We start from the raw sequence: 288,358 nt of genomic DNA on the forward strand, positions 1-288,358 counted from the left end.
CCTTTGATAAGTTCAGGAAGGCTTTGTTGTGCTCTAATGCACCCAAAATACAAGAAGCTATAGCTGACAACTTCTGTACTCATGAAACAACACTTTAGCTACATACATTTTATTAGACAGTATCTGATTCAGTTTTACTTCTGTTTACTTCTCTGAGTCATGCCTTGCTGTTCCAGAGGAACAGCTGGCTCCTGCTCAAGGAGGGAAGAGCTGTGTGCTGTGGGAGTGAGTCCCTCCCACAGTGTAAGGTGAAGACCACAGACTGACTGCACTGCTGGACTCAGTATTGACAATTCCTCTCCCTTGTTAACCCAAGCCTGTTTGAAACATATCTTAGAAAACATGCAGGCCAAGGACAAGCCCTTCCCACATTCACCAGGGCACCCTTCATGACAACTGAGCAGGTACAAACCATCATCAGAAGGAAAGCTAGGATGTTTTTCTGTGTGCCAGTAAGCACAAGGGTCTCTCAGCAGTGGGTGGCACCCTTAAGAAGGCAGTGGTTGTGTTGGTGTCACAGCTGTGCTGTCCAGGGTGTGGTGTCTGCAGTCTGCCATTCCTGACCCTTGCAGGACACCACTTGCCCCAAAATGAAGCTGCCTGTGGTGGCCTGTGGCTGCTCCCTCACATGGATGCAGCAAGCACATGGATTGGGGACAGTCAGGAGGTGAAACTCAAAAATATATTCCTGGTGGGAAGGGAGGGGCATCTACTGCAATCCTTGAAGAAGACAATACTTTGCCTGATTTGTTATATAGTGAGGCAAGAACAAGGTTTGTATAAGGTGAAATCAAATGTGGCCATACTTACACATTTTAAGCTGTGAAGGAATGCCTCCTGTACATCCACTGGAGGCTAGGAACAGCAGCAAATCTCCTCACGCATACTTCTTCTCTAATACAAAACCCACTGTCAGTGTGCTCTGCAATGCCCCATAGCAATTTCTAGATACATCAAAATTAGGTCAGTTTTCTTTCTTAGGCTCTCAGATGAGTCCTAGTTTTTCCTGATGACATCCCACCACACTCACCCCATCAACAGCCCTGAAAGAACAAGAAAAGGAGAGGAGCAAAGCCTGGCCCTTGCAGAAGGCTGTCCCAGAGCAGGAGAGCTCCAGTGCCAGCAGCCACCTGGCACTGCTCAGGGGCTGCTCACAGCTTTGGGGGCCAGGACTGAGGCACCCCATCTGTCCCTGTCCCACACAAATGCCCTGGAGCAGTGAAGGGAGGGAGGGATTAGTCATTCAGTCATCTCACAGGCTGCAGCCTGTGCCTCCCAAGTGCTTTTGTGCCACATCATTATTCCAGTGAAGCCAGAGACTGTTTATTTTGGTTTAAGGCTTTGCAGCTTGGTCCACACCACAGCATATGAAAAGGTTTACTAACAATTCCACCTCTGCCTTTTCCTGCTCTTTTGACCCCAGTTGTGATGAGTTTTGCATTAAAAAATGGTTTCTGTTTCAAAAGGCTCAGTATAATCTGCTCATAAGTCCATATGCTGTCTCTTCATACTTTGATAGGCAACCAATGACTGTGATGAAAAGAAAGAGTCTGGTGATCTGCCTGTAGTTCTGACAAGGAGAGCAGCAATAAAAAGCCATAAAGCCACAAAGGTTTCCGAAGGGCACAGTGTAAAAGACTTGCTACAAACCAACCACAGCTCTGTAATGATCTGCCTAAATCTTTTCAATCATTGTTTAACACCTTTGTATCAAACAATTAACTCAAGAGGCTGATTTATTTTAATTAACCAATCAATACTGTCAGTATTGTTTCTGCTGATCCTGAATTTGTATTTGAATTTCTGCTGATCCTTCCCAAGACCTCCTGAGTAACCCAGGATGTTAAGCTTCATGTTGTTTTTGCATTAACCTTTCAGCTGTCTTTAATTTCTATTTTTTTTAACAATAGCTGAAACCAAACTGTGTTGGAAAAGAAAGGTGGAAACAGCCAAGAAAATTCAGCCAAAGTGGATGTGTGCAGGAAATAAAGCCCAGCCCTGGTCACATGCTGATGAAGAGGAGGGTGATTGCTTGGGCTCAAGGGGCTTCCACCATGCCACCAGTCAAACTGTGCTGTAAACAACTTCCAGCACAACCAGACAAATCATATTATTCTATTTTTGACATGAAATCAAAAGCTTAGGGTAGACATGGTCATCATTGTTTCTTAGCTTTCAACCAATCTGGGGAATTATTTGGATGTAGGTACCTAGGGCACTGCACAAAAAGAGGTGTGTCTGAGAAGATAAGGAAAATTGATTTAATGTCTCTTCATTCAGCACATGAAGGTATAAAACAGAGTACTCCTCAGAGAAGGGATTATTGATTCTACTTGTTCTGAGCACTCATGGAAATGTTTTATGCAAATATTATCTTAATGCACCTGCCCCAGCAGCCACAGTCTTGGTAGGTAAGTACACATAAAGATCAGACTGAATCCATTCTAAAAAATAGTTTGAAGGTTTATTTTTTCTTGAACCTGGTATGAACTGCAATCTTTGTTCTGAAGTGTTTGTGGTGCCTGTGCTGGGCTCAATTTTTTTTAAATGAAGCCTTTCAGCTCCCTAGATAAAACCACACAAAAAAAAATCACATACACAAGCTAAAAGAAGACTATGTCAGTGAACATCTACACAAACAGGAAATATTTATGCCTAAGTCAGAGTCTGCTGTCACTAATGCTTTACTGGACTGTAAAGGCTGGAAATGATGGTGCTCAGAAATCCTAAAGCTGTAATTCTAGGTGAGGAATTTTATGCTGAGCAAGACAAGCAAGGCAATACATTTAAAAACCCAACATATGAATAGTCAATTTATTTAAACAAAAGACTCTTCTACCATAAGGAGGTTACAAGAGAGATTGAATAAAATTAATCATAAGTAACAAATATCTGTGCAGAGATATAGTCTTGCTGAAAAAGGTTTATACCTTCTCCCATGTCTCCTGGAAAGCAAATGAAGGCATAAACCATATCTCTCTGTCTCACACACTCTCTCACACAGTGCCATAAGTTACAGGAAATGACACCAAGCCATTGAGCACAAACCTAATTCCAGAGTAAGCAATGATTCACACATTGACGTGGTTTGGTGAGTATCGACAACGTGAAAAGTTAGATCCAGGAAAAGTTAGATCCAGCTCTGCACATGGAAACTACCAGCCCTGGTAGATGGGAGAGCTTCTGGTTAATCTCTCATCACTGCTGGTGTTACCTTCAGACAGCATGCTAATGGCCTCGTCGGTCTGCTGGCTGTCAGTGGTCGAGATCTTCTTGGAGTCGTGGATGTTGCTTTGATAGTTCACTGGTGAGGGATAGGCATTTTCCCCCACAGTTGATGAGGACATGGATTCCCAGGGTATTTCTCTTTTTCGCCATTTCAGGTCCACTCTCCATCCTGTCCAGCCATAGAAAGCTAATGTGAAGAGAAAGCCCTGCATGGGATTTAGAACCCCCTAGGAAAGAGAAGTGCAACAGGAGTTACACCAGCAAGGAAGGCTTCATCCTCAACTCTAGCAAAATTATTTGCATGTGTTTAAAACTTGCCTTTCACTAAATGATTGCTGACTTTAAAATATGCTATTTGCATGCAAATAAAAATTTAGCTATTGCAGACACAAACAAATAAGAGAAAAATACCATGATCTGTTTTCTAAAATGCTGAGGCCATAACAGTAAGCAGTAAGCATGAAATAATTTTCTTGCATCAAGTTTAGCCAGCCAATCCCTTGATGTGTTTTTAACTTTCCCCACAAGCTCTGGACTTTTTTCTTCACGAAAGAACATATATTTTTCATTACAAGCCAAGTCAAATATATGAGAGGAGACACTAGCATAGACAGTCAAGCTTTTAAAAATAGCAGGAATTGATCTGTCTGGAATTGCTTTAGATTCCTGAGCCAGTGAAAATGTCCATCAAAGTGGGATGGAAAAATAGGGAGAGGCACTGAAAAAGAAAATCCCAAGTGATCTCCAAAACATTTGTCTCTGTTCCCAGTGCCATGAAAGGCTTAACAAATTAAAGGCTTTAGATGCTTCTATTTTTCTCATAGGAAAAGAAGGAAATTATTTTTGCAGCCAATTTAAAACAAAGGACAGTATCCAGATTTGACCTCTTGCTCTCCAGGTGAGCAAGAGCAAGGTCCCTGTCACAAGAATGTGACACTCCTTGTCACAGGAGGAGATTGTGTCACATCAGTTGCAAAGCTTAAGCCTTCAAAACCAAACTGTTCAAATGCTTAATTACACAAATCATTCTCAGGTCTTACACCTATTTAACAACTCCAGAATAAATTCTCTAGGAAAATGAACCTGCACTGTCACCTCTGAAAAATCCCTTGTCCAATATTCTGATAGGAGAAAAGAGGCTAGAGAACACCATCTCACAGCTGTTTTTGGTGCCTTGTGCGAAGATTTTTCCCTTATTTGTTCCCAAATAATGATTCAACTATCATGACATAAGATGCAATCATTCTTTATAATAACAAAAAAAAAATCCACTCTAGTTTCAAACAGAGAATTTCCATTAAATACCCATTTAATTGGGAAACCTTCAGGAACTGTCAGCTAAAACTTTGCAGCTTACATTATGGCAGAATTTAGCAAGGTTAAGCTAGAAATCATTGTAGTTATCTGTTCTGGATCTTAAAATGGGCAGTGATCTCTCACAGAGAGAATGCATACTGGGAAAAAAAGGTGGCCTCTAGGACATTTTGGCACTCCCATTGAATGCTCATTCCTTTCTCTTACTTTCTGCATTTCTTCCTTGATTTCAGAGTTTTTATACCCATCAAAATCATAAACCCCACACTCTACTGGTGTTGTACCACCAGTCTTACAACAGTGATTTCCAAGACTAAGCAATGTCACAGCTGACCCACCATTATAATCCAGGTGATCAGTGCAGCACTTCTGATGTTTTTCAGGGGCATTTCATTGATATCTGGCTGCATTTCAAGGTAGAACAAAAGGGTCTCGTTGATGATATTGGATGACCAGCTAAGGGAGGAGCAAAGAGGAAAATGACAGTTACATATGGATGTGCATGTAAAATCTGCTTTACCTTCAAATTTTAGAAATTAAGACCACTCTAAGGACAGTAAGATTTTTTTAATCATAGAATCATTAAGGGTAGAAAAGAACTGTAGGATGATCAAGTCCAAGATGGTTGGATTCCTTGTTAAATCTCAATCTGAAGGGACCAGCAGGTCTAAGAGATCATTATCAAGGACCAGACACCTACCTACTTGCCCATACCTAGACAATATAAATCAATATAAGGAAAAAAATCTGATAATTTTAACTTGCTACAGAACAGTAAATTGCAGAATAAAATTGAGATGAGAAGGAAGTGTGATCCATATTGGCAATATCATGCATGCTGACTTCTTTTGCTTGTGCTTTAGAAGAGTTGTGCTCACAGACAAGGAACCCAAATAGATGCACAAGTTGCTGCAGGGTTCCCAGCTGTATTTAGAATTTCAGGAGTTCCAAAATGTCCATTAAAAACCACCAAAAAGCAACACAAAAGATAACTTTTGAATCCTTGAAAATGCTAACAATTGTTTTGAATAAAGGTAATATCTGTTTCCAAATAAGGATGATAAGGATGAGCATAATCAAGTATCATTCATTGAAAGAAGCTGAGTATATTCTACACTAAATAGAGATTATAGCAAATGGCAGTAGGTTCCTTTGGCATCTAAACAGAGAAACATTTCTTTATAGCTGTGCTGCAGCTTCAGAAAATAAATCATCAGCATTCATGTCATACTTTCTAAGGGGTTTTATATTTGTCCCTTGCACAATTATATTTTTATCACAATGTAAAACCTCCTGCTCTCCCCTCCCAAATCTGTAAGCATCTCTTCTATCCTATGTTGCCCCAACCTGCTGTCTTTGACTAAAGCATTCCCTATTTGACTTCTGGAATGGAAGGAAATCTTCCCTATGCTTCTGAGATGAGACTGCCTCAATCTTTCCCTCCACTAACCTTTGTGAAAGTTTTTACACTCCAGAGCTTACATTTTACATTTTATTAGAGAAAAATCCTAAACCAGAGCTGTGATTTTATTTTTTATTAGGAAAGCTCAGAATGAGACAGAATGGAAATAAACAAATGTCCCCACAATGTCCATGGGAAATTGGTCTTTCCTTTCATGCTTGTTCCCGGATAATCAACCTGGCCACCATCCCTTAGGTTGCAAAGCACTTCTGTGGTGCCTCTGGGCTCTCTCTTTCCAGCCCTGGGAGCTTGGCTGAATCTCTGCTCCTTATTATTTCAGCAATTTCCAGGAAGCCGTGCTGCAGGATCCTTCACTGCAGGATCCTCCTCTGCTGGCTACCCCACCCTTCACATTGGAAACTTCACTTCCAAGCCAAGTGGACTGTTATTCCCCCCAAAAAGACAAAAATTTCCTTTCAGAGCACTCCAGTAGACAGCAGCAGAAGAAGATGAAGAGGCAGCCTTTCTCCCTGCTCAGCCTTTTAAAGCAATGTAAAATGCATTAATACACCTGTGGATAAAGAAGTTAAGTGGGATGTAGAGACTGGTAAGTTTGGCCTTCTCATTTCACTACTCCAGAACCATTTTTTGTTGTCCCACTCTTCCCCTCCCTACCTCTTTTCTGTCAAAGTACAATTTTCATAGGGGAAGATACAATATTTTTTAAAAAAAATTAAATTATAATAAATTTCACACGTGATCATATGGAGTTTTCTTTCCTGGCATTTCCTTGTTTTCCAGTCACTATCCATGTTTTTGCAGACACTTGAAAGCTGCAGAGCACAGAGGTGGCTGCATTGTGTGATCATGAAACCAGACTTAGAAGCATTTATTGTAGGTCCTCAGTGGCATGTCTGGTGCCAAGAGGCTCTGAGAAATGTTGATTACAGAAAGCCATCTAGCAGCCCACAGAGCTGGGAGCTGCTGTACCAGACAGCTTCAGCCAATGCCCAACCTGTTGGGAATTTTTTGCAATTGTTTCTTGTTGCTGTTGCTTTTCTGTTGGTTAAACATTTTATCATTTCCTCACGGCCTTGTGATGTTGCAGGAGTGATTCAGCTCCTTTGTGAATTAGTTTAGAACTGCTTCTTCCTTAGATACCTTCCCTTCCAAGCATCAAGACAAACAAATGAAGCAACCCATCAGTCTTTACCCCTGTCCCTGACTCTGTCCCTCTGGGAAAAAGGCACTTTAAAACAAAATAATGCATCTCTTACCAAATAACAAATACCAGCATAATTTTGAAGAAGCGCATCTGGATCTCTGTCCCTAGACGTCTTTCATTCTCTGTGTAAATCCCTTGTCTCCCTTTCAGTAAGGAGGCAACTGAAAAGTATACAATTATATTCATTAGTATACACACATCTTGTTGATTTAGGCACAAAAATCCAGAAGATAGAGGCCTGAAAGAGGGAACAAAGGAATGGATGGGTTTGTCTCCAGCAGCTGTTCAGAAGCTGGGAGGATCATTTTCAAGGAATCTCACATATAGCCTAGTACTAAAAGAAGATAATTACACACAGCTGGATTCCTAAAATGAAAGATGTCCCACTTTCTTTCTTTCAATCTCACTGAAAAGATGAAATAATATGGTCAACATAATTATATTTTATAACAAAAGGTAGTGTATACCATACAATGTGTGATATATATTTAATGTGTGATGTTTAAATAGAATCTTCTATCCTATTATGCTCATTGTTTTTCATTGTGTCATTGATACAGCATTAACTACACCTCTAAAACTTCAAAATGGACTGTCAGCAAAAAAAATTATGCCACATGTTGTTCAAATATCACAAGGAATATAAAAATGAAAAAAAATTACAAAGAACAAGTTTTTATAGGAACAACTTTTTAAAAGAACAACTGCTTCTTTGAAAATGAGTATGGCTGAGGGACAGAGGAAGGATGGGATAAAAATTGAACTGAGAATACTTTATTTTCTCCAGCTTTTTTGTATAATCAATGTGTAGATAAATTCAGGTACTGCAACATCTAGCAATGATCATATTGCACGGAAAGAATGCATTGAATCTGTGGCTTTTTTTCAGACTCACTTCTTCCAAGCACTGGAACATCAAGATCCCATCTGAGTTGCGTACAATTTCCATTTGCTTCATAATCTCAGAATCAGAAGTGACAAAATTCTGATCACATTTTATTACATTTTTTGCTCTAGGGCTGCCAAGAAGTCAAATCAACTCCCAGATCTCACCAACTAGAATAAATTACATTCCAAAGTCGAGGTTAGTACCAAAACTAGAGTAGAGTTAAGCATGCACTGTACACTTCCTCAAAGGCTTTAAATCAAGTGACATGGAAACATGTTTGCCCATCTGCAGTTAGAGGTTAATAACAGAATAGCTGTGTGTCACCAGAGTGTGTTTCCAGGGGAAAATTCCCCATCAAAACGGTGTCTTCATTTCAATAGGATGCTGCTTCCCACTCTTTGCTGCATCTTTATGATTTAACAATCACTGAGTACAAAGCCATGATTTTCTACAGTGTCATGATGCTAAATAACACAGATTGATTGACACTGGCCATTGGGAACATACCTGCTGATACTGTCCTCCTAAACAGGATTGGGTTGGCCACAAGCACCAGCAGGAGTGGGGCATAGGTTGTGATGTAGTGTGGGATTGCATGTTCCAAGCCATTTTCACAGCTGAGAAGAAACATTAAAAGATTATGCATTTTTTTCCCCACAGCTCACTTTTCTGGGTATTCTATCTATGTCACCTTTAACTTAAAAAGAAAAAGATAAATGAAGCAAACAGATGCAAAAAATTTAATTCCTAGACCTTTACCACCAGTTCACATGGGACTTAAAGTTGATTTGAAACACACAGTTTGTTGATTTTTCTCAAATTGAAAGGAAAGGTAAAACCAGGAGGGGGAGAAGGGTGTATTACAGCACACCCAAGTGCCTGTATTGCCTGGAATATTTCTTCAGGGCCTCCTGAAGCCCAGGTAGGATTTTGAGCATAATCAGTGGGACATCCTAGGCAAAGATGAAAATGCTCAACTTTTGCATGTCTGTCTCTAAAGCTGACCAAAACACATTCAAACGACCAGAGAGTGCCCCAATCTCACAGTCTGTTTCCAAGCCTCCTTACCTGGAGAGAGAAGGGTAGTAGAGCAGAGCAATCCCCTCCACACAGAGCATCACTGCGAGGCCCCACGTCATCATGTGGTACAGCACAATCGTACTGCAAGCACCAAGCATGACAGGCATGGGTGAAGGTATCAACACTTCCCACATAGCAAGGTGAAAATAGGACCCTCGCTGAAAAAGAGCTTTGCAGACAGGAAATGGTGCAGAACACTGGCAGTACATTAAACTAAGGAAAGCAGGTGGGTGGGGGCAGTCCTCCAGAACAAGAATGAGCCAAAGCAGTTATTAAGGCTTGCACATGGAAGTCCTGTCCCCTCCAGTCTGTAGGGTGGAGGGACAAGACTTCTTTCCTATCCTTATTATTGAAAAGGAACCCCTGTATCTTTCATTTCTCCTGCAGAGAGCAAACTAGCAGATTAAAATTTAAGAATGGACCTTAACAGTGAAATAAACCATCTTTCTGTGATTTGAAGAAAATAATGCTTAACTTTCAGAGCTGGATACTGCTCCTGTCTTAGGGAGATTCAGATGTGTGTTTGTAGAAAGTCTTTTGGTGTTGACTCTGATCTCAGAACCAAATACACATGTTTTTTGGTTAACACACATGGGGGAGGCTGTTTGACTAGATCAGGTTTATCCTCAACAGCCTGAAGTTAACTCAAAAAGCCTCGTTTTGGTTACTTCTGCAGAAAAGCCCTGTCCTTAGCACCTGACTGTATCACCTGGGAACAGAGCCATGTAATTCCACTTTTAACAGTAGCGTCTGAAGGTTATTTTGCTCTTCTAACAACCAACTTAGAAACATCTCTTTTTTCTCTCTGGCATTAAAGCATGGTACTTTTGAAAGGGTTTAGGTTTTTCTGCCACAGATATTGCAGAAAAACATAATAAATAGTTATTTTTCTTCTGTGGGATTTAAAAAGCGTGATCAGAAGGGCAATAATTATCACACTCACTTAGAAATGGATAAAATAAAAAGCAGAGAAAAAGGGAAAAAAAAGGGAATTAACTGTATGAAATTAACTGTATGAACTTCAAAGCCTTCCCCCTCCAAATTTTCCATTTTCAGGATAACACTATTTTTTTTTTTGCTGCAAGAATCAATTTCAGATGAAGGGTAGGGACAAAAATAGCCATGTCATTGCCATAAAGTTTATAGACCACAATTTGCTCCATATTTTTCTAAAGGTTAAATGAATTCAGTTACATTTAAATTCAAGTCAGACATAAATTAGTATCTGAGCATTCCCTGGCAATTTAAGCACTTAGAACACCACTCATCCCTATCATTACCTGGTAACTATATGAGCATCATATGGTTGTACAAGACTCACTTATACTCTTAGGCAGCTGCAAACAGAGACATACAGTGTTGGAGGGAAAAAAACAAAATCAGTGTTGGAGAATAAGAAACAAATTCAGAGCTTTAGCTCTGGTACCTCAGTCCAGCTGATCTTCTCACCACCAAGTAAGAATCAACAGCATAGCAAAACAACCACCAGAAGCCAGCACTATATAACAGCTGGATCCACATCTAGAGGGGAAAGAAGTGCCAAATGTCACAGCTGCTTCTCCAGTACCACTGGGTCAGGGAAGGGACTCAAACCTTTCTCCTGTTGATTTGTTCTTTAAATGTGTGTATTTTCCAGATGAGATTATGAAGTATGAAATCTTACTCAAAATCACAGAAACAGCACTGTTGTACCCCATGGGTCAAGTTGTAGGTAAATTGAGCAGGCTTTGTTTTCACAGCTTATTTTCTGATTTAGAAAACCTGTCATTTACCTCCCTGTTCCTAACCTGAACCTGGTAAGTGAAGCCCAAAGAAATTTAGAGCAGAGATGTTTTAATTTTAGGTTAAAATTTTAGTTGTTTCTCAGTAGCTAAGGCACAAAAATAAAACTGAGGTCAGTCATAACCACAGTGTGCCTATGCATTTGTGGGTTCTGCATGCGAGGGGTGTTTTCTTCATGCACAAGATGGTTATCAAGGAAAAAAACACCTAATTAATGAGAAAATCACTCACCCTCTAGAAGAATACCCCTACTGAACTCCCTGAGTGATTTCTGCAATTAAAATCCAAGGGAAATAGGTTCAAGTCAAGCTAAATTCCACAGCATTCTTGAGTTGACCCTATGCATTTTTCCCATGAGCTTATATAAGAAAAGTGACCTTTCTTTGCCACTGTATATAAATTCCACATTTCTTCTCCATAGGAGCTGGGTCTTTGTAATAGTCTGGGAGTGTTTTAACATTCATATTATCCTCCCTCCAAGCCGTCTTTCAGTCCTTATCTGAATATCCTCTATTACAGCTCCATAGTAGCATCATTTTACATTTGGAAATCAACATACTTGTTACTAAGCCAAACATTGGTGAGTAGAGATCTAGCACTCCTTCCTCCAAAAGGCAAATCAAACTGAGAAATATTTCCTTTCACCATATGTGTAGACCCTGCCTCTAGTAATTTGTGACATGAATTATTCAGCATTTAATTCAAATACCATGATATTTTCCTAGTGCACAGGAGACAGAAAATAAAATCTCAGTCTTCCTTCTTATGCACTTTACCCATAGCACTCAGCATGTAACTTCATCATCACATTTACATACTTGCTGCAGTTGAAAAATGCACAATTTACTACCCATATATACACATACAAAAATAAACTGCAGTGTCTTTCCAGAAAATCCAATACAGACAAAACTGTCTCCAAAAATAATATAAATCAGATGCACTTAAACCCTAAAGTTTCACATGATATCTTACTTTTTAGCAAAACGACACATCTTGCTGCAGTGCCTGAAAGGGTACCCCTCTGCAAACCATTCAAGGGAGATGTCTACAAGTTTCACTATTTGGAATTTGTACAGGCTTGTGGTTAAGAGAAACAAAACAATAGGGCTAAAAAAAAAATAAAATAGAATCGGAAACATTTTATGAACTCACATGAGAAAACGTTGGGGGAAATGAGTGGAAGAAGGGTTATTTTTCATTCCAATATAGTTGAACCTAAATTTAAAATGACTCAAATTACAGCATTTTCCTGGAGCACAAGTAAGGGAAAATAAAAATTGTGGTAGACCGCTATGCTGCTCACCATCTAACCTGAAATTCAAATGAAACACAAACAGCCTGCACACAGTACCCTGTCATGTTTAAAAATACCTTTTTCTGCGTTATGGGCCAGAAAGTGAAACATGGGGAGGAATGGGTTTTGAGTAGGACATTCTTGTTGGAAGATATTGAGATTATTGGTATTTCTCAAAGCAAAAAAAACAACATTTGCTTCTAATAAACAAAACTTAAAGATGCATGATAAATTGAGAATTGATAGATGTATGCAATTTATATTTGTGTCCATGGCACAAAACTATCCTGTTTGAAACTGCTTTTATGTAGGCATATTAAGCACAGTGAATTCAATTTGGCACATACTGCTTTATTTTAGAACTACTGGACCTGAATAATTTTCTTTACATGCAACCTATCCCCTTCAACAGTGTAAATTTTGAATTGCAAAGCTAATACTGCTATTGCTCGTGCATTAATTCATTGGGGACCCCACTTTCCTATTGCATCTGGATAAAGTGATGGTCTGTCTTACTTGTCATTCTCAATATTTTGGTAAAAATTGTGACCTTTATTCTTGTACAGTAAGCTCAAATTATATTTCCCAGTATTTTGATTGTAAAATTTGGAACTGACTTTCAGTCTGTACTTTTGGAATGCATTTCCATTTTCTTATTCTTGCATTTTAATCCAGAAGGTACTTAATTAGACTTGGCCAGATGCAGTCATTGAGATGCAGCCCAGCAATCTGAGCTGAAATCCCACATGGCAGGGACAGACCTTCTGCCAGCAGGTTTGTGGCTTTGAGTATATTTATCCTGTTGTCCCTCTGTGTCTAAAACACACACTCTCATGCCACCAAAGCTAATTTGAGCTACCCAAGCTGCTGGTTTCAGGACATCCCTGCTGGCACTGCACAGGCTGCAGTTTCCGTCAGAGAAGATGGACAGATAACCTTGCCCTGCCAGTGCAGTGGAGCCACTGGGGCATTCGTGGTACTGTGCCAGCACAAACCCAACAATAGTTCACAGCCCTTTTGGGGTTGTTTATATCCTTTTGGTTCCACATCCCTGATTCGGTGCGTTCCACTCCCCTGGCACTCCTGGGAGGAACGAATACAGCAGAACTCCTGGGTTCAGTCTGACCTGATGCTGCCCCACATCCTCACAGCACCACCAACACCCTGCTGCCCTGACCCAGGCTCGCACAGGGAGGCATGAATGCACTTGCAGGGGTGTGGCAGAGGCTGAAACCATCATATCCAGGCTCTGACTCACAGCCACATTTCCCTTTGGACACAGCAGTTTCCCTTTCAGATTCCCCCTGTGGAGGGACCCTTATCTGGGAGCAGAAGAAAGGGGGGATGCTCTCTGTACCCACCGCGCTCCCCACGCAGAACGTGGAAGGCCACACGTCAGTCCCGTTCACCACAGAAATGTTAGCTATGAAGCCTGGGAAGCCCAGCCATACACTTGACCTGAAGATCATACCTAAAGGAAAAAAAAAAATGTATTAATGCTTTGAATCTGCTGGTGTGATTTGAGTCACATGCTTTTCCCCGGCCACATATTTCACATCGCAGCCCAGATTTTGTGCGTCTGCAGGAAGGCGACGGCTGCAGAGGAGCACAGCAGGGACAACTGTGCTATTTAAAGGTCAGTGTAATCACTCAGGGAAAGGAGCCCCCAGAGTCGGAAGCTGCTGGGACTTAAAACATTACATAGATTAGAATCTCACTTACTTAGAGATGCTGTCACATGCTTCCCTAACATAAACTGGGTAGCATTTAACATATTGACATAAAACACTACATTACTCTTTACCAGCATATATTCATGCACTGATATTTGCTTCTCTATAAAATCCCCCATTGCAGAAAAAGAGTTATTTTTCACTTTTCTCTGTCTTCATTTTACAAGCAGCCCTTTTCCTCTGTCACAGGACTGAGCAAAGCAACATTTCTGAATTAGGTAACAACGATGCCCTTTTTAAAAATGAACTTAGAATTTTTCAGTGAGGTTTTCGGGTTCACTTGAAATAGAGCATCAGCTGGAAACAGAACAAAATAATCAGGTTTCCCAAGAATGAACTGTTTTCCACCCACCAAAGGGAGTCTAATACAAAAACAACAGTGGATTACTAGCTTGATTTTGCCAGTGGAAAAGGAAGGGAGAAAAATAACTTTATCTATTGTTGGCTTCATCTGACTGAAAGGACCTTTTCCAGGTGCATGGACATATGTATTTTCCATATGTCTTTCTTTACTTCCTTTATAACCTTTGGTTTACTACTGGTACTTATTAGGTACTGTGAGAGAACCTGGCTGAGTGTGAAAGGGGAAGAGAAGTGAAGCACAAAGACACAGAGACACAGAGACACAGATACACAGACCCCAGCAGTGAGACAAAACAGCATTACTTTTATTACCTAATGTGAGGGGGGGGGAAATGCTACTGTAGAAACAAACTTGTCCTATATTTTCATAGCACATGTCATGATAATTTATACTCAAATTGACAGTAAATGACTGATGGGAAAAATTACCAAATGACTGATGGGCCAGCTCAAGACACACTAGTTTCATTTTGACTCATGCATTCTGTTTTAGTCTCCACAGGTTTATTCCTCCAGACTATCAGGCAGGGTCTGGGCAGCAGGTTGTCCTCGATAAGGTAGCTTTACTCACATTTCAAAAGCCTGTGTCCAGCATGATCTGTGTGCAGTTGCAAGTCAAACTCATTTTCTGTCAATGTGATGTGCCCAGAGAAGCAGCTGGCACATGAGCAAGAGGTAGACTTGGTCCGAAAGGATTTGAGGGCATAGAGGATAGTGGTTTTCAAATGCAGTCCTATGGCTTGGCTAAATGTTTGATGTCAGGTTTATTTTTCAATGTGCTCTCTCATGTCCACTTTTATGCCTTACTCTGAGAACCAGTTGCCATTCTAGATTTTAATTTGTTTTAAAGCAGAGATTTTACTGTAGATTTGTCAAAAGCTTTCACTTCCACAGTATAACTATTAAACAAGAACCTTTTCCCCAAAGACCCATAATTTCTTGATCTCATTTAGTCCAAATCTTCCTGTGAACACAAGCAGCGTGCTTCTCTAGGAAATCTCTGCTGTCCACTCACCAGCTTCATTCGACTGTGGTACCTCAGAGCAACAAGAACCTGTTACAGCAATGACAAGCACATCAAGCTGGCACTTACCTAAGCCTCCAAGGATGTCACAAATGGAGATAAGGAGAAGGATAGTGGAGGAGGAGGAGGCTTTGGGCATCTTCCGTGGGCTCTGTCCCTTCTTTGGCAGGAGCTGCAGGATGGTCAGCAGCAGGCTGATGGAGGCACTGCCAATGCAGACTCCGCAGAAAACTTCGGGCTGGAAGTTCATCACCAGCTGTGTAGCTGCATCCCGGTTTGGGCAGCAGTAGGTTTCTAACCTTGGAGAAGCCATGAAATGTCCCACTGGTGGAGGGGCCCCAGGAGCAGCAGAAAATGCTGTTGCTTCCCCAGTGCAGCATTCACTTTTTCTTCACCCTCCCCATTAGTCCTCGGTGGTGAGAATCACGCGATTGATGGATCATGTGCTGCTGCTGCTGGAAGAAAATCCCCTAGAGCTGCCTTTCTCAGCCTCTCCTAGCAAGGAGATCAGATCCGAACAAGAAAACACAGTGTAATCTGAAACATGCCCCATACTTGCTCAGAGCCATTGGCAGCAGTTCACTCACATATTTCTGCTTGCACAGTATGTGATACAGGAAGACTTACACTCGTCAGAGCATTGAAGATGGTTTAAAATAAATGAGGATGCAGATACCAAAGTAGAAGCATTACATTTTAATTGTGTTTCTCTTTAGCCCCATCCCACACAGCACCCTTTAATTACTGCAAATTAATTGAAAAGATGAGTCCAGACACAAGCAGTCCCAGTCTTTACAGGGAAAAAAAGGGATATAAGTCCACACTCTAACCCAAATCTCAATTTTAGTAATTCAACCCACCTATCTCTGTAAATAAAATTAGAAGCACTATATCCTATCACTGTAATAAGATATTACATTAGGGAAGAAAATATTAACCTTATCCTATTTAAATGGCAAGCACAAAAAAATCCTCTCTTTAGTCAGTACTGTCTGCACTGGATCAGCTTGACAGGGAAAATTCCAGGACTCAGAATTTCTCAATAACATATTTGTCTCTCTCTCTCTTTTTTTTTTTTTTTTTTTTTAATTTGGTAAGGATTTAATATGAAAACAGGAACTTGACCTGCAATATTAATTTTTTTCTTTATAAGCTAGACAATATCATTTAAGACAGGGGTCCTGGTAGATAAGGCAGCAAATAAATACAATCATAAACACAAAAAGTAGTTCTTCCCTTTAAATTAAGTCTCAGACTCTCTGTATCAGCCCTCACCCTTCCATAAAATTTGTTTAAAGGGACACATTCAGGAAATACAGGGGGGAACATTGCCAAAAAACTCGAAGTCATCAGCATGCTGAATAACACAGCCATGGATTTTATAATTAGTCTCTATAAGAACAAATAACCTCACCCTTTTTTTTCCCCCAACGATCTAGCTTATTTTTTTTAACAGAAATTGTGAGGGGCTATTGAATGACAGTGGAATGTTTTGTGTGCAGTGTTTACGAACACAATGTGTTTGCCCTCAGTAGGGAAAACAGCTGCAGCCCTGCAGGTGGAATGGTACCTGCTGTGTTCTTTAGCCAAGATACCTCATGCACCTGATCCCAGCAAAAGAACAAAGTCCACCAAGCTTGTCAGCCTGCTGGTAGGGGCTGTGCAGCCTCCCAGGGCTGGGCTGTGGTGGCAGGGCTGAATGGGCAGCTGGAGCCCAAGCTTCCAGGCCTGACGTGTGTCCACCCACCCTGCTGCCTTGGGACTCCCAGGGATCTGCTCGGGCTCATAGAGGAGCAGCATGTCAGCCTGCAAAGCCAGATTCCTACACATGGATGGCCATACCTCAACAAAGTGTTTGAACTCCTGCTAAAGTCAACTGAGGTCTTAGGCAGCTGAGCTTATGGTCTAGACTTTGTCTAGAGAGCTGTTCAGATCTTCTGAAAATAAATGCACAGGATGAGCTGAGGAGGCTCCAGTGACCATAATGTGAATTTAGGCATAGGCATCATCAAAGACTCTGAAACACTGGCAGCTGAGCTGAATGTTTTGCCAAGTGTTTTTTGCTGCTTTCTAGCATAAAGAGATTTCCCTGCTCCTTGGATGAGGACAGGTGAGTGACCTGGACGTTGCAATCCTGCAGTTTGTTGCTACCATGTATACAAAAACATACTGCGGACAGCAAGGTTGCAAAATCAGATTGCTCTGCTACAGAAATACAAACTCATGCTGAGGTTGTCAATACAAGGCTCTGTCATCAGTACAAGTCTGGGACTCCTCAGACTTTATTCTGCCTCTGCTAGAGCAGTGGTGCATGGAGTTGCCACATTTCTGTCAAGATGCTGCATTGAAACCTATCTAGCTACCAAAGAACTGAGGAATTACAATCCACAGAGATGGATTATTAGTTAAAATTAAACCATCATATGCCACTTACACAACTCAAATACATATAAATGAAAAAAAAAAAGTTTGCTCTGATTTTAAGGAAAATTTGTATTGCTTGGTTTATACTTAGAAGAGCAAAACTTTAAAATAATAGACAGAAAATATTTAATAGAAGCCTTTCATTCTCACTATCAGTTTCTAGAATTGTTCCCTTCACCATTGTTATTGCCATTTTCTTTCTTTCAAAAATTTGAAAAGCATGTGAAGTCATTATCCTGACTGTTTGCTCTGGCTCACAGATAGGAATGTTTTGTGTATTTTGCTTTTTCTGCTTATTGTTTGTTTTCATTGATCTTGACTGTGATCTTCTAGCTTGCCTGTGTGGATTTACCATTTTATTATTATAACTTCTCTCTCCCCTTTTTTTTTCAGCCACTTTGAAACTTCTTTTATTCCTCAATTGTACTCCTTTACCCCGGAGATTAATTTTTTATATGTCGCTTCCTTTCTTGCCACAGCTCTGCCAGCTGTGCCCCCTCCTTTTATTGCTTTACTCCTCTGAGTTGAGCACTTGTTTCTAAACTCCTCTTCTGGGGTCCTTCCCTCCTGTAACTTCCCAGGATTTGATTCCATAGTTACTTCAGAGGGAATATGTGGTTTTTATTGGAAGCAAAGCATGTGACCTGTAGCATACCTAATGCAAAAAAGAAAATGAATGAACTGATACCATGATAGAAGTAGAGGTGTCTAAAATGTGCCAACATTTGAGACTGAGTGGGAGATTCACCTACCAAACTAATGGGCCATGTAACACCTCAGCTGGTAAGAGCCAGCTAGTCTCTAGTTCTCATTGCTGGGCTCAAAGTATAGAGAGTTAGAACAGTCAAAGAAATTCAAAGCTGGTTTGGTAGTCTTACACTCAAGATTAATCTGGCTTCTTGTGATTATGAAAATAAGAGGATAAAAGCTGGGGACAAATGCAAAGGAAATAGAAAAGTAGCGAAAGAAATAAGAGAATAGTATTTTGTCTTGTTAAGGACTTTCATTTAGTATTCTAGAAAACCTACATCATTCTACAGGTCCTAATTCCCTTCTCTCTGAAGTTATTGACACTATTCCCACTTCTGCTGGTGTATGAAAAAGACAGACATGGTATGTCTCATTCCTGTCTCATCCAAGACAGGATCTCAACCAAGCAAATGGTGTAGCTTGGAGACAACCATTAGCACACATGCAAGAAGCACTAAAAAAAACCTTCCTGGCATTGCAAATAGCAATCAATCACAGTCACAGCATAAGAACAACATTGCACAACACTGAAAATTCCAGTCACGATTTTGGACATTGGCAACCGTGTGCTCAAGGATGAGAACAATACTGTGTTCCTTTGGAAACAGCTATGTGCTCCATACTTTTAGAAATACCTATGATTGTCTTCTTGGACCCAGAACACAATGTTTTATCCCAGCCTGTGATCACCTTTAAGATGAAACACTGGGCTGCCTGCTTCTAAGGGAAAGCAGCAGGTTTGCAAAAATATGACAGGCATGCACTTCTGTTGTTAAGGAGTATGGGTATGGTTTATGTTTGAGTGTGCAGCTGCACACACTTTAATCACTGTTTTAATTAAGTCTGGGAGTACAGCACTGATTTACAAAGGACAAGGAAATGTGTGGACATAAAGACAGAGGACAGTTTGGCTTTGTTTATGTGTACAGTTCAACACATCACTGCCTGACAGGTCCCAGTGAAGATCTTAGCAACCTCGCAAATATAAAAGCTATACTTTGTCAAAGTTCAGGATCTCATAGTCTTTTACACATTACCTGACATAACATTTCTCAGACTGAAGAAAGCTGTCTTCAAGCTCAATAGATGCAGTTAGAATCTCTCTAACAGATCCTGCAATGTTCCTTGAGGTCTTGCAAACAAACCTTCTATATGCTTTAATGTAATTTTTTATTTTATCTACCCAGATGTCCTGCAATTAGATTTAATTTGGAAGAAATTGTGAGACATGCCTTTCCCATAATTAGCAGTACTAGTTTGTAAAAGGTAATTTTAAACCTTTAACTTAATGCATAACGGAAATGAATAGAGAAATTCACACTCCATTCTTGCTATTTCTAGTTTTCTGTAAAATTAGGGATCTTGGAACAACAGTGATATTCAAGGTGTAACATCTGTCATGATTATAACAGCTACTGACTTCATTAAAAACTACTGAAAGAGAAACAGAGGTTTCACTTCCCTTACCTCAGTGTTTTAAATACAATTCTAGAATTTTAAAATAATAATTTACTTTTAAGGATGGTGAATAGTAATTGAAAAGGCTGAGGACAAATGTATCTCATTTGCATAAAAGTAGTAGTATTTGAGTTCTTTTTGTTTTCTCGAAGAATAAAAACATAAATACATGAAATGAATGTGGATTTGAACAGCTCAATAACTGCATGTATTTGACTGATGCAATCAAGTTCCTCCTATTTTATTGACTTACTATATACCTTCTCCAGGGAAATGTTATCTTACCTGGTTTTGTGAAGAAACATCCACAAATTAGTTTTTGAAACTGTGCCTCTAATGCAATTAAATTAGTAAACAAGATCTATACAGATGAAGTACAAAATAACTGAATAGAAAAATGTAACCATAAAAACGAAGAAAATTATTTTTGCTTAGAGATTAGAAGAAAAAAAATCCCGAATCTTCTATATCAGTGCTGAGAATATTCTATATCAATGTTGAGAATTACTTTGAACTTGCATTAAGATGGATTTTTGTGGCCTGCCTCATTTCTGGACAAATTCCATGCTTAGTCATTGTCATTGTTATATTATTTCACAGAACAAAAAGATACCTCAGTTTCAGCACCTGTGTAATAAAGAGACCTTGTGCCACAACTACGCAGGCTACGAGACAGTTTGAACAGGAACTGATTGATTTAAAAGACTGTGAAAAGAAAGAATATTATCTCTCACACAGTGTGATACTGAAAATTGGATAGTAATGTTAGTAGGCATGCACTCCAATGTACAAAAGTTGAATGTCTATCCTGTCCTCAGTGTCTTCTACAGGAATCCTAGGTCCCATTACTTCTGCATTCTAAAGGTTATGGTAGTTGGTTCCTTCAGGAGAAATCTTGTTACAAGTGCTAGATGGTGGGATCTTGTTAGATTACATCTCCCACCACCCAGCAGTTTTATTTTCAAAGCCCATTAGCTTTGAAAACTCATCTTGTAAAACCTGTGTCCTCAGACCAGCCTATGTAGTCTAATCAAAATATACTTCAGCACTAACTTCATGCTCTTACAGTGCAAGAACTCTCCAAGGCTCTATTAAATTGAATACAATGTCAGTGTACCATAGACAATTAGATGGTCTTCCTGGACACTGCAAACAAGTGTAACTCAAAGGAATTCAGACAAAATGTACAGTCCAGATCCAGACCACAGACACCAGCCAATGTTCCTCTTGGAAATCCCACAAGCATCACTGCAGTGGTTGCATGCCCAGCAGTCAGACCTGCAGCATCTTCAGGAATGGGTGAAGGAAACTTTCAACATTCTATTTCACAAATTGTTGTCTTGAAGTCTCTGAAATGAGCAGAAAGCTAGATAACACAGCTTAGCTTGCTCAGAGAATCCAGAGGAAATACTGTAATAGCAGCAGAAACATTGTAGTGCAGAAAGGATTTGGGATCCACTCTTTTCTGCTCTTCAGGATTAAAGACGACTTCATTGTCAGAGGTGGACTTCGCAGTTCAGGATGGAAAAAGTAATGAGCATCCAATGCAGTTTACTGGATATACCTTTCAGGTGAGCAATATGGCTACACTATACTTTTATATTACAGCTTGGCTACATCAGCTACTCCTATTAGCCAACCTCCTACAGGCACAACTCCAAGAAATTGGTTGGTCCTAAAACTGCTTCAGAAAAGTAGTCTTCTGAGGGTAATCCTCTGTGTACCTTTAATACTCCACAAATTCAGACCTTCAAAAGAAATTAAATTTTGGGGTTGTGACAGGATCTATGTTAACACAGAAGATGGGCAATAACCCTCTCACCCCAAAGATATTTCTTCAGGACTTTATCAGCAATGCTCCACTGGCATGAGTCTGCTTAACACAAAATTCAACCTAAGGAAACAGTACCTTCCACAGCCTCATCCTTTCTAAGCCAAACACAAGCCAGGGAAAGCTAATCTGAATGTTGTACTTTTTCTCATGCGTATAACTCGGAAGGACTCTCTGAAATATCCTATCAAGTGCTAACAGTTCTGTTAGCAGAACTGAGAGGAAACCACACCTATAGCTTCAGCAAAAAAGGGGCATAGCAGTCTGTGGGGAGGTAGCATGCACAGAAAGAACTTCTGCCCCCTGGACTCCTGGGCATGCCCAAACGAGCCTTAGATCGTCCTTAATACCACCACATTCATACAATATCCTGCGTCTGCCACTGCTGGACCACAGCCTCTTGAGCACACCTGACACTTTAGGACAAAGTCCTATGGCACTGCAACAAAAAAAGAACATGTACTTCATGCCTTATGCATGCTTAGGTGGATTCTCACCAGGTTCTACATCCTATGACCTTCACCTGGACATGGTTCATGTTCTGTGTAACCAACCTGAGAGTAGAAAGGTCAGTTGCAATGCAAAAACTGTGTCTGTTTATAGAAAGCACTGAGAGATTTATTTATACATGGCTGATAGGCAGGAAAAGGTCTGTTTGGGGTCTGCTAGCAAATGAAGACAAAGTCCAAGTGAAAAATAACAGATTACAAGGCTTTTGTCTGCTCTCATGCATACTCTGGCCTCTTGCTATTTATCTTCCCTTTTAAAAGCCTTCACCGCATTCTCTGCACAAAGAGCATCTGCAACCCTCCCTTTGCATTTCCATGACCATCTTGACTTCAGTGACCATCTTCATCAGGTACAGAATTCAGATAAAACATGCTGTGATATCAGAGTTTAAATGCATTAAAAACTCTTGTTTGCCTCCAAGACTATCTCTCATGTATTTAAAATGGGTCAGCATTTTATGGCACATAAGAGTAAGTGGCACAGCACGGTTTGTACAGAGAATGTTATCATGTAACATGTGTTATCAAAGAAGATGGACAATGAAAAGCACTCCCTAATGTACCATGATCAGAAACTCGGCAGCAAGAATAAATATGATTCTTCACTGAAATTATGAAACTTCATTAAGAGAAAAGAAAATCCCAGGTTAATGAAGTTGCAATGCACATATATATGACCAAATACAGCTACATAGTGTAAATATGCATATACTGCAGGACTAAAAAAGCATAGTCTCATCCTTAGGGCATCATAGAATTGGTCCCTGGTCCATATTATCCCCCAAACTGCGTCCAGGTGCTGTCTAGCCAGCCTTCTGACAATGAAACAGTATGAACTGCCATGTACTGGTATTTCAACCTCTGTGTTCTCACTCTGCTATTTGGTTTCTCTGCAAAGGGGTATCAGAGATGATGTAATAGAATTTGATTAAGGGTTGTAATGCAGGAACTGGAAAAGGAACCGATACACTGATAGCAGACGGACTATGGCCCAAGGCAGGACTTAACATGTGCCTGAACTTGACTACAAGCTGAAAATTACATCTCCAGGGAAAACCAGTTACCTCTTCACCTCCTCTTGCTAGGTGTGTGCTGTCTTCTGACTCTGCAACCAAATGAGGAGTTGCCCTTTTCTTTGATTTTCAGTCTTTTTAACATGCAGTGTTCTGAAAATTATAAATCCTTAAGCAGGTTGTGGATTATAGTAGTCTGTGTTGGACTCACCTCCCTTTTCTTGTCTACAGGTCAAATAGGTCTCAAGATCTGAGTCAAGAATATTACTCTTGGCAAATCATTTTTTCTCTTGGCCACTCACAGCCTTAGTTTGTTCCACAGCTCATGTTTTTTCACCCTCAGAAAATTGCTCTGAGGTACAAAGCATATGTACTGTGAGAATAAGTGAGAATTGAAAAACGTTTGAATCAAAATCATCATGGGAGACAGAAATACTTGAGTATCATTGGAACTGCTATTCTTGCACAAATTTCAGCTCTATGAAAAGCTTTAGACAAAGAACACAGATTTTATTTTAATCGTAAATAAATGAAGAGTTCAACAAGTATTTGAGTTATATATGTCGGAAAGGTTGAGAACTTCTAAGGTTTTCTCCAATGTTAATTATGTGCTGATGAAGCCTTATTTGCAATACAGGAGAAACAAGACACGCTTGGGAAAGGTTTTTAAGGTGCCTAAATCAGAGACATCCTGCTAGAGCTTTACAACATGGTGTTTTCATTCTGGGAAAATGGGTAATTTGTTGGAATCAAAGTGTTTTGCAGAAGAGGATGATTATGCAGAGTCCATCAGAAGCAGCATGGCAGGTTTCCAAAGGAAAGCCTCTTGGTTCTCAGGTGTGCCAGGATGTCTGTCTGTTGGGCTGCTACCCAACAAGTTTCTCCAGGTTCTCAGGACTTTCAGACTCCACAATAGACTGCCAGCAGCTCGACAAACCTTGAACTACTTATTAAAATATCCATCCACTTCTTTTGCAGGAACTTCTTATCACTATTTCAGTTGTTTTGGTCTTTGTGACAATAATTTTCAAAGACATTAGAGCTGGAAACAGGAAAGAGCTGCAAGCCACTGTGCAACTAGAAAGCCACAGTCTAATCACTACTACTGAAACATGGTGGTATGAATTGCATGACTGGAGGGCTGCCATCAGTGGCTATAAACCATTCAGAAGGGACAGGCAAGGAAGAGGTAGTATATATTACAAAGAAATTACAGTGAGTATGGTGAGGCACTGGAACAGGTTGCCCAGGGAAGCTCTGGATGCCCCATCACTGGAAGTGTTCAAGGCCAGATTAGATGGGTCTTTAAGCAACCTGCTCTAGTGAAAAGCATTCCCGCCCACAGGACATTGGAATAAATAATCTTCCAACCCTTCCAAGCATTCCTTGATCCTGTATTTCTCAGAATATGTACCACAGAGCAATTTTTCTCTTTTGGCATCTGAACTTAAATTGCCAATGAACTATGCATACTCCAGGGCATCAACCTTTGATTTTGTATGGCTGAGACAGAGGCACTTTCTTCACCAGCCTGTCCATGTTTGGGGTTAGCTCCCAGAAGGGCTGGTAACAAAGTGGAATTTTGTAAAGGCTTACCTCACCTCAATTCTTTACTCTGTAACTATGAGTCTCTACATCTCTCAAATCTCTCAGCTTCTGGGGAGAAAAAAAGCCCTCCTGACATTGCAGTGTCCAGCATAATGAATGGCCACAGGACTGAGAGTAAACCAGCCTATTCTAGAGCCATCTGGCAGGTATCCTGTGCAATTCACTGCAAGGTGCCATACCTTAAGGAAAAGATACGTTTTGTATAACCACAAAGGTGAAACAGGATGTGCCTTAGCATCATACTGTGCCTGTTCAAATAAAATCCTGCCATAAAGTAATTTATTCACAGTTTTTGTAATCTCAGTGACTAAATAGGGAACAGATATGCAATATGTGCAACAGAAAGAATGGGAACCATCTCTTAATATATGTCTGGTAGCTCCTTTTGCACAGCTGGAGAAGGCTTTTTGTGTATCAGGGTGAAGTATCTTTGATACATGTATCTTTGGCACACATTTTTACTCAAAGGGATCCCTTTCATACCTTTTTGGTAATAGCTACATCATTCTCAGTCCTCAGGATGAAAAAGTGGTCTGTTACTTTCACTGATATATTTATGGTACCTGATGTATCTTGCATTTCTACCTTCTACTGGTAACTTCTGTGTACTCAGAAAACATTTGACAACAGAGAAAGCTGAGGATTTGGTCACTGAGGCTTTTGTTGGACAAATACAGTTATCATTGGTTCTCTTATCACACAAATGAAAAGTAATATTTTAGAATCCATTCAATAAAGCCTTTGTTCTTTATGACTCTTTGAAACCTTATGAAGGCTGGCAGAAGCTACAGAAATTCAAGTAATAAAATTATCACAATATTTTAAGAAGAGCAAAAGTACAAGTCTCCAGCTGAGTTCTGAACAAGTTTCAGATTTCACAGAGAGGTAGGATAGAAAAGAAATTGAGAGAAACTTGAACAATATGAAAAAAAATAATAATTCCTTTATTGCTTTGGCTGTTCAAACTTATACATAGGAAGAACTTTACTTTGTGGTCTCTCAGTAACACTGATAACATCAAAAGATAAAAGGCAAAAAAAGGTGTCATTCAAGATAAGGAAGTCTGATTTCTGAACTGTCAGCCACAAACTGAGGATCTGCTTGACAACTGTGTCAGACTATCAGGTTCTAAGCAAGAATTAGTTAGAAACTTTCTTTACTGAGGTCTCTCTTAACCAAGAGTGTGAAAGCTTTCAGATATTCCTTCTTTAGGCAACTGCTTTCCCAAGAGCTACATGTCCACATCTTCCACTGATGCAATTACAGTAGCAGAGTTTGACAGTTTTCAATGGCTGCCTGTTCCTGGGTCTAGATTTTCCAATTTTAAAATCAGTGCTCAGATTCCTTCATCACGCTTCAACACTGAATTTTTAAGACCAATTCTAAAAGCCGGAACAGTAATGTAAATCTTACATTTCTATGGGCAAAAATGTTCACGATGAAGAATGAATGCCTGGCAGTTGAAAAAGCAGGGATATAAACAGAAAAGGCATTTTTGAAAGCAGTATTTGCTCTTCTCATTAGTGACGTGAACTATTTTATTTTATTTTCATTTCAATGTGCATACTTTGGGAGACACTAAAGTTTAAATCATTATTCTGGATCTTCCTGTCATTATCACACTTACAGAAAACAAATTGCCTACTGCAGCTCCTTAAAACTTCCACCTATGTGTTACTGAGTATACACTGCTGTGAAGACAACCTCATATGTGTCACACAGACATAACTGAAGACTTCGTCTCAGATTCTAAGAACTGGAGAAAGGACATGGAGAAAACTACTTGTATTTCTGCTTGTCTGTATCACAGAAAATAATTGCAGAAGAAATCTGACTGAGGATTTGCATGTCATTAGAGGTCTTAAATAACTTGATGCAATACCTAGGTTTGGTATAAGGTTTGTATTTTGCAGGATTCTAATAAAAGGATGTATAAGTTTTACTACCCCCTGCACTGTTCCTTCTGTCCCTTAATCACAAGGGAACAACATATATTTTTCTTGTTTCTAGATGTTCTCCAATCTGCTGCTGGGATTGATGACTTCAATCCTGAACCCAAAGTTTTCTTTAGGTATTGAAACATCCTGCAGCTAATCCTGGAAGTATCGTAGAAAAAAAAAAGAAAAAAAAGGTTTCGAGGCAGGAGAGTTTTATGAGAAATAAACCAGCTGAAACAGGAGTTAGAAGAACAGACTACATAATCAGAATGGCCCAATGGTCACTTTCAGAAAGCAAAATATGTGACCTGTTACATCAATATACAAAATCTTAAAACCCCACTGCATACACCAGGCACCTCCATGAGACAGTTCATCACATGAAAAGTACCTTGAGGTTCACTAGTCCTTCAGAAATGAAAATATATAGATATTTCCCTCTGTCTCAGATCAAGCAGTACTTTGCCTTCTTGGCAGTGAAATGCCAAGGAAGATTGTGTACTAGCACATTTGTACTCCAGGTCAAGTCTGGTCCTGATTTAAGACACTGAAACCTCCTATAAGTGATTCAGTTAAACTACGAGAAATAAGTAAAAATAAGTATTTCGCTCCCAGGTTCACCACTAACCCAGTGAAGGTATCAGGCAAACCCAAACCCTGCATTTATTTCCCATCCATAAGATTTGCCTTCAGATTAGCACTTCTAGTCCTGCCTCGTACTCTGCCATCAAACTTTTTTAAAAATCTGGGACTACAAATCTCTTCTCTATTGGATTTCTTAGCTGAAGGCTTCACCTGTGTTTCCCGCCGGGCCCGACCCGTCCGTTCCGTTGCGGGCCGAAGGGAGCGGGGGGCCGGGCCGGGCCGGGCCGGGCGCCGCTAGAGGGGCCGGGCGGGACAGCGCGGCCCGGCGCCCGAGGCCCCTCCCGCCCCACAGGTGGTGGAGACAGCGCGGGCCGGGAAAGCTCCTCCTTCCCTCGGCTCCCGCCGCGGCTGTCCCCTGACCTGCCCCCTGCATTGCCCAGCTTCCCCCGCCCCGAACACGGCTGCGAGACGGGAAGAGCCGGCAAGAGCCGGCCCCCTCTGCGCTCCCCACCCCGGCCCCCCGCCGCCTGGCACGGCGAAGGCGGGGCGTCCCAGCCCGGGGGACGGCCTCAGCCGCCGGCCGCCCTTTCACCCCACCCTCCACCTGCTCGCCGCTTTTGTTTGGGAACGGGGGTGGAGGGGAGGCGCGGCCGTCCCTGCGTGTGGTGGGGCGGGGGTGGCACGGGTACGGCCTCGGGCCCGGCCCCCGGGTGACTCGGGGCTCGCGGCCGTTCTCAGCACTGCCTTTGTCTGGCGGCCGGCCCGGAGCTGCTCCCCTCGCCCCCCTCCTTCTCGGCCGGGGGATCGCGCTGCGGGGCTGCCGCTCTCTGGGAGGGGCGAGGCGGCTGCCCCGTTGGTGAAACGCGGCTTTCGCCTTCTTTCCGAGGCGAAGGGGCGGCGGAGGTGCCTCTCCCCGCCGCGCTCCTCCCAGCATCCCGCGTTGCTCGGTGGCATTTGCCCCGCCGCCAAGTTGCCACAAGTTGGTGCCACCCCCCACCGCCGGGCTCCGGCCTGGGCGCGAGACAATACCGCGGGCTGCGGGGGAGGAGGAGGAGGGGGCGGGCGGAGCAGCCCTCTCTCGCCGCCGATGGGGCCGGGCCGGCCGGCGCTGCGGGGCGGGTAGGTGGCTCCGCGGGCGGCCGCCGGCTGGCGCGCACCGGGGAGCGGCCGGCAGAGGCGAGCCAGCCCCGGCGGCGACGAGCGCTCCATGGAGGACTTGGGGCTGCGGGGCGGGCGGGAGCGGCTGGCCGTCGGCGACCCTCGGCTCGGCGTCGGGCTGGTGGAACCGGGGCCCGTGACGGTGATGGTGGAGCAGCGAGCAACTGAGGGCTACAAGCTGGTGGAGGTGCAGCTGACCGGCGGGGCTCCCTGGGGCTTCACCCTGAGGGGCGGACGGGAGCACGGGGAGCCCCTCATCATCACCAAGGTGAGCGGCGCCGGGGCGGGGGGAGGTGGGTCCGGCCGGCTCCATTTTGCCGTGCCCGCGGCGGTGACAGCCCGGGGCGCGGGTACCGCGGGGCAGCGCGCCCAGCGCAGGTGCCGCCGGGCCGGGGGTGCTCCAGGGCCCCACGGCCGGCGCCAGCGCCCGGAGAGCGGTGCCGGAGGGTGCGGGGCTCGTCCCTGCACCGCTGGGGCAACAGGTTGCTGGGCGCAGGCAGCGTGGCGGCTCCGAGCCGCTTCTGGCCGCTCGAACGCCCCAGTGAGAGGCGCCGCCGTTGCGGGCGCTGGTAACCGGCTGGGGACCCGAAACCCTCTGCTGGGCTGTTCCCTCCCTCTTTCCCCTCCGGGCTCCTGGCGCAGGAGGGTATGGGCACTGAAACTCGCGGCTCCGAGGCTGAGTTTTCTCCGCTGCCGTTGCACTTGCAAATTCTAAGTAATTAGGGTAGCCTTTTGTTTGTCCCTTCTTTAAACAGAAAGGTCTAGTGACCAAATCCATGCATCAGAGACGGGGGAGGGCGACATGCTTGGTTATATGTGCACTTTGTAGTGGTTGACTTCTTTTTTTTCTCTTTTGGTGTTTTATTGTTTGGGGGTTTTTTTGGGGGGGGGCGGTGTTGTTTTGGTTTTGTTTTGGCCTTGTATACTCACAGCTTTAATCTCAATGTACTGGACACGAGTCAAAGAAATGCTTCACGTTTTGTAGAAAATTTTTTTCATCTGGATGTGTTTTGACTTAAGAGCCCCCATTCTCAGTAATTGTTGGTTTTTGCAGTTAAGACAGCTTTCATGTTGCACAGTGAAAGCACATTAAAATAGATCCATATGTTGTAGTGAAAGAAAAAATCACATTAGCAGAGCACATTTTGCTCAAGATCTGTCAGAAAGTTATATATATGCTTTTGACTACAAGCCCTCCAGACTCTGTCTGTCCCCTTTTAAAAATGCCAGTGTTAGAGGTCAGCAAGTTCTATTTTATCCTCAGCAGAAATCATACTGATCTTATTTTTCATTTGGTTTTGTTATGAGTTTTCTAGTTGGTTCCCCTCTCCCACCCTTGAAACAACTGTGTTATGAACTTTCCAAGTGAGGACTTTTCTAACCATCTGTTTCTAGATCACTTCCCTAGTGCTGTTTTTCAAGGAACAACAGTCAGTGTCAGATGTATAGGCTGAAAAATGACTGCAAGACTGTTGGCTGCTCACCAGTGACCTGAATTAGAGAATAGCAAACCTGTGAGCATTTGAAGAAAGGAGAAAAGAGCTATTTTACTATGTATGCAGCAGCTATTAAGTGCCAATTCAAATAATTCCACCTTTCTGGTAATGGCTAATAAGTGCTACATCTAAAGACTGATCAGTGATACTCATAATGTTACCTAGGTGTTAAGTAACAGGCTTAAGTATTTGTGGCATGAGGATGTGGCTGTGGTATGTGGAGAGAAGTGTCTGTGCCTGGGAACCTTTTTAACTGGGTCTGTTGCAAGGGAATAATTAAGTGGAACCACTTAAGTGGAAGAGCAATCTGGGTCCATCCGTACAGACCTAGGAATAAGAGAGAACCTGGATCCTAGGATTTAAATTTTGGAGTATATTTTTATTTGCTGTTGTTAGATACGGTCACATAGAACTAGTTTTGAAACCAGGGACTGAAACTTGTAGTGCCCAAGACTACAATTCTTCAGCTGCAAAATTTGCCATCTTGATTTGGTTTCCACCCATCATGATGTTTTGGTTTTTTACTGTACTGCTTCTAGTGGTGGGAATAATAATTTAATACAATACAATTTAATAATTATTTAAAACAATCCCTCCTTGCAGGAGATGTAAGGTTTGTCTCTTCTCAGCTGAAGAGAGCTCTGAACCTCAGTTACCCTGTTCCTGAGTGGGGATTAGGCTGCCGTGGATGAGGAGATGCCATTTCACCAGTGCTTCTCTCTGTGATGTGTCCTTCCTTCTCAGGTAGATTGATAGCTGGTCGGTGGGAGACCCAAGAAAACACAGTGGACTAATTCCTTCAGGACACCTGTGAAAAAACTTCTCTTTTTGTGGATTCAAACTGTGCTTAAGCATTAGCTGGCTATGAAGCTCTGTCTCACTCTAGTCCAGAGCATCTCTGGGGTAGTAAGGGTGGATGACGACAACTGCCAACTCCGAGAGGAATGTGACAAGGTGTGAATGGAGTCTCAGATAGCAGCTGCTTAAGGGGGATTTCTAAAATTCTGCCTGTCTCTGCTTTTACAGTCTCAAAAGCAAGATCAGCCTTTGAAGAAAGTTGCACCTTTATGTAAATGCTGGGAAGTTTGTGTTTGTAAATATTTCCCACTTTCATTAGCATATATGGCACAACTGCCAGAGAAGTAGCACCGAAAATACTGTAATTGAAAAATTCATGAGCAAGTATGAGGTGTTCATGTTTCAGCACTTTCTGTGTAATACACTTCTCATTTCTCTGGTTGTGTGGCTATTTCACTTGCTGATAGGAAGGGAAATTTTTATTACAGGTATTGTAGGGAGAGTAGACCAAATGCTGGCTACGAATATTATTTGGGAATTTTTTAGCTGGAAATTAAGTAAATTAAAGCAAGAGTGTCTTTTGATTCACCAAATTGCCAATAATCATAGAAAGGAAGGCTAAAGAGGAGAAAAGGTGTCCACCAAGAGTGCTCAGCTGCTGGAGTTTTGTAGCAGGGTTGCACTGGATGACCTTTAAAGGTCCCTTCCAACCCAAACGATTCCATGATTGATGCTGTGAGGGAAGTGCTTTGCCCCGGGAGAGGTCAGTGCACAGTCACACTACCGTGCCCAGCAGTGGGCCCAGCGCTTTCTGGGTGGGCAGGTTTCCCCATTTCAGGTAGCTTTTATTTCTTAACCTGAAACGAGACTTGGAGAAATAGTCCAGAAATAGAACCAGGTAGGCAGAGTATCAAGTTCACCTGCCAGGCGCAATTTTTTTTTTTCCCTTGCCCTTTTTATTATTGCTGCAATAAGTACAGAGGAAAATGGTGCATGATGCAGCTTGCTCGATCTTTAAACATAGCTGGTCGTCTGAAACTTCCCCACCCAAGTGCAAATGGTGTTGCTAGTCTTTAAGAAAAAAGTCTTTTAGCACTGTCACTGTGTTGCATACCATTATTTTTTAATGTCCCTTTAAAAAAATACTTTACATTTTTTCTGATCTCTGCATGTATGTGTGATAACATTCCAAAACAAATTGCCCAAAGGCGGCTTGTTCTTGCCCAATTTGATGTCTTGAAAGGAAGGACTTACTTTTTATAGCAACATGCATATTTCTACAAAAAGTGAAATGAGGACTTTAAGGATAATTATTAGAAGTCTCACGAGCCTCAGTTTGTATTTTCCTCTCTTATAAAGAAACAACATCTGAAGAGGGAGATATTATTTGAAATAGTTAAAATGAAAAGTCAAGAGTGCTCAAGTGTGAATCTCGGGAAAATCCATAGCTGCATTATCTTGATTACTTTTACTTTAAAAGTGCTCTTATCTGAGATGCCGAACTTGCAGTGTCAATCGTACTATTGATTGTGGGTGGTGGGTAGAAAGCCATTTCACTTCCTGTACTAACAATATCCTTAGGAACTCTGAAGTTGTTCTGCAGTCAGCTTTATCCATATTACATTAATAAATATGAGAACATTCTAGTTCATGCATTTCAAGAAAGATTGATGTGTCATTTAAATAAATTTCTTTTTAGTATCAGCTTTACAAGAGCCTACAGCTATACCTCCTCAAGCTATGATCTCATTGCAGTCTAATCAAGGCTGAGCTTGGCTGGTATTTCAGCAAGATTTCCAAGTGAAACCTGGACTGTTGCAAAAAGTTTTATTGTTGATTTAGTAGATAGAGTTCTTGTCTCCTGAATCAGTGCTGAATTCATGCCCCAGCTGGAGGTGCTGTCTTTTTTTAAAAGAGGGAGCATCAGAAAGACTCAGAACTTTTTTCTTTATTCCACTGCACTTTCCTAATATGCTCACTGTGGTTAGGTGTGAATTGTAATTTGTTTAACCTAGCAATCATTTAAATTGTATAAAGTAATGCTTCTCAATTAATTGTCTGCAAGACTTCTCCATGTGACTTGTATTAATTTGTTGTTTCAGTAGTAAGTGATTACTATTTTAGTTAGGTAATTCTTTATTCTTTGGCCTTAAACGTATAACTAAAAACAATAACTAGTATTGCCATACTGCAACAATATTTAGGGTGGGAAAAAAGTTTTATTGATGCTGTGTACAAATGAATTTTTTAAAAAGACATAATCAAACACAAATACCAGTTTCTTCCCTCAAGTTAGGTGTTTGAGGTGAACTGCATTGTTCGTAGACATTAATAATTCTTAAACTTGACTGTGAAGTTTGATGTCAGAAAAAACCAGCGTTTAGCAGTAATCCTGTGAAATTCCTGACTGCTTCAACTAAAATGCCGCCATTCATGTAAATACGTGATTTATAAGTTCTTGGGAGGCATTGTTCTGTGGCTGAGAAAGAATTATAATCTATGTCTCCATATCCCAACAAATTTCATTCACTTCCTCCAGTTCTACAAAGATAATACATAGAGGATTATTCATTCTGGTTTGTTTTCTATTCATTTTCTCTTGGTCATCTATCCCAGGTAGAATTACTGACCTATATGAGTCAGAATTTTAACAAGTATATTAGTGAACCATTTTGAAAGAATGTATCAGATCATGTTCTGTGTTTCTTTTGAAACAATTATTCAACTTCTAACCTTGCAAGAGGAGCTTATGGTCTGAGTTGGACCTTTTTGTGTTATTCAGTTTGATAGTTGAGAAATATTAGGAAATGTGTATACATTAGAATGAATGATTTAGGCTTGAAATAGTATCATATAGCTATTTATATTGTTTCCCCCTGCCAAATATGTTAAAAATTGGGCTTTTTCCAATGCTATAGAAACTGCTCTGAGTGGTGTGTTTTCCTTGGAGTCTGGTTGTTAGATCCCAGATTTCTATTATTGGGTGAGGGGAGTTGGCTTGCTTTGATGCGGGAAGATCTTACTGCTTTTCATTTGGTAAGCTAGTAGGTGAAGGGAATGCTCTCAATTTTAGTGCTTTAATGGCTGGTGAAAGACCTCTTTATTATGACTGTTAATTTACTGGCAGAATGGAGCCCACCACCCTCATATGTGGTGTAAATGATCTGGCTGCAAAAGTCTGAAGCTTGGGAGGTTGAGTTTGCAGGGTTGTGGGTCTGGTTTAATTGGTTTTTGTTTGTTTTTTTGTTTTGTTTTTGCAAGGTCTTTAACAATTGAAATGGCACCAGTTTTGGGAATTCCATTTAAAAGTTATGTTGGATATTGACATATGTGATGTAAAAACTGTAAGGAGTTACAAGGATGGTTTAAAGACTTGTGACTTGAGACTTCTGAAGTCAATTGAGTTAGGTACAGTAAATTCACGAATACAAGCCGCACTGAGTATAAGCCGCATCTCTGGATGTTGGCAAATATTTCGGTTTTTGTCCATAAATAAGCCGCACCGGAGTATAAGCCGCTCTGTCGTTCGCAGCGAGGACCCGCGTGCAACAAAGTTGCCAAATAGTAACAGAACGGCGGCAGGGCGGGGTTTACTGGCTGAGCCAAGGCTGTGCAGGCTCGGCCCGCTAGGGGCTGCTGATGGGGCCAGGTAGCCCAGCCCGGCGCTGCCGCTCGGCGGGGCCACTGGGGGCCAGCCGCCGCTGCCACTGGGCTCGGTCACCACGGCCCGGCGCTGCCCTGTGGTGGCAGGCAGGGACGGAGCCCCCCGCCGCCTCCCAGAGCCGCAGCAGGGGCGGCCCGGGTCCCCCCGCTCCTCCCCGGGCCGCAGCAATGGCGGCGCAGGTGCCCCGCCGCCTCCCAGAGCTGCGGCAGTGGTGGCGCGGGGCCCCCCCGTCTCTCCCCCGGGCTGTGGTAGAGGAGGGAAGGAGAGAGCTCTCCCTCCTCTCTCCCCGCCCCCCGTGCTGCCTGCAGGCAGCCAGGCTCCACCCGTGGCGCAACAGAGTAACAATTTGTAACAACCGCGAAATGCCGACTTTGCAGTAGCTCGACTCGGCACTCTGGCTGGCACTTCTGAGGTTGTAAATGTCAGAAAATTATTCACTTATTAGCCGCTCCTGAGTATTAGCCGCATTTCCGGTTTAGGAGCAAAATCTTAGTCAAATTGGTGCGGCTTGTATTCGTGAAATTACTGTACTTAGCAGTCACCAGTGTGAGAGTGAGGTTTAATGGTGTGTGCTTGCAGTACTGAAATTGCAGTCTTCCTTAGTGTGTTTCACACTACATTTCAGGAGAAAAATCTTCCAGACAACTCAGAGTGCTCTATTTAAAATCAGAACTAAGAAACTTCCTTATAACAAGCAAACTTCTAACTTTTGGATATACTGTTTGCTTCCAGCTTGTTGGTTTTTATCTCTTCTGCATTTCCCTCTTTCAACTACTTGGGCAAAAACTTACCAGATTTATAATGATTTTTTAGTTTTAAAGAAAACACAAAATCATTCATGTCTGTGGAGTCTGCCAGAGGAATTGGTGTGTTTTGTGGGAATAGGTTACTGCAATAGGAGTGACAGCTGGATTGACTGTTTGAATGTTTGGTCTGTTTAAAGGACAATTTAAACTTTTCTGGTTGTTAGCTCGTACATATGTTAATTCATACTTTTCAGTATGAATTTTGGAGGCTATTATAGACATTAGTGTGGAAGTAAGACCTACAAGACACCCTTAGTTTTTGCTTGCTGTTGTCAGAGGTTTGCCAGTAATGCAATTTATTATCTAGATATCCATTGTGTTTATGGTTTTGTTTGTTTCTTTTTTAAGAGGAAAACCAATGTGGATATGTGTGGTGTTTATGCATATGCTACACACACTTTACTCAGTTACTCAATAGGCTGTACTTATTTTTATCTGCAGACCTTGATTCATTGTATGTTCTCCTGCTTAATGAGTATTTGAAGAATGGGAATGTGGAAAAAATAAGGTAAATGGGAATTGAAACGTGGCTGTGAATAGATTAGAGGAAACAAGTGTTTGGTAGTAACAATGCCAGTATTTTATTGCATGTGAACTTCTTTCTTCTCAAGAAAAGCTGTTTGTATTTAGTCTTCCTATGCACTTGTAATTTATACATAGAATACCTAATATGTATATGGATCTGATTCTGTGGGTCAGTTTGTCATAGAAGTTTGAGACAGGTCATAGATACTAAGAAGATTTTTTACTTTTTTACTTGCTGTGCATTTAAGAGATACAGTGCATGAAGATTATCACAGGTAAAGTAAAAATTAATGCAGTTATACTGAGACTTCATGTAATCTATGAGGACTTGCTTTCAGCTGTCTATTTTGAACCTATTTGGTATTGATGCCTCTGTATAAAACTTAATGTAGTTCTGGACTTTTGGGTTTGGACTTGTTTTTTGTTTGGGGTTTTTTTTGGGGGTGTGTGCATTTGCTTACCTTAAATAAGAAAAGATCTCGGAAGCTTTCTAATTCCACATAACACGATATTTTCAGTTTCTTAAAGGTTATACAGGAGGTATGCCATACTCTCCTTATCCCCTCATACCCTCTCCAAGAATATTATAGCTACTCTGGGAGGAATTATTGGGAGTTGTAATTTTTGTACTACTTATATGGTCATATACAAGCAAGACAGAATGTAAGTTTATGAAATGGGTAACTGAATGTTTTGTGTTCAAATGCATTCAGTGACAGAATAGTCTACAGAGATTGAACTGAAATCAGTTTTCAAAAATCAACTTGTTGGACTTCTGAATGTGTTTGTACCCTCCATATATGTTTTCCAAGCAGCAGACTTCCCCTGGTGTTCATCTGGGTTTAAGATGAATGTTTAAAAGAAGGAGATAGTTTTGAAAATTGTTTTGTCCTATTTAAATTAGGATTTAAGTGCTCTGAGGATTTAAGTTCTGGAGGTGCCTGCCACTTGCTGTCAACTGTGTGAGGAGCTGAGGAAACTCCTGGTTCTTCCATGGGTACCTGTAGTAAGGTGAAATATTACTGAGCAAGATTGTCTCTATTTGCAGTGTGTGTGTGCCTATACCTAAAATATTTTTTTAAAATTATTTCTCTGATTGTTTCTGAGCATAGCTTTTCAGTTTGATTTATCAAACTGATCAGAGAGCGTTGTTACCTACCAAGGACAACAACATTTATGAACTTAGGAGAGAATTTCTTCCCCTCTCCATAAATTGATACAGTATTAGTGTTCAGACTCTGATTAATTCAGGGCATTTTTGGTAAGCACAGATCTCTTATTGCAGATAAGAGAATGACATCTGCCACAACAACTTTTTTGGGTTTTCTTAGTGGCCTTCATGTCATGTGTATCTGAAGGTCACTGTGGTGTGCTGGACTTCCCCAGGTAGAAAGAACTAACTTGCTGGTAAATGCTGCAAATGCAGCAAACTGCAGCTTTGGGAAACTGAATAGCTTTTGTCAGGTACACAATTCTTGGGTTGACTCTTAGAGTGGAAACAGATGGACTTGAGTGTTTGACGATAGAAAAGAGGTGGTTATTTCAAAGTTCTTCCAAGCCCTGATGAAATGCCAAAATCTACTGAAAGCTTTGAGCTGTTAAGTCAAAAGCTTGGTAGCATTGGCAGTGGGGGGAACGCCTCACATCCTGTCCCTGTGCTTCTCCTACCTCACCCCATACAGAAAGGAAGACTTCCCCTCTGCCACCAACCCTGCTTTCTCGCTGTTTAAATCTGTGCAGTTCTAAATTGTTAGATTCTTTGAAATGTTTAAATTCCTCTTGCTTAGAAACAACTCGTAACTGATATATGAGCTAGGAAATACATTGTCACATTTCTTAGATACAGATTTTCTGAAGAACTGTTCTCAGTAATGAAGATATTTTTTTTAAGATGTAGAGTGGCCTGTTTCTCAAGGTGGTACAAAAACGGTGGAAACAATCTGAAAACTGTCTGAAAGCTAAAAATGGGTAGCATAGTAGGGAAATCTACTTCAGTGCTTGAGAGGCTGTGTCCCATTGGATAGCTAGTAGCAATACAGGTTCATCCATTCCCGCAGTCATTTCTCTAGCGGAATGACCATTCAGAAGGAAAATGGATCACTATCGAGGGTGTTACTGTGTTACTGTGTAGGTGGCTTTATTGGATTTTTTTTTTCTTTGTTCCAGGCTCTTTGCCATTCTGTCATTCTGCCATTCTGTTCATTATGTTTCTAAGTTCTTGATCATTTCTGTACTCGCACTACAGAAAATACTGTAGACTTTTGCTGTGCATTTATGTAATCTACAACAGGGTGTTTAATGTTCTGATAATAGCAGAGAGGCATCTCTGACCAGTTTGGCAGAGAGTCTAAGAATGTTTTTGCTGATGTGTTAAGGTGAATTCAATGTGTTTTTGTGGAAACTGTGGTATAACCTACTGAAACTAAGTTATTTGGGTTTTTTTAATGATGAAAATGCTTAGAATGAACTTCATTCTAAGTTGTGCTTTGATTGTTTTTGTTAAATGCAAAAAGTATTAGTGAAACTTGCTTGAAAAAATACTTAGAGCCTTTTAAAATGGCCAAACTTTTTAATTTCAGAGTAACAAGCTCTTTGTCCTCCCCTTCTAGTATATTCTCACCGTAATGGACTTGCAGACTAGTCTGAATAGCTGAAGGAGGGAGGGATCTGCCAATGGGTAGCATGAAAGTACAGTAAATTTGTTTAGAAGTTATGCACAGGTACTTACTGCTATACTCAAAATTGCAGTTTCAGTGCTTTTCCTCTTCAGTAAAATATGTGCTTCTTCTCAAAAAACCTTCACAAAGCTACACAAACAGATTATTTTGGATTTTTTCTCTCTTGAGATAAAGCATACTTTGCTACACAGTTGCTTTGAAAGCTTCCACCATAAATGATGAAATAAAGCAGTGTCTCCCAGTTTCCCAAGTACATATAAACTAGTCAGTGTTCTTTAGGAAATAAGCTTCTGATTTGGTTCAGTGAATACTGTTTGGAGATAGCACTAGTTTATTTGGAGTTCTCTATTTTTCAGTAAAATATTCTAGTATTTTAGGATAGTATCATAGAAACATGATTTAATGACAAAGGAAGTGAAGTGCTTCCTACACAGTGTCAGTTAGTCATCTGTGTGTTAATTTTCTTAAACAAATTACATGCAAAAATGGGTTTGTGGGTGTTTGGCTGACTGATATCTGATGTAGTGAATTATACAACATCTAATGAGTATTTGGATTCCGGATAATCCAATAACAACAGTATTGCAAATTTTTTTTTCTCTATAAATACATATTTTGTTGACCCAGAAGAAAGCAGAACATTAGATTTCAGCAGAAATACTTGCAGTTGTCTCTGTGGTATGGTTTTTTGTTTGTTTGTTTGTTTGTTTTTTTAGTGGAATAGCAGAACATCCATTTCACAGCCATTCATTCAAGTCAAAGAAAGATGCAAACATACTGCATTGACATAGTGTTTTATTGGGTGTTTATATGTGGAAAGAATTTTAGGATAAGAGGAAAAACTTGAAGCTTCATGTGTCTGTTAAACATAATTATTGTTTTGAAAGTTAATTCAAGACTTAAGAGAACTGTATACTTTAAAAAAGCTTTTATAAAACAGTTTGTAATTTTTTTTCTTGCATGACTATTTTGGTCAAGTGCCTTTACTTCTAAATAGAAAGACTCCTGTAAAATTAAAGAACTGTGTCTTGTTCTGAGACTGGAAGATATGATATAAATACTGAATTCTCTTAAATACAACTCTCATGTTATAATGCTTCCCCTAAATTTCAAAAGATTGGAAGAACACAACTTTTAAGTTCCAAGGTAATTTTTTCCCCTTTTAAAATATGTATTCTTAGTATGTATAAGAACTTTTGTACTTTTTATTCTTTCCCCTTTATCCTGTTTCATAAAAGATAAAACAGAACAATTTGCTCCTCTGCTAATAGAATGGAAACTCCAGTGATATATTAGTAAAATAAGTTTTTTTCCTACTTTTTACCTTCTGGGAACTTGATGTTTTTTTCTGACTGCTGGGGAAGATTGCTATCACAAGCAGGGAGTAGGGCTGTGCCTTTTCTGACACCTTGGAGACCTGAGGAGTTTCTGTGATTACTCAGTCTCTTGTTAGGGAGGGGTGTAAGACAAGTCTTTTGTTGCTCAACTGAATTTCTTCTATCTGATTCAGGAAATCGTCATCTTAACAAATATTGTAGCTGTGACCTGTTGTGTCAAAGATGTCAGTGATTAGAATATGCAAGTGAAGATGCAGGTAGCTCTTTGGTGGTTGTTTGCTCCCTTGAAGGTGATAAAGGGTCTGGGTTGGCAAAGCTTCAACACAGAACCCTATCAGAAGAAAAACTGGAAATTTTCTGCATTGAAAAACTGGGAGATCTAGTAAATTAATGACCTCTTTTGCTGTGGGTTGCTTGTGTACCTCTATGGAATTGTCTGCTTTGCCTCTGGTGATGAATAGAACTAATACTGTTTCACAAAAGTCTTGTTTCCCATAAAACAGACCTGATGCAGAAGGGCTGAAATATTACAAAGATTTTATAGTCTTTCTGGTAAGACCCAGAACACAGATTTTTGAAACCCCTTGGGCTACGCAGAGTTGTGTCAAAAGGCTATAGCTATGAGATTCTGTACATTTTTCTTCACAGCAGGCACAAGCACAAAGTATTGTTTTATCTACAGTATTCATCGTAAGTAATGTAATGTACCAAAGTGTACAGTTAGATCTCTGTTTACAAAATTAAACCCATTACCTATCCAAAATGCACAGATGTTTTTGATGCTTCAGAGAAGTAGAAGAGATGAATGGAGTGAGGTGAATCAGCACCTGAGTACGAGGCAAAAAAAACCCAGTGTGGACTAACTATATAGTAGGTCAACCGGCCATTTGAAATATTTGTTGGTAATAAAACTTCACAAGGAAATACATTTTTGTAGCCAAAATGTGTCCTTGCTGATCACTTGAATATCCATCAATTTCTGATGATTATGACCCACTTACAGCTCTATAATAGAAAGATACTGTCAATTATGAAAATTGATGATTTCGTTAATTGTCAAAGGTGATAGCACATACAAGTTTCAGCACAATTAGGGAAATGTGGGCATGTTTTCTTCTAACTGCAGACAAAATAAAAAATTTAGTTTGTCTGCACGTTACTAGCAGTAATTGGAGGCTACTGTCTGTATTGTGTCAATTGGTACCATCACCCTGCATTTCAGCCTAAAGGTGTTGGGCTAGTGTAGGCTCCACCTTAAATCCAGTGCTGCAAACATCAAGTCTTTAGCAACCTGGTTTATTTTGCTGAAAGCTGACTGGGGAAATGTTGCATGAGCAATTTAATTATCTGATTAGAGGGAGTGGAGATGAGCAGCAGGGAGTGGCAACATCATGGTATACAGTCATATGCTCTGCAGTGACTTACAGGCTTTAGTCTAGCTGACTTCCAGTGAAAATTGAATCCAAGTATCAAAGTAATTTTGAAAATACTTATTTCCTGTTTTCTAATTTTTTAATTTTCATTAATGAGCAGACTGAATAGAAAATGAGTTTGCCTCTCTTCTGAGGAGAAAATGGGCATAACTATTATTAATATCAGAGTAAAAAGAAAACTATTTTACTTGTTTATATTTTTGGCTACCAAAAAATACTTGACATTTGACTATCTAAGAAGGCATGTTCACTGAATCGACACTAAATTAAGTCATGACAGGTTGTAGATTGCATCTCTTATAGAGACTGGACTTATTTGCCTAAAACCTTGGAATTTTCTGGTCCATTTGATTGATGCTGGCTGTGTTTTTTTATGGCCAAGTTTTCTTCTGAATTTGGAGAAATTTCTATGAAGATTTTTTTGGGCCTCTTGTTTTGATACTAAATAAAATCGGTTGTATACTTTTCAGTACCATGCTGCTAGTAATTACTGCTTTTAAAAAATGTTTTTAAACTTTGCACCAATTTTTTTTTTTTGTAATTTTTCTGATTTATTTAAATCTGTGAACTCTGGATGCCCTGTCCCTGAGTGTTCAAGGCTAGGTTGGGTGGGCCTTTGAGCAATGTGATCTAGTGAGAGGTGTTCCTGCTCATGGCCAGGGGTTTGGAACTAGATGGTCTTTAAGCTCTCTTCCAAACCATTCTATGATTTGTCCATGAAATTTAGCATTTGCATGTTATCCTATATGGTTGTTAGGAATATGGGCTAGGGTTGTGTATTACACACTTAATTACAGAAGTCTGGAATCATTTTAGAGTGATTTGGTCTTTACATTTTATATTCTTATAGTAGTTTTGGGGTAATTTTTGCTTATACTTACTATTTTTTTAAGAGGAGGCAAAAGAAAAGTGGCATCCTAGTGGTATCTATGTAATTTTATCAGCTGAACTGCATTTTTCAAACTAATTTTACTGTGGGAGTCAGCATTAGAAGGTGACTGGGATACCTTATGTGGTGGGTTTAGGTTTCTCCTTTGCCGAAGGAGATTGGATTCAGGAATTTGGTCTCCAGGTTCTGAAGGGGGTATGTTGTAATTTCCTCTTCTGGTCTTGGGCTCAGACTTTTCTGAATTTCCTTTAACCCATTTGAGAGTTACCTCTTCTTACCCAAAAGTCTTTTTCCCTTGTCATTCTCCACATGAGTGATTCAATTAAATAATCAATATTTTCTTTACTAGTTTCTTTTACTATGCTGTTTCTTTCCCTAGCTCCAAAGCTTGCTTTGCCTTTAAAGCCTGAAGTGTACAAATGTTTAGCATGAAGGATCTTCGCTCAGGACTTGCAGTTGAGGTTTCTAAAAGTGCCCAACTATTAAAGATCAAGAGACGTAAGGCATGACATTGGGATGCTCTCTGATTACTTCTTCCCCTGAAGCAGGGGTCACTAGAATGTTTCAAATGTAGTTGCCAGTTTTACTTCTTAACATAAAGATTTCTTTTCTTTATTTTATTTAATTTGTTTCTTGGAACTGGGTGAACCATTTCAGTAGAAATGTAAAAAAAAAAAATCACTGTTTGAGCCTTACATGTACAATGCAGAGTTTTTGCCTAACTAATTGAAGTATGGCAAAATCATCAACCACTGAAAGAAAATATGATCTCATAATGAAAGCATTGAACAACTTTGATTAGTGAAGTGGTTAATACCACCTGTGGTTAATTACTGAAGTGTATCTTGGAGTAAGATGAGGACACAAGATGATTTTTGTAAAACCATGGCTTTTAGATAGTAATCTACTTAATAAAGTAGGTACTACTTTATTAGAAAGGTGTAATATGTAAATAAGAGCAACAAAAAGATGTCTGTACATTCTGCACCATAAATTTAAATACAAACGAACAGGAACTCAAGAGCTTGCAGGAAGAGCAGAGATTTTTATGTTTTTGTAGTCATATTTTAAGTTAATCAGTCTGTTTTGTTGGTTTTTTTTTTAATTCAAAGCCAGAGTACACATAACAAACTGTGACCTGAAAAAGTATCCTGTGAATTTTGGTACGCAAGACGGTACATTGTTTTTTCGCTATCTCTGGGAGTCATGCAGCTAAAACATCCAGCTTTAGTTTTGAAGATGAGTGCATAGCAGGGTTAGGCGCTGTTTTGTAGTGTTTGATGATAGTTGTCCAGGTGCTGATTAAATTTTGGTAAAGCTCTAGAAAAATGTATCTCCTTTCTGAGATATTCTGAGAATTAGTTCCCTTTCTGATTAGGCTGTGAGTTGAGGCAGAAGGCTCATGACGTAGTAGTTAGGAATTTAAACAGCAGAGCAAGCTTTAATGTACAGTGTCAGAAAAGGAATTTTCCATTCTTGAGTACGTATTATGCAAAGATTGCAGCTTTGGAAGGAAAACAGGAACACCTTATGACCTCCAGCATATTGAGGGGTTTGGTTTTGAGGTTTTTTCTTTTTCAAAAATGACAGTTCAAAGGCATTTTGTTCTTATCTGATTTATGTTCACAGATCCATTTCCTGAACTGACCAAAAATCTGATGATAGATGCCAGTTTCTTGAAAGGTTTCAAAGTTATATATTAAAATTAAATCTTGAAGTTCATAACCTTTGCTTACTGAATGCTGGAACTCGTTCTCAAAGGAATGGGAAAAAACCCAAGCCTGTAAGCTGTTACCTAAGTTATTGCACCTCAGTAATGCAGTGCAGGTTGTGCACATGAGATGGGACTTCCTCCCAAGACAAGAAGAGACCAAGGTTTTTAATGTGAGGTTGAGGATGGAGTGGCAATAAAAGAAGGGATTGTGCAGGATCTTGAGTGTTACAGCCAAGGTTGCAGTCACCATAGATTGGCATGTTTTTTAATCCTGACGGTGACAACTGACACAAGCTTCCAGTTTACTTAGAAGTATGTTGAAAATCTAGTATGGTGCTGGAGAACAGCCAAGTTACTTAAAAACTGATAAAATATATTTTACTCAAAGAAATTGAAACACAGACCGTAATTGAATGGATTTTTAGTCTTAAACTTGAAGACTTGGCCGTGTTTGAAATAATAATAATAATAGTTTCTAACCTTTCAGTGGTATGTCTTGGAATTTTTTTCTTATGTTTTCTCTTGCTTGGTGGCTTGTTGTTTTTTCTGTGGGTTTTTTTGGAGATATATTTGCTCAGTGCAGAAGAAGTTATTGGCTCAGTGTCAGTGTACTTGGAAGAAAGCAAATCAGAAATAAAGCTGGATTGTGAATTGATGGACTCTTTTAGTATCTTGTCCATTCACAGTTTCTGAAGAAACAGAAAACTACATTGGGATTCAAACCCAAAAAGCCTGAGTCGCATGGTGACAGAGTAAATTCTAGTAAATCATAGGATCTGTAATCTATCAACTTGTTAATTAGTCATGGGGCAACTGAACAATGAAAGTTTTGACTGATACCATTCAGGTTAAGTACAGGAAAAAAATGGGGTTTGTTTTGTATTGCATTGTGTTTGCAGGATACTCAAATGAAAATATGCGGCTTTGTTGATAGTTAAACACAGCTTTGAATCCCTGTTTTTCATGATCATAAGATTGTTTATATAAGATATGAGATCAAGTCCTACTCTGAAATAGTACAGTATTTTCATTTATCAGTTAAACTCCAGATGACTTTTGAGATTATAATGGATAGTGTTGAAATTTCTTCAGTCATTCTTTATAGTTTATCCCTGTTTTCTTTCTTTTTTAAAGGACTTACCTAAGCTTCAGTAGCTCTGGAAAAAAATTACTGAGATTACTCAGATGCAAGTTATTAATTAAAGTATTATACTTAATGTCATATCTCTGTGGTTTTGAATACTGTATTATTTCCTGCTCTTCTTAGTCTTATGTTGAGTGTCATAGTAGTGTTTGGAGGTAAAGCTTTCTTTCTCTGTGGTGTAGAAAAATTCTTAAAACTATCAATTCTCTTCATAAGGAGATAAACACCTTAGCAGTTAAAAAAACCTCCTTAAAATCTTTAGAGTTGAAACCAAAATTGCATTTACTTTTTAGTTTGGATTCCCTACTTTTCTTATTGCTGTACAGTATTTTTAATTCCTTCTCAAAGAGTTTGATGCAGTGTGTCTGATGGTATGTAAATGTATCTGAATCAAAACCTGTTTTAAATGAAAACAAAAGACTGAACAACCTGTTCTAGTGGAAGGTTTCTAAGCCCATAGCAGGGGGGAGGAACTAGCCCTTCCAACCCAAACTGTTCTATGATTCTGTGATGTGCTGGGCACTAGGTAGGAAATGCTTAAAAGTTCTGCAGTGCTAAGGGTATAAAAAACCTCAGTGACTATTTCTTCCAAGGTACTCCCGTTGCTTGGGCTTGCTTTTGGGTGGAGACCTGAGGGTGTGCAGCAACACTGGAGGTAATTATACAAGATGACAATAGCAGCAACTTGTGGTTATCTCTGTGGCTGTATCAGTGTTGTGCTCATAATTCTCACAAGGAAAACTTCCTACGGGAGGCTGCGTCACACTCGTGTACGGCTGTTCTGTTGTAACCTGGCTGGAGCCAGCTTGTGACTCCTTGAGTGTGGGATTTGTATCAGGGCATGGTTTCTGGTTGCTTCGTAGTTTCAGAGGGAAAGATTTGCGGGAAATAAATGTGGCTAATACATTTGCAAATGTGATGAGCTCTTAACATGCAGGTCATGAACAATAATGATGTATTGACCACCCACTGATGAGGAAAACATCTTGGTTTTGCCAATCAAAGATTTCCATTAAGGGCTTATTTTTTCCTGATTTGTGGCAGTCTCTGTAATGTTTGTTGCAGAAACATCTCTGTATCTTCTCAGTTTCTAATTTGTTCTGCATTTAGAATTTCATACATTTAGAGACAACCAGTGTTCTTAGGTTTAAAAGAACATGCTCTGGTGGTTCACAGAGGGGAAAAGTAGTTATGGAGTACTTCTGGAAAAGTTAGGAGACCAGTAATTTCAGCTGAAGATATGTTGCCTTGGAAGATTTCTGTTCATTTTATTTAGGTGTGCATTTATGGATTCACTGCAAGTAAGGAGAAAATTTGTGAAGTATTTTTGTTTAGTCATAAGTTCATGTACCTTTGTTTTGCCACAACTTGGCCTTGCTATTCTGAGATTTTGCAAACCTGACTATTTCTCAGCTTTGTTTAGGGATTGGAGTTGCAATTTCCTCATGAAGCTTTAAAATTCTCAGCTGAAATTCTTGTATTTCATAAATGGTAACTGGTAGAGTCTGTTTGTGATGAGCCTTTGTCAGTATGTGTTGACAAAATTGTGATTTGTCCACTGTCCAGTCCAAACCAGAGAGCCTGAGAAGTTAGCAGTGCTTTTCAGTCAGTAATATTTGCCTTTTGTTTTTAACAAATAAATAGCAATACAGATTTGTATCAATTAATCGCATTTTTCAAAGGCTTCTGTTTGGCTTTGGGTTGTAAGTACACTCAAAATAATTTTGATATTTTATACTCTTAGTGTTCCACATACAATGTTACCATGAATATCGTGGGCTAATTGGTACCACACAGTTTAAGGATTTTTATATATTGCCTTTATTTATTTTCCTTCATCAGTCAATGTTTGTTTTTGTCTTCAGAGTTAAACCTCTGTTGTTTTTGTACTCCTTCATTTGAGATTGCCATCCTATGAATATCTGTTCTACAGATTCAGTCTTCCGGTACTGTTTTTCCAAACCTGTTTAGTCCTGAAAACAACATCTGCTGCTCTTGACTATCACAATGTTGCTTAGAGACATCATGACCTTATACCTCTTTCTTAAAATGCCTTACCTGTAATTGTAGATAGTATCCTCTACTTATAAATCAAAGAAGAAATTATTTTGTTCTTCTTGACTTACTAACATGCATTTTGTCGTAGCTGTTGTACAGCTAGCTTAATGTACTCTGTTACAGATGGATTTCCTCCATCTCCGTGCTTAGCATCATGAGACAGGGATATTGTCTGGGTGGGCATGGCTGCTGTATCTAGGAACATGTGGACAGCTGTACTGAGTAGGGACAAAGTCTACTGGACGTAGTTTCCTGTTTGTGGAAGTAGCTGAGGAATAGTTCTGATAATAATAACAAAGGAATAGTGCTAAGAAGCAGAAGAATACAATTTTTAAATTCTTTCCCTTTCTTTCACTTTTGATACAGTTTTTTAGTAGAAAGGTAAGGAGGTCTGAATTATTTGTGTTTTAAGTTAATCAGCAAATTCATGGCGGATTTTATTTTTTTTTTAAACTCCCTGTATTTTTGAACTTTTTCCTTCCTCAGTCTCTACTAGTGACATTTCCTACCTGCTTTTAGGAACATGGTGTGATTTTACACAGCTGTAACTGGTTTTTTTTAATAATTCTGAGAAATAACTGACCCTTTTGATTTTGTGGATTCAAAATAGTGTGCTGCAGTCTATTATATAATAATTCTTCTTGCTGCATCTTTTCTAAGCTCAAGTCTGTCCTTATTAAATTCTCTTCATGAAGATTTTGGGTCAGTATCTCTGATTAGCCTGTTCTGCACTCTTACATTCTAAATTCTGCCGGATTTTAGTTTGGGTGGCATTACATGAAACTTTCAGTTTACAATAACATAGGGAGTTGAATGATACAGGACCATCATGTGAGTGAAAAAGAGCAAGCTATTTCCTTTCTGGTCATTCCAGATGTTTTATTTACTTGTTTGGTGGTGACCACTGAACTGCTATTCTCAGAGCACATGATGCAAGTGATGATCTCTGGCATGCCCAGAGCTTGCCTTGGGTCGTGTCTGTTGTGTGTGGGTGTGTGGAGTTTTGTGTGTCTGTTCCCTTATTTACAGTGACTTTAATCAGTTCAGTCTTCATTGCATGGCTCTTTGCAGCCAGTGCAGCTTTGACTAGCCAAGTAGTCTTACATCACTGACAAACTTTGTTCATCCTTTTAGATCAATTTAAAAAAAAAAAAAAAAAAACCCCTCTAAAATTAAAAGCAGCATTAACAAAACCCAGAACCAAAACTCCTGGAACCAGAAATACTCAACAGCACAGTCATAGTGTAGATGCCAATGAGATGCTTTTGGTGTCCTTTCAGGACTGTGAAACTGGCCATTTTATTTCTGTCACTTGTTTTCTCCTGACTAGGCTTTTAGAGAGGAATTATTTTTAATCTCATGACAACATAGTTTCTTGTAAAAGTTTTGGTAAGAAACACCATCAAAAAAGTAAGAGACCTTCTCTGGGGAGAAAAAAGTACAGTGTGTTGTTCAGATATTTCTTTCTGTTGAGTTGCATCAACTACAAGACAGAAGCCTGCAGAAATCACCCTCTGCTGTTGCTTCCTGTGTTTTACTAATGCCACATCTGCAGTGTGTAAGTTGGTAGGAACTAGTAGTCGTGGGCATGCCTTCATTTTCTCCACACTTTTGTGGGGCTACTGTAGCCATTAATATATTGCCTTCATTTGGTGAGGTAGCAAGGTTGTTTTAAATGAGGGGTCATACTCTGCAGTAGGAGTTCCTTTAAAACATAGCCTGGTCTTGATTTTTTGAAGACTGTGGTGGGATTTTTTTCCTCCCTTGTGCTGTTGCATCAGTTTGTGACTGTTCTACTGACTCTCCAATTTGTAAGAAATTACTCTGTTATTTGGGAATTTCTGGGTTTGTCTCTGAAACTTTTTTCTTTAAAATTGCTCCACTTAACTGTTAGTGGCAATGCAGCATCTTGCTGAGTGTTTATTGCACATAAATTGTTATTCAGGATCTGCAGAGATTTTTAATGCAAATCTAAATTATTTATTTTGACTTCTCAGATCAAATACTGAGGCTCCTCTCTTGATCTCCAAAATTTTCTAGTTCAGCGCTTGATGTGTGTTAGAATAGCAGCATTGTGACTTTAAGGGAGCAGGAAAGACTGTGTACAAAATGAAGTTGCATGATCCTGATGATTTTAGAGAATGACCTGAAATAAAACCTGTCTTGCAGTGTGAGTGGTGGGTTTGTGCTCACAGATGCCTGGCCAAAAGCAGATTTTACAAGCAGTTGTATTTTCATTCTGTAAGTGCTCCTATACCTTGTTTATAAGACATAAACCTAATCCATTTTATGATCAGGGATATTTATCAGCAAAATTTGAGTATGCTTTACTTCAGGGTTTGAGGCTTTTGAGTGTGTAGTCTCATGGAATAACAGACCATAGCCTGGCTGATTTTTTTTTTTTTAATAAATTATCAAGTATTCTTTATTGCTTCATTGAATAATTGACCTTGGCTTTCTAGGAGGAAGCTGTTTCTCAGTAAGATGTATTTGTTAGACTTCTGTCCAACCAGTCCTGGATTTGTTGGACAGTTCTGTCCTAAAAGATTTTTAAATCCTATTCTGATTCTGAGGCTTGACATTCAATAATCGCTGGGCCCAAATCCACTGGCATGTACTGATAATGCTTCCTGTGTTTCTTCGGTATGTTCATTTTCTGTCTGTGTTGTAGAATTGCCTGGTTATATTTGGGGTTTTTTCATTTCTCTGAGTGCTTGGACAACATAATTCACTTATCTGGCATTGACTGGGTAGGAACATCATTTGGTTTTCTCATGCGAAGGAAGCAGCCCGTCTTTTGTTCAGCGTTAAAGCCAGAGTTACAATGTTGCTTTCCTTATTTACAGGAGAGTTCTGAGCTGTGAGTGAGTTTCTGAAATGACAAATCTTTGCACAATTATGCTTTTTTTTCAAGGCAAGTTCTGGCAAAATACATATTATTGGAAAATAAGGACATGCGAGGTTATGCTGTGAGCTAGGTATTATCTGGGGACCTGAATCGTGTTTCAGGATTTGTTAAAAAACCCCACTTCTTTCTTTGATTCTCATTTTGGCAAAAGAAACTTCACTGTAAGATTCAGGCATTCTTTGTAATCTCCTCCTTTTGTTATTTTGTCACACCCTTATTCACTTACTGAACTCAGCTGTGCTTAGGAGAAAACATCACTGCTCCCAACCTACTGTGTGGGCTGGCTGGTTGGAGAATACTGCAGGCTGGCATCTTAGCTGAGCTGTGGGCTTGATTTACTGTAAATAGGCTAATTAGCCATGAGGTGCTATACTGCTGTGTTTGTGTGCAGGAAAGCTACATATAGGTAACACTGAGTTGCTTACAGCTTTGTTTCTGTCCATTGATTTGTTGTAGTTAGATATAAGGAGGTAATAGTTGTGAAACAAAACTTGAAATAAAATGCAGAAAAATAGGTAGGACAACTATTCTGTGAACTGCTCAGCTTATGCTCAGCGTTTCTGGATTTTTAAAAATATCATACTAGCTTAGATTTTTGTGTTTTGCTATTAAATAACTGATAACTGATTTTTTTCTGGAGAGTCTTAATAAAGACTAATTGATGGAAGATCTGGGCTTTTTAATCCTTTCATGCAGAGAGACTTAAACTAAATATTCTGGTACTTTTGAAGAAAGAATAGAGCAGCGGTTTGTTACTACTGTGATTGAGGTAAATTGGACTGTCTTAAGGGTGTCATTATAAACCTGCTATCTTTTGGTATTTGATTTTTCTGTCTTTCAAATAGGGGGAAATAAAAAACTTTTCAGGAATTTTTGAGTTGCAGGACCTCTCTTCTGTAACTGAGACAAGCACTAGTAATCTCTTATTAGCAACATTTGCATATCAGTCTGTTCATTAAAAGACAGAAATTCACTCTCCAGCCTTATCATTTACTGTTTTGTACCATATGTAGCCAATTTTTAAAAAAGGTAAGAAAATATTGTTTGCTTTTTTTTTTCTATATAAATAAATGGAAGTGAGCATAGTAGCAGCCAAAGGAAACATTCCTCTGTGATTGCAGCAAGGTTTGTCCAAAATAATAGGGTTTGTATTTTGTAAATGTTTGGTTTGCCTCTGATGTTTAACATTTTAGGCTCTTTAATGTATGTGGGTGCATACCAGGCTAAGTGTAAAATTTCAAAACCCATTGGTGGAAGTCTTGTAAGACGGGACCACCTGCTGTGTGTGCTCGGCTGTTTCAATTGCTCTGTTATGCAATTTCTTCTGTTGCAAGTTGAAGATGGAGGAGGCCACTCGGTTAAAGTATTACTTGGCCTTAAGTGTTTATGCTGGTCACCATTTTCCTCATGTGGGAGCAAAAAAATTTTATGCAGATGACTTCTTAGTCCTTTGGATCCACAAAATGATGGATCCTTCTTTATGTGCATCCAGCCAACTGCTGTTTTGTGCATATTTATTCTCGGTTTCTAACACTGAAGTAGCTGTTGAGGCTGTGTATGAAGCTACTCTGTCACTCTAGTCTTAGCTGATTAATGAAAATTTTTAAGAATAGTAAATTCTTCAGGCTTTGTAAGTGTCTTTAAGTATTCTTGCAGGAATAGTGACCATGTTGTTATGGATCTTTAGGTAAACCATGCAGAACTGTATGGTAAATAGTAATAATTATGGCAAAAAAAGCACCTGAGTCAGCACAGGAGATGATTAGAAAAATTCCTTTGTGTTGAGTGAGAAACACTTATTCAAAGGACTTTTCTTGTACTAAGAGGACAGTACTTGTCAACATACCTCTAGTTTCACAAACAGCCTTGCGTACCTGTGGAAGAAAATCAGATTTGTGAATATAATTCAAATTATTTCATTTTCTCTGTACTTTAATGTGTCTGTGACTGTTGACTAAATCAAAAGTGTAGTCAAATGAGAACCTCCAGAGTTCATTAGCAACATTAGGTTTTACCCTTTGTCAAGTCCTTCTCTGTAAAAGAAGGCCCCTCAAACCTTTGTAAGCCCTGATACAGGATGACTCATTTATGTTTGAGCCATTAAAAAAACTTCCTTCTAGCAGCGTTTCAAACAAAAGCTGCCTCAAGGAGCTGTTCTCCAGGATAAGGTAGTGTCAGTGTGGAAGATGTAGAAATCATCCTGTGGGAACTGCTGTGTGCCCTCTTAGCCACAGTTAATGCTGGGCAAATACTATCAATTGAAATTTGCCCATTACAAGATGTAGTGAGGAAGTTACGCTTTGATACACCTTAAAGTATTATGATAAATCACAGGCAATGTAATGCCATGTTAGAGGGAACTCAAATGCATTCTGCCATTTGGGTCTGTCACATTGCAAGGTCCTGATGACAAAAGCACCGTGCTGAGCACTTACTCAGTAATGGAAGAGCAGTGGGTAAAGGGAGCATAAAACTTGTTTGCAAGAAGCCACGTGGATGCTTACTGTTGAGAATACTTACAGGTTTAAAGGTCTTATTTTGTCCAACATTGAACTGGGTTTATGTAGGAATAATGGTTTGAATAAATTCATCTTGAATCAAAAAAACTAACAGATCTAAGTAAGAGGCATCTTCAGTTTCCACAAAGAAATCATCTGTAGCTCATATTTTTTCACACTCAAAATAATGCTGCCTAGTTAGACTGGATTTCTTTTGCAACATTAGTCAGAAAATACTCTAGTGGTTAATGATATGGGTCAGTGCTAAGATGGGTAATTTACAAGCTATTAGCTTGTGCATTCCTGGTTATCTTTTCATAATTTTCATCACTGGTATTTAAAAATCTATCTGAAAATGGGTAACAAAAGCTGAGATGATCAGGTTTCAATGGCAGGAAGGGAAGTGTTAATCTTTCACAGAGTTAATTTTAGTTTACTTTCATGGGGTTTTTTCCCTTTTTTTTTCCCTGTTTTTTTCTGAGTGTTTTTATTCTAAAGCTCTTAGTTGTAGTCAATCCATGTCCTTTCTACCCCAGCCCCCAACTCCGACACTGAAACAGCTCAAGGTCAAGAATTTGGCTGTTAAAGGAAACTGTTTTGTTTTGCATTAAGATTAATGGAGCTTTAAACTAAGTAGGAGAGAAGAATTGTTCTGCTGAAATTATTAAACACATCCACCCTTTTCAGCAGACAGGCTTTTGTCCTCAGTAGTGCTGAAAATAAGTTTTTAACAGATTGCTCAAGCAGCAAGATATTCAGTGTGAGTGCGTAATTCCATTTTTAAATGAAAGGTGAGATTTAATATGTGTAAATGTGGCAATCACAATTAAAACTTAAGTAAACCCTAGTCCCTAGTAGTACTCAGTAGATAATTCAGTTAAAAATAACCTAAAATTATAGTCCTATGCCTTTGTCCATGTGTATGCTTTATGTCTGATTGCTCTAACAATTAGATACTTGAAAAAGTGAACCATAGTCAGTATGATTTGATGGAAGCATGGAGAGGGAATGCAAGGAATGGCCTCTGAGCTTTGCTTGTCTATTAAAAAGACATAATGGTTCCCACCTTTTGCTCTAAACATCTTCAGGAATCCTTTTGGGAGCAATATGGCATCTGCTTAAGTAATTCTGGAACAGAAAAATCTCAAAGTAAAAATCAAGCAGAGCTGTTTTGTCACCAGCATATTTTTCATTTATATTAACTTCTTTTTATTCCCCCTCACCTTGTAGACACACCTTGGTGGGCATTTTGTCTGGCTTGTACAAGCCTTGAGAAGCATGGCCAGCAGTCTGGTTCATGCCTTCTGTTTAATTCTGTGTACAGTACTGGAAGTAAAATATGGTATTGCCAGTCTGTTCTGGCTCAACCCTGTATAACTTTGGCTGACTACAACAGGCAATAACTTGCTAGCCTTCCTGGTGAGTAGGAGTTCACTGCATGTGTGCTGACCACAGAAGCATCCACTGTCATTTTTCACTGTGAGGTTATGCAGTCCAGAGATGAAATGCTAATGTTTCTGCCATGTATTTCCAAATTCTTGAGGATTTTTTTAGCCAGCTACTTTCATTTATTGCTGGCTAAAGTGTTATCATCCTCTGCTGTGCAGTACTTTGGAACTATAGTTACTTATTTCCATTTTCTCCCTTTAAGACAGGTGATAACCTTAGTAAGTATAAGGCAAAGACCAACAATTGGGGGTTTTTCCTGCACTGAAGTTTGCTAAAGAAAATAAATCAAATCTGAATTTGTACAGGAATGTTTGCCTTGCATTCCACACACTGAGTCAATTTATCTCAGGGGCTCTCTTTTTCCTCCTCCCCACTCTCTTTAAAGGCTTGGTGACTGGAAAAAAAGGGAGGGGTGTATGGTAGATTGTAAAAAGAGATTTTTGTAGCCACTGGTGCCAGGAATCATCAAGGAATGCTTAAGTAGTGCCTCTTGTGACAGCATCCAGTCTATTGGAAAAGCATCATGTGCCATCTGGCTTCGATTTTGACTTAATTAAATGCATGCAACCGTCTTTAAGAACTCGGCTAAGATTCAGCTGTCTTGACATTTTGTAAAGAGCTAAGATTTTGTTGGGGAAGCTGCAATAGTCACCTGATTTATGTTGTTTAGTTCCCTTTCAGTGTGGTCCATCCAGTTGGCTGATATTTGAGTGACAATTCTGTTTAAATAAACTCTTAAGACTTGCTGACTCTTGGAAGTCTAATTCAGAAGGGGCTTTCCACTCTAGATTCTGGGATTTTTCTTAGAACTGCAGTTACTGTGGAATTTTTTAATAGCAAGAGGAGTTTCTTAAGTTCAGCCAAGTCATTTGTCTGGGAAAAAGGCAAGCTGCTTTGTAAAAGTTTGGTTACTCCACCCAAAGACTCTGTATCAATGGGATTTTAGCTTTATGTGGAGAGGGGGGTAGGAGCAGAATGCATTCTTTGCTATTAGCTAGTTATTCTTAATGCAGAGAATAGCGAGGAACTACTTTTCATGGGCAAGCAAACCATTTTGCACTCATGAGAACCTGCTGTTTTAATTACCTGTTGTTTCATCTTGTGTCTTCAACAGTAGCTTACCTATGTGGATGAAGGATGTGGAAAAAAATTGATGTAAACCTCTACCCATGCAGTTGTAATTAAAAACCATACTTTTACTGTTCTGAGTGCTAGGTATCTTCATTTTTGAGGTTTTATCTCTGATCTTTAAAATGTAGAAAAAAAATCAAGAGAAACCAAATGCACAGAAACAGTATCTTTATTAGCATCCAGGTGAGATGAACAAACTCAATTCAAATTGGTCTTTTCATTCCTGCATCAAGTTTTATCAAGTTGACTAGTGATAATGGTTAATAACTTAAAACAAGTCTTCTGCCATATTCCTAATACTCCTAACTTGTCAAGTTTTATCTTTTTCATCCAGCTATGAAGGATTACCCCATTTTTCTCCTTTTTTTATCACTGGAAATGTTATATTCTTGGAAGACCTTTCAGGAAGAGGGAGTATTTTAATAGTTATATGTGCAGTATAATCTGGCCCTTTTCTAGTTCTATATTGCAAGAAATGTTTTCGCTTTTTAATCTTTCTAGGTCTCTTATTTTTAGCAAGTTATCCTTGGCTCAGTGCCACCCATTGTATGAATGGAATTCTACAGTTCTCATTAGGAACATCAGTTTGCTTAGACCTCTTTAGCTGATTCACTAAGTACAATATCCAGATCCCTCCTGCTGTGTCTTAACAGCTGTGCTGCAGGCTTGGGTTGAACATAGGCCCCTGCCCCCCAGGCCCCCTAACCTATAATAGGCACTCTGGCCTGCTTGTTGAAGAAAGAAGCTTTAGGAGCTGCTTAGCTTATCTTCACATCTCCATTTCCCTGTACCCATTCATGTTTGAAATTAGGACTGATGAAGAATTTGCTATTTTGACATCCTTGGTGATTGGTTCACTATCTGTAGAAGAAAAATACCATGATGAGATAGCTGTCAAATTTCCTCATGTAATGCTGCTAAACATGTCTTAAACCCGCCCTTGAGAGCCCTGTTCCCAAGCGTGAGCAACTGCTGAACTTCTGCTTTCGTACGTGTTGAGTTCTTGGCCTCTGTTTGCAGGTGGCTGAATGAGTTTGCAAATAACATTTCTTGCAAAGGAAGCACTTACTAGTGACAAGGAAGGACATCTTCCTTCTAATGTTAATCTGATTACTGAGGACTAATTGACTCAAAGCAGTTGAGAATCAAGGAGCTTTAATTTCCTATTGTCCACCTGTACATGTAAGCATCAAGACAAGAAGAGACTATGCATTTTTAAAAGCTTGGATTTATTTAGTAAAAGCTAGTATGCATTGCTTGTGCATTGTTATTTATATTTACTGTCAAGTTAAATACTTGAGTTGAGAAACCCTCCTGAACTTTCTTCTTGTTGGATATGAATTGTTTATCAGAGCACGAGTCTCCTTCCCTGCATTTAGATTGTTTTGCTTGTGTTTGTTGTTTAGTGGGAATGGTGCATCATCTCTCTTGGCTTGAGGGTGGCACTCTTGTAGAAGTAGGCATGCACTTTTATAATTTTATGAAAGCATTTGTTTATAGTGCTCTAGTTTTGGAGATGTTTTAGAGGTGATGTAATATATGCAAACAATGTTGATAGCTTTACTTCCTAAGAAACAGGTAAGCAAGGCAGTGGAAGCTGGGGTGTTGAAAATAAATCCCCTTCAGGAAAGCTGTCTGATTGTTCTTCCTGTTTCCTATCTGTCCACATTTGTTTGAAGGAGACTGTAAGATAGAAACTCGAGGCAGAATTAGGTTGGAATAAGACTAGAGGAAATGATTCAAGCTAGCAACTGCTGCTCAGTTGAATTGAAGTTGGCCATAAATTCCTTTGACACCTCCTGTGAAGTGGGATTGTGGGGCATCTCTTGAAGACCCCGAAAAAACTAGAGAGATGGCTGAAAATGTCTCCAGGTCATGAGTCCCTGATCTGTATGTGCATCCATGTTTGGGAGCCCTTTCACAGCTGGTGGGGGTAGCAGAGGAAGCTTTGCAGTTGACTGTACAGAAGATCTGACAGTTGAATCTCTTACTGATTTATGAGTAGAGTAAGTCAAGATGGGTGTAAAGCAACTGAAAGCACCATTTTAGAGTAAGACTACCTCTGCACAGTTCTATTTGTACATTGCTCTTGTATGAAAAGTAGGAGGACAGGTGTCTGCTGAGAAAGACAGGAGCTTCTCTTTGAAATGGAGAATGTAAACCCCCTCCCTCCAAATTATTATAATTTTGAAATCAAGGGGCTTTCAGGCAAAAATATGGAAATTAGGAATAACAGTTCTTTTCTAGGGAAATTAAAATAGAAATACAGTACTACAAAGAAACAAACTCCAAACCCTGACAAAGTCAGAGTACAACCTGACACCCCGTCAGGCAGGGTGTTGGTAGCAGTCCCATTAAATGGTGGCTGCATCCTCCTGCAGTGACAGATGTGATTCAGTTGGAGCAGTGCTCCTGTAGAAGGTGCAGTTTCCCTCTGGAGGTCCAGTGGTGATGTGGAGAAATCCGTTTTTCCTCTGGAGTCCAGTGGAGAAAGAGGCTCCCTTAGTGTCCCAAAACCTCTGTTTTATCTTAGTAAGAAATGTTGGGCTCTTCCCCCTGGCTGGAGCAACTTCCAATGGGATGAAGTAATTTTATCAGTCACACAGTGGGACTCAATGGCCATTAGCAGAAAATGACTCGCTGGAGGAAGGATGGGTTGTGAAAAGATAAAGAACAATGCCCCACCTGGTTTCAATGGATGGCCCATTAGCAGAATATCTGCCGTGGAGATAAGGATCACTGCCCCCACCCTCAACAGATGGTGATGGAATAGATACTTTTTATCACACTCTTTATTGTAACCCAAGACAGTTGCTGACACCCAGAAGTGCGGCTTATAATCAGGTGCGGCTTGTAATCGTGAAATTACTGTACTTTTAATTTTAGTTTCCTGCTATTTCTAAGGTTTAGCAAAAATGTTTGCATGTATTGTACTTAGCTTGTAGTAGATGCTTCCTATAAAGGACTGAACCAGTGTTCAGAGTTCAGACGAATAAATGCATTTTCTTGTGCCCTTCAATTCTAATTTCTCTGGATGGAGAAAGTCACATTCAGCTATGCTGTGCATAGCAGGTTTTGGCGTTTGACTGAGTGTCTGAAAGACCCTGGTGCAAGCTTTTCGTTGTTTGTATAGTTAACTGTTGGTCTGTCTTTCTTATCTCTGGTGGAATTGACTTTTGAACCTGAAGATACTTCTGCTGTTTCAGTTTGCTACACTTGAGGGAAAATTGTACAAAATTGGAGAAAAGGACCCCCCCAGGTGAAGATACTCACATAAAAGTAATCTCCATTACTCCTTTGTATTTCAAATCGTGAAACAAACAATTACTTAGAGGAGGGAATTCTGGCCGAATAAACAAAGGATAGAAAAACACCAGGTCTCAAAGTCCAGGAGCCTGACAACTACAAAAACTAAGGAAGAAAAGAAGTTTTCTAGGATTGTTGATCTACTTTCATCTGATGCAATTTGTCATGTGAGAATTTGAAAGACGTACATTGACTACAGTTTAAATTTTATTTGGAGCATCAGCGCTGCATCTTGTATTGCAACAACTGTGCCTTGCACTAAGAAGAAATTTAATGAATGTCTTTTGTGTGGTACAATTTACTTGGTTGTGATTTTTTAAAAGCGCTGATTGGAAGACACAACACATACTGAAAACTGGAAGTTCAACTTAGGTGGAGGTTGAAAACAGGAAAGAAGAAAACCTTTTTTTCTCCTTTTCATTTGACTGCTGGAAAAGAAAGAGGGGATCAGTGCTTCAATGAACAGCAAGGAAAGCTTTTTGAATTAGTTCTCAAATACTTCTTATTTTCAAATAATGTTTGTTTTTAGGTATGCTTTAAAGTAGAATCTTCTGAACAGCTTTGGCTTTATACTTTTGCAGTTGTTGAGAATTTAAAGGACAGTAAAACATATTTTTATTAAAAAAAATATTTATTTAAAAAGGACAGTAAAACAAAATTATTAGGGTTTTAATAAGCTTTTAATAAGGAGAATATCTCAGTGAGAAGACCAAGGTTAAAGCAGAGAAGTCTTATTTCTTGTTAAAATTTGGAGATTTAGACTTAAGAGAAGAATGAGGCTTCTGTCCAGTGTGACTGGGCCTTGAATTTTCTGAGTTTTGTAGGTTGAGACCTATCCTGTGACACATAGGATGCATGAGGATAGATTTTTTTGTCCATGGGCAAAACAGAAAGAGTGAACCATGTCACCTGCAGTAGGTAGGTGCATTTGTTCTGGGCAGACAAGTCCTGAGGGTGTTTTTTACAGCACTGAGTACTACTCCAACCCTTGCATCTTTTACAGGCTGTAAAACAGGTAGCTGCAACATACAAAATATTTTTGTATTTACAAGGCAATGAGCACTTGGAAAGTGCAATCTCCTCTGAAACCATACAGCCTATGTGCATGTTTTGTGGGTAGAAATCTGGGCTGCAATAAACTTCTGAAGTTGCTCAGATGAGAGAGCAAAATATAGTACAGTGACAATAGCTGAGTGTGCATATAGTTTATAGATCCCCTTTTAAAATATGGGAGGGCTATGACCTTGCATTCCAGAGGAGATTAAGTAGAAAGCATCAGTAAAAGCCATCTGTAATCAGATTCTCTGCACAGTTTTTCCTTTAGTGCTTTTGATCTGAGATGAAGCCAGTGAGTGATGTGAAAGTTGCTGTAGCAGAGCATGAAACTTCTGAGCTTCATGCATTTGGCACATGTTCAAATGACTCTGTGTGGGGTCAGTTGTACTTCAACCTTGAGCTTCAGGCATGCTGCTAGAGAGTCCAAGCACATTTATTTGTCCTCTACTTTCCTCAGTTAATATATTCTGTCTTAAAAGTGAAAATATTTAACAGAATGACTTTTTCAGTTTTTACACAAGTCAGTTGTTAAATGTTATGATCCAGATAGCTTTTTTTTTTTTTTTTTACCACTTCCAAATTAAATTCCAATATTTCAGTTTGGGACCTGGCCAAAATTAGCTGAGGAGTTTCTTATCTAGCCTCGTCATTCTGCAGGCATTCCCTTAAAACTCTCCTTGAGTCCAGAGAAATGAACTGGTAAAGTCTTGCTGTGTCTCAACTCTGCCTGCCCTGCATCTTGGCAAACGAATTTAATAGAAATGCTCTTTAGCAATAAATATTTGGCAATAATCCTACTTTGGTGTTGCTCAAAGAAATAGTAAATATATCACAGTATTGCTTTCATGCCAATTAAAGCAATAACTGTTTCATATTTGTGGTTGTGCCATACTATGGGACATAGCTGGGTATCATAATCTGCAGCAGTGTTTATCCATATTGTACAATCTGAAAAACTTCTAAAAATAATTAAAAAAATATTTTGATTAGTGTTGGGTAGCAGTTGCCCTGAGTCTGAAAGAAAGCCTGTTAAATGTCAGCATGTTTAGGCATTGCCCTAAAATAATTCCTTAATGCTCTCAAATGTTGCCAATGTGTTCATTTAACAGAGAGGTGTTTTGTCTTTTCAGCCGCAGGACAGCTACTGACGAGTACACCTCGCCTGACTTGGTTATTTTGCTTTCTTTCATTTTCCCCAGTTGATTCAATGATTTGGTTGTTTTGGGGGTTTTTTTGGTTTTTTTTTTTTTTTTTTGGGAGGTATGGTTTTTTGTGTTGGTGGGTTTTTTGTGGTTTTTTGGTTTGGTTTGTTGTTTTTTTTTTCCTTGGCACAGTACTCAAGTTCAAATGGGTGTACTGTGATGTTCATACTTTGTTACACTTTTTCATGCCACAGAAAGCTGGCTTTATTTTTTCTGCAAAGCTCTTTAAAATGCTCTTTTGCACTTCCTTGCCATTGACCAAGCACACAGGCAGATTCTGATGTCTGGATTCTGTATTTGGTCCCTTCCATCTATCAGTTTGTTTAGCCTCTGGGATGCGGTCACTCGCAAACAATGCACAGTCGGTACAAACTGCTATAAACTTTTCAACTGCAAACCAGCAGAGAGAACACTTAACTCAAATTTTGTACATTGTAACTTCCCCCTCCCCCTAGACAAGCTGCATATTTGATAAGCTTAGGCAAAAACATTTCAACACTATTAGCATTGCAATTCTGTAAGTATTTCAGTGCAATTTATACTTGACATACTTTAGATAAAGGTAATATTCAATACTGTGCAGAGTAACAATCCAGTGTAAAAACTTTGTGCTTGAAAGCAAAGGGCAGGGTTTTTATTTTAAGGTGAAAGAGAAAACTGTGACATGATATGTTCTTTAGTTTTTCTACCTTGTAATTCCCTGATGTTGGAGCTGAGTGCTTCACAAGGGGAATGTCTGGGGTGGGGTGGTTGTGAGTGTCCCAAGGTGGCACAAGGTCAGGTTTGGGACCAGCGCCGTGGCTGCACAAGTAGGAGCACAGCTCGGGAAGGCACCCACGTTCCCGTGGGACTTCAGGGCTGCTCGGAGCAGCCTCTCCTGCTGCCTCCTATGGGCTGGTGGGCAGGAGCTCTGCGAGGGAGGTGGCTGTGGCCAGGCCAGCAAACCTCACCATGGCCTCTCACTAGGGCCAGTTCAGCTTTGCTTTCTGATCCAGTGCCAGGAGGCTGCTTAGGGTTGTACATTGACTGATGGAATTGCCCTTTGTTTTTGTGCCTTTGGTTATAGGGCAACATAAAAGCAAAAGAAAACTGTCAGGTAAGGAAATATTTTTATTTAGCATTCTATTTCCCTTTTTTTTTTTACCTTATTAAATTGAAAAACTAACTTCTGCAACAGCTCATAGTGTTGTAGGTAATGGTGATGCTACTTTGTGAAAGGAAGTTGACTGTTAGGGTTTTGGAGTTAAGGTAACTTCTTACACTGTGTTCTTCAGAAAATTGACATGTTGCAAAATGAAGTTGCCTGAAGGTGCTTTTTAATTGTATCATTTACTGTATTGAAAATATCTGTAATGTCGAAATTGACTAAAAAGTTACTTTTCCTATTGGTTTCATTTTGCATAGAGTTTGTGCTGATAAATCTTATGTATGATTTTTATATCAGCAAATGAGAAGCCTATTTTTTTACTTGTCTCCTCTGGTAGAAGACTCATTTTCTAAATGAATGGGGTTTTCTTCTGGCCCTGTGCTGCTTACATCTTGAATCCTCTTGACAAGCAGAGTAACTGTTGTACTGCTTCTGCATATGTATAATTAAGAGGCTGATTATATTGCCTCCTAATCTAGATTATCATCCTGAAGAAAAAAAATGTGTTCCTTTTGCAAAAGGAATGGTGAAAGGCAGAGGTGCAACATAATACCAGCATGGAGGAAAGCATTACCAATTAATAACTCCATCAGGATAAATAGTATTGTGTTCCTTATCATAAGACTATTTTTTAAGTTGCACAATTTGTTAAAACTCAGCCAAGTTTTCCTTGCTTGCACTTGACAGACACTGTAAGAATTCTGAAAATGCCCATTTGGTTTAGAGTGAAATAGGCAATGTTTTTATCCAGCTTTGAGTCTTAATTTCCTGTTCGTGGAAAACTTTTAAAATTACACTTTTATGGCTTTAAGCCATTTTAGTGAGTACATTGTAGTGTTAGTAAGTACACTTAGTATTATTAAGTAAACTTAGTAGTTTGTTCACTTTTTTGTGCTAAGATCTTGGAAAATTGATACTGAGGTAGCAAGCTGTATTTGTGACACCAGATGATGCTGTGCAGTCTGGTACTGTATCTTTTAGAAGATCACTGTGGAGAATTTATCATGTCAAATAGAGTTTATGCTCAGTGTATTCCTCTGGGGATTTGCTTACAGTGAAGTAATGAATTGGGAAAATTAGTGACATTTAATGCCACTTTAGTGGTTCTGCCAGGTAGCATTGAGAGGGTGAACTTCCAAGGCAGAGTGAATGCTCGTTGTACAGAGTTCCTGTTTTAGTCCCACAAAGTTGCTAAACAACATAGCTGTGTATTGGACCCCAAAAGTGCTTCATTCACTTTTGTCAATGACAGAACTCTTTCAATTAAAAGGTCTTTTTATTGCATGTCGGGCCTCACTGATAAATAGGAAATATCACAGTTCCAATATGAAATGTAGTATAACAATATTCCAGAATTAGTGTGTGGCTATTTCTCTGAATCACAGCCTTTAAACTTCATGGAAGAACCACTGTACCAAAAAAGTTTTAAAATAGGAATCGTAAAACTGAAGAATTGAAGAATTATGTATTAAAAGGATAGTACTTTCAGAAAATTAATTCCAATTTTGAAATTATCTTGAAATACAAATAATAATTATAGTAGATAAGTGAGGGAAGAGAAAGGAATTTGCATTTGAAATGAGAACTATGAATGCAAGACAGAAACTTGTGGTTTGGATAACCATATGGAAAATAATGTTAAATTTTATCTGTAAACTTAAATTGGATGATGCCCAGACAAGGAAAAGCCTGTGACTGATAACAGTTATGGATCTGTTGTAGCTCTAAAATCCTGTATGTAGCCATATTGTCTCTCCAAGTAAGTAGCTAATATTTCAAAGTAAGAAATTTCCTGCATATTCTGTACAGGAGCATAAACCAGTGGCTTAGAAAAGGAAGGAAGGAAGAGGTACTGTCTAGCAGATACCCCATGCTTGCTTTAACTGGTAGTGTCCATGCACTTGAGACATCTTAATGAAATGTTTTAACTTAGAGTGAGTTCACGCAGCTCAGAAAATATGCGAACGCAGCAGGAGTCTCCGCAACTTTCCTCAAATAATGAAATGGGAATTTTAGGTCTTTTACTGCAGAGTTATCTAACTTCCTGCACTTCAGTCTTACTCATGCTCCGGAAACTCCCTAATGTAAAAAGCTGCAGTTCTTCCCTCTCTTGAGTGGCTCAAGAGGTATCAACCTCAACCCATATCAGCACAATACCACAGCTGCTAATATCTTGCTGTGTGGTGCGGACCCAGACCAACTTAAACAGGCTATTGCTAGCCCATCTCTGCTTTCCTGTGTCTTGGCAAGAACAAATGTGTTGTTCTCCACAGCTCGCTAGAAATTAAGAGTGCTGTTCAGATTAGAGGGAGGAAGCTGAGGGTTTTGGGATGGGCTTCCGAAAATACACCTGCACATCCATCAGACAAGAAAAATCCAAGAACACCAGTGCAACTTTCCTCCAAATTCCTGTCAGCTGCATGTCTTTGTTGTGTATCTGTGTAGTGCTTGTGAAGGTACAGACCCTTGTTTCTGAAACACGAGATGAATGTAAACAGGAGGAACTGAGACATGTGAATTCAGGCTCCTCATAGTGCTTAACTGTTCTTGAGGTAAAGAAACAAACAGCAACACAAGAAGTATAGGAGTAGCTGCCTGATAAAAACATGGTGGATTTGTACTGACTGACCTGCTTAGTAAAAGGCTTGCAATACATTCTTAATCTCAACAGTCCTTAATGATGATATTTAGTAATAATACTTTTAATACTAAAAGCAAGCAAATAAAAGAGCTCCAAATCTACTTTTAGGGCAATTTCTTTTATATGTTAAAATGAGAGTTATAGTTATTAGTCAAGATAGCAAGGTTTACCTGAGCTGAGATTAGACACATACTTCAAGACAATTCATTAAGTGGTCTTCAAGTCGGTAGCTAGCTAAACAAAAACCTCCAGAAGTTTTTTGGTCATTACAGTGTCTGATGTTTAGCTCCTAGAGTGGATATGCAGTTTTATAGCAATTGAGTGCTTGAAATAGGTAATCTGGAAACCTCCCTGTTAAGCAAGGAGCTATTTAAAGAAGTATCCCAATATGAAGATCTATACAGAGAAACAGTCCAAATTCTCCCAGATTAAATTCAGAGGGGAGAATCAGCAAAAGGCTCTCCAGCTGCTGCTTTAGTCAGACCTTCAACTTTCTTTTAATATGATAAATTAAATGTTATTAAAAGGTTTTTCTACAGTTTAGAGTGCAGAAATTACTGAATTTGGAGATAATTATACAGTGCAAACAAAATTTTTCAGTATGCCACTGTTGTTGCATATGATGTAATATAGTGTGATTTAAATTTTTATCATTCAGAAGACTAAATTGTTTGTTGTTTTTCCTGATGTTTTTCTTGAACTTCAGATGTAGCTAAATCTTTTAATACTCCTACTTTGCAGTTCAGTCTCAACCTACATGCATAGCTCTTAAGCATAAAACAAAATTCGGGGATTTTGTCTAGGGGATTATTTGTACTTCTGCCTTTTGAAGAATCAGGTCCCTGCTCAGAACGTGCTTTTGGGGAAAGGTAGGTTGTGGTGACAAGCTTGAGAAGAAAAGGCAAGTTTTGAATGGAAGTACTGCTGAGAATGGACAAGTCTATACAGATGACCATGTTGCTTTTCTCTGAAGATGTTCATAAGAACATGCCTGTGGAAAATTGTTAGGACTATCAAACAGTAGGTTAAAGTACTGCTTTGCTCCCAGCTCTTGCATGCTTTGGTGTTAGGCTTTTAAGATGTGTCTTCTGTGAAAGGAAAGCAGCTGTTGCATGGCATTCATTAATAACACAGACAGGATCTTGTGGATCCCACAAAATACTCAAATTCCTTAGCCCTGTTACTGACTATTCAGGATGTCAATACAGTCAGTCTTTAAATGGTCCATCAGTTATCAAGATGAGCAAGTACAAAATCTCCTGTTCAATGTGGTATTTGAACATTCAACCCCCTGCCAACACTGACATCCTAAACTGGTGTGCTCAGACATGAATTTTTCATGAGTGTGGTTACCTGCTGCTGGAGAAGTGGTCATGTTTGCCGGCATGGGCAGCAATGGGAGACAAGAAGCTCTGTATACGATGCTTGTGTGCACATACAGTGTCCCATCACCAATGTCAGGAAACAGGAGTGTAATTGTATATTTTCTCCTGTGTTGCAAGAATTATTGTACAGACATTTTTCCCAAAATTCCACTCATACTTGAGTGAATGCTGGACAGTGAAGTTGTGAATCATGCTGCCTAAGCAGAATGTGTCTTTTAATAAGTGCATCTGCACAGATAGTTTTGCCAAACAGAAATACAGAAGTTTGTCAAACTGAGGAGTTTTGTCATAATTAAGTACACATTTTTTAATCTGGAAAAGCAGCTAATTGTGTGAGTAATGTTTTGATTTATTTTTTAAGTCTTTGAAATAATGTGCCTGCTCCTAGAGCTAAATTAGGCCAATAACATCTGTAATACAATAAAGCTCTTTTAAAAAGGCCTGCAAAGTGAAGCCAATTTGTAAAATGTCGATTTAGAGTAGTAAGCATACTTCTGACTTCTGAATATAAGAATTCTTGAGTACTACATTATTGTTTACTGTTAAATCCATGCAGCTATTTGAAGCTTCTATTTGTATAAATTTACAATCCGTGGTGATTTTAGTGCATTAATTGATAATTCACAGCACAATCCTATAATTTCTTAAGAAAAAAATAACCTTTGTCATTGACCCAGTGTAATTATTTTAATTAACCAATTATCTCTCATTAATCCTAGGAAGATTTAAGCCTCTGAAATAGGGAAAAGGTAGCAGGATACAGAGATGCCAAAAATGGTTGCATATCTAATTACTGTGGTAAATTTTTCATGAGAAAGGAATTTCTTCTAATGTTCTGTGAGATATCAATTAATGAACATCTAGGCTTGTTTAGAAAAAAGGAAAATTTATTTTAAAGAAAATCTTGGGTTTGCTCAGGGAGGGGAGTTTGTTAGCCTTCTTTTTCTTTTTAAATTGTTGTTGGCTTTGTTGGGTTGGTTTTGTTTTTTAGTTACATCTGAAATATATGGTAACAGAGTACTGATGGCTAGGGGAAAACGGGCAGGGATGCCTCAATGTGATTGATGCCTGAGGTGTAAATTGCTGCAGGTTAGCTCCTCTCCACAGAACTGAGTTTTGCTTTGTTCAGGTTCCCAGCTCAGAATATACTTAAAATATTTAACTTTATATTAACTTAATATATTAACTTTAACTGCATGAATGTTTCATGCCCTACTCAGCCAAGTATGTGCCTTAGGAAGGCAGATGAGTGCTATTCTATCTTGTCAATAAAATGCATAAAACACTGGTGGTTTTTTATTGACATGCTCTTTTTATTACTGGAGCATCATGAGAGATTTACATTGATGGTGTTAGCAGTCTGTCTCCAGAAAAGCAGGACCCCTGGCTAGCAAAAGTGGACTTCAGCAAGTAGAAACTGCAATACAGTCCTTTGCAACTTGCTTTGCCAACTCTGGTGATTTTAGGAGCAATTGCATTGCAGTTCCTGCCCTAGAAAAATATATTCGATGCTGTATTTAGTGTTTGCTTCTTCCTCTTTTCGTATTTGACTTCTGGGTCAAAGTGAAGTGAGGCAAGTTCTCTTCCTTTATTGAGAGAGTAGTGAACAAGAACAGAAGGCAAATTAAGGAAGGGCAAGGTTACCCAGACCTCTTTTGTTTCTATAATAGTATGTTTTTAAAATTTTTTTTTCTTGAGGGTCATCCTACTTGCTTCCGAGTTTTTACTGCTCTAAGAATGAAGAATTGTGATGGTGTGCAGAGTGCACAGCAGAAACATGGCTTTCATACAGTAGGAGCAGATATCTGCATCTGTTCGGTTTGAAGTACTACATGCTTAGACTAAACAGGGTTGTATAAGTTACATAAAGTGAATCAAGACAACTTTAGGTTTTGTTGACTGTTTTAGCACTGGGGTGAGGGAGGAAGGGATAAATGTGTCTTCTTGTTTGAACTTGGCTTTAAATATTTGAATTGTTGAGGTAGATGGTGGCAAAGGATGGTTTCAGTCTGTAATTTGGATACTCTGTGAATGTGCATATCAATTCTGAAGAGAGATCAAAAGTTAACGTAAAGAACAAATTCTGTTGTTAAAGTTTAAAGCACTCAAATTTTAGGAGGAACCTGACCCTTCTTTTGAAGTCTTTTGTTTGTTTTCTTTGCAGAGGAGTGAGTGAGGGAATCAACAAAATTCAGCACCTTACTGAGCTTCTTTTTTCTTTAAAGTTGAATAATTTTGCAAAGTGAAGAAATCTTGCTGACGAAATTGCTATCAATTGTTATGAGAGCAGGTCATTCTCATTGTTTGCTAGATTTTTGTTTAGATGTATAATGTCACATTCTGTTCACTCCACTACATAGTAGTGGGTTCTTAAATACTTCTGTAGTAACTATTACAAATAAATTTTACTTTTGGGATAAAATCACATTTTCAGGATTGTGATTGCAAGAATTATTGGAAAGTGTTATACTTTCTCACTGTCTCAGAAGTGAGCATTTGTGCCATGACAAAAATGGAGTATCCCAAACAGCGACTGTGATTAAAACGAAATAATGGTATGAGTTAGTCAAGATAAGCATTCTGTTAAAAATGGGCTGTTCAAGAGAAAGTATTTAAAATGAAAACCTAACGCACTGTAAAATTCCTGTGGGTTTTGGCAGACCCATCACAGTGCTTTTTGAAACTAACAAGTTTTTTCTGTTGCTGAGTCTTAATCAGTGCTCCCTGTGTCTACAAGTGTAGCTTTTTCTTCTTCTTTTTTTTTTTTGAAACCACAGCAATCTGTAGACATAGGCATTGATGCAACTTAAATTTTTGTAAAAGGTCACATTTAGACCTATAGACTGAATGAAAAAGTTTATTTTTTGTAAGTATACTGTTGCCATCTACTAGGTCTTTCAGTGTGTCTCTCAGACCTGTCATGTCCTTCACAAATAAACTGCAAGTTGATGAAAGTGGTCTTTTCCTTTTTTAATGGATGCACAGTCCTGTCTACACAATCATACAGACACATTCAGGGTTTTTAAAAATTTGATTTGTCAGTAACTCCTACCCTTTCCCTAATTATGCAGTGGTTTTGTAGGCTGTTGGGTTGCATTTGGTCTGTTTTATCAAGGGCACATTGGCAAACGATGACATTGTTTTCCTGGGATGGACAGGAAGGCAGAAAGATAAACCAGCATTGTTGAAAGTGTATGATAGTTGCGAAGTAAAAAACTTTGAACCTTATGATCAGAAAGATTACTTTGTCAGGTCATATTTTTCCTCTTGGAAGTCTGTTCCTGTTATCAGTTTGAAGAGATAAAATGCAAGTTGTTTCTAGGCATAAACTCTTTATAAACCCTTCTTATCATTGTTCATAATGGCTGAAAGTACAAAAATGTAGGCCTATAAAAATGCTTAATGTTAACTGCACCGATTGCATACATAAACAACTGATATATATATTGTCATCCATAAGTAAACTTGGACAAGTAAATATGGATAATCCAACCCTATCAAACATCTCTGCTAGGAGGTTTGTTAGAATGAGTAAACTGCATGTAGAGAAAGCAGTTATCTTTTGGCCAGCTGGCTATTTCTTTTCATAGCACTATTATTCACTCTGTTCTTATACAGATTCTTTTGTCATTTGGAAGGAAAAAAAAAAGATAGCAAAATATGTTTAAAAACAGTGTAATGCATCTGTGACTACAGATGGGTTCCTCTAGGCTGGATGTGCAATTAGTTTCTGTAAAGCAAAACCAAATTCATGGCTAAAAGTAAATGGGAGTTATTTCTCAGTAATTTTTGAATAAGTTGTATACAGATTGTCTGAATGAATGCTGTAGCAAGCAGATGTTGGTGGTATGCTAGGAAAAAAAAAGATGAAAATTTAAGCTCGGCTTTGCAAGTGTTATTTTGGTGGGTAGGGAGTACTTTGGAGGAGGGGTGGCACTGGAGTTGTTTAGTTTCAGGATCAACACTACAAACAGGCTTCTGCTAGCACCCCTGCTTCCAAAATCTTCACTCACGTCAGTCTTTTCCACTCGTCTTGGCGTTATTCTTACTCAGGACAGGCTGGGTCTGTTTTGACTTTGCTCTGGTGTGAGTGCCAGTTTAGGGTTGCAGGGACTGCTAGAGCTAGGAAGCTCCCCTGAGGGTCTTGTGCTGCTCTTGAAGAGCTCTTGCAAAGAAAGATTTCCAAAGACTACAGTTTGTCTGTGGAATATATGCGGATGTGCTGCTCTGGCATATGTGCAAATACTATTTAGAAGCTGTAAGATGTAGCTATCAAGGCTTAGGTACTAATGACAAAGAAACAGCTAAGTTATTGATACTCCCCAGCAGCCCCACTTTTCTCTTTTTTTTCTAATACATTAGCTCTAGGCTTTACAAACATCAAGGGTTTTGGGGAGTTTGTGGGTTCTAGTTTTTTGTTTGTTTTTTTTAATTATTCTTAATTTATTTCTAGTAGAATTGTTCAGTAGTGATGAAACATTTCCAAGTTCTGTTGCTGAAACAATGGGATCACTTTGAAAAACACCCTTCAAAAATAGAGATCTGTTGTTCAGTTTTTTAAAACCTACAAATCTATGTGAAGTTTCTCTTCCTGATGCCTTTCATCTGGAAATTGTTATCATTAGTTTCTTGGGGGAAAGTTTCATTAAATTTTAAAGTTCAAGTACTTTAGTTGGTCTTCAGTCCATAACAGCCCTGTGATTTAAAGAAATAGATATAATAACAGTAACTTCTTTAGAAATAGTAACTGATGATTTGTAATTGGAAAGATTTTCTTACAGGTTTATGATAGGTATTATTTTGAATGTAGGTTGAACTAAAATATTAATCAGTTTATGTGTGAATTGTTAAAGAGGGAAATGGTGGATGTGTTACCATACTTCTTAAACATTTCTGGTATGAGGAACTCTGCAGTTAGGTTTGAGCCTGGAGTCAGTTTTTACAGCTGTAATAAATCCCCTGCAAAAATGACCTGTTGTAGTGGAAGTGATGGCAGCCCTTTGTCAAAACAGTGGCATGGACACCATTATAAAAACTGAATAAACACTTAAAGAACTGTACCAACTTTTCAAAATATTATCCTTTTTTCCCAAGCAAAAAACAACAAAGAAAGGAAAAGATTTCTGGGTAAATATGCAAATATTTAAATACACTAAATAACAAGCAATTAGAAAAGGCTGTCACAGACTGTGTCCTGTTACTGAACTCTACCCTTTTAAAAAATGTTTCCATTTTGATTTTTAAGAATCACTTGTTGACAGAAGGGAGGGTTTCTGCCAGCTCAAGGTCTGTGCTGCACAATGGGTGACGCTTTGAAAGAGCAACTTTCAAAGAGGGAGAGGGGGATTTCTCTGCCTGTTCAGTGGTTTTGTGGCAGTGACCATGAACTGTTTCCCTCGAGTCTAGGGAAGAAAGAAATTGCTGTCAGAGAAATACATTGCCCTGGACTAAGCATTCCTAAAATTTAATGTTGTTTGCTGTAATGTTTAAAGATAATCTCAGGAAGAGCAGGTATGGACAATGGCTGTGGGGTGTGAATTTACAATGTCAGGCAAAAGGGAAGTTCTGGCTTCTGTGCTAGGTCAGAGTGTCACCAAATGCAGCAGACACCCACCTGCCTGATCACAGTGCAGCAATTGCCAAGTTAATAATACTGGATAGCATTGCATAGGCACAGAGTTTGCAAGCTGGTAGTCCACCTTTTTTTTTTTTTATATGGCGATGTTTAAAGTTCATGTTGAGTAATTAATGCTGATTATTTAACCTGCAGTCTGTGGGAAAAGGTGGTTCAGGGTTACAGGTACACTCCATTAATGTGAAGGTTTGTGTGGAATACCTTGCTTTATTGCAGCCATGGTGCACTGTTTCGGGCCTTGTTTCCATATGTTTCTGAGCCCATCTGTAAAATGGGGCAGGAGTTTCTTCCTAGCCATGTGTCCTTTCAACAGTCTCAAAGTCTATGTAGAGTGGGAAACATGTATAGGAATGTAAAGTCAAATGCATTAGCATTTAGTGTATGCATGCCTGTGTGTGACGCCTTACATATACACACACCCTTTGTCTTTGGACCAGTTAGGTCCTGTTGGAGTTTGCACCCCTCTTTTATCCTGCCTTAGTTTGAACCATGAGTGTTGCTGGTAAATGCAACCTTTGCCACTCAAGAATGCATTTGCAGAATGTATAGCTGGAGTGAGGTCAGATCTGTTACATTTCTGTTTATTCCTTAAAGTTAAATGCCAGGCTTGAACTTTAGAGGTTTTTCTCTGTTTAACTCTTTGCAAATCAAAATAATTGACACTTTCCACATTTTATTTGTTCTGAAGATCATCTAAAAGTTTGTTAGGTTTGTGGAAAAGCTGTATTAGATACTCATAATACAAACAACTGCGGAAACATTTCTTGGCTGTGCAAGAAATGAATTATGATAAAATAGTTTATCACAGCTGATAGCAGAAAGCTGATAAGTGGTGCTGTTTTTTCCTGTGTTTGTCTGTGGGTTTGAGTTTCCATCCCGTCTCCCACCCTCTCCAAAGAGAGCACGGACAAGAAACTGTTGGCTTTGTAAACAAATCTAGATCTCTCATATGACACAGCATTTCCCCAACCTGTCTCCTGCTTGTTTATACAGGTGCCTATATAGGAATGTGGGTATTTTAAGTAAAGCATCAGACCTGATAAACACAGAAGTGAAGAGGTCACGTGCTAGAATTGGTGCTCCCCATCAACACTGCAGCAATTCGAAGCTGGAAGGATAGGCTGTTATTTTCCCCTTTCTTTTTATTACCAACAGGGGGAATACAGACTTGTAAGCATCCTTTGAATGTTTGTGTATCTAGCTGTTAGACCTCTTCTCCATGTTTCAAGGCTCTATCGTCTTTTTATAATAAGAATTTCACATACTAGATTTACGTGTGTGCTGTTTTTTCAATAATTTTTTTAATGCACATGTTTACATTTTGAATCAGTGTTTCTTCATGTTTTGTGGATGTGATACAAGCAAAAATAAATTTGGGATGATGTGACAATTAATGTAGATACTGTTAGATGGCAAAGTTGCACTTAAAATCCTCCCTGATGCACAGATCCCAAAGTTTGCTTTTGCTCTTGGCTATGGGGAGGTCATCAGGGACAGCAGGGTGAGAGATGGAGACTATCTAAGCAGATGCCTTTGGTCAACAAACATCCTTTTCATCTCCTTTTGAAAACACTTTCTTTGGTAGCAAACCAACATCACTGCTAAGGATAGGAAGTCAACATGTTTACACTTTTTAATTTAGCATAGTATGAGGGTATGATTTTTAGTACATAACAAAAGCATGGTTTGACGGCGTTTCTAGAACCCTTGCCCATTCAAGATAAGCTGTGTAACTATATGTTTGTTGAAGGCTTATGCCTGTTATTTATAAGAAAATGAGGTGTTGATTTTCTTCTATTTTCTTTTGTTTTGTGCTATTGCTATAAAAATACTCACAAGTGTGTGCTTATGGGAGTTCAGTTCCCACTAGGTTACAGTAATTTCACGAATACAAGCCGCACCGTTTTGACCAAAATTTTGCTCCCACAACGGAAATGCGGCTTATACTCAGGAGCGACCAATATGTGAATAATTTTCTGACATTTTCAACCCCGGGAGTGCAAACCGAGTCAGTGCAAACTGCAAAGTCGAGCACCTGTCAGTAAAACCCGACATTTACGCAGTTGTTACAAATTGGTTACTCTGTTGTGCGGCGGGTGGAGCTGCTCCGTGCAGGCAGCACAGGGGGTGGGGAAGGTAGGGCAACTCCCTCCTGCTGGCCCCGCGGCGCGGGGGGAAGCAGGGACAGCTCTCTCCTGCTGGCCCCGCGGCTCAGGGGGAGGCAGGGGGCTCCGTGCTGCTGGCCCCGCGGCTCGGGGGGCTCCCATCCCTGCGTGCTGCCGCCGCAGGAGCAGGGTGGCTCCATCCCCACCTCCCACCGCTGCCGCGGGTGCCAGCGGGCTCTGTGCCCCCCCACCACCACAGGGCAGCACCGGACCGGGGCAAGCGAGCCCAGCGGCAGCAGCGGCCGGCCCTGAGCGACCCCACCGAGCGGCAGCGCCAAGCTGGGCCACCCAGCCCTGTCGGCAGCCCCGAGTCCGCACGGCCGAGCCGAGACAGTAAACCCTGCCATGCCACGATTCTGTTACTATTTGGCAACTCTGTTGCACACGGGTCCTCGGTGCGAACGACAGAGCGGCTTATACTCAGGTGTGGCTTATTTATGGACAAAGAACAAAATGTTTGCCAACACCCGGCGATGCGGCTTATACTCAGTGCGGCTTGTATTTGTGAAATTACTGTACATCCAGTTGTATCTGCCAGCTGACAGTGACTGAGGCAGATCTCTTCTTCCTGACTGTTCTTGAAAGGCTTCATCTTAAAACCTCCCTCTGCATTTTCAAGGCTTCATTTTCAGCTATTGGCCTAGTTCTTCTGGACACCTGAAATCCTGAATGAAATTGGTGCTAGGTAGACAAGTAATACAGGCTTGAGTCTTAAAAGTTGGGCTTAAATCCTGAACACAGCATAGCATAGCACAGCTGAGTCTGAAGATGGTGAGTGAAATACATTTGTGATTGAGACGTGACAAATTATGATATTTTTGAGTGTATTTGCTAGTTCTAAAATGTTTATGTATTTTGGTTGGTATTTACACTTCTAGTTAAGGCCTGATGAGATGGGAAGTTACTCAATGGGTGAATAAATAAAGACAGTAAGTGTTACAACTAATATAACAGAAGAAAACCTGAAGTAGAAGCTGGAGTGCATTGCTCAGTTTTGCGCAAAGAAGGCAGGTTAATATAAGCACAACATTTGAAGAGGCCCTTTCTTCATGGATATTTTTGACTGTGTTTCTCTATATGTGTGCAAAGCCTAATATTTTTAGTTGTTATGACTAAAGGAAGGACTTTTCCTAACTTTCCCATTTCCACTTAAAAGTGTATTGTCAAGTAGAATCATATCTGTGGGGATATGAGTATGAAAGGTTTATGTTTAAATTTATTCTACTTGAAAAGACTTCTACTGTGAATGGATGTGTAGTTTTTTTCTCAGTACCTGTAGGTGATCTGAAGACAAGATCTTAAAGCCATTTGAAGTTTTCATGAGGATGGCTTCAGCTTTCTGTTTAGGTTTCAATTTTTTTAAATACTTTTTGAGATTCTTTTGATTCATGTTGTTTTGGACAGCCAGAGTCTCTTTGGAAAGCTTGCTTTGTGTGGAATGTGTAGTTTCCCTGATGAAATTAAAACTCAGAGGGGGTAACTGAATACTCCCTGCTGTCAGAGCATTGCCAGCCTGAAGAAAAAACAAACATGCTTACTGAGAACAATGAGCATTCCTTCAAACCCTAGGAGACAGATTTTTGCACTGCCCCCTCGTTTTTTTTGGGTTTTTTACACAAAAAAATATTCTGTTGAAGTGTGGGGGCCCAGGGGTGTCTCAGCCTTGTCATTATGTTTGGGTGCCTTGCTTGGGGCGTAAGGGCTGCAAATGGTTTGACATCTACATTTGGAATTTAGAGTGTCCTCCAAGATAGTTTCCCTCTCTGCCTCTGCCTTGTGTGTCCTGTCCCAACACCCACCCCCCACCTTGACCTTCCTCCAGCAATTTGATTTAACTCTGACTTTGCTTGATGTTTTTTGTGCCACTTTTCTAACTTACCTGTCTTCAGATATGTGTTCCAGGCTGCCTGTTCTCTTGTCCTGCTCAGTCTGATTTCAGTGTCCCTTGTACAGCAGATGCTCTCCACGTGACATCTCTGAACTGTAATCTTTACTTATATCTAACCAATTTCCACTGCTACTCCCTTGTTTCCAACCTAAATGTGGATTTGATGATTTGGTATTGTGGTAAATTCTTGATACTCAGAGGATATGTGAGCAGGTCAGAGGACAGCTCATAACTTGAAAACTAGATGTATGAGGATGTAGAAACTTGCTCTGTCTTTAATTATCTGGGGTATTTTTTAAGATAAGAAGTTCTGTAAATAAAGTTTCTTGATGACTATTAATAATGAGTGTTTTAGAATGGGAAATAAGACTAAGCATTTTCATAGTATTCTTTTTGGCTCAGGTTTACAGGCCTAAAGATTTCTAAGAACATCCATCATGAACTTACATAAAGAGAGCTTTTATGTGCCTGCAATGAGATTGAGTGCTCTATGAGATCATCCTAAAGTACTTTCATCAAGAGATATTGCTTTTTTTATTAGGTTATTTAATTTATATTTTTGTTGCTGGACTCTTTCTAAAACCTGTACTGTGAGCTTCAGAATTCATGAACTTACTTTCCTCTGGATTTATCTCATTGCTGATTGACTTTGGTGCCTCAGAAGATGGCAGTTCTTTATGAAGCTGTCTCCATTTGGGATGATTACAAGGAATTGCTCTTTGTAAATTTGCTGGCGTTTAATAATGTGGGACTCAGAAATACTGTAGTCAATGTAAAATGTAATGAAGACATAAATGAAAGTCTTTGAAGATAAAATGTCAAATGTATAGGAAGATGTGAGATATGGATTATGAGCAAGTGAGGGAGCAATAAAATTAAATAGATTGTGAAGCCAAACAACTCAGAAGCCAGTGGCTGTGTTGACAGCAAAGGAGATAGGAAGAAACTAGAAAGCCAAGGGATTGAATTGCAAAGTGTTCAATACCTACAGCCATACTTAGAATCATAGACTTGTTTAGTTTGGAAAATAGCTTTAGGATCATGGGATCCAGCTGTTAACCTAGTTCTGCCCAGTCTGCCACTAAACCGTGCACCTAAGTGCTCTGTCTTTTAGAAGGATGGACCCTAAACATATAGTGAAGATAAAGATTTTCCTTAGCCCTCCAGTGCTTGCTTATGTATTTATGAAAATATTTTTATTGTCTTTTGCAGCAGTAGCCAGATTAAGTTCTAGCTGGACTTCAGACCTTCTAATTTTCTCCTTGCATAACCTCATAACATCCTTATAATCATCGTTTGAAATCAGTTCAAACTGTTGGTACTTGTTAAGCTGTCTGATCAAGCTTTCAAAATTTGTTTTAAATTTTGAAAATGGGCAACTTTTAATGTGGAGTTTTTAAACTTAGTTGGGGTGGGAATTGCAAAAGCCTGAATCTGTAATTTATCTTGTGTTTTTGCCACATGTTATGAGCAGTTATATAAAAATTTAATGCATTCAAGAGATGCCTGTGGCAGCAAAATAATCTTCCAGTGAATTTCCCTTAGTATCACTATGTTTTTAAGCCAGAGCTGTTAATTAGCTGTATGGATGGTAAATTTTCGGTATTTTCCTAAATGTTGTGTTCCTGATGAAAATACCTTAGTTTTCTAGACCAGCCTGTTAAACAGTATTTTGGGCTTTCATTGCATGCCAGCTCTTTGGAGTTGGGTGTGTGTTAATGTTATTGACAAAATGGTTAATATTATTGGCTACCTTCTCTAGAGAACCAGATTTTCAGATGCCTGCCCAAAGCTCTATTTGCAAGTATGATTACATTCAGTATTGAAAAGAGGTCAAGATGACAGATGCTTTTCAGAGAATCACAGAATAGAACAAATTGGAAGAGGGACCACACTGGATCATCTGATCCAACCTCCTGCTCAAGCAGGGTCATCCCAGAGCACAGATTTGCATGCAGACAGTTCTTGAATATCTCCAGTGAAGGGAGACTCCATAACCTCTCTGGGCAACCTGTTCTAGTATATGCACAGCAGAGAAGTTCTTCCTTATATTCCCAAATTTCCCTCAGGCTTTCTCAGGAGATTTCCTCTCTTTTATTTCTTTCCTATTTTAATTGTGTCTGTATAATTACCTATTTCTTTATAGTGATTTTTAATATACCTTCTTAATTATGTTAAACACTTAATTATTGTATTAATTTTTGTTGAAACCAGTATTGAAAGCTCATTAGCTTATTTTAAAGGAGGCACTATGCAACCTGTGTAATTCTACCATTTGTTACATGCCTTTATTTTTTTTTTCCCCCTCCAGATAGAAGATGGGAGCAAAGCTGCAGCTGTGGACAAGTTATTGGCTGGGGATGAGATTGTTGGCATCAATGATGTGGGCCTGTCTGGCTTCCGACAAGAAGCAATCTGTCTGGTGAAAGGTTCACACAAGACACTGAAGCTTGTAGTGAGAAGGTAAGCTTGTGTTACCTGGAACACCAAATGTGTTTCAACCTATGAGCTACTGGGCATTAAATTTGCCAAGACATGGCAAGTTAATGACTTATTCAGTGTTATTCATGTACATATTATGTGGTGTTAAACTCTTCCTTAAACACAGACCCTTTATGGAAGAAGATGTGGAGAGAGGCAGCCTATTGATCAGAGCAGAACCCGAGGCAATATATTCCATGAGTGCTGCTATGATGTGATGAGTCAGGACACTGCCTCTGTCCTCCTGAAGTGCAGTGCCCCAAGCAGGCTGTCAGCTCTGCTTCCCTGCATTTGGTGTGCAGACACGGGCAATGCTCTTTAGTGCATGTGCCATGCAGGCCAGTTGTGCTGTGAGGAGTGGGTTACGTGGGAAGCTTTTGGAACAGCATTTCCCCACTCTGAAAGTGTTTGAGGTCTCAAGCATTTAATAAGTAGTTTGCATAAAGAGTACTTTCACTCAGTTATCAGTGAAGGGGAAAGGTGAAGTGGTTTATTAAAACAGAACACATTTTTGGTATGACAACTTTGTTTTGTCATTTTGGCTTGTGACTTTTAAGTTCACACTACTTTTACAAACTTGAGTTAAAAATAATTTTCATAAGATATTATTGACAGAAGAGAACCAATGTTAAAATAGGCTAAATCTTGTAATTTCTGAAAATAATTCCAACCAAGAAATCCAAACAACACGATCTTTGTTGGTAATTTCCTACTCTGGTGTATCAGAACTTTCTAATTAATTACAGTAATTTCACGATTATAAGCCACACCATTTTGACTAAAATTTTGATCCAAACACAGAAGTGCGGCTTATAATCAGGCGCAGTTTATAATCGTGAAATTACTTTTATCAAATTATACCAGCCAGTCTTTCATGTGAGAATTTGTTAGAATCAAAAAAGAATTTTAATGCAACACAGAAAATGCCAAGAATTTGAGCTTGACAGGTATGATGATCTAGTCCATAAATATAATGACTGTTTGAGGCTGTCTCAGATGAGGACAGTCTTTTGTGAAATAGCATTGATGGGTAAGAGAAGTACAAAGGCGTGCTTTTCACCTTTGGTTTTATAAAGTATTTTTGGTAGAAGAAATTATGGGAACCTGGAGCTCTTTAACAGCTGATAGTTTATATCCTCAACAATACTTATCCTCAACAATTCCGGAAGCTCTTACCAAATTTTTGGAGCATTGAAGCTAATAAATGCAAAATAAAATACGTTCACAACTACCATAAATCATGTTGATGTTCAGCAGTTCCAACTTACGCTGGCTATTCCAGTAAAAGCACTTGTTAGCAGAGCTTACATCAGTTGTTCCTGTCAGAGAAAGGGAGAATTTCAGGGTTGAGAAGTTTTATAGACACTGAAGAATCTGCCAAGACAGCAAGTCTTAATTACCAGGAAAAGCTTCAGACTGAGTAGAAAGATTCCCTCTCTTGGTGCTTTTCAATTTTATGACAGCAATTTGCTCACAATATGTGAATTCTGATCTGTCTTTGAAAATGGCAGGTTTGGTGCAGAAATTCCCTCGTGAGACACAGCTGTGTCATTCTTGTTACTCATACCACACTGCTTTCTGAGAAGAGGTTGCAGTCAGGTGGGGGCCATTCTCTTCTACTGTGACAGCCGTGAGAGGACAAGAGGAAATGGCCTTAAGATGGGAAAATCAGATTAGATATTAGGGAAAAAAATGTTTCACCGTTAGGGTGGTTAGGCATAGGAATAGGTTGCCCAGAGAGGTGGTGGAGTCATTATCCCTGTAGGTAGTGGAGGTGACTGGATCTGGTGCTGGGTGTTATATTTTAGTGGTTTAGGGGTTACTAGGTGGACAGTTGGACAGGATTTTTCAAAGGTCTCTTCCAACCTTGATGATTCTATGATTCACTTCACACATGTGATTTTTGAAATCTTTGTTACAGCTAATCAAGTGCTGATTTGCTATTGGGGATTTGTGGCAGTTCTCCACAGGCAGCAGAGCCCCATTGCTATACATGCCCTTGAACACTTTGGTGCAAAACTGATGGATTTTCATCAGTCCTTTGTCATCCCTCCCCTGTTTCCTTCCTTAGCATGTGTGCAATGGTCAAAAACAAGCTAGCTGTTCTAGCCAAGAGGCTGAAACAGTGGCTGTTGTTAGAGAAAACATTATTGTCTGAAATTCATTAAGAACTTCCATAGCTTCCAAACGAGGCAATAGTCCTTTGGGTCATTGACATGCCTGCATAATATTAGATAAAATTTCATAAAACTTACTGAATGAAACTAGCTACAACTTTTGATTTGGTTTTTCAACTTAGCTCTTTCTCTTGGAAAGTTGCCTTAGGACATCAGTCCTTTGACAGTCAGAAACCTTTTAACTTCCAGTCTCATTTTATTCTTGGCCAGCTTGTTCTCATGCACTGCTGTCACTGTGCTGAAATAAGTTTTCCTGTTGGAAGTTCAAATGATGCAAGTTTTTGTAAAAGCTTAGTTGCATGCCTTCTTTCAGAAGTTACAGTTTGAACAACAGAGTTTTGTTTTGTTTGCCCTAAATCTTAGGCTGAATTTTATGAGTACTTTAAACTTCCATGTCTTTAAGCAAACCAATTGTTTAGTCTTTGTGTGAGCACTCGTGCAGGTCTGGAATGAATTGGATCAGGGAACTGATCTGACTACAAAATTACTTGAGTAAGTAGGTTTTCAGCTGGGTAGGATCACCACTTTTCAGAGGTAGTCTGCATTTTAATCAATTGCAACAATCTTGAAGTGGCTGGTTTAGCATTTTCAGACTTTTTCAGTCTTCAGATTCACACTTACTGTTCCCTGGGAAGACTGGGAATAGTCCCACAATTCAGTTTCACCGAGTTACATCTAAGATGAAGCATTGATCTGTAAGTCATCTTAGCATCTTTTTGTCTGCTTGCCCTGTGTCCTTTGTCTAGCACTGTGATGTCTCTATGTAGCATTGGTTTGACATTTTATTCTGTGTGATAACCTGAAGCACAAAATAGATAGGTTTGAATTTCAATGCAATCCTGAAGCTTAAGAGAATCTTTATTTTAATCATGTTGTTCTTGCTATATGTGAAAGTTAATGTGCATAGCCAAGATCTAGGTTTTATGTGGAAAACATTTTTCCTTGGGGTCATTTGTCTTATCTATTTGTATACTGATCCAGAAGTGAAAAGCAAACTTTAAAAAATCTATTATGTTATGAAAAAATTACTTCTTAATAAAATTCTTCTGGAAAGTAAAGAACTTTCATTGCTATAATGTCAGTATAATTAATCGAGGAAAATCACATTTTATTTGTCACTGCTGAGAAGTGTGTCCCTGTGAATTTTTTTCTCAAAGCGGTAGAGCCACAGCCTTGATCCTATGTTGATCTAACTGTATGTAGGAAACAGTAGGACATCCTATTGTCTGTTTAGAAGTCTAATGTACCTACAGTGAAGACCAAGGGAAAATGTTTTAGTAAGAGTAATGTATTTCATTCACAACAATTGCTTTGTGTCAGTGACAAACGTTTAAGAAGCTCATGTTGTTCTGCAGTGGTAGCTGGCTTCCAAAAATTATATTTACCTGCTATTTTTAAAGAATATGATTCTTGACTCAGGGAAAATAACACTAGTTTCTAATAAAACTGTCTGCAGTACTAAATACTCAGCATAAATGTGTTGGCTATCAGCATATATACTTTACTGTATTTTCTGGAAACATTGCATAGTTGTGGTCTAAACCAAATCAGGACTGTGCAAACTGGCTCAACAACAAGTGGGATGTTTAAGTAGCTTACATACATTGATGGTAGAACAAGTGCAGTGTACTTTTGGTCCTGGATTAGAAGAGGAACTCAGGAGGCTTCATGTTATTTTCTCAAGTGAATTTGTATAAACAGTACATCTTAATTGCCTGCTAGTTCTTCCATGTAGTACTGAGTAATTTCTTGAGGGGATTCCTATCCTAGGAAAATGGCAAGCAGACTTTGTTTAGGACATTTCTTACAGGAATTACAGGTGAATTTCTTTCGTTTGGAAATGGTGTGTGTATCTACGTGCAAATGAAATTTGAGTGTCGATACTGAGTGTTGATGTTGAGGTGATTGCCATATTCCGTGCACTTTAATTATTTTGCATATACTTCCAACTTAAATTCCTTTCTACTTATTACATACTGTGTTCATTCCTTTGCACATGCAAGACATAAGCATATCGCAAATCCATAGTAATTTTTCATTATACATTCATGAGACACATTAAACTATTGAAAATTGGCACGTAGGTGAGGCTTTCATGTGTGATTTATTAAAGACAGGGTGAGGTTTTCGCCTCAAGGAGTCACCCTAAGAAGTTACATGGATTGTCCTCTTGGCTGGTTGAGTTGTCTGTTGGTGGCAGTTGAAATGGGTGGGCGAGGAAAGGAGCAACCTCTTTTCCACAGGTCTGCTAGTGGTGGGAGGTTGAACTTTGCTTACCTTGGCCAACTCTGCAGGTACTGCCAGTGCCTGAGAAAAGCTCTAAAGTTCTGGAATTTGGCCACATTGTTTACATATGAGGGCTTGTTGGGTTGTTTTCTGTAGCATTTTTTTGTGTTGTGCCTTCATGTTGCCAAAGTACAAGCTCTTTGTGCAGCGCTGAGGAACTCCCTTGTTAAAGGAGAGGGAAAGAGAGTGGGAGCAAACACACTTGGCATCAGAAGTGTAGTATGAATACTGACATTATTGTGCAAAATCCTAACAAGGGAAGGGACTTTCAAGATACTTGTTCTATAAACACCTAGACATGGAAAGTTAGGGTTATTTGTATTTGCATGGCACTTCATGAAGACAGCTAACTTTTAATTAAAGTACAGAAGGAATTTTTAATTAATGTCTTGAGGGCTCCAAGATTGTACAGTACTGTTTCAAACACCTGAGACCTGAGCAGAAATCTGTGAATAAAAGTCTTGACAGTCACAACGTTCAGATGGAGGATCACTGAAATTTGTCACAGTCTCAACAGAAACCTGCTGAACACCACCAGTGATCTTTCTGTAATGGGTTTTAGCAAGGAGATCTCGTCTAACCTATTTATGACCTGTGTACTTCATGGATCCCCGTGGCTGCAGAAATACTCTGTGAAACTTTAGAATGTCAATTTGTGAGATGACTTGGAAAAATGAGGGATTTTTTTTCCTGTACAATTATGAGATACAGATGGAGGACTGTGAATTCTATTTCTTAACCTATGTTTGGCCTTAGTACTTCTAGTTTCATAGATACCAAAATGGTATAGGAAACAATCTGCAAAACTACATGTATTTTTCCAATTTTAAACCTTTAGTATACTATTTTGTCCATGGTTATGGTTAAGCATTGCTCAATAAACCAAATGTACTTGTAGAGAACCACTGTTGATTAAAAGTGAAATTTTTTGTTTATCAATTAGATTTCATTTCTTCTGGAACTGGGATTTGTTACGGCAAAACAAATCGCAGTGGTTTCTCTCTTGTTGCCCAGTAAACATAATTCCTTCCTTATAAAGATTGACTTTGGCCTTAACTGACGAGGAACTGATTTTTTAATTTTTTTTTTAATTCCTGTATTTTCAACTGGACTTTGGAAATGTATAATATATAATGTACATCTGCATACATGTACCATTGCTGTAAGAAGTGGGCAGGTGTGATAGCCCCTTGCCACCCATGTTCCTTGGAACTGACAGCTGTGGAACAGGATGTGCCACTGCAGACCTTTGGGAGTGGGTATTTGTAACAGATGCACACAGATTTCACGTTCAAGGCATGAACATTTCTGTGGGACTGCAGTTCTGGAAGGGCAGGGCTCTTTTAAACTCCCACTTTGCAAATTCACTTGAGAAGTGAGTTAGTACATTTCTGTGGGCCCCCTCTTTTGCTCTGAGCAGGATGGATAGCCAGGTATGGAAAAATGTATGCCAGGTATGGACACATACACTGTTCCCAGTCACGTCTGGTGATGGAGAGGGAGTAAGCCACGTGTTTCAGGATGTGTAACACAGCATGACCAGGTACTAGGGCACCTCTTTTTATCCTTTGCTGCTGCCAGTGAGTTACCATGGCTCACAGCGGGATATCAGGAACCACACAGGCACAAGCATGGTGCATCATGTAAACAGCACAGCATCTGCAGGCCCAGCTCAGGAGAACCTTGGGTTGGATGTCCTATGCTTTAAGGGAGTGCCTAGTAATCCAAGCAGGATCTTTCTATGAAGGAACGTATAATGCAGCACCTGCCAAATAAACCACCCTGTACACATATACTCTGTAGGAACACACAGAATAGGCCAGCCCAATTGGAGGTCCTCTCCTGCTCTGGTTTGCTTTCCACCTTCTCCATGTGCAGATGCAGGGCTGGCTGGGCCTCCACTGTGCTCTTCATCCTTCAGCTGTGTGATCCTGCACTACTGATGGAAGGGGAATGGACATGACAAAAGGAGGAACACACACTTCCATCTTATATTTTCAGAAAATTATACCTTAGAAAAACCCTGATGAGGACCATTTTCCCTGGTTGCATCACAGTAACATAACCCAACACATTAACAGTGTGAATTTGCATACCCTTTGCTGTAACCCTAGCAATACCACCCAGGATGTTTTCCATGTCTTTTTGGTGGGGTATGCATCTAAAAAGCACTCTTATTTCTTAATTTTCTGCTCACCTCACCTGCTTCTTAGTTGCATGAACATGATTTGATTCATGCTGTTAATGACACCCTAATGGATGCTTAAGGTAATCCTAAGCTTTAGTTCCTCCAGTCGGTGGTGTATTGTCCCTGGTTTCAAAGAACAAATTTTGCATATTTGTCTTATATGGCTGCCAGGATTTTCTCAAATACATGTCATGACTGATATGTTTTCATTTTGTGGCAACTTCCATAATTTATTTCTTTGCAAATCTAAAAAAATCTGCCCTGTATAGCTTAAATATCAAAAGCCAAAATTACAACAGATGTCAGAATATTTTACCAAGGCAAAATCTGTTAGGGCAGTGTTTGGGCTACTAGAAGGCCATAGACATTTCCTTGCAGGTAAAAGAATATTCTGTAACTTGAATATGCTTATTCAAAAGGTTACTTGTGGCTGTGCTATTCAGTTTTTTTAAGTAATTGCCAGAATTGGGCAACATGGCTTTTTTGTGGAATGGGATATCCATCAAACAGTAAGAATCTGTGAGTCATGACTGGGTTTTAGTAGTGGATTTTTTTCCTTCAATCATGCATGCACTTGTCAAAATGGTTAATTCTGAGCATGAGTAGTCTCATCCAATTTAGTAAGAGCACTCACATGACTGAAGATAAAAGAAGTATACAAGTGCTTACAGGATCTAACATAGTTTTTTAGAAGGTAGTACATTGGAGTTATTCTGAAAACTGCCTTCCACTTGTGAATTTCAGTGTAGGTGCTTGAAATGCTAATATATAGCCCCTTGAGTGAGAGAGACGAAGAAAAGTGAGCTTTCTAAACTTTGGGGCTCTGAAGACACTCATTTCACATGCATGCGTACACAAATAATTTTTTATGTGTTCAATAATACTGTAAATATCTTCAGACTCCTGACTGAAACAGAATTATAAACCCACCCATTAAAGACCAAATGAATAATTTTTTATGCGAAAGATTATCTTTGAATGTTGAATGCATGTTTGTGTGTATGTATATGTTTTGAAATAATTGTTTGGGATTGCTTTTAAGCACTTAAGAGTGTTGAGTTTTTTCACATTAGTCAGGGATGTTGAAATGCACATGTCTAATTTCAGGAGAGAAGGAATAATACTCCTATTTCAGTGTGCTGCAGTTTCCTCCTTGTGGAAATTTTATTTTAGGTTACGTATTTCAGATCCTGAGGATTAAATGATTGACAAGTTGGAAAACTTGGCACTTCTTACACATTTCAGCATCAAGTATCTACCATATTGAGTGTAGAGATTTTATGCTCTACTTGCTCAAGTAACTACATGTAACATCTTCCAATTTGAAAAGATTATAAGGAAGTTTTAAAATAATTTCTGAATCCAACCCTTAACTTTAGAAATATGACCACTTCAAAGAAGGGCAGGAATGCAAGTGTGTTGCAGATTTAGTTACTGAATAACTGAAGAAATTTGCATCTTATCTCTTGCACAAGAAACACAGGGTATTTCATGGTTGATTCTACTGAATCTGCATAATACTGGATCACCTGGCAAAACAAAGTCTGGCATAGAGTCACAGCTACCACATTGCTGAGTTATACAGCCCTTGTGCTTCACACTGGGTGCAGAGGAAGGACAGAATGACAAAAGCTGAAGTTTGGGGAAATTTCTGCTGGATTGCTATCAAAACCAGAGTCAGTTCTTTGGCTCATGGAGCAGCCTTGGCAGCAGGTGGGCAGCTGAATCAGGGCTCGCATCTGATGGGGAAGAAAGCACTCTGGGGGATGGGAACTGGTCTGGCATAGGTCATGTCAGAGCAAAGTAGCTTTCTCAGGTAAAACCTGAATCATTCCAGCTTGTGGCACAGTTCTTTGTGGAGGTTCCATAATTTGCATCATGTGGCTATAGTGTTTTAACCAAGATCAGAGACAAAGTAGGGCTGTGCTCTCTCCTGAAATGCCCTGGGACAAGAGGAATTCCCTTTCCCCACTCCTGTTTTTGGGTCACCTTGGACGTGGTGAGGTAAATTAGCTGAAATTGGTGTGGGAAAACACCACACCTGAGTAGAAAGAGCACTATTTGGAATGTGGTTTCTGAGGAAGCTCAAGTCATTTGGGATGGCTATGGAAAGGTAAGCTTATTGTGGTGAGTGGCTGGGAGGCAAAACACACCCATTGTTTCTGGCCACAAGCAGCACCAGGATTTCTGTGACTGTGTGCCCTAAGGATGTGGCAAGTTCCTTCTTGCTGAAGGCAGTGTTTTGGGCAGCCATGTGCTGCTCTGGCATTCACTCTGCCCATCCTGGGCAAAGATGGCAGGGGGAAATATCTGAAGGCTGCTCTGCGTCCTGCTGCTTTGCCTCAGCCATGGTGAGACAGTCTAAAATCCCCTGTTTTGACTCCTGCTGCTGTTGTTAGCATTAGCCCTGTCAGAGGCTGTGTTTTTCTTCAGTGTTACTGGTGAATAATGCTTTTGTATTTACCTTAAAGGTTAATTTCTTTAGCACTTTACATGGCATGATAATTTCCAAGATACTTGAAAACTGATCCTGCCAGAACAGATTTATTTGATGTGTGAAGAATTTTAGATGTTTCCTAATGATAAATACTCATTAAAAATGTTTTATTCCTTCTGAGGAATTCTGATAAATCATGGTAAAAACTGAGGTAAGAGGGGTGACATCAGGAGTTTAATGCTATCTAGCCATCAAAAGGTAGCGGAATGTGCAAAAAGTAAGGATGAGGAAAAAGTGTTTATGTAGCTTATATAATATACCATAAATCTCAAGGGCAACATTTTTATCTCAGACATCCAGATGTGTCTGTCTAGTTCCCCAAGGCAGACCAAGGAAAAACAGTTCCATAATATGAGAGCTTTATCATGGTAGTCTATTGTGAATTTAGAAGACAGGAAGATTTATTATGTTATACCTCATACAAATTAATACCTCTTTGTTGACAGTGCATATCTTATTTATAAATGAAATTGCTGTTCTATCCTGCTCAAGCCTGTACAGTTGGGCTGAGGAACAAGGAAAACCTGAGCAAACTGTGATGATGAAATACTGATTTCATCAGGTTAATTACTAAAGTCTTTAAGGGCACTAGGGTTGATAATTTATTTGCATTTATTTATTTTCACAGACAGAAGCATTTTGCAGGTCTCTCTAGTTTCTTTTTATGTAAAATGCGATTTATTAGAGCATGGGATAGTAAAGGAGCTGCTGTGCTGTGACAAGGTCGTGCTTCTTTCAGCATGGCTTCTTTAAAACAGGCTCTGTTGGCTGTAGTGTGGTGTTGTTTGCTCCATTTTTCAGGTGCAGGATGACTATCAAATGGGAAGTCAGACCAACTGGTTACCTGATACATGGGAGGAGAAAACAAAGAGCAGTGCTTATAGGTCTCACCATGGTTGGCAGCAAGGCCAAAAGGCGATTGTGTAGACCTGTGTGTCATTTTGGCATGTGAGAATCAGCATTTAAGGTAGAAGATGCTGGTTTGCTCAAATTTTAGGGATTTCTATAGATGCCCATATAATAGAATTCTGTCAATAACTTATCTGTCAAAATACTGGTTCAATTTGCCATTCTAAGAATATCTGAATATTAATAGGTTTTTTTCATTACTGCTTTTCTCTTTTAGATCCTCTTCTTCCCCCTAGATGTCTGTAAGTTAAGCATGTGTTTATATTTTCATTTTATTGTTTTTAAGTTCTAGGTCACCTCTTTTTTGGGGATACTTTTTGGAAGTAGTTTCCTTTTATGATAAGATACTAGAAGCTGAAATCGCAAAAACAGGAACTCCTTCTGTTTTGTATGGACAAAAGTGCTGCAGTTCCATTTGCTGCTTCCAGAAAAATAGACTTTGTTGTTATAATTTGTTGGCACTTTTCTTGGAAAGATAAGTAAGAGGGGAGTACAAGGTATTCAGATAGTCAGTGCATAGAGATCATAAACAACAACAAAGCCTCAGTTTTGTTTTAACTCATTGCATTGAGTTTTAGTCAGCTACAAACATTCAGGAAAAAGACTGGTAATATTAGAAAAGCTATTAATTTCGGGTTTTGGAGTGGGTAATTTTAAAGGTGCAAAAAATCCAAAAACTGCTGACTAATCTCCCTTCGAAACAAAGAGAAACAGTAATTACTTTATCTCGAATTCCACCTTCATAAATGGAGACACCCAGAATAGTTTCTGAGTTTGAAGATCACAGCTATAGCAACTAAATGTCTGAGGTCACCTTTTAGATGTGCAAATAAGACTGCCTAACCACAGTCTGTATTTTTTTATTACTCTAAATAGCTTAAAGTCTGATTTCTCCCTGTGACTGAATTCTTTGCTGGTAGCGCTCTCTTGTGGCTGGTACTTTCATTTAAGCCACTTAAGAAATTTAAAAAATATGTATATTATTTAGAAGTTTTTGCCTTAGGACACAACAGTCTGTGTTGGATAAGCGTTCTTAAATTAAATGTGGTAATATATATTTTAATAATGCAGGAAGGTCAGTGTAGGCAAAAGCATCCCAAGTGTGCTTCCCAGAAGATCTCAAAGGAATAGACATATTGGGCATTCATGTTTTTAACCTCTTTTCTTTTTTGTGTATTTTTGGTGAAAAGCCATATGCCTGTGGCCAGACAGAGGGGAGGCTTGGAGGGGAATGAAATCTGCCTTGGCAGCCAGTCAGGTGGAGGAGAGGCGGGGATGAGCACCTTCATTAACTGACTTGATTGCAGATGTTGCTGTTTCTGTGGTGCTGCTCTTGGTGATAAGCAAGTTACTTCTCACAACTTTGGCTTTTAAAATGGAAGGAAAAATATTATTTGGGAAACTTTTCAAATGAAACTGATATGTGTGTTCCAGGTTCCAAGTAAAAGCTTGAAAACTTTTCACCCTGAATCTGTGTTTTCTCATTGTGGGGATAGGAAAGGAGAAGGTGGGGGGTTAACTCTTGACCTATTCTGTCTTTTAATACAAAGTTTTTAGCTGATGTTTTAATTTTCAGCAAGGAGGCAAAGCCTTCTGGAAGCTCAGCTTGTGATGTGCAGGAGTTTCCTTTGAACCTGGCACATACAGCTTCCTCTTTCAAGAACAGTTACTAGGGAGCAGTTGTTTGGTATGACATGGACTCCCTACTATTGGTGTTGTGCATCCTGTGTCATAGCTTTATGAGCATGTCTGCATTACTAATAGCCAGTGTGTGATGTTGGATGTGAGCCCCTTTTCCTTCTATACTGTAACCCAACAGCAACTGGAATAATGATTCCAGGTTGTTTACTTAGTTGTACGCCTCAGAGAGGCAGTTTACTCTTGAGATAAGGCTTTGAATGAGAGAGATCTTGGCCCTTGATGAAAAGCCTCTTTTCTTCTGTAGGCTGAACTCTTATGTATGGCATTTGTCTGATCACCCACCTTCGTTCATATTTGGATCCCATATGTCACATAAGCACTGTAATAATCCTAGTTCTTTCAGGGATATTTTTAAAATTTCAACTGTTCTTCTGGGAAAGCTTTCATAGCAATTATGTGACTGTTTATAGCTGTTTTCCAGCAAATGTACTGCCATGCCCAGCAATCTTTGAAGTGAAGGTAAGATGAGCTTGTTTGCTGTTTTGGCTGCAGTCTGGAAGGACAGCTCAAGTAGTATCTGATTGCAGATTAAGACTGAAAAGAGGCTTTTTAAAGAAAATTTAAAATTCTATTAGTCAAGTGTGTTTTGAGGATCAGATTTTCCTTTTCGTTAAAATTAAGGAAATACTTAGTTTTTCTCATCTCATATCACTGTATCAATGTAATCCTCATTAGTTTTTTAGACAGAAGATTCAATAGTATCTACCCTTTGCAATTTATTCTTCTGTTATGTACAGTGAGGATGGACTTGCTGCTGGAAATTCAGGGAAAAAAGTTCTTTTTTCACCACTTGAATTTTACTTCTCTGTTTCCCAAATAAGTCACCAAGATTGTTATTTGTCAGGTCTGCATCCTCATTTACACAGCAATAACTCCTTGGTTGTTAGTCTCTTCTTGAAACATTGTTTAAAAAGCAAGCCATTAAGTCAGAGTCTGCCTTTCTCTGGACTGAGTATGCACATGCACACACAGGCATGTGTGTTGACGTTAATAAGCAAGACATCATGCTAGATTTAGCTTACCTTTATTAAAGGCTACTTCCAAAATAACCTCATTAGATTAGGCTTAATATCTGTGAGTAATCTGTACTCTCAACTTTATATGAAGCACCGTTGTTTTTTAATAGAATATATCAGTCTGGCTGAGAAAGTTTTAATCAGACCCCATCTAACTTTCCAGCCGGTTCGCACAGTTGAGCTATTGGACTTCTTTGTAATTTGTAATTCTGTCATTTGTGTCTTAACTGTATTTCTTTTAAAAATCCAAATATGTATGCTTGGATAAAATGAGACCACTTCTTGCCCTTTAGCCAACCTCCTTCCTGAAGTTTGAGTTTCTGTAAATCCGTAGAACTTCCAGATTTTCTTTTACAACTATGAATGCATCCTGTGAAAAGCCATTTATTTTGCACATGCAGGATGGGGGCCAGTCAGTTGGTAAGGATGCTGTGGTGCAATCAGTCTGCCATCAGTTATAGAACAGAATTAGTAAAAATGTATAGTTGTTTAGTGTGATGGGTCAGTGAACCTAAGGAAAACATGATTTTGGCACACAGGCCAGTGTGTTAGAAGAAATTTTATCTTTGTTCTGCTGTGCTGATCCTTCAGGGTACAGCATAATTAATCTTTTTCATTTTCCCCCAAAGAAACACTGTGCAGCCTCTTACTGTATCCTTTATATCCTCAGGTACAATGATGGTCAGCAACCATCAAGCAAGCTTACATGTGCAAATTTGGCTAGCAGAAGGGGATTAATTGTGTGACTATGGAATAAAGCTTATTTTTTCTGAAGACTTTTAACATAAATTGTCCTTTGAAAGAACTCCCCAGACGTAGTACCATCAGTCTCCCTGGGGGACGGAAGGATGTACCTGCCATTTTTTTCTGTAGGTGATTTCCAGTGCCTGCATACAGAGATGGTTTATTTCTAGGGATGTAACAGGCTGCCTCTCTTTTCGGGGAAGTACTGCTCCCCGAGAAGTGTCTGGTTAAAAACACCTGTAACTCTCCACTACCACTGATGGTCCATCAACTCTTAAGAGATTTTATTTTAGCTTTTTCATCTCGTAGGTGACATTAACTTCTTTACAATGCAGTGCCCCAGACCCATCCCCAGATCAAACAAACAGTTTCAGCAGCATAATGTCACTGCATTTTTCATGTGTCACGTCAAACACCGCTTCAAACGAAAACTAAAAATTCCCCTCCTTCCTCCTCCGTCAGGAAAAGTCCTCTGGTTTCATTTTTTGCTCAGCTTTTCCCCGCCGGGCTCCGCAGCAGCGTTCAGCGCAGGGTCGCGGGTCTGAAGTGCTGCGGCCTCAGCGGGGAGCGCTAACAAGGCTCCTTTGTGAGTCTAATTATATCCCTAAGCTGGCGGCCGCAGATTAGCACGACAGCCGGTGGCGGAGGGCTGAGGAGTCAGTCCCATGCTCTGCTCCGCCGGGAGCAGAGCCCAGGAGGGCGCCAGCAACACCCCGGTGCCGCCTGGGCCCCGCCGCTTCGCTCTCGGACCGCTCCCGGTCCCGCTCCGCCACCCGGGAGCTCTGCCGGGACCCTGAGGGAGGAGGCACCGCCCGGCACCGAGCCTGGGTAGGTACCTAAGGCTGTGCCAGCCTGAGGACACTCTGCCAGCCTGGACAGGACGTGGGGCACCCACGAGCTCCGGCAGCTCCTCACCCCTTCGTCCCATTGCTGGGATAAGCTAGCGCTCAGGGTGCTTTCCTCTTGGCTTTTTTGTGTGTTTTGGAACTTGTTGGATGAGGGGGATAAAAAAGCTATGCATTGTTGTCTCAAATGCATCCCATTAAAATTTCATTATAGGATTGTTAAAGTGGAGGGGCAGTTGTGGAAGAGTTAAAAGAGTATTTTGTTGTTTGCTTTCAAATTTGCCTCCTATTTCTCAGTGTACTGGCTTCAGTGTGCTTTTTCTTGCTGAGCAAAACTCATCTCCCAGCTGTGCTAGGCGCTGGGGTGGTTTGTATTGCTACTTTCTAAGAGATCTGCAACCAGTTTTCTTGGGCTGGTCTCTTCATCCCTGTACGGGATGGAGACAAATGGAGTGGCAGAGTCACTCTGTAAAACTCAAAGTGTCAAGGCCTGAAAGTTTTTAAGCCTTCAGCTTTTAGTGGTGTGGAAAGAAAATTCAGTGGAAAAAATTTCCCAGGCTGTGAGCTGTTTGCCAAAATGTGCAGAGCTTACACAAGGGTGGAAGGGGATTTTTACGGAAGAGTGCAAGAGGAAATGAGTATGCTGATAAATGTGAGACCAAAATTGTTTGTTCTTCACGATACATCTAAAGAAAAGGTTGTGGGATTTCTCCTTGGGAGGGAGAGGAATATGAAGTACTGAGCAAAAATGGGGGGGAAACAGCATGATCTTTTAAATACACTTGTCTTACACAGTTTGGGGAAGGGGGAAGGAAGTAAATAATTAGGATTTTTTTTTTGGTCACTGCCAGACAGTCACTGCTTCCCGCTTTCCAAGAACATATATGCTGTGAAGGTGGGGTGCTGGAGCAGCATGGGCTCATGTGTTTCCATCTCTATCTTCTTAGTGGTGACCAGACAGGCCAGTCAGCTCCATTAGAGAAATCCTTAATCTAGTAAGGCTAATGGACCTTCTCTCACTAGAGAGCTGCTCAGATAGGATCTACCCACTGTATTTGTGGGGAAGGATCCCAAAAGAGTTAAGATGAAAGTTACTGTTGGTTTATAATAACACATAGCAATTAATACATAACAGCACTGGCACATAAAACCCTTCACACATTTCTGTTGACTTCACTGAACTTTAAGTAAAGCTATAAAATATTAGACTTCCATTAGTCACTAGGAGCTCATATGTGGTACTCAGTGTGTCTCAGTGATTTTTTTTTTTGGTATGAAGATACCTTTTCTATTCCGTGAGGCTGTTTAGACATCCTTGTGTGGAGCTCTGTACCACCCTAGAAGGAGTGTTAAAAGCCAGGGTTTTTTCCCATCTGAAGAAGACTAGAAGAAGACTAAAGGTAGCACATATAATGCAGACAGCTGAGTACTCACTGTTAGAGCCTATTCACTGCTCCAAGTTTAATAATAGTGATGTAGGCACAATTTGCATGTGAATGTAGTCATGGATCTGTGTGATCTGTTGTGAGATTGTCCATAGATACACACCTTGGTTTATGCAGGAAGAATGCATGGATGAATTCAGTTATTAAACTACTTGATCATTTCAGAGGGATGCTGATAGTTCCTGCTGCTTTTTAACAAACAAACTTTGGCAACAGGAGTAATTATTTATGAATATTAACTAGAGCATTTTTTCCTGTATTTTGTCAACAGTTGTAACTGATCTGGGCTTGGAAAATTTAGATAGTTTCTGATTTGATTTCTGTGTATCCAAGCACGTGTTTCAACCTGTGGACATTTATTTTTCTATTTTTGCCAGAATTACTCTCTTTTAAAACTTACTCTTGGTGATAATTAGGGTGGCTAATTAAGATGTGAAGAGGTGGTGTGAGCTTGGCTGGAAGAAAAGTCATCTATTGAAGATTTGTGTTGTTATTGCTGTGAAGTGGTTCTGTTTTCAATTTTGCTTGGAAAATAGCTTTTATTTTGCTGTGAAGTAACTGAACCCAGCTTTCAAGTCTAATGATGTCAAATTGGGTGCATAACTTGGCACATTCAGTTTCTGTAAAATAAGCCTAAAAACCTAGTTCCCCAAGCAAAATCAGTGCTATTCCAGGAATCCCAGAAATGAGATTTGTGATTGTAAGTGTTTTAGGACTGCCATATATCTGCTCAAAATAAGGGTTTGTACTTATTCCCAGTATATCCAAATCAAGGGAAACAGTTGTTTCTCGCAGAATTAAGTGTCAGAGGGTAAAGCAGGACATAGAACCAGCCTCAGCAGAGGATCCAGCTTCTTGCACTTGAATTACTGCAGTCCCCTCTTCCCCTTATGGATAGAGGGCGGTGGCTTGCATTTCTCAGGGTCAGGCTCCTCCCCACAGGGTGGTAGGAGCTCTGAGACAACATTATACCTGCCCATGCAGATTCCTTCTACTTTCAATAAGAGTCTACACAAAATGTTAGAAATATTTGGTCTGTGTTAGTACAGGCATAGGAGAGTAGATCACACTCCAGGAATTTGCAGGAAAATATCTGCCCTTTGCCAATGGAGAAATGGTAGATGGATGTGTAAGTGTTTCAAATTGTACTGCTGTGTGTTATAATGCTGTTATGGCTGCAGTCATCAGTTGGAGATTAAGAACGGGATTTAACTTGGAACTAACAATTAACTTCACCTGAAACTTGAGCTGCCCCGGGAGGTAAGGAGGGAGAGGTTGCCTTGGATGATTGTGCAACTGTAACCACCTTATGCCTTGGGCTTCCAACACGTTAAGGCAGCTGAGATTTCCTGCCCAAATTATGAACTCTGTAATGTGCCAAAACTCTAATGTCTGTTTTAATCTGAAAATAGTTTTTAATGACAATAGAAATCCTTTTTACAAACCATGGTGTATATCACAGAGTGATTTACAGTTGCATAGATACCTCACTTCAGTGGAGGAACTAGAAACTTTTACATGCACTTGTATATGTAATCCAGAAGGGGCTGCTCAGAAGAGGAGGTTTTTTGGGGGGGTTTGGTTTGTCTGGTTTTGGGGATTTTTGGGTTTTTTTGTTTAGTTTTTTTATTTGTTTGTTTTTGGTTGTTGATTTGGTTTGGTTTGGTTTTGTTGGGTTTTTTTGTTTCTTTGGCTTGGTTTTTTTTGTTGTTGTTGTTTTTTGTTGTTGTTTTTGGTTGGTTTGCTTAGGTTTGGGGTTTTTTTGTGGAGCAGATTTTTCTTTCAAATCTCTATCGTCCTTCTGAGACCAAGATGCCTCAAGGGAAAATTACTACATGAAAAGCTTATTTGGTTCTTTGTTAATGTGGAAAGAACTGTAATTTCTACAGTGTTGCACTCATCTTCTGTCTCAGTTATGGCTAAGCCAGAGTAAATGGGTCCTGGATGCTGAGTGCTTTGACCAGTATTTATTTGGAAGATTACTTGAGAATTCCAAATGTGAATAGGCTGAGAAGCAATACTAGAGTATTTAAAAGTACAAACTTTTAAATAGATGAGCAAAAAGACTTTATGTAGGCCTGTTGAGTTGGTTCCACTTCTTTCTCCAATGGGTTTTTTGGATGAAAAGAACTATATTGTTTCTAATGGTGATCAGCAGTATTATTTTAAATATTTACAGTAATTTCACGAATACAAGCCGCACCATTTTGACTTAGATTTTGCTCTCAAACCGGAAATGCGGCCAATATTCAGGAGCGGCTAATATATGAATAATTTTCTGACATTTACAACCCCAGAAGTGCCAGCCAGGGTGCCGAGCTGAGCACCTGCCAGTAAAACCCAGGATTTCGCGATTGTTACAAATTGGATACTGTGTTGCGCGGCAGGTGGGGCCAGCTCAGCACCGGCAGCGTTGGGGGAGGGAGGGGGGGAGGGAGGGAGGCAGAGGAGTTCCCTGCTTCAGGCGGGGGAGAGGCAGGGCGCTCTGTGCTGACATCCCCACAGCTCAGGGAGGAGGCCGCCGCGGCGCCGGGAGCAGGGGGCACTCCGTGCTCGCCCGCCGCCACCGCGCTGGGACCAGGCTGGCGCCGCGGGAGCGGGGCGTGCTCCGTGCCCGGTCGGGGCCGCGGCGGGAGCAGGCCGCTCTCTTTGTGCCCGGTCGGGGCCGTGGCGGGAGCGGGCCGCTCTCTCCGTGCCCGGTCGGGGCCGCGGTGGGAGCGGGGCCGGGGTGAGCGAACCCAGAGGCGGCGGCCATCCCCGAGAGGCACCATCGAGCTGGGCCACCTGGCCCCGTCAGCGACCCCTAGCGGGCCGAGCCTGCACAGCCTTAGTTGAGCCAGTAAACCCCGCCCTCCCGCGGTTCGGTTACTATTTGGCAACTTTGTTGCACGCAGATCCTCGTTGCGAACGACAGAGCGGCTTATATTCGGGTGCGGCTTATCTATGGACAAAAACCGAAATATTTGCCAACACCCAGAGATGCGGCTTATAGTCAGTGCGGCTTGTATTCGTGAATTTACTGTACTTACTTAAATATTTTATTAAATGTTCCTGCAGTGCATCTGATTTAACCATTCCTTTTGTGAATGAGCCAGATGAAAATCCAGACAAGATTTGGCTTCATCTGAAACAGAGTTCCATTCAGGCGTTTTTTGTATTCAGGGAGTCACCCTGAAAGAAAAGAGGAGATGGTATGTGTTGTTTTTATAGAGCTCACTTACAGATCTGCAAAGGTAAAAGGCGTGGCCCTCAAGCAATTGCTATCATGATATTTACCAGGAGTTTTTTGGGCTTAGTGCTCACTATGAAAAGACATTATATACAAATTTAATCTCTGTAATATAAAGTGAGGCTGTGATACCTCTACAGTTAAAATTTCGAGTCCTAATGTTTCTGCCTCACTTGGAAAGGCCCTGGTTTTTTGGCTTTTTGGAGGGGCTAATGCAGTTACTGTATCTTCTGTCCTTACTTGAAAGGATGTTTAAGGCTATTATGGATGGACAGTCTGAATGCTGGCACAGAGTGTATTTTAGAAAAAGCATTTAAGTTGCTGCTGTCTAGCCCCAGGACTGCAGGAACTTGGGGCATCTAAGACTGAATCTGAGGGAAAGGCAGTAGGATGGGCTTAAGCGAAAGGAAAGGAAGTGGCTGAGGCTGTGATGCTCTAGAAAGCAGCAAGAGAGGTGAATTCACAAGGGGGTTGTGGGACAGGTTTTAACAGTGCTTCAGTATATTGGGAATACCAAGAAATCAGTGGCTGGACTGCAAAACTGTCAGCCTGGTCAGAGAAATTGTGGGCATATCTTGGAACTAGAAGAGGCAAAAAAGTCGCTTTGCATATATGTATGCATATATTATCTATGCATGTATCTATAGAGATACATATATGTGTGTGTATGTATATCATCTTTACTGGATATAAGTGACAGTAAAGGTTTACTTCAAAATATATTCTGAAGGTTTTTTTATTTGGGGAATTCTTTAAGATAGCATTTCTGCATGGAATTTTTCAGGGCGGCTTTCTGGGGTTTTTCTTCCTTCTCATATTCTTTCACACACACATACATACCACCCTCCTTCTTTTATTTTTAAATAAATCAAGAAAAAAGAAAGTGGGAGACTGTCTTCAGAAAAAGCGCTCCACCTAAAGTTTTGGATGCTTTGTCCTTGCTTACTTTGCTATGCACCTTTATGTCAGGAGACAGGACAACACTGAAAATGGCAAGGGGAAAGGAGCAGGGAATTGTACTGGATGTAATCAAGAGTTTTTTTATGGAATTGATAACAACTGGTTTAGCCTAAAATAGAGTAACTCTTGCAAGTATTTAATTACTGAGAACGACACAAGGAACCATTCACATTCTTTATAGAGTTTTGCTGCAGGGCGATAGCTTTTTGCCAAATTTTAGATATTTAATTCCTGTATTTCCCTGCTAGATAGATCTGCCAGTGGTGACTAACATAGCATGAAGTAATTTGAATACTATTAATATAGTTGTCTGAGATAGATAATACCAAATATCTTTGTCTATACAGGATGATGACTTCTTTGGTATTCTATAAGCTTCTGGAATGAAGAACAGTTATGTTGTCAATTTCTTTTTATTTGAAGCCCCTGTGGGTAACTGCAGATTCATGCTGGTTTTCAGCCTCCTTTTTTTTCCTGCCAAGGTTTCAGAAGACTAAAAAAACCAAAAAATGTTTTTAATACATTGAATAAATTATTTAGCAGTTCCTTTACATTGGCTTTTTGAATACCCAGCTGTATATTGGTCTTCTAGTGTGTTTTCATTTACTGAACACAAGGTTGATGAACTGCAAAAACTCCTCATGGATTGGGAAGACTTTTGTTTCCCCAGCATATACAGATTTAATGAAAAAAATTGTTAATGAAGTATTGGTGTGTCTAGCCTACTGTTACTGAAAGGGAGGGGAGATGAGAAAGCTGAGAACTATGAAGGTGTTTGGGATGTAAAAGCAGACAAACAAGGGCACCTGCACTGTTACTACAAATTCTTGAAATTTTCTCTACATGGAGTAAAAAAAATAATGTGTGAGTGGCTTGCTGAGGTCATTCCAAAAACTGAACCCCTCCTAGCCAATTTGCATGGCTGGCATGGGGCAGCAGTGTTTGTAACTGGTTGTCTGTTTCTGCAGGACAAACAAGTGCAGCGTGGTTTGGTTTATTTGGCTTTGAAACAGTCTGAGGGCACCTTGTGAGCTGTTCCTCACAGTACATGCAGTGCTGGAGCATGCTGCTTGTTTGAGAATGCCAGTGAATTGTGCATTTGACCTTTAATCTTGTGCAGGTTTCTATTTTATCTCAGGGCTGCAGCCTTTCTTCATTTCTGTAGCCTTGCATCTTTGGCATGTCTTGTAGCCAATTACACAGGGATTAGGCCAAATTTCTGGTTCTAGACAAGGTTTAAAATGACTGCCAGTAGTTTGGACCTCCTGCTGCAACTTTGGAAAAGTGAACTAGGGCTGTTTTAAAAACAAAGTTTTTAACAGCACAGGCTTTGCTGCACTGTTAAAAAGCTTTGAGTTGCATTGTGGTGAATGGAGGGAGAAGAGTTTTATTTTGATAGCTGCTATTCAGCATCACTACATTGACTGGTTCCCAAATTCTTGTGCTTGTACCTTGAAACAAGGTCTGCAGCTTTCTCTAGAAATGAAAGTGACTGAAAAGGGAATATATATTTTTTAATGATCACTACAACAGTTTTCAGAGATTTAGGGCTGACTGTGTAACAGTGAGAGTTAAAAAGAACAGATGCTTCTGCTTTGGGATTTTTTTTTGTCTTTGTAGTTTCAGCTCAGTTCTGACTGAAGACACTAACTTGTCCACCCTTTTACTTTTGAAAAATTGGGATTTCTTGTCTAAACTCGGGTTTTATTAGGGTGACACCCCACCTTGTGTATTGTGTCCAGCTCTGGCATCCCCAGCGTGGGAAGCACCATTGACTTGTTGGAGGGAGTCCAAAGGAGGCCACCAAGAAGACTGGAGGGTTGGAACACCTCTCCTATGTGCAAATGCTAAGAGAAGTGGGAATGTTCAGCCTGTAGAAGAGAAAGCTTTGGGGTGACCTAATGACAGTCTTCCAGGACCTGAAGGGACAAGTTGGAGAGAGACTATTTTCAAGGGCATGTAGTGACAGGACAAGGGGCAAGGGCATCAAATTGAAAGACAGTAGGTCTAGATTAGATGTTGGGAAAAAATTCTTTGCTTTGAGGGTAGTGAGGCACTGGAACAGGTTGCCCAGAGAAGCTAGAATGGCCCTTACTGTAAAAATTTCAAGCTGGGTGGGATGGGGCTCTGAGCAAGTGTTCTGGTCTAGTGGAAGGTGTCCCTGCATTCCTCAGAAGGGCTGGAACAAGATGGTCTCTTCTAACTCAGACCATTCTTTGACTGATTTCATGATTCATTTCCTGTTGCAGCAGACGCAGATGAACAGCGGGCAACATTGCATTTGCAAGGACTGGCCTCTAATGCTCACTTTTGGTTAGATGTGCTGTGGGGGAGCCCTGGTTGTGAATGATTGCTGCAGATGTGGAGCACAATTCTGCAGTCCCAGGGCTGCAGCCGCCAGGAGAAAAGCCCCGCTGCCGTGGGGTCATAGAGTGTGCCGCTCTGCCGGCCTGAGGAAGGCTCAGTTGGGCTGAGGAATAATCCCAACAATAGCAACAGGGGGCGAGGGCCAGTTCAGGAGTGATGGCCTGGTCAGGAGTGAGGGGGGCAGTTTGGGGGTGAGGGGCAGTTCGGGAGTGGCGGCCTGGTCGGGCGTGAGGGGCAGTGAGGGCAGTTCGGGGGTGACCGCCTGGTTGGGGGTGAGGGGCAGTGAGGGCAGTTCGGGAGTGGCGGCCCGGTCGGGGGTGAGGGGCAGTGAGGGCAGTTCGGGAGTGGCGGCCCGGTCGGGGTGAGTGAGGGGCAGTGAGGGCAGTTCGGGAGTGGCGGCCCGGTCGGGGTGAGTGAGGGGCAGTGAGGGGCAGTGAGGGCAGTTCGGGAGTGGCGGCCCGGTCGGGGTGAGTGAGGGACAGTGAGGGGCAGTGAGGGCAGTTCGGGAGTGCCGGCCCGGTCGGGGTGAGTGAGGGGCAGTGAGGGCAGTTCGGGAGTGCCGGCCCGGTCGCAGCGCGCGGCCGCCGCCAGGGGGCGCGCGCGGGTCGCCGGGCGGGACAAGGAAGATAAGGACAAAAAAGAAGAGAACGCATCCTTTGGAAAGGGATAAAGAGCCGCTTTGGCCTCAGAATAAGCGCACATCCAGCTTCTGACCTGTGTGGCTGCCGCTGCCTGCAGGGAAAGGTGTGCAGCCTCAGGCTTGAGGTGTGTGCCAGCAGTCCAGCCTTTGCTCGTTCAGCAGGGGCCTGGAATGAAACATTAACAGACAAATTAGATATTAGGAAGAAAATTCTTTACCGTGAGGGTGGGGATCCACTGGAACAGGTTGCCAGGGAAGTTGTGGATACGTGGGAGTGTTCAAAGCCAGCCTGCATAAGGCTGTGAGCAGCCTGCTCCAGCGCAAGGTGCCCCTGCCCATGGCAGGGCCCTTTCAGCTGACCGATCTTTAACTGAGTGATCTTCCAACCCAAACTATTTCATGGCTCTATGAAATCAATTCTAGCAATTGGTTTTCACCTGGATGCAGGTCCCTGGAACTGCCTATCACATTTTTGCTTTAGTTACTCTAAATGCAAAAGCCTGTATGGTAGGGTTGCAACAGAGGTGCTATTTGTTAGATAAGAATGATACAATTTCTGTTGGAGAAGGTGTTTCTGTGTTGTATCTGCTGGCCTTTTATCTTTTTCCCTTTGTAACCTATCTTCTATGCTTATCAACATTTTCCTTCCAGCAGCTTCTGTAAAAGTGCTGGTAGAAACACACTTTCACTGAAATGCTTTTAATAATGCTTCCATTAATGTTGGAGGTTTTCTAAGTTGTAGGTTTAGATGATCTCATTCTGTCACTCAGGAGTAATAGAGAGATATCACATTAGAATGCAAATGCTCAGCTTCCAGCTTCTTTAGTTCCCTGCAAAATATTCCTGTTTTGAATATTTTAATCTCTTCTTTCTAGTCCCTCTATCAGTTTGCCGAGTTTTGGAATCAATATTTATGTTGCAGTCCACTTTTTTGGAAAAGTCATTTCTTGAAGTACAGGGTGGATTCTCACCATTTAATTACAATTGCTATCAGAACGTACTGTTGACTATGCATGGTGAATTAATTTTTAGTCACGTGGTGAACTTCCCAACAAAAGTATGTGTCTATGTGATTCCATCTTCTAGGTATCCCACCAGTATTTTTAGGCTGTTCAGACTATTATGTTAAAAACAAAACCAAAAAAAACTCTCAAAAATACTGCATGTCCACAAATACAGAAAACTGAACAGAACTTGTTAATTCTTGTCCACTTGACTTGCTTTATGCCACAACTCAGTCCAGTCTGTTCCTCCCTTGCTTGACTGCTCAGGAAGATGAAAGTGGTGGTGGATATTGTAGCACAGAAAATGCCTTCTGGAAATGACATTCATGTAGCAAGGAACTATCTTATCAAGATCTTGACAAGTTCCATGAGGTACAGTACTGACTTTACATGTGCATCCCTTCTGCTTCTTCCCAGTGATTGGATTCCTTCTGCCATTTGTCAAGCCCAAACTGTCACAGAAACCCTCTTCCCAACCTTCTTTTCCTTATGCTCCAAACCCTGCTTGTGTTGTGCTAGTTTCCTAGTTTTGTGTTTCCTTAGTAGTACATCATAGAAAAGTGATTGTCTCATAAAGATAAACCTTTTCAGCTGAATTGATGCCTAGGAGATCTACTGAATTGTCTATAACAGGTATTTTTGGTTTGCTGAGTTGGTGTCAGTAGTGTTAAAGGTCAGCAGTCGGGGGGAAAGGACATGTGATGTTCTGTGCAGCTAAAGAGTGGAATCATAACTTTTTCCACACACAAGCTGTGAGCAAGCAAGAACTGTCTGGAGCCCTTCATCACACAGCTGAGCAGAATCTTTTGCACTTGTTTGCACTAAGAGTATTGGGGCTCCTCCACTTTGAATGTCATGTCCTACCAAGAATGGACAACTAGAGATGCTCTGCTTAACTGTTTTCTCTTTTGTCATGCTCAGAAGAGTAGGTTTTTGTTTATGGAAACAATTACTTCTTTTTTTAGTGACAGTAATGGCGCTGCACTTAGTGAAATTACAGTTTCCCTGTAGAATTTTTATTCTCCTTTTGTGATCCTGCATGCAGAGTTTGGAAAGGCCATTCATCACTGATTTCTTCTGACCTTCTTGAATGTACTGTGAAAAACCTTGTAATCAGAGCTGACCTGTTTTGAAGATACTGGCTTTAGTTTTGGTCTCTAAATACAGTGGATGTCAAATTTATAAAAAGGGAGAAAAAATGTAGAAATAGCTTTTTACAGTTCAAATTGAAAATATGGAATACTTTTTCAGTGTAGCAAATTACTTCTGTAACTCAGACAAATTACTTAACCTTGGAGTAATAGATTTCTTAAGTACCTGAGTACATTTAAAAATCTTAACAACTCTGGTCCTACAAGCCTTTATTTCAGACTTGGACTTTGAAAGATGGGATTTGTCGCACCTCATACTGCATCTAAATTTTAAATTACACTTCCTCCAGAAGGAGCCAAGGAGAAGGGCTTCTTACTTTTAAAGAAGGTCCTGCTTCATTCCCAAGTGACTGAGAGGGTCTAGAAAAATTGCCTGTAACTGGCATCTGCTCACTGAAACAGAAGTAGCTGGATTCCACCCAGAAGGCTTATTTAACCTTGGGGAAAACAGAATGCACTTACTCCATGAGTGCTGAGTGATGTAACAACCAACAAGTCTTTGGAAGACAAACTGGAGTTACTAATTCCTGAGCAGAGGGAAGCAATTTTGCCAAACAGTTTTTAAGGTGCAAAGCTGTAACAACAACCTAGTGTTGTACTTCTTAGAAGGGATCTCTTCTCTTAGATGACCAGGAACATTTGGAGGTGATATCCACGTAGCTATTTGGGGACTTACATGATTCACTGAACTGTTGTTGAGATGTATTCTTTAAAAAACAATCCCAGAAAATACCAAAACAAACAAAACCTCCCTGCATATCTGGGATGCCAAACATTTCAAGAGCTGAAGCAGAACTTGCCTGGAGTTAATAGGATTGCTCGTATCACTAACTTGTATGAAACAATGTACATGGCTTTAATCCTTCCTGTCATTAACTCATTTCTTCCTAGCTCCTCCCATGTGCACCTACAGTAAAATCTTACCAAGGCCTTACTGTTGTCAAGTTGTAAAAGAGTTCCAAGTCTCAGCATTAGCTTTAACTATTAAAGCTCTGGATACATGTCAGGCACTTTAAAATTTATTAGTCTCTGTTCCTTGTAAAAAACACCCACCTCACCACGATTAAAAAAAAACAACAGTATTTCACTGCATCTCAAACATTTTAAAGAAATGGTGGTGTCTTTTCAAAACTGGCATGCATGTAGAAAGTTTTGGTGTCCTTTAAGTCATTATGCATCTGTCCTTATGTATGAAACGTTTTACTGCTGCCCTGGTAGATTTTTTACTGCATATCGCAGTATTGAACTGTTTGCACTAAAAGTAGCACCCTCTGCCTCTGTTGTTTTCAGAAGGAATGATCTAGCCTGCAGGCCACACTCCTGGCACGCAACCAAATTTACGGAAAGTCAACCTGAGGCAGCCACGTCACACCTTTCCTCTAATGCCTGCGCCTCCTGGCACTCCAGCTATCATGCAAGGTGAGTCTCTGCTTAACTTACACACATTCAGCTCTTAACAGCGGGGCAACCATAAAGGAGCTCATGTTGTTGAGGTTTTGGTTTGTTCTTTTTTAAAAACAACCAATGCAGAATCGTGGTACTATTACTTTAGAGTTGCCTGTCCTTGCAGTGCATGAAGGGGGAGTTGGGGAAGTTTGATGAAGTATGGATGAGTGGATTTCTGAGACAGTTTGTGATATGTGCGTGTGATGGAAAGGTAAGAAACAAGCGTTAAAGCAATCGCAAGGGTATTATGCTTCCTGCTCTGCATTTCCTTTCAGTATCCACTGGTAGAATCCTAAGGCAAAGTAATGGTCAAAAATTACTATTCATAAAGTGAAATAGGAAAGGGAGAAGAAATTAAAAATACTGTTTCAAACAATTAAAAAGGCCTTTTCTAAGGAGAGGGTGCAGAATGCTTTGCTGTAGTCTTTTAAGGTATTACTGGTTTAATTAGTTAAACTGTCTTTCTGTAATCCTTCCCTACATCTGTGATCTTGCTTGTCTAGAGAGATAATAAGACCGATTATTTTCAGTCACTGTTTAAAGCACCTTAGTATTTGTTAGGTCACATTCAACACTAATGGAGAAAGGCTGACACCCAGGCAGTTTTAGCTGTGAAACTCTAAACCTTTAGGTAACGCCTGTTTGTGTCTGGTTACAGGTTCTTGTTTGTTTCCTGCTCCTAGGTGACACTACTTATCATTTTCATGAAACATTTTCTTGGTTCTTGGGGTTTTTTTGACGGCAGGGGATGCTATTTTTTTGTCTTTTGTTACTTTTTGCTTCTCAGTTCCCATTGGGCCATAGTTACACTGAGCATTAAAGAAAATGAGTGTGGTGTGCAATCCCATTTTGGGAAGTAGTCTTTGGTTTTCTATACTTAGTGCTTTACATTCTCTGCTGAATTGTTACTTCTAGGGGTTAATGTTTTGTGGCTGTCAAAACAGAATAACATTAATACTTCAGTATTTTATTTTATTTTTCATCTAATTTGTACAATTAGATGAACATTTACAATGTTTTTACACTGTTTTCGTTGTGATCTCCCTACTGTTTTTAAGCTAAATTGCTATTTGCCCTTGAATAAAGTTGACATTAGGCAGAAAGAGTTTTTAAAATTTTTTTAATACTTTATTAGTAGAAGTTTTAGAAACTTTGATTTAGAAACAATTTCTGCTGTTTTGCGCTGATTTAAAGTTTGTATTTAAGTATCATGTAGACAGGTTGATTTATATGTATAGATTTAAAGACAGTGAAAGTCCTTGTAAATAGAAACAAAATTCAGAAATTTCTAAAATCTTCTATGGAGTTCCTCATTGCAATGCTGTAGCTAAAGAGTATTTCTACTATTAACGTGTCTTCTACACTGTACTGTAAATCATTATATGCTTCCTGCTCTTCCTGGTGGTTGTCCTTGTACCTTGTGAAAGTAAAATACTGCAAGATGTGTCTGAAGGTGAGTTTTGATAGGAGCTGGGTGTGTCCCAATACTTAAAAAAGAGGAAAAAGTGGTTCAATGCCAGTTTAAAAGGAGGTTTGGTCAGGAAATTGTGGGTGTAAAGGAAGAGGGGGATGGGAATAGAGCAGCCCTCTCCCCTCACATACCAGAAATAGCTGCCACTGCTGGCAGACACTAATACTAATAATAAAAGAGATTCTTTCTCACATGCTGCTGACAGATTTAGTGGCCTTAGCATAGTCTAATACCACAGTTTCCAGGTCACTGCCATCCTGCACCCCTTGGCTACCTGTGCTGCCCACTCAAAAGGGGATGTATTTGGGAGATTTTTCAGCCCTGGTGTCTGTTGTCCAAGACCGTTCCAGAACTGCTTTTACTGCTTGGCTGCTGGAGGAGGCCCAGCATTCCCATAGTGGCAGCACAAGGGTTTTGCTATTTTGGGGATCTCGGTTATAGAGTGGGGTTCTTTGGGCTTGCTGCTCTGCAAAAAGAGGTGAGCAGCCTCAAAGATTCCCCATTTTTCAAGTACATTTCACAAAAAGCTCAGCTGATCTGGAAGCACAGCAATCAGTAGCTGAAAGCAGCAGTACACAAGGAGATAATGGAAATAGCCTGAGGAGGGGATGTTTCTAGCCCAAGCATCCCATCCCTGGGCTATTTCTGGAATTTTGTGCCCTTCCTTGAGCTAAGCATCTGAGATTGGTATTCAAAGCCTGAAATCTCTTCTGAATGTGCCTACCTGCATTCTCTCTGTGAGTGTGAAAATTCACTAAATCACTTGTAAAACATGGAGAGTTCTATTGGGGGTGAGGAAGGGAGCCACACTTTCTTGTGTTGGTGGAGTGGGGCACAGCTGGCCAAAACAACTCCGTGAAGACTGTCCATACTATCTACAGCTAGGTTAAGGTATGGGCAGTTTGATTTGGTTTAGGTTTTTTTTAGGTCGGTTTGTTTTGCTGGGACTTTCTTTTTGTTGCCCTGATGAATCTGAGCATTTGAGAAGGTGGGCGAAGATAGAGGAAGACAGACCAGAAGAGGCCGTGCCAGTATATAGGAGAGAGGGTGGTCTTGGTACCCAGCCCCCCACATCCAGCACTGTATGTATGGGTTTTTTATCATTTCTCTAAGGGTCCATGAGCAGAAGCTCATGCCCCAGGGTTGGGAAAGGTGTTTACTGGCCAGTACTGGCCAAGGGATGGTGTTTGTAGATTATTTCTAGACTTCACCTATCAGATTTTGACCAGCAGTGTAGGTGCTTTTATGAATCGGCTCTGAAACAGCCATTGAGAGAAGGATATCCTGGGATGCAGCCAGGCTCAGGCAGACAGCGGGCATTTGAACTCTCTTCCATGTCAGGGTTCACAGGAGCATTGCCCCTGCAGTTTAGGATCACAGGAGACCATGCTTTGCAGAAACATTCTATTAGAAACCTTCCTGTCCTTCTCTTGCTGCTTCTGCTGTGTTTCCATTAGGCATTTTCTAGGAGGGCTTTGACCTCCTATGCTGATGACCTCTGCATCACATTTGATACCAGCAGATTTACATGAGACCTGTAAACCGAGACTTTCCTGCGCAAGTGGCATCTTTCTTTTAATTAATGCCAAGTATTTATTTGTATTTTACGAACTTAAAGGTCTTTTCCAACCTTAATGGTTCTATGCTCTCCTTAGTGCTCAAGGGAGTTGGAATATCAGCAATTCTTAGTAATATCTGGCTTACGTTATTCTTTGACTAAAAAGAATAGTAATGACCAAGATAGTTTTTACATGAAACACAGTATCAGCCTAAGATGACAATTAAGACCTTTTTAAGCATTCAGCAAGATGTTTTAAATGCTGAAAATAAATGAATGAAAGAACATAAAAGCCCACAAGATGAGGCCATTGCTAGTGTATCTTGTTAATAAAATGCTTTTAGAAAATAAGCATAAAACACATCTTCTTTCATATAAATTGTTTTTGACCATGTTGTATAAGAAAAGAAGTTTAAAAGGCTGGGGTGGGGGGGAAGCAATTCTGCATTCCAAAGAACTGTTGAGTTGACCTTTGCAGTATTTTTGACAGAAGAAAAGACCTATATCACTCTTTGTATTTTTTTTATGTGGACTAATCTAATTTCATTACTAGCTTTCACAGGCCTCTTTCCAGCACAAGATTTGATAGATGCTTCACATAATTATAGCTACAGGGAAGCGGAATAACTCTGGGATTTCTACCAAGGGGCTTGCATGCAAAGGCAAGAAACTGAATTTGATATATAAAAGCAGGAGGAGCTGCCAGTGAAGTTCAAACAGGGAGATGTGATAGAATAATTGGAAAGACTGTCATCTCAGCATCAATGTGTGTTGGATTGACAGGAGGTGGGTATTGTGAGAGAGAAAAGAAATGAAAAAAAATGAAACAAAACTCATGGGGTAGGAAAGTAGCAGAAGCAGCAGGATTTTGGAATAGTGTCCTTGGCAAAAGACCTGAAGAAAGTACAGTGTCAAAGATGATTTTATAGAGGAAAGAGTGGTAGGGAGAACCTGGTAAGGATTGTGGAAGGAAAGTTACAAGTTTGCAGAGCTTATGTTGCTTTGGCATCTCATGAAGTTTTCATTACAATGTTGTGGCACTGGGTGGAATTGAATGTTGTTGTAAGAGTGTCAAACTGAGAGTATTTTGAAAGCACACTGCTAAGGTGCATGTGCAGGTGGTATTTCAGACAAATGCATTTAGTGCATCTCTGCTTAAAAGTTAAAACATCAAACGAATAGGCAGGTGTGGATATAACTTTATGGGAGTAACTTACTGATGAGGAAATAACATCATGGGTTGAAGAAGTTTAGAGTTATATTTCAGAGATGAAGAGAGGAATGACATGAGTTTAATAGCTGAAAGAATCAGGGTGCCTGGAAAATAAACTGAAAAGTAAGTTGGTGTGTGTCCTGGGAAAGAGGGAGCTAATGGAGCACAAATTAATTTTTTCTAAACATCAGCAAAATCAACAATTTGCAGGGGGAGAATGGACCCTTCAAGGAGATAAATGCACATTACTTACTGGCAAACTTAAATAGAGAAACTGAGTTACTTACTAAGGTTTCAAGCTTTGAATCAGTGGCGGAGTATAAAGTTGGAGCTGTTACTTTGTGTTCAAACTTTCAATTTTGTTAGATTGTTTGTCATTAACTGCTGTGCAGATGGATCTTAACCAGTATTATTAAAATGGGTGATTGTAAAATGGGTGATTAAAATGGGTGTTGTGGCATTTTTTGACATTTTTTATATTTATTCAAAAATATATTTATTCTGACACTTTCTTTTTTGCTTCCTTCAGTAGTTGTTCTTCTAATGACCTGTCAAACTCATGGGATCAGTCAAGTCTGTTTCGCACTTCTGACCAATTCAGCTCTTTGGGAAGTATGGACAGCTGGGACCACACTCCCCAAGTAGCCCAGTATGGAAGACTTTCTTCTGCAAGGTCTAATAGTAGCATTGATCATCTAGGGAGCCAAAGTAAGCGGGATTCAGCCTATGGATCTTTCTCCACGAGCTCCAGCACCCCTGACCACACTCTGTCCAATGCAGACACTTCTTCAACAGAAAACATGCTTTACAAAGTGGGCCCCTGGGAGACTGCTAGGCAAGGAAGCAAGTCTGGCCAGTTTTTGAATGACAGCAGTGGAACAGAGGACAAACCTGGGTATTTGCCAGCTCCCATCCAATACGAGAACAACAGAGGTCCTAGAACAGAGGAACACTCAGATGGCAAGCTCACTAGCTCAGGAAGATCTAGTTTTGGACCTGTCTGGTACGTTCCTGATAAGAAGAAGTCTTCATCTCCTCCCCCACCACCTCCACCTCTCCGTAGTGACAGCTTTGCTGCCACCAAGGGCCATGAGAAAGCCCATGGCCCTGTGTACTCAGAGGGTGCCAGCACGCAGCACTTTACAGCCCTGAACCGATCTCAGCCCAGGAGCGACTGGAGTTTGGAAACTGCAGAGCAGCAGCGGCGGCCCTCCAGAACTTGTGACAGGAGGATCAGCAGCTCAAATTATAAATCCGATCTCAGTGCAGAACACACTTTTTCTTCAGCTGGTGAAAGGTACAGTAATGTAGGAACTGTGAACAAACTGCAGCCATCCTTGTCCAGCACCGACATTAGGTTTGAACAGCCTGCTTACACTTACCACCACCAGCACCAGTACAGCGATGAAAGCACCTTTTATCACAGTGCAAGAATCTTAGCTGCACCTAAAGATCAGCAACATTATCTATCCTACAGTGGCATTCAGGAGTTAACTACAGGTAATTTTCATGGCTACAGTCCAAACCAAGCCAGTCTGCTCAACACTTCCTCTTTGAGCAGTGCTGCTGAACAGAAGGTGGACAACACTGGACAAAGTCGCTATTACTGTGTGACAGCAAAACAGCCTGCTCAGGGAAGCTCAAAGCCACTACAACTCAAGGATGACAGCTGGAAACCTGCTGTGGGAACTGATGTGTCACTTGGACCTCATGAAAATTCTGCAGTTACTACCATGGCCCCCAACCCAAAATACTATCTACCTCAACAATCTATTGAATCTTCACTGACAAGGTGTGAAAACAGTAGTCATTACCCAGTGGACAGAGAGGGAGATGCTAGGTGTGCTGTAGTAGAAGAATCTAAAAAACTTAATCATACTGAGAAATCTGGACAAAAGAAAAGCTATGAGAACAGCTCTGAGGAAAGCCAAACTGGGCACAGTCAGCAGGAGTATGTGAAGGGTACTGAAAACAGATCTGCTCAGAAAGATTTTGGGTGGGGGGAAGATGAGAGTAGCAAGATTTCTCCTCAGAAAACACCAATGTTGCACTCTTTAGCTCAGGAAGGGAAAAAACAGTCTGACAACAACCCAGAAGTGGTAACAGAAAGACAGACCTCATTTGACACTCACCTGTCTAAACAGGCACGAAGGAGTGATCGTTTTGCCACAACCCTCAGAAATGAGATCCAAATGAGAAGAGCAAAGCTGCAGAAAAGTAGAAGTACTGCTACACTAGTAGGGTCATCTGAAACAGAGGAGTGCGGTGAGACCTGGAAACCAGATTCAACAGAGAATGTCACCATCTCCTCAGACACAAACTCTACCAGCACCTACAAAGATCACCTCAAGGGAGCACAGACCAGGGTTCTGAGTGCGACTTCCTTCAAACGTCGGAACTTGGAGCCCAGTCCTGCTGAATACCTGCCCAGGTCACCTGAAAGGAAAACTGGTAGTTACAGCTCTTCATTGCTGGCTTTGGTTTCTGAAGATGTCTCTGGATTTCTTGAGGCTACACAAGCCAAACCAAACACTACAGGGAGTGGCACTCATCACATTTCTCGGATTGGAGCCAGGAAGAGGTTCACAACAGAGCAAAAACTGAAGTCATACTCAGAACCAGAGAAGATGAATGAGGTGGGCATGTCAGAGGATGAATGCCATGCTCATTGCCGTCCAAATATATCAGAAGAGGCTCTGGGCTCATTTGCAGACAGGTGGAAATTTTTTGAAGAAACTAGTAAGCCTGCATTTAGAAAATCATCACAGAAACCAGGTCCCCATGGTCTAGCAGAGGGACAGCCTGAGAGGCCAGATAGGAGAGCACAAGAGGGAGAGGAGCTGTGGTATGAGAGAAGAGTCCGGGTAGCCTCTGTTGGACTTGAAACTGCTCATGCTTCAAAAGATAGTGTCCACTACAGCAGCAGCAATAGGGCTGCTGAGAGGATTGGGAAATCTGCACAGCCACAGCGCCTCGGAACCTTTGCGGAATATGAGGCATCATGGAAGGAGCAGTGGAAGCCAGTAGAGCCAAGGGGTTCAGGAAGGTACCATTCAGCTGATAATATCCTCGATACAGGCCATGAACAGCAAGGGAAATCCCAATACACCCATGAGAGGTCTAGATCATCCCCTTCCACCGATTTCTACAAACAGGTACAAGTGTCTTTTGCATTATCCTTTAAGCTGCCCAAGGTGATGGAGGACAGTAGAGGAGTGGAGGGGAAGAGAAAAATTTTATGAAAATTTCCAAATTAGGAACACTATGTAATATGGTGTTTGCTTTTTGTCAGTAAAGGAGTAAATGTTATAGGTAGATATCCTGAGTAAAACGAGGAAGATCAAAGATCAAACTGCACAAGAGCAATTGGATCAAAGTAATTTATTGTGTGTTGTAGTCAGATGGAAAAAAACATGATTGATTTGCTAAGATACTCTTTTTTACAGCAGAGATTTTGACGGTTCAAAGCCATTTTCTCCCAGATTTATTTTTTCGTTGGTGTGGCTATAGTCCCTGTTTGAATTCTCTGAAACCATGAAGGAAAGTATTTCACGTGTAAATAATACATACTTTTGTCTAATTTTTTAAACGATCTAGTAATTTCCATGGATTTCCCCTTTTCTTCTAAACTTGCTTCATGCAAAAACTACATGGGACAAAACTTCTGCCTAATAAAGTTTAGAGATTACAAATATGCCTGTTAATATTAAAGCCACAGCAACAATGGACTGCTTAATGTTTTGTTTTATGTCAGTTTGCTTGATTTAAGATGTATACATTTATTCCTCAGAGAGATGCCTGTTCAACTTGCAAGTAAATATTGCGTTAATCTTTAACCAAGCAGAGCCAGGCAATGGTTGGCAGGTGGCACTGGAAGTAAACAGAGAAACCAAGTCTCTTTAGTTCTGCTAGAAGATGTCGTTCAAGCTACTACAAGACTGCCTGATATGTATGAGGAGTCATAGTGTGTTCAACCTGTGTTGAACTTTGTCTTCTGCATGAATAGAATTGAAGCAATGCAGTTGTATATTACTTTTCTTTTATTTTTTTCCCTCTTCGTAAAAACATTGCATACATATGTACACAGTCACCTCTGTGTGTGTAGATATGTAGTAGAATGAGAATAGCTCAAAAAGAAACAAAAATGTTGATCTCTAAAAGTTTTGAAATGTCTTTCCATAAGTTTTTTGTGTCTTTAAGTTTGGCAGAGGTTATTTTTGAGATCTATGTGCAGACTTAACTATGCAGATAGTGTGCTAGAGTAGAGATTCCAAGCATTGAAAATATTCACCTGGAAATTACTTTGAAAATTAAATTCACTTAATTATTAAATAATTGCCTACCCAGCAGAAAAAAAAATCATATAATCTATTCCCTGTATGCATTTCTGGTTTATGAGCCAGTGCCCTTAAGTTCAGTATAGGCCTCCTGGGGCAAAAAGCAGACACCTGTTTAGGCACCTGGAAAATATGGTGATAAGTGCATTGAAGATGCTTGCAACAGACTGAAATAAATAAATATGTTGTTTTGCATATGTGATTCAGATTATTCCAGTGCTAATGCGCAATTAAATTTCCTGTAGGTTCAGTGTTTGTAATGCAAAGCTATGCTTTGGGTGGGGTTGTTTGAAGATAGTGAGATAATAGCGTTCTGGAACAGCACTGTTGGTGTTTTACTGCGAAAATAAAGTACACGCACAGGCATTCACAACCTGGTGCATACTTGCATCTCATAAAATGTGAGCAACTCTTCTGCAACTTGTGTGCCTCGGTTTTTTTGTTTGTTTTTCCAAATGGAAGTTGCAAACGTTTATATAAATGTTAAGCTCCTCTGTAGATCAGCAAAGCAGAGCAGCAACGCAAGCACAGCCAGGTTGGGAGTGCAGTGCAAGAGGTCACAGAGCACACTGTACTGCTTAAAACCAAACAAACTTAAAACATGCTATGCTGTTGACTTCATGTATATTCAAACAGAGCAAACCCACAAATAAGAGGTTCCATAATCACAGACTTTTTAGAAGTCTGAAACACGATGACTTGATCTCTTACTTGTACTATAAACCTCTTTTAGGAAGTATCAGTTGAAGTAAGGAGGCAAGCAGAGGATTTAAAGGAAGATGGGGAGTGTGTTTTCTCTAACATTAACAAACTGGATGGAAGGAACTGCACTGTAAGGTAAGTATAGTATTTTTTAATTTCTCTCTCTAAAAGATTTGGTTTTGACAAATCTTTCTGACAAATTTCTCTGATCTATCTTTTCCTGATTCAAACTGCAAGTTCTGCTGTGATGATTTCAGAGTTTCTGTAGTGCCTTTTCCCCTTATTTTGCTCCTTCTCCCCGCATATGTCAATGTGCATAATAGAATTAATGTTGGGACTGAAATTTTTGGGGACTCTAGTGTAAGCTTAAAGGAATTGCTGAGCGTTGAGCTATTATAGTTTGTTCAGAGGCAGTTGATTCTTATTTGTGTGCATAAAATTATAGTTATGGGTTTTTGGGGGGTAAGTGGGGGCCCTGAGGTATCCTAAAAGATATTTCCAGTATTATCCTTGGCAAAGACAGCTTGCTGTTGAAACACAGTAGTGCTGTAAATTGGACTTTCCTTTTCTTGTGCCTTTACAGAATACAGTAAATGAATAGAAGACAGTAAAATTAGTTTTACTGTTTGAAGAGCTCCAGTTTTCTGTTAATTCGTGTTTTAATTAATGTACAATGTCTTCAAACCCTTTTCAAAGGTGTGACTGTATGCACAGTGTAGTTGAAATCCTTTAAATGTCTGGCATGCTGAGGGTTGTCTCATCCTGGCCCATTGTGGTGCAAGCAGTGATTTCAGCAATCGCTGATTCTGCGGCTGCTGAGGTTGTGCACACGCTGCTATCGCCGGGTCTGACAGCTCTGGATTTCATAACAGAGGGGACCCGTGCATAGGAAAAAAGAACTATAGGCTTTCCTCGGTTCTCTAAGGGGTATTAATCTCTCAAGGGAGAGGAACTGTAGCAAACATACACTCTAACTGTGACCATAAAGCCTTGTGAAAAGTTCCTATTTATTTGTGAGTTCGTATGATTGTATTTTGCATTGCTTATGGCTTAGCTGAAGGTACCACCCCCTTTTTTCCTAGTTTTTTGTAGCCCTTTGTACTTACCGTAGTGATTCCAAAACGAGCAGCCCACGGGGTGCGAGTGTGCGCGCAGGCGTGGGGAGGGGAGGAGGAGGCAGAGGGGGAGGCAGCACCATCAGCCGGGCTGCTGTGGGCGGGCAGCAGCTCTGGACAAGTAAAATCATTTGCATCTACGAGCTCCGAAGCCGAGTCACAAAAGCATGTGAATAGTACTCCTACGCCAGCATTTTAACAGTGTTTGTGCTACACAATTCTTGCTTTATAATCATGGAATCCATGAAAATCACATGACTGGGCACCAGCTGCAGTAACTTTTTTTCCTGCTGGAGCCTACTTTGACATACTATTTCAAATGTAGAATTTGGCCATTTTACCGCATTACAGAAGGTTTGTGAAATGGTCTTTCACAGTCTTTCAGCATTGATATACAGAGGGTTGATATGCCTCCTGGATTCAAAAAACTAACTCATTAAAATCCCTCATTTGGATGTTTAATTCCTGTGTTTTTAAGTACTACTGCTTTATAATGAATGGCTGCCTTATGGTACAGAATATACACTTCCATGTGCTGCTTTTTTAGCAAGGCATTCTTGTGCTCAAAAGGAACTGGCTTCATGGCATGGACAGATTTTATGATTTTTGAGCTGTTCTAAAGGCATTTAGTTTTCTATTTTTAAAATCTAGCAATCTGCAAATGGCTCTCAAATCTACCTAATTCTATATTCTAGAACATGAATAGTAACCAAACCTGAGGTCTTCCTTATGGTCATGTTTCATACTCTCTTTTAAAATGTATGTTTGGATTAAATTGCTGGCAGCTGTTATTTTGTGTTACTGAGACCTGCGTGCACTGTTGGCCTTTGTGCTGCCAAAGTCAGTGTGATGGGGTTGAACATAGCTGCATTTGTGGGTGTGAGATTTACAGGAAACCAAACTGAGAGCTGTGGAGTCCACGGGTGCTTTTTCCAGGTTGGAGACTGTACTACACTACAGGGTGCCTCTGGCCTCCCTCCCCTTCAGTTGTTTTGAGAAAAGAAAAAAAACTATTAACTTGAAAAAACCTTTGAATATTTACTATTTACAGCTTCCCTGGTTATTTTCCTCAGAAATATGAGTCTTTTTAATGCACTGAATCTAGAATGAATAAAGGGCTAGAGTATTGTAACAGCAAAAACAAACAAAAATAAAGATGTTTCATTGGTTTTTTTTGCCTCCTGAGCTTTTTTGCTATTTTATTGGCTGTTCTCTTTTAGCACACAGTTGTAAAACCTAAATTAACACTACTTTGAAAAATTGGGAAGGGGTTGTTGTGGGAATGTTGAGTTGATGAAGATAGTTTGTGAACCACTTTCATCTTTGAGCTCTGTTTTTCCCCTCTGAGATTACTGAGTGCTTCCAATGAATTCAAGTTGTTTCATCTCCCTTTTTAGAAGAGCTGCAACATGTTCTTCTGAACTGCAGTATTTAATAGTTTAGGATATCAGTTTTGTAGGAAGAGAAAATAGTGGTCCATAGCAGCCATTGTCATCTCTTATGGAAGTACCAAACCACTCCTGTTACGAGCTTACAGGGATGCAGTCATCTAACATGAGATGAGTATTTTTTATACTGAGGAGTTGATGTGATTCTATGTGTGTTCTTAACTTTAGGACAGCTTAAAAGCATTATACAATTCTGCTGATCTGTAAAACAAAAATGGTGCTTTTTTATTTTTATTGATGCCACTCCTATTTCAAATTAGTTACAAAAGATTACCTTTTTACAGATGCAAAGTCTGTGCTTCTTTAAAAATCTCTTTTTGCATTTGTAAAAATGACTTATACCGGTTACATAATTACCTTCCTTATAGAAATCTCCACAATTTCTAAGTTGAAATAGAGTTTCAAAAGTTTAAAGAGGGAAATGGATGCTCTGACCAGTAGTCTGTGGCTTCCTGCAGTATGACATGCACACATAAGTCATTCTGCATCAAAAGAATCATGCTTTATGATCTTATTCTTAAGATCGCCATCTACTAGAGATGTTTACAGCCATTACCTTTATTTACTTTCCAAGAACATGTGACTCCTAGCTCTAGTAATTTGTTCCTGTGGTGTCTATTAAAGTTACATAACTTCAAAAAGTGAAAAAGGATATCTGAGATCACAGGCTGCAGAAAATATTTCAGTATTTAATAGGTGTCAAGTCCAAAAGCATATGCATGTCGAGTGTAGGATCACAGTGTGAGTCAACTCTTATTAAACACTGTAGAATATTTCCTTCAGTATTTTCATACCTTAGTAGTTACTCCTATTTGAGTTGAGCTCTTGGAGACAGAGGAACAGCCTTTACAATACAAAACCAAAATAAAAATAATTTCTTAATGCTTAAGTTGTCCTAAATGTCCAAGTAGAGTGTTCTAGAAAAATCTTTGATAATCCAGTAACTGGAGCCTATAGACATGTTCCCAAGTTTTTTATTTGGCTCTTTATAAAGAAGATTTTTCAACACCTGGTGAGTATCTAGGCTCCATGCTCACCAGGAACAGCAACAAATTATGATGCAAGGAAGGAGCACCTTCAACAACACAGGAATGTAAGTGACCTTATGTCTTCTGAATGAGATGGAAAAGAACTTTAAAATGACCAGTAGTCCATTTGTGTATGTGTTTATTTGTATCATACATATATGGATGTTTTTGTGTATGTATATACACAGACATATAAAACATACATATGTATATTATCTTTTTCTGACTTAGGACCATTTTGGGGTTGGGGTTTACATATATATGAGGACTAATTAACAGTGGGGGGAAAAACCCCCAACAATCCACAATACACATTTGTACAAATTAGTTCCTCATATTTACAATGGTAGATAGTGTAAACTAGTGATTGAAAATATTCTTGGAAACTACATAGTTTTTCATGACTCCAGAAATTTTAAATTTTTTGTATGGGTTTCTTTTACTGTGATGTCAAAAACTTTAATAAAGTACCAATATAAAGTGTTAGGATCAGCTTAACTAGGAACTGAGCTACTGAAATACAAGAGTTGAAGGCTTGGGGATTTTATTATGTAGCAGAAGAGCCATTTCCTTAAATAGGTAATGAGTTTAGTTGCCAGCATTGTGTTGCATAGCTATTTTAAACTTCTTTATTAAGAATCATAGAATCCTAGAATGGTTGGCTTCAAAAGGGACCCTAAAAATCATCTAGTTCCAACCCTCCTGCCATGACCAGGGAACTTTCCAGTAGACCAGGTTACTCGGAGCCCCATCCAGCCTGGTCATGGATACCTCCAGGTGTGGGAAGGCCACAGCTTCTCTGGATAACCTGTGCCAGTGCCCCACCATCCTGAAGAATTTCCTCCTAATACCTGCCTTCCTCCATCTTAAGACCATTTCCACTTGTCCTATCACTACACGCCTTTGTGAAAAGTCCATCTCTGGTTTTCTTGTATCCCCCTTTAGGTACTGGAAAGTGCTGTAAGGTCTCTGTGGAGCCTTTTCTTTTCCAGGCTGAACAGCCGCAACTCTCTCAGCTTGTCCTCAATGAAATGTTCCAGTCCTGTGATCATAGTAGTGGCCCTCCTCTGGACACATTTCTACAGGGCTACATATTTCTTCTTTTGGGAGCCCTAGAACTGAATACAGTAATCAAGGTGAGGTTTCACAAAAGCAGAGTAGAGGGGGAGAATCCCCTCCCTTGACCTGCTGGCCAGACTGCTTTTGATGTAGCCATTTGGCTCTCTGAGCTGGGAATGCACCCTGCCAAGTCATTGTTGAGCTTTTTGTCCACAAACACCCCCAAGTTCTTTCTTCCCAGGGCTGGTCTTTGCCCATTCTCAGCCTGAACTTCTTCTTGTGATTGGCCCTGACCCAGGGGTAGAACCTGGCACTTGGCCTTGTTGACCTTCCTGAGGTTATTCATTTATTGTTGCAGTTTAACAGTCAAACTGCAAGTTGCTGTTCCTGACTGAACATTGCAGGATGGGTATGTCTCAGGCATTGAAGGACTTACTAAGACATTACCAGAGCAATGAAAGCAAAATGTTTTCACCCTTTTCCATGTGAGGAAGAAATAGTATGATCTTGTGCAACTGCTTCCTTAGAAATAAGTGGAAAAACTACTTTGGCCAATATTTCATGCATGTGTTAACAAGCTCCAAAGAGCTTTCTCTTCTCCCAGGCTGAACAATTCCAACTCTCTCATCCTGTCTTCACAGGAGAGGTGTTCCATCCCTCTGGTCATCTCCCTGGTACTCCTGTGGACTTGCTCCAGCAGGTCCATGTCCTCAGCATTTCTATATCATGAGATACAGATTATTAAGGCATTTCTCTGACCAGTTTTTTTCCCAATGATATCATTGTGTGCATCATATAGCAATGACACAGTACAATCTGGGCTGTTTTAAAGTTTGTATTTTTTCTGAAACTGGGAAAAACCTACTGTCACTCTTCCTGTGCTTATAGAGGAGAGTGAGTCTAACAGGATCTATTCCTATACAAGAAATCCCCTGTACCCTTTCATCTTCCTTAGGTCTCTGTGAATACAGTAATTTCATGACTATAAGGCGCACTGGATTATAAGGCACACTTCCAGGTGTCAGCAAATTTCCGGGCTCTTGCCGATATATAAGACGTGCCGGACTGTAAGGCGCACTTTTTTTTTGCAGCGAGGATCTGCCACCGACTCCCCCCGCGCCGTTGCTGGCTGAGGCCCCGCCTCAACCTGGCAGCTGTGGCACTGCGCGCCCCCGGGCTCGCCTGCACCCGGCAGCTGCGACCCCACAACCCCACCTCTACCCAGCAACCGTGGCCCTGCCAGCTCCCCCCGTGGCTCACGGCTCACACTTCCGGTTGGCAAATTTCTGAACTTTGTCCATATATAAGGCGCAACGCACTACAAGGCGCACTTCTGGGTTCGGGCCAAAATTTTAGTCAAAAGGGTGCGCCTTATAGTCGTGAAAGTACTGTACTTGCAATTAGTACAAGTTTCATTGCCATGAACAATTACGTCCTTTCAGTGTACTAGTGTATGTGACTGACTAATAACAGAAATATAAATATCATACTCTTGAGACAGTAGAATCTTGGATCACTAGTACATGATGGCAGGTGATGGATGTTGATGCTTAAAAGCAGGCCAAAAGTCTGTTCTTTTTCTCTGTGTGAGCCAGGAGCAGATGCTTGAGGTGGGAACAGAAAACCAGGGCAAACTAGGAGCCATGCAGCTGGGTATCTTGTCAAGCCTCTGCTGGTCTGTCTTTGAGCTTTGTTTTATTTTGGGGTTTTTTTATTTTTGTTTTTTACTGCTGTGAAATATGAAGATTGTATGTTCATAGAACAGTCTGTGAAATTCAGCTTTTCCTTCTTGTGTAGCAGTAATTTCTGTGTACACTGTTGTATGTGTTGGTGAAGTACAGGAAAATATCTCCTGTGGGTTACTTTTTATTTATTAAATCTGAATAATTTCCTCATAGCAACAGCTGCTGCCACCTAGTTTTTCCACCCCTTATGTGAATTGTCTATATCTGATGTGTTCTGATGTGAATGGTGTGATGAGACAAGTGAAGTCTGTCTCATGGGGATCAAATTTTTAGGAGTCTCAGGTGAGATAAAATTTAATTTTCTAACCCATCTAAAAATCCAAAGTCTCTGTCATCCAGATCACTCTTGTCCCTATGTGTAGTGACTCTTTCTAAGATTGGTAGTGCATCCAAGACACATCTTTTCTACCCATGCCCAAATTATTCTATGTCATTTTTACTCATTAGTGCAGCTGCTCAATCTCTTCATAAAATTTCTGCCTTTTGGTTTATTTCAGATGTTTAATTTATGATTCTGAGGTTCTCCAGATTCATTTTATTCTTGCTCTCTTTCCCTCATACTTTCTCTTCAGCACCCTCTCACCTTCTCTCCCCCAACACTGGGTGTCTCACTGTGCTGAAGCAGCTGTCCAAGTATCAGAGGAATGGGTAGCTGTGCATCACAGATCCTAATTCATTAATTTCCTGTGGAAGTTTCAGGTGATTGTCATATGGTCCAGGTAGCTCATGACTACCCACTTTTAATGGTGTGCAGCATCTGAGAATGGTTCCTGCAAAGGTTGTTCTTTGCTTGTGGAGTTGTGAAAGGGAGACCATGTCAAATTTTTGCTGCAACCTTATTTTCTTTGTATTCTTACTATTGTAGTTTCATCCCTATAATCTGTTTGACAGATATCTGTGTTTGAATAAGTGCCTTTTTTCCCTCTTTTTTGTCCTAACACCCTTAGGGATTTGTACCTCAGCTTTTCTTTTAAAATTTCTTTATTTACCATATTTTGCTTGTACATCTGCTTTGCTAGATTAGTTCTGGGTTTTCCTCTTTTGAGTACTTAAGTTGTCTGGTGGATGTTCCTTTTAATTGCTATTTAATTCAACCTTTGGAGGGGACAGAGGAAAGGAAGAACTGTGGTTGGATGTTTTGGTGGGTGTTACACATTTCCTCTGAATTTCATATATTGTATCTTCAGTTGCATGTTACCTCTTAGCATTATACCATCTGGCTTGTTCTTTAAAAAAAAATATTCATGTAAATGCCCTTTTCAAAATTAAATACCACTGTGTCAATTCTTAATCTTTCTAAAACGATTTCTCTAAATGCATATGGCCACTGGCACAGGGTAGCTCTTCAAATAGCTAAGTTTTGAACCAGATTCTTCTCATACCTCAGGATCAAGGCAGAAGTTGCATGATAAATTGTCCCACTTGTAGTTTTTTTCTTCCTCTTGTCCATTTTAAAACTTTCAGACTGGTTGAGCTGAGAGATGTCGTGGGCATCTTTATAAGCATTACAAATGAATTATTTTGGAATTTGGGGGTTGGTTGTGGCTAAATGAAATTGTTAAAACTTGCAGGTTCCTGCCACTGCCTCCCCCATTCCTCACTCTCTTGGCAGCACTCAGCCGGCGGCTGTCAGGTGTGCGTCCTGCAGATGGGTGAGATGCTCCTCTCAGGCTCACCAGCAGCTATTGGATCTCATTAAATGGGTGCTGGACTGCCTCCAAAACCTATGCTTGGTTTACAGTACTCTACAGTAATACAGCCCTGCTTGTCCTCCATCCAATTTGTGCATTCTCCACACCCTTGAAAATGTGGACTCTCCCTCTATCTTAATTAGGTGAATTTTGAATCCTTGTTTCTAAACTTGAGGGTGGCTGTCCTTCTCATGTATCCCCTTTTTTCTACTTGCACCTTCGTGCTTCCAAGTAAAGTTATTTTTGCTTTAATTGCTCTTGGCACATCTGTTCTCCTCACTGTGCATGCAGTGACAGCTAAGGGTATGCGAGGCCATCGTGAGCTGATAAAAGGAAGTGTTGGAGGGTAGTTTCTTCTTGTGGAAAGTTTCCTCCCCTGCCCCTAAAGCTAAGTGTTACCTAGCATGAATAGCTGGAAGAAGTCCTAAACATGATTCTGAAACTGGGAGTGAGTGAAAGAACAACACACAAAAGTGTTTGTGGAGAGAGAAACAGATAAGTTTGTACACATGAGTTTGTTTTTGTATTCTGGTTTGATTTTACTGCTTTCCCCGGAAAGAGGATTAGAATGAAAACCATCTAAAGATGTACATTTTTGTTGCATTGCTTGAAATCCAGCTGTCTTCCTGTAGCCCTGTTGATGGTAACAACAGTTATATATGGAGATTTAGAGCTAAATGTAAGATATAGTCTCCACTGGTTATAGCCATAAAAGCATCATGTGCTGATGCATTGTGGATTTTATTTTCCCTTAAGTTACTTGATGAAAAGCATAATTGGAAAAAGGTGACTGATTTGTCTCCTCAGTGCAGCAATTTATACATTTCTGACATATGGAGTGGCTTTATGGTGTTCTGGTACTAAAAGCTAGCCTGTGCAATATTCACTTTCTGCTGTAATCCCTTAGGCAATGTCATTATGGTTTGCTGTCATGCAGGAGACTGTTTGTGTCAGTAAATGTGAGTGAAGTTTTGTGTTGCAAAGTAACATGGCAGCTATAGCTTCCATTTCTGTGCATGGGCCAACCAGAATTGCTGCATTCTGTTAACCAGTTGTGTTGTATTATGTAAACTGGTGTTTTTTCTTGATGTCATTCACACTCTGTTGAAATCAAATAGCCAGCTTTGGGAGGCAGAAAAGTTTTAGAGGAGGTTATTAACTGGATATCTAACTGCTATATGTGATTTTGTGTGCAGTTTTTAACAACATTTTCCTCTTAAAGTGGTCATCTTTAAAATTATCTTTCATACATATTATAGCCTTATCCACAACTTCTCTGTTAAGTCTTTAATGTTTTCTTGTAGATAAATTGAAAGGAGCTTGAGCTTTGCTCTGATGAAAGCCACGATGCCTTCTAAAGATGGAGTGTGGGGGTGGCAATGTGCTCATGCAGCATGAAAGCATTCAGTTCTTTCCCTGCAGAATCTCCTGCAAGAGAGGGCGCCTGTGCACACAACACATGCAAAAAAATTCAGGCTGGAGGGCTGTTGATTAACACTCTCCACTAAAATTAAAGACTTGGTTATTTGAATGTTGTTCAGAAAGGAACCTAGTAACACACTAATCTTTTTTAAATAATTGTAAATAGTTAAAACCTGCAGAGCTGTAGTTGTGGAAATGTGGATCATGATTTCACAAATGAAAACCCCTAAAAAATTAAAGGACTTTTAAGTTTTGGGGTTTTTTTTGGTTTTTTTTAATAAGCAAATTCAGGGGTAGGGGTGGGGGAAGGAAAAGCTTTGAAGTCTCTGAGATCTTTTCCCTGAGGTCAGAAGTTTCTGGTGATGTAACATACAATACAGACTAAGCCTTCACTTATCAAGGTTAAAGTTGACAGAGCTTGTATGAACTTGTCAATCATAGGAAGCAGGCAAAAACAAGCCAGCTGTTGTGAGGCATGGCTTTGAAAATCCTCTGTGTTACAGTAAATGAGACGCAGAGGTTGAGACAGATTCAGTTCTGCAAGGCTTTCAAACTGGCTGGCACATTTGCGAGGATGCAAAGCTCACATATCCAGTGAATAGGAGTACAAAGCTGTAAATCCTGGTAAGATTATCTTGTCTTTAGTGTTAAAGCGTGAAAGAAATGGCTAGAGGTGTGTGCCTTATTTACCATTTTTTGTCAGTTCTGAACAGAAATTTGTAGTATTAATTCATACAGTATTTCTTTTGTTCTTCAGGTCTTTAAGCACAGTCTGCATCTTCTGCCTCTATCAGCAGAAGCTACAGTAGCAAATTAGCAACGATGCAATGCTTGGTACAGAATTTTATTTTACTCAGTGCAATCGACTGCTGTGTTTGCTGATGGGGTGGGGGAATAGAGGGAAAACGTGAGTTAATTCCAGCTAAGATGCTCTGTGTGCGTATGCTTGCACACACGCGCTGTTTTTAGCAGCTTTTGTTTTCACAGTTGGCATCATGTACACTGGAATTAGAAGGCAGTGCCTTTCGAAAATACTTGTTTTCTGGACTGAGAGCTGCCAGTGCCGTTGTTGTGGCTCAGGGTGCCAGGCTCGGGTTCCTCTCGGCTAGGGGTGGTGCGAGAGCTTTTCATCTTGTTATTTGCCTGGCAAGCCTGTTACTGTGAGTACAGGCTTTCATGAAGACCTTTTCCACAGCAGCAGGAGCTATTAGCTGGGAGTGTAAGAGAATTGGATGTGACTATTAGAAACAAGCGGTGAGTGTGGCTCAGAGTGAAAAGATGGCTATTGAAATGTGTGCATGCTAATTAATTTAAATAACTGGTTTAGGATTTTTTTCTTTAGAGATGAACTAGCTATGTGTTCTTTTTGGTGAGAGAATGCCTGAGAATCCCAGGTGACCTAGTTGTTATTTGCAAAGTGTTTCATTTTATAGCTTGTGTTGTTACCTAATTCTTGTTCAGCTGCAAGCAGCTGTTTTCAGTAGGAATAGCAACAAGAAAATAGCAACAGCATTATCAGGACAAAAAAAGTCTAAATAAAAAAAAAATCAAGGAGTGGCAACTGGAATGTAGGGGGTTTTTTCGTAAATTGACAAAACAATCATTCTTCTTTGAGCTTTTTTTAATGTGACTGTGATTTCCTTGTTAGCAGTGTTGGAAAATATAGTCTTTTGTCTCTGCAATGGTTGCCATTTGTGTAGTATGATGGTTCTTGTTATACTGTTGGGATATTCTGGTGATTGAATTCAGTGTTTAAGTACTGAACACATTAATTGGTTGAGTTCAGTATAGGCAATTTTAATTCCATGCAGGTAATCCCCTGTGAGCTAGGAGAGGCATGCAATAGATAAAGCAATAATAACACAGCCATAAAAATTATTTTTTATCATTTATTTTTGATGTGCAGCAGAATGGAGGAGGGGCTTTTGTTTTCTGAACTAAGGAAAGGAAAGCATCACTCCCTCTGCCCTTTCCCATAAGATTCTTCCCTTCTGCATAAAACCCTTCTTGTGCTGCTACAAGAAATATAATTTTAATCAGATTTTGTTTTTATGGGCCTATGTATTTTGCTGTTGCCCATGACTGGTCTACCTTCATCCATCAACATAACTTTGTTTATTTACTCCAGAATTAGAGTGGATATGTTCTTTGTTACTTATTTATTTCTGGTTTTCATGGGGAAAGAGAGAACATTTTTTGATAGAATGAGAGGTGAAAACTCATTGCAGTATGTATGTTGCCATGTAGGCAGGACAGGAGAGAAATTCTGGTGGGATTGATGGACTGGCAAGCAATGTCTATTACCGTATTTCATTCTTCGATAAGCCAGGTGATAATGCAAGGGTTGTTAAGGTAGAGTGACACTTTGCTTTATCACATTGGGTGCAACAACTAAGCTGTATTTAGTGTGACTGACTAAACAGATAGCTGCCATTGAGGCACAGATAATGTTAACAGGCTTTCAGAACTGAAAAACCAACACTCTCACCATGATAAACGGTTGTAGTGTACCAGTGATGTGCTGTGGGATATACTTTGTGAAATATCTTGCTGGTTTTTGTACCTTCTGTTGTCCTCTAAGAGGCCTTTTTTTCCCTGGAGAGAGAGAAAGCATTCTCTCCTCAATCAGTATTCATTATTCTTTTCATCTTAACATGTGCTTTAGTTTTAGGACCGTTTGCTTCAGCGGTGCTTCTTGGATGCTAGTTACCATCATCTGTCTCTTCAGACCAAGGCAGTGGACAGCTTTACTTCTTTGTAGTGGCTTGTATGCTGTGCCTCTTCATGGCATGACTGTTAGGGTACAGCCATCATGGTTCATTAGAGGATTCTTTATTCTTTGCATTTATATTTTAAGATTTCTAAGTAGTTTTCATAAAGCTCTCATTTAGCATCTTTGGAGTATGCTTTGTGTGTCTGATGGATAGTGTGTGATGTACTGACTCAGTAGTGAAAGCAGGTAGAGACATCATCAGAAAAATGTACCAGTGGTAAAATAAGTGCCCTGGTATTGCATGTCCAAATTGTGGTGTTCTGTTGTCAGTGTCTCCTGAGTATTGCAAGAGTAAAACCAATTTAAGGGCTTAAGTGGTCCTGGACCCTCTGAACAAAAAGGATATGGGACTCAGATGAGGATTCAGATAACAAGTAGGAGGGAGAAAATCTATATGCAAGTGAAGTGTTGAGTCAAGCTGTAGTCCACAGAGAACTCAAGTTTAGTACTTGATTGGCTAAACAGTTACAGGTATCTAGTGAAACCTGAGATAGCCCAGCATGTCCCACTTGGCTTCCACCTACCACACCTTTTAGGGGAACTGATGCCTTTGAACCTTTAAAGCTTCTGAAATCATAGTAGGCACCCATCGTGCATTAGTTAGTGCTTATCAATAGGAATTAAAATGTGGTAATAGACCTCAGATTTTTTTCCTGAATTTCCAATAGTCTTACCCTGTGCACCCCATTCTAACTTCATAGCATGTGTGGTCTCAAGCAGAGCTATACTGGGTAGAAAAAACATACCCTTTATTTGTAGCCTGTTGCAGAAGTGCATTTGGATTCCAGTGTGCTACATGCCAGACAAATACACAATGAAAACATGGTTCAGCACATAAAGTTCATAGCTTAAAAAGTATTGGCAAGAACTGTACCTATAAACAGGATTTTGCCATATACAAAGACAGTATTTCCCAATTGCTTTAAGCCACATAATTATCTGTTTCAAGCCAGGTCAGGTCCCTTGATCCAGTTTTCTGTGGGGCTGTAAAATTCTTACTGCTAGTACACTGAAAAGAGCAGGAAGACAAAGCTCAAAGTGTCTAAGAAGGAGATTGCCTCTTCTGGCAGAGTATCTGCATAAGGTCATTTTAAAGGAGCTGCAGAACTGTGGCCTGATTTTGATAGTGTTTGTTTTTGTAGGTGAGGACTTTTACAGAGGAGTCATACTCAGGTATGAAGGCCTTTTTCCAGTGTAGCTTGTAGTTCTTGAGAAGGAATTTAAATTAAATCAGAAACAGCCACTCCATTTGCTCTCCTTTGCCAGAGAGTTAGTGCAGGACATATAATTGATTACATACCTGCTTATGTTTTATGGCGAAACTTTTGCACAGAGTCAGGTCTTTAAAGAATGATACATTTTTCAAATGTGGCTAATGCATTTTTGCAAAGCTTATCTAGTCTGGGATTTTAAGTTGGAGCGTCTCATGGCACTGTTTTGGGTTGGCCTGAATGTTCTCAAGAAACTGTAAATCAGGACAGATAAAAATCAAATACATTAAATTTATTGAAATCTCTTTCATTTATTGAGGTACAACGTTTGATCAGATCATTCTATCTCTCTGTCTAGATTTAGTCAAATCTTGAGTATGGGGCAAATGAAGAAAGTGATTTGGAGCTGTTTTTTATGTCAACCAAAAATGTTATTCTTCTGATAGGGATCAATACTTAATGATTCATTTTTGTAAATACTCACTGACTCCACTGGCAGGTTCCTGTTAATGTGTGTGTATATGTGTATATGGTTTAACCTTCGTGTAAGAGCTCACATTACTGTTACCTCTTCTGGTGTGTTAGAATAGCCTGTTACATTATTGTTGGGGGACTGGAATGTCCATGCTGGGGATGAGACTTGAAGTTTTTTGCCCAGCTTAATCTTTACATAGCCTTTACATTTTCAGTCTTTACATTTCAGTCTTGGATGTGTATGCCCCAAGCTAACAGAGCCAGAAGGAAACTGAGAGACTTACTTGTCCATTCAGGTAGAAAATACTTTTGTGCCAGTATGGAGATCCACATTCCCACCCTACTGCAGTAAGTGATGCTGGTGTGGCTATGGCCACAGGGAAAGTGCAAGACACAGAGCAGAGCTCCTCCTGCATTCACTGATGAGTGCTCAGCCTCTTGTCTCTCCACACAGACCCCCTCTGGGAATGCTTGAGCCCTCTGCTAAATGAGAGCTTCTCAAAATGTGAAGGACTGGTTTGTGTAATGAAGCAATTCCCTCTTTTCAGTTAGAAGCATACATTGGTTTTCTGCCTCCTGGCATTTATGTATGAAAGCTCCTACAGCAAAATACTAAAAACAAGTGCAGTAGAAAAGGCTCATGTTAGACTCCTGTACTAGACTGACCCTTGCTGAATACCACTTTGTAGCGATAGCATAAGACTCTTAATTACACTTCCTTTGTAGCTCGGGTTAAGTGACCTGGTGTAAGTTGTCTGACAGTGCAAGCTGTAATGTGCCATGCCAGAGTGGGGAATGTTGTGTGAGCTCTCCCGATTCTGTTGTCTCAGAAAGGCTCTTGTAACTTGGGTAATTGTGGCATTGTGGGGGAGCTTTGGGTTTGAAGATAGCTAAGAGTTTAATGTTTTTGATGTTGGCTGGTTTGTTATCTAGAATGAAAATAGTCATTAAGTCAATTGTCGTGTTTTCCAATGATTTAAAACTGTTCTGTGTCACTCACTTTGTGATGTTTGGTTATAAATGATGAGTTCCTTTTAGTGGTATGTTATCTTTGCATAACCCATGGGCCTCATTTCCAAACCAGCTGTATTCTAGGCATATTATTACATGATGCACCGACAGATAGCAAGCAGTTTAGTGGACTTCTCAGTATTGATAATAATATAACACCTTTGCAGGTTCTTGCCACTCTGTTCTCCTGGGGCTTGAAGCTTGTTTTCTTTTCCTCCTTTCTGAACAGTAAGCTTACATCTCTCCAAAATAATGTGATGAGCATGTTTTGCATGAAGATGCACTCAACACTGAATGCAGTTTACCTTCAGTGTTGAATGTATCCACTACCTCTCCTCAGACCCCATTTTGTGGTCACAAAATTTTTTTATTAGTTTTGTGGAAGCTGTATAAAGTCATGTGTATAATCTCTGAATTTTATCTCCATGTATGCAAATACAACATCTCTAAATTTCTCTCTGCTGTAATTCTTTGTCCTTTTGCTCAGTTTTGGAAGGTGACAGAACTGCTAGAGCATTCATTGCTTCTGAGCCAGAGTAATATATATATACACACCAATATATTGGTTACATGTTTTGTATATGCACATGTGTCAGATTGGTGGTGTTCTCTGTCCTGTTTGCTTCCACAAGCACTCCCAATTCCAATGTGCATGTGAAGTTCATGGTATACTTTGCAAACTGGCTGAGGTATTGCATGTAATTGATGTCTTTGCAACATTTTGTGTCATACCCTTGATTTTTCTGTGCACCTGAGAGCATCTGTTGCACTGGTTTTTGTTATGGCTTATGAATGGGAGGCCTGAAGAGCTTTTGCACAGGTTCACAAGGAGAAAATTGTGCTGTTCGTGGATTATCTAGACAATGAAAAATGCTGGTTTAAACACAGTATTTCATATGTAAGGCCTGCAGTCTTCATTTGGTAAATATTTCCATTAAAATTAGTGAATCTATTTACAGGCCTGGTTCTGCTTACATTGAAATCACTAGGGAAAATGAGCTGACTCTTGAGATGCCAGGGTGCCATGTAACCAAATCTGAATAGTGTTGGTCTTTCTGGCCCTTTGTGTAATTTTTTACTTCACAAAACTGCCCTTCATCTACTGTTAAAAGAGGAGTCAATACATACTTTTTTATAAATCAGAATTGACTCTTAATTTGTCAGACAACTTGAAGTTGTCTGAACCAACTACTCTTAGGTGAGAGCAATATGAAAGACCTGAATGTCAACAATACTAATCTCCTCATTCATGTTAAATTTGAAATTTACCAGTTAAAGTCAAATTTTAAGGTTTAGCACTTCACATGAGAGAAAGATTATGTATTCTCAGGAATCCACATCTAATCAGTCATCTTTCCATAATACTTATTTTTAAATATTTGTTTTAATTTAATTAAAATAGTAATGCAGTGTGTAATTACTCCAATTTTTTTTCTTGAATTTATAATAGACCTTAAGCTAATAGTTATTTTACGTGCTTTTATCTCTAATTTTGTTTTCCTACACACTGTTGTTAACTGCCTATAGACATTCTCAAAACAGGTACAGTGATGTTAATAATGTATTTACATTGAAAAATTCAAGTACATCTTATTTTACGGATAGGCTGGGAAAGATGCCTCTTTCACAGTCACCTCAAAAGAAGACTTGGGCAGTGCATGACTACAGGATTACTATTTAAAAATAGAGACCAGCACTGTCAGTAGCATAACTTACATTAGTAGCTCTCTGAAGCCTTTGACTTCTTTGTTGAGGCTTATATTCTGAGCTCATAGTGTCTCTTCAGCCTCCTTTAAAGCAGAGGGCAAACCTGTCTCCTCTTGGGACTCCAGAGGTACTTTTCTCCTACCTTCTGCTCCTTCCCCAATTTATCTTTATCTGATGAGCACAAATGTACTACATAAGCATGGAACTGTGAAAGGCTTCCTGACTAGAGAGACAAGAGAGTGTGAAATTGGAATAAACCCAAAAACATTTAGGATAAGGTCTTTTTGGCCATGTTTGTCATTTGTGCTGACAGGGGAAAAGAAGCTCTGCCTTAAAATAAGTCTGACTGGAAAATACTATCCTGTCTAAATTTCCTTTTCTGCCTTAATTCAGGAGATACTAATTTTCTCCTTCCCTGTTTTCTTTAGCTTCAGCAAACATTTTGTTTGCAGTCATTTCATTTTTCAGCAGATACACCAAAATTCAACCTCTACATTTAAAACTGTTACTGAAGTATTATTGCACCTAGATAAGAAATGTGTTTCACACACTTTGTTACTGACTTTGGAGCAATAAGAGAATTCAATTTTAGTATTAGAGTTCCTCTTCTGGAGACAGTTTTGTTTTCTACCAACATTTGGCCATTTGGCTGTGCATTCAGCTAATCTGTGCACACTGCAGCGCCTCGGGTTACCCAGAGGTTGTGTCACGTCCTGTGGCGCTCCATACCCTAATTTACCCTGACATTATGTTCTGATGCATCACGTTAGATTAGGTACAGCATGTGTGCCCATACATGAGAGGATGTTTCTGTGCCCTACAGTTACATAGATTGGAGGAGTTGGTGTTCAGTGTTGGATGTGATCTTGGTGCTCAAGTTTCCTGGGCTGTTGCGTTGGCCTTGCACTGAAGGAAATAAATCAGCATCATACTAAAAGCGTGTTCTTTTCTCTAGGCAAGCTCACACAGGGGCGCTGAGGGAAAACCCACGAGAGAACAGCAATCAGCTGGACCAGAATTTAGGCCACAAGTGGAAATCTTCTGTCAGACCTCTGCATGTGCAAGAACCCACGGTTCTGCCTCACGAGAGCCGGGGCAGGTCTGGAACATTGCCTAGTGACTACCGATACTCTCAGGAAAATGTGAATGAGAAGAGCAAGGATTGTAGCCTGCCTCACCTGCCCTACTCTGAGCCACAGACCTTGAATGAGAACCACTTCCTGTCAATCCCAGGGCAAAGGAGAGGAAAACCATAGAATAGAGCCAGTGCTGCTGAACAAGAAGCGTGGCCTGCTCCTCAGAGGCCACCACCACCCAAAAGAGATAAATACAGGCGACCAGATATTTCTGCTCCATCTCTTGGCACCTCTTCTGAATCTCTGCTGGCAGCAGCCAGCCAGCCCTTTCTGTCCTCATCCCCGAGCTCCACTGAAAGATTTGCCAGTCAATCCTCTCTCTGTCAGAGTCCTGCAGCTTTCAATGGAAAACTGAAGAGTGCTAATCCACAGCAGCTCCAGCAAGTGTCATCCACAGAGAATGTTTGTCAGCACTTAGAAGAAAAAACACACCTTAAGTCTGAGTCTTCCAAGTATCGGTATCTTCAGAAACCTGGCATGGAGTCATCAAGGTCCCCTTCTCCCCAGTTTGCACCACAGAAGCTCACTGATAAACCTCCTGTGTCCCTACAGGATGAGAACCCAGCCAGGTACTAGATGTAACTCCTTTACTATTTTATTAACACTTTTTTCCCAGTTACCTTAATATTGGTTGTCTGTTAAATTTCTTTACACATCCTTCAAGTTCATTAAGCATTGAGCCATTGCAGCATATTTGAGAGACCACAGACTTGTGTAAAATTCCTTTTGGTACTGTTAATGTCCTTCAGCTGGTCTGTGGTTTCTTTTAGTTGACTGTGCTGCCCAGGTGTTACACCTGGTAGCTTGTAGAAAATAAAAGGGAAGGCTTCTAAGGCATTTGCCTCTGAAAGTACAAAGTCAGAAAAATCCCTGTCATCATGTCCTCTACCAAAGTCTGTGTATAAATATGAATTACTGTAGGTAGGGAGAAGCAGATGTGCAAAGGGAAGCTGGATCCTTTGTGAGAAGATCTGTTTTGAAAACACATAGAATAGTATACATTTGCCAACTCATGACTGGTTTTATGTTGCTTTTACAGTGAAATGTGACACTTCAGGTTGTCCGTGGAGCGGGTCCTCAACACTCTTATGTTGACAAGGACTGAACACTCAGTAGGAGATTTTCAGTCCTTTCCCAGGGTAAACTCAGACAACTGGCTGAAATTAACTGATTGCTGCATCTGTCATATGCTGCTAGCATCATAAAAGGTTACTCTCCCACAAGATAACAAACTCTTCCAGGAAGCTCAGGAATCTTGGTTTTCATAAATCCTTCAGCACTGTAATTCATGGTTAAGAACTGAAAACAAAACCTCTAAGCTGAATTTATGCAGAGGTTGCTTCTATGAGCAAAAGTACTTGGCATGGCTTTTCTCTGCTCTAATGTAAATGGTTGTACAAACCCAGGCTGTTTTTCATTTTTGCCTTATGACATGAAAAACATGAATCACTTTTTTTTCCTAATAGGCCTTGGTGTTTTTCCTCTTACAACTGGAGGAAAAAATGAGGTTTCATTCTGCAGTGTTTTTAACATGAAGTAATTATAATTTACAGTGGAAAGTGCAATATGTCATATGAACGCTAAATCCATGTGCTAAGGTAGATGACAATAATGACTTCCTTAATATTTTGCTTTGACCTCCTTAATGTATTACTTTATGAATGGATACAACGGATGCGTCAAAAGCCAATTGCATTTGTCCTTCCTTTTTGTTAAGCTTTAATGTTGAAATGAGCACTGAGGTGTGCCTAATTATATGCCCATATCTGAATGATAAAATACTTACTCTGCGAATATTTTGCTAATATTTTAAATTCTTAGGCCCAGGGCAACTCTTGTTTGCACACAATGTGTTGTCCCCAGTTAATAATTAAATTACTCACTAAAAACAGGTTTGACCAAAAAGGACAAGCATGGCGGCTGTGCCTCAAAACTTTCTATAATGGTATTCATTTTATATGAATAAAATATCTTAAGTAGATTTATCTTAATCCATAGTTAATCTGATTTGGTTTGCAATTTCTATTGGCTCCTTGCATATGAGCTTTTGGACATGCCACTTTGCATACTGGGGGCAGCTAATGTTTGATGATGTTAGTTTATAGCTTTTGTACAGTAATTTCACGAATACAAGCCGCACCAATTTGACCAAAATTTTGGTGGAAACCCGGAAGTGCGGCTAATATTCCGGGGCGGCTAATCTATTAACAAAATTCTAAAAGCTGCCAACACGGAAGTGAGAGCCCGCGGCAGCCCCAAGCCAAGCTGGAGCCCGGCTGGCCCCGGCAGAGGTGGGAAAGCCTGGCAGAGGCGGGGCCAGCAGTGTGGGGGGCGGGCGGCAGAGCCTGAGCCAGCAGGGCGGGGGAGCCCGGGAGAACTGGGGCTAGCAGTGCAGGGGAGCATGGCAGAAGCAGGAAGGCCGGCGGGTGGGGCTGCCTGGCAGCGGGGGAAGCCCAGCATAATCGGGGCCAGCAGCGTGGGGGAGCCCGGCGGTGCGGGGGCCTGCAGTGCCGGCCAGGGCGAGGAAACGCGGCGGCGGTGCAGACGGGAGGGAGCGGCCGGCGAGCCTGGTGGCGGCGGCGGCAGCCCTGCCGGCGGGGCGAGCGAAAGCGCCGCTTGCGAAAGCGCCGCCGCTCGCGAAAGCGCCGCTCGCGAAAGCGCCGCTCGCGAAAGCGCCGCCGCGAGCGAAAGCGCCGCCGCGAGCGAAAGCGCCGCCGCGAGCGAAAGCGGCGCGGGGCGGGCGCGGCGCGGGGGGCGGGCGCTCGCGTCGCGAGGCGCGGCGCGGGGCGAGCGAAAGCGGCAGCGGGGCGAGCGAAAGCGGCAGCGGGGCGGGCGGCGAGCCCGGCGGCGGCAGCCCTGCCAGCCGGGCGAGCGAACGCGGCAGCGGGGCGGTGCTGACGGGAGAGGGGGGCCAGCGAGCCCGGCGGCGGCGGCAGCACCACCCGGCCAGCCCCGCCGAGCCGTGGCGCTGAGCTGGGCCACCCGGCCCCGTCGGCAACCATGAGCGGGCCGAGCCTGCCTGGCCCCGCCCCGAGCCAGTAAAGCCCGCTATGCCGCGATCCTGTTACTAATTGGCCAATTTGTGAAAGCTGCGCACGGATTCTCGCGACGAACGAAAGTGCGGCTAATGTTCGGGGTGCGGCTTATCTATTGACAAAGACAGCAACATTGTCGAGGCACCGGGGGGTGCGGCTTATAATCCGTGCGGCTTGTATTCGTGAAACTACTGTACTTTTAAGAAAGTGTCTTGTTCATCAGCAGGCCAAGGTGAGTGTGTGTGCAGGGTTCCTGCAGTGATTTAGGGTAGAATAATGTGTGTGGGGCAAATACTGATGGTGTCCACAACCTAACTATTGCCAAAGACAGCTGTTTAGCAGCAGCAAAGCTGAAAAGAGTGCATCAGTAGATTTCCACTAAGCTGAACTCAAGTCAAGGAGGGACTGTTTGTAGTTGGGTTAAAGCTTCAGAATGTCCCCAAGCAGAGTTGCTGCAAGTTGAAATTTCATGCTGCCTTTCCACAAATGGAAAACCTTCAGAAATCAGGGGGACAGTGATTGCAGAAACAGAATTTTTGAAACACCTGGTGTTGAACTATCTTTGCTTTTACTGAAAGCAATCGATTTAATGATGCTTGAAGTTTCTGGAAAATCTTTGACTAGGCTGAGAGGAATGTACTCAAAGTCTCAAAACAGATGCTGGGCATTTTAGGTGAAGAATTGCACTCTACTCACTTCTTTTCCAATTGCCCCCCATAAATATATGCATTCATCTTACACTTCCCCCCAAATTCCAAAATATGTTCTCTTCACATTCTAGTGGAGTTTCAGATGTGTGGGCTTTAATTAAAATAAGCAAAAGAAAGGGTTGGGGGTGGTGATTGGGCACTGCCCAGCTCTCCTGCAGTCAGGAGGAGAGTCCCAGGTGGGGAGCTGGCTCTAAGCAGTGGGCATAGAAGTGATCTCTTTAAAATGACAGTCCCCTTGAATGAAAACAGCTTGACAAAATGGGAGTGGGGAGCTTCAGCATGGGCTGGAAAACCTGTCCCAGGAGTTGGATCAGTGTGTCAAAGCATGTCTACAAAGCACTTGTGGAAAGTAAATACTTACTGGCGGGCTGCATGTTCATTCAGAGGCAAATATACCTTTAAAATACAAGATACAACTTCTGAAAAATGTCAAGTCAAACAGATTCTGCTGTTACCAACAATAGAAAAGTATAAGCTTATTTTAGGGAAAGTGACACACCCACACTTAGAGGAAAAGGGTAGTATGTCTCGGTCACTTATCTGAAAGGCAGCAAGCTACCCAGCCAGATGAAATCAGATATTTTAGCTAGTAGGCAATGTTCCTTTCCTTGCTGTAGAAGTTCCAAACCCACATTATGACAATAATTTTAAACTTTTTACAAACTCAAAACCACTAAACTAGACTTCAGTTTCTTGTATGGTTTATGTACAGTACAGATGTTTCTATGATGTTATTTAACATGTTGTTGTCCAGCTTAAAAATCTAAGTTAGCCTCTACTTTAAATAGCTTTGTTAATGAATGGCTAAGTTGGCAGTACAGAACTTCTGCTACAAGCTTCTCTTGAAAAGAATATCCAGAATTGTATGTTATCCTCTTCAATGATTGGTTTCTCTTCTGTAAGTGGAAAACTAGGACACTACGGTGGGATCTATTTATTAAGCTTCAATGTCATATGTGGAATTTTATAAATTAAAATTTTTTAAGCATGTAATTAAGTTTTGAATGATTTCCAGATTTCCCATGTGTGATTCTTTCTTATTTTTGTAGCTCAGCAAAAACCTAGCCTGTGGGATGCTCCCATCTGGTCTGTTGTCTCTTCCCTTGGAAGAGCTGAGAATTGATGTGAGTGCACCACAGAGTCCCCAGGCAGCTCAGCTGCCTGTCAGGCCAAAAGGCAAGGACAGTGTTGGGGGTGTGTGAGGCAGTGAGGGTGGGCTGAGGGTATGTTTTCATCTGTGCTGGTGGCAGCAAAGGGGTAAAAGGAGCTTCAGCAGCGCTGTCTGAAATCTGGGGCCCGGCTGCTGACACTGGACCCTCGCGTTCCTGGAAACCAACAGAACTTCTGTGTCATGAGTATTGTACAAGGCTGATGTTAGGATATCTTACAGATGTAATAATAGTACTATTATTGCATTATTATTATTACTAATAGTAATATTAGTACTATTATTACTAATAGTACTACTGGGCAGAAGAGAACATGTAGATTTAGGGCTTGATTGAGATACAGTGCTAGGAAAAGTCCATTACCTCACTCTCTTACCTGTCTTTTTGGGCTTCCCCTCTGATTTGCAGATATGAATTGAGATTTAAGGTTCTTCCATTTCTAAGGATGAATTTTGTTTATTTTCCAGAATTGAAAGGGTTATAGACAACAATACTACAGTGAAAATGGTTCCCATCAAGATAGTTCATTCTGAGAGCAATGCAGAGAAGGAGAGTCGGCAGAGCCTTGTCAGTACCATGGAGCCTCCTGCTTTACCCAGTGGTTTGGAAAAGGACCAGATTAAAACACTCAGCACTTCTGAGCAATCCTATTCACGATTCTGTGCTTACACCAGGCAAGGTGTAGAGCCAGAGCCAGAAGCCAGAACCAAACCAGTTGATCCTCAACCAGCTGAAGAACCTGGGAGCAACTTGAAGGACAGCAGTGCTGCCACACAAGCATCCAGCTATGCAAAGGCCAAAGAAAAGACCTTCGAAGACTGGAAGTCAGAAGAACTTGCCAGAGAGATTGTGGGAAGAGATAAATCTCTAGCAGACATACTAGATCCTAATGTGAAAATAAAAACAACAATGGATCTGATGGTTGGTATATTCCCTAAAGATGAACATCTCCTAGAAGAAGCTCAGCAGCGCAGGAAGCTTCTGCCAAAAGTTCCCTCTCCAAAAATTTCAGAAGAGAAGTGAGTATTACTTTCTGTCAACTGGTATGTCCTTGTAAGCTTTTATCCAGAGTGTGTCAGTATTCCATGGGGGCTGGAGGTGAGTCTCCCTTCTGTTGAGGATCTTTTCTGAGACTTCTCTGATAGGATAGTAGTCAAGTGTATACTACTAATGATACCATTAATGTCAGAAACAACAGTGTTGTACAATATGAAAGATTTCCAAGACATGGTTGAAAGCCAGTTTTTGACAACTTGTGAAATAATTAACTTTTGTCATTTAATCATGATTACATATTTTACCAAGATCATCCAGTCTAGTAACTGGTTAGAGAAGAAACAATATTCTTGCCTTTATTATGTGATGAAAATTTAGGAAGACAACTTGAAGTGGGCATGAGACATTTCCTAGAAGTGAATAAAATCAGAGAAAGAAAATAATTCCATTCGCATTGATGTTCTGCAGTTTTTTGTTTTCTTGATACAGATAAGTTGTGTTCTTCTTGAGAAGTTTGTTTATAATTCCCTAATCAAAAAGATACTTACAGTAATTTCACGATTACAAGCCGCACCGTCTTGACTAAATTTTACTCCCACCCCAGAAATGCGGCTTACACTCAGGGGCGGCTAATATGTGAATAACTTTATGATATTTCCAACCCCGGTAGTGCAAACCGAGGTGCCGAGTCAAGCACCTGACAGTAAAACCCGGTGTTGTGCGATTGTTACAAATTGGTTACTCTGTTTCATGGCAGGTGGAGACGGCTCAGTGCTGGCAGCACAGCGGGGGGGAGGTGGCGGAGCTCCCTCCTTCAGGCAGCGCAACCCGGGGGAGAGATGGGGGGCTCCCTCCTGCTGGCCCCATGGCTCGGGGCGAGGTGAGGGGGCTCCCATCCCTGCCTGCCACCGCCACCGTGGTTGCCAGCGGGCTCCATCCCTGCCTCCCACCACCGCCGCAGGTGCCGGCGGGCTCCTTGCCCCCCTGCCACCGCGGCGCAGCGCCGGGCCAGGGCAAGCGAGCCCAGCGGCGGCCAGCCCTGAGCAGCCCTGCCAAGCGGCTGCGCCAAGCTGGGCCACCTGGCCCCATCGGGAGCCCTCATGGCCCGAACCGAGCCAGTAAACCCCGCCATGCCGCGATTCTGTTACTATTTGGCAACTTTGTTGCACGCGAGTCCTCCCTGCAAACGACAGAGCGGCTTATAATTGGGTACGGCTTGTGTATGGACAAAGAACGAAATGTTTGCCAACACCCGGAGATGCGGCTTATAGTCAGTGCGGCTTGTAATCATGAAATTACTATATATTGTACTATCCCAATCCAAAAGGATTCTGTCTGTGACACTGAGATTTTTTTGCACTACTTTGTAAAATGTAACTTTCCATTTTGTTTCCAGATGTGATATCTTTGATACATTTCAATTCTTGTAATGATGTATGATCTTCTGCATGTTTTCAGTTTTAGCTTTTGCTGAGTATGTACTGAATTCATATAGATTTTATTCACAGTGTTTATTTATCTTATTTACATAGGTAATGATTTTCTCTTTAACCCCCTGCTTGCTTGGTGAAAGGATAGCTTTAAAACATTCTCCTTACTTTTCACTAATTAGGGTGTCAAGGCAGTTAATGAAAGTTTTGACTTTTTCCCAGGAAAGAGGAGCAGAATGCACCATCTGCCATCTCCCTGACAACCAATTCTACTTACTACAGCACATCTGCACCAAAGGCAGAGCTACTGATTAAAATGAAGGACATGCAGGAGCAGCAACAACAGCAGCAGAGTGAGGATGATTCTGAAGATGAACTGGATCATGACTTGTCAGAGAAGAAGGTAAAAGACATTTCTAAAAATGTAATACGAGGCTCTGAGTTCTGTTCATTACATTAACTGTGAATTTGTTTGACTAAACACCCCTCAATAAAATGCCTTCTAGATGTACAGGATCAGTTGGAAAAAAATCAGCCTCTTTTGGTTCTGGGGATTTTTTTTTTTGTTTGTTTTTGGGGATGAGGTAAGTGTATACCTGTGAATTTAGGAACTTCATATTAGGCACTTCTTGCAACTTATTGCAAGTTTTGGACAGACTCAAGGGTAGAAGTCTTGAGGTTATTTTAAAATTCCATTTCCCATTTGAGAACCTTCTCTATTTCTTACTATGTAAATAGAAACAGCAATGCTTATGTACCCCACTGAACCTAGTGGGGATTTTTGTTATTCCAAATTTTTGAAATTTAGGTCCAGAATTTGGATTTGTCTTGAGAGAGAAGGATGTACACACACTTTTTTTTCTTTTTTGTTTTCCTCCCCTTTTGTTTTCATGAACAACAAACTATTTCTTCTGCCTCCCAAATTAGTAATGATTGTGGGAGATAACTAATTAGCCTGGTGAATTCAGTGGAATTCAGTGCATGTCACGAGGGAGGGAAGCAATCTTCTTATTGATCCCCATTCTTTGATATCTTATTTCTGATCAAAGGTCACCATAATTCCCTAGGTACTGCAATGATGATCTGACATTTGTGTGGTTGGAAAATGTGTTGTCCTACAGTAAAATCATTACGTTCATCTCATTAGTACCTTGGCACAAAATATTTTAATCATTGTTCCCAGTATGGATAAGCTGGAAGAAATGTTCTGTTTGGTCAAGTAAAGTGATGTAGTTTAACTCGTTATGTAAACCAGTAATGCAGTGGTGTGCAAGCCTTTTCTGTCCAAGTCATCTCTCTGCTTAAAAATCTGCTACCAGGGTGTATTTGATAATCCAATCCTAAATAAATTATTTTTCATTATTAGGACTATATTTAGTTGCGAAGAATGAGAGATTTCCACCTGTGTTTCAGAGCAGGCGTGGCTGGCACTGCATTTGAGTGGGTTGTTGTGTTTTCATTTACCTCTGTGTTATTTCAGCCTCCCTCTGCTGCCTCTGCATCACACAGTTCAATGTGCTGTGCACTGCCAGGGGCATGGTGTGGCTGCAGCAGGAGCCCTTCCCTCACCCTCTTGCTACACAGCTGCTGAATCCAACAGCTGTACTATTTATCCAAATTAAGGATTTCACTTCATTTTAAATAATTTGGTTATATCTGGTGCCACATGATTGTCACGTTCATGATTTTGCTAGAATAAGTTTCATTCTCATTAATTACAGAGTAGGAAGGAGGTAAAATTAAACCTTTCTTGTTTGCCCTACAAACTAAATACTAAAACTTTAAAAGCAAGAGTGCCATTTACTTTTGTGGGTTTCTTAGCAGGAAAATCATGTTTACCCTTTTTATACTTCTCCATCCATGCCCCAGCTTCAGTATATGCCACTAATCATGTGAGATAAGAAGGTTTTCACAAAGGGCTTTTAGCAGACCTCTCCCATCTTCTCCTCTAAGTGTACATGTTGTAGCACACACACCCTGCTGCTTGCTTCTCTTCCCTGCTCTTTCAGTTGGAGATGGAGCACTCAGTTCAATGGGCTTTCATCATGAATCTTGTCAGAAAACATATAAAACTCTTTGGAAGTGGGTCAAGGAATCTTTATTAAATGGACAGAAAATACAGCTTGGTCCAGCTTCTCATATCTGACAACAGTTTAACAAGGGATTGTTAGGGGTCTGAACATTTTAATAATACACTTCAACTTCACTAGTTTTAGATGGGCCATATGCCCAGAACCTGTTTCTTAATTCCTGGAAGCTGGTAGTTCTGTTATGAGATACCTTAATTTCAGTCCACTGTGAAATGATTCCTGTATTTGTCATTCTGTGGTCTGCAAACTAAAAAAGTGTGGTGATATTTTTTCTTTTGAAACAAATATTGGAATTTCCTATAGGGGTGTTAATTTTTTATTTTTTATTTTGATTTTTTGAACAAATCCCTGTATTCCCAGCTAGCAGGAATTGAATGTGTATGTCTTAGTTTAATGTAGGTTTACCACAATTATAAAATACTGATCAGATTTTTAAGATGCTATAGGAGTGTATTTTGTAGTAAGGAAAATTCATGTATGACTGTGTAGGAAGTTTCCCCTTTGTCCTTAGGAAAATTTCAGCGGCTGCTGAAGAGTGTTAAAATAATTTTGTCTGGTTTGAGGCTTGAATTCCTTAGGAATGGGGTGGTGAGCTCAAACCATAGTATCATTTAGATAAAAGCATGCCGAGCAGTGAGCCACCTGAGCAGTGCTCTGCTGAGCCACCTTCTGTGTTGCTAGTCAGATCAGCAAGAATGACTTTATTGTTTTCTTGTGTACTGGTACAGAATTCACAGCTATAAATTATTCATCTGCTGGTCTCAAGATGTAGACTGTAGCTTTTCTGGCTCAGTAGATATTGAACATAATACAGGTTTTCTGCTCTTTAGCAAAAGAATGTAGTGAGTTTACAGTTGCTGCATGCTTCATTTGGGTGTGAAGTAATCAGTAATCATAATCCAATTCTTAATAGATATGACAGTATTAGTATTTGTGGCCTTCTCACCTGAAAAATTGTTGTTTTAGAGGTTAGCTTCAGCTGCTTGGGATGTTACTAAACAGGATGTTACTGGGAAAATGGCTTTCTTTTTTAAAGAAAGAAACTGAGAGAGCTGATGTGGACTGGCAGACCAGATCAGTAAATGCTGAGCAGCCATGTGGCTTTTTTTCTAATTAAAGTTGCAGCACAGCTGCAGAAGTGAAAAAACTTGAGATAATAACAGAGCACCACTGTACCCTGCTGTGTTTGGAATGGTGAAACAGCAGCATTGTGCCTGTCATCTGAGGGAAATGAGAGCGTAGCACTGTGACCTACATAATCTAAATCAAACTGCATTTGCATTGAGAGAAGGGGGAAAAAATCAAATCCTGCAGATTAATCAGTCAGTAAAGCAGGCATCTGTAGAACTGCTTACTACCTTAATCTTTTGGGCACTGAGGCTAACAGATAACCCAGATCCAGATTAACTGGGACCGAGTACATTAAATCAAAACGGAAAAAAGCAGTATGGATAATCCATGGGTTGAATTTCTACTTTCAAAAAGGTTGTTACATTTTCATGGTGTAGTTGCTTTCTCTTAGGATGGCAGACTTTGTTTTGTGTTGGTTTTTGTTCCCAAAATAAATTGGCAATGACTGTTCAGTGGCCTCTGTGAGCAGCAGCTGCTATCAGTATGTTTCTCAGTAATCATGAAGGCTTGTGATCAGATTTGCATTTAGAAAGCAGAGTTCCTAAAGAATGTCTTGAGTAATTAAAAAAAAAAAGCTAGGGATACTGTGAAATAATGGCTCTTTTAAAGGACATAATTTTCATTCAGTATTTGCACTGAGGTGTATATTTAGAGCATGCTTTGGAAATTTTTCTTACCTGAAATTAGCTGAATACCAAATAGGCACCTACATTTAAATGAATGAGGCATTTTTAGGGTGTGAATGATCTCAAAGTTGCCAGCTGACTGAACTAACTTACACCACTTGTGCACCAGCGAAAGCTAATGGGCGTGTGAGAAACAAACCTCTTGCCCAAATGCAGGGAAGTAGGACAGAGGGACCAGAGGTGATCAAAGGACACCTGAATTCTTGGTCTGGTTTCTGCTGGTTCTGCACCTGACATGCTTTTCTAAGGCAGTGCAAGTGCACCTCAGGCAGTGGGGACTATAGTATGCAGAAGTCCCTCAAACTTCAGGTGAGGTTGTGTATTCACCTGGCCTGGGACAGTGATGCTTCTTTGGTCCTTTGGCAGAGCCGCTTTGTATAGAGCTACTTTGTACAATACAGTAGATTTCATTCCCTGTACCATAGGGATTATGACTACCCTACAGAAATGTTCTAAGGCACTGTTAATGCTAAGATTTTCTGAGAGTCGAAGGACTGCTATTGGAGGAATGCTAAAATTATGCAGAAAGGAAAAGAAAGCTTGAAAGTGTCCTAGTTTTAACTGCATCATGTGGAAAATACAGGATTGTTTTTCTAGTACTGTGTATCTTCTTAAGTGTAGCTCTTCAACAAGGTGTTATGGACCTGATATTTAGAGACACAGACATGTGATCTACTTTCTGCTGTTCATAGCAGGCTTTGAAGCTGCTCAAAGAAGAAGCAGGAAGGCTTGTTGGTAGGGTGAAAAGCCTTCATCTTTTTCCACAAAGGTAATTTGCTTTAACACTTCTCAAGCTGACCATTGTGCAGCTACGTCCTGAACCTTTGAATGCAGAGGTATAGACCTTTGACACAGGCATGTATTTATTTGTAATGCACTCATTGTCAAAGCTTTATGGAAGTTTGAAATGTATTAAAGTGCTAGCTCACATGACTTTCAGAAGTAGAGAAAAATGCAGTAGTGCTAATGAATTCTTATCTCCTTTATTTTCCACAGCAAGAACTTATTGACAGCATTAGTAGGAAGCTGCAGGTGCTCAGAGAAGCGCGGGAGACGCTTCTGGAAGACATCCAAGCAAACAATATCCTGGGGGAGGAGGTGGAGGCCATTGTGAAAGAAGTCTGCAAACCAAATGAGTTTGACAAATTCAAGATGTTTATTGGCGACCTTGACAAAGTGGTCAACCTCCTGCTGTCCCTGAGTGGTCGTCTGGCCCGGGTGGAAAATGCCCTCAATAACCTGGATGACAACACTTCTCCAGAAGAACGGGTGAGAAGGGCCAACAATAACACTCCTACATTTAGGGAAGCTCGTGGGAGGGGGTTTGCCTGGTGTTGTTTATCTAAATTGCAGCGCTCGACATGAGGGACAGTGAGGGGATAAATCTCATAAGACCACTTTTTTTTAGATTTCTTAGAAGTTTTCTCTTTGCCTTTTTTTGGAATATTGGAACTACAAATGGCTTGCTGAGAAAAATTGGGTTTGGGGTACAACTTACTAGAAAACAGACTTCTTGACAAAAGTTTAAAGAATGAGGGAATCTACTGCTAAGAGCGTAAAAAGGAGGCAAACAAAAATACTGTAACAATTCAAGAAGTGAAAAGGAGTGTGCTGTAATGCTGAAAGCTTGCAGACTTATACTCACTGAGTATCTTGATACAAATCTATAAGATTGCTACAAAGAAAATGCCTTTCATCTACTACAGCTTTCTTCCACAATGCCTAGTGAGGAGCAAGAGCAAGAAACACCAGAAGGCCAAGTCTTTAAAAAAAAAGGCGAGAGGGAGGGGAAACAGGGTGAGGTACAGCAAAAATAATTTTTCAGTAGAAAACATGTTTTACCTAAGCAGAATAGCCTGGTAGTGGTATGGAGGACTCCCATCAGAAGTGAAAATTTCAGGAGCAGGAGCATTCAAGATGCTCTTAACCTGTTGGATCCCACCTCTGCTTGCAGCAATTTGTTTAACTTCAAATCCCATCAGGCCTTACCTAGGAAGGAGATACATAGCGATACAGATAGGCATCGAAGGAAAGATGTAGATATGTGTGGAACTTAGGCTAAAATAAATAGTGAGTGTGGAGGGGTGTGTGTTTCAAGTGAGTTTAGCTTCTACGGTTAAATGAATGTGAAATGGATTTTTGGCTTGTAGCTGTGGACTGAAATGCCAACAGTCCACCTAAGTGTTGTAACAGAATTTTTTCCGTGGGCTGTGGCTTCGTGTTGTTTCTTCAGCCTGTTGCATTATTTCACACATAAGAGCCAGTAAGTGCTGGGACTGATCTGCAGCTGTGCTTTTGCTGTTTGGCCCTAACATACTTGATTAATGGCTGTTCAGACCTCTCTCTGACTGAGGTGGAAGGGAAAGTATTTGACAGCTTATTAAAGGGCAGATCAAAGCTTCTGACTCCAGGAGAAATTTAATCCCTCATTAGATTTTTTCCTAAGCGTGGTTGCAGTTGCCTAATGAGGAAAGAGCTACCAAATGATGTGTGCACATAGGAAACACAGTTTGAGAACTGTGATAAAAATAGTTTACTGGCAGGGTGTGGAAAAGGAAGATGGTGAGGAGGTGGTGTAGTAAGGACAGTCAGAAATTGTGTGTTCTGATGTAAAATTTATACTGACAGAACTCCAAATCCCTAACATATTTTAATCCCCATTCATCTTCACATATGCTGACACCAGTCTTGCCATAGTAACATCAGGAGAGATCCATCAGGACTGAGATCAACCCTGAAGAGGAAGACTTGGGGGTGTTGGTGGATGAAAAGCTCAACATGACCCAGCAATGTGCACTTGCATCCCAGAGAGCCAAGCGTCAAAAGCAGCTTGGCCAGCAGGTCAAGGGAAGGGGATTCTCCCTCTCTGCTCCTGTGAGACCCCACCTGCAGTGCTGCATCCAGCTCTGGGGCACAAAACACAAGAAAAATGTGGACCTGTTGGAACACTTCCAGAGTAAAGCCACTCAGTTGATCAGAGGCCTGAGCACTGTCTTGTGAAGACAAGCAGAGAGTTGGGACTGCTCAGCCTGGAGAAGAGAATACCAGTGAGGTCTTAGAGCAGCCTGCCAGTAATACCTAAAGGGGCCTTACAAGAGGGCTGGAGAGGGTGTTTTTTACAAGACCGTGTAGTGATAGGACAAGAGAGAATGGCTTTCAGGCAAAGGACTTTTGCAAGATATTAGATAAGATATTAGGAAGAAATTCTTTCCTGAGGGTGGTGAGGCACTGGAACAGGCTGCCCAGAGAGGTACCTGCCCTCCTCCCTGGAAATATTCAAGACCAGGTTGGATGAGGCTTTGAGCAACCTGGTCTGGTAAGAGTGGGGTTTTTAACTATATGACCTTTAAGGTGCCTTCCAACCCAAACCATTCTATGAGTCTATAAAACACATCTAGAAGTGTTGAATTTAGACTGGTGCTTGTGGCTTTTTTGTTTGTCCTTCAGTATTTTGTAGGTGAAATGATAATATGTGGTGAACCACTAATGCTCCATATAAACAAAACGGGATTTTACCTCCATTGTTGGGGAGCATATTCCCAGTGACCACTGATTTTACTTTTCAAGATGGTTTTGTCTAATAAACATTGCTCTGATAGCCTTCCACTTTTTAGGAGCCAGCAACAGCTTACCAGACTTTCACAATAAAAGCAGTCAAATAATGACTGCTGAGTTAATACTTTGACTGTCAGATGCTCTGCTGTAGGTCTTTTTTGCCATGGGAACAGTAGCAGTGTCTTCTCATTGCTTGCACTTTGTGTTCATGTCCTCTTGCATTCATCCACTTCTGGCTAGTTACTTTTGCTCAGCATGCACACACCTGCAAGGCTGCCTTGGGAGGAGTCTAGCCACACTCCTGAATTTGAGGCTGTGTGCCTCAAACTGACTTGTCCTGGTGAGTTCAGGAGAACTGTTAATTCCATCTCTTTGCAACTGCAGTGAGATTTGTTTTTTCCCCTGGCATAAGCTCAAGGGAAGATTAATCTGTTTTTTCTAATAGTGTGTGATTTTTCTGACTTGTCTTCCATAGCTGTCTTGAATCCTGAGTTAATCTAGGCTCTGTATTTTAAGTACATTGAGAGGTCAAATTTGAAAACATTCCAGTCTTGAGCTTTGGTCTGTCTGTAGAAAGAATCAGCACAGGATGCATGTGCAACTGGCAGGCAGGTTTATTAAAGCTCACTGGTCTGTAGCCCCCTTTGTCTCATACTTCCATCTTGAAAAGACTGTTTTATATCCTACAAAAACACTTCTCTCTAAATCCTCCAGGCTTATGAAATAGCATGTGTGATTTAACAGAAGGTGCAAATTAAAAAGATGGACACGTTTATTAGAACAGACTGAGGTTTATTTGAAGAAAGCTTCTCAAAGAAAATTCATCTTGGAAGCGAAGCTAGAAGTTATGGATTGATACCTCTTAGGGACAGTTTTTAATTAAGTTCAGACATCTGCAGAATTCTTGATGTCAGAGTAAGCCAACCATACTCTGTCACTGGAAAAAGGCAATCACTTATAGGCAGACATCTGAAATAGGTTGGGTTGATGATTCTCCTTTTTCTCTCCATGTTCTGCCACAGGAGTGTAGCTGGGTGATTCAGGTGGGATGTCTGTGCAGACAGGTGATGCTGGGGGAGAGGGATATAGCTGCTGTCTTCTGCTGTCCTCTTCTTTGTATGTTCCTCTATTCAACCTCCCTTTTTCATCTTTTGTCTCTTGTGATGGCACAAAGCAGAAAGTTTACAGCCTTTTCGGAGAAAAATGCTTTTTTGTTTTTGCTTCCCTTTTGCCCTTCTGTTGTCTTGGCTCAGCTTTCACTCTTGCTCATGTCTGAAGACCACAGGACTTCACATGCCATCGGGAAGGCTTGTGGATGCAGCAGAACTGCTAAATACAGAGTTTGGAGCTGTATAAGAACAAACTGCTTCATTGATTGGTCTGTTTCTGGGTTCTGTAACCACAGCTGTGCCAGTGCTGTGTATGGAAGATATAAGACACCTGAGTTTAAATTTGAAGAACTATTCTTCAAAGGCAACAATATTGTATACAGTTATTTATAACTATTAAATAGTAAAGGAGTCTTTGAAGTAATGCTTTTGAGGCAAATAGAAAGTAATGGTGCATCTTTCATTGATTTCCTATATTTTTATCAGTTTGTTAATGCATTTTATTAGTCTAAATTTTAAGGACCATTCTTTTTCCACCTTTCTAAATATTCAAGGTCTCTGTAGATGAAACAGACTTGAGATTTGAACAGTGAAGCTGTTGTCCCAACCTAATGAACTCAGTGAATTTTTAACCGTTTTTCTTTTCTCCTAAGCGGACCTTGGTAGATAAGCAAAAGCTGCTGACCCAGCAACATGAGGATGCAAAGGAACTGAAGGAAAACCTGGATCGTCGAGAGCGCATTGTCTTCGACATTTTGGCAAACTACTTGAGTGAGGAGAACTTAGCAGACTATGAGCACTTTGTGAAAATGAAGTCAGCCCTCATCATTGAGCAGCGGGAGCTTGAGGACAAGATCAAGCTGGGGGAGGAGCAGCTGAAGTGTCTGACTGACAGCCTCCAACCCGAGCGGCTCAAATGAGGGCACTGAGTCCAACCAGCGATGGGAAAAATGGGAAAGAAGGAAGGGATAGGGGAGTTTCCAAGTATACAAATGAGTATCTTGGCTCACCTGAGTGTCTGGTAGAGAAACAAGTGCACAAGAGAAGAATAGCTCTCACAACAGCAATAATGCTCTTTTATGTTTTTTAAATGATGTATTTAATTTTTTTAGAACACATTTTTATTGCTGGATTCTACAGCTGTTCCTCATTGCTTAACTTCCAGAAAGCTCCACAAAAGAGGAGAGTCTCTTACCTTTCTGCTCAGTATGTTCAAAGTCTGTGGCAGTTGTGCATGCAAACAGTGGTTTTTAGAATAGGTTGTTCACTTCCTTTATGTTCAGATGCTGCACAGTCTGCTGGGAAACCCTACAGCAATTCATGAATGCAGACACATTTAGAAGCTCTAAATTTAGTGAGTTTTTGTTTTTTAAAGACATGTTAAATAGGGGAAGCATGCATCTTATAGCTAATATATAAAAATTGCTGAAATGCAGTGTCACTCTGATCCTGTGGCATCAGACATTTTTTTGTAATATTGTATATAGGATGGCACTTTCCCCTTGCAGAAAACTTTAAAATCAGTCTGGTTAAATGCTTCTTAATCAGCTTGCAAATCACCTAATGCCTACCTTGCTGAAGCCTTTTTAAAAAATTATTTTGCAAGACATATTTGTACACAGTCTTAATGCAATGCAAGTGATTTTCTTTACCAAGTTGTACTTGATTTAAGAAACGGGCTGGAAGTACTGTGCTGATTTTATTCAAAACATTTTTCATCTAAATTATTTAGAAGGCTCGTTTTCTTTTTTGTGCTTTTTTATGCATGTTTTTATTCTTCTTGTTCCAAACCCACTATACTTCATGGAAATAAATGTAGGTTAAGGACACTGCTTGTGTTTTTCTTCTGGTTGCTTAACATTGTGATGGTTTTGTATAGAAAATTAAGTTACACTGAAGTTGACCTACATAATGCTGTTTGTTCCTCTTTCTCAGACTACGGAATGCAATAGAAACAATTCTGCCATTTAAATACTGTGCATTACTTGGAGCAACTCTGCGTTGTAACTGTGAACATAAGTGGGGCTGTTTGCTTGTTTTTTTCCATTGAACAGTGATAAAGGAGAGGATGTTAGTTCACAGTATCAGATCACTGCTTGTGTTCTAACACTGCCATTGACTGAGATAATTTCCAGTAGCTCTAAAAAGAGGTGCTAACTTGTGTTTGCAGCACAGTAATGGGTTATGCTGACTTGCTTAGATACCTACAATGAAATTCTGTAATGTCTTAAGTGTCAAGTTCTATGTTAAGATGAAGTTTTGCAGGCAAAGGAAGTCTTGGAAGACTTCGTGTATATGCCATTTCCATTGTAGTAAGGAAAAGATTTATCTTTCCTCGGACAAATAGGTTCCCCAACCAGAAACCTTTTCCAAGGCTGATGTGAATGCCAGTCTGTAGCTAAGCAGGTTGAAAATACAAACAGTCATTTGTTGAAAAGAGAGAAAAGAATTCTTCCTACTACTCCTGCAGTATGGCAGCATTCACAAGAGTTTTTCTGTCCTTACCTGAATCCTCTTTTGTGGGGAGAGAACTGGAAAGGTGCTGATCAGTGAATTCGTTGTGAGTTGGGGAACTGGGGAGCAAAAATCATCTGGAACCAGTTCCTGTACAGACAGGTGCAAACATTAAAAGGACTGTTTCCCCCACACACACCCTTATCGTGCACTACTTTGTATACCTGGACCAAATTTTAATAGAAATGATGTTGATGTGCATCAGTTGAGGTCAAATGGAGCTACCGTTTCACAAGACCTACAGCTGACCTTAGTTTCGTCCTCCTAGTTCAGAAATGTAGTCTTCTGGCATCTCACAGTTATTTGCTGCTATGTTCCTAGGACAACTGGTCCCTTTGTCCTTAAACCTATCCCTTAACCATAACAAACCCAAAACTAAACATAAATAAATTATGCTTGTCTTTTAGCTTGGAGAAAAGTGTGCATTGTTTTATCTGTGGCATTTTTAAAATTTTACATATTGTGGTTACTCTGAAATGTGTATGTGAAATGTGAAGAATAATATAATTACAATGTGTTTGTATACAGTACTTTGATTTAGATCTCTGATAAAAGGTAGCAATATTGTGAAAGCTATATCTATTATCCTTTTCACAGAACAGTTGTGTAGACACTATTATCTCCTTTCCTTTTTCAAAACTGTTGAAAATCACTCCCCCTGGAAACGTGAAGATGATGGCCTCCCAATGTTATATGTAAATTGTAAATAGCTGTACTGTTGCTTTTTGAAAAAAATCTGGTGCTAATGTTTTGCCTTTGGCATCCTGGGGATGGCTGTTTCTTCATCCTTTGTTGTTCTCAATTCTAGATCTCTTTGTATAGTGAAAGATTTCCACAGTGCTTCTCCAACTGTTTGGATCCTGCAGCCCAGAGTGAAAATGTACAGTTTTCCTGCCTGACACTTAACATGTACCTACTGACAAATGGTATTGCTTGACTTTGAGAAAATAAACTGTATATTTCAATGTAGAGTTAGGTTTTGTGTGCAGTGTTAAATGCCAAAAACTGCTGCTTTGCTTTGCTTTGCTGCTTTGCAGTGTTGGCCATCTTGTGGTGCCCATCAATAGTGCTTTTCAAGGCCAGGCCAGTTATCTTGTGGTCTGAAGTAGTTAGTTGTCTTTGCACAACTTATTTAATGTGTTAAGTAATTAATCATTCTCAGTTCCCAGTGTAAGTACCAGAAATGTGTTTGTGTCTATTTAGTATTTTAAGAGTGTGAATATGAGATGGCAGAAAGGTAAGATGTGTTAATGAGGTTGATGAAATAAATGGGTCTCTCACCACTTACAGAGGACATACCAGGGGAGCAGTTTAGATTTTCGTGCTTGGGCAATTCCACTGTTCAGGATGGATAGTTCATATGGAAATATCTAAAGTCAGTGGTGCACAAGATTTTTTCAAGAACAGATCACTTGTGAGCTTTCCAACCTTAACAGATTTTCACAGAAACTTCACTTTAATGGGGGTTCTCAGATTAACTGCAGAATCCTCTGCCTTACTGGGAAACACTGGCAATTATGCACAAATTTATAGTAGAGGCGACCACAGATCACAAAACCATAACTTGATCCTGGAAATGATTTGCCTTTGAAGGTCTTTGTAAAATCTGGGAAAAGGGAGTTTGGGAAAGAAAAATCCTTGAGTATTTGTAGGATTTTTCTAAACTTGTTTTCACTCTTATTCTCCCTCTCTTTGTACATGGACCCACCTCACCTGTTTGTGCCTGTTTTTGTGAGCCTTAGGTATAATCCAGGATGGCATCTCCAGAGGAATAACAGTCTAGTTTTTGTGTACTATTTGAATTTTTTTTTTTATTGCCTTTCTTTAAACTGAAATTCAGCTCTTTATTTTCTCTTGTGGGGTACTTGAGACCCTTAGATTTCAAAGGAGTCACCATTTCATGATGTTCTTTCCTAATCAAGTTCTAGTGATTAATTTTGGTGTATTTAATTTTCTAAGTTTTCACAACTGAAGTAACATGTCAGCAGTCCAGTAGCTCTAGCAAGGCCCTATGATAGGCAGTAGAAAGCACCTCGTGTTTTAGTGGTGTCTGGTCATTCATTGCAGAAGTTTAAGGGCCTGTTCTAATTAAGGGCTTCTCAGTTGTGCAGGGTTTTTAGATGATAAAGTGGGTTTTTTTCTATGTACTTGAGCAGATCATGCCCACAGAATGTTATGAGAATTAACAATTCCATCTTTAAACTGGATTACATTTTATCAGCTGTCAGCAGTGGTAAATTGGCTGTCACATTCACTTACCACAGTTCCAGTCTGCAACTTAACTAATTATAATGATCCATAAAACTAATTATAATGATTCAGAAGCTGTAAGATGGGTAGCCCATGTGAATTAACAACTCACTTGTGAAATCTTGGGTTTCATTCTTTCTACCTGCTGTTTTCATAATGTTTCTATGAATAAAGGTCCATTTGAAGTAGGTTAACTTACTACATTCCAGAGGAAAATTTAAATTGAAATTAATTGATACAGTTTATATCAGGCGGGAATTCTCACTCAGGCTACAGTAGCACACCTACGAGCAGAGTAAGTATTGCTTTAGGACAGGCTACAAATAAACACCTCTGTTGTAATCATGTAGGCCAGTGGGCTGTTGTGTATCTTAGGCTGAGTTTTATTTTAGTCACAGCAGTTGAGCCTTTCCTGAGCACAAGGCTAGTAAAATGCAATTCTCATATGTTAAAAATCCTTACAATGGATGCTATCTGTCTCGGAGGCAGTCTCCTAAGTTTTGCAGGGGGAGATGGCCTTGTGGCCAGGATGTGCCTTCCACTATTGCCAAACACGTCAGTGTTAGTGGAGCCTGTGTTCTCCCTTCCTCTAAAGTCACCTCCGTGCCACAAACTGCTTCCTGGTAAAGTTTACAGAAATGTGTCCTCAAACTGTCATTACCTGTTGCCTGCTGCTGGTGACTACCTTGTGCTGGCTGCTGCAAGGGATGGGGTACCAAGAATATCTATGGTGATTTCTGGCCCCTCTTTTGGGGAGGAATTCTGTCTATTTCCTCTCTAGGTGTCATTTGTTAACCTACAGTAGTGCCACTAGAGAACAGCCAGATTCCCAATGCATTTCATCTTCTATTGGAATATTTTAATTTGCTGCTCATGATTGTCTTAACACAGGAGAGATTTTAATTAAAGCAAATAGATTTGTGACTGTGAAGCTAAAGATATAGTGGAAGATACAGAAAAATAACCATACTTTCAGTAACAAAATCTCCAGCAGAATGGCATCTTAAAAATCTGCATGCTACATGTCCCAGGTGAAAACTGTGAAGAATTTTAGGTCACTGTTCCTACATTTTAATGGAATTAGTGAAGGAAAGCCTTTTCTTCGGGCACACCAAGCTGCAACTGTGTTAACTAAACCATTCATTCCAAGCAGCTTCTGTAAGATGAGCCAGTACTGGCTGAGGAAGCTGTGGTCTGACATTACTGAGAGTTGTTGATTTGCTACTATTCCTTGTGACAGCAGCATTTGCTGGGCTCCTTATGGAGAACATGTTTGGAAGTGGGGTAATGGATGTCTGCTTATAAGAGTTTTACCAAAACATTGTTTCAGTGGAGCTGTGAAGTCCAAAAGCCTGAGAGGAATTAACAAAATCTTCATGATGAGACTCATTTAGTTTCAACATGTGTTTCACTTCCCAGCTGTCTGCTCTTCATAGTGTTTGTTACTGATCAATTGCTCTTGAGTTTTTTCTAAAAGCCTCAGAGAAGAGCAGGCTAAGTAATAAGCAATGGAGGGAAGATAAGATTGTTTATCTCAGTATCTAAATATGAAAGGCATGAGTCCTGTGAATACTATTCATTGCCACTCCCAGGAGTTGCAGCTTCAGCAGCTTTCTCACGCAGGTACGGTTCCTCCAGAGATAAAACGGGAAAACAAGCTGTGATGATCGAAAGTGGCCAACACTGACTGGAAAGGGGTGGAGCAGTCATTCTCTTACTAATGGGGTGATACATATCACAAGGAAGTGAAAGCCTGGAAGGATCAGTGCCCTGAAGGAAGAAAAACTAGATCAGTGGTGAAGTGCTCCGGGACTGTGAATTTCCTGTTTTTCTTTCTCCATACGTGACATGGCAGAAGTGTTCGGTCTCCATAGGCTAAGGCAGGCTTTTTAGGTACTATAATGTAAAAATACCTTAAAGCATCTTTGAAAATTAAAGTTATGGGGAATAACTTGGAATTTCAGAATCTCAGATCTTGCTGTGTAAGACCATCATGTTCTGTGCATTCAGTGACACCCCTTTCTTGGCTCAGGATACACTGGAACAGCTCTCTGGCACTAAGGAGCCTCGAGGAAGCTACCCTTGGAGGAAGTCATCCTTTCTCTGTGGTTATCCTAAATTCACTAAACAGCCCAGATAGCTGGACAAGCTGAGATGCTGAAGTCACACAAGCTGGGAGATGAGGGTGTTTGCAGCACAACACCCATTTATAGAATGAGTGACCTGGCTTGTTCTCTGGGGTTTTGCTTACCTAAACTGCCACCTCTTTGGATCTCAGTTTAATACCAGGCTTCTGATTGAGGGCAGAGAGAGCAATGCCCAATTCCTGTTGAAGTTGGATCATTGTGTTCTGTCAGGAAAACATAATGTAGAGAGCAAGAAGCTGAAGATGTAAATATTCAGCCTTTCCATCAATAGGGAGTAGAGGATCTTGGGTTTCTGTTCCCAGGACATTCTCACAGAATTCATGGTAGGCCATCAGTGAATTTGAAAGCAGAAATACTCCGTGGAAGTGTAACCAAGAATGTGCCCTATTAAAGAACTTAAAAAAAACTCAGATCATTTTTCATCCTATTTTTACACAAGGTGGGGGGAAAAACCCTAGGTGAGTAAACTTCATTGTCACACTGGTTTTGCAAAGGTGGAGCTGCTTAGACCAGCATTTTTTGCAATGGGCAGTTCCATGAAACCAGTAAGAGATTATTACAACAGAAGCCCAGTGATAATGGTCACTGTTTGCAACATGTATGGCAAACAATGAAGAGGAAAGTTGCACAGAGAAAAATTGGTAGTCTGGGTGTGTTCAAACAATTATCATTTCATATTGTGACATGCACAGCAATTAGTCAAGGAGGACATGATAGCAATCACATGGAAAGGGTAATGACTTAGACCGGAGACTAAACCTATTTGGGATCACAGTAAATGATCACATGAGCTCTATGCTCTAGGAAAATGGCTGGAAAAGTACAGTAATTTCATGATTACAAGCCGCACCATTTTGACTAAAGTATTGCTCCATACCCGGAAGTGAGGCTTGTATTCTGGAGCGGCTAATATATGAACAATGTTCAGAAATTTTCCAACTGGAAATGCAAGCACACAGCAGCCCCAACCCGAACCGAGCCTGCACGGCCCTGAGCAGGGCCTGGTGGCTGTGGGGGAGCAGGGCCAGGACCGGTGGGGGAGGGAGGAGCCGTGCTGGGCCAGGGCAGCTCCATGGCGGGGGAGGGGGAGCCATGCCAGGCCGGGGCAGCTCCGCGGCGGCAGTGGGGGAAACCGGGCCAAGCCCGCACGGCCCCCAGCCAGTAAACTCCCCAGTCCCACGATTCTGATACTATTTGGCCACTCTGTGAATGTTACACACGGATCCTCACTGCAAACAAAAGTGCGGTTTACAATCCAGCGCAGCTTGTATATGGAGGAAAAACGAAACATTGTCGACACCCCGGAAATGCAGCTTATAATCGGTGCTGCTTGTAATTGTGAAATTACTGTACTACAGGAAAATTAGTGATGCAATATTGCTGAAAACTTCATAAACTTTCTAAAACATTGTGTCTAATCCCAGAGTCTATATCCATTGTAAAGGATGGGAAATTGAGAGAAGAGGCTCACGTAAATTATTAGAGTACAGAGAGTATTTCATAACATAACAAAGAGCACTGGGATTTCAAAGCTGTGTATGTGCTATTGAGCCTCACATGCAGCATGAGACTCGTTTGAGCAGAGAAAGCCCTGCCAGAATCCAGTGAGTACAAGACAGATTCATGAAAATAAAATAGGTGTAAATGTTCAATGATGTCAGGAGTACAGTACTGTTGTCATGAATGATGGGGAAAGTGCAACGTGAAGGTTGGCCATAAAGTCTCTGAAGTCAGGAAACTGGGAATGAAAATTTTACGGTCACTATAAATCCACCTTTTGTGTTTGCTGTTCTTACATTGCATGGTCACGTATAGAGGTATGACTACTTCAGTAAATATTTAGATTGCCTAGTGTTTTATAAACAGGGGTCTTTAAAGAGCAGCAGTAATTATGTCATGGCTTTTGGAGCTGACAGGTCAGGAAAACAGGTGGGAGTTTGCCAGTCCTTGGCTTACAAATGGGGCTTGAGCATTCCAGGCAGCGTGGCTCAGACAATTTTTGTTTCTTCCATTGCAGACCCTCTCCACACATGCAGCTATAGGAATTGCCACAAAGCCTTCTCCTTTTACTGGTTCAATTAGTTACTTTTTCAATTAGTTTACTTTTGTTTTCTGTCCTGTGTTTGGGGGTTCCTACCAGTACTCCTGTGCTGACCAATTTAGCAATCCGTAAAATCATTCCCCTCTTCATCAGCATCTTCCAGGTGGTTGTCCTCACCTTTTGAAACTGTCCCAAGCTCCAGCATGTGCTGGAGCATTGATGGCCTTTCATCTCTGCCTTGTAACTTGTAAGCCGGCTATGGAGAGCTTTGAGAGAAAGCAAGGGCAGTGAGACACTTGTTTCCCCCACTGCCCTATTAAATGACAGACCAACACAAGGATAAAAAGTAGAGCTGTCCTGCCTTTGCATTTGAGATGCTGAAATAAAATGTGTTTGAAAAGCAGCTTCCCTTCACATAGTTAAGGAATTTGCCCTGTCTGGAGCTCTTTACAGGCTGCATCCTTCTGCCCTTCTGCAGTATCCTATTTTACTTGTGTTCTGGATTACCAGAATATTTCTATCTACTTCCTACTGCATTAATCTAATTAGGGTATTGGTCAGATGAAAGATCACAGTCATTGTTTAGCTATTACGGTAGCCAGGAATTGGGGCAAAGGTACAGAAACTCTTTTAGGGTGACAGTAAAGATCTCTCACCTCAGATCATGGCCATGATCAGCTAATGAGCAAGCAGTTATTCATATGGCTCTCCCAAACTAGTACTTTAACACTGCCCCATCATTTGGGCAGGGAATTGCTTTGTAAAGCTGTTAAACCCCCATGCTCTGTTACCAGCTAAAGGTTTCTATTGATCTCTTACTTCCATTCCCTTTAATGAAAATTCATTGGTATTTTATTTCCTTGTTACTTCTAACAGCTGATAAGAACAAGCTGCTAAAGCAGCTCCAGTGAAGTGACAGAAGGCTGGTGGTGTAGCACTGCAGCTCTCTCAGAAACACTGCCAAGGCAGAGTGAAACCCCAGTGTGACGTGTTGATAACATTCTCCCATCAGGTGGTCTTTTCAACTGGCTCTAAAATGTCAAGTCTGAGGGAAATGTCTTTGTTAAGCTTTGAATGACCTACTTTTGGGTATCTGGGAATAACCAGGAGCTTACCCAAACCACAAGAGTGCATCTAATTTTAGCAGCCCTTCATTTCATGCATGCCAGATTTTGTGCTCTGCATCTCTGGGAAAAAACCATCCATTTCTTGCTGAGCCAAAGACAATTTTTATTGGTTTTAAAGCAGTCCCTTGTTGAGACACAATCACAGTGAAATCACTCCTCTTAAAATTTTTTGAGCCTGTAATAGTCATCTCAATTTTGCTTCAAAAACTAAGAGTAAGCCTATTCCAATGGGTCTACAGTTGCCAGTCTCTGAAGAAAAGGTCTAAAGAGCCCATGCTGGAGATAGCCTGGGCAGCTGTGTTTTGTGTGTTTCCACTTCCCTCTGGTTTTTAATTGACCAGCAGTAAACGGGTCAGATTGTTTGTAGGAAGTTACTGAGTCTTCTAGGTCAGTTATAAGGGAATCTAGGGAAAGTTAAGGACAAAAATAAAGAGATGTTAGTGTATCAGCAGGGGCTCTGAGGACACTACTGGTGGTGTAGATGCAGGACAAAACGTTTCTGACATATTTTGGATATAAAGAAGCACTAAAAAGTATGTGACCCTTGTTAGGGATATTAGTGCTGCGCAAGACTGAAAGGAAGCAAGTTCAGGCATGAGTGAGGTACAGTCTCCCAAGCTTGTAATACCTAAATTGGACATTGAACACTGTTTCTCTTGCTGGAAAGGATAACCTATAATCCCTCTCATATAATGTCAGAGTCCACTGTAATTTTAGACTAAAGCATGTGTTTAAATCCCACCCGCACTGGGCAAGTGGAACTAACACAGAGGATAGTAGATTGTGGATGTTTATTTGTAACTTCACAAAACAGAAGAGAAATCAAGGCCATAGAAAATATGGCACATAGTCACAACAAACCTATTAGCGAGTTCTCTGGAGCCAGAAAACTTCCTGGCCAATGGGATTAACCACAAAAACAAGCAGCACCTGCTGGCAGCTATAAACAGGGTCAGTGTAGTTTGGGATTGAGCTGAGTACCTGATAATGTGCAGTGCTTCCCTGTGGAGTCCCTTGAGGCTGGCAGTGGGTTGGCTCTTCAGAGGCAGCTGTTGACAATGCATTTGTGATCCCTGTGTGAAGAGGCCTGGGCAAAACAGGCAGGAGGTCAGCTGCTGCTGGGCTGTGAAGCACTAAACGATGAGAGATGCGTTGAGTTTGGTAGAGATGTTTGTCTCATCTCTGAACTTCCCAAGTTTTGAAGGACAGCTTGATTTGGCCATAAAGGTAAACAGTTAGGAAAGGTATTTATGGAAATACTTTTCTTAGACTCAAGCAGTGGTTTCAGAGGCCTGCGTTTAGGTTCAGTGTTGGATTTGGAGAGCTGCTGGTCTCATGATCTACTGAGCACAAGCAGAAAGTGACCAAGGGTGAGGATGCAACAACTCTAATCCCCAGTTCACTGAACACAGAGTGGCAAGCTGCAGGGAGGCTGCTGTGCTTCCTGGAAGAAGTAGCCTTTGTCTCAGAAACAAAGAGTGAGAAAGTACTTGTACCTGAGCCTCGGAGCTGTTCAGGGGCTCTCAGCTGCCTACGTGGTACCCCTCACTGAGCAGTGTTTTTTGCACAGCGCCTTGCTTCCAGGCTGGTTTTTCAATATGCAGCAAATAAAAGGAAAAATAACTTGAAACAAATATTTCCTGTTCTGTGGTATTTAACAATGAAATTGTAAACCACAGAAGGGACTGGGCTTGATCTAAAGGTCTTTGAAGTCAGCAGAACTATTTCCACTGATTTCAATGTGCTTTGGGTCCAGGCCATGGAGGAAGAAAGCAAATGTTTTCTGCTTCAAAAAGTATTAACTATTGGCATTCAAGGAACAATAAAGTCTTAGGTTTAAATATGTTCCTTTAAATAAAGTCATCAGAAAATTAGTTAACTTTTATCTGTTTCCTAGTAATTTGTTACTATTACACTAAAAAGGAATAGGTTTATAGAACTCATAATCATACCTGGAGAAGAAAAAATACTTAATATTGTCATTTGCTTCCTATCTTCTTCCACTCAGTTTCGTGTGTATTGTATTTTTCACTAATGTAATGATGCTTATGCTGCTGGTTGGTATCACAGATTGAGCCCTGTAGGTTTCCAGTTGAATTAAACTTCACTGTAGTGGTGGTGGCTGACAAATATATGGAATTCATTATTTTTCAGTACAGTTTAATCTCTTAAACATCACAGTGGGTTTGGTTTTGTTGTCATGTTGGGTTTTGTTTGATTATTTTTTTCTTTTTGGTGACTGAGAAGAAAAAGATAAGAGACAGAGAATTTGGTGAGAAAATAATTGTTCTTCTGGGAGTGGTGTAGGAGATGCCCCTCCTATTGCAGGGTGAGACAAATAGAGGTGTGCAGCAGCTTCACGTGTAAAACCAGCAATAAAATCAGCCTGAAAATTTTGTCCCTCACAGCTATTAAATGCAAGAAAAGGAATCTATCTGCCAGCTGCCTGCTGCCCAAGGATGCTTTCCTGGTGGATCAGCAGCCCTGTCAGGAGGCAAAAGGCTGTCCTGAAGTCTGGCAAACGGCAGCAGCCCACCGTGGTGCGTGTTGGGCTTGTCACACAAGAGCAGAGCCTGAGCAGCTGAGTGTGCCTCTGCACCAGACCAACCCCATCCAGCTGTGAGCAGCCAGAGAGGAGATCCCAGGCTGGTGAGTGCAGGAGAGGACACGACTCTCTTGTCATGGCCAGGTTGCATTACCTGCACAAAGAACCAGTGAACTGGCATCAGCTGGAAGATACAGCAGGAGAGGATTAAAGGTGATGCAGGAAACAGGAGCATATGAATTAATGACATTTTTCAGCTTTCTTTAGTGATGGCAATAACCAACCATTGTGCATGTTACAATGAGAAGAATTTTTCAATGAGAAGAATTTTTCAATGGGAACTGCCATTTCAGGGTATTTCTATGAAATAAATTTACTTGTCTTTTGACACCAAGCTTTGAAATGTCACAGAATAACAGAATATTCTGAGTTAGAAGGGACCCACAAGGATCATGGAGGGTGGCTCTGAAGGGAACGGCCATACAGAGATTGAACACACAATGTTGGTGTTGTTAGCACTGTTCTGTAACTAGCTGAGCCAGTGCATCATTTGGAGTTTATCAGGGTTTAGAATAGGGTTCAAAGAGAAGAAACCAGATTAGAGTTAAGGACATTCTTCCAATTTGTGAGAGCCATTGTTTACATTCATAGGAAAGCCATGAAGCAAGGCAAACATAACATAATTGTAAAAAATGTGTGTGCTTTTTTAAGCATCTGAGATAGCAAGCATAATATTGTTTGTACTAAAGTGTGGGTGCTGCCAACCAGAGTCCATCAAGAGAGCAGTTCAGCTTGAATTGACTCCTTAGAAAAACTCTTCTTTCTCCCCTATATTTCTTCCCACTGCAGAGCTGCATTAATTTGTATTGCATAAATACAAGAAGAAAAAATCTAACTAATAAAGGATTATGAAATCACTTTGTTCTCTTTCAGATGAGAATTCTGTGTTCTTTAGGCTGTCACACTGGAGGAATCATGGTGGTCTCGAGCTGAACAATCAAGTGATCAAAAAGGTAAATTTTCTGAAAGGGTATCTTACAGAAAACTGTAATTCCCATGGGAAATTACCGCTATGCTTTGTTAAGTGCTTTAAAGGAATTAGAATAAATGGCATATGGCAAATCTTTCATATTTTTATAATATGTTAATGATTAACTGACTTCCCACATCTTTGTTGACTTAGTGAGAGAGTGGCAAGGAACTGTGAGGTACCTATTTGGTAGCACAGCAAGTTGAACAATTTGCACGGGCATTTTTTTCCACCACCCTTTTGGAACTTGCTTCATCCAGATGACACTGCTTCAAAGCCTTAGGCAACTCTCAGACTCAGAGAAGTAAGTCCCCCCTTTTTTAAAATATTACTTATTTTATGAAGTGCTGATAGAAAACAGATGGGGAGAGCTTTAAGTATTTATTTGTTTTCTATAAATAATGCTTTCCCAACTGGGAATTGAAGAATTAAGTTTTCAAGCATTAAATCTTAGAGATATTTCTAAGAAGAGACCTTTGTAATTGCTATACTTTTTTTTTTTTTTAAGTTCCCTTTCTGCTGCAAGACTTAACATTAAACAAAGGATTTTGTTGGTAAAACATGTTCAGTATAGTCCAATAAAGCTGCATCTAGGCTATAATGGCTTTCAAAAGCAGGATTTGAATGTTAATTTAGAAATGCATGTGATGCCTGGTATAATCTAAAGCAAAAATATTTGCTTAAAACAATAAATAAGTGGAAATAAGAGAATTTCTGCTTATGTGGGCTGGGAAAAATAATTTTATGCTTATTTTATATAAGAAGAGTTTATCGTGAACTTTCTGTTTAAGGTGATTACAAGCTGCAGTAGAATTCTGAGCTTTTTGGCAGGCAAGGAGGTTCAGACAGGGAGACTCACATCACTCTTCTGTTGGAACATTTTTTAGCATACTGTATTTTAGCTGTGCTATCATTTATGAGAGTATAGTCTGCTATGCTTTTGGAAGGTTTTCCTTGCACCCACTTCCCCCATCTATGGAGGAAACCTCGCCTGCAAGTTTCTGTGTGCAGGTTTCTGTGTGCAGGTTGCTGTGTGCAGGTTGCTGTGGGGAGGTTGTTGTGTGCAGGTTGCTGTGGGGAGGTTGCTGTGTGCAGGTTGCTGTGGGGAGGTTGTTGTGTGCAGGCTTTGTGCTCTCCCACTGCCCCTTTAGCAGGCGCTTCCTTACATGTCCTTGTCTCAGGGAATGCTCCTGCTTCCCAACCAGGTGCCTGCGCAGCACTTCCAGGCTGACATTCAAGTTGCTTCAGGAGTTCTTAATTTCTCCTGCAGCTCCAGGAAGCACTGGTTCCTGTTCTTTTGGCTGGGAGGTGTCTTCTCTTGGGTGACATCTTCCCATGCCCCAAGTGTGGGTTCAATGGCCTCATCTTCCCAGTCATGTGTGAGTTCTCTGGGACATAGAGGTGGTTGTCTTATTTACACTACTGAACCCTGAGTGCTCTTTTCTCTGTGCCAGACACCCAGAGTAGGCAAGTTTAGGGCTCTCTCTGCTTTCTGAAGTTTTCTGAAAGGATCCCATCTCAACACAACCAGGTTATCTGCCTTAGTTTTTCGGGGGCTGTCATTGCTGGAATGTCTCTAAACTGTTCCACTTTGGCTCTAAATGGAGGTCCCTTCAAGACCGAGGCAAAACAATCTGTAGCAGCTCTGATAATATGGGGTCATCTGGGTCCTGGGTCAATCCCACTGCCATCTCACTGCCTACAGCCTGCAGTGTTTCTTTATGTAACAAGAGCTCAGGATGGGCTCAGCCACAGAAATGTAAATTAGGGTGTGAAAAAACAGTGAGAATATATAGAAATTATCAGTTTCATTTCATCCTATTGTCAAAGCAAATCAAAAGATTTTCCCAAAAGAAGCAAAGGACTTTTACATAGCTAAGTTTCAATGTATTCTTACTTGATGGAAGAGAAATGAAGATTGCTTTGGTTTGCTTGTTTTGAAACACAGTGAATAAATGGTAGCAGTAGAGTTTATAACATTGGACAGGGACAGTTGGAGAAACAGAGGACATAAGACATGTTAAATCTGGACACACCCTTCAAATCTGGACATAGCCTACAATGACTTGTAAGATTCTATGCCCCACTACTTTGTCTTTTCTAACTGAAACTAAGTGTGTTAGTCACAGCTTAAATCTAAACATAAGATATTGGAGTTCAAGACTTCATGAGTGTCAGGGAGATGTGTTCAAGGAATGGGTCATAAATGCAGCTAATTTTATTTCTAGGAAAATAGGAACAAAAGCACTGCCACACTGACTGTTTGAAATGTCTGTTGAAGAAGGTAGGAATGGACTGATTTATCAGCCAGTGGTGGCAACTCTTGTGGCCTGGACCACAGCAAGTAGATGGCCTTAGACATAAACCTGTCCTTCAGCCAGAGCTGTGCTGAAACAGCAATGGCAGAATTATAAAAAACCTTTCTGAAGCTCTCTTCTAGACACATCCCAACTCAAGGATCCTAAGGCATTAATACAGTCTTTGAATATCCTGAGGATCATGCCATTTGTGTAAGACTTCCACAGATTCCCATAAGACCCAGCTCCATCTCATGTTTCCCTGCAGTTTCAGTGTTTGAATTCCATGTTCTGGGTGTTGATGACTGGCCTAGCCAGCTCTGCCTGGTGCCACAGGTCCCAGAGGGGTAAGAGATACTGCAGAGGGGATCTGCTTCTGGGGAATGTATTATCCAGCACACACAAACCAAAGCGCCTCTCCGAAACGGCAAACTCCCTTCAATGTCTCTGGGAGCTGCAGCCCTCTTGCTCTCAACCCATCATATGAAGGGATGAATTTAAAGATAAGTCTTGCAGGTGACTGTGTGGTTGTGGACATTTTCTTATGCCACCCTACAATCTGGTCATCTGTCCCTGGCACAGGCTTTCATCCCCCCCAGGAGGGAGCCTGAGACCCAGTAATGAGAAAAGCCCAATTATATTTAAATGCATGAATTAAGAGAATTTGATAGCTTTTTTCTCTCTTGCATTTGCCTGCAGGGTTTTTAAAGTCTGTTTCAGGAACTTAAGGCAGTTTTAGAAAGCAGATCTGAAACCCAACAGATGCATATAGACTACTGAAAGTACAATAATTTCATGATTATAATCTGCACCTTTTTGACTAAAATTTTGATCCGAACCCGGAGTGTGGCTTATAATCAGGTGCAGCTTATATATGGACAAAGAACGAAAATTGCTGTTTTAGTTTGGAGGACAGGTGTCTGCTGAGAAAGGCAGAAGCTTCTCTTTGAAATGGAGAATGTAAACCCCCTCCCTCCAAATTATTATAATTTTGAAATCAAGGGGCTCTCAGGCAAAGATATGGGAATTAGGAATAACAGTTCTTTTCTAGGGAAACTAAAATAGAAATACAGTACTACAAAGAAACAAACTCCAAACCCTGACAAAGTCAGAGTACAACCTGACACCCCGTCAGGCAGGGTGTTGGTAGCAGTCCCATTAAATGGTGGCTGCATCCTCCTGCAGTGACAGATGTGGCTCAGTTGGAGCAGTGCTCCTGCAGAAGGTGCAGTTTCCCTCTGGAGGTCCAGTTGTGATGTGGAGAAATCCAGTTTTCCTCTGGAGTCCAGTGCAGAAAGGGGCTCCCTTAGTGTCCCAAAACCTCTGTTTTTATCTTGGTAAGAAATGTTGGGCTCTTCTCCTTGGCTGGAGCAACTTCCAATGGGATGCAGTAATTTTATCAGTCACACAGTGGGACTTAATGGCCATTAGCAGAAAATGACTCACTAGAGGAAGGATGGGTTGTGAAAAGATAAAGAACAATGCCCCACCTGGTTTCAATGGATGGCCCATTAGCAGAATATCTCCCATGGAGATAAGGATCACTGCCCCCACCCTCAACAGATGGTGATAGAACAGATACCTTTTATCACACTCTGTATTGTAACCCAAGATACCCGGAGGTGCGGCTTATATATGGACAAAGAACGAAAAGTTGCTGACACCTGGAAGTGCGGCTTATACTCAGGTGCAGCTTATAATTGTGAAATTACTGTAATTAAAACAGCTTTCTTGGAAGACACAGTATTAATCACAGGAGTGAAATACATTTGTTGTAAATGAAGTTTGTCCACTCTCAGAACTGTTATCATAGTCCCAGGCTTTTGCTACAAACAAACAATTGGAAGTAAAAATTTCAAGATAGCTTCATTTCTTTTTTTTCTTGCTGCTGAGAATATCAGGAGAAGGGAACTGTGGCCACAAAGAACTGATCTATTCAACTGCAACATTTCATTTTAGTCTTTTTAAAGGTAAGCCTCATGCACAGATGACCCAAACTCCCCTCTATGAAACCACTTGGCAGTTGTGAGAGAATCTTGTTTGTTGTTTTTATTTTTTTTTTCCTAGAAGCAAGCTTGCAGCTGTAGGAAATTCAGCATGGCTCTCAGGCATCCTCTCGATTTCTTGAAGCTAAGAGTGGGAAACTCATGTCTCATTCTCTCTGTCAAGTCCATGTGCTATGGCTCAACATACTTTTCATAAGGAAAAAGAGCTACTCAATATGTAATGCTTAACTTAAGTAAAAACAGCAGTAAATACAAAAGGATCCTTCAAGTTTTTGGATGAATACACTGACATGTATCATCTTTTACTAGCAAATTCTGTCTTCTCTGTGCAAATTTGCATTGAATGCTAGCAAATTTACATATAATGTGCACCCCCCTATGAAGACTGAGAAAGTTGGGGCTGTTCAGTTTCTCTCAGGAAGAGAAAGTTGTGTGAGGACCTCATAGCAGCATTCCAGAATCTGAAGGGGGCCCACAGGAAAGCTGGAGAGGACTCTTGGTCAGAAACAGTGATAGGACAAGAGGGAATGGTTTCCACTGAAAGGCAGTAGGCTTAGATTAGATATTAGAGTAAATTCTTTACTGTGAGGGTGGTGAGGCACTGCAACAGGTTGTCCAGAGAAGCTGCAGACTCTCCATCCCTGGAAGCATTCAGGGCCAGGTCGGATGGAGCTCTGAGCAACCTGGTCTGGTGAGAGGTGCCACTGCCCATGCCCAGGGGATTTGAATAAGATATCTTTAGGGTTCCTTCCAGCTCAAACAGCCTCATGATTCTATGATTCTGTAGACAGATTCTGTCTTGCTTTTACTTTAGTAGGGTTTTTAGTTAAAAACATATCTGTGAAAGAAAGTGCTTCCAAATGAAGGAAGTGAAAGGTATATTTAGAGAGAAAATTGCTACCAGGTGAGAAGCCTGTAGAAGCAGCTCTCTGTATTTTAGCTGCTGTTTCTAGACTTTTCAAACACCATCCCCAGAAGCTGCTGGGGTGCTTGTTGGATTGAACTGAGTAGATTTTAAATGAATATGTGGATGAAATCATGGGATACTGAAAGATGGCACTGTGGACACCTCTCAAAACCACTTCTCACTTCTTTTGGTGAAAAGGGTATTCAGTCATGCTTTTCATCCACTGACACAGACACCACACAGACCTAGCTTGTTCCTGCTGGCCAGATTGCCTTTGTAGGCTGACTCCATCCCATGAGTAGCTGGTCTGCAAAGCTGGAATGCTGAAATCTGCAGCTCTGAGTGAGCTCCTCCATCAAGAACCACATGCCAGCGACAACACCTAATTACTCAGAAGATCTCCCGTAGCTGACTGAATATGAGTTTATTTGCCTTAGGACATTTCATCTAGTGATTGTGTTACATCATTGGATAATTCAGACCATATAGGTCACCTTACTACATTAATTAAATTAATTCAAAATATTTATGTAATTACTAAAGCATGAAACTGGCCAGTGCTGTCTGTGTTAGCACAGCCTGCTATATGATCTGATCTTTGAACTGTATTTTATCCAATATAGTTCAAACATGCAGGGACTGAGCTTTCACATTTTTCTACCAGAAGGCTGAAAAGAACATTTGCACAGGGACCGGGAGTTTTAATTTTAAAATAATTTTTTAAAAAGGGGGGTTTTGGTTGTTTGTTTGTTTGAGTTTTTGGGGTTTTCTTTTCCTGTGGATGACAAGTTGGTGATAGAGCAAATTCTTTTTTTCTAAAAGGGATGCCTCTGCTTGAAATCTAAGGAATGGCACTGCTGGTGTTTGAACCAAGTTCAGCACCTGCATCACCCACCTCGTGTGGATAGAAACTTGTGCAGGGTCCTCCCCATGGTCCAGCTGAGGCAAAAGCTGACAAAGCCCTGACGCAGGCACTGCTGTAAAGCCCAGCCTGCTATGACCTACCTTCCCACCCTCCCTCCCTCCTTTCTACCCTCTTGAGGTCTCACAGCAAGGGAGCCGCTGGAATGGCTGAAATCCTGGAGGATGATGCCCTCTGCAGCTCGCTCCCCATTTTGACATCTGCAAGAGGAATGTCTTGTTCGGTGTTTTTTTGGAAATACTTGCCACTGTAGTTCTGAAAAATCAGTGTATCTCTCTACACTTGGTAGAAAAGGAGTTTCCCTGATCCTCTTTGCCTAAAGGCTACCTTTAAAATCAATGCTTCTTCTTCAACATACCTGTTGTCTTTTCAGTATGTCAGCAAAACCTATAGTGTGTTTATTAATATTCATAGTGATAGAGAATCAGGAATTAGAGCTTTTTTTAAAAATTCTGACATGTTTTCATATGTGAAGAAAAATCCTGTAACTATTTTACCTTTATATTTTGTTCCTTATTTTCATGCTGAATCTCAGTACCAAGAGGTCATTAAGTATAGGCTTCTGCTTGATTTTCCGAAATAGACAAGTATGAGAACTGTAATTTAATTTCATCATGGACTTCAAAAGCACTTCTTCTGAACTTTGGTTTTTCTCTAAGTCAGTGATACCAGGTTAGATCAAATATGCTCCAGTGGGCAGGGTGTGGAGAAATGAGCCAAAATGAATCATTTCCTACATAAGCAGTTTTTTATATGTCTAGACACCTGATAACTCATCTAAAGCCCATCTTTGTTAGCTGGTTATGTTCCAGTGTTCCCAGAACTTTTGTATAAGCCTTAAATTCTTTCATGCTGTGTGTTTACTTGTTCTTGTTCTGTGTTTTTTTGAGAATTTTAAAGGGAAAAAGATCTTTCCCCAATTTTAAATTTTATAATTCAATTCTGGACTTGATTCTAAGTATCTCAGCACATAAGATTTGATAATGGGAACAGAATCACACTTACTCTTATTTAATTCTGTGAGCAGACAGTTGGGTATATTCAATCAATGAAGTTATATGCTGATAATTTACTTTGAAAACTACTGATGATAAGGATTCACCTGCTGACATATCTTTCATGATCTTGATATCTGCAAGTTGTTGAAATGAACGTTTATGATGTACACAAGAAGTGTTCCAGACATATGAGCTCTACACAAAATGATATCTTCACGTGGTTCAGGTTTGGTTTCTGTGTGCTCCACTGATTCCAGGAGAAGCCGAATGGAATCAGCACGGGACTCCTCTGCTCATGCTCTTTCCTGTCCTTTCCTTCCCATCACTGGACAGGAACAGAAACAATGATGTTTTGAGGTGGAACTGGGACAGAAAGAGGGGCTACTGTGCTCCATGCCTGGTAAAAACAGTTAATTAGAAAGAGGTGTTTATAATTGCTTTGTAAATAATGCAGCAAATTGAGGAAGTGTTTATAAATTGGTTTCAGTTTATGTAGATAAAAATACAAGAGACTTCTGGAGCAATTTCCTCCATGCTGGACAGGATTAAATGTACACTTGCAATAATGGAGATTAATATATCCCACAGGAAATCAGTCCTATTGGAGATACATAGATGAACTGGGAGGCCAAAATGATAAAATTGCAGATGTTGCTGTGTTTGTTTGGCATCAAAAGTCACTCTGTCCCATCCTCTCATGGCTGGCATCACCTTCAGGACTGAAGTAAGTATGTAGTGGGCACTGATAGGAGAAGATGGACACTTTCTGCTTTTTGAAGATTTCCACTGGTGGATTTTTGCAACTAGATTGCATTGTCAACTGAATCTGGTTACCTTAAGATGAGTAAATAGAAAAAATGTTGCTTTACTCTTTATGTCTTATGTTTAATACACAAAACATGGTGGCAGACATATCTTCTTACAGTCAATGTGGTATAGTATTTCTCTAGTCCTGAATTAAATAGGAGCAGTAGAAAAAGTATTTTAGAAAACTTATGAAATATACAGATCCCTAGAACCTGTCAGATTTGCATAAATTTGAGGCCACATCTTCACAGATCGTTCCTATAAGTATTCAAAAATGGTACAAAATACATGGGAAATTAGGTGTTGATTTGTTTATTTTTCTTTTTTTCTTTCGTTTTTGTTTTTAAAAAAAATACAATAAACTCCTAATTTGCACTCAGAATGTACAGCCAGCAAACAAATCTTAAATCTAAATGACTAAAATATTTTCCAGCACAGTTTTAGGGTGATTCAAACTGAGGAAACTGGACAATTTATGAACAAGTGGGATTAGCAAAGGTAAAGCACCAAGAAAACCTTGGGTAAAGTTTGAGGGTGGGAAAGCAATGACAGTATATCCAGGCTCCAGCCCCTGCACAGTGTTACACTTCTGATTAATTCAAATATTTCTGCTAATGCACTCATGGCTAATTAATCTGAAAATGGTCAAAGTTCAGTGGTTGTTCTTAGATTTTGTGGCCTGGATTTGCTCATGCCTCTAAACTATAGCATTTTCTGTCTGACATTGGTCCCAGCAGCTCTCAGGAAAGACAACACAAAAGCTGAAGTCTTTACAGATTGGGCTTCATCATCAAAGCCACAGCTGCCAGGAGAAAGGAGCACAGATTCTGCTTTGTAGGATCTTTTGCAACAGTCAGGAACCTGAAGATTTTCTGATTTTGTTCCTGCTAGCCAGTAACTCTAGGACTCCTGATTATGTGTAATGTGTATAAGGATCTTTGAACATAATGGTTAATTAACAAAGAAGACAATAACTTGGAAAAAACCCCATGCATTTTCCTTTTGTGAATGTAAAAAAGGAGATCTTTAGGGGAGAAGAGTCTCTAATCAGAGACTTTCTCCTCTGTGTGATACCATGGCATATACAGAATTAAAATCTCTATGTTATTTGTCCATGGGTATTAAATTTCAACAGTTCATTAAAGTTGGGGAAAGATGACTGCCATCTTCCCTCTACACACACATTTGCTTTTTCACTGACAGGTTCACCTATTCACCCAAATAATAATTGCCTTTGTCATTTATTTTTTGTTGCTTTGCAGTGCCTCTCACTCTTTGCATGGCAACTGTGTCTGTGACAGAGTAGGAGAGCTCCAAAGGATGAACTCCCTGGTCAGCACCTCACACCTCCAGCTTGCTGCCTTTGTTCTGGGCGCAGTAGGCTGGATCCTGTGCACCATTTCAATGGGAAGTGTGGAATGGAGAGTGTGGTACGTGAACAACACCACTATCATCTCCTCTGGCATTGCCTGGGTGGGGATTTGGAAAGTCTGCTTCATCAGTTACCTTCATGTCTCACCTGGCTATAGAGAACAGTTTTGCCATAAATTCAGTGGTTATGACTCCTTCATCCCCCATGAAATTTATGCTGCTCAGGGTCTCCTGTTGATTGCCATGTTCACAGGCTTGCTGGGACTGGCTGTTACAATATTTGCTCTGAGAAATGTGTATATGGGAATCACTCACAAAACTCTCATTGCCCCGTTCTTCCTGGTGGGTGGCTTCTTCTACATATTTGCTGGTCTGTGTGTCCTGATTCCCGTGAGCTGGAATTTCTATTCTATAACTCACAATCAGAGCATAGCTTTTCCTCCTTCTTACTACATGCCCTCCAGTCCAGCAGCACAGGAAGCTGGTGCTGCCATTCCTGTTGGGATTGTGGCTGTCATCCTCCTGCTGCTAAGTGGGACATTTTCTCTCTCATACAGATTTCCCATGACCTCAAACACCATCATGAAATCCTGGCAGGAGAAATCCCCCTATGCTATTTCAGAACAAGAACATAGTCAAGAGATAAGGACAGCAGCATAAGTGGTTGTAAAGTTAAGGAACTGCAGAATTTAATTTTATTCTGTGGTAGCCACGCTATTTTCTTACATGAACCAGTTGAGTCACCATCTTAGTACTCACCTATTACCAGAGGTTGGTTTGTCTTTGAGATAACTGCTGTTGAGCAGCAAATGTGATTAAATTTTGCCAGTTGTCCTCTTTTGTATATACAAACACTATTGATTTTTTTTTTTTGGTGTAAAATATTTACCATGCTCAAAGAGCTGACTTTGAATGAACTGTCCTGTAAGAAAAATGTGAAGTAATATGTATTAAATGTGAATTTCTTTCCTCGTTGGTACTAAGCTCTTTTGTTGTTTATCTAGTTACATCTGTAGCAAAGTATGTTTTGTGACAAGTCAAGACTTTTAAAACCAATAATATGATTGTCATCATGGTTGTGTCAAATGACTCTTCCCTGAATTGTCTTATAAATGTCTTGCCAGTTTCTCCTCTTCCTCTAGGGCACATAAAGAGCCATTCCTCTTCTGCTTCTGTTTTTCTTTCAAGCTATTTGCATTTTATGTTGCAACATGTTTGCCTGTGGGGAAGGTGTGCTCTTTAGTTCCTAACTGAGGCAGAGCCAAAAAGTCTGCAAGTGTTTGCTTCTTCATCTGACACTTCACTGAATCCAAATGTATTGCAAAAGACGGAAATACCTTGTACAAGTTATTACAAAACTAATGTCAAAATCAGTGCTCTCAGTAACCAGGAATACTCAGTGCAGCTTTCAGGGTATGATTCATCTGATGTAGAAATCTATATCCAAACTGGTCACTTCAGGTTCTGTTTATAATCAATGTAGAGACAAAGACTGCCTTTTTCCAAGATGCCTGGAATGGCTGGGAGATTATATACTCCCTAAAAACCTTTTTCTCTTAACCTGTTGTAATGGCCATAGTAACCACAGTTGCTAACTGTGTCACATACAATTAAACTTCACCTAAGAAAAAAAGAAAGAGAAATGTCCCAAAAACTGCAATAAGTACAATTAAAAAAAAAATTAGAGATTGAGAGGAATGAGCTAACAGTGTTGACAAACACATGATCTCTTCAAAGAGGTCCTCAAAATGTTACTACCTTTTTAAAGAAATGATACAGAACTCTAAGTAATTTAATTTCACTCTTTTAACTGTCCTCCATTTTTAAAAATACTCATGGATTCAGAGAAAGAAGAAAATCAGTTTTTTTAAAAATGTAATAATTTTTGGACATTGCAAGACAACACAAAATGCCAACAAACCAGGACATCTTGCTGGTGGCTGTTACAGCTTGTTCTGGCAGTCCAATGTTTCCTATACATCTTCCCCTGGGCTTGACTTTGCTGTACTGTCTGACAATATAGAAACTCCACAGCACCTCCATTTTCTCTCCAGTCTCTTCTGAATCAGCAGTTTATCTCATCATTGGTAATTTTTTCATTGCTGCAAGAATCTTTTGACTGTTTATGATGCTGTAAAGCACTTTCAAGTGGTGTTTCAATGAAGGCAGTTTAATAGCTTGTTTCTTATATATTGTTTCCAGTTTGGTTTCCTAAAGTACATTCTTTACAATATTGGTAGGTTTCAGTTTTAAAGGTACAAATCAATAGTCCTGTCAGTAATACTGTCATCTTTTCCTTCGGGGCCTACAATAATATTAGATTATATCATATTATAGTTGTAAGAAGAAAAAAAAGATCTATCCATGTGTTTATGCCACTAGTAAACTTATCACACTAGTAAACTACCAATATTCCCTGGCAAGGAATTACAGCTTTAAGAGAAAATTACTGATTCTTCAATTCTTATTGCGTTAATGTATGCACAGAAAGGTTAGCAAACCCAACTGCATTTGTTAACTATATTCACTAAATCATTGGGTTCATTTGGCTAAAGAAAAAGGAACAAACATCATCAGGGACATACCAGGTTTGTGTTGCTGCCACTGCTGTTTCCACTGGAAATTATATTCATCTGTACTGATGTGTGGTCACATAGCCACACTCTTTATTGTGTCAAACGCAGACTAGATGGTGAGGAAATTCCTCAGCTAAACACTGGCATAAGGAGATGTGTGGATTTTAAAATAAAGTTTTGTCAAAAAAAGGTTTAGGCAGGAAGACTGTAGAGATGAGGGAGCCCATCTCAGGACAGAGGGCTTACCTAGATGGAATTCTTGGCATCCTTTCCCAGTCTCTCAATAGTCACATGATCCAGATTCTATGTTGATATATGGTAAAATATAATCTATGTTCAAATATTAGTCTATACGAAAACTCCAATCCTTCTCTGAAGAAAAGAGAGGGGAAAAGAATCTTACAGAATCATGGAATCATTTAGGCTGGAAAAGACCTCTGAGATAATAGAGTCCAACCTTTGGTCATCACTTTGTCAACTAGACCATGGCATAGAGTGCTATGTCCAGCTATTCCCTGAACACCTCCAAGGATGGTGACTCCACCACCTCCCTGAGCAGCCCTTTCCAATGCCTGACAACCCATTCAATGAAGAATTCTCTCCTATGTCCAGCCTGAACCTCCCCTGGCGCAGCTTGAGGCCATTTCCTCTTGTTGGGTGACTAGTTGCCTGTGAGAAGAGACTGACTCACCTGGCTACCCTGTCTCATAAGGGAGTTGTGGAGAGTCATCAGGTCACCCAAGAGCCTCATTTCTCTAGGCTAATCTTAGCTCACAACAAAGAAGAGGCAAAACTTCCATTGATTTCAGTGCATTGAGCCTATTTGACCTTGATCCATCAGAGCAGTGTGATTCATTAAAATTTAGTGAATGTTTGCATTCATTACATTTTGATATTGGAGGAAAGAAGAGCCCCTGTGCTTTCCGTTCACCAGCAAGGTGGCATCATTCCTTTGTGTATATTCCTATGACGCAATTGTTTTAGATTTGAGAAGCTAAGTCACCTTTCTGTAGGTCAGTTTGTTACCATGTCCGTTGTGCTTATAGAGGTACTTTTTGGGGTTGTCTGTAAAATCAGGCAGCTGAAATGGTTTTGGTTTAAAACTCAAAAATGCAAAATTATTTTGGAAGGCTATTTTTAACCTAGACTGCTTTAGAGACCTACTCCATAGCCTGGTCCCACATTCATTTGTAGCAGCACAATTGAGGACAGGCAGGAAGCTGTAATGCAGGCAGGAGTGAGTGGCCAGGGCTTTGAGGTAGAGAGATAAGGGCAAAAACCTCCTAAGCAAATTTCACTGCAGAACAGATCATATCGCAAAGCTCTGTCTCCAGCTTCAGTGCAAACTGGGACCTGCTCCCTCCCCAGTGACAGCACCGCTCGCCTTGTGGGCTCCACCCTGTCTAGGAATGTCTCCACACTGGCCTCAGTCTACACATAAACCAGCCTCACTTTATTTTTTCTGACTTGACAATAAACAAGTACCTTGTGATTCACTCGCATGTCTGAATTCACTGCTGGGGGAGTAACCTGAATACCAAGACCCCCTTTGAGTTCTGCTAGGTGATAATGGTAAGCCCCCGATCTTTAACCTCCATAACATACTCCTTGGCATTAATCCACCACAGGGTGCATTTTCTTAATTTTATTTACATGTACCATCTACCTCACCAGTCCATTTACAGCCACAGACCAAAAAATATATGAATATGCTTTCAGTATTCCTCTAGGATGGATGATCAAATAGAGAATTGAGCTGAACAGTGCCTAACAGAAAAACAGCCTCACAGCACAAAGCCTGCTGATATTTTCCCCCCAGATGAATATGCAATTCAGGACAACTGTCATGTGTATTCAGGTAAAGGAAGCAGGATGAACTGGAGACATTGTAGTGCAGAGTAGGTCATCAAATTAGGTAAACAAAATTTTCATTTGAGTCAGCAATTCTACATGAAGACAGTCTCAGCTGCAGATTTAGCTGATTAAAAACAATGCTAGGCTCAGAAAAAAATGTCTTTGTTGTCACATGGCTTATGCTATATTACAATGATGAGAAGGAGGGTGTTTTCAGGGATATTTTTAGACCTTCGACCATTTTCCCTTTAGAATGGAAAAACTGAAATGTCACAGGGAATTTCCTCCTCTTTGGGCCATTAAATACTTTAGGAAAAGAGGTTTTGCTTTAAAAATGTAAGTCTGGCTGTCATAGTGTTGATGGCATAGTATTTTCTTAAAATAGGAAACCAATGTATATTAAATTAAGAGTTCCCAGAAGAGATATGTTATCTGTGAAAAAATATACCTTTTTCAAAACTGAACTGGGATTCCTTTCATTCTTGCCAGCATCTGTATTGTCAAATGCAATATCAGATCATAAAAATGTATTTTTCAACTGACCTATTTCCCCTTCTACTGCTCAGATAATTTACTGTTTCCCTTGCTTGAGAAGATTCAGTAATTAGCCGGGTGCTTTGGAGTGTGCTGGCTCTTAATTACTGTGTCAAAACCAACTGCATGCCAAACAAGAAAATGTAAGTGAATCTCATCTCAGAATTCTAAACCAAATAAATACTGGCTCAAAATTAGGAATTGAGTACAACATGCAATGTTAATAACCAGTTCACAGAATGTCACATCACTGCCTTCCTCTTGGGTTTTATGCAGGAAAGACCAAGTACGAGGTTAATTCCCAGCATGCTATTTTGAAGAAACACATTCTGACTGTCCAAAGTTACTTCATGTGCAGGCTGATTTTCAGCAGCTGAACATGTGGCCCCATTATAATATAAATAGTGAAAGGTAAAAAAATTAGATCTTGATCTGAATTAATATTGCCAAAATATTCCCAGATACCTGAGATCAGTTGATGGGAAAAGTCTGTACATACCCACCCAGTTTGTTCCCCGTGGCCTCAGGAGCCACACTGCAAGTAGGTGAGATAGCATGTGAGAAGCAGAACGAGAGGCATTTATGGTACCCACAAATATGCAGGTGCATTGCAGCTGCCAACTGACTGAAACTGGGGGGGAAGGGAATCCCTTGAACACCAGAAGTGTTTAAAAAGCCCTGAGGACTACAGAACTAGAAATGAAGCATTCACTGGTTGGGGAAGAGATTTGAAATACTGGTGTTATTGGTGAACAGTTTGAAAGTATGGGAATAAAACTGGTCAATATGGAGATGTTTCATCTATCTCTATAAGAACTACATAATACCCAGTAGCTATCCTCGGTTAAAAAAATAAGACTAGAACTTGGGGAAATTGGAAATCACTTAAAACCACATACCTAGTGATTTATCTGTATAATGTTGTGGTCATCCATTTACTTGACTTTCAGAAGTCCTACTGAAAAGCTTCATTGGTCTGCATGCAGCTTTCAGAATAATTTATTTCAGTGGACATCACATCTGAGCTTCAGTATTCCAAATATGTCTAAGATCTAACACATAATTTTTCCTTATGACAGTTCCCCATTTGTAAAATAAAGATAGTAGCAACTCACAAAAAGGTAAGACAATGAATACATTAAAGTATAATAATTAGTATGATGGAAGCCACAGAAACTACTACAATAGACTTGCTGAACTGCTGGTTTTTGTTCATACTCTGAAGGCAGACTCAGGGATGCAGGGGTCCCCAGGGTGTGTGATGCTGCCTTGCTGTTACCAACAGAGCCGAGCCAGAAGAGGAATGGTGTCATGCAAGGCAAAGATGGGAAAAAACTGGGACCATGAGGGAAATGAAGAAAGAGAGGGAATGAAAGCAGAAAAGAGGCAGATTGTAGGATGCGATACAAACAAAAAAAATTAGTGCTGATTGATATAATGGTAATAAATATTTGACTAACAAGTGATTTTGTCAAATCTGGAAAAAAAAGATAAACAACAAAGCAGGAATCATGTTTCAAAGAGAAGCCAAAATGAACAACAACAACAAAAAAAAGTCACATGAAAAGGGAGGTAGTTGATGCAGAAGACAACATTGCAAAATAGCAGAGAGTGGTGCACCATGCCCACATCTAATCACAGCAGCTTTGGCACAGTCCTCCTTGAGAGCAATGACTCAGATGGGAACTACATCCTTTGCAGCACTGTGGACATCAGGGACTCCACTGAATGATGATGGAATGCCAGCAGCAACCATGTGTGTTGAACCCCATTCTGCTGCCCAGGACAGGAAGTAAAATAATTTCCTGTACTTCCCTCTACCCCCATGTATCCATCCTGGATGTGCTTGCCAATGGCGTGGCTGTAGCAGTTGCCAGAGGTGTGTGCACCGTGTCCTGTCTGGTACCACCTTCAGCTGGTCTGCTGAGGTAAGCTGGGCTGGATGCTGGGTGTCACCTCCTGTGCAGCACTGAGCATGGCTTACCAGGGACACCTCTGTCATCTCCTCCAACACTGCTCAGGTGGGAACTGGGAAATTGAGTGGTCACTGCAGAGTCTCCAGGGACTTTTTACCAAAGGTCTATTACAGAGTTAGGCTCAGTGAAGGCTTTACTCCCTGGAAACTGTGGTTGTTCGGAAGCTTTCATTGCCCACTCCAATTCTGGGAGCATTTGGAATGACCTAGAAGCTTTTTACTAAGAAATAAGGGCAGTGCTCAAAATCAGCTTTTTCCTAGCTGGGGGGATGTGAAAAATTATCACTGGCCTATGTGTGTTAATCCCTGAGAGCTGCAGTTTCTGGTTTGCAGTGTAAGCCACGGTGTCTCATTTCCCTCTCTGCCCACGCCAGCCTGGGGCGCAGGAAGCCACTGCTGCCGCTCCTACCGGATCCCTTGTCCTGCTGCTTGCAGTGGGACCTTTCTTTTTAACATAAACATGCCATTGTGCAAGGCTCCTTCTGATAAAACAGGCCTCAGAGCCTTCGAGAAATGTGAAGCAGGGCTACAGCATAAACATAGCAAACGAGTGACTTCATCTGCCCAAGGAGCTCTCTGGGTTCAGCTGTGACTCTTCAGTGAAATTCACCCATTGCTCTTGGTTCATTCAAGCAAATGGAAATACACTATGTGACTATTTTTAGAATTATTTTTTATTAGCTAACTTTGAAACACTGCTGTGTTTCATATGGGTACCTGAGTTCACTTCCGAGTTGCTGATGAGTGCTGCTCCTAAAGTGATCAGAAGGTTGGACTTTTGTGTTTCAGAGATATCTAAATTCAGTGTTCATTTAATTAAATTCAGCTGCTGCAATATAATGCTGCATCAATGATTCCTTTACCAAAAGGTACCTAAATGATGCTTTTTAAATAACATTGTTTTAGAACGAAATCACACTATTTAGCACAGAGATCATGGCCTATATTACACATGATGTTTGCCCTGGTTAAGTATGGATTTAAATATTTTAAACTAAGCTAGGAATAAAGTGGGATTGTTGAAATCCCTGTACTTTTTAATGTAAGGGTTTCAAACTAACTGGTATGATGTCCCTCCAGCAGGAAGGCAGTGAACACATGCCAGCTCATCCTATCTTTCCATGAGTGCACACCATGAAAGCAAACCCCTTGAGCCTATCAATGGGATTAGTCGCAAGAACCTTAATACCTTATCTTCTTTCTTCTATTTCTCAGAAATGTTTGCATCCACCAGAACATCTCCCTATAAAAAGCTACATTTCAGTGATAACCCATGAATTCTGAGACTTGCATTTTGCAGCTGCAAATAGTAAATATTGCTTGGTGTGCTAATAATCCAGAATTCCCAAATGATCCTGGTGATGTTCAAAGCCAGTACTAACATTCACCAAAATTGGTGACATGCTTCTAGGGTCCTTCTAGCTGCCATGATTAGTCCAGGCCTCAGAACCTGCTGTCATGGACTGCTCTTTCTTTTAAAATGCAATCCACTTCAAGAATGAATTAACACTACCCGTACTCTGTGTCAGGAGGAGTTTGGTCCACAAATTTCACAAGCTTTGACGTGAACATTTAAGCAGTAGCCTCATAAAGATCATTACTAATGGTTAGAAAAAAATTGCTTCTGAAGGAAAGCATTTCTTGCTTTTCAGAGACACAGAAGTGCTTCAGAGAACGATTCTGTAGCTGAAACTTCTTATTTGTGGCAGCAAATACAAAGTACTCAGGAGTAGGCATCAGCAAAACCAACCTGAGTTTGAAAAGACAATTCAGGCTTTTAGCCTGAAAAGTGAATTTTACAGGAATCTGATTATGGAAGTCAGAGAGAATTTACAAAAGTATTGCAGGATTGCTTTTTCATTTTAGTCTAAAAAGTCAGTGCTCTGATGTGCAAAACTGCCTAAGGATATACTGTAAAAACTTCTTGGTTTAAACTAAACAAAGAACTAGACACTTTGAAGAAAACTATCAGAAGTCCACACCACCTGAATTCGCCATTATTCTATTTGCCCATCATGTTTCTAGAAAATCTTTTTAAATGATACTTGTTTTAATGCCCACTATGACACCTTAAGAAATCTAAGACTTTTTCTTGTCTAAATAACCAGTGCAATGTGGAGATCACCCAAGCATACCATCAGTGAAGGACAAGCCATTGGAGGCATAGTAGAAGAGCAACACTGGACAGAAGAACAATTAAAAAAAAAGTCATGAGGGGTAAAGAAGAAGAAAATTGAGTGAGTCACTGAGGACAAAACTGTGAGAGAGGCAGGAAAAGGCAAGCAAAGAAGAGAGAAGCAGAAAGGGAAAGCAAGAGGCAGGTGGTTTAACAAAGATAGGGAAGATTAATGATCAAAATATGATTGGAGTTTCAGAAAATACAGTTTTTGTCTGTGCAGAATTCAACCTGAAATCATCTTCTCATAAAATGAGAATGGACACTTACTTTAGGGATTCAAATTCAGAAGGAAGACAAAAAGAGTAAGTTAAACAGAGAGAGAAGGAGGCTGGCCTGTAATTTCATGGCTGACAGAGCACCTAACACTCCAGCCTGGAGAGCATAGGACAGTACATGAGACAGTGAAGAATGCAAGCAACTGCAGATTTATATAACATGTATAAAATATATTTTGTAGTACACAAGAGCCTTGGCAGTTCCTGTCCTCATATTAGTATACATCTGCCTAAGCCTTTCTCAAGAGTTAACTTTTGGAATTACAGGAATTTGTAAACTGATGGCAAATATCTTATTTTACATGGCCAGCATCATCATCCTGAGAAAACATATCCATGTACTCCCAACTAATAGTTTTCTCTGGCCATTCACTGATGATAAATTATGCTGCAACAGGAAGATTTAACCCCAAATCCAGTTTAATCCTTTATTTACATAGAGTCTTAGAAATCATGCTCAGTTACTGGAAAGCCAGCAGAGGAAGTCCACATTAACATAGCCTTTTAGAAATGCTCTGTCTAATTAATTCAATGCTAACAAAAAAAGCAAAAAAGTCCCAATGAAAAAGAGCTTCTTTTAAAGCAAGAACAGTTTACAGTAGAGTGGACAGACCAGATAGGAGAAACTTCTGCTTTCAAGCTTTTACTATATCAGACCACTTTGGCAGATTGGTATTGGTGACCAAAGTCTGGTTTAGGAACCACAAAAATGCTGTTACCCAGCTCCAGTGGTAAGTGATTTAATCTCTGTGCAATGCTAGACACACAACTGTTTGGAGATGCATTCATGTCTGCAGCACTCAGAAAATTGTTTGCATTGCTCAGACAACACCTGGAAGGCTGAACCAAGGATGGGTGATTTAATATCATTAAAAATAAGCAAGTAGCTACAGATACCAGCCTGGTTTTAGGAAAGGCTGTCTTTTTGCCAAATCATCACTGGGGAAAAATTATCAACTGACATCATAAAATGAAACCAATTAACATTAGTTGGGAAACTGAGTCTTGTCCAGTAATAAATAAACATAAAGTTTAAATATTCCTGAAAACCCTGCTAACCTTAGTTCAGCCTTCTTGGAGTAACCACCTGGCCATGGGATTATGAAAAAAGACCTCAGCCTACTGTTTGTGATTTCTGTGCTAGTCACTTGAATTGTAAAACTTAAAAGGAGATGATCTTGACTGAGAAACTTTCTACTCCCATGAAAAACATGAAATAAAATATTTTTCTTACAATTTGAGTAAAATGACTTTAAAAGAAAAGATGTCTCTTAAAATAATTTAGTCAAGTGTTTAAAACTACAGATGCAATTGCAGGACTGATCACTTGCAACGACCATCCATGACACATTTCCTTAAGGGAAATAATCATAAATAGTTTGGCTTGGAAGGGATCTTTAAAGCTTGCCTAGTTCAACCCCCCTGTAAGGACCAGGGACATCTCCAATGAGATCAGGTTGCTCAGAGACCCATCCAACCTGCTCTTGGATGTTTCCAAGGATAGGCATCCACCACCTCTCTAGGCAACCAATTACTGTGTTTCATCACCCTCGTTGTAAAAATCTTCTTCTTTAATCTAAATCGATCTTCCTTTAGTTTAAAACCATTACCCCCTGTGCTCTCACAACAGGCCCTGCTAAATCTTCCTCCTAAATTCTCCATGCTGATGAAGTTAAAGATTTCCAGTTACATATCTCAATTGAAATCTTAGGATAGTAATTTAAGGATTTTTTAATAGATGTAGCCCACTAGAGTAAAAACAAGCAATAATATGTGACTGCTACAAGGTTCTGAAATTATTCCTTTGGCTTTCCTGCTGGAGGCCTGGGCTGGGGCGAGAATGAGACGAAAAAGTCTGGATGCTCACACATTGGACTCAGAGTTCTTGGAGGTGTTTTCCCACATTAGTAATTGAATGAGTCTGTGTTAATATGCTCTATTATGTGAATTTTAGAAGCCCAGAAACATTTTTTTTCCCCAGTACATTGAACGAAAATTAAATTCAGTATTTTTCTTCAATCAAATATTAAAAGAAAACTTACCTGCAGACCCCATGGAAAGAGCAAATTACCACACAGGGATAAACATCTGGAAACTCTGGGGACAGCCTATTCCTCTGATCTTTCTGCTTTTAAAGAAATCTGCTCTTGTGATAGAAAATGGTGATTAACACACTCACAGGCATTTCTTAATGGCTGTCACTGCATGTTGTGAGGGGGTGAATCCATTAAAACTTCACAGGATACAGTGTAGACTTCAGGTCACCCCAGAACTCAGGCCTTCCTTTCTGTAAATTCATACTGATGCCAAGCATTGGGTTCTCAGTGAATGTTTAGTTTTCTTATGGCCAGCGTTGCACCCGAGAAAGATGTGACAACAGCTGATCACCTTCAGTTAGCAATTTCCTGCCCATCATTTCTATCTTGCCTAACTGGAACTGCTCTCCAGGTAATTAGGGTGGGGTTTGTATATAGTGTTCATGCTTCCTATACAATGGAAACTGTGGTATACTGAGGTCACTACTTTCAGCTCATTTGTGGATGTTTCATAGTTCAGACTCGGAAAGCCCCACATTATTTCAAAAAAACTCTCTAAAAGTTTTTGTCATTTGTTAATCCTTCTGTCTCTACAGGAGTTATTGCCCACCAAGACTGCCCTATGATAGCTGCTGCCATAGAGATAGCAAGGATACAGTTGGACCACTTTTCTCTGTGGGATATCTCCAGCAAAGAGTTTCAAAATTATCTCATTTTACCTAGTGAGAGGAATCCTAGCCACCTTTCCTATCAACTGTTTCAATGCCAGCGGTCTTGAATTCCATCAGTATTTAAAATCAAGGTATTTCTTTTCCCCCGAATTCAAATACTCCTCCAGACCAGGGGGAGGGTTCCTTGTCAGGCAGCTGGGGATGCTGTTTCTACCTCCTAATGTCCCAGAATTTGGAAAGCAAAACTTGTTCATAGATTTTGTTGTGGCCACGTCAAGTATTTGCAGGTTTTTAGTATAGCTGTGATTTCCATGGCTTAACTCATGTATATGTCCACTGTATATGCCACAACTTTGTGTTTACATTCACCTTTCAAAGTATATGAGGCTAAGAAAAAAATTAATACAAATGATCTTTGTCTGTCTGGGATTGTCCTAGAGTGGATTTGTGCACTGCTGCTCAGATTCTGCAGTTTCTGCGGGGCTGCCCCACAGGCGTGGGGAAGGGGCTGCAGAAAAGGCTACGAGGAACCTGACCAGAAATAGGGTGGCGGGGCATCCGTGACGCCTGCAGTGAGAAAACAGCTTTCCTGCAAACAGCTTCAAACCATGTGTCATGCTAGTCATTGGGATGTTCTGTCCAGGTAAAACGCCGATGTGTCTATGAGAAAGGCATACGGGAAGGGAGCAGTGTGAAAGCCGGGCTCTGTCGGTCCGCAGCACCCTCAGCGTCTGCCCCTGCTCTGTGGGGCCGAGCCGCGATTCCCTCAGCGGCTGCGGCGCCGCAGAGCGCTCCGGCGGAGCCACAGGGCCTCTTCCCCACCTCCTCCCCACAGAACGGCACCCGAGCCACGGGGCCGCCGTACCGGGAAAGCCGGCACAGCCCCGGGAGAGCCGGCACTGCCCAGGGACAGCCAGCACAGCCCCGGACAGCCGGCACAGCCCCGGGAGAGCCGGCACTGCCCAGGGACAGCCGGCACAGCCCAGGGACAGCCGGCACAGCCCCGGGAGAGCCGGCACTGCCCAGGGACAGCCGGCACAGCCCCGGGAGAGCCGGCACTGCCCAGGGACAGCCGGCACAGCCCCGGGAGAGCCGGCACTGCCCCGGATAGCCGGCACAGCCCCGGGAGAGCCGGCACAGCCCAGGGACAGCCGGCACAGCCCAGGGACAGCCGGCACAGCCCCGGGAGAGCCGGCACTGCCCAGGGACAGCCGGCACTGCCCCGGGAGAGCCGGCACTGCCCCGGACAGCCGGCACAGCCCCGGACAGCCGGCACAGCCCCAGGAGAGCCGGCACAGCCCCGGACAGCCGGCACAGCCCCAGGAGAGCCGGCACTGCCCAGGGACAGCCGGCACTGCCCAGGGACAGCCGGCACTGCCCAGGGACAGCCGGCACAGCCCCGGGAGAGCCGGCACAGCCCCGGGAGAGCCGGCACTGCCCAGGGACAGCCGGCACTGCCCAGGGACAGCCAGCGCAGCCACGAGAGAGCCGGCACTGCCCAGGGACAGCCGGCACAGCCACGGGACAGCCGGCACTGCCCAGGGACAGCCGGCACAGCTCCGGACAGCCGGCACAGCCCCAGACAGCGGGCACAGCCCCGGGAGAGCCGGCACAGCGCTGCCGCCGGGGGCCGGCAGAGGGCGCGCGGGGGCAGCATGGCGCCCGCCCCGCCCCGTCCCGCCCGCGGCAGGGCGCGTGCCGCGCGCTCTGAGGGAGCAGCGGGCAGGGCCGAGGAGCGCCCCCGCCGTGGGCGAAGGAATAAATGCGTGTATCCGTGCTTTCCTGGATCGTGCGTCCGCTATGGGATGGGGATAACCTCATCACTTGAGGTGTTCTGGAAGAGGCTCTCAGAAATCATAGAGTGGTTTGGGTTGGAATGGACCTTGAAGATCCTCGAGTTCAATCGCTCTGGCTCAAATAGAAACACCTTTCACTATACCACGTTCCTTGGAGCATCATCCAGCCTGGCCTTGAACACTGCCAGGAGTGGGCAATCCTCAGCTTTTCTGGGCAACCTCTTGCAGTGCCTCACCAGCTTCACAGTAAAGAATTTCTGACCTAAATCGACTCTAAGTTTGAAGCTGTTCACGCTTGTCCTGTCACTACATGATCTTGTAAATTGACTCTCCATCTTTTTTGTGGGCTTCTTTCAGAAGAGCTTCCTGGAAGATCCTTTCTCTTCTACAGAGTGAACAACCCCAGTTCTTTCAGGCTTTCCTTGTCAGAGAGGTGCTCGATCCCTGTAAACAGCTTGGTGGGCCTGCTCTGGATTTGCCCTAACAGGTGAATGTCCTTCCTGTGCTGGGGACCCCAGGCCTGGATTCATTTCTCATAAGATGTATGACCAAGGTGCTGGAAAACTGGTTTTACTGCCTACATCCCTTCAGCCTTTTTTCTTAAAGTTCCAATAACTTAAATAATACTCTACTTGTTTTCTGGTTTTTTTTTTGTTTTGTTTTTTGGGTTTTTTTTGTTTGTTTTGTTTTGTTTGTTTTTGGTTTTTTGTTTTTGTTTTTTTTTTTTCTGACATATTTTGTCCTATTCCACTCACTTTGAAGTTCTAGCACTTCTAGAAAATCAATTTTGGAAATACATCTGACTTCATTTATACCAGGCTGAGGCTATGCAGGATTTGAACCAGTACTGGCATGCTGCAGGAGCTGGAGCCCTCTGAGGATGCCTACTCTCTTCCCACACTGCTGTTCAAAAGGATGTTAGTGTCACTTGGAAAACCCATGTTCCCATATTTTAAGAGATGGTATTGCTATGTGTGTATCATAGGGCAGAATTGCATGTCATACTTCCAGGGTTCTACTTTGTTACACTGAGAGCAAAGCTTAGAAGCATGGGTCTAACACAGGAACAGCATTGTACCCTAATGTTGGTTTAGTTCTTGTGAAAACTGCATTTGAGTCTGGCAACATGATAGACCAATGTCTGCTGCAGCCTGAGCTGGAACAGTGACTTTCATGATAATTTATTTATGTAGCAATGAAGAATATGCTTATTTTACAGCAATTCTTTTTTAATTACTAAATTATACTACTGTGGCAAAATAATTATGATTATTGTGAAAGACTTTTTTTCTTTTTCAGGTTTTATGGCAGATACTCTTTGTCTTCTGAAGACCTCATTTCCCTAATGCCAGAGAGGTTTTTCTCCTTTCTCACTTTAATTTTCCTGGTGCTTGACATTGTTTGGTAATTTCCCTTCAACAGCACTCTCACATGTCCAACAGTTCAGGAGATCAGACGCTGTAAAAACTGTCCTGAGAAACACAGTGTGTATCACATGCCAACCTCTCATGAATGTTTCAGGTTATTCACATTTTAATCTGTCTGATGAAGTTAATCTGGAGGAGAGCCTGGACAGGCAGTGATGAGATGTTTGGATTCAGTTTCAACACAAACCATCAAATGATGTCTCTCATGCCAGTAAAAGGAAACCAACCTGAGGAGCCTTCTGGTAAAGACTTCCTTCCTTTGGAGAATTTATAGAAAGAAAACAAAATAAACCTAGCCTTTTATTTAAAAATAACTTGTGGTTCTCTCACAGACACAACTAAAAACAGCCTTGACCAGGTAGGAAACACCTGATTTTTAATATCCTCTCTAATTTTAAATCTGTCATTAAGGTATGTGGCTAGCAGAATATAAAATCCACTTTAAGCTCTATGATAAACATTTGGAAGGATTTATATAATTAGATACTACAGAATGAAGATAACATGATGGTACAAGAATCTTACAGCTATCAAAGACAGCTAATAATTTGCCCTTCGCTCTATCATTTAAACACATACTATTTGAGCTGGTGTCATTCCACACTGATTTAAGGAAGCTGCACACTGTACTCATACAGTTGGGGACAGGATTTTTCAAAACATTAATGGGTAATTGATCCTCAGTTGCTTTTGACCAGAAGCTTTCCTTTTTCTTGGACTACAAGGCAGTATTGGACACCTAAATATGTAAGTTGCCTTCCACTCCAGCTTTAAGGATTTTATCTAAATGAAAAAATCAAAATTCAATTGGGGTAGAAAAGAGAAACTCCTTAGCAGGTAACATTAACAGGTAATCCTTAAGAGAGAGGGTAAAAACTAGATATGCAAAACTTATTCTGCCCTCAAAATGAATGGTGCTACACCTACTTATGCCATGAGAGCTCTGATTTGGATCAGCACTACCCATAAATCAGCTTTCTAATAAATATCTACACAGCCAGAAAAAAATTGCAATCCTGTGCAGCAAGAGGGAGTGTTTGCATTTACACAGGTATGTGTTGTGCCCTGACTAGTAGCATAAACATTTTTTCTGGCTGAAAATTTTCATGCCTGGTTTGGGTTCTAAAAAAAGAGATGGAATTGGAAAGAAGAAACTTAAAGTAACGTGAATTCTTGGAAAATATTTTAGATCTATACTTAGGCAGCTTTCAGTAAATGTATGAAAGATGACAAAACACATAATATGAAAAATGGAATTAAAACAACAAACATAACCATGAAAGGGGTAAAATTTATATTCCTTTCTCATGATTTTCAAGTATGAATTGCTTACCAAAATGCATATGCCCTATAAAGTTCCTACTGAGTAAAGTTCCTATTGAACAACTTTTAGGATACTGCAAACACATCAAAAATGTTCTATTTTTCAACTAAGAAATAAATGCCCATAATCAGTATTAGCAATTAAGCTGGTTTATTTTTAAGTGGCATGTGTTTGCCAATTAATGACAATAATTGCACTGGTTTTCATTTCAGTGCTGCCATAAGTACCCGTTTGGCTGTTTAGCTTTCATAAAGACTTCTGAAGTTTCCTTGCCATACAGGCTATTTCCTTTGGACAGATAGCTACTTACTGGGCTGGCTCTTAACCTGCAGTAGTACCAGGAGCAGCCAAACTGGAGGCTGTGGTTTGTGAATCATACCTCTATCTTTGCCTCCAGCATCGCTTGAATAAGTATATGGAGAATACGTTTCCCTAAGAACTAGAGGTGCCTGTGGAATCTAATGTAGTGTGTTGCCTTGATTTTCATGTCAATGAAATACTCTTCCCTGTAGAAATGCATTCATGTTCTGCGCATGTTTTGTGGGAAGATTAGGAATTCTTTTCAGCTTCTCCTTCTGGAAAGTATTTATGAAGATGTTTCTCAAAACTTGTTGGATTTGAACACGTGAGGGAGGAGGGATGTCATTATGCCTTCTCAAGCCTCTGCTTCTGGTCTCTTCGAGTTGGAATTTCTATTCTGTTGTAAACAATGAAAGTATCTCCTTTCCTCCTCCTTTCCGCCTGCCCTCCATCCCAGCCAGGCAGGAAATCGGCTTTGTCCCTCCTCTAGGGATGCTGTATGGCTTTGTGTGGCTTACGTAGGGGATCTTTCTCCGATAACCAGCCAAGACTTCTGTGGAGATAAATCCTCTCAGCACTTTTTTATTGATCAGTGGGACACAGTCGGTGCCAGCAGCTGGTTGAAGGAAGTTCTTTGGCCTGTGATCCTGTGTGGATAGGTAATATTTGAATTAGCTGAGAACAAATAAAAGTGACGGTTGGAAGTCACAAAAACAAAACCTGTTTTTGCTAACCAGCTAGCATTTGCAGGGATTTGGCAGTGTGATTGCCAGCTGCTACAGCTTGCCACTGAGGTCACCTTCTCTTTGTATATAAACATTAGTCATTTACTAAAGAATGTAAAAAACAGGTGTTCAGTGTGCATTGGTAATCTGTTCTTTCAAAGGGATGCTGTAAGATAGCACCTGACATAGAACAATTCCTTGTATGCCTGTTGTTATTAACATAAACACACTTGTACTGTTACTTAGGCAGTGCCATTGGTATGCATAGTACAGAAAAGATAAACAAAATGACAGATGCTTAAGCCAGATGAAATTATAATTAAACTAATGACAGACAAAAATAAAGGAAGTGTGGCAGGAAAATGTGAAAGAACATAGAAATCATTGCAAACTATGCTCCTTTTTTTTCCTTTTTTTTTTTTCTTTATGTTGTTATTTTTAAAGAAGCAGTTCTGCATTTTATGGCCAGTGGCCCATATGGGAATTGACGATTGAAGCTGCAAACTATTATATGTATGGATTTTGAAATGCAGGAGTGCTTTTCCCACTGATGAGAGAAGATACTGAAGACTAAGAAATTTGCATGAAAAAAACCACAGTGATTTATGAAAAAAGGGAACTAAGCTGTCATCTGAAACTGTGCCCTCCAGAACAATTTTAAATTTAACCTTGCTATCAGCTTTTAAACTTAACCTTATAGGAAGGTTCTGATGCTATGGCCCTGTCTACACTCAAATCTACAATTTAGGTTGACCTGACAGGAACACATTTCATTAGATCACTTCAAACTTATGGGCAGAGAAGTCCAAAATAAAATTAAGAATTAATTAAAAAAAAATCTAAATATGAATGTATTAGTAAAAAGTATCAATTCTTCTATGGTAGGCTTTATATTTCTCTAAAATCACAGTGTTTTTTACATTTTGCTGCTTAGGCAAAGCAAAGACTTACTAGAGGAAAGTCAGGCCTCCCTGCTTTCAATTCACAGACCCACCGAGAATGAGATTCACCATCGGATGCTGCCCCACGTCTTGCAGCTCTCACACCCCCAATGGTGCTGCCCAGCTTTTGGTTCCCCACCTCAGCAGTGGGATACAAGGTAAAGGGAAGGGGGAGGGAATGTGTCAGCAGGGAGCATTGCCTTTCTGCATGGTGCGGGCAAGGGGCTCTAGCCAGAGGGTGCTTTATTCAGTACAGCATCACTGGAGCTGGAGCTGATCCTGTTCCCTTTGGTTCACATTTAACAGCTGTGACAAGGAGTAATCTTCACATGATGTGAGACATGGGTGTCCCACATATGTTCCAATGGGATTATGTGATCTATGGCACCATTGAAAAACACAGTATAGCTCTAAACTAAAGATACTGAACTTTTATTCTTCCATGTACAAAGGAGATGCTAAAAATGAGCATGAAAAAACTGTGGTTTCTAATTATTCTAATTACAGTAATTTCACGATTACAAGCTGCACGGAGTATAAGCTGCATTTCCGGTGTGTCGGCAACGTGGATGTCTTTGTCAATAAAAAAGCCACACCCGATTATTAGCCACACTTTCGTTCGTGGTGAACTTTCACAAAGTCGTCATTTAGTAACAGAATTGCGGGATCGCCAGGGTTTACTAGCAGGTGCCAACCTTGGAAACATTATTTCCAAGTGAAAAAAGACACAGACCATAGCTGCGGCAGCGTACCCTGCAAGTTTTATTTACAAGCCAAAAAAGACACAAACAATAGTGTGGTCATTTTGCGAGCATTCCCAACGGATCTGTGTTACCTTTAAACAGCCGCTCAGCTGCGCGGGTGAGCAGCCGACACAGCCACCCCGCTCATCCAGCCCGGCCCGGCCCGGCCTGGCCCCTCCCCTGATCCGCATGAGCACAGCCCGGCCTGGCCCCTCCCCTCCCCTGATCTGCGCAAACACAGCCCGGCCCAGCCCGGCCCGGCCTGACCCGGCCCCTCCCCTGATCCGCATGAGCACGGCCAGCCGCGCAGCTGCACAAGACTGAAAACACTTAAAAAAGAGAAATAGAGAAATATCACACACTTTTATCAAACTGCTGAGAGAACACGCCGAGGGAACTCACTCCGATAACACACACCCCGCCCCTCAGTAAAGCCATCATCCACAGGCAGGCAATAAGCTGTTCTCTGATTGGTTCATCGTCGGAACACCGGGAAACCATGGATTTCAAACCATTTTGGCTCGGGACAGGACCGGCACGGTACCAGGTAAGGGCAGATATCACATTTTTGTTAATATATTAGCTGCCCCGGAGTACTAGCCGCACTTCCGGGTTTCCACCAAAACTTTGGTCAAAATGGTGTGGCTTGTAATCGTGAAATTACTGTATGTTCTCTATTATTTAAGAACGGTAGGAACCTGTTTTGCTGAAAAAGGAACTTGAAAAGCCAAGAAAGACAAGTATAAAGTGTGATACAGTATTAACCTGTATTACATGCAGCACACTATCAGTCTAACTCCAGTCTGACTTCATGCAAGTATTATCAAATTGTGTTTCAAAGATTAATGGGGTAGCTTTGAAGATGTTACTGAAGCACTCCTCCAAGACAAGTTACACTGGGATAATACATATTCAGAAAAAACAATGCCAGTGCAAAGTAATCTCAATTTTCATTCAGGTATGGTGTTCACAACTACATTTTTTAAATGTAGGAGACAGACAACTACCAAAGAGTTGCAAATTTTTAAAAAGTTAAAAGTTCTTATAAAAGAGTGTGAAACAGTGGGGGTGAGCAGAGAAGTAACACCCTAGCAGAGCTGAAGCATTTTTCTGCACTTGTGACAGCGTCAGTTTCTTTTTGTCACAAATTGTTGTAGCCTTCCAGCCAAAATTATTGGAATTTTTTCCATTGTGCATAAAGCATTTTTACACAATAATTCTATCTATTCTTAGCAAGATGTTCTTTAGTGTGAATTCTATCTATTGTTAGAAAGTGTTGTTGAGAAAATATGATACTAATCTTGTGACTTTTTGCCTTGATATCAAGAGAGTTACTGCCAAATATGCAGTCATATCTTTTGTTAATAAAAACAAGTTACAGAATCTATTAATAGAGTAATAATAAATAATGATGTTGCTAGGGGACAGGATTATATCTTCTTTTACTTCTAGTAAAATGGTACTCCCAAATAGTCATGATATTAAGAAAATTACCTGCTGTTAACCTAGTTCATCTACAGATGGTCTCATAGGGAAAAAAAAACCATGTTGGAATAATCACTGTGGAAAGGAAAATGCCATTTATAAGTAAGTTTTTCCAGCCAAAAGAAAAAACATTCTTTTATTTCAGCCCTGAAGCATACCACTGACCTCTGCTTCAAGGGACATCTTTTGTACAGTGCAGTCCTTTGACTTCATCATAATGTTGACAACCACAGTAAAGAAAGAAACCACAGTCAGGAAACTCACAACAGAAAAGAGAGCACCACCTGAAGTAGTCATTGCTAATTTTCTAGATTTTCCTTTATTCTCACAGCAGAAACTAGGACATCCTAAGCATGCTGACCAAAACTTCAGCAGAACCAGTGGTTATAGAAAAGTGCATACTAATAATGTCATGTATGGCAACAGGAAGATCCAATGGACTACCGTAGCTTTCATGCACACGATTACAACGTTCTGAATAGCATTGTAAATTAATGCCTTCTTGTTTCCTTTCATTTTCCTTTTCTTTCCCCCCTCAGTGTGACCTCTTTACTGTGTTATCAAGATCTGATGATGAAATTAAAACAGCAGAATCTATAATCTTTGATTCAGGCATAGATTAAAATTATGTCTCACTAGACTTAAGGCACATCCTACATGCTATTCCATTTTAAGCTTTTTATGATTTGGTCTGGTTTGGTTTCTGTGTTGATTTAATTCCAGGAAACATTTAATGGCCTACAGATTTGTTTTCTCCCAGTCATGTCACTTATTGGCAGAAGTGGTTTCTGAGACCTACAAGCCAAGGAATCATTTAGTAGGCATCTTTAGGACAGTCAAGCCTGGAAGCTGGGCATGGCAGCCTCTCTTCCATTATTCCATTGGATGTCTGCAGGATGCTGGCAACTTTAAAAGGAAAAATAAGCAGTCCCTCAACTCTCCTCCATGGAAATGTCCCTTGGCAATCTCAGTGTCAGCATTTGTGAAGGAAACATATGCAGCCCTTAAACCTGCAGTCTATTGTCAGTGGCATTGCTCAGTGCCATGCTGGTCAGACAGGAAGGTCTCTTCAGCTGTATACTCAGTGTCATTTTAAACCTTTCAACTTTGATTTTCATAGAACTTTGCATTTTTCCCTTCTCTGTCCCAAAACCTGGAAGTATTTAGTGCATGAGGCAAGACACTGTGCTAAGAGAAAGTCTGGTGATTAAATCAGCTGCTTCCTGTCCCAGAGAACTGGATTGCAGCCCTGTCTTTGCCACAAAATTCTTAATTCTTTGTGATGATGGACACATTTATAACAGATATATGACAACAGTCATTTATAACAGAGAAAACCAAAGGGTAGTATCCTCATTATCTGCTTAGGCAATTCGTGGTGTGTAACTCAGTCATAAAAATCCAGAGTTTCTAAAGCAAGAGTAGAGTCAATAGAGAGGAAAATACATTGACTTTGCTGGAGGAGCACAGAAAATAAGTTCTTTCTATTTGGAGTCAGACCAAATCTGCAGAGTAATATTTGCATGACACAAGGAGCAACAACAGCACAGATCTCTCCAGCATTAAACTGTTTCAATGGTGCTGACCTTGACATAAGGATTTTTAGTGTGCTAATGAGGCATTGAATAAAAAAATAGATTTTTAACCTTGTGCCAGATTGCTGTGTTTAGTGACAAAAGCTCATTGCTGGACACTGGTCTTAATTCAATATTGAGCTCAGCAAATACTTTTCTTAGGCTGCATTATTGCTACACCAACTGTACTTTGTTTTTAGAATACTAGGCATTACAGAAGCTTGCTGCTTTTCCTATAATAAAGGGAAAATAAAGAGCCTTTATTTTACAAGGCTTTTAAAGGGTTGAGAAATCTTAGACTTTGAAAACTAATTACAGGTTTTTAAATGCTGGGGAAAAACATCTAAGCAGCCTATATGATAATTTAAACTTTGCTTAATATTGTATGTGATCCAGTGAAAATATTAATGCACTTATATTTAAAATGTGATCTCTGGGGGTCAGTTTAAATTTAAATATTAATGTAAATTTGACAAGAACGAGGATATATGAACTTTAAGGGCTCTCAGAGCACATTGAAGTCTGCCTAGGTGATTTGTCTAGGTAGTTTTGGTGAGGCAATACAAGGGGGTGATGTAGACAAAAATTTCAAAGGACAATCATCCAACTAATTTTGTTTATTTTTGTTTTGCTGGTTTTAACCTTCGGTCAAAGATTGGACTTGATGATCTTGGAGGTCTTTCCCAACATTAATAATTCCGTAAAATTAAAAAGATTGGAAATTCTTTGCACATATATCCTACATCTAGCAGTGATCTGTAACCCCACTATAAAATATCACTTTGATTTCTGTGAGGGCTGTTGGCTTAAAAGAAAAATATACATCCAAATGGGTTGGCAGTGCTACCCAGAAAAAAAAACAAACAAAAAAACACCACAAAAACTAAACTAAAAAAAAAATCCCTGAAAAAATATCGGTGACTACTATATAAGAGGAGGAGCTTTCTAGTTATGAATGTAATACTCCTATAACAGTAATATAATAGCATTATGGTTATGTTTTTCTGATCTGGGCATACTGGGGAATTCTGTAAGGAATTCTGATTTTCAGAACTTATACAGCCTTTGGAGGTTCTGATACTCAGCACTTCTGTGCATATCCACAGCACATGAAAAACGGACTGAAAGCCAAAATAAACCATTACATTGCATTTTCCCCCTTATTTCAGACCTAGGACAGGCTAGTGAGGACTATTATTCAACCCTGGTTTTTCATTTGTTGGCCAGCCATCATGGTGAATGAGGGGCAGTGACCACTTCAGTCCAATTTGCAAGAAATAGAGATGAGATTTCTTCCTCCAGAAGGCTGGGAATGTCACAAAACCACATCACAGTAATGATGGATGGGAGACATGATGCATCTCTATGGAGAAGACAAACTCATCACAGTTTCCTTTAGTACAACAGATAGGAGGCATCAAACTGGTAACAGCACAAGGGTTCAAAAGATAATACTTCTCCAAGGGTATAGATAAAGATACCTGCTGTATATATTGTGGATACTAAAACAATTTGCTGAATTTAATAAAGAAAGTCCCTTGGAAACTGTTGAATGCAAGGATACTGGCTCTGGGCAAAAACATCCTGAGCTGGAATTTGCTGAAGATTGGAAGACAGTTCTTAAAAAATGTCACTGTGTGTTTGATTTGTTCTTAAACTCCTCTGGGCAGCTGGGAGTGGCCACTATTAGAGACACAGTACTGGACTGGATGGACTTGATTTGACTTGCTAAGATCATCCTCATGTTTCAGAGGTATCCAAATCACAACATGGATTGCCAATTATGCTTGTCTTGCTGAACTGGAACGCATACTTACTGAAACACATGGTAGCTGACATGTTTCTTTTAGATGGGGAAAAAAAAGGGTGTTGCTGGGGGGTTGTTTTGTGTTGTTTTTTGCTCCTAAGAATAGGCAATGCCACAGACATCTTCCAATGAAAATGAAAAATGAATTGCAATAATGTGCTTATGTAAAGCAAAATCTGACATTCTGCACAGCAAACATCTTGTGTTGGAATAAATGTCTCTCTGGTGATGTCAATGTGAGAACAAGCACTCCAGTGTTGTTGAAGTAATTGGGAGTCACTGAGCAAATGTGCTGGGGAATTCTGCATAAAACCTATATATGGTAATTTATCTAGAATGTTCTCTATTTCTGTTTTGTAAAAGCTTTATATGAGACAGTGACTACATTTACCATCTTTCAAACTGACACAAGACACACACCAGTGTTCAGGTACCCTGCACCCTGCCCAAGGGGAGGACAGCACCAGCAGCAGGGAAGGGATCTCCTCGCCTTGGGGTGGCACAGCACCACGCTGGCTCCAAGGTCAGGAGGCAAAAAAAATCTCCTGTTAGAATGCAGTGGGCTGTGGCCACCGGGTGTATAAAATGCTGACACGAGAGGTTTCTTTGTTAAATCTAACAAGACAAATAACTTTCCCTTACTTTAAGTATAAAGTGAAATGAAATTCTGTGAAATAACCTTTTCCCGTCCAATTTCCCTCCATAATTTGAAAAGAAATCAAGCTAACTTCAATGAATTTTTGTAGTGAAGTTGCTTCTAGCAACTCACGATGATACAATTAAAACAAGATTGTCTTTGCAGTCACTGAAGTTGGTATACAGTACAATAAGCCTTAATCTGTAACCCCGGTTGGTTGAAATATATTTTTCTATGCTGGAGTTCACAATTGTCTCTGCTAATATCTCCACAGGTTCTCCCCAGATCCACCATCTTGTCCTCCAGCCTTTTGGGTCCTCTGGGGTAGCTCTACCCTCTCTTCCATCATCCCGTTTTATTTTGGGCACATGACAAGGCTGAGCTGAGAGTTAATCTGTTTCTTCACATTATTTTTAAAATTAAAATTAATAGCAGCATGAATAATGGAAGCAAAAAAAAAATTATAATATGCCAGTATACAATCATATTGCAAATGGTTTGAACCATTAAAGCATTCCAGGTCCCCTGTGGCGAATTGCAAAGACCTGGATGGAGAAGGGAAAAAACAATTGCATTCTGCCAGGAGAAGCTGTTAAATTCCTGTGAGTGAATGTGGTCCTGACTTAATTACCACTTCCAAGAGACTATTTATAGTTGTCTGGGAAAGCACTTAAGTGAAATAGGCTTAAGTTTGCAAATAGAATAAGTGTGTGAGTATATGGGTTAAGACAGAGTTGAGAGAAGCACTGTGGGGTAACTACCCCCTAGGTTCTCACTCTGTGATGGGATGCTGGAGCAGGAATTTTATATTGACTAAATTAGCATGACAATTCATTAGATCTCTACAGAAAATTTTAAAAATCTGAAATTTAAAATATTGTGCAATTTATACACAGCACTTCATTAAGAGCTTTATACTTGAACATTGTCTGGGACAGATTGTACCACAGGAAGGCACATGAAAAATTTGTGTCTCTATGAGAAAAAAAATTTAACAATTTTTTATAGCTATAATAATGTGAAATGTTTTAATAGATAAAATGCTGAATCTAGGATTTTAAATAGTTAGCAAGAAGAGGTGTAACATAAACAGTGGGATTTGTCATGGGGAACATGGTCCGTGGGACATCCTGAGCAGAGTGCTTATGCTGTTTGAAGAAAATACTCACAGCTGATAAATAAATCGAGTGAAATGTTATATTAGGAATGATAAAGAGAAATTAATTGTCTTTATCCCAGGCCTTTCATAGACAAATGGGTAGGTGCATGACAAAGAGGATTAGAAAGGGATATGCAAGGCCTGCACACTTAGGAAATTAATCTATATTTAAATCTATTTTTACAGTTGTTTAATGTCTAACTTCTGTACATTTCATAAATTTTCTTTTTGTATCTAGTACAGTCTTATTAAGCTGCGAAGACTAGATGAGTATCATATCTTACTATTTCTACATAATTTGGTTTATTTAAAATTTGCCGTTCAATAATTTGTCCCGTGTATGGTGTATTAAATCAATGTCATAGAAGAATTTTGGCATGCCACAAATTACAAATGTGCATTACAAAAAGCATATTATATACATATTTCAGTGGTTTATGGGCATAATGATAGGAGGAAAAAATAGCTGTGTATACATTTCATTGCAGTGAGTATATGTAAGCATTTGAATTGCATTTATTCAAAGGCAAACCACAGCCTTAATGCTTGAAGTAAAAATACTGTAAGAGAGTATTTTCTCAACATGGCCAGATGTACTGTCCTCTTTGTCATCTACCTCACATAATCTATGCACACTATGCACTATGGCAATGCAATTCTGTTATTCCCCTACCAGGAAGTGAATCACCAAACAATAACTTGCTATTATTAATTTCTTCAGTTGGATGTGGGCTACTGACCCAAGGACTCTTACTATAGACCTTCTATACTCCATTTTAGTAGAATTACTATGGAGAAAAGAAGCAGGGGAAAAATATTAATGATTACAAAAGGCTTGTGCTTTTCTCAGATGACTTGTTGCTGCAGAATAAATGTGTCCTGATAACTCACTCTTGTTTGTGAAGTCTTTCAGTAATACTTCATGTTAGATTCAGACTTATCCTCTTTGGTTTTTTTCCCATTGATTTGGAATTTTCAGTCTACTTTCCATGTGGAAATATCCTTCGTCACAAAAAGTGAGAGTCAGATGTGCTCAGGAAGGGAAGATGTCCCACCTTGTTCCACATACTCAAACCCAAGTATCAAAACTTTTTTTTGCCCAACAACCTTCTGAAAGAACTTCAGACACCACAGCAGCTCGAGGCTGTAAAGCAGGGCAGCCACTATGGTTTCCATCATGCTGGAGGCAGCACAAAGAAAGCTTCCACCTGAGATAGATTTCTCAGCAGCGAAGCCATTCAACCAGCTAGTAGATTGTCATAGACAGAGTGCAGATTTGTTTGCTTTGGAGAGATGAGCCTTACAACATATCTATGTATTTGTATACATGTATATGTGTGTACATATTTCTACGTCCTCTCTATTTTTCTTTGTATTTATATTTCTATTTTTGCATACATGTGTATGTGTAGGAAACATAAATGACCCAAAAGGAAAGAGCTAATGAGAAATTATGTCCCTGTCTCTTATGATTTTATTTTTTTGCATATGGGAAGAGCAGCAAGCCTCAGCTTGCAGGATGAGTGTGATAGATGGCCATAAGGACAATGATGATGAAGGAGACTTTGCTTTGCTGTTCCAGATGACATCTATGATCCCAGAGAAGTGACAATTTTTAGTTAGGTGTCAAGACAGTACAAAGGTCCCACAGAGGTTGGAGTATCTGGGAAATAAATTGCAAATAAGTATTCACAATTATAAGATGGGGATGGAGTTGTTGTTATAGGTATCAGTTGAGGTATCAGTTTTGATGGCTGCCATTTTCCAAGGAATTGTGAGAAAGAAATGGAGAACCAAAATGAGGTTGAGATTTTTATGCAGTGGACAGCAATAAAATTAGAACTTACTATCTACAACCTACAATGGTAATTATTTACATTTTCTGTGGAAAATATTTTGATATCAATCAAGACCTGGTATAAGAGCATGTATAACAGAGAAGATACATAGGTACAACCTGTGATTATAAAGTCAGAAGATGGCAAGGGAGGGCACATGAAGGAAAGCTGCTTATGTAATTTTGAGTTAATGAGTATAGGTGTGCCTAAGGAATGAGTGAATGTGTGAGCAATGTTTGTGGGTGGAAAAAAGTGGAAGGAAAGGAAAACAGGTATGGAACAAAGGTGTGTGAAATACAGGAAAACTGAGATGTGTATTATGTATATATGGAGAAGATGTGAGACAAGGAACTGTGCAAATGTATGTAGCTATCACTTAATAAGAAATATGATTTACTGCCATTTGTTCAGATTGATTAAAATATGCACTGCAAGCATTTAATTTCCTGTGGTGGATTTTATCTATTTTAAGTCAAAATCTTCCGTGTTATTACAAGTTCCATACTATGCAGGTTATCTTCATTTGGTAGAGTTTGGGTTTCTGCAACCCAAACCAGAGATAAGCTGTGTTGCACCAGGTTCATTTGTCCCTCTTTCTCCTTTTACTCTCTGGACATAGGACAGACAAAGAGGAAGGAAAATAAAAGGGAGGGAGCAGCCATGCAGGCCTAGGAGGAGTTCATTGGACAGCACAAAATGCATTGCAAATTAGTACTTTGGCATGAAAACTACAGTGACCTTTTCAGGTTCTTCTCTTCTTGACTTATAATGCTACTCAAAAATAATCCTTGGCTCCTGGATGCTTTGATCATTTCCTCACAAGGAACGGGCAGAAGGATGAGGTAACATCCGAGGAAGGGTACTGTTCTGGCCTGGAAAATAATTAAGAGTTCCTGCCTAGCACCTTGGCATGGATGTGCTGCAGACAGAGGGAGTTTCAGTTTTGGTGAGGCAAGTGCTAGCCCTCTCATAGCCTACTGGTTCCCATAGGCAGCTCTGTGCACACTTGGCTGGACTCTTGGAATCAGGTTTTTCAACACTTTTATTCATGAGTGCTTAAAAAGCTTCAGCTCCTAACTGAAGCTAATGATTTTTCTAGATACAGACAGCCTAAAAGTTAGACCTGAAGTCTAGACTAATTTTAAATCTAAGGGGGTTTTTAGGATATTTTTAAATCTTAGGGGGCTTTTTTCCCCCCTCATATTTAGCCTGAAAACTTCACCCAGGCAGAATCTTGTTCAAGATTAGGAAGATGCAACCTGTCAGTTGCAGAAGCAGCTACAATGCACCTGAAAATCTTGGACGTGTGCTTTACATAGTAGCATATGCATCTTCAACGGCTTTTATAATGAATCCATGAGATCTAGGACACACTGGAATATACAGATCATGTTTTACATGGAACATGTGCATGATAATTCTGCCTGAGAAACCACAGCCCAGCCAAGTCCTTTTCTGGCTCTAACCTGGAGCAATTTGCCAAAGTTAAGACATGAATTTAGTTAAATGGCTGTGACCTGAAGGAAATGTTCCACACTCAGTCCTGCCAGTTTCCCTCTTGTTCACTGCTGTGTTGAGCTCCCTGCCTGGTTTTTTTGCTGCCTCTATGGTCAATCCCATACTGTTTCTGCAGCTTCCATCTACAGGTTTTTTGCTGTAGCTTGATCCTCTTTTAGGACTCTGGGGAGTGATGAGGAAGAACCAGCCCATGTTGGAGGGCAGTGCTGCACGTATCCTCAGCAAGGCTCATTAGTCTTGGTGGATTATTATAGCAACCTGGCTGTACTGCTTCCAGGTATTATGAAGTAGTCCAGTGTTTTGGAATGGTGCTGAGTTGTGAGCTACTGTGCTATGGTAATTGCTGCAAAGGCTTTCAAAGCAGTGAAGGGAAAGGTGAGCTGTGGTGCACAGTGGATAGCTGTTGGAGGCTTTTCTGAAACAAAAAAAATCCAATGTCCCAAAAGGTTAATACAGACATGGGCCATTTAGAATGCCTACTTCTGCTAAACAAAACTTCTGAAAATCCGGGAGATGTACTTGAAATAATAGAAGCTGCAACCACTAAAATATAGTATGTACTGTGCCTAACTCTGCCTGCTTTGAAATACTCTTCAAAAACACTTACAGCACAGAAACAGCACCTTGTTCTTGGAGGTACTGCTGAACTCTTGGGACCACGAGATGGCCTGACAAGTGTTTGTGATGCAAACTCTGTTGAGATGAGGTGGTACAAACAATCTGTTGTGCTTATGAAGATCAGATCTACAGCCTTGCATTTGCTAAATTTTACACCTTTAGCACGTTTTTAATTTACTTCACCTTTGCCCTCAGAACTTCCTACACTACTTTGCATTCTTCACTAAACCCACCTATCACTCTATTACACCTCACAGCTGACAGTGACCCCGGTAAGAAAACTGCAGTCTACTGCTATTGAAATAGCCTACAAGACATAAGAAGAAAGTCAGATCCATTCTATTATCTATGCTGCCTCTCCCATGCACTGCTCTTGGATAACCAGTGTTTTTTTTTTTTTGGGGGGGGGGGGGTGGGTGGGGGGTGGGTGGAAGAGAAAGTCCTAATAAGTGAGGAGCAAAAGTCCTCCAATTTCCTGCACTTACAACCATACTGCAGCAATTAATGTTCATAGAGATGTAATTTAAAACGGTGAATGCAAGTGAAACATAATTGGAATTGCAATATAATCCCTAGCAGGGTATTGCCAATTTCAAGGGGCTGAGTTAAGGTTGTTTGAGAATATATTGTTAACCCCGTTCCTAGTTTTCAGAAGCTTAGCCTGCATTACCTTAACTCTTTATGTCTAGATTTTTAAAGGTTTAGCTGAAGGCAGTATCCTGCCAAGGCACAGAATCCCACATGCCAAGTTTAACCCTGTTTGTTAACCAAGTTTTGTGGAATTTACTTCTAGATGGTAGCTGGAACTCTGCGTTGTGGTCTCCAGCAGGCTCAGGTCAAATCAGATACAGCGGCTTTTTGCAGAATGGGACCAAGTTGAGATGTCAGGCAAACCAGATGTGTAATTTTCCACCCTCCATTATCCAACCATGGACATAGCATGATCTCCGTGACTCGTGTGGTCTCCAGGACCTCTCTTCCAACATCTTTTGAGTCTCTGCAGTGGACCCCCATCCCTTTCCCATGTCTCTGTGCACATCGAGATTATTCAGCACCTCCGGGGTATTTCTGACGGGCATCGGGAAGTGGATCACCCAGCGAGGGCCGGGCACGGATCCCCTTTTCCGTCATTCCCCCCCGGCCCCCGCGGGCCGTGGCAGAGCACAGGCCCCGAGGCAGGACACGACGGCCCCGGCGGGGCCTCAGCCTCCCTCCCCCGGCCCGGGCCCGGGGCGGAAGGCAGCCGCCCTCTCCTAGAGCCGACGTGTCTGGGTCTGGGCCCGGTTTCCGCGGCGTGGGGTGCGGCCGGGCCGGGCCCCGCTGCTTCCCCCGTGCCCCACAGAGCGGGCCGGGGCGGGAGGGCTCCGCGGCGTGGGAACAGCCGGGCGGGGCCGAGGGAGGGAAGATGGCCGGGGCAGGCGCCGGGCGGCAGGCGGCGGCGGGGCGCTGCTGACCGGCGGGGCGGGGGCGCTTGGGCCGGCATCGGGGGCTGGGAGCCGGGGCGGCGCGGGGCAGGTCCCGGGCGGGGTTAGGAAGCGCGGCGGGGCTGGTCCCGGCTTGGAGCAGGGCTGGCGCGGGGGAGGATGAGCTCGGCGCGGCGCAGCCGGAGCCGCCCGAGTCCCGCTCCCTGCGGGGCCGCCTGTTAGTGCTGGAGGAGGAAGAGGAGGAGGAGGCGGCGGCGGGCGGCCGCGGCCCGGGCGGGACTGGAGCTGCCCCGGCGGCGGGCGGGGAGCGGCTTTCGGCCGGAGCAGGGCGGCGGCGGCCCGGCGGCGGAGCGGCCATGCCGTGGTTGAGCGGCGGGCGGCGGCGGCGGCAGCAGCAAGCAGCGGCGGGACAGGGCGGCGGGCTGGCGGCGGGCGGGCAGCGGGGCCGGGAGAGCTCGGAGCTGCCGCTGCCCGCCGGCTGGGAGGAAGCGAGGGACTTCGACGGGCGAGTTTTTTACATCGATCACAACACCCGGCAGACCTCGTGGATCGACCCCCGGGACAGGTACGAGTGAGATCCGGGTGGAAAGAGGGCCTGAGCCTCGTTCACCCGGCGCCGGGCCCATCGGCGACATTTTCCTTTCCCCGTTCGCGGCCGCCGGGAGGGTGTGGGCGGCGGGGCCGCGATGGCGATGCCGGCGGGGCACTCGGAGGCTCCGGGTCGGCGGCCCCGGGTGGAAGCTCTGTCACACCGGCCCACCGCGGCCCATCGTGGGGGCAGAGCCTCTACCCCTGCTGCTGATGGGTTTGTCGGCAGTGTTAAATGTTGAATATGATCCAGAAAAAAAGAATTGGAGCTTTTTGCCCCCCACCTCCCCTGGCGGGTGCTCGGACTAAGTGTTGTGTCGGTGCGGGGGGAGATGGGGAGGCAGGAGTGCTGACACCGCCTGTGTTTATGCCCCTCGCGTACCGGACCGGCCCCGCTGTAACCGAGCGGCTTGGCCATCCTGATTTATTAGCCGGGCTGAACTAATTGGCAGCAGCAGGCTGGAGGCATGCTGGAGTAATTTGGTAGATTACCTCCTCATAAAAGATAACGCTGCGTGGAGGTAAGCAAACCGGGAAATTCCTGCACTTAATTTGACAAATACGCGGTCTGCTGCAAATTAGCAGCAAAAATCTGGAGCTGCGTGGTGTCCGGGGCAGCGTCTGCATGGCCCGGCGGTGCGTGGGGAGACCGAGTTAGGCCTTCTCTTCTCACTTAGGGTGAATAAATACGGGCAGGTCTTACGGCTTTTGGTAGAAATGCGTTGTAAGCAGTGTTTAAGCGTCGTAGCCGAAATCTGGTGGAAGCGTGGGCTCTGTTGCCCAGTAAAAGACGGCCTCGCTTCAAAGCGGTCGCCTAAAAATTCCTACGCGGAGTTAGTGAACACAAGTGTCAGTATTTTAGGTGTCTGCGAAATAAGAAACATATGTCTCTGTGTATGCTTTTCTATATTAAACAATGTTTTTATAGTAAGTGAAAGTTGGACAAGGACAGTTTGAACCTCAGCCAGAGCTACCTTGCCAGAAGTATGCCTGGAATGTTAAGCAGGCCACAGAAACATTTAAGCACAGTCTGGGTTAAAGACTGTAGTAATTTGAGAGATTCCTGTCGTTTTGCACGACAATGCATAATTGTTTAAATGGCCTAAATATTTACCTACCGGATAATGTTTTATTTCGTTATGTGGACGTACTTATGCATGCACATATTTTTTTTCTGAGATGTTAAATTTTTTTTAATATGCCTTAGATAGCACGTTTCTTCTACGTCAAAATGCATGTACATGTAGTTAGGTTACTTTTAATGCTGTGTTGTAAAGATAATCGATGGCTGTTGCTTCTCTGCATCTCATCCTTTCCATTAAATTTCTGAGAGTATGTGGTTTTGTCTTCTGCAATATCTTCTGTACAGGCAATAAAAGAAAATATTTAGCCGTTTACTACAGCGTTAAAATTGAGTTACTGTTCAACTTACATAGTATTGCTAAAATTGTGACTCCGTGTTTGGAAGAAATAATTGAAATGCCACACATTGCTTGAAATTTTGTCTAAATATTTCACTCCAAGGTTTAAACTTAGATCTGTTTTTCACATTGGGTAAGAACAGGCTGTAGAGCAGAGATTGAGACATTTGCATTGGGGCAGAAAGAAAAGAGATTATGTTTTCACGAGCATGTTATCAGTAGTTTGTACAGAATTCAAGTAGCAGGAGCTGGTTCTATGACTGCAGAGCTAATCTCTGGTTGAGAATAGACTACTGTTGTTATTTTAGTGAGATGTCTGGGTTTTGCATGGCAGAAAGTGACCAGTCTTTTGGACTTTCATTGCTGCTATTCAGGTTCCCGTGGGCAGCAGCAAAGGAAAGGCTCAAGGTAGTTGTTTTCCGAGGAAGTTTGGGAAAGAAAGGTAAGGGCAGCAGTGAAGTGGTATTGAAGCTGTATTTTTGCAAAAAGTGGTTTAAGTGGAGGGTAGAATAACCTACTTGTGTTTTATGTACCTCAGCATTATGAATTAGAGTGACAGAGTTCAGCTGCCCATTTCTGTGTTTGGGTGGTTTTATTTCTACCTAGCAGGAATTGGACAAAGCTATGAGACCTCAGGCGATGCTGCACTTGATCAGGGGCTCTGAGAATCAGCACCTCCAAGCTTTCCTATGGCTGGTAGTCTCTAAGCATCCCCACAGGCTCTTCTTTCCATTTAGCTGGCACTCAGCAGTTTGTTTTTCGTTTTTCTTTTCAGGACTCCCCCTGAGATTTCCAAGCCTTTTGTATAGTTTGGTTAGTGAATTTGATTTGAAATAATTATTCAATTAAAAATCCCACCACAAAACAAATTTCGCTCCCCTCCCCCAATGTTTTTCCCATTGAAGCCAAAAAGACAAAGAAATGCTAATTGGAGAAGTGCTCTGTAAAGGATTTTGGAGTTGGGGAAAGAGAAGATGATGAGGGTGAGGGAGGCAAGTCAGAAAAGACTGAGAAGGGAAAAAGAACTCATAAGTGGATACCTTATGATTTTCTGTGGTAAGAAAAAAATAGGTAGAAGAGTGATAAATAAGCAGTTTTGAGAAGGTTATCTTTCTTATCAAATCAGTGGTTAGGTTTGGGAATATACTGTGTTGCTCTTCGTGGATTGTGTGTAATGAATGGATTGGATGGTTGTTTCAAAGATCCTGTAGATCTCAAAGGGGGGCCATTCAGTGGACGTTTTCATCTCCTGGTAGTAGTTGTCTTTTATCTTAATAGATTGTCAATTCTTCAAGGCAGGGAACTGCCTTTTTGTCTTGTGTCTGCACAGTACTTGCTACATTGAGATTCTGTTCAATAATGGGATTGTAAATGAATTTATAAAAGACTGTGTTTGTGGTTGATATTGATGATCCTTGTGGCACCAGAGAACTTACTACTGTTGCTTTTTTCGAATTATTAGAGCTTAGGCAAAATTCTTGGAGTTTGCCAAAAGCTTTCCAAGCTCATGAGTTTTGCTAGATTTGCCATATGTGGAAACTTCACCTAAAACACAGTGTTGTTTTTTTTAATAACTAGGGAAGAGGGAGTCTTTCAGCTTCTTAATGTGAGTTGTCCTGGTAGTTTAAAGATCTGAATCATATTCTTTTGGAGTGAGGATTTTAAACTTACAAGGTATGGGAGTGTTTTTGCATGGAGAAATCACCCGTTTGGACCAGTTGGAGAGGAATTAAAAAATCATGATGGGCTTGGTAAAGACCTAGGTTTTAGCAGCTGCTTGTAACTTCCTGCAACATGAACTACTGGTACTGGGGAGTTTTTCTGTTCTTATGTCCTCATTAGCATCCTGAGGTCTGATAGCTGAATGATTTGAGCACGGGAAAACCTTGGCCTTGTAGAAGACGTGGGTTGGAACAAGGAATATGGGTTCAAATGGGGTTGGCCCTGGAATTTGACAGAGAAGGGGGGAGATTTGGTAGGTTTTGAAAGCAAAGCAGTGAGGATCTAGGGGTAGGGAGAAGGTGGATGGCACCTGAAGTCTGGGAAGAAAAAAGCAGGGGAACTGGCCTGGAAACCAGTAGAGCAGGGAGAAACAGGTAAGGAGAAACTGGTCTGGTGAGGGTTCAGGGTGTGAGGGTGTCAGCTCTTTTCTTGGCTGTACAGGGAACCCTGAGGGAGAAGAAGGAACACTGGGTTTGGATGAGGAATCTTCAGGGTGAGAAAATGCCATGAGAGACAGCATACAGAGTATAGATGAAGAGGGGAAGATGACTGAAAGGTGAAATATAATAACTATGTGTGAGATGCGAGTATGGGTGTCAAGAAGTGTAAGATGTGCTGGACAAGGAGATTATTGGAAGGTCAGAATTGTAGAGACTGGAAATAAGCAGGAAAGGCTAATGGCTTTAAAAGGAGTCAGCTTGGCAAAGTCACTAGGGGCAGGTATCTGTTGTTAGAGTGCAGAGTAGAAATGTTTAAGTGAGTACTGGGGAGGAAAGTCCAGAAGTGCTGACTGCTTTTTGCTGAACTATTTCAGGACTCCTTGTTCTCATAATTAATTTGATTTTAGCAAGTATCTGTATTACCCAGTTAGCTGACTTCTCCTGTTGAGTGAGACAAAGTCTGCTACTACTGTTGTTTCCTCTCTTATGGCAAGCAGCACAGCAAGGTGTTCAAATATGTGCTGGTGTGATGCTGCATAATTTGATTTCTCTTTCCCTAGACTGGTTTTATAAAGGAATAAGAAATTGTAATAAGAAACCTAAATAAAAAGCCTATTCATGTCAGATATTCAAATCTAGAAAATTGCAAGCTTAGTCCTTTAGCTATTGCTTGTTTTGTATTAAAAGAGCATTTTTACTGACAGATTATTTTCTCATAAGTTTTCGTACTTTATTTGATGTGTGTAGAGGAGCAACTCTGAGGCAGATGGGAGAGCTATGAAGTAATGAGGATTGCTTCTGAAGTTTTTTGCCCAAATTGGAACATGGGCCTTTAGTGAGGCAGAGGATCTTTTGATATGCCACCACGTGATAAGGTTAGAAAATCAGTGGTCTTTTTGTCAAGGCAAGAGAATATTTCCTAGCGTATTGGAATTTACCTGTGCAGTTGGTGGTATTCAGCAATCCAAAGGCAATCATAAGAAACATTAAATTTTTTTCAAAAATAGCATTTTTTCTGGGTCTGCCTTAAACCCCTACACTGAGAGTTGCAATCAATGACATTCATTATTAGAATTCAAATACTTCTGTTCCAAAACATTAGAAAGATGAAGGCAACAGTATAAGTTAACACCACCGCCATTTTTGAACATTGCCTTCAGGTTGTATGTGTTTTAATACTTTTCTTGTCTACTTCCTGTTGTATTTTGATGTTCAGCTGTTGTTACCAAGCTTGCAAGAGATGAGGAAGCTTGGAAAGAAAAAAAAAAAAGAGTTGTTGAATGAGTATAGATCTGGAAAATATTCTCTTCCATGAGGGGAAAAGAGTTGAATTTAATCAGTTGAAGAGATGTTTAAGAAGTGTTTTGAGTACTGTTCATAAAAAGAGATGATACTAGAGACTTCAGAATTCTTCTCTTTGGTAGATTTGTCATAGCATCTGATAGTCAGAAATTAAAACCAGAAATATGCTATGTTTTTAGCAGTAGTAGATAATAGATGTCAGAGTAGTTTTCTACTCCTTTACTCTTTAGATGAAATTACCTAATTTTTTTGCTCAATTTAAGTCAGCTGTCATTTGAAGTCTCATTGTTTATGACCATCAATTTTTACTGCTTCCGTTACATGATATGTCATTTGACCTGTGTATAAATACATATAACTAAGTATATCTCATAAGGCAGAGCTTTTCATTAGAAAGTGGAGAGCTGCTCTGTTTGCTTGTTTCTCTTCATGCACCCAGGAAGAAATCCTATTTATTGCCATTACTTTGGGCATCTAGGTCACTGCAGTTGCACCGTTCGATTACCTCAAGTTGGCAGTACTGTGGACTTGATAGAGTTTATATAAAAAGCGTTGCATATAAAACAGTACTTGAAATCCAGATGTTTTGAATTCTCTGTGTAAATGTCAAGCCTGGATGCAGCCACAGTGTGGATGGGAAGGCTGTGCAGCTGTGTAGACTGCTCTCCTGGCATGTGACTGGGAATACATACTGCAGCAAATGGTGTTGAGAAGGGGCTGCAGTGCCCTGAGCCTCTCTGGGCAATCTGCGCATATTTGTGCTTTAGCTCTTGCTCAGACTAATTTAGTAATATTTTTAAGGACATGCAGTGGCTGACATTTGTTTTGAAAGCTTCAAATATATATGCACCATGGTAGTTGTACTTCTCTGCCTTTCATGAGGGAGATACATCCATATTTTTTTTCATCCTGTCTGGTAGGCCTTCAGACAGATATTTAACTTCATACTGTGTGAATCTCATGAAAATGTTTATGATTAAGAATAAATGAAGACACAAGCATCCTAGAATTAATGTTACTTGGTATTAGGCATGTTCTTCAAGCTGAGTCTTTTCTATTTGATTGGTAGATTCTGATTACATGTTACATTGTTAATCAGCTAATTAATGGAAAATGCTTCTAAATTACTGCTTTTCCCCTTTCCTTCCTTGATCTCACCTCTGTGATTTAAATGTTTTAAAAAAGTAACTTAATTTCTTTTCAGATTTATATTGCTGCTGGAAAAGCAGTGCCTGTATGAAGTGAACATTTGCGTTTTCTTGGAGTTTAACATTGTTGTAAATGAGTGCTGCATCTCCAATCACTGAGTATTATAAATGTTTTTAGTAGTTTCGCAGTGTCTTGAAAGTAGAGGTGGAAGGCATCCACTGATTCTTCCTAAGATGAAAGGTTTTCCTTATAGTACAATCATAATGATTTATGGTTTATTTAATTGGTTTTTACTAGTTTAAATACGTATCCTTTGAAAATCTGGCTTAGACAGCATAAAATTTCAAGACCTAATGCATTTATGCTAAAGCATCAAAACATCTATTGAGCCACAGAAACCTCAGTAACAAAAAACCACTGCTGTTAAGCGTCTTGACATTTTGTTCAAGGTGAACGGTTTTTTTGTGTGTGTGTGTAGTTTTTACCTCTTAATGGAAGTACTTTCAGTAATTAGATATGTAATGTAGACACCTGCCTTACTGTATTTGTGTGTGTGCTAGAAAGGATGAAATTAGCAATTGTGCCTTGAGTGTGTTAGAGCAATGTGGTGGCATGTGTTATGAGGACTGTTTCTTGAAGGGTTCTTTGACATTGTATTGACTCACATCTGTGTTGGGTCTTGCAAACTGAGAAACCCTGTGCTGTGGGAACTTGTCCATGCTTGAAACTGTTAGAGAAGGTACTTTGCTATTTTTATGTATATAAATTAGTGTGTATCTGGGTTGGTATAGACATAGTTGTTCTATTTGTTGTAATTAAACTGCGCCAGGCATTGTGGAAAGAAGACTGGGTGTTTGCATTAGCATGTCTTCTAAAGGGTGTGCGGAGGGAAGTCTGTGCTTTTTAGGCTCTGCACATGTGAGAATGCAAGATTTGAAATATCAGAAGGTTAGGGCTGGGGTTTAAGTTCTGTTATCTGGAGAAAAAAATCCTGTTTAGGCTTGGGTTCTAGTGATTAGTTTGAGAGATTACTTCATGTTTTTAGCAAATATAAATATAGTGACAACACTGTGTAAACATAAGAACAAATTACTTGTAGGCAAGAAAAAAACCTAGAAACTTACCTATAGTTAACAAGCTTCACATAGGTGCCTGTTGAATGTAATGTTGGTTTAGAATTTTGTGTTGTTTTTTGGAAGGTAGAGTTTTGTAAAGTCGCATGTGAGGTCAAACAGAAGTGTTTTGTTGATACATTGTTGAAAAAAGTAAAACTAATACTTTTCTGCCTAAAGTTAAAAATAGAACTTCCTGAATGTCTTATCTGCTGCAGATGTGACAGTTCACATTCACCACCAAAGTCAGCCAGTATTGCAGCTTTTAAGTAATCTTCAACTTGTTTCTGGTTGAAAGAAGCATGCTAGAGAAAACACGCTCTAGGTATTTTTCCTACCTCATTACCTGCTGTGGCAGGGCAGGGAGCACGCTCAGCAAGGTTTGGCAATACATTACTCTTGAGCTAATAATTCACTGCTGCCAAAACCAGTAATGTCCTCCCTGCCAAACCACATGGTCTCACCCCTCTCTTGCTCTGGTACCCTTGCTTATCTGACCTTGCATTAAGAAAAATGAGAAAAAACCGCAACCCTGTGCAGTATTTTATGTCTCTGTTTTTGGGGAAGGGTAGTGTTCAGCTGGTTTAGTTGCCTAAGCTGACTTAACCTCTGGGGCAGATGGGTATTTAAGTGGTTTATGTCAGTTAAGTTTGATTCAGTAAGGAATTGGATTAGGCAAAAGTGATGAGTCAGTTTAAAACCTTCTTTGAGTAAATCCTCTTTGTAAGTGGCAGCCTTGACTACTGATTTTAAAAATACTCCCGTAGTAAAACAACACATCTCTAAACAAGCTTCAAGTTACATTTTAAAAGGAGGGAATCGGTTTTCAGGCATAAGATGGATGTTTAAAGGCCAACACAAGAAAAATAGGTGTCAGAGTCAGTTTTTTAGAGTAGCAGCACAGAAGTGCCTATTAGGAGGTGAGAGAACTGCAAATGGAAGAACCGATTTGGGACTGAACTTGTGGTATCATTACCAACTTGGAAACACTAAAGGCTTGGTGAAGTCAGTGGTGAGTGCTACCATTGCTTACAGGGAACAAAGTTGGTATGTGAGGGAATTGGACCAGATGTGTGTTTGGGAGGTGTGTGTGAGGAAGTGAGTATAATGCAAGGTAGATGTGGGAAGGATCTTCACAGTGGACCACCTCCAAGGAGGACCTCAGTCGGGTGTAGAAGTGTAGAGTGTGACTGAGGAAGAGATGGAGCATGAAAAGGCATGTCAAAGTAACAACAAAAGCCACAGAGCAGATATTTGGGTGACTTAAAATGCGTTTTTGTCGCCAGTGTTTGGAGTGAGAACTCATCAGAAGATCATTACGGTGCATCTGGGGGATTTTTTAAGGGAGGTGAATGTGTGTAGGTGGAAATTGCCAGGTCACAGAGGAGGAGGTTGTAATATTTGGATTAGAGGAACAAGATTTTGTCTCTTCTTATGGAGAGGAGCAGGCACTCTGATGTGTTCTTTTTCCTTGATATCAATCTCTAGCCTATTTCGTGAGAATAAATCCTTCAGTTCTTAGCTAGTCATTAGTAGCAAGGAATGGGAGTGTAGGCTTTGTTCTGCCATGGCACAGGGTCTTGATAATTATTCTGTCTCAAACAGGAAAATTAATTTGGACTTAATACAATGAGAGTGTGCTAAAAGGTTGGCAAGACATGATCTGCGACTTCTAACAGCCGATTGAATCCTTCAAGTCAGCCATTTAATACTGCTACCCACCTGGTGAGGCTTGCTCTAGGTACATGTTGCATGATCAAATAAGCTGTAATGTTTCTCAGTTTGTTTCTCTACTTTTCTGTGGGTGTTGGCTGGAGTAGGAAAGGGTTTTGCATCCAGTGATGAGCTTGGTGGTCTCCCCGTGGTTTGCAGAATGAAGGCAGTTCTGTGCTGTACTGTTCACTCTTTGGCTGAAGGAGCTGGCTGCCATCAAGAGCTGAGTTAGTAAATATCAAAACCTAAAGCAACTACATTTTTTATTTTTGTTTTCAAAGACTTTTCTATTTCAGTATATTTAATTGGCAGTGGGACAAAAATAAAGTGCAGCGATATCAACACCCTTGAACCAGCAACAGAGAATCAAAGGCTATCTTTCATAGCGTTCTGAAAGAGTTATTTTCAAGATGAAATATCGATGGAGAATTTGTTGAAACTAGTTTAACTTATATTGTTACTTAGGCTGAAACTCTTTTGCACAGAGTGGTTAGGATTCTTTATAGCAAAATGCAAAGCTTGGTATTGAAGCTGAAAATGCATAATATTTCAAAATTGATTTTTTTAATGTTGGATTGCAGTTTAAACATCTGAAAACAAGACTTTTAAAAAAGCCTTTATGCACAACATTTTCTTAGAAAGAGTGACCTATCCATGTTTGGGAAGACAGCTGAAGTACTGCATAATTATTTAATTCTATAGCATAAACAAATTGTGACCCACTTCTCAAAGGTGGATACAGTCCAAAGTTACTTGATTTGAACAGCAGTTCTATGAGTGCTTAAAAGAATTACAGAATAAAAAGTGCACTACTTTTTTTTTATTTATTTTTTTAATTTTGTTTTTTTTTTGCAGTGTAGGGACAGGAGATGGAGAAGGAAGTGCGCATGTTTGGAAATAACTGTTTGAACACTTGTGTGTCTTTTGCTTCCCCCAGATTAAATCTTTTGGATAAGACTAGGAATCACAGTATTAAAGATATGATAAGGCACATAGGTAAAAATAATTGAACCCCAGACTTCAGAATAAGTTAACTGCAAAACCCAAGAAAAAATTTGATTTAATGACCATCATGCCTGTTGGATGAAAGGTTAATTTTAGTTGCATCTAAATAGCCTTTAACACTATAATTGATGATTAATACAAATTAACCTGATGATCATCTGTTAGAGATAGCATAACTGACCTCTACTTCATATAGTTAAAAAAATAATTGGAGGAAATGGTCGTAGATGAAACTGCAATAGATAATTTGTCAAAATTCAGTTAAAAACCCTGTGTATTCATATTGTGTATTTGTATATACTTGTTTTCAACTGTACGCAGTGTACTGATTGCCAACATTTGAAAAAAAGTGTACCCTACGCTGTGTTGGTTTGAGTTGTCTTACTTTTGCTTTTCTGCCAGCTCATAGTTTATTCAAGGGAAAGCCTAGTGCTGCTCTTGTGGTTATGGGCGTACTGAGATTTGTGATAAACACGCACCATGTGCTCAAGACTCTGCATGGGCGTTTGAATACTACTTCTATGCTTAATGTAGCTGCTCAGTTGGGACAAATTATAGAATTTTTTTTTTAGAAAGATGTTCACTAGTACCAGCTTGCAGAAAGATGGTTTAAAATGCTGTACTTTGTAATAATGAGCTTATTTCTTGCTTCTCTCTGAGATTCCTCTCATGTAATCAAATACAATCCTTGCCTCAATAGACTTACACCTGTGAGCTTCCACATTCTTCATTTGATGATGCTTTGGAGGCTGAATTTTTCTATTAAAAGTACTTTGAAAATCCATTGTAGCCTACTTCTTAGTTGCAATTTGATTTCGATGTTTATGTGTTGTGTATATGGCAAAAGACATAGTTTTAACTAAATCTCCACATTTCACAAAGATTCAAAAAATAAATTTCCTCAGAAGGAAAGCAAAAGCATTTTAATTAAAAATGGTAAGGTATTTTTTTATCATCTGTATTTTGTATCTGGACTGGTTAGCCATCATTTTGTGTTGCCTGTAGGGGAACTTTGGGAGTAAATGTTGTCATAAAGAGGAATATCTGTTGTGAAAACTTTTATTTCACACACTTTTAGCCCTTGGAAGTGCAGCTTAATGCAGGCATTGTCCAGTATTTTAATGTCTTTGTTTATAGCCAGGACTGCAGAAAGAAGTGACTCTCCCGTTTATCTGCATTACTAAAAGGTGGCTACAGTGTATGTAGGAGTTCAAGAAATAAGAGATTTCTTAAGCCTTTTGCCTCAGTCCAGGGGAGCATGTAGATAGATGGAAAGGTTCTAGAACTTGTCTTCATCCTTTCTTTTGCGTTGCTTGTGTTTAATAATCTTTGTATAATCGAGTCTAGTGTACTGATTCAGCTAAACAGCTTCTTGGTTTCTCATAACACTGTGTAATGCACTGAATTTAAGAAGTGTTTTTTTGATCTTAGTGAATGGCTAGTTTCAGCTAAGTTCCTTGGAATTGATCTGCAGTGTGAAGTGAGATTATTGTTCTTGAAGTGTGTTAGCTAATGGCTTCTATTCAGGAAGATGAAGTTGGGGGAAAAATTCAGTGCTGAACCCTGCATACTTGTCTTAAGCAGAATTAAAGTGGTAGGTTGGCATTTTTTGCTGTGTTCTCTGTGGGTTGGTTGCGTTGTTTTGCTTTATTTTTTAAATCGAATATAGCTACAGTTTTTTTCTCGAAGAAATTGTGAAATAAACCCTTTTTGGTTTAAGTAAAATCTATCCTTTTAGCCTATTTTTGGAATAAAATGTTAAGAGGTTTGTGATTAGGCTGACTCTTGGATTCTGACGGATTGATGCTGCAATGAAGATACTATATTTCCAGTTCCAGGAATTATTTTTTTACTGTAAAATAAACTATTTTGTAAATTCCTGGTTGTCATCTTTAGTCATTTTCTGTATGCACGTACATGAAGTTTTGGTGAATTGTTACAAACTTCTTCAGATAGAAGGCTTTTGAAGCAAAGAGCATTTTTAATCCATGAATAGGTATCTAAACACAAATGGGCGGGAAGGAGTATGTGAATGGTCTGTACCATGTCATTCAATCATCTGAAATTTCAGGCAACTTACCATCTACAGTATTTGTTTATGGCTATAATCTCAGTGCTTAAGTTAGTAAACATAATTCTGATTTTACATCTGGAAGATTGGAGTTGAGAAATGTTTATGGGGAGTGATCCATGGAAGGCTTGCTGAGCCATGATTAGTTTTGTGGTGGTTTTTTTTGTTGGTTTCAGTTTTTAAAGAAAAGTCATTGTAGTGTTTCCTGTCATTGGCTATAAATGTCACTCAGAACGACCTTACTCTTTGTACTGAATCTGTTCTTAGGGATTCATGGCCTTTTTGGAAATTACCAGCTACCTTTATTTTTAATCAATTTCCAGAAATGGCTTCTGGAAGTTTTGGCATAGATTTTGATATCCCAACTTCTTGTCTTGGAGTGCATTATGTGCCTAGAAAAAAGTCCTACATTTTATCAGAAATAAATATAAAGAAACCTTGAACATTTCATATAACTTAGATGAAAATCTGTTTTAATGCTAAGCCAGATTATAGGGTGCTTTTTATTACTTAATGAAAGAAAAAGCAGCTGGTGATTCATATGAATGGAGATATATGTATTTTTTAAAAAACCAGTGTTCATAAAATTTGTCACAATATTCAGGAAATGGGCTAAATGAAGCTGCAGTGATTGTGGAAAGTAGTTAATTTGTGCAGACTTCTCCCACTGAAGTACCAATACTTGTTTGTAGAGTGAGCTCTCTTGCAATATTGTGTATAGGAAATTATTTCTGGGAGTAATCTTGTATATCTGTCTGTGCCTATTCAGGGCTTCTGTTCTGTTACAGTGATGATGTAGCTGATATTGTTCTCTGGACATCTGCATGCTAGGAGTGAGACGTCCTCAGTTCTGTCTCATAATCTGCCAAACAGCCCTAAGGCAATAATGCACTTCCATTTCTACTGATGGGACTCAGTTTGGATTCTTGAGTTAAAGACACTCTCTTTTTCTGTTTTCTGACTTGTATGAAGATTTTTGGCCCTTGCTTGTTTCTTTTAGAAAAAGTATCTGAAGGAGAATACTGGTAATTTTTTTTTCTTGTAAACATGGAATGGGTTCAAAATTTTTAAATGTTCTGTTGTTTTAAAATACAATTGCCTCTTTTTATCATTAAAACATACTGTAATAAATTTCTGGAATATCTCCTTTGGTGTAATTATGTTTGGTATGTGAACATCTGGAGTTTTTGAAGTTTTGCACATAGGACTGTTTGCCCACATGGTTCTTAAGATATTTGTTTTATTCTTTCTGAAGTGACTCGATAAAGAAATTCATGTTCATTTTTTACTTGAATCACAACTGTAAGTTTATTTTCTTTACATTTAGAATCTATGGAACATTTATAAAAGGCTTTTCTGTTCTCTTTAAAATACAAATTACCCTGTGTCCAAAACTCTGGTTCCATTTGGAACATCTTGAAACTATGGGTAGTGTCCTGACTGGAAATTTTCTCCCTACCTTCCAGTTCCTGAATATGGTTATTTAAGATGCAAGTCTTTTGAGGTCCTATGTTAATTTTTTCTGTCTTTTGCCTCTTTATGTATGTGCTCAGAAGCTTATCTTTCCAAAGTGGATGAAGATTTCAGTACTAATACTCATATCCAGATACTTCTAGGTTTTCTGTAAAGGGGGAAAAAAAAAGATATTATACAGACTAATAGGCTCTTAATTGTAAGATTAGTACATGATGTTAAAAGTGAATTAATTCCTCTTTATTGTTATTTCTTTCTCAAGTTAGAAATACATTTTTTTTTCTTCCCCATTAGTGAAGATGGTCAGTTGTGCAGGTTTTTACAAGAATGATTTCCAAATAGCTGAGAACACTTTGGTTAAAGAATTTTTGAATGCTTTGAGGTACTACACTTGGTAGAATTTAAAATACCTGGGCTTTGTTGTGCTTTTGGGGGTTTAAGTGTTTGGGGTTTTGTTTCTTTTGGAAGATGGATATCTGTGCTATGAATAGAGTGCTAATACAGGAGATTTTCCTTGTATCCACATTTTACTCATTTTATATAGTCTGTGTATGCTAGGCAGGAACACTTTTAAAATGTTGGGGGGGGTTTTTCATGGCAAAAATAGCTTGCAGCTTATTGAAAAACAAGGCAGACCTGTGCCTCAAAATCCAAATGAAACTGCTGCTTGGATGAGGCTCTAAAGAGGGCATTTATGTTGTGGAATGAATGGCATGCCTGCGCTAACTCCCGCAGGCCGGATATTTCTAAGGTATCCGACAGAGCTGTATATTCTGCACTTTTTCCCCTTTGGATCCAAGGGTTTCTCCCTTGGCAGGGTCTGAAGGACCCCTGGCCTTTGTGGGGGGGATGAGGTGGGGAGTGGGGGCTGGCAGGGGAAAAGTAAAATGAGCAAGGTGACTGTATGTGTGCGATGCTTTTTTTATTTTCCACCCAGACTGCTCTTCTTGTGCTTTGTGAGCTTGCGTTGTTTTTCTAATCATTGTTCTTTGAACAGTGTAGTTAGGAATTTCCTGTTCACGTTTTACTACAATGGTTTGTTTAAAATGATAGACCACAGTCTTTCCTGACCTAAAACTAGATTAGCCTTGAATGTCGAAAAGAAGTCGGACAAATAAAGAAGATAGGCTGTATTTGCTTATGTCATGGAGAGAGGCCTTTTAACCATGGTCTCAGTTGTATCAAATACCACAAGTCATGTTTCTTAAATATTTATTAAGACAAATAAACATAGTTATTGTATGAACTGGCAGGTCTCCAAATTTCTGTCTCTTTGATTCTCATGGGTGGGTTGCTTTTAATCAGGAGAAGTATATTTAGTCAAGACTGATATCTACTGAATCCAGCCGTAGCTCAGTTCTCCCCTCTCCTTTGCTTTGTTACATTTTTAAAATGCGACAAAATAAACCTCAGCAAAGTTGAAGTTTTAAAATACTAAGCAGCAAACTTTAGGAAATACGTTGGGTGCCTGTGATAAGGAAAGTTCAGTATAGTCTTTGTATGTACTGCCATATGTTTGCTTTCAGATTTTGGATGAAAAATCTCCCCAGCCCAGCAGTGTTAGATGTACAGTGAATATCCTTACTATAAAATTTAAATTTATTTAGAGCAGGTTCACTGCTAATCTGTGTAAATAGTGCACGCCTGTAATGATGGAACAGTAAAGGTACTAATACTATTGATTTTTATCTGGAAAGAGATAAAATTTCAGTGTTAAAAGCAATATAAGACCTTGACTTTGGGCTTTTATTTTGCAGAAAAGTACTGTATCTTAAATGATACTATGGTGTGACACAAAAATTGTAATCACTTTTGGAGGGATGGCATATTGATACCTGCCTGAGTTGGTACTGAAGTCATCAGTGACAAGTGTCAAGCTCATGAATATATACTTTATATATTGCTCTTGGGTATTTTAAATGCAGACTGTCTGTGACCATGTGCACGTGAAATTGTAGTAAACCTGCTAAAATACTTTTTCAAGATGTAAGGTTGTGGAGTCTAGCTGATATGACACACAGGCATGTCATTACAAGGGTGTTGCCAGTTAAAATACTCAGCTGTTATGGTATTTCCAGCTTAGCATCTAACTTTGTTCCACCCAGCAAACAGTCACATAAGTAGGACTAGCTGTGGATTTCTGAAGGAAATATTTAATGTATTTTTAAAGAAAATAACATTTGGAAGGAAAAATATTTGGGTAGCTTGTCTAGGGTGGGGCAGGGAGATGCCTTGCAGGGTACAGTCTGATGTGCTGAAGAAGCTCTCAGTAGATGTTATATGGAAAATGTTACTATTTATAGAAATCAGGTATTTCCATGAGTACCGGAACTGGTGAAGCCTGGTTTCCTGTGGGTTTGAGTGTTATGACTGATTGACTTTGGAGTCTGGGAAGGTGAAAGTTCTGTTGGATGCTTTTGGTTTTCATTTGGGCTCTTTGCATTCACTTGTTCCTGAGCAGATTTTTCTGATACCTGATTAAGTGTGAACATGTGTTTCTCACTTACCATTCGCCTCCTACTGTCATAAACTTTCATAGGTATTTGAATTATATGGGGGGGTTCCCCTAAAATTTGAAAACTCATCAATAGAAAAAAAAAACCCAAATAGACTTAAGTCTATATAACTGTGCTATTAATAAAAATCACATATCCGCATTTTTATAGGGGATGGGAGTACGAGCCCTTGATATTTTTTTTTTTCTTTCAATGACCCTGTTGTTGGCTAATTTCTAGTAACCAGTTTTGTTTGGAAAAGGAACCAATTCCTAAAAACTAAGTGATGCTTTTACTTATTAAATAGTAGAAATACATTTTGAGATTAGTGTGCCAGATTTTGTGGTACAGAGTTGGACTTTTAATCATTCTGTGTGCAGTGGATGCACTGTTCATGCACAAATGAAACAAAGCATTAGATTTAAGTTTCCAGTGTAAGAGTTAGGCGGTCATGTGTGCTTTTAGGTTTGTTTTTCTATGTGAATGAACAAAAAAGTGTAATCTTGAGTAGAGAGCCGGAGTCCTGCTGAAGGTTTATCATTAAGATCCCTGCCCTTAATGTACCTTCTGAAGCTGTTAGCAGTTGTTTTTTTTGTTCATAAATATTAGAGATACATTGTATGAAATACTGTGGTGGGAAGTGGGTGCCATTGGTTTCACTGTCAGCAAAAATTGTTCGCTTTAGTTTTGACCTTTGCTAAGCACAGGTTTTTCTGCCTGGAAAAGCTCAGTAAGTTAAGATGCGAGTAAACATGGCCCTCGATCTTCCACATGAATGCTTTTTGTGTAGCAACACAGGTGAGTAGTTTATTCCACTACATGAAGTAAGTGAGGTGAATAAGGTGAGTAAGCAATTTCATTATGAAACGCTGACAGTTTTGTCTAAATGCTATGTTGCAAATTTGGCTCATGCTTTGAGCTGGTTGTGAGCCAGTGGCTGTGGTTAATTCATCACCAAGCCTGAGCTAACAAGCCCTGTGTAGGCTAGGTTATATTAGATGGAACTCTGTGCCACACTGAAGTAGCTGGAAGCTGTACTCATGGGAACCAGGGCAAAGCTGCTTTAAATATGCTGGAAACATTCTATGTAGACAAATGTAGAAGTGTTAAATAATAAATAATTTATAATATGAATTTACAGTACTTTTACTGTAATGTTACTTTCTTTATAGAAATCAATTAATGTTATTTTGTGTAAGCTGTAGTCTCTAGTTTTTTCTTCTGGGGTTGTATTTATAAATTATGCATAAAATCTGTATTATCATAGGATGTATCACCAGTGTTAAATGGATTGATAATGTTCGTACCTCCTTGATTTGCAGTAGTACAGCATCTTGTGTATAATAAAGTTATCTTAAGCAAAGATCTTTGAAATAAGACCATGACTTCAGGAATATTTCTAATACAATTCAATCACTTGGAAGGCTAAGTTGAATCTTCCCATTCCTGCACACTGAAAGGAGCTGGAGGAGCATGTGCCTGGATGCAGCACAGTGACACTGTGCTCAGAGATGCTGCTGGAGCTGGCCATCCTTTTGTGGAACAGGCTAGCTGCAACTTAGACTGCTCCCAGTACTATGAGAAGGCATTTATGTGCTTACAAGAAAGAAAAATGTCAGAAAAGAAAATGGAGACAGTACTAAGAAAATGTTTTTGTCATTGTTTGGATAACTGTATATTGTGTACAGTCAAAACTGACACTTACAAAAGCTTGCAGTTGGCAGCAATGTAAAGAGAGCAGTGCACTCTGTGCCATTAATATGTGTGTGCATAGAAGAGCAGATGCCTGACCTAAAAGGTGTGTTTGAGAATGCTTTTGTAGTTCTCTTGTTTTGGAAATTGAAGATCAAAGCAATGTAGGTTCAAAACAACAGAACAATATGCTGAACTTAATTGTACAAAATACATGAGGATGAACTGAGGGCAAGGCAAGTTCATTTTCATGGTTGCGTTTGAGAGAAGCAAGAAATTAATCTTATTTTTATGGTGGATCTCTGAAGACAATGATTTATTTTTTTCTTCTCAGCATTGATATTTGATCTTTGCGAGAGGTACTTGTCCATTCTAACAATATATTTAATACCTATTAAATTAAACCTTGTGTTAGAACAAGCTACTATATAAAATGGCATTTGTGTAATTAGTTTTCCTTTTTAGTACCAATTAGATCCATTAACTTTTTTTGGTTTATTTTTATACTGTTCTTGGATTGCATAAGTTGTTACATTATGAAATTGTTTTGGCTCAGTTGTTAATAAATAGTGTGTTAACCTTTTAAGTATTCTGAGTTTGTATTATGGCAACAGCAATATCATCCTGTCCTCTGCTTCTGTCAGCAGTCATTTTCTACAAAGAATAAAAGTGTCCCTTTTATGTGTTTGCTGGAATTTTGAGAAATGCAGATTATTCTGTCAGTGGAAATGCATGTGTGTGCTTGGGTGTCTGTCCTCAGCATTGCTTTAGTGCCACCTCCGAGAGCGGTGTGGTCCAGAGATGTCTTAGATAGTTGATATGTTGCCTTGCATGGTGCTGTCTTTAGAGTTTGGGCCTTGGTTTTTGGGGAGTGGGTGGGATTGGTATTTTTGCCCAGATCTGCATTCCGTTTGAGCCTTGACTGGTGTCTTAAATTGTTATATTTATTAATGATTCTTTGTTGAGAGGAGTAAGAGAAAATTGTCTCCGTAAAACTAATTTTTTCAGGAATTAGAAGCATTAAGTCATTGTGAGTAAGATGCATTGCCCAGTATATGGCCAGAGGGTAGGAGAGCACCTAGGCTAGTCATATCTGTAAAATTCAGGCTTTCACTAAAATGCAGCACAGCAACAGGGTTTAACTGGCTGCGCAGTGAGGTTCTTGCCTCAGAAGGCTGTTGTGAAAAATAAATAAAGATGACTTGATAAAAAAGGTGAAAAACCTTACTGCTGAATGTTTGTTAAAGCACCTTGTTAATTGCATGGGGGAGGAACAGATTTAATGCGATTATAATAATAATTATTTATTTAACTGGTGGTATCTTCATTGTATTCTAATTTGAATTTGAGGGCAAAGTTGTCAGGGAAGTTAACTTGAGGACATTAAAAATTTAGGTGTTTCAACTACGGTGAAGAGTAGAGAAGGGATGGACCTTTGCTTTTCTGACAGCTTCTGTCGTTAGTAGTTCCTTGTTGTGCTGTGGCAATATTAAATCAGAAAACCAAGTCCTGTGGATTTCATGCTGGGAAGAGCAGAGGGTGGCTATGTATGTAAGCATCTGGGTTCACTTATGGGGAAGCAAGGCCTGCAGAAGGAAGCTAGACGAGGAGCGATGGCAGAAGAGAGGCTTTCCTGGCAGCAGCCGTCTAGGAAATGGTGAGAAAATCTCTTCAAATTATTTGTCCATTTGTGGCATAAGTACAGGATGGGGGAGGAAAGAGGGAGTGCTCCTGTTTCTTTTTCCACAACTGTCTTGGAGAGGCTTTCTTCTTGCTTAATAGATAATGGTGAAAGGTTTTTAGAAAAGGACAGAACATGAAATTGTGTGGAGAAGGGAATGTAAGAGTCATTACCATGTTTTTCTGGGATTTCCCTGTCAGGCTTGTACGCTGCCTTCCCATGTGCCATAGTTTCCCTTTCAGTTCACTCAGGTTTCCTTATAATAGCATTTGAGAAGCTGGTGGTAAGTTTTGAAGTCCTGCTCTGTTAAACACACTTGAGTCACAAACTTTTCAGCACACATCTGGAATAGCAGTTGTGGTTCAGTTTGCTTCATGCCCTTCTTTTACTGGATCTCCTGAAGCATTGCTCATCAGTCCAGCTAAGCAAGCAGGCTTACAACACTTCTGAAAACCGTGGATTTTTTTTCTCTTTCAGGCTACTCAGACATTGAGTCAGTAGATCTTTCAGTAACTGGAAATAGCTAGTATTGTTGGGAAAAGTTTGTTACCTATCTGAAATTTTGTTGATGAGCTCCTAAGTGTAGGAGACAGTCCTGACTGCCATCCTTACTTCAGAGACTGGGAGGGCCCCATTGATGGTTAGCTCTTCCATATAAATAGTTTTGAAGAAAATAGGTGCATTGGAGTTAAAGAAACTAAAACTTTATATGCTTCCTCTGCTAGTAACGCAAAAAGCTTGAAACACAGGGAGCTGTTACTCTGACAAGATTTTGCATAATTTCTGTGAGCAGATAATTTTCTGTATTTTAAGTAAAGGAAACATATGTCACTTGGGCTAGAACTTAGAATTCTGATATGTCAGACATAAACCCCTTTTCTCTTCTGAATGCATCTGTCCTACCAGCTTGTTACGTTGTACCAGACAAACCTCATGGACATATAGATTCTTTTCTTTGCCTAGTTCATTTTTTCCTGCAGTTCATTTAATCTGCATTTCTGATGTTTTTGTGACCTTGCTGTGGTTGCATGTAAGCAAATGCTTTCTGTATTAAAGATAGACTTGATCTGATATGAAAAAAAGAAGAGAACCTGGGAATGTATTTTAATTGCAATTACTATGGAAAAATAGTTTTTGGTGAGTATATAGTTGAGGATATGACTCAAAACACAGTAGCTTGTTTCCTTCACACACGTTTTTTTAATGATTGGTTAGTCAATCAATCATTTCATGTGTCCTAGTAGTTAATTTCCTTCATGAATATCTAGTTCTTTCCTGCACAGCTCTGGTGTGTGGGTTTGTTTGGTATTTTTTTAAACAACGTTAATGGTTAAATTGATTAATTAGTTGATTCCCAAACATGTTATCTGTGCCAATATCCTGTGTTGTTAGGTCTTAACCTTTCATGAGCACTGAAGGAGGTATTCATATTGGGGATTGCTCTTCTGGGGGGCTACAGTACCACTGTCTAGCAGTGGATATTCAGAGGTGTGTTTGAGGTTTTAGTTTTTCATTTGCTTTATACGTAAAAGTCTCTCTGAGAGACTTTTAAAAATAGGCTGTGTTCTTCCTCCAAATTTTAGAAGACTATTTATAACATATGGATCCTGGTGCCTCAGTGTTCTCTTCCTGAAATGCTTTTGTGATGCATCTATGTGGTTTTTTTCATGTTTATTAAAATTGCATAGCCAAACATAGACCAAGCATTGTGAAATTCCAGAATTCATCTTACAAAGAGTAGATCTTGCTCGCCTTGTGCCTTTTCTACATTGCCTCTTTGCTCATCTGATAGCAAAATAAACTTACTATCCCATGGGACCCACCCCCCCAATTATTGCTTTCCCTTTCTCCATTACTTTTTTTTGAAGTTCTGGTGAGTTGAAGCATACCTATTCTTACTTTACTGTCTGGTCAGATGAGTGTTAGAAATAGCTGTGCTATGGAGTGATGGGATTGTGCAGGTTAGGGCAGCAGAGGAGCCCACATTGGAAGGCAGCAGGGATCTCTCCAGTTCAGTGGTACCAAACTGTTAATTGAACTTTCATACAAAACCGCAGGTGGGATTTATGGTGTAGTTGGAGTGAACAGAGCCATGTGCAGAGTCTCATAGCTGAGGGATGTAGAAACTACTTTCTTTCCCCATCAAGCCAGATAGGCTGTGGCCTGTTCACACTGCTGCTCATCAGTCCCTTCTGCTTGAGCTCTGCTGTTAATATTTCTCCTTGTGTTTATCCTCCTCTGTCTGTGCTTCCTTGGATCATTCATTGCCTTCTGATTGCCATTGCCTCTTCTTCCAGTGCCTGATTCCCATGTTCCTCGTTCTTTTGTGTCCCTGTGTGTCTTCCTTTTTTTCCCTCCATGATGCTCAGGTGATAAGAGGGGTTGCAATTGAGACTGGAAGGAGAGACTGATTTCCTAGTCTCTTTCCCTGGAAGGAGTAGGGTTGTACTGGAATTGTTTTTCTGGAGCTGCTCCATGCAAAAAAGAGGAGCAGTTGTCTCGGATGTGCTGGAACACTGGGGGTGAGTGGCTGTGTGGCCAAGAGAGATCCTGAGAAGCTGACCTGTGTTCAGTGGAGACCCGAGCTTCCATGCTTCAGAGTTATGATGAGCACATGCAACAATATTCTCCTCTTCAACTTCCTTGTACCTTCACCAGACTTGAATGTTTTTCCTTGAGAGTAGTAGAATACCTACTACCCAGGGTCCCAGGGTTAGCTGTGCTGAGATTATCTAGGAGTCTGATGTAAGAATTGAAGCAGGGGGGTGGGGAGGGAAGGGACAGAATTTTTCCTGTGCTTCATTGTTTCAACTGGCAGAGCTGTTTTAATTGACCTTTTTGCAAGAGATGAGGAGGAGGCACACCCTCAGAAGGGAGAACGTCAGCCAAGGCAACTCTAGTAGAATAAAAAGCAATAAAAAAATTGCCTAATGAGGGAATGCCTAATGAAGCATACCGGACTTCTTAATGAATGGGTGACACTACATTATACTAATGTGCAGATGATAAAACATCATCTTGCAGCAGACTTTAGGTACCTACTATATTTTGGTTTTTGATACTTAATGCCTCGAGATAAAGAGTTCAGATGTTTATTCTGCAGTGTACATTTTTTCAATATTGACAAACTCTTCTCTTGTCGCTATGGAAGGTATGCTCTAGGTCGCCCATGAGGTTGGGCTAGATGCAAAGATTACAAGCTAAAGTTTTGTGGCTTGAAGCATGCAGGAGTTTAATTAGATGATGACAGTGACATTCTGACATTAAAATATGGACCTGGACAGCTGAAGCCACTCTGTGCTGCCATGGTGGAAGTTAGGTGCTTCCTGTGGCTGAGTTCCTCAAAGGCTTATAGCAGGGAGGGAGGGAGCTGAAGCTGTCTACAACTCTTAAGCTTTCCTTCCTGGTAGTGGAGCTGCTTTTGGATGTGGGGAACGGAGCACTGAAAATATCTGCATTTACTAACTGCAAAGGAATGCATAAATATAGAAGAATATGCCAGTACAGCTTATTCCCAAAATATGTTACTATGTGGTGCAAGGGACCTTTGGGTGAGCGATATCCAAAAGGAGACTTTGGAAGAGATGCCTCCCACTTCTAGAGAGACTTGTCATTTACAGATGATAATAATAATGCAAACCACAGAAGTCAGTTTCCTGAGTTGCTGTAAATGTGTGTTTTTAACGCTTCTTTTCTAACACAAATGTAGGAAGCTGGCAAAATACCTATTTCAGTGCTCTAGAAAAGTTTAAAGTGAAATAATCTAAGGAAACGGAAGCCTCTATTTTTAACCTTCTCCGTCATGGGAGATGGGGCGGAAGAGGCCATCTACTGTTGAAGTCTCTTCAATGTCTTACTATAAATTTAATCAGATTTCCACTACTGTTTTAATGAAATGGTATTCACTGATGTTCAGTTAGTTCAAATTAAGATCACTGTAGGTTTGATGGTATTGTCAGTCTTCTAGGATTGTGATCTTCTTTTTTTCCTGTTGACTGGTTTTTACTTTCCCATTTTCTGGTATATGAGAAATTTTATGCTGTAAAATAACTACCAACACTGCTTTTGCTGTTTTATGGTTTGCTTTATTTTCTTATATTAAAAATAAATTTTTTTCTGAGAGTTCCAAGTGTTTTTTACATTGGGTTTGAACAGATTCTTGTAAGATTTTTTTTCTCATACTGCATTAGTGTAATTCACTAGAAGTACATTATTTCACTGGATTTCTCTGGATTTTTTCACAAAATATTTTTTATTCTTGTATATATGTAAAAGTATGACAGTGAAGTTATGAGGAATTCCTTGTATTACTTATAGGGAACTACTTTATTAGTCTAACTGGAATTTCAAGTATAATACATTGTACAACTACTGGCAACCATAGAAGTAATAGCATCAAACTTCTTAAGTTCAGCCTTTTAAAAGTGCTCAGAAGCTTATGTTCAGATGAACATAAATCTGTAAAACTGACTTTGGGATATATTACTAAATTACTAATATTGATTGGGGAGTATACTACATTAATTTGCAAGGTCAGCATTAAGGAAGACGGTAGGAAGCAAGTGTATTTGGGGAATAATAATAGTAGGTAAATTGTGTACTGGGACAACAGGGACTGGGCCAAGTTTTCCTAAAAGTTTGAAAATTACTGTCTGACAAGGATGCTAACGTGGAAGCACTTCTGAAGAGTTTAAGGGAATCTTCTCAACAGCATCTATGTTAGCATTATATATATGTAGATGACATGAATTTCTGTTTGTGGCTGATAGATTGAGACTGTTGAGAATCAAAAATTTAGGAATGATATAAACTAACATGTCAAAGTGTAAATAACTTGACAACTGTATCTGTAATTTTAAAGGCAAAGTATGTGCTGTGGAGAAGGAAAGGTAGCAAGGCTGCAAATCATTGAAGAGCCATTGCTTTTTATCTTAGGCAGTTATTTGGCTTAAAGAAATTGTTTTACTTTGCAGGGAGGTTGTTGCTCCATTGGTACAAAAGCAGTAAAGATTTTAGGGAGATGAAATTTCTTCTGTTAGCTCTCTTGATTATGTTTGGAAAATAAGACACATTTTAAGCACAGTTCTCTTCATTTTTGGGTTTATTTTTAGACCACTTTTAATATCTTATATGTGATCATTAACTGTTTTTGTAATACCACTTAAAATATGGAGCTTTAAAATAAATGAGTAGATTGAGGATGCTCATGTACACAATAGTCACTAATGACTTGTCCATCACTACTTCTAGGCAGCTGAAACATGCATCCATTTATGCTTGACTAGGGGTCTGTTACTCCTGGAAGAGTAGAAAAACCTTAAATAATGAGGTGACTGCTGTAGATCAGTGCTTGCAAGAAATGGATTCTGAAACCTAAAAGCATCAAAGATCCTGTCAACGTATTTCCACTTCAGTTGCTTAGTGCCAAGTGAAGCTTAGTAGCTGTTCAGGCAAGTGTTTGAAATGGTGCCCTTGGATGCAGCGTCTGTGTCGTTCACCCTCACATAAAGTGTTGCTTTATTGATGTAGTTCAGAAAATGAAGAAGAGAAGCAGTCTGGAAAGCCTTCCTTGCAGATCTATAGTGCAGTTTGGGCAGGGGGCTGCTGCCATGCAGTGTAATGTCCTCTCTGGTTACAGGTTTCTCTCCATGCCCATGGGTACCCATTCCACTGAGAGGGACTTGAAACCAGAGTTCTGGTCTTTTACAAGGCAAAATTTCTCTGCTTTACAGGCAAAGTCAGTGTGTGACAGCTCAGTAGCCTGTAAGAAGACATAACATAGAAATGGTACAAAAGAGTCCATAAAATTTCCAGTAATGTGATAATTGAACATGTTTGAGAAATGCCATATGCGGTACTTTTAGGAAAAATACAGGATGAGTATCACACATTTTCAAGTGTGTTGGAAGACAAGGAGGAGAAAAACTGTTTTGAAAGATTAAATGGGAAATTCTTGTCTTGAATTTCTAATATTAGCTGGCATTGTAGACTTTTCTGAGTGTGAGGCCTTTGTTTACTGTTTTACCTCACAATTTGTTTTGAATAGGATGTATGTGAAGTCATGGTATGCATATTCTTTTGGCACTTATCTACACATCGCTTTGTTCCAAGACTTGAAAAGAATGGTCTCTTAAATATGTATTTTTCCAACCATTTTTTTTTATACTCAGGCCAGTTGCATTTACTTTTTCCTCCCATTGTTTTTCAGTTTCTGCTTAATTTCTCTAGAAATGGTTTCTGGTAACTTTTAACATATATTTTCTTTTTTATTAATATAATTGAATAATACTTTTTGGTGAAAGTAGTTTCATGAAAATAATTTCAGTAAAATTTAATTGAATATACTCCAAGTATGGTAAGTATTTTGAGGATTGGGCCTTAAAATATTTTAAAACATCAGATGAACTAAATTTTCACTGATAGTAGTGCTAGGCTTGTTTGTGCATATAGGTATGATGGATGTCTGTTTGTAGTGTCATTAAACTTCACACGTAGGGGAACATTAGCTATAGCCTTTTCTAAAACATTTTCGGTTTCTTTCAGACTACAGAAATAAAAAACTCCCTTTAGCTGATGTTTGTTGGCATGTTTTCTAGAATGATGGACCTTCTTAGTGTAGGAGAGAGATTTTCACAGTCGTGGAATATGCTGAGTTGGAAGGGCCCCACAAGGATCATAGAGTCCAGCCCTTCGCCTTGCACAGGGCCATCCCCAAGTCACACCACGTCCCCAAGGGTATTGTCCAAACGCTTCTTGGACTGTGTCAGGCTTGGTGCCCTGGGGAGCCTGTTCCAGTACCCAGCCACCCTTTGAGGGAAGAACCTTTTTCTAATACCCAACCTAAACCTCCCCTCAGGCCATTCTTTTGGGTTCTGTCTCTGGTTATCACAGGGGAGAGATCAGTGCCTACCCTTCCTCTTCCTCTCATGATGAAACTGTAACTGCAATGAGGCTTCCCCTCAGTCTGCTCCAGGCTGAATGGACCAAGTGCCCTCAGCCACTCCTCATACTTCTCAAGGGCTTCTCCTCAAGGCTCTTGACCATCCTTGTGGCCCTCCTTTAGACGCTCACTAATATTTTTCTTACATTGCAGCACCCAAAACTGCCCCCAGCACTCGAGGTGAGGCTGCCCCAGCTCAGAGCAGATCAGGACAATCCCCTCCCTTGCCCAGCTGGCCATGCTGTCCCTGATGCTCCCTGGGCACAGTTGGCCCTCCTGGCTGCCAGGGCTCTGCTGACTTTTATCCTCAGGTCCCTTTTTGCAGCACTGCTCTCCAGCCTCTCGTTCCCCAGTCTGTCAGTACATCCAGGGTTGCTCCATCCCAGATGCAGAATCTGGCACTTCCCCTTGTTGAACTTCATACAGTTGGTGATTGCCCGTCTCTCCTAATTTGTCAGGGTCTGTCTACAGGGCCTCTCTGTCTTTGAGGGGGTCAACAGCTCCTCTCAGTTTTGTATTATCTACAGACTTGCTTGTATCCCTTCCAGTCCTGCATCCATTGGGATGTAATGGCATATATATATTTTTCAAGATTCTAATGTTAACCTCTATGCATCTTCAACTACGTACTTTCTAGTCAGCCTGAAGACTATCAATTATTATAAGATTTTCTGTTTTGCTGAGACTTGTCTAAAGTGGTTTAAAGTGTTCACAAAAATATTTCAGTGCTTTCTTTATTGAAGAATGTGTAAGTTAAACTTCAGTCATTTGACACTTGAATGGTATTGAGACAAATCAGTACATTATGTTGATAAATCACTTGTGTGTATGTGTGTATGTATATGTATATGCACACACACGTATATATTTAGTTATTTCCAATCTGGATCATTGATAAAGAAGAATGAAGAATAAATTTAAATTTAAAGACGATAAATTTAAGGGAGGTGAACACCTTCAGTGGTGTGTAATTTACATTATACATGTATTATAAATGTACAGAAACTTGAATTACCATTGGTTGTGAGAAAGTTGTAGAAAAATCTCTGGGACAATCATATAGACTTCAAAATTTTGAAGAAAAATGTAGTCTAGCAAGGTCAGACTTAAAGGTAACAAGATAATTAATGCTCTTGTAATCTTTCTGGATACAGGACACCTCAGGTTAGCAAGAGAACATAGTAAATGGGCAGACAGTTTTGAAGACCGTTACACTTTTACTTCTTCACTGCACTATTGAGCAGAGATAGACTCTTTCACTACCAGTTTATGAAAATGTTTTGGCTATGTAATAGTGATATTGTTCTAATATTTTTATATAAACTTGAAGTGATCATGCAAGAGTCCTTGGGAAGTATTCAACTGCATGGTAGTGTCTTGCAACATGTAAGAGCATTTTGCTTCTTACTGAGATGTAAAGCTTCTTTTGGTGCCTCCTTTTGTTCTAACATGTGGAGCTTCATGGACTTGAATTTGGAGATTTTGTCCCAGTTTTGTTCCTTGTCTGCTGGGGACCCTTTTCCTGTCTGCTGCATTTTCTTCCTGCTTTGAACTCCTCTCATGATTTTTGTTCATGTGCAAAATGCTTATTACTAAGAACTTGCTGGCAAGATCTTGCCAGATGCACTTTTTCACCCTTGCTCGGGTGACTTCCATTAGGAAGGTGCAGGTGTTTCCTCCTCATCTGATAGTTGCATACAGAAGTTGTGACCAGCAATCAGAAGTGAATAATTTTCTGTGCATAGGCATACACTTATACACCAGCACATACACTCTGTGTAAGGGTGAAGTACTTATCACCTCTCCCACTGAATCTTCTACAATGATTCAGTTAACTGATGGGCGGGATTGTGGTAAAATAAGATAGCTGGAAATTTATATTCTCAAACCAGAGGAGTCTTTGCAAAACTAAGGTTACAACTGTCAAGCAGTTTGTTAGACAGAACTGAACATAGAAATGAGTTTTAGTATATTCTGAGGATGTAGAAATTTGACAGCTGGATGACTTGTCTCCAGCAGAAGGTTGTAGAACTGTGATTTGCAGGATGGAAGAAATAAATGGATAACTATGTGCCTGGCCTTTGCTAACTGGGACCTTGATTATCAGTTGGATGTTGTTGGAAAATGCTGCTATGCACAGATGTTGGATAAAAGTTGTAAATGTTTATTTACAATCAGTGAAACTAGAGCACTGCACACTTGCTTGCTCTAAAGCTGCGCTGTGTATGGACACATGTAGTGTCTTCACAAGTGGAAGAATTCAGCTTGCTTCTTGAATTTTAAAATTCTCTGTTGAAGTTTCTTTATTGTTTTGTTTTGGTTTTTGATTCTTCTTAATTTGATTTTAGGTTTTTCTTTTTGGAGTCTCACACATTACAGAAGTCCTCAGGAAGATTAGAGATTTTTGAGTAGCACTGGCAAAAGAAAAGTTGTAAATGTTTTGCATATTGCTCTTTGTAGCAAAGAGCATTTTTAATATGAAGGTGCGATATGAAATCAGTTTGAAATGAGTTTTGGAATCAGTTTGAAGGTGCAATTTGAAATCAAAAACTCTATTCTCCTAATTTCCCCGCCTTAGCAGTTTTATTTGCCACACATCCCTGCTGTTTTCCTCTTATGATTTATACCCAGCTACCATATATAATTTTGTCTATTTTCTGCTGTATATGTCAAGTCATCTGCCGTCCAGTCTGCTTTTCTTCAGCCAGTCTCTTCAGCAATTGTCTTTGCCCCACTGCTAATCTTAAGATTTGACTGGTGGCTTTGCACAGTTACTGGTCACTTCAGGCTATCTATGTGTACACAATAAATAAGTTTTAAAGCATTCATGGATAGTCCTACTTAACCCCTCTGCCCATTTTTTTACTGTTTATCTGCTTTAAAAAAACCACAATGAATTACAGACACAAAAATAGTTTTCTTAAAAGCACTGACTTTTAACCTGGCTATGATTTTTGAGAAAGGCATTTTCATCATATACAGAAAATATTTTCAGCAAGAATTTCCCATAATGTTTGTGTTCTGAATTTGGATATGGATCATAGCTGCTGTTAAGAAACGGATAGCTGCTGGAAGACTTGGCTGCTTGTGTGGAGCTGTTTCAGCAGTTCCTGAGCAGCCAGACAAGTTATGCGAGAGCTGCAATTGGACATAGCATTTTATGTTTCAACATACTATGCCAGTATTTTTCAGCTGTTTTGGTTTTGGGGATTATGAGAAAGGGTAAAAACAAAAGTATGTTATTTGTCTATTGTAGCTTGTTAGTAAGGGTTTATTGTTTCTAGGATAGTGAAAGGTGAGAGGTTGTCCTTGGGTAAATTTCTTAGAGGTGTTTATAGGCAATGTAGGCTACTGTTACTTCTTGTAAGGCAACAAGTTGTGTCAGTTCTCTCTTAGATGAGTAGCTTTACGTACATTTTGCATCACGAAATCTAATTTTTCAGAGTTTAAATTAAAAAATGGTCTGATAGTGATCACACATTTTCCTCACGCTTCAAGATGTTGATTTTTTTTCTCAACAGTTGGCTAGCTGGTACCATCCCATGCCTTGTGTTTTGCACATTGATTTATGCTGTGTTGGTTTGCGTTACTGTAAATTGAAGCAAATACAGTGATCGGACGGTACTCGCACTCTGTCATCAGCTTATTTCCTACTGAGAAAAAAAGAAAAGGAAGAAATATATTAACAACATAAATAGTTGCAAAATACAGTGTGGTCTTAAAAAGACTGAATTTCAAGTGACCTTTAGGAGAGTTGGTGCTGTTATTTCCTATCTGGTGGGTACCATTTTCTTTTCCAAGGGAAATGTATCCCAGCAATGACTCTGAACATGTTACCTTCTTTAAATCTTTGTCCTGAGCACAGAATTTCATTTAGTTTCAGTCTGACCATCTGTAGTATGGATTTATTTTAATGAAGAATTGAGTAGCTGTTCAGTGAGTTATTTTGTTCAGAGTCTGATGTTAAATCATATAATAAAATGAAAATATGTAAATTAAGAAAAAGGATAAAAAAAACCTTGTATCTTGAAAAGATACATCTAGTGTGGTGAACTTTGTTATACTTTTGGCTAAGCAGTTGCTATGTAATTTGATAAACTTTATTTCAAAATCCAGTTCATTTTTATGACTTGGCTGCTTGCAGAGAGCTGAGTGGATGGAGGATAGATGAGGAGGAAAGCTATGGTGTACTCCAGAGTGCTGTAGCAGTGATGAGGAGTTCATGGTGGCATTTACCATGAACAGCCCATGCCTGACTGGTTGTGCTCCCGGGGTGAGGCTGGGTGGGTCTGATTGGTGCCTGTTCCTGTTCCTGCCCCTGGAGGAAGCTCCTTCCTTGGGCAGTGTGCGCCTGCTGTGTCCCTGCCCTGCTTGGGGGCAGTGCTGGGGGGAGGGCAGCCTGCTCGGAGTGTTGGCACAGCTGTGGCTGCAGACCCTCTCTGTCTCACAGACTCTTGCTGCCCATGCCAGAGCCACGATGGTGGAAGATGTCTAAGAAACACCTCCAGGACTGCAGTGTGACTTTTAAAAACAATATAATTCCAATCCTCCCCACTCCCCCCTTCAGTGTAAGCAGCTCTTCTTAACAGTGTCTATGAAACAACAAAAATAATCTTCTGTTCCTTCTCAATTTCTTGCTTTTGTTTGTTTGGGATTTTCTGTTGGTTTTTTCCCCTCCTCCTCTGTGCAGTTGGAGGGAATAAGAGCCATGGTACAAGACAAGAGGGTTAGTTTAACTTTATAACAATGTCTGAAACTCAAAATCACATTTGAACGGAGGTAAGAAAAAACCATTGACAGAAAGCTTTAAAGTGTGTGCATGATTTCTCATTCTGCCTTTTCTCTTTCTTGCTTTGTGATGCTTCAGTAATATACTCGGAATAATACTTCCCTTGGATAAACTGTTGCTAGATTTAGCAGATTGTTATTTCTTTTCTAGTTATTCTGTTACTCTATTTAAAATTGAATCATGTTCTTCAGATCTCTAATGTGAATTAATGCATTTTCCTAGTAAATTAGTAATGCAGTTTCTGTATCTGCATTTGTCAGGCAAAACCATCTATCCTGTTAGATGACAATTCAGTCTGAGATCAGGTTTAAGGAAATTTTTCTCCTAGTTGTTTGTGGAGGTGTATTAAATTTTATTAGATTTTTTCTGCCATCATTGTACCTGATCAAAATCAGAAACAAAATTACAAACACTGTTGACAGCTGCTGTTCTTATATCCTTCTCTCTGTCTCATACAGACAATGACTTTTGTTCAAAACTTGCTGGTTCTTTTTCATAATCAGCCTTCATGGTGAGTACTTTCCTCTTAATCCAGGCCTACTTATAAAGGTGGGATGACCCTGTATGTAATTTAGGTGTTTAGGCATTGTTTAAAGGAGGGAGACTAGTTTACAGCAATGTTTCTGCTTTGGAACACCTTTTCGATTTCCTGTTCAAGATCTTGGAAAAACAGGCTCTGTTTGTCTTTATTTAGTTCCTCCCAGGGGAAGTTTTACTCAATTAGACCTAGGGATTTGAGGCAGCCAGGGCCCTCTGATGTGGCATCAGGGCCATGGGAAGACTGAGGATCTAATCTAATATTTTCCAAAGCCTTGTGTTTTTAGTGATCTGGTTCTGGTTTTGAAGGTCTGTGACAATGAAGTTGCCCTACTCGCTCTGTAAAGCTGTGCTTTGGAGATGTGAAGTATGTCTTCTCTTTGGACTGAGAAGCTTTTCTTTATTATTTAATGGTTGAGGTTTTCTGTGAGTTTATTTTGGAGGGGAAGGGGAAATTAAATGCTGTTAACAATGTATCTGGTGCTGAAAGCACTTTTGAAGTAAATTATTTAAAATGGTATTTAGCCATTATCTTCTAATGTCTTGTCTTTTCCCCATCCAGTCCCTGCCATGAACTGGTGCATTCAAGAAATACTTGTTTTTCTGACACATATTCAGAAGCTGTAAAAATGTGTTCTGGAATCCTTCTTTGTGTCGTAGTGGATAAAGATATGAAATAAGTATGCAAGGAGGAGAAAAAACTTACTTTAGTCACTTGTTTGATTTTATTTTATAGTTTAATTTCTGTATTCTAACTGTTTAGCTTGGTAATTGATGCAGAGAAAATGTGAATAAAGGTTGGGATTTCAGATATGTCTGTTGGATTGCATGCAAATACCAGACTTTTATTTATTCTTAATGAAAATATATCATTTGGGTAGTTAGAAGTGAGAGATCCAAGGTGCGTGACATTGCTCAAAGATTTTTCTCTGGGCTTGATATACTGAGTTTGGATTATGGAAGCTTTCTTACGTGATTCTGTATTTGCTTCAGAGTCACAAAAGATTGGGTGCCTAAGGACTGAAGAGCATCATTACTTTTGGAAAGGATAAACTGTCAGATTAACTGACATTTATGTTGGTGTTTTGATCTGTGTGGAATTCGCCCCCATGGAGAACTGTTACTTGTACCTGGCCTATAGGTCCAGTGGCTGAAAAGAGTTAACGCTGTAAACTGGTTCCAGAGGATTTTCATCTTCAGCTGAAAGTTCAGAACCTTCTTGTTACAACCTGCCAGTTGTTCTGGGGGAAACGGGAGGTGATCATGGGTGAGTGTGTTAGTTGTTGTTTACTACTGAGATCACAGATAAATGCCTTAGGTTTTTTTTACTGTGAATAGCACGGTTCAGGACAGCCCTGTTTTTGTTTAATCAAAGATGGCAGCATTTTTGTTGTGTCTTTGTCTTTATGCTTTGAAAAGTTTTTTTGTCTTTATTTCAATACTTTGAAATGTTTTAACAGATGTACCTTGTACAGTTCTTCGTAAAAAAAGTAGAAAAGATCTGTTCTATTTTATAGAACTTAAGCTAATTAAAAACAAACCCAGAGGGTAAAGCAGTATGTCCAGAAGATACTTAATTTCAGCAGTCGACTGTTGTAATTTGTGGCTGACCTCCAATGTAGATATCTGCATCTGTTCCTTTTTGTCTTTGTTGTTCTGAAAAACCCTAGTTTCCTTAATTGGCAAGAAACTAATCTTGTCCTCAGAGTTGTGACTTTTAAACCAGGAGGGTATTTTTTCAGTTCACTTAGTCAAAGCAGTGCAAAACACAGGCAGAAGCTTCCAGTTCTTGGTTTTGTGTCTTTGGCTGAAGGTCCAGCTACATAGGTATAAATGTGACATTATGCCTTGTCTGAGGAGAATCCAATTTGGAGCAACTTTGATTATAATTTAAAATGAGCAACATCAACTTAATAATGGTCTGAATATCTGGAAAACAGCTTTTTATGTGTTGGATTTTTTTCCCTACAAGTTTTCCTTCAAAACCATTAATTAAACTGTTCACACATGCTTTTATAATGCTGTAATGAAAACTGGTTAGACCAGATACATTAGTTTTCTTCTCTCTCCACTTCCAAAAAGTGAACATTGGCTTTGTCCTGCAAGTCTGAGTCCTGGTGGGATCATGGAGAGCATTGAATTAAAGTTTTTGTAGCATGAAAGGTTAGAGTATCATGTGCAGGTTTTATTTATGAATAAAGGGTGAGGGTATGTTTGTGTAACAGGCAAGCAAGTCTCATAACTCATTCCAAAGAAAATCTTGTCTATAGTGTGGTAATTTAGGAGCTGATGTCTAGACTACTTTGAGAAGTTGTAAACATGATGTCTTCAGAACAAAACCATGGGAGTTTAAGAAAAAATACTGCGCTTTGTATGTTTAATATTTGACTGAATTCCAGGGAGATCAGGAGTATTTTGGCAATATCTGGTCTGCCTGACTACTAGATGAATTACTGAGAGCGTATATGTCAGTTCTTTGTAACATTTTCTTTCTTAATACAGCATCTTTGGTTTTGCGAGATTACATGATGTAAACTACGTATTTGTCAGTAATAGAAAATTTTTACTTTAAGTAGTGGCGCACAAGTTTATGTATATAATTTGTTAAACTGTTGGAGAATCAACCAAAGAGGATCAGGCTATTATTTGACCTGAATAGCTTGATCTTTCTTCTGTTGTGCAGAGCTGTTGAAACATTACATTGAAACTAGTCAGGATATATATTTTTTTAATTCTACTGCAGTTAATTTTGTACACTGTAATCTCGATCACTGTAAAATAGTTTCAGGAGGCAGGTAAATGCAGTTTTTCTGTTTGCTGTGTGCAAAGTTTTGTGTTCTTTATTGGTGGTTGAATGGTGTACTTACTGCACCATTGGACTAGCTAGAATGTAGCTGTAGTAGTATTTCCATCATTTGAAGTCTTTAGCACTGGATTTTTCTGGTTGGTTTTATTTTGGTGTGGGAAAGGACTTCCAAGTTCAAAGACAGACATACTTTAATTCAGACAGAGTTACTGTGTTGTACTGTGTCATCAGATGGAGGGCAATTATAAGTCCTAATGGAGTTTCCATTCAGCAGTGTATTTGTAAGCATAGTCCAAATCTGGTGTCAGAAAACCTTAATTGGGTATTACAATATATAAATGGAGTTACAACAGTGTTGTGCTATAGATTATGCTCAAATTAAGTCAGTCCTTAAACTAATGCATGTATTTAATGTTTGCAAAGTTGTCATTGTTCTAGGTATTTGAAGTGCCTCAACAAATATGTGAGGAAGGTGTTGTATTTATATCTCATGTGTAATTGAAATTACTTTATTAGTAGTTTTTCAGTAAACAAATGTTTTGACAGCTTTTAGAGGAAGACATTATCCTAGGAGTTAAGTAAAGATTAAAATGAATATTTGGGTAATAAACAGGATTAGACTGAGTGTAAAGGCTTTTATATTTATATCATTTATTCTTCCTAGTTTTTTATACATCTTGCTGTTCCAGAGCAGTGTTGGTTTAGAGTCTTTCTGTATAATATGGAACCCAGTACTTTCAGTGTTCCTGTCAACACTGACATGGCTGTTTTCAGTTTTCTATTACCCACTGATCTATTAAGACGTTGTTTAGCAAGGGCTGTGATATGTTAAGCTGCTAGGTAGTTATGCTGTTACTTAGTAATTACTATTTCTGCTCTAATTGCTTCTGAATTTTTCAGAGACGTTTGTTTGTCTCTCTTCTTTTTGAGGGAGAGGAAGTAATTTGGATCCAGTAAGTAGTCTGGATCAAGAGAATATCATTAAAAGTTGGAAATGTATAATTGGAAAGAGGAAGTCTGTTATATAATGCTGTCTTGAATGTTTTGGGTTTTTTGGGGTTTTTTGGAGTTTTTTTAATGACAAGAAATTATGTTGTCACCAGGAAGATATTAAAACTTATAAAGCTTCTAGTAGTTTCAGCAGTGGGGAACTCCAACTTCTCATTTGTGTTCTTTTCAGTATGGGAGAAGAACTGGCAGGACTGCATGCCATTATAATTAAATTGTTATACATAGAAACTAGAGGTGAGAAGCTTGTCTTACCTGTTTGGGGAGTATCTGTCAGCATATTTAAATGAAAATTTATTTTGAAATTATATGTTTGTAATTATCAGCACATTCCTAAGTAGCATAACTAGTTTTTGATCAACTGACAAAGGTATCCTCAAAACACGTAATAACATTCACTGGATTGTAAACTCTGCAGCTTTTGTACTTATTTGTGCTATTTTTATTTTTTCAGGATTACAAAGCCATTGACGTTTGCTGACTGTGTTGGTGATGAGCTTCCTCTAGGATGGGAAACTGTTTATGATCAACAGATTGGAGTGTATTATATGGACCACATAAATCGTGAGTAGATATGATTGTTTTGAGGAATACTAGCAAGCTGATGTTTATTCTTGTCACTAACGTTGCTTCTAATGCCATTTATACACCTTGTGCTACAGTGAGAACATGTATCCTAGTAATTCCTTGCAGGAAGTGTTGCCTTATCTTTCATATGGGGACATAATTGTAAAGAATTCCATTTGTAAAGAATTTTGCCACCTATGATTGAGCTATAGTGTTTAACAATATTTTGGTTTGCTTGGTCATACTGTGAAGTATTAGTAATTTTATTGTTGCTTTTTGTCATATGTCAGAAAGATTTTTGTGTTACATTCTTACCTTTCATATTTTTCCAGTCATCCATAATTCACTCTTCTAGACTGAAAACCAAAATACATTCTGAGAGAAGTGTGCTGATTTTTAATCAGAAGCACTGTGAAATACAATAATCTCATCCTTGCTTAAGCAATATATGTTTTATATTTTAATACAGTACAAAATGCTATCAAAAATGCAACAGATGTCCCTTTTGGAAACTAATTTACAACACTTTCCCTTTTGGACTATTGCTGAGCTTTATATCATCACTCTGGCACACTTGCCAGTTCCATTAAAAAAAAAAAGGTCTTATCTTTATAACTTTGTACTACTGCTGCTGTTACTGTTGTGCTATCATTAAGCTTCTTATCGCCATTGAGTGAATGCTTTCAGTATTGTGGGAATTGGCAGTTGGTGGGATCTAAGAAAAGAAAGTAGTTAAACAGGCTATCACAGCAATGGTAAATAGTATAATCTGAAAAACCAACCTCAATACTATCTACTTGCAATCTAGTCAGTTAGGAAAAGAAAGTGTAGAAATAATTTTGAGCTTCCATCCATCATTGGGACTGCTTGTATATCGAGGTTTCACAATTACTTGCTTTAAAAAATTCAAACAACAGAATAATAAATGTTCCCATGGTATTGTTTGACCTATACAGGTACTTACTTGTGATATTTAACAAAGATCATTAAGTAATGATGATAAACTTTAAACAACTGTTAATGCATTAATCACAACGTTAGATAGACAAGAAAATTCAAAGGCAATAAATACAAACTGTTAGGGAATTCTCATAATAACTCTCTGTTTTAAAAAAGTATTGGTTTAGGGATTGCTGTCATGGTAACTTCAGTAATGTTGAAATTTAATAAAAAGTGAGGATTATGTTGGAGTACAGTAATGGGGTGCACTTGCACCAAAGTATGTGCATGAATGCATATTTTTTTAAAAAAAGAAGGTATTACCAACTCTTTTAATTTTTTTTTTTTTTGATTTGCAGGTGGTTTTAGAGTCCCTGCAGAAAATGTGTAGAACATGAACTCCTATTGCAATGCTGTTCCTTAAAAAAAGCTACCAATAGGCCTCTGTGATAGAAATAACAATAACTATCATGCCCAAAAAAAGGACTTCCTTTTGCTTTTCAAATTTTGTTATTAGCAGCTTTACCACAGATTTCAAGTTTGAACTTATGGAAGGGGTATTAATCACTGAAGGCATGTCAGATCTGGCTTGCATTTTTTTTTTTGGTGCGACTGAGAGCAAAAATTGTAGAAAAGAATCTTTGCAAAGGGCAGTTAAGTTCCCAAATGATCAGTGGGTAGACAAGAAAAAAAGTTGAATATTAATGGGTCTGGAAAAGTAAAGCTAATCATATTAGGTATGAAATAAAGTGATGTATGAACAGAGGGATAGAAGCTTCATGGGGACAGTGCTGAACTGTGTAAAAGGAATCATTCAAAAATTAAAAAGGTTGCAAAATTAGTCTCTTTCATGATAACTAATTACTTGCAGCCCACAGATATTATCCCAAATGGTAATTCAGCCGTCACAGTAAAATGGGTTTGTCACCCTTAGGCTAATACAGTACTTTCATATACCAACAAGATTTCTAATAAGAGGGAAGACAGAGTTTATATTATAGCTGGATAATTATTATTAAAAAATTAGTAGGATACTTGATCCAGTTTTTAAACTGTGGACAACAAAGGTACCAATCAAGACTGCGTGAACTTCCTTTGTAGAAATGAGAACTAATGAATAGACAATCATGTGTATCATGAGGTCCTGTCAGGTGGTGTAGGAGCTGAAGAAATGTTTTGCTGAAATGAGTATGTCTAAACCACTTGGAATGGCAGCTTCAGGAGAAAACATTTGGATTGCCTTTTGTGACTGACTGGATTAAATGCTTTATACAACATTGGAGTTCTGTGTTAATTGACAAAACAGTTAGAAGTACTTCAGTGTCAAGAAATACTGTGAGAAAATGCAAGGGATAATTCAAAGAGAGTCTTTCTACACTTACACTTACTAGGGACCTCTCATGCTTTGTGCACTCTCTCAAGCTTTTTGCCCTTGCACCTTTTAAAAGAAAACAGCAATACATCTGATTTTTTTTCTAAGTCTCTTGCTATGTTTGTTTACCCAGGAAGCAAAAAAAAAAAAAAAAAAAGATTTCTAGGCAATAGTTTTCCATTTAAACTGGAAAAAAAAACAAGGAACAGAAGAATCTTCTGTAAATCTCAATGGTGCTTCCAACCCTGATCTCCATCTTGTTCTGTAAATTCAGTACTTTGTTGACACCCTTACTAAGCTGCTCTTGGCTGTTATCCAACCATTGCTTAAAAACCTTGGCAGTTGCCAGCCACAGAATTCCTTTCCCTCCTCCTCGAATCTTGGGAGCCTTTGAAGTCTCCTCTAAGCAGTTGGGCATTCCCCAGTGAGGGAATAATATATTCTCTGCATTTGTCTGGGACTGTTCTGGAGTTGCTATAGTGTTTTTTTAATTGGTTGTAAAGAAATGAAGGAAGTTAATTTTATCTTACAATGTAGCTTTAGTCTTGTTTTGTGGCAAACTTGTTTAGAAATCCAGGTCAAAGTTTCATAAACCAGAAAAAAGCAGAGCTTCCCATGCACTAAAGTTTTCTACCTCAGATGAATGCTGCTAGCTTTTCAGAAGGCTTCTGAAATAGTTCTGTGAGAGATGCAGCACCTTGAAGTATAGGATCTCAGAAGCTTAATGTGTAATAGAATGTAGCACCTTATCCTAGCTGTTTATTGAGATTAGGACTAATAATTTGCCATTCAGAGACAAAAACTGAATCCTAGTAAACTTGTTTTATATATATTTACTAATTTCTTGTCATTTTCATGGGGGTTTAGCAGTTCTAGGATATTAAAATTTGCACAGATATCAACGGTACTTATGGACAGATGAGGTAGCGGTGGAAATTGAAATACCCTGAGTGAAAGGTGGGCAGCATCGGAACTCTGTTTTGTTCTGCTTGCCCTCCATGTAGAGAAGGATTTATGGCAACTCAGCAAACCAAAGCACATCCTGTCCTTGGCTGAGGAGATAGTTTTGGATCATTGGAGCCAGAAGGGAATCAAAAGGGTCCCTGGGAAGTGGGGAGAAATTGCAGAACTGTAGGCACTATTTTTATACAGTTTCAGTGTGAGGAGTTGCAGGGAGAAAAAGGTACAGCTGTTGAGAGAAAAGGTTATTTAGGAACCTAATCTGGAAATCTGTTGGAAGCACTGCTCTTTGATGAGCTTTCTGTTTTTGTTTATATACTTTTCAGACGGCTCTCAAATGGTAGAGCTGCTAGCATGACCTTGACTCCATTAGAGTTCTTAATCTGTTGGGCTCAATCTTCTACAGTTTTGTATTTCATCACTGGCTCCAATATACTGAATTATGTACCTAGGATTAGTGCAAAACATAACTGGCTTTCATGTCTTGTAAGAAATCAAGTTTGCAAAAATTGCTAGGTGCTTAGCTCCTGACTGTGCTGCAGGTTTTGCCACTACTTTGAACATTGACATAAGTGTCTGCAGCTTCTTCTTGGTAGAGCTTCAATCATCAGAAATTAACATTACATTGAAACACAGGACTTTACATGGACATCCTCATGTAAAACATATTTGTTGACTCACAAAAACCCCCAAAATGATCCAATAATTTTTTGGAATTTTAACATGTGTCATCCTCAAATGCCTTTGCAATTGCAAAGATATTGTTTTGCAGTAATAACCTTGAAAATCAGTAGAAATGGGAAAGATCTCTTTTTTTTTGTGGAAACTTGTTTTTGGTTCGTGATTAAATAAAAACTGTTCTAAACCCTGCCAAAGAAAAACATCAGACTGCTGTTTCTTAGGACAAATAAAGAGAAATTATTTTAAAACTTTATGGATTGGAGACTAAGATGCTGCCTTCTCTGTTGAATCACCTTATTCTTCTCAGCTATGAGGGGTAGCCTGCTGTCCTTTTAAGATGCTGTACTTGCAAAGTTGTATACAGTATCATAAGATAGTTCTAGGTTAGACTTACAGGTTAAGCATTGAGACACCTTTCACTTTTCCTTGTGGTTCTTGGTTTTTAGGAAGTTCTTGGAATTTTCAAGTTGGCTATGAGGGAAGGTTAGAGCCAAATTTCTGTTTTCTTTGGGTTTGCAGTGGTTTGTAAAGAAAAGAAAAACATTTAAATGCCTTTTATATTTGAAAAGGACTTTCCTGTTCTTTCACTCTGCATCCTTCCTTCTTCTCATCCTGGCTGGAGTGATTTTGGGTGCTGTAGTGTCACGTGTGCTTGTTGAGAATGAATATTAACAAAAATAGCTTGGACTTGGTAGCACAAAGTGTCATATAATTTTATTTTAATGCTTTCACTTTTTTCTCCTTAGAGCTCACACAAATTGAGGACCCAAGGGAACAATGGAGAAGGGAGCAAGAACGCATGCTAAAGGAATATTTAATAGTTGCCCAGGAGGCACTCAATGCCAAGAAGGAGATTTACCAAATAAAGCAGCAACGTTTTGAACTAGCCCAAGAAGAATATCAACAATTGCACAAAATGTGTGAGGATGACAGCCGTTCCTATGCCAGCTGTGAGTTTACTTCTACTGTCTTTTCTTGATTTTACCCACCGGCCCTCACAAGATATGGTGTAAGAAATAGTGGGAAGTATTTCCATCACCTGATTCTTCTCTGAATGAAGGTCTTCACTACAGCAGTGAGGTGCTGTCCTTTGACTCTGCAATTCAATGTCTTCCCATTCCTGTTATGTCTATTACAACAGAGATTTAACATTTAATAGGCAACAGGCATGTATCCCAACTGGTATTTCTACCCATCTTGGAGCCAGCTGTGATGCTTTCTGCAAGGCAACAAAGGGCTGAATGTTGCTGGATCACCTGCCTACATGTGCTCCTAAAACAAGAATATTTTCCACTTAACATGTGAGGGAGCCACCACCTTAGGGGAAACCTTCTGTGGATCCACAGTCTATTTCGCAAACTCTTTATAAAGTGTTAGGGACAAGCTGTAGTCTTCAAGAGGACATCTTACCATGAACTAGAAAACAATATTTCATTAGTTCAGCTCATTCTTGAATGTCAGCCTGTAATTCTGATGTTGGTGATAGGTGATGCAGAGCTTTGGTTTCCTGCCCTTTACATTCTTATGTCTCTGGTAGTTTGGAGTAGATGATACCCTTTTTCTGAATTCTGATGATGTTGCGCTACTGTCATGGCAGTTGGTTGGTGCAGTAAGAAAAGGTGTCTTTGTCAGAGTCAACCAGACTAGTTCAAAGAAATGGATATACCCAGCACCACATGGAAATCTAGTGGAGTTGTACTGGTTTTTTAACTGGACTTTTTCAATGACTGTACAGTCATTGTTTTAACTGCAGGTTTGCTGTTAAGTGCCAAGGATTTAGTAAGAATGGGAAGTTCTGCTATAGCCTCTTCTGAAAGTGTTCAAGAAATCAGACTGTAGAAGGGGGCTTAGAGCAGGTGTTTGGATAGAAGTGTTTAGCTACTGATTCACTGTTATTTATTAATCCAAGGTAGTTCATACATGTGCCAAAGTCCTGAATAGAAGATGTTTGCTAGAGCAGAGGTGTAGCAGATGGTTTGGACCAAGTACTCTGTTACTACTGAACTGGGATGCTCATCTTTTTGTTTAGTTTATATATATGTATTCTGTGATTCAGTTTGTGACATAACTGAACAGTTGTGACTTGTCTCATTTCCCCCTCTCATGTTCAAGTTTCTGAAGAACTAGCAAGATGCTTTCCTATTAAGAAAGAATTAAAAAAAGAGAAACTATTGTTTAAAGTATGTTAAACAACTATTTAAAGACTTGGAATAAAGTAAAAGATAGTGTCATCAGTATTTTTGATATTATAAAATCTAAATCGACATTTATTACAAAATCTTTCTAGAACCTTGGGCTTTTTGGTTTTTTTAAAATTTGCAATAATTCTGTGGGATATTTTGTTGAATTTCTTCAGGTGAATATACAGAAAGAAACTTCTGTGGAAGGTGAAAATATACTAGAAAAATATAACCTTTTTCATATTTTTGAAGCTCTTAGAAAAACAAGATATTTGAAACAGCAGCAAAATATGACTGAAAATGACAAAATTGGGGGTTGTGAAAGCAAATGCTATGTCAATTTACTTATTTTCTCAATCTTCTGATAGTTTGGGGTTTTGTAGGTATATCTGGAGCTGAAAATGAGAATCTGTAAGAGCAATTACATATAACCATTTCCTTGTTTTGAGGTGGAAAAATATTTTAATTTTCTACAGATGTGTTAATATATTTTGTATTGGTTTAAGGTCATATGTACCTGTTTTGAGAAAATGAGATGGGCTGATTACTCACATGATTTTAAAATTTTTTTTAAAGATAGCCTTTTGGGGATTAATCATGCTGTCAACTCAAGATTCCCAAAAGCTACTTCTCCACTTGTTTATCTTAATTTGACTCTTCCACTCCACTGCAGGGTGCTTGCTTCTCCTTTTATTGTACAGAAATACTGGGCTTCTAATTCAAGTGCAGTTACATGACCAAAGTTGAACGCTTATATAGCGAATATCTTTGCCTCCCCAATCACTTGTTTCAAGCTATTGCATTAAAAGAACTAAAACTTCACAAAGTGTTTTCCTCCACTTTGCTTGTGGGTGCTGCCATTGACTCAGTGTCGTGTGCCTATGAGTGGGAGGTGAGCTCAGTGGTTGTGGGTTGGCAGGGAGGTGCCCATGCAGCAGCTTCGTGACTCAGTTGTGATGAGCACTGTTTTAAAAAAAAAAATCCATAGAAAATCCTGGATTTAGAGAATTAGTCCAGGCATGACTACTCATTTTGGCAAGTTCCTGCACGCTTGACATGACCTTGGCATTGCAGTATTCTTTTGAGAGTCAAAAGGCCCATTGCAACCTCAGACACGGATATGGATTTCAGTGCAGTAACCTTCAGCTCTGCAAAAGGATGGAAGGTCTGGCAGCACAACCCCATCCATTCACATACCAGGCATTTTTCAGTGGGCCAGTGCTGCCTTGAATGGCTCACTCCATAAATCATGGTTGCTTTGCCCAGTCTATCCTCTAGGATCTTTACTTCATCTGTGTAGGCTTTAGCTTGTAATGCCACAGCTTGAAATCATTGCCCGACTGTAGATACCCTGTGTTAAGAGCTTACTTGCTAGGGTTGGTTTGTGTTTCAGTTCCTTACACTGTTGCTTTAGAAGGCAGTTTCTCTCCCTAACTAATATAATTTTATTCTGACAGTAATTTTTTAAAACTTTAGTCCCTAGCATACTGTTAATTCAGTGCACTTAGGAAGTAACTAGTAATTAGTAATATTACACAAATTACTTGTATAATATCATCATCCTATCGTAGAAACTAGGTGCTTTTAGGGAATACGCAATTTTTGGTGTTCAGGATGGAAAAAAAAGTTTCAGATGGGCCAAATGGAAATCTTCAGTTGTACTTCAGCACAGAGGATAATTTTAGAACCTAGTGACTTGGTTTATTAGATAGTGCCTCATCTTAATAATTGTATTAAAGAAGGGAGAGAAAAAAAGTTAAATACTGTTTTCCATCTGTTTAGCATTCTCAGGATTTTCAGCTAATACCAAGTATGACCCATATCAGATTAAAGCAGAAATAGCCAGCCGTCGTGACAGAGTGAGTAATCTTTTTTCATTTTGTAAAAATATGAATTAGGCGTGGGGGAGGGAGGGAGGGAGGAAGGGTCTGTTTTTCTTTTGCTTTAGCAGTTACACTGAACATTGCATGCATTTATAAAAATAAGGTATTGAGAAGTGCTTTTTTATTCTAACACGTTGCTCTAATAAAACAACTCTCTATTAGCTGCATTTTGGAGACTTGAGAAGTTTTTTCAACGTTACAAGTGCAAACATTTTTGTCGCAGATGTCAGAGGCAAGCTTGGCCAGGCTTTCAGAAATTGCTTTCTCTCTACAAATTGCCATCGGCAGTAAATGCTCTCCAACAAGATTCTTTCCATTCAAACCCACTGTCTTCATACCATTTACCCATTTTCAGCGAGGTTTTGCTGGACTGTAGGTGTAGCCACTTAGTTGGAAATCTCTTAATTCAGTAGACCTATTGGCCAAATAGAATTTTTCAGCTGATTGGCCAGAGCTGTTTTATGAGGAGAGGGCAGTTCAAGTATTCTGACACTGATAGGCAGTGTACAGATTTCTGTAACAAAAATGTTCCTTATTTATTTATTTTTTTATATATATATCTAAAAAAAACTAAAGTAATAGTTTTGTAAATAAGTATTAAAAAAACCTTATCTTTGCAGGATAGTGTTCGGTTTTTGTTGTAGCGACCACTTTTCACATGAGTGCCTCTGAAAATAAATCTGTTCACCACCCTTCAAAGGCATTTATTCTATCTGTACATATTTATTACATGCTGACTAGTGTTTGCTTGTTTTGCGTACTCTAAATGTCAGCATATTCTAAACAAGTAAACAAACCTTATTTATCTAAGTAATATTTGAAGAAAATAAAAAAGGTTTTCACTTATGACTGTTTTTCTCCCTCCTTAAAACAAAGTTACCTACTACATGCATAGGATAGTATGTTCAAGTGTGCACAGGCATTGAGTTGTTTCAGGAAATAGAATGAAACAGGCATTATAAAGTTTTTGTGTACATTAATGATGCATTTTGTCATTTTACTTTTGGTGAGTGTTAAAGGAGCTGTTGAGGGTATAGGAGTGTGGAGGGGCTGGTGGCATGAATTTTGACAAAAGGGAGAGAGCTGTGCAGGATGGTAGCACTCTGAGAGTCCTGGTTTGCATCCTGGTACTGGTGCAAAGCCAATTGCTCTTGGAATAGAGCTGAAGAAAAAAATTGTTTACTGTCTTTTTTAAAATTCTGTTTTGCAATGATTTTGTCATTTATTGATGTACATGTGAAAATCACGAGTGCTCTGAGTAAATTCTAGAAAATACACTGAGTTTGGTAGCTTAAGAAGAGAGAGCTTTCTTCTTCCATCCCTGCCCCTCTTTGGGCTCACGGTTCAGTCTTAGTTTCAGTACCACATACTCAAACACCCCTGTTCCTCTCATCCCTTGCATTCTCCTCCCCCTGTTGCCTTCAGTTGTCTGTCAGCTTTGGAGGGCAAAAAGCTCTTTCATTACAGGTCATTCTTGGCTCTTCCACGGTCTGCACAACCTGCTGTTGCCATAAAACCACAAAAATAGATTTTTAGAGACACCTTTGCAATGTCACATTGTATTTATGCTCAGTAGTTGGATCAAGATAATTGACAAGGGGGTTGAGAGGGCAGGATAATATGAAAATAACTGTAGAAAGCCAGACTGCCATTTCTGGGAGAGAGACCAGTTCTGCTGCCAGTAATTTTGTTTTCCTGGAATGAGAAATTAACAGCATTGAATGCTCCATCTTTTTTAAAGTAGACTAAAGAATTGAAGACAGTTGAGAAGTGTCTTTGTCTTTGCTACAAAGGGAGAAGAAAATTTATATTGATTGATACTTTCTAGCTGTTAGCATAAGCTATTGGAGGAAGACATCAGATAGAATAGATGAGGAAATTGATGCTTTGAAACCTGAATATTTTGACTGATGTTTGATTGGACCTTGTGATATTTAAGAAAGTCTCCTGTTGTTTGGTGCAAAATTTTAAAGCAACAAAAGAGAACTTAAATTATCACTTCCAGTTTTTTAAAGTAGCTTAAGATTTTGTATTTAAAATCCAATTATTTTTATTGTGAAAGTTACTGTTACTTATTTTTACTTTTAATTATTTTGTATTTCAGCTTTCTAGGCTGAAACGAGAATTGGCACAGATGAAGCAGGAGTTGCAATATAAAGAAAAAGGAGTGGAAACTCTACAAGAGTAAGTTATGAGTTTGTTGGAGGATTTTTTTTTGGGGGTTGGGGTTTTTTTTAAAATTTGCCTTTGAGTGAATTTCATAGAAAAGTATCGTCCAAAATAAAACAGTAAATGCTTTGCTTCAGACTTTCTGCTGTGATAGTGATGCAGAGTGAGAACAGTGTGAAAGGAGTTAGACAGAATTGGTTGTAGTTGTGATTTTTTAGTTTCACATGCAAGAATAGCTTTATAGACCATATTCTTTAACTCTTCCTCAAGATATTGTGAAACTGGAGTTAGATTTTTTTGAAATATCTCCCAAATACTTTTTTGAGATACCTACTGCCTGGAGCACAGTCCAAAGCACCATGCTGTAGAGTAGTTTACCTGTGGCAGTACTAAGGCTTTCTGGCTGGGCACAGAACTTTTCTTAGGGGGAATTCTGTACACCACAACACTGCTTCTCCCTGTTACCTGATGATCATGCCATCTCATTCTGCACTGTATGGCTGGTTTGTGCTTATACTATAAATCTAGTGGTCTGTGAAACCTTGGATTGTGTTCCATGTGTGCAAAATGTCTGCGTGTAAATGTGACTCCTTGTCTCCTCCCAGTAAGGAAAGGAAGCTCGAGGCAATTTGCCACTGCTCCCAGGGTTGTTATGCAGCCCCACTCTGTTTCCTGCGTGCTCAGTGGTGTCAAAGGTTGTGAAATGCTGTGGTGACCCTCTCTCTGCCACTCTTCCTGCAAGGCCATCTGATGGGAAGGGAACTGTGTGACTTCCATCTGTGTGTTTAGTCACCTACACACATAGCTCATAGATGGGATGCCCAATGGGATAGGGAGAGAGGTTGCCAGGCCATGAAAAAGATGGCAGGTAAACACAGGTTGTTGTGGCTAGACCAAGAGCTTGAACAGCACTTGGATCCACCTTGGATATGTGGCTGTGCATTTAGAATCCTTGGCCCTTTTCCCCGCATGCATGTGAATGAACTGCCTAATGCAGGAGCTTCCTGAAAATGTTGGAACTGTTGCATGTGTTATGCATTTTGCAACTTAAGTGCAGCAGCTGCAGAAATATTTTGAAGCTTTGGATTTATTGCATTGGTGCTACAAAGCATGGACTTTCACTTCAGGAATTCTGATTAATTTCCAGGGATCCTGGAATGGTTAGGATACTTATTTTCCAACTTTGATTGATACTACAGTAACAAAAATTAAAGGAAGATTCTCAGATTTAAATTCTAAAAAAGAAGGAGTAACCCATGCACTTTATATTTTTAGCGTGTTTGGTTTGTTATTTTTTAATAACAAAATTTTCTAGTTTTTTAAAACAGGGCTCTTTTGTTTTATAGTGCGTTTGGATAGTTTCGTAGAAGAAAACTTGTTTATGCAGAATACCAAAATTCTTAATTGGCAGATAAAATATAATAATTTTTAGGCATAAATGTATTTTTATTGAAGCATTTAGAGGTAATTGGAGGAATTGGTAATGTATGATATTTATTGAAAATCAGTAAAATAAAGCGCTCAAAGTATTTGCAGTTTCAATACAATAAGTAATACTTTAAATATAAGTTAACATCTTGGTATGGTGGCCTAGATACGTAAACAGTAACAGAACAAAAGCAATTTTGTCTTATGATTCTTAATCTTATTTTCTTTTAGTAATAATTTCTATGCTTTTTCTGGGTTTTTAATTTGTTTTCCTTCTCCTGGTTATTGGGTTATTTAAGGGTATAGGTTCAGTTATTTTATAAAAGGAGTAACCACTTGACTAAGATGTTGAAAGTATTTGAAGGCCATTTGAAACTCAAGATTGTTTTAATTAGTATAATTCATTTAAGATAGTCCAGCAAAGTAGTGCAACTTTTTGAAAAGTAAAGTCTGCAAATGATTAGGAGTACAAATGTTAGTCTTGGATTATAGCCCAAGTCAAGTTGCCCATGCTCCAGGATGGGGTTATAGGAGAGACCTTCAAGAGAGGAATTATTTTAAAGCATATCTGATTAGTTAATGGTCACTCCAATCATGTAGTTTAAAAGTTCAGGCACGACAACTGAATACTTCAGTGCTGCTCATTGCTGCTGTTGCTGTGGTTGTCCTTTGTCTCGTTGGTGCACTGGGCGGCACTTGTTGCTTGCTGGAGCTGGGGAGAACCTTTTGCCTGTGTGTTACCTGAAGCTGAGCTCTCTGTACTGTCTTCCCTTGTGAAAGACACTTGTGGTTTTGTTTTTGTTTTGTGCTTTTAAGTGTTGTGTTTTTTTTTTTTTTAATTTGCCCTTCTGGTGAGATACGTGCACCTTTTTTTGGAGTGTTTTGCTTCTAGGAGGAAGTGAGCGAATTTGGAGAGTACTTACAGAAACAACTGAAGAGAGGAGCTTCTCTCACCTCCTTGTGTAGTCAGTAGACAAATTAGCCTGAAAGCCTAACTGTACAATCTCTCCCCTACCTCCTGTGTTTGTTGGGAGAGAAGGGTCACTCAAGTCAAGTACCAAGGCTGAAGTAGTTCAGTTTTTCCATATCCTCAAAGTAAGTATATTGTCCAAAAAGGAGTTAATTGCTTCTTCTATAAAGCAAAAATGCTGGGGTTTTTGCTCTGTTCCCCCCCGCCCCCATCCTGCTTCCCCTTTAAAGTTTATTGCATTTTAGACATTTCCCACTTCTATTACGTTTTCTAAATTTTTGTTTTGCGTCATTCTTCTTCCTTCTTGTGCTAAGTTAAATCTTCAAGTAACTGCCAAACTGCAAATGGCATACATCCTATTCAGGTTTTTTAAAGGCATGTACATCACTTTATTTCAAGTGTAAGCCAAGAACAACATTAGGAGCAGTCAAATTTCAGGCTTTACATCTGGCTGAATGTTTGCTTTGAAAGTCTTACCAAAATGGCATCATGTGCAGATATTGGAACTTTCTGCCAAGTGACTCTCTGTGCAGCCTTTGCTTGGTATAGCTCTCAGAGAAGTGACAGCTTTTATGTAGAGGGCAGTTGGGTTGCTCAGTATTTCTATCATTTTATGTTGCTGTCTGATTCAAATGCCTTTGTTAAATGCAAATCTCTTACGTTGACATTTTCCATGTACAGTGTCTGCCTTGGACTGTGTTTTGTTTTCTGTTCTTTTTAATTTTAGTAAAATGGCTTAACCATCTTTGAGGAGAATGAAAAGAAAACAAAACCACAAATTGACTGTAGAATTGGGGTTTTATGAGCAGAGACATGATTGAGGGGGGTTTCAATACCTTTACAACTTCAATACTGTCAGAATTCCAGTATTCATAGAGCTGCAGCTTTTTATTGGGACTGTACTTTCTGTAGCTTCATCTAAATTTGGCAATGTTGTGTGTGATAAACCTTTGAACATAGGTTAGTGTTTGCCCAGTGGACACTTCGTAGAGCTCACTGTTCAAAGCCTGCAAGGATCCCCACCCAGCAGCTTTGCCCCAAGGCGTGTCTGATCCTGTCACAGTCCAAACTTACAGGGTTAAATATGAGCCTTTTCTAGAACAAATTCCTTCCTCTGGGCTGACAGCAGAGGCTGAGAAGGAGGAGCAGTTCCTTCTCCCCTGTGTTTTCAGTGACCCTACTGCTCCCCAGCAGGAATTTTGGAGGAAGAAGGCGTTCAGCAACAAAGGAAATGAAAACTTGGCCAGTTGGCCAGGAGAGCAGAGTGAATGCTGTGAGAAGTTGGGAGTGACAGGGAATTAGGGCTGGCTAAACAATTTGTAGCTGCAGACTAATTTAGAGGTTAGGAGATCTGACAAAAACTTTAAATTTAGATTTTTGCTCAAGTATAGGCGTGTGCTTTGGTGAAGGAAAATGGAGGAACATGGAATCTGCCCTATAGGACTGAAACGACGTGAAGCATGTTGATAGCCTGTATATCCTAAATACTTCTTTATATCCTTACAGTCTTGCGTATTAGTTGAATATTCTTGCTATTCATACGAAGGCCTGATCTATATTTGTATCATGCTGTTTTCCATTAATAAAATGGAAGACTCCTATTAACTCCATGGCTTTCAGAAATAGATCTTTATGAAAAAAGGAAGAGAATTAACAGACAATAAATAACAGGTAATTTTTGTAAGCTACTTTAGTCATTTCGAGTTGACAGCAATACTGATTTAAGCCTAAATATTTTTGGCAGTAGGAACTTCTCTGATTCTTTCCTTAAACAAATATCAATTCATAAGCTGGGCTCCAAAGTGGCGTCCAGGAACATGAATATGTGGATAACTGGACAGAAATCTGGTTGAAATTAAATAATTTCCTTTTCCTGAAATGCCATCTTAGTCCTGGCGAACAGTATAATGAGCAGTTGTGTAGAAGGCATTTTCATGTGTAATATTTGAACATAGTTCTTAACATTACCGTTACCTTCAGATAAAAATGTATTATCTTTTTAATGTGACTTTTAGTGAATTGGATTAGTTGTTTTACCATGGTTTTATCTACTCAGGATTTTAACTAAAAATTAGTGAAGACTCAAGGAAACATTTTGAAAACAAAAGCAACCAAACAAACTCGCAGCTTTAATACACATGACATTTAAGTCCTTTCCTGTTCTTGAGCCAGTATTCATAAAAGATTATATGTTTTCTTATGTAACTTGGGTAAATTTGTGTTCAAAGAGAAATCTTGAGAGTCAGACTTTTGTGTTGTCTCCAAAACCAGTAGAAAAAACCCAAACAAAATAAAACTGTAGAAATTGACCTGTTTTTTTCCCTAAATATTGTGAGCTACACAATAAAATCACAGGATTTTAATTTACCCTTTTTGATTTTTCATTTTAATGTTTTAATTTTAAAGCAAGTAATCAGATGTATGTGGAATTGCACTGCTTGTGTTTTAACTGCTAGAACATGCTGAGAGACTGTTGTTGACACTCTTAGTTTAATATAATATCCATCTTGAAACTTGTTAGTTAGTCTCAATATTTTAAATAGAGTTTGGGTATTCTTCTGTATGTATATCATACCCTCTCCTACTACATCTCTTTATAGATTGATGTCTTCTGTGATGAACAATGTGTGTTTTTATGTTTAATGCTGTTAACTTGGCATATCTTTTCCTGAAGCTCTTTGTTCTTAGCATTAGCCTAATGACCTTCACACTTGCCACCTTTTCTCTGTACATTCTTTTTATACTAGATTAACATGAAAATTGACTTTTCCATATTTTAACGGGAACTTTACATGATTTTCAATAATTGCTGTAAATAAGGTGTTAAAACCTCATAACCATTTGTTGTAAATCTAAGATCAAATAGTTATTCTGATAAGTTCACTATAGTCTCTTGTCTTATTCTTTATCTATAAAGCAAAGCAAATTATCAAGATGATACACTGGACTAGTCTTCTGCATCCTAATATGTTGTCCTTTACTATTGTGAAATGTTGGAAACAAGGTTGAAAACTCAGCCAGTGAATGTTCCGCTTGAGAGATTTTAATATGTCAAGATGGAAACATTAGTATTACTTCAGTCTTATGTCATCACTTGTGTTCTTGCTTCTTGCTTAAAGATTTAAAATCTTCTGGGATGTTCCCTTATTATGCTTTTCAGTTCAGAATTATAACGTCTTTTAGATATCTTATGGAAGAGATATTCAAAGAGGCCTATAATGACAGGAAAGCATTTGCAATCAAATTTTAAGCATCAAAAATTTCTTCCTGGGAAAATGAAATGCCTTTGTTAGAAACTTCTAAAGCAGGATCAAATAGAAGTCCTGGAAGAGATACTGCAATGTGTGATACTGCATGGAAAATATGACAGCTAGACTGCTCATTGTTACCTTTTGAGTTATAACCATCTAGGTTAGTTTTAGGTTCATTTTACTTTTGGTACATGAAGTTGCCCACAGACATTACTCATCAATAAGCTCTGCATTAGGATATTAAACCCAGGAAATGTGTTGGTTCTGCAGAACCTGGGTGGATAATTGCTTTGCTTTGTCTTTAGAGTGGACTTGGCACTGAGTGCTGTGTTAATTCCACGTAGAGTACCGTGTTATTCCTGGAACTGAAGTGGTACATGAATAAACAAGAGGTCTTAAAAAGTCCATGTGCTTTCTAATTGTGTGAAAATTCCTGAATTTGTCTTAATATTTTCAACAGGATTGATCGTAAGATGTCAAATGCTCATACAAATTACAGACTGGATGAAGCACAAGCTATAATGAGTGAACTTCGAACCATAAAGAAAGCGATATGCACAGGTGAAAAAGAAAGGCAGGACCTTATGCAGGTAAAAAATCTGCTACTGAACTACTAAACAGTATTACCCTACCTCTGTTTTCTTGCTTGGGATTGCATTGGGTTTACCAAGTTTAAATAAGGATTTTTCTGTTTGATAATTGCCAATAGCTAGCAAAAAAGGTAAGTAGTCATTGTTTATGCTGCTTGCACAAGATTTCATATGCGTTTCATATTTTTGTTTTCAATAATGTAGTTAACTGAGTTTCATTTAGCTCAGTGTTTTCATTGAATAACTTTCTATTGTTGCTATGTTGATGGCTACTAGTAATTACTACTACTGTAGTAATTACACTGTAACAAGAAAAAGCCTCTGTGATTTATGGTATTTGTTTATAATTTTATTTTATGTCTCTTTGTAGTACCTATAATTAAGTAGGATTGAGAGTTCATGTGCTAAAGTGTTATTCCTTGTGTCAACCATGTTTTTCCCTTTGTATATGTTTCACCAAATTGGATCTCTGTCACTGTCACACTTTTTGCCCCAAACTCAAGTTTAAGAGTATATCAAGGCTCATGTTGGTTTCAAAATGTTCTCACAAAACCCTCAAAGAGTATGAATAAATACAGTGTATGCGCAAGCTTGAAAGGGATGAATTAGAGCATGAGTATTGAGGAGAGATCCATACCTGAGTAGTGGTCTGACCTTTGAATGGGTTCTGTGTCCTGCCTTAAGCTCTCAGTTGTAGGTATGTGTTATTAACGTGATAGGAGTTTGATCAAAGAACAGTGAGCCTCTGCTACTACAGGGACTTCACTATAGACTGCCTTAAATCTGCTGCATATATGGAGAGGTGATAAGGACAGTTCTCTTCACCCACTCTTCAAACATTTGTTTGGGAGGAGGCATTTTTGTTACCTAAAACTGCGGGACCGTACTAAATTAACATTATTACCATTTAACAATGCAAACGTTTTCTTTCACTTTTCTCTGCAGCAGTGTTTTTTCAGGTTTTTTAAATTTTTTTTTAGTTGTTAAATGGTATGGGAAGTTTGTAATCTACATATAATGAATTTCCATAGCTATACAATTATTAAGTCTCCATTGCGTTACACAAAGACCATCTGATGGACCACAAATCCTTGTTCAAGTAGACAGAACACTGGAGTCACTATGAAAATTTCAACCTTGGCAACTTTTAACATACTTGTTATTTTGGGCTGGCCAAGTTTTAAAGCGATTCTCAGTCTTCCACATGCCTGGCTAGAAAGCAGTGATAAGAAAAGCAGCTCTTCATGGATGCAATAACAAACATTTTAGGAAACCAATTGGTAATATAAGAACTTATGTGTGAGATATTGGAGGGGTTTAACTACTGACCTTGTTTTTACTTCCCCAATAGATTTTTTAATCTCTTTTCCTTACATTTTCAGTCCTCATTGGCAGTAAATCCATCTGTAGACATTGAGATGCTTTGAAAATCATATTTGGGAAACCAACTTTAAATGTGCTTGCTGTTTCTTTAAATAGTGTTGTGGGAGTTAGAACTCTAGGATCAAGGATTGGGCAGTGCTGGTGGGACCAGAGGTTGCAGAAGATAGGCAAAAATTAAAAAGTGTTTCATCCTTCTTCATGCTCTGTTTGATATACAGGAAATGAGAGTCTAAGAAGTATCCTCTTTTAATTAATGACAGTCTTTTGTGGTGGAATCCAATAATAGAACATTAGACTATATGTAATCCAGGAGAATGTTAAAAACAGTTGTTCCACACAAGTGTAGGATGCAAAATATTTTTTCATGTTTTGTTACAATGGCTAAATAGAATTAAATGACGTCATTTACAAGATCTACAGTTGTAAAACTGGTGCATTTTTGCCAGTTTTGCTCTGCTTACTCAACTCTCTTTTTAAATTTTGACAAAAAAAAATATTTCTGATGTCACCAAAGTAGTCTGTGCTATGCCTTTTAATAACTAAACGATTGAATTTGGAGATTGCTGTCATAGATTTAGTTAGCTTTGTAAAATAAGTGCAAGTCTATTTTAAATATCTTCTTAAGGAGTTCAGAATTCAATTTTTGTTTTTCTGTTAATACTGGAATTGTATTATCTTTGAAAGCACTAAATTTTAAAACTAATACTGTTTAGACAAACTTTTTTAGGAAATGGTTTTTATTTTGAAATTTTCTAATAGAGGAGTTAGAAGTATAGTGTAAAAAAATATGGGGTTTTATTTCAGAGAAAGGAAACAGAATGTTTTGTACTACTTTTTAATTTAAATCTGACCAGTGTAAGCAACAGAACTAAACATAGTAGAAGTGACTCAGTCTTGTGTAGGTGCTTGGAAAATTGTAGCTGTTGTAGAAGTGTGACAGTTGGTTTAGTTGTGTGGAAGAGGGTGGTCAACTTTAAATTGGATGCTGTGATTACAAATAAAGCAAAATATGCAGTGCTACTGCTCTGAAAAAGTGGGCAGACTTCTTATATGGGGTTGAATAATAAAGGTGTGTTGTCCCTGAAAGCAGTGTGTTTATCTCTCATCCTCAATCTCTTTCATATTTTTTTTTTCTGTTCGGTGTGCATAGGCTTTCAAAATGTTGTCATCCTTGGAGGGCACTGGACTTTGGTTTTTGTGGGGGGTTTATTTCTTTTTTCTTTTCTCTTTGTTACCAGTTAAATTGGCTAAATAGGTTAGATAGGAAGTGCACTGAAATTGCGCAGTGCTCCCAAATCAGATGGCAGCCAATACTGGTGAAATGACAGTGCTCATTTCTCTCTCTTTGGGTAAATCTGGGCTGGTGTGCCTACAACTTCACATTAACAGTAGGATTATTTGGCAGTTTCTGTGGGATTGCCATAAACAACCCTTAAACTCAAGATGAAAGGTGGATTCCTCCATGTAACTGGTGAGGACATTACTCCTACTGTTTATAATAACTATTATAAATTGTTTCTATCTAAAAATGTGCTAACTTGGGTTGTAATTTTCCATGTTGGGGTTGCTGGTGCCTGTTTTCACTCATCCAATTAGAAGACCTTAATGCATTTTTGCTTGCCCTGGGGCATAGTCATCTGTGCATGTAGATGTAAGTTAAGGTGATGCTGCTTGGTGATTGCCACCTGTCAAATGCTTTCTCATTTTTAAGTAGGGGCCAGGACTCAGCAACTGTGTTTGGATAGGAAGCCTGGCCAGCAGCCAAGTTGCCCTTCCTTACCTGCCAGGGAAAATGCTAGAGGGCATTAGAGTCATACCAGGAGTTCATACAGTACCTGAAATACAGGCAAAAGTTTAGATTTAAGTTCTGGCATCAGGATCTGTGGTATTGCACATACATGTAACATAATATGTGTTAGCCAAAGAAGGCAGATGGAACATAACTTACTAGGAGAAACCTCAGGCTTTCTGAATCCTGAGTTTTTGTTGATGCAACTGGCTATGCTTTACTGGGAAGAGGCCATGGTCTGAAGTTTTTATTTCCATGTTACAAACCCATTAGGGATCCGTCTTGATCCTTCATACAGCAGGAGTCTTGACAGGACTGAATGATTTCCAGTGAGTTTTGAGGAGAGTTAGACAGGAGTCTACAGTTTTCACAATGTAATAGTTGGGGTTTTTCCCATGTTGTGAAGCAGTTCCTTTCACAACAAGTCACAAGGATAAAGGGGCACTAGCTAAGAATCTCTTGGCAACGTAACTTGGAATCGAATTTTCTGTTTCAGGGCTGAGAAGAAAATATGTTGTTTGTCCTTCATACTAAAGTGGCTCAGTTCAATTGGGAGGTGGCAAAAAATTGGTTTTTTTGGTGGACCCAAAACAAGTTAAGCTTCTGGAGGCAAGTGGTAGTAGCCTTGTCCCACTGCCAGCACATCTGGCATTGCTCTGCACTGTCCTCTCTCCTTGCCAGTGCTGCTTGTGAAATCCCAGCCCCTCTCTGACCTGTAGAGAGCAGGCAGAGACTGAAGAGGGAGCAGCACAAATTGTCTGATATGTGGCACGTACCTGTGTCTCTCCTTGCCATTCCCTAATAGGAAGGAAACAGTGTGTATGATTTGAGGGGCTGTCAGGGAGGAACTCAGGCTCCCACTCCTGTGGCTGGGGAGCCCACTTGCTCACTCATCCTGTACCAGGCTGGGTGTTCTCCCTCTTTTTCATCTCTAGTGAAGGCTGGCCTGAGGGAGGGGCTGGTATATGAGATGGACTGTGTATGGTGGAAATGGAGGCCAGCAGAAAAAACTCCTTTTTCTGGCTAGTTTCAGGCCTGCTACAGTTCCATAATCCTGGGTGCTTCCTAGGCTCTGAAACTAGATGCCTTCATCTTTAGTGTGGTGTTGCTCCTCCGATCAGTAGCAAACAATTGCTGTTACACAGGTTCATTTCTGGATTCTACTAATTGAATTTGGTGTAAGAAAAAGCAGCATTGCTGTGTTATCCTTTTTAAACGACACTTTGAAGACTGAGAAGTCTTCTGATAATTGGATATGGACAGTAACCTCGACTTGTTGCAAATCACCAGTAGTCAGAGCCACTGAAATTCCTGAGGACCAGCCTTTTTCCAGTGCCATGCTTCAGGGTTGTCCCTGATTCTGTAGTTCTGACACTACAGTAAGCAGTTTTAGAAAGCTTTTGATGTGTGTTTTCAAAAGCAATTTTTTTATTATGTTATGATTTATAGATTATTACAGATCTTCAAATTTCTGATGATTTTCCCCCCCCATTTTTAGATTGTCCTTTATTCTGTGGTGAGAGGACAGAATGTTTTCTTGTTTGATGTGTAATTGTTAGAATCTCTGTCATAAATGACAGCCAGCACAGTGATTTCGTTACTAATACTACATTATCTTTACTTTTTGAACAAGAGAGAAGGCACAATGAGAAAATAAAAGCGATACTAACAATTTTGTTCTTTTAAAGGCTTTTAAAGAGCCTGTCAACCGAGCTTATATTGTCAAAAAAGTAATTTTTGTTGTTTTGTGTGATTGTTGTATTGCCCTTTCCCCTCAAAGACTGATGTTTCTGCTTTACTCTGATGGTTTATGTCATTGTCTAGACATTTCAACGATGTCCCTTGCTTAACCCGAAGTGTAAAATATCTCTTAACTATGTGAACTCTGGGTAAGAGAGCACAGGGATGATATCAGTTGTCATAAAAGTGCAATCAATACAAGGTATTCATCAAGTTGGATGAGATAACAGTATTGACTAAGGAATGTAACCTGTGCAAAGATGGCAAAAGGGCAGGTGAACCACATTTGTCTTCTTTATCAGCTAACTTGAAGTTGACAGCTGCTAGATTTAAAGAGCTACAAGCTGTACAGAAGATAAAACATTCATAGATCTAAAACAAATAATATAAAGTCTGTTTACTGTTACATGCATCTTTTAAAAGGAGAGGTTTATTCCAAAGCAAACCTTTTGCATGCTACTTACACAGCAATGAATTTTACTTTCTGTAAATATCTCCGTATAGGCAAGCTACCAGTCTTTTAAAACAATTAAAAAATTTGTTTTCTCTTATTAAAAAGTATTATAAAATCACTTTTTTTCTAATATTTTTAAATATGTCTTCTCCTTTAGAGCCTGGCCAAATTAACAGATGGATTCAGGAATAGCTGTTGTATTACAGATTCCCTGCAGGATCTCCAGCACAATTCTAGTTCACTCAGTGACTCCTGTTTACCTCAACAACACTGTGATGCTTGTTCTCAGACTGACATCACTGGAGAGGTATGTGAGTGTTCCTATGCGAAACATTTGCTGTACAAAATTAGCTGCTTTTGAACTATAGCGATACAGTGTTATTTACTCTTTCAATTTAAGAGGTGTTGGCTGGAGCAGAAGGAAAAATCCAGAGCATTACTAGTGGTGAGGGAGTTGCATTTGCTTGTTGTTTCCACTGTTTGCAAGCTGTGGGCTTGGTGGTTCTGCTGCTGGAGTGTGGCACAGGGATGCAGGAGCATGCTTGCAAGCAGAGACTGGTAAAATCAGTTCCTGGACTCAGCCAACCCAGCAGAGTGCTTCTTGCATTACCACTTTGGTGGCTGCAGGTTCATCTTGGAGTAACAGCTCTTGCTTAAGTGTCCATGGACCTCTTCTCTTCATATTCCCAGCTCTGAATTACTGATACTTGTAATGAGACAGGAAGGAGGAAAATTCTTCAGCCAGCTTGAAGCTGCAGTAGTGATATGATTTTGCATGAGATGTTAGCATTGTGGTAGTAGTGATAGCTGTGTATTTTTTACATTTTTTTTCATCTTTTTTTATCATATACATTGAAGATGTGTAGTAGATATCTGCTCCTTTCCTCTAAGACAAGGGAAGTATTTGTTATTCTCAAAGTATTTTTCTTAATCAGCAAAACTTGTGATGTCTGTTATACCTTTGTGCTCAAATATGCCCTTAAATATGATATTTATCATATTTATGACATTTTTAGAAGAACATACTCGCATTCCTTGGAAATGGTTCCATCTGAATGAAATTGTGTGCTCCAAATAATAATAAGTAAAAATTTGGCTTGCACCAGTACTATGGCAACCCAGCTGTTGATCCGTAATAAATGCCTCTATGGATGACTGACGCCAAAGCAAGAAGGAAACTTGTTTGCAGTTTGTTAGTAGTTTAGATGTTACTTTACATTTAGTTAAAATAACCTCTTTGTTGACTTTATCATCCTGTTTCTCATCTATTACAATCTTCCTTGACTACTGGCTAGTTGCCAGATTGGATGTCTCCAGAGGGTCCCTTACAGAAGAGGAAATCTTGTTTTTGAGAAGATAGACCCTTCAAGAATCTAAGAAAACTGAACTAATGCTAGGCTGTCTTTCAGGGTGTTATGCAGATGGTGCCTTTGGGGTGTCATTTTTCAGATGAGTGGTGGATAGGATTATGGAATTCTGAAACAAATTACCCAAAGGGGCATTTTCCCATTCGCAGCACACAATCCAAGTACACTGTGTAAATTATATTTATCACATATAGGCTTTTTGTAAGAGAAACAAAAGTACATAATTATCTGAACTATTGTAAGTGCCATGTGAGTAGAAAAGGGGTGGAGTTTTTACCGTGGGATGATGGAGACAGAAAAAGCAGCAGCTAGAGGAGAACTCCAGAGGTGCAGCAATCCACTTGTATGGGAACTTAGGTTTTAACTATTAGACCACACACAGACTTTTGAGAAGGGAAGTGCTAATGCCCTAAAATAGAAATTGCTGTAGAAACACTATGCAGTAGGAGTTGCTATATAAATGCATATTTTACAACTGCTTCAACGATCAGGTGGGGTTTTTTTGTACTAATGTTTAAAATGCGCTAATGTTGTAAGTGCTGGGTAACACATCGCAGTAGGGAATGTAATCTGAATTGCTTCTAATAAAGGTATTCATAAAACAGCTATATCAAGAAGCAAAATATTTCAATTAAAACACTCCTTGTCTTTTAGACTTGGATAAAGTTGAAAAGCTTTGGCCGTTCATCAATGATTCAATCTGCTAACCCTTGATTTCCAGATTAATAATTTATTGAAAGGGCTTATTTATCTTCTCTACTTTTAGCAATAAATTAGTTTTGCATTTCTAAGGCATAAAATTGATTTTTTTATTATGTTATTACTTAAATCATAGGGGTTTCTTTAGTGAGTCCAGTAAGGAAGATTAATTTATCCCTTTTTTTATTGTGATGAGAGAGTTTTTAACTTGTTTCTTCCTTTCTTTTTCCTCCTCTCCTTGCTCTTCAACTCTGCAAGTTTGGGTTTGACGACAAAACAAGACTTGTAGACAAAGTAAGGCTGAACTGGCAATATGAAGAGGCCAAGAAAAGGTAATTAGAGAGAAATCTATTTGTTTTACATATACTTTTGTGATTGAACTGGAACCAGCCTCCTAGCTGAAATGTCTTTGGGAAGACTAGTTTGCTCTCTATTGAGTAGTTCACAGATAATGAAAGCTTAGGTAAGTACAAGGCTTTATCGTAAGATTGTTATATTTGTTTGCAGAGATAAAGCTAAATGTCAGCCCTGTTTCATACTTGTATAAACACAAAATCGTAGTGGTTCAATTAAACTGTTTTTTCACCCTCTTTCTCAAACCCAGATATAAACTGTCTTTAAACTTACACTTATCAGCCTGGTCTGTCAGGATACCCAAGCTTTGCATACCTGTGTCATAAGTTCAGTGTACTGAAGCCATGAAGAGGAAAGAATGCAGAATTTCATGTGAGATAAAGGAAGATGTTCAGAGCTGAACAAAAGGGTACATAAAAATTAAGGTTGAAATTGGAAAAAATCTGATAAAAATATTACTTGAAATAGATTGATTTTTCACTAAGTCCTTCAGTCTAAATGCTTATTGTAAGTATTTCTCCTGTGGAGGCCAGTCTTGCAGTGTTTTTTCATGGGTTTATAGAAGTTTTAGAAGTACTATCTACTTGAATATTTTAGCGGGTCCTTATTGAACCTCATTGTTTTCAAATTATCTACCACATTCAGGACAATAGTGTGGGTACAGATGATTGCTTGAACTCAGTAAATTAATGCACTTATGATTATTTTGATTTGTACTGTTAGAATATTCTGTTACTGAATTTGACTGACACTTAAAAGATTCAATATAGTTAACTTAAAAAACTGTAATTTTAACATTTGGATAAATTAGGATTTCTTTTTCTTTTCAATGTGTTCTATTCTACCAGTGTTTTACATCTCTCAGAAAAAGAGTTAGAAAAAGAAGTTCAATTCTTTTACCTCTTTTTTTCATATCATGGTGCCTTTTTTGGGGGGGTGGAATCTAATGCTGTCACATGTCGTGGCAGAAATTGGAAGTTTATAGGCAGTACACCATTTTGTTGTTCTTGGAAAATTTACCCATGTTTGGACCGAACACAGGCTTCAAAAAATTAAGTTGATATAGACAAGTTAGATAAACACAGCTAAATCTTCAGGATTTGTAACTTGAATGGAAGTCTGCATTGTACATACTATGTGTAAATACCAGTGATGGTTACCTAATAAAGATCAAATAATTGGGGAAAAAAAAGAACAAAACAAGATCAATGTATCAATGTCCTGTTTGCTCACAACCTAAGTTAGCACTTAATCCAGTGATAATTTAGTGACTTACAGTTGCTGAAAGAAGAATGATAGAATTTAGTTTTATACTGTTCAGTTTAACAGAACCACTGATGCTGTGAAGATTGTATTAAAATGTTTTTAGTTCAGCTTTCTGACATGGCTTTTCTGTGTTTTTCAAAACAATTCTCTTCTTATTTGTTTATTACAGGGAAAAGATGATGTTTTTTGGAGGTGGTGAAGAGGTGTTGAGTGTTTATGGGTTAATTTTCTTTTTTTTTAGTAGCAAAGCATTTTTCAGCTGGAAATGCCGAACATTTGTTTCTGCATGGAATGCAGTATTTCTGAACATCAGAAGTGAGCTGGTGTTTGATCTTAATTAAGTGTAGAAAATCTGAGTAACTAACCTTCCAACTAGAGAGTGGTGTTTGCAGTAAGAGTAGTTTTGCTTTCCCAGGATAGCAGCTCTGACAATGGTCTGTTATTTAGCAAAAGCATGTTAGTTGCTTTAAAAGAGTAGCCTTATTCTGTCCAGTATGCTGTACGGAAGTAATCAGCTTTCAGCTTTTGAGTGGAACTGCACAAAGCTCATTGCCCCTACCAGTTATCTCTGTGGTTGCATTCTTCATTTATCATGCATTCCTTCCCCTTAGCTTGCTGGCATTTCTGTAGGGCTTTTGTCTCTACTAAATATCTTTGTGTTCGTTCTCCCTTGGCTGGTGAAATATCTACTGTTACTGCACAGTGTGGGTGACGGAATGTGCTGCGATGGATTAAATCTACAAAGTAGAAAATTAAAATGCTACACTATGTCACAACTGTAAGGCAGTATATTGTGATTGCTTGCTTGTCAAGTGGGTGTGGAAACATACAGCAAGTGAGTACAACAGACAGACTTTAAATGGGAGACTTAAAATGCACAGTAGGAAAAAAGTGTGTCTTTTCCCTAAAGGGAAAGCACGAAAAAAGCCCCACAAACTGAACGACAGTGTTGCATTTTAGTTGCTTATGTGAATCTAGCCATATATAAGCAGAATATTTGTCAGATGTAGTAAAAAGTCTTTAAAAATTAAAATATGTTCTCTATATATGGAGTCTAAGCAAGGAAATGCAGTGCTGGGATTTTTGAGTGAACTGTCTGAGGAATTCAGGAGATGAGACCCAGTGATTGCAGAAGAGTTGGCTTGCAATCCAAAAATATCCCACCTCCCTTATAAAGGATAATTTCATTTAATTCCTCCTTCAAAAATCTTCCTGATTGCTGAATGATTTGGTCTTTGCATAAAGCAAGACATTCACATAGCTTTTTTCCCCTGATCACTTTCCCACTGGAAGGAAGTTGGATGATTTTCAATTTAATTTTTCCCATGGGTATTTCACATGTTGTACACTTTGGGTTCTGACATTTCCAGCACACTGAAGAAGAGATCCTCTCCCCTGTTTCTGATCTAGGCTCTTGGAGGAGTTTTGTAAATTCTACTTTTTAACTCACCAATCATGTTGAAAGGAGGCTCAATCACTTTTCTTCCACTCTGTACTCTTCTCCCTCCTGCATTGTTTCTAAATAAACTGTACCTTATTTCCATGAAATTTCTCCTCTCAGATCTGCCAGTGTGGCCCTCCAGAGAAGTAGGAGGGGGGGAGGAAGGACAGTCTTTTTGAACAGACAGCCCCAAGCTGCCTGGATAAATACTGTTTTTAGTTTCACTTGCTGTTTCAGTGAGACCATCTCTCATGAAAGCATTGGCACACTGGAAAGTGTACCCCTCAAGCACTTTTCTGAATACACTGCTTCATAGCACAAGAAATCAAAAGCAAATTATTTTTCTTTGATAACTCTTAAATTGTGCAGTTTGTTAGAATGACTATATGAAGTCCATTAGCAAATGTTTGTGAAATATCGTTGCTTCAGTGCCTCATATCCAGTGAAGTGTGTTAAACGGTTGATGAAAAATACTCCCTCCGATAAGAAGCAACAAAAGTTTTAACTGTGGTGGTTTTTTTTGTTTGTTTTTTGGGTTTTTTTAATAGTCCAGTCTGATGGTAGCTAACTTTAATGAACTAATACATTCAAACATCTTCAATCAGCTTGCCTAGTTTGGGTAGTATTTATTTGTATCTTCTGTAAATTTGAATTCAGTTCTTTCTGTTCAGTATAGTTTGTTGCAAACTTGTCTCATTTCCAACATTAAATTTCAGCTGGGCCTTTAAAATCACTAGCATAAGCAGAAGTGTGTCAATGCAATTTGTGCTTACTGTGACAAAGTACACGTTGATAGGATATTGACAGCAACATTCCAGTACTAATATAATAACATAGTAAAATATTTTCCTTTCAAAATTTATCTTGTATAGGCAGGTTTCAAGGTATAATTACCTAATCTCTAGTGAAATTCAGTGGATTTGTATGCTTTATTCTGATCAACTAATCTGAAAATCTGATTCACGGATGAAATAATGTTTTTGATATCACGTAAATACTTGACTCAGCTAAACCTAAATCTCCCAATGTTGGTTTTTAAACATAAAACATTTTTTTTGGGTTTTAAAGGGAGCTTAGACATGCTTTTGAACTTCTTTAAGGTTTTTTATTATTTCACCTGTGTTTTTGGGAAAACTTGCTTTTAGCAGATTTTTGCAATTTTCCTGAAATCTGCAAAATGCCAGTGGACTCCAATGGCTTCATGAGTTTCTTAAGCCAGTTTAAGACCTCGTTGTTATTGGATTAGTTGGGTTGTCAGGAAGGCTGGGTATTCAACAGAGCATGCTCGTGTTGTCTGCCAAAGCCACAGTGGCACATACTTGCAGGAACAGCCAAAATAGACACAGTGGAGAAATTTTGTGAACATTTGGCCGAGTTCCCCAGCTTCTTGTTCTTTCTTTTTCTTTCTTCATCTTTCTCTAGTGTTCCCCTCTTTGGATATAAGTCATAATCCACACTCGAGGGTCAGTAAATACCAGAAATGACCAAGTTCTTACACCCTTCATTATGTCTTCAGTCCCGCAGCCACCTCCTTTGGGTATTGTGTATGGGAGATACTCCTGTTACCTGAAGTGCCAAGAAAACTGGGTCCAATTACAAGCCTAGAGAAAAGAGTAAGCAGGGCTGATTTATGTGATCTTAATTAGCCACTGTTCTCTTTCAAATCAAGACTGGAGTATTTTCTTTATTTTATCCCTGCTGATCTTCCAATACCACAGGTAGCAAAGGTCTCAGTTCTAAGAGTGGTATGGTATGTCAGCCAAAAGCCTAGGCATTTAAATGTAAAGGAGTATTGTTTGGTTTCCTTTCTTTTTTTCCCTTGTAGAATTCAGACCATGTTAAGTATGGAGAACAATGCCAACTGTAAGATACCCATACTTTGTCCATTTTATGAGCATGAATTAGTACCTTTGAATTGGTTCAGAATGTTTTTCTCTCCATGACACCTGTTTTGTTCATAATCTGAGTAAGAATCTAATATGGGGTAAATTGTAATTGTAAATCACTCATCTCACAATAAGTGACTTTTATTCACTTCTTATGATCTATTTAATAAATGTGCTCTTGAGCTCAGCAATACAACTTCATTAGTGCTGGGTTCAGATATCACCCATGAAAGTGATTTTCTGGACATTAACGCAATCTTTAAGGTTCCCCAGGTATTTTCAGTGACTGAAGGGTTGCCCTGTTTTGTTAGGGGGAGAGGGAGCTGTGTAGAGCTCTAATAATTCAGACATGCTACTAAATTTAAATAAATTGCATTTAATAAAATTTTGGAAATGCATCCCTTTTTTTCCCCCATTATGTAGTTTGTGTAGTAAACTACTGACTACTGATCTCCATCCTCATGCTGTGTTTGCATTATCTTGAGCGAGGCATCATTTTAGATACTTGGTGTGGCCATTTCAGCACAAGTGTGCCATTTCAAGTCAGTGAGATCATCATCAGGTTAAACCTTTGTCATCTCATCTGTGCCCCTCCCTTAACAGGAACTGTTAATGTTCATCTCCTTTCGAAATTTTTAAATGCTGAATTAAGCAGCAAGTTGGCCTGCCTACCTAGGGAACCAGTCATTTGATACCACCTACTCCAGAGAGGAATGGAAGCTCCTCAGCACTTGTTATGCAAGGATGGGAATGGGCAAAATGCCTGGAATGTTTATGGCTCCAAATTAACAGTTTTTTCCACAGGAATATGTTAAATTGCTGGATCAGAAGGGACCTCAGTATCTGGCATTAGGCCAGATAAAAGCACTCTTTTGCAGTGACTACAGTAAAAAAATAGTATCTTAAGAATACTCATTAGGAAGGAAAAATGTGTTAGAAAAACCAAGGCTTCATAAAGGATCCTAAATATTTTTTCCCCACTTTGGATTACAATCTATGTCAAGTCATTGATTTAAGTGGATGTTTTAAGGCAGGTTAGTGCACTGAATTTGACAACAGCCATTTTCTTCTGACACAGCAGCCATGAGAATGACTGGTGTAGTACAAGCATGAAGTCTGGCATAGGCAAGCATAATGAAATGGCTTATTTATGAATTTATTGTGATTGGAAGGAAAGTTCGTGTTTGAGGAGACAGATTGCAGTTACGGAACATACTTAAGAGGAATTTTTAGTAAATTCTGAGCATAACTAAACATGATTACTCAGATTTTTTATTTTTCATAATTTTGAATGAATGAGACCATAAAAGCCTTAAGGGTGTCTTCTAGCCAAGGAGATAAATATTAAAAAGTTTGTTACTGGTAGCTTCTTGGAAAAACTTACCATACAGAGGGAATCCCCAGTGGAAAGCAAGCAACAACATTGCCCCAAAACTTCAGTTCATTTGCAGGAAATAGGGGTTGCAGAAAACTGGCTAATTGGTGCTTCAACAGATTCCTGCATTATATAGTGCTTTGTATCTGGTTTTTCTTTGTGTAAAGGGAAAACTGTAGAAACAAGAAGAGCTAGCTAAGACTGTCAAGGGAATCAAAATAAACACCTAATCAGATTTTGGAACTCTTCAGTGATACAAATCTTTTCCACAGCAGTACTTTCCCCCCTTCAATAACAGTATAATTAAGTTATTGTATGAGAACTTCCTACTTTCAAAGTATCACCGTAACAGAAATTGGAGGGAAAAAACAAACTTTAAGCTGGAATGTCAGACACAAAGGGAGTTACGTGCTCTCAGCAAACTCAAGAGGGTAAATCAAAACCTCTGTTGTTTAGTGAAGGTGTTTTACTCTGCAGACAAGTAGAATCACTAATTTACTAGTACTGAAAGAGGGGGATCTCTTCCCTGATCATACTCTCTTCCTTGTTGTCTTCATTAGTGCTCATTTGCACCTGTGGTCTGCTTAACCAGCTCACCCTGCAATGTAAAAATAACTAGCGAAACAATTGAGAGTGTTAAAATGAAGGAAAGAGTCAGTCCTTCATCTGTCTTATGAAGAAACTTCAGAGAGACTTCAGATGAATCTCATCTTCTTTTGTCTGCAAGCTGTGTAAAATCTTATGAACACAATCAAATAGTCCAGGCTCATCTGATTCACACTCGCTTGCCAAGCTGTGATAACTTAATTGTACCGGAATTCTGTGATTCTGTTGAAAGGATCTTGAGCCCCTATTTGTTTCATTTGGCACTGAACACCTGAAAATTAAGCTGTATGTGCTTCAGGAGTGTTTACTGAATCTTTAACAGCAGAGCAGCCTGGGTAGCGGGGAGAGAAGGGTTCCTGACCCTGCTTGCTCTTCCTGGCCCTGACATTTGGTCAATGGGACGAGGTGTTCTTCAGGAAGCTGCATCTGGAATTCATGCACAATTGCTGAAGTGTGAAATATGTGGACTGTATGTATCGATCCACAATGGTGCTTTTAGTAGCTCTTGGCAGGAAGTTTGTTATTAATGCAAGGAGGAGGAAATGGTATTGAAGGGCTTGATTCTGCTTTACAAAAATGTAACATAATACCCAATTTCTTTACTTGCTGAAATGAAATCTAAGGTGTGTGTGGTGGAAATGACATGAAAATCTTATTCATATAGGTATGCAGTCACTGCAAAATTACTTATATTGATAGTTTATTCCATTCCCCTGATAATAAGATGGCCAAATACTTCCCAGATGTCAGTAGGAGATAAACCTTACTGCATGAGGGTTTTTTTCAGACAGGGGAAGTGTTGCCATTGTCATGTGTATGCATTTTCTTTTATTCATAATCACGTTAGCACACTGTGAATCTTCTGTTTGTGTGCTATGTGCCTTTTTTGTTATTAATTTTCTTTCTTACCAGATATTTTTGAAAATGACTATTTTAATCAAAACCAATGAACTATATCCCACTTTTATGGCTGGCTTAAAAGTGCTTTTATTTATTTATTTAAAGGGTAGTAATCTTGTAGAGGTACTGATCTTTCTTTCAATACTGCCATTTCAAAGAAGATGAAACTGAGATGTAAACTGCATAAATGTTGTACAGTTCTTAGAGTTTCAAATGCTCAAATATCAGAAAACTAGATTTTCTCTTACCTCCAATTTTAACTATTCTGTTCTAAAATGTCTAAATTTTCATTGCAAGACAAACATAAATACCTAGAAATACCCTCTTATGCCAAAAGAAACATATGTTAAACATCTAGCTTTAATGTTCTTGGTAATATTGATAAGAGTTTAAAATTTGTTTCTAAAAGAACATTTGCTTAAAATGTCAACTGGGGAATTACTCTTAAAACTGTTGTTTCAAGTAATGGTACAGCATACTGAGATACAAGAAACTACTTTTAACTATAAAGCATACTGGAGAAAAAACCCAAGTTAGCTTATTTAATTGCATATTTTTATGATAGATTAATCTAAAACCACTTGTATTTTGTAACCAGTAAATCTTTTTCCAGACTGATGTTTCTGTTTTAATGGCAGCTTTAAAATTTTGTTGTCATTTAGGGTAGCCTAATATTTTCAGCCCCTTGAACCATTCCTCTACGAGGTGGAACATGATTGTGTGGACCTGTTGTTGCTGGTTAAGTGTCTCACCTTCAGCTTCTTCAAATTCTTACTGCACTTTTGAAATCTCAATTGAAGATCTGATTATAGAAGAATGAGGAATGAAAAAATGTTCCTCAACTGTCCAGGCAGTAAACTTGAGCTCTGAAATATTAATTGATTTATTACAAAATGAGAAAGCTGTGAAGACAGGTATTGTCTAGATAGTAGATAAAAGCACTGCAGTTCTCACACATCTACACATGTAGGAACACTTGCAGTTGTTTTACTGTTTTAAAAAGGCACAAAACAATTAAAAAAACCCTAAAACCAGCCAACCAACCAAAACCCTCCAAAAACAAGCCCACCCCAAATCCCAGAAACAAATAATCCTCCCAAACCCCTCTAAATTTTCTTGATTTGATATTTAGAAGAAGAAAGGCACAGGCATCAACAGGCTTCACATTTTGATATTTTTCCTCTTGTCTTTCTCTTCTGCATTTTGAAATATATTTTCCCTCTTGTAAAGAGTTTCGAATATACAACAGCAGCTGGCCTTGCTGGATAATGAATCCTGGCCAGGAATGGCTGAAGCGGACAGGGACCGTCTTCAGCTCATCAAAGAGAAGGAGGCTCTTCTTCAGGAGCTGCAGCTCATCAGTCAGCAGAGACGATCCCCAGAAGACATTGCACGTTTGGAGGAAGAAAAAAGACGCTTGGAGGATGAAATTCAGCGAGCTCGAGCAACATCTGCCCATGGGGCCACTGAAAGGTTTGGGAACTTGAATTGTTTTCTTCACTATTGTGACACCTATATTGGTAGCTTCAAAAGGAAGAGTAGGGAATTTAATTGTATTTAAGGAAAAAGTAAGTTACTAGAGAAATTTAGTTTCAGAAAAGGAGAAGACTGCTCCTGTCACTATTTAATTCTATCTGTCTTGAACTTTTCTGAAGCAGAGTTGCGGAGATGTCAACTAGTTAGTTTTCCTTTCATTCATCTAAAAATTCTGAATAGGAAGAAGAAATCTGAATAGAATCTTGAAAGATGCTTGGAATAGGTCTGAGTGATACTGTCTGATAACAGAGACCTGAATAACAGTACCTGGATAGTGAAAGATTTTTCTGTTCTTTGCAGTGGAGTAGTAGTCATCTCCAAAAGCATCAGAACAAAGATCCTTTGCTATATTTAGTGTCTGCCTTAGAACAGGAAAGTTAAATGATTGTGTTTTTGCTGCTTTTTATATACAATATTTCCTTTTCATTTGCAATCTCAGCAGTGGGAACACATCCCAGTTCTGACATTTAGAGAACACAGTAAGCAAAGTCATTATTGAAAACTTAAAAATCAAGTTATATGTAAAATAAACAACCCAGAAACATATTAGTGGAAACAGTGTTTATTTCAAACTTGCCTAGCTTTTCCTGTAGCCAGAGAAAAGGATAAAACCTCTTAATCTCTTTTTACCATGCACTGCTTCCAGTGAAAGCAAGAAACTGCTTGTTCTTGCTTCTCATAAGTAGTGGTAAAACCTCAGCTTTGACACTTCAGGAAAACCTACAAGAAACAGCTTTTATGTAATCTGTGTAAAGGTTAATATTTACATAATTAAGACACTTTAAAAATATTTGAAAATACTTTCCATATACAGATTTTGACAACAGTTTCTTTGAAAATGCTTATTTCAGACAATGAATTTAAGCAATAAATAGAAAATTCACAGCCAGCCTACAGGTTAATGTAATATATTTTGCAATTTTTGCCATATTGTTACATTGGCTTTCCAGCTTAAACTGACAGAAAAGGGAGTTCACTTTACTCTGTCATGTAGTAAGTTTTATTTGTTATTTTTGGGCTCTCATGTTAGGTAGTGCATACTGTATTGGCAAGAAGGCCAAGCTATTTTTCTGTGGAGTTCATGCTGTGGAAACCAGCATTCCACTGTGGTACTTGATATTTCAAATGCTAGCAGAAAGTTGAGCAGAAGTTAGAATAATACTGATGGGCACTGTGTTTTTGTATAACAAATTGGAGGAAAGCTTAACTATTAGTAGCCCTGATTTATTGGTTTTTTGTTTGTTTTAGACTTAGAAATAACCAAAAATATTCCTAATTCTGCTTTCGTATTTCCACTTTGTTTGAATTGTGGAACACAAAGATGTTTCTTTCTTAAATAATTAAAGGCACTGAGTTATTAAAATGAAGTTAAAATCTGTATGACAGAGGTGGGGGTTTTGTTGTTTTTTATTTTTGTTATAATGTTATTTTTGTTAAGATTGGCTGACAGCCTTAGCTGGAGGCATTTCTTAGCTTTTAGCACAGGTACCTACTGTGCAGCATTGATCACTGTGGAGTGTAGGTTCCTAAGTTTGTTTTTTACAATAGATGGTGTGAATATCTCTGCTTTCCTCTGCAAGCTTTTGAATCAGTTAAGTTTCTTGTGTCCATTTGTCCTTTTCTTTTGGTTCCTGCATGCAGTGCCTATATGGTGTAAGTTTGCATAGCTGAGCTGCTGCCTTCCTTCTGCCACTAGTTAATCTGGTCTGGGGTGCACAAAGGCACGAGAAAAGCCTGAGAACTACTGTTCTATTTAGGAGAACTCCCTGTCTGTTGATTTTTAATTCCTGTTCAGTAACATGTTGAATTCTAAAAGCCTTGCAACTCAGGAAGGTCTGAAGCAGTCTAATAACTTTGATCTGCTTTCTCCACACCGTCTGTCAGAATCTCCTTTTCCAGCCACCTTATGATGCAGGGCTGGAACTGTAACTTTCCTGGACATACAAAATGTACAACACAAACTAGAATAGTACCTTGATATTATCTTGAAGTTCAGTGGTTTGGCTTGGAAAAACAAAACATCAGGAATATAGGATCCAGAAAAAGAGTCGATAGCAGATAAAAACCTATTTTAAAAAATTTTAATAATGTTAGAAAACTGAATTTAAGGTATAGATGTATTGGATTGATGGCATTAAAGCTCCATTCCATTTGTATTGTGGCAGCAGCATGAGATGTTTTTCTCATAACGTAGTAGTCAAGATGCTGTATCACCTGCATAAATATAATGATAAGTGAATGCACCTAAAACATATAGAATAAAACCTTAAATTTTACATTTCTTTTTATCTTTGAAATTGTCTAATTGTCTTGGAATACTTTTTTTGTGACAAGGTAGAAGGGCATAGTATTTTGATAGCTGAGTCATGTTGATGCAAGAGAAAAAAAAATCTTGTAGATTCTAATATTTTTACCTAGGACTTCTTATGACTTTGCTAGTTGCTGTAATATATTTTCAGCATCATGACTCTTACATTGTGCTTCAGTTATTTTTCTTGTCTGGGAATTCTCCTGGAGTCTTGGTTCTTGTGTTCTTGCTGAAATTACCATCACTGCCTATGAGCAGCATAAATTAAAACTTTTCATTAAACAGTGCAACTTTTTTAATATTACAAGCTTCAATGCCTTGATGTTTTTCCACTTGGGAAGCTCCTAGCACTACTGTGATGAAGAAAATAGTAATCTGTATGTGTTTAATTATAGGATACTGTTACAGGAGAAGAGAAATTGTTTGCTTATGCAACTAGAAGAAGCTACACGTTTAACCTCATATTTACACTCCCAGTTAAAAAGGTAAGTTATGTAAAACCAGAAGGTTTTGAAGTAACTACAGCAGAGAAGAATATAAATAATGTATGAAGTTAATATTTTTATATTTCTGTGTATGTAGGCCAAATAAATTGATTTTTCACTACATTTATACACTTTGTAGAATGCAATGATTTGGATGGAGTTTTATAAATAGTATTAGTGATGGCTATTTGCGCTATGTTATTAAGTGTATCTGGGAATTTTATATTCTGAAATTCTGAAAAGGAGGTAAGTTCTTAAAATCTGTTGCAATATTGTTACACTTTTACTATGGGCAGATAGCATTCTTTTAAGGTCTGTGGGTTCTTAATATTCTGATACCTTCAAAGGTAGGGGGTTTTGATCCCTGGTAAGGTGACAAAATTTTGCTATTTAAATATGAGAATGTGTTAAGACCCCATCTGAAGTCCAGAATGTTTTGTATATTCACACTCACAGCTGCCTTTTGAGATGCAGCTCTTGGGGATTCCTCAGTTTAACACCACAGCGGCATCAAAAGCTCAGTTCCTGCTGAGTTCCTGTCTCACTTCATCTCTCTCTGGCACTAATACTCTTCTCCCTCTTAACTCAGAATGGTAAGAGGAAGTGGAATAGGATTCATCCTAAAGTCTATTTGTTTTGCATTGGAAAAACCTGTGAGAGTGAGGCTTACATAGCGATTTATTAGGACTTTGAAAATCCCTTTGCACTTCTTCTCCCTGGATTGTTTATGACCAGTCATTTATATAAATTTGAGCTGGATCATGGTAATATATCCTTCCTGGGTTTACACTGAGTTTACTGAACTAAAGCCTGTTTTAGCTCTTTTCTGCCAAATCACAGCTGTTTACATGTTGGAGGAAAGAGTAGATTTATCCTGTTGGACTGTTGTCTTCAGGCACTTGACCTTGATCTGGTTGTTGGATGAACTGTTCCAGTCATGGCTGTGCTTGAGACCAGGGCAAGAGACATGAGCTAGACTTCAAAATGCCAAATCATCTTTCTGTGTCACCATACTTGAATAGATGTAAAATTGCTTGTGTAATCTAGATTAACATTTTAGTGTCTGCATTGGTGGTTCTGATTATATTTGAAATAAAATTACATTTCTCTTTCTTTGCATGCTGTAGTCTGTCAGCTAGCACCCTCACCATGTCCTCTGGCAGCAGCAGGGGATCCCTGGCCTCCAGTCGAGGATCCTTGGCCTCCAGCAGAGGCTCCCTCAGCTCAGTCAGCTTCACGGACATCTATGGCCTTCCCCAGTATGACAAATCAGACAGCGTTACAGACTACGGGCAGCATTTGCGCTTTGACATCATTCCCTTCGAGTCTCTCACTAAGGATGTGCCCTATGCTGATCCCATTGGGCACTCGAATTTCAATAAGCAGCGGAGGTCTCTGGATACCCCGCAGTCCCTGGCATCCCTGTCATCGCGGTCCTCCTTGTCGTCATTGTCCCCTCCAAGCTCACCTCTGGACACCCCATTTCTCTCTGCATCACGAGATTCTCCATTGGCTCAGATGTCGGAAGGTTTTGAGGAGATGGCAGGAATAGGAGCTCTGGAAATGCTTAGGGCTCAGACCACAGCCCTGGGTGATGATGATGCACAAGGCACAAGCTCATCTCAGACGTCTGCTTACCCTCTGGACAATGAAGGGCTGCGAGAAATGGGACCACACCTGACTGCTGTCCAAACTGGTGGAGGTGAGTTGATGGATATTATTATTTTGTCACACTGTCTTAGAAAATGTCACACAGACCTAAGAATGCCAGCACAGTAGAGATTGTTCCTGAGTTAGGCTTATTTTACTACCGTGAGGTAAAAATTGCATGGTAGGTGTTATCTGCTACAGCCCAACCGAAACACAGGGAAATCCCCCAAATCCAAACTTTAGTTTTAGGGCAAAGAGATGAAAGAATAGAGAGATCCTTGTCAGTAGATCTTAAAACAGTGGTGAATTGACTGGGAGAAAGGGAATGGAATATAGACTTTCATTGAAACATGGCCTGTCAAGGACCTAGCAAGAATGAGTAAAGTATTAGTAAGAAAAAGTATGGGTTAGTTACTTCTGAGGTCCCCAGCTGTGCTCATGTTGCCTTTATTCTGACAATGGAAAGCAATACAAACCCAAGAGGGACAGGAAATAACCAACAACTATCCCCTACAAAAAAAACCCAATCACAAAACATGAGGTGATGCTTCTGACAGTGCTTGAAGGTTGGCTGACTACATGCTGAATTTGTACATACTCCAGCCGAGGTTCCCTTGTCCAAGTTCTGTGATGGAGCAGAAGCCACAGTGGCATAGCTGTCACGGGTGCATGGTGCACTCATGAGTAGGTGTTTCATCAGCAAAGGAACATCTTTTGTAGGGAATATGGGAGATGTTAGGTGTCTGCTTGGCTGGTTGTTTCTGAGCACCTGGGTGTGCTCTGATCTCAGAGGGATGATGGGTGCAGTTAAACAACACATGCACTGCTGAATTTTCCTTTCCTGCTGGACTGTCAAATTGATGGACTTGCTTTGGCTTGCCTTAGCAGAAGCTTCTGAAGCACTGCTGTTGAGAAACATAAATTAGAAAAATCAAAAGAAGAAACAGAAAACTTCTGAAAAAATGAAACAAAATTAAAAGCCTGAGTATACAGGAACATGATAAATTTTCTTTGAACCAAATGAAGAAATGCTCTTAATATGAAAAAGATAATCATGGTAACATTTTTGTGTGTTGACTTGCTCATTTCTTTAATAAAACCATATTAGTAGAGAAAGGCTTTTAGAGTTTAGTTTAATATTAAATCTTGTGAATCCCATCCCATGTCTATATCCATAATTCTGTTAGCATTGTGTAGAATGTTGCATTTGGGACTTATGATGTCAGGAATAATATGAAGTGTAACCAGAGAATGGATCATATTATCCTACCAAAATCTTATTTGTCAAGTGATAGTACAAAGGAACATTGATGGTATTTACAGAAAACCTTTCAGGTTTTTGTTTTTAAAAAGAAAACATTGCCTCAGTGCTAAAAAGCCTCTGTTGTTCAAGAGCATTTGAGTCTAGACTCTCCTACTTTCCTTAATGCAGCTAACACTGCCAGAAGATACTGCAGCAGAAGTTACTTTTACTAGCTGTAAACATTTCTAGTGCCCATATTGTAGCTTTCAGACCAAAATAAACAGAATTCCAGAGACCAGCATGAAAACTTGTGCTTAAATTAGTGCTGTGAAGAGGCTTCCTGAGGCTTTCTTTAAACCTCAAATCAGACCACAGCATGTCTTCAGCCATTGTGGTAAGTGAAAATGTCTAAGTAGTTCATTTATAGCTTGTATGTGTTTCCTAGAAGTGAAGGCCTAGTGTGAGGGCCTAGGCAGCAATACAGGATGAAGGGCAACTTCCTGCTTTGATTTTCCTTTTCTCAGTTATCTGCTGTGTTTCTACACATTTCACATTTGTCTGAAAACCTCTGTGTTTAATCTGCTGTCAGTGCTGCAGTGTCCTAGTCCAGAGGTTACAGCTTTTCTCCATGTACAACAGAGTATTTTATGTCACTTTTTGAGGAAGAATGTGTGGTTGAAAGGTAGCCAGGCTGCCTTATTTTGAGACTTTTTTGCTTTTATTATTTGCATTTGGAAACAATTTCTTAAAAAAATTTAACCTTTCTGATTTTTGCCTACTTTGAGTTCCGCACTCAGTAGCTGGTAGTTTGGAAGTGTAATGCAGCTGTTTGCAAGTAGAAGTTGGAAGTTTTGAAAGTATTTTGGTTTTGTACTCTTTTCCTGGAAGAACTGGATGGAGCATTCAGCTTGGATGCCAGAGCTAGGAGCTCACAGATGCTGGGGGTTTTGGGTTTCTCTGAGGGACCATGCACTGTGCCCTACTGCTGCCACCCGATGGCCTGGCAACAGAATGCTATGCTGCAAAAACAGGTCTTGGTTCTGGCAAACCTTTGCCTGGTCCTTCACTAGGCAAAGCACGAGGTAATTTTGGTAATTTACAAATAATGGGGAGTGGGAGGGTTAACATTGAAAAAACTGCATGAACTTTGCACTGATGCAGCACTTGAGCAAATTCTAGGGGTTCTTCAGGAACTGCAGTTTTGATGTTCAGTTGCTGATCTGCTGTTTTATTTTTCTGCATCTGTCACAGGGTCACACTGGGAAATAAGTTTTCATGTGTGAGTGGCAGGAATATGCTTGAGAAGTTAAATCCATCTTTATAAAGATGGGAGTGGGAGGAATCATGTTAATAAAATACTGGGCTTGAATATCTTCACTATCTCTTTATACCAAATCTTTCAAATGCTAGATTTCTTTTAATGCCTCAATAATATCTTGTTTATAAATATTGTCAGAGATCTAAAGAGTGATTTATCACTGTATGCTTTTTGTCTTGTTTCTCATGCGGCACAACAGAAAAATTCACTGTAAGTGAACCTGAAATTTCTTATTGTGTGTTTTTCTGTGTGATGTGTTGGTTATTTTGTTTTGGGGTGGGTTGTTTTGTTTTGGTTATTTTTTTGGAGTTGCATGAGAAGAAACAGGAGATTCTGCTACATTTGGTTTTGTTTGACATTTTGCTCTATCTGTTTAATCATTATGGCATACTTAATTTTTTGCTATGTCAACTAAACAACACATTCACAGCTGTAGTTAAACTCCTGGGGAAAGTGTTCTTTGACCTTCAGCTTTATTATATAGTAGCAATGCCTGACAGCATTATGGTAGGTAAGGTCTGTTTTTGTCTCTGATTAGTTTTTATGAGAGTGCTCTACTCTTTTATTAGTGCATTTTGAGCTGACATACAGTATTTGTAGTTACCTATGCTTGTGAAACATGCTTTAGATTTATTTATGTGATTTTTTTTTTTTTTTTTTTAGCAAATGAAAGTTTGGACAGCAAAATTTCCTTTGAAGTTCATTTTTTTTCAACTAATTGCAGTGAGAATGTTCTTTCATTCAGGGCTGTCTTGTATTTATGAAGTTTTGGCACCCAGTAGTTCTGGAAAATCATGTAATTTTTCCTGTTAATTTTTTACCCCTCACCAAGTCAAGGGTAGATTCTGGTGTTTGCATCTCGTCCAAATTTGCTGCAGTTGTCTAGAGGTTATCAAATGCTTCCATGGCCTGCAGACAGTGAGCAAATCGTTGTCAAGTTACAACATTGTTGTAATGTGTCAGGTTTTCATTTTGTTATTTTGGTGTTTGAGACCAGCTTTTCCTTCCAGCCAAATTGGGAACATGAGCCTCCCAAGGACAGAGCCCTGCTAGGTTTATACAAAGTGTTTGCATGGGGGTGAGCCAAGGGCTTATTAACGAAAAGAAGTTGTCCTAGTGCAACTTGTTGAAATTAGTTCAGAAATTATAGAAGCACTTTTTAAAAAATTATACACTTTTGTGAAGTTTAACCTCTTTCCAGTGATGTAAAATTTTTGAGAAACGTTAATATGTAGATAGCTCTACAGATTGCTAGTTTCGATTCTTCATAAATGCCAGTGACAGAATATTCTCCATAAATACCAGAGAGTGAGATAGGCTTACCAAATCAAAAGTCCTTTTTTTTTTAAAAAAAAAGGAGAAAAAAACCAAACCAACCAAGCAAAGAAAAAAACCCAATCAAAACTACCCACAAAACCACCACTTTTGTACAAGTGTGATGGAGGAGAGCATGGTGCAAATGCAGTTTTTTGCTTACTGTGGGCTCACTTGAACTTGTCCTTTTTTTTTGTGGTGAGTAGCACTGTAAAATGTGTGATGTACAAGAAAGGTGGGATACTGTAACTGGAGATGGAGAGGAATGGTTGTTCTTTCTCTGGGTGCAGAGACAAGTGCAGATTGGGCTGTTCCTAGCCAGCAAATAAATTTCCTGCATACCTAAATCCTTCATTGAATTTGGAGGAGAGGTCCACAGGCCTACTTACGAATCCCAAGGACAAAGAACTGACTCTGTTGATATATAGGAGTTTTTAGCTCCAAACAGGACTGGGTGATATACCTTTGATAACATTGTGCTGTTAGTGGCCTGGTAACAGGAATGTATCTGGGGTTGGCACAGAACGTGCTGGGCTTGGTGCACCTTCTCTACCAGTTCCACAGTGGGTTAAAGCTGACCTTAGCCAGAGCCTTCTGTTGATAGCAGCAGTGTGTTTGTGTTAATCTGGAAGACTTTTATGAAGTTCTCCTGTCCTGATGTCCTGTCCTGGTGGTGCGTGGGTGGGAGGTGAGGTGGATACCGTGCAGGGGGGTGGCTCACTCAGCTGGGTTCTGCAGCTGTGGCTGGTATTTTGTGGAAGGAAACTTACTGAGTAGCTGTCAGAAATAAATTTGGATACCTTATGATAATGTGAAACAGAGGTACTTAAAAAGTTAACATGTCTTACTCTGCATAAGACATGCTTCATTCCTAGTTGGGGGTGTAAGCTGTAAATGTCAGCTGGTGCTTGTCTCCCATGCATTGTGCTACTGTCACTCTGCTGAAACTGTCAGTGCTTCCATGCTGTCTTAAATTTGTAAGCATGAGCAGAAGCAAATAAAATGCTTCCCCCCTTTGGAAGCGCCATCTCTTTGCCATTGCTTTCGTGCTTTGAGGACAGTCATTGAACCTTAAGCAAAAGAGGGTAAAAGTTCTTCTGTGCAGTGAAGAAACTGTACTTCACAAGTCTGTGTAGTGGTTTTCTGTAGGACTCAAAGGAAAACAACCTCAAGTCAGGAGCTGCTGTTGACGTGTTGAAGCCTTTCCTATGCAGTTCTTGAACATTACTGCTTGTGCATGTACTTTAAAGGATTGGTAGCTGCTATACCTACTTACCTATGCAAAATCCAGTATATACCATAATTTTGTTGATACAGTTACAACATGAGAATGATTGCTGAGTTGCTATTTATTGTGTGGTTGGTGATTCAGGGAAGAGTGGCAAAGGAGGTTGAATATTGCTTCCTCCTTTCCCCCAGTCAGTTTTCAAAGTAATTCGCCAAGAATTTGAAGAAAACAGTGGTCTGAGTGAGCTGGAAAACACTGGTTCTTTTTGATAGTGCCTCTCAGACTGTAAATAAAAGCTACTATTATGTGATGGTATAAACAGTATGCTTTGAGACTTTGTATTAGGAAACAAATGAGAACAAAACCTCACATTGTGTTATCAGATAACTTTAAAAAAGAATTAGTCTCTGTGTTTGTTTTCAACCTATTGTATATTCAGTAGGTAAATCTGAAAAGCTTAGGATATCATGTGTACATATGTGAATTAATGTAAGTCTTCCTTTAGGAAGGAATTACTCTACCAGGAAAGCATTTACTAACAATGCAATTGGTTTATACTTAGTCTTGTCACAGAGCAATTAGCCACAAACTTCCTTCCTTAATTCTCCCACAGAAAATTTTCGGTCAATCCTATTCTAGTCTTTTAACTTCAAGTTAGAAGAAAAATCAGAGAACTGCATTTGTGCTGTTTTGCTGCTCGCTTTCATACAATACATGTTTCTTGTTTAATTTTGAAGAAGTTGCCTTGAGCTGATGTTGTCAACCCTTTTTTTTCTCCATGGCAGCTGTAACTCTGCGAGGAGACAGTGGGAGAAGATCGGAGAGGAGAGCCAGGCGAGTTTCAGCATGTCTCTCAGATCATTCACTGGCTAGTGACAGTGGCGTGTTTGAAGCTTTAAGCAAAAGGTCAGGTGTATAAATGCATAGTAAGCTGGAAATATTCCTGTTCTGCCTCATGGCCCAAAAGAATTAGTTGTGGATTTATGTGTAGCTTTCAAAATTGCTAATTATTAGTAACATGAATCTACTAGATTGCATGTTTTAAAGGAAAGCTTTTTAATGCAGTCCACTGTCATCTTCAAGTGCCAAGTCCCTTTTGCTTTATTCTCTCTGAGATTTTAACATCGTATCTCCCTTGAAAGATAGCATTCTCATCCTGTTAGTCATAAATCAGTAATGTTATTTCAACCATCTATAACTAAATAAAATTATACAGAGTGTGACTTACAATTCTGAGTATCACATGATAAAAGTATAACTGCAAGGAAGAAACACATGAACTGCCGTATAAATATAAAAAAAATAGATTCACCAAGTGATTGAAGGATGTAGAAAGACATGTTACTTCATACAATTGTTTTAACACAGGAGGAAGTAACTGGGAACAATATAAGGTTTGGAGGATGCTAAAGAGAAATGGAAGACTAAATAAATATTAAAATAACGTTAATATCTTGAAAGAGTAAGACCTCAATTTTTATGGTTGTGAATACTATCACTGTATGTTTTTATATAGATGTCTCAATTCCTTCTACATTACCAGTCACTCCTGTAGTGCCAAATAATTGCTTATATTCACAAATATTCACAGAACAAGTGTTAGTTCGTCATTTAACAGCATAGGTAGTTTACAGTACTTTCTGTTCCTGCAGGAATGAAGATCTGGAAGAACCTGTTTATGGTGATGCTGCCAGTAATGAAGAACCACAAATACATGTTGGATTTCTGTGAGTAATTATTCCTCTTTCTCCCTATGAACTCTATAGGAATTGCTCACTGCTTTTCTTGCTTATGATTTTTTAACATTTTAATAAACTGAATCACAGTGGGTATTTTAAAGAAATTTCTGAATGACAACCAAATTCAGTGGATGTACAGATTAATCAGTCATGTGCCACTTTCTGTTGGGGATATGCCTTAAGCACAGTCTATTCAGTACTCACTGATAAAAGGGTCTTCATTACTTCTTTCACTAGCATTTATTTTCATTGTCTGGGCCATTAGTGACGGTATGGCTATAGGGATATGTCTCTGTAAGCAATATCTTTTTATGCCAGATAAAGGAGGATTACCTTAGAAAAATCACAGGTGAAGAGACACAAATACAGTACAGTCCCAGCTGTACAATACATCTTTGAAATCCTGTGCCTATGGCATATACTGTTGGTAGTGGGAATAGCTGGGGAAGGGCAGATTATTGTCATGCAAGACAGGATATAGTATCTTAGCCCTCTAGAATCCTCTCTGCCCCTTGGAAACAGATTCCTAAGATTGGAAGTTTTTGAAATATCAAACAGGTTAGTGGCATTTAAAAATTCACAGTGGTGTGAAAAAGTAAAATTTCAAAATTTGTTTTCAATGAAAATAATGCAGATGGATTTGTCTAATGTAACTGATACATTGTTACACACACACACCCAAATGCATATGGTATAATTGTTTAAAGTAAGGATTGTATTTGATAAAACCTGTTTTCTCTCAAGAGGCAAAAGGCAGTTGTTATTTTCAGGGTAACATTTAATTCACTTAGTTCCATTAACTTTGTTAGTGTAGCTAAGGCTTTTGATTGAAACTGACTTGTGCAAGAAATTTGTTTAACAAAATGTGCTTTTATGTTATTTAAATCAATTTAGTCTTCATCTTTATTTCTTAACCAAAGTATCAGCCATTGGTGACTAACACACAACATTTATTTTCCAGGCATGACAATGGAAGTGAATGTCTGCTAGTCCATGTATTACAGCTGAAGAACTTTACTAGCCTAGTTGTTAAAGAAAACTGCAAAATGTAAGCTTAAATTTCACCCAGAGTCTGATCATTGCTTGTTTTATGCTGCAGTTATATATACCGTAGATTTATTTGGTTTCATTCAAAATTAAGCCATTTCTCGGGAAGATGGTATGTCTTAATTACCACGAGGAAAGAATTAATTTTATGGTCACATAAAAAAGGGATACAAAAAAGTATCTCTTTTGTAGAACTTTTGTCACAGTGTTCAGGTAATAAATGTAGTCTCAGTGTTCTTTCATGTTTATTATGCAAAGGAAAATTTGTTCAAAAATATTTGTGATATTCCGATGGAAACATCTATATTAATCAGTAAGAGACATACCTTGCCTTTTACCTTTAAGAAAGAAAACCACACCAGAAAACATGCGAACAACAACAAAGGATCTGCAGACTTTTGTGGCCTGTACAGCTCTCCTGAGTATCCATGAAAGACCTTCTGAAGATAATATTAACACAAGTACTGGCTGAAAATCAGTACAAAAGATAGAATTTTTTAACCTCTGTCAGCTTGTGCTTTTTCAAGTTTTGTATCACATATAGAACATAGCTTAGTTTATTCTAATAAATGTTTAAGTAATCAGTGTTGTCATAAACCACAGTTTTACCTAGAGATATGTATCTTAGCATATTTTAAAGAAATCCAACATGTAAAAATTGTTGATCTTTGTCTCTGGGAGAGGTTGTTTGTAAACTGAAAAATGGAGGTATGATAACATTATTATATTGTAAAATAAGTCATTTGGTGCAAATTTTTAAATTGAAATGCATCTTCTGAATGAATTGTTCTTTGTTGAGAACTTTGCCATGCTAATTCTACAAAACTGCAGTGGCAATCTTCATGTAGGTCAGTACATTAGTACTGGTTTTTTGCTCTGTTTCAGTGAGAATGCAAGGGCACATGATAGGGAAAAATGTGAGTATTGTGTTATTATCAGCCAATGTTGCCTTGTTACCAGAAAAAGAAATAAGCATCATCTGAAGAAGGTAGTGAAGTAGTGTCATCAAAGTAAGAGATTTGTCCAGAGCATTTGTTGGACTTTGTTGTCAAGGCAACCAGGCATCTAAATGACTCAAAATGCAGTTCTGTTCTTCATCCTTCTGAACCCTACCTTTGCTGCAATCAAGAAATTGCATTACTGCAGGGTGAATTGATTGGTCTGGTCAAAAATTCAGTTTCTATTACCAAAAAGCAGAAGCAGCTTTTATCCAGTTTAATAAACTCCTCTGTGCAACTGTCCATTGATTGAATCAGGTGCTGTGGCAGCTGGGGAGAAGTTTGCCTGCAGCAACCAGTGAACAGAGGAGCTGGTTCTCTACCTTTTTACAGCACAAGAATCTGTTTAGCTGCTGCTCCACACTCCAGTGTGCTGCAGTTCCACCATAAGGAACTCTTCCAATTGTCTTCTAACCATTTATTTGCCTACCAGTGTGAGCCCCTCTTTGGTGGTGGCATAAGAGTTCCTGCAGCCGAGTAGTCGACTTGAGTGAACCTCTGAGCTGGAGCAGGATTTTATAATCCTGAAGCCTTTGTGGGTTTTTAGCTAGGTTAGCTTTTTAACCCAGATAAATTTTCTGATCTGGGCCACAACACAGTTGCATTAAACTGTTTGCTGGCATGAGGAAGGGAATAGGATATTGCAGGGGTTTGGCAAGCTGTCAGGGAGAATATGGAAACAATTCTCTAAGTAGCTCTGCTGCTTATGCTGTCAGATGAAAATGGTTGTTGATTTTGTTTTTGGCTTGGAGTCTTAAATGATATGGTACCACATATTTAAATTCGTCTTCTGACACCGTAGACAGATGCAGTGACTGCAGATTTCTTTTGCCATCTGAATTTCTTAATTTCTTAAGAAGGGAAAAAGGTTACTTGGTAGGTGGAAGGAAGAAATGGATCGGTGACACTTATGGGACAATGCAATTGCCTAAACATAGGCATGTGTTTCCATTTGAAATAGCATAGCATAGCACCTGGCCTCCAGCTGCTGCTGCTCAGGGGGAGGCTCTGTGTAGCTCTCCCATGGATCCTCTTATAATTGCTAGCTCATTTCAGATGCCTTGGATACCTCAGGGCAGCTCAAGTGCCACTTGGTGCCTCTGCTTAAGCACCAAGTTGGAAAAAAAGAGGTTTTAGTTAAAAAAATGTAGCATTTTGAGATCAACTTTGCAGATCTTTTTGTGTCAGAATGCAAAGTAAATTTCTGGTGATGAGACCTCAAGGCAGATTCTTAATGTAGAAGTTACACTGATGTTTTTGCACAGCTTGATTTTGAGAAATGCAAAGTGGCTTTCTTTGTCTGAATTGTGCTATTTGTCTGTTTTGTGTTCCCAGTCATGTGAGAGTTTATTTGCCACCGCTTGAGTCAGGCACACCAACCACTTACTGCTCGAGAGCTTTGGAATTCCAAACTCCGTTAATATTTAATGAAGTGTTCCGAATCCCTGTGCACTCAAGTGTTTTGAAATTAAAATCACTGCAGCTGTATATCTGTTCAGTTGATCATCAGCAACAAGAAGAACTATTGGTATGTGGTTCTGTTTCTTAAAAATCATTTGATGTGAGAAACTAAAGTTACCTGAGGAACTATTTTTTAAGATTAAAAAGAAAACGTAAAGACCTAATTTTCCCATAAGAAGTTCTGATAGAGTTGCATGTTAATGTGTCCATTTGTTCATATATATATAAATGTAGTTCTATAAATAAAGAGGCAAGATTTTAAAAAATACTTCATCTGACACCTTTTAGACTACAGTTTGCTCAAGATTTAAGTTTATGCATGCCACTATAATGCCTGTGTGAAGAATCTGTAACATTCAGATAGGTTCCTACTAAAAAAATAACAAATACAGATGCCTTGTTACTGTATAACATTGGGTGAAAAGGAACATCAGTCTTAACTTTGTTTCAGGATAATAGTGACCCTGGAACAGTTCGGTTACCTCAGTCCTTTACTTCAAACTGGTTGAGATATCATGTGCTAACTTCAGGTGTGTTAAGTGTTAGCTTCATTTAGCTATCATCAAATACAAATACGCATAACTAAGTCTGCCTTGGGGCTGATGTCCTGGCTGTTTTGAAGTGAGTGGAGGCTATCTTTGCAGTGGAGGGTTTGAAATGGATTAGTGAAAAAATTTTTAAGCCTAGAAGTTAAGAGGTGTAGGCATCTCACTGTCATGCTGGGCTGTGGATAAGAGGTGTTTATTTGAGTAAATCTGGTCAAGAATGCATGTTTGTTAATCCAGCTTTACATCTAAGTAGTATCTCCTATAAACAGGAGTCTTAATGTTGATAGAAATGGACCTGAGGTCTTGTCTGCAGTAGGAAGTTTTGTCTAAAATGTATTTAAAGAGAAAGCTTCTCAAGAACAGGCTGGATATATTGGTGTAAAATGCTTTATACTGGTGTAATCTGTTCCTCTGGGAAGCTAAATAACTATTTAAGTGTAAAATATCTTTCTATTGAAAAAAATGAATCTTAAGTTTAGGGTGCTTTTTTTCTAACTGCTGCTACTGAGTTGCCAATAAAAGGTCTTCAGGTTATCTTGGTAATCTTTTTTTCTCTTTCATGGTCATAATTTGGTTATGTCAGAAGTATCTTTGTCGGCAGTAATTCGTAACATAGTGTAAGATAATTTAACAGTACTACTCAAAAATAGAGAAACAATGCCAGTTTTTTAAGATAGGTGCATTGAAGTATTTAAACATGATCAGTGTTCTCTTCAGCTGTAATTTGAGAATGAGCGTTTCTGACATCAAGAAATCATGTACTACCTGCTACCTCTCTTTGGAACTGCTGTGATGGTACCTGTCAACAAGGCCTCTGTCTTTCAAGATGTCTTCCACTGAGATTACAGTTTTTCTCATCTCTTTTACACTGCATGTATTTATCAAATTCTTGATTACTGCTTTCTTTTCAATTAGGTTATACCAGTATAATATTTTCTTAAGTGCAAAAGCCAGACTGGAGTTTATCCTAATTTATATAAATACTTGTACCTAAATGGGGGGAAAAAATTCTGGGAAATAGTTCACTTATAAAGAAATAAATATGCTACACTTGTGGGGATGGTCTTTCCATTTCCTCAGCCTTTTACTCTTCTGCCTTGCATGGCTGAAAGATCTTTTTCTGTCTTAAATCAGCTTATTTCTTCCCTTGTGGGCTTGTCAATGTTGAGATAAGGGAATTGTTATTTTCCATGATTAGCATATATAGTTCATCTGAAAACATAAAAGAAGTATGAATGCCTTTCTTGCAA

At 39.7% G+C, this 288,358-nt stretch overlaps 4 protein-coding genes and 1 long non-coding RNA gene across 10 annotated transcripts in view; 3 read left to right on the plus strand and 2 right to left on the minus strand.

Annotated features, from left to right (window-relative positions):
• Positions 1-2,466: 2,466 nt before the first annotated feature.
• On the minus strand, positions 2,467-16,056 carry GPR143 (G protein-coupled receptor 143). The gene is made up of 8 exons (XM_033083846.2): positions 15,407-16,056; positions 13,579-13,688; positions 10,565-10,659; positions 9,127-9,219; positions 8,566-8,675; positions 7,222-7,330; positions 4,881-4,998; positions 2,467-3,455 (listed from the first exon to the last, which is right to left on the minus strand). The coding sequence occupies exons 1-8, from the start codon at positions 15,648-15,650 to the stop codon at positions 3,156-3,158; spliced, it is 1,179 nt and encodes a 392-aa protein (XP_032939737.1). The 5' UTR covers positions 15,651-16,056; the 3' UTR covers positions 2,467-3,155.
• A 12,603-nt stretch (positions 16,057-28,659) lies between these two features.
• SHROOM2 (shroom family member 2) lies at positions 28,660-151,144 on the plus strand. The gene is given in 12 exon segments (XM_033051301.2): positions 28,660-28,878; positions 77,875-78,026; positions 104,494-104,622; positions 109,421-112,046; positions 113,962-114,065; positions 131,570-131,831; positions 131,833-131,899; positions 131,902-132,319; positions 137,132-137,683; positions 139,313-139,493; positions 143,994-144,266; positions 148,315-151,144. Coding segments are annotated over 12 exon segments (5,250 nt in total). The 3' UTR covers positions 148,582-151,144.
• On the minus strand, positions 96,868-115,201 carry LOC116992098. 3 transcript variants are annotated; one of them, XR_004417003.1, is made up of 4 exons: positions 115,037-115,201; positions 101,123-101,214; positions 99,766-99,888; positions 96,868-97,023 (listed from the first exon to the last, which is right to left on the minus strand). It is a non-coding gene; the product is annotated as an uncharacterized LOC116992098 (long non-coding RNA). The 3 variants fall into 3 exon arrangements; XR_004417001.1 differs by having other exon boundaries at positions 99,766-99,912; XR_004417002.2 differs by lacking the exon at positions 99,766-99,888 and having other exon boundaries at positions 115,037-115,195.
• Positions 151,145-159,935: 8,791 nt separating the features above from the next.
• On the plus strand, positions 159,936-171,535 carry CLDN34 (claudin 34). 2 transcript variants are annotated; one of them, XM_033085240.1, is made up of 5 exons: positions 159,936-160,498; positions 161,219-161,298; positions 161,469-161,619; positions 169,034-169,169; positions 170,515-171,535. In XM_033085240.1, exon 5 carries the CDS (start codon positions 170,573-170,575, stop codon positions 171,281-171,283), a length of 711 nt encoding a protein of 236 aa, XP_032941131.1. In that variant the 5' UTR covers positions 159,936-160,498; positions 161,219-161,298; positions 161,469-161,619; positions 169,034-169,169; positions 170,515-170,572; the 3' UTR covers positions 171,284-171,535. The 2 variants fall into 2 exon arrangements, with proteins under 2 accessions (XP_032941131.1, XP_032941141.1); XM_033085250.1 differs by lacking the exons at positions 159,936-160,498; positions 161,219-161,298; positions 161,469-161,619 and adding an exon at positions 165,321-165,582.
• A 30,940-nt stretch (positions 171,536-202,475) lies between these two features.
• The window catches only part of WWC3 (WWC family member 3), a 98,418-nt gene continuing 12,535 nt past the window's right edge, over positions 202,476-288,358 (plus strand). Inside the window, exons 1-15 of one of the 3 annotated variants that reach the window (XM_033051813.2) lie at positions 202,476-202,604; positions 238,438-238,547; positions 243,249-243,452; positions 246,465-246,541; positions 248,670-248,749; positions 254,844-254,973; positions 260,497-260,646; positions 262,664-262,737; positions 271,464-271,706; positions 274,473-274,562; positions 275,690-276,264; positions 282,101-282,221; positions 282,968-283,042; positions 284,016-284,102; positions 286,435-286,627. In XM_033051813.2, the coding sequence (XP_032907704.1) occupies positions 238,532-238,547; positions 243,249-243,452; positions 246,465-246,541; positions 248,670-248,749; positions 254,844-254,973; positions 260,497-260,646; positions 262,664-262,737; positions 271,464-271,706; positions 274,473-274,562; positions 275,690-276,264; positions 282,101-282,221; positions 282,968-283,042; positions 284,016-284,102; positions 286,435-286,627 (2,115 nt within the window). In that variant the 5' untranslated portion in view covers positions 202,476-202,604; positions 238,438-238,531. Of the gene's footprint in view, positions 202,605-238,437; positions 238,548-243,248; positions 243,453-246,464; positions 246,542-248,669; positions 248,750-254,843; positions 254,974-260,496; positions 260,647-262,663; positions 262,738-271,463; positions 271,707-274,472; positions 274,563-275,689; positions 276,265-282,100; positions 282,222-282,967; positions 283,043-284,015; positions 284,103-286,434; positions 286,628-288,358 lie in introns of those variants that run through there. The other 2 variants (XM_033051811.2, XM_033051812.2) reach the window with 2 other exon arrangements.

This window comes from Catharus ustulatus, chromosome 2 (genome assembly GCF_009819885.2).
Source record: "Catharus ustulatus isolate bCatUst1 chromosome 2, bCatUst1.pri.v2, whole genome shotgun sequence".
NCBI lineage: Eukaryota > Metazoa > Chordata > Aves > Passeriformes > Turdidae > Catharus > Catharus ustulatus.

What these genes read in the sequence shown, in the direction of transcription:
- CLDN34 (XM_033085240.1), top strand. Translation starts at nt 170,573, where the DNA reads ATGAACTCCCTGGTCAGCACCTCACACCTCCAGCTTGCTGCCTTTGTT.
- GPR143 (XM_033083846.2), bottom strand. Translation starts at nt 15,650, where the DNA reads ATGGCTTCTCCAAGGTTAGAAACCTACTGCTGCCCAAACCGGGATGCA. An exon ending in CGTTCTGCGTGGGGAGCGCG is followed by an intron (nt 10,660 to 13,578) that starts GTGGGTACAGAG and finishes TTTCCCCTCTAG; the next exon opens with ATGTGGATCCAGCTGTTATA. An exon ending in ATGCTGGTATTTGTTATTTG is followed by an intron (nt 4,999 to 7,221) that starts GTAAGAGATGCA and finishes CTCCTCCCTTAG; the next exon opens with CTGGTCATCCAATATCATCA.